General features: G+C 35.2%; 1 long non-coding RNA gene across 1 annotated transcript; it reads right to left on the bottom strand.

Annotated features, from left to right (window-relative positions):
• Positions 1 to 45,692: 45,692 nt before the first annotated feature.
• Positions 45,693 to 224,719, bottom strand: LOC136373537 (uncharacterized). The gene is made up of 3 exons (XR_010745665.1): positions 224,565 to 224,719; positions 146,933 to 146,976; positions 45,693 to 45,850 (listed from the first exon to the last, which is right to left on the bottom strand). It is a non-coding gene; the product is annotated as an uncharacterized lncRNA (long non-coding RNA).
• Positions 224,720 to 288,358: the final 63,639 nt, after the last annotated feature.

Genomic DNA, 288,358 nt, shown 5'->3' with positions numbered 1-288,358 from the left:
TCAGGTAAAAAAGAAAAAAAAGAAAAAGAAAAAAAAAGTTATATTATTTACTTATGTATTTCTGAACTTTCTGTCTAATTTAAGAGAAAGATGAAAGTTGTGGACTGTGAATGTCATCATATAGAAAAAAGAGAGAGGAGATAAACAAGTGAGTAGGGCTGTACATATTGTCTCACTGTATCTTCAGTGGGTGTGACTTTTGCATGATTTAGAATAAGCTTACATCCATGATTTCTCCTGTTTTGCCGTAACTTGTACTGGTTTAATTTTTTTTTTTATTGTTTTCTCTTTTCTAATCTATGTATTTTCCTACCCCATTTTATTTTCATTAAAATCATTACCACTGAAAAATTGCATATATGTCCACAAAAGTTCTTCCTGTAACACATTTGGTGTGTTTTACAGACATAAAGGAATATATGGCAATTAAAAGAAGGAGATGCAAAAACTTTTTAAAAATACCCAAAGTGTAATGGAAATAGTTTTCTTTCCTGTTAGCTACTTCTTTTTCCCTGATTTATCGTGTTTATAGCAACTAATGATAGTAGAAAAAAATGATACTGTTTACTTCTTATAGAAAAGTAATAGAAAATCCGATATATCAAAGTATATTTAACACTTTTATTATTGTGACACATTTCAACCCAAATAGAATAACTAATGAGGAAGAGTTTTCAGGAATTAAATATATGCAAATTAATAAACTGAAAAAGCATGTTTTGTTATAATAGATGTCACAAGTGCTCATGTATATGTTATATGAAAATTAATGTTCAGATATAAAACATCTTTTTGATTAATTTTGTTTTGAAAATACAGAAAAAGAATTATGGGGTGAGAACCAAAAATTCTTGTCAAGATGGTGAACCCCTCACAAATTTTTGTTATGTTGAAGAAAAAATTTATCCAACAAAAGAAAAAAACAAAACCAAAACCAAACCAAACCAAACCAAACCAAACCAACAACAAAACCAAACCAACAACAAAACGAAACCAAACCAAACCAAACCTTAATGTGAAATTTAGTTACAAAATAAATTTTACATCGTATGAAATAACTGAAAAATTAAAAAAAAAAACACCCTTCCAGGCCTCACACACACACACACACACACACAAAACCCAAGAAAAACACAAAACAAACAAACAACCAACCAACAACAACAACAACAAATCTTTTTTAAAGGCTCTCCCTTGAACCATTTATAAGGAAAGATAGCACCCATACAATTTTTAATAGGAAAACAGTAAGAACATAATTTTTTTTAAATTCATGAAGTTCTTTACCAAGTTTGATTGCAGCGCAAATGTGCTAGCTTTCTGAAATAGAAATGAGTATTCACACGTGTCTTAACTAGTGATAACATTTTATGATATCAGGCTTGTATCTTCAGGATGGGAAATAATGCATAATTATTATATAAAATATTAATTCATTACAGCTCACCATCTTGGAATATTCATTAAAATAAGTTTTCTACATGACATTTTATAGACCGGCCAAATAACATAATTGATCTGTTGCTTTCCTGAATAGAGAGAATTACATGTGATTTTGCTGCTTGTTTTGCTGAATTTTATGAGAAAAAAATACTTTGCTGCAGATTAAAATAAACATGCAAAGAATTTTTAGGAGAATCAACCGCAAAATACTTTTTGAGACTGTTTAGGAAGTAAGAACATATTCCTTCTGTATTAAGACTAAAAGCATTTCTACATTTAAGGATAAAAGTAAAGGATAATATAGAGGATTTCTACATTTAAACTTTTGTATTTCTTTGTCTATTGCAGATAAAACTGAAGTAGATGCTCACTGTGGCATAAAGCTTCACAATTTTAGTTTGATCCATTTCCACCAGTTGCAGATATATCGCACAGCTGTATAGGAACGCTTAATAACACAGACAGAAAATTCAATTTCAAGAACTTTGTTGCAGCAACAATGGTGAGAGGAACAGCAAATGAGAATAGGAAATGCAATTGTTAAACATTTTCTCTACTTCAAGAGAAAATTTGCTATTTCCTTTACTAAATCATCAACAGGTCTGCGCCATTATCTGTGGCTGTTATTTGTGCCTTTTGTCTCTGTAACCTGGAAAAATGTTAAAGGACGCTATTATATTTAATCTAGAGTCATATAATGAACCCTAAGTATGAGCCAAAACATTGAGCTGCAGCTCCTGAAACTTATGACCCAGAAAAGATTTCAGTTGCATACTAAGGAAGATCGGTACACTGCACAAGAGAACACAGATTCTTTAACTCCAGTGCTTCAAGGAAGTCAGAAGTTTCTTCTAAGAATATGAGGTAGTGTTGCTCTAAATAGAAAGGAACCATAAGCACAAGAAAAGATGATAAACATGATGGAGACAGAAGAAAATTCATGTACAATGCTGAATGATACAAACTCAAAAATACACCTAACAGTTTTTTGACCATGACTGGGCCATGGGACTGTATTAGATTACTTTTGTAGTACCATTCTTTAGAGAACAAGACCCAGGGAGGAACTGTGTGTGGCAGTGAGGGAGAAAAGACTGATGTATATTTGTTATAAATTAATCATAAGAACTTTAAACAGGACAGGGGATGTATACAAATGTCTCTCTTTAGTGTTGAAGAGAAGAAGCAGCAATTATAAGGTTTTTGAAAAAAAAAAAAAGTTTAATTTAAGAGGGAAAAAGACAAAGTATCTTGTTGTAAGGGAGACCTTTCACATTCTCCCAGGATGAAAGTTGGAATGTGCTCGAGAGAGTGCATAGGACCTCTCTAATACAAGGAAAAGCAGGAGGTGAAAGTGGTCAGCACAGAAATGATTACCAATATTCAAGGAAATAAGAGACATAAGGGAGAAAAAACATAAGAGAGAAAGCCTGAACCAAAAGGAGAGGGCTTGCATTATTAAACTGAAACGGGACGACATAGGAATCAGCATCTGTATTAGTTTGGCATGGCCTTGTTTTTGGTAGCAGAGAGGCCATACAGATGGCTCCTGTGGGAAACTGCTGAAGCTTCCACCATTTCCAGCAGAGCCAATCCTTGAGGCTCTGAAGATGAACAAGCTGCTGGCCAAACAGGGGCCCTGCTTCCAGGCTGGAGCAGCCTGTCCTTGGAGGACTGCACATCGTGGGAAGAGATCCATGTTGCAGGAGGTTTGGGAGGACTGTCTGCCCATGAGAGTGGTCCCACACTGGAGAATTTCAGTAAGAACTGTCTCCTGTAGGAGGGCCCCCACTGGTGGTTGACTCTTCCCAGAGCAACAGCAGAAAATCTCGAATGATGAGCTGACCAAACCCCCATGCCCTGTCTCCCTGTGCTGTCGGGTGGGATGCGGGGAGGGGCTGGGTGGGAAAAGGTGTTTTAAAGGCTAATTTGACTTCTCATTGTCCTTCTCTGATTCTGTTAGTAATAACTTCACTTTGCAACTTAAGTTGAGCATGCATTGCCCTTGAAATATTTCTTCCTATCCTCATCTCACTCATGAAGCCTTCGTCAATTTTTTCCCCTTTTTTCCTCCTCTGCCCAGCTGTAGCAGGGGAGAGCGAGTGACCAGCTGTCGTGGGCCCCTGCCATTTGGCCAGTGTCAAATCATGACAGCATTTCACTCAATGTTTACTGCTCTAGTAAGTACACAAAAAAATTGATAACATTTTTTGGACCCTGTAGAAGCGTAGAGAAGAAAAGAAGAGGTAACGTTAGTCAAAAACTGAAGATTGAATCAGAGAATCATTGAGATGGCTCAAAAGTGAAACATTTCTGGGGATATTTATCAGTGTATCTCCAGTACCATTTTGAACCCCCCTTACATTTTTCTCTTTATGTAAAAGAACAGTGGAAATCTGACCTGATGACTTAAATGTTTGTGCATGCAACTTATTTACAAGTGTACTAACTTAACAAAGTGAAAAGTTTGATTGGGAAAGTTCCAAATGTGACCAGTAGAAAATAATTTCCATTTTTATTTATTTGTACTTAATAGGAAATGTCATCTCTTTCAACAGAGGACTTAGTTTCTCTAATATCAGTTTGTTACACTGTGAATTAAAGTTAAGGGCAAATAAAAATGAAAAATATGCAGTAGCTAGTCTTTGATTTCAAAGAAACACTATCTAAAAACTATGGAAATAGCAAAAATTTGAATGGAGCTTTTTTTCCTCCCATATAATGCATAAACTCTAAAAGAAATTAATTTTCATCTGTTTATATTAAAAATAAAAGAATCTTGCTCCCTACTCTTTGCCCCATGGATAGAAAATACTTACTGAAAGCTTGTTTTCTGTTGAGTTAGTCTTGATTTGTTTAATAGCCTTTATTCATTATCCTTTATCTTTTCCCTTTCCCCATAGAGATTTAGATTCTTCCTTATGATCTTATTAGATTTTATCTTTTTGTTCAATTTCTCAAACATGCTCAAAAACCACTGAGTTTTGGCATTTTAGATTTTTAACACCATGTTCATGATAAAGAGTGCTGCATATATTCTCATAAAACATGAAGATAAACATTCTCTTAAGTAGTCCCATTGAAAGTTAGAATTCTGTTGAGCTATCAAAATTTAATTTGACAATTTTGGTATTATTAGCTGAGATTCGTGAATTTTAAAAAAATATTTATTCTCCATGATTTTATAAATACAGTTGACAAAGGATCAGTGGTGTGTCTGGTGACTATTCAGTAATTCTTTGACTTAAACTTTCAGAAGCTGATGTCCTGTTCTCCCTGTTATACCTTACAGTATTAGCTATTGAATACTATTTTCAAATAAGTTATTTTTAACTCAGAAAAAATTGCTCACTAAATAATTTTTTTTACAGTAAGATGAAGTTTACAAGCTTATAAAAATGTGATATTTGGAGGCTATAAATTTTTTTTATGGAACTACTTGGCATTTGTAAAAAGAGGAAAAAAGGTTGATGGAAAAAAAATTAGAGGGAAGCTTAATGATAGTGAAGCATATTTTGGCCAGCAATCTTTATTGCAAATTATTAACACTTTCACAGCCTAAAGATTATTGAAGAAAAAAATCACCAAGGAAAACGTCAGAGTAACTAATAACTTTGTCTTGTAAGAAGTAAATTCCCTCTAGTTTAAAGACTTTTTCAAGTTAGGAAGACATGCTTGATATCCAAAAAATGAACAGTTAAAATTCAGACTCACATATGTGAATTTCTCTGTCTTTCTGAAACCTCATAACACAGCTACAGCTTTTCTGAAAGAAATATGAATCTACTAAACAGGACACGATTAAATATATCTTGTTCAGTTTTACCACAAGACTATGTGTGTTCGCATGCATCAAGATTTTTTCTTTTATTAGTTTGCAGCATTAAACACATTCCAATGAAGACTCTGAGGTGAATGGCTCCAGCAGACATCATCCGGAGCCAAAGATCAAACTGCAGGGAGAGTTCCAGCAGCAGCAAGACCTCATTGAAATTAGTGATGAGAGAGGCACTCAAGACCTTTGAGTGGAAAGCACTAGAGTCCTGAGGAGAGGCAGTTCTGACTCTTCTGCATGAGCCAGGACAGGAGCAAGAGCAGACATCCTGTACCAATTCAAAAGTAGCCTCTGGTGAGTATGAGTGAGCAGGAGCACAGTGAGCAGAGTGGGCAAATAGCGTGTAGTGTGTCAGTTCTTGCGGCAGTTTGCACAATGAGGGCTCACTTAGTCACTAGCATTAGAGATAATCTCAGTTGGTGTCACCATACCCTTGGAAGAAACACAGCAATGTTTTCCACCTGATGGCTAACCATATCCGCAGCAATCACCAGCAAAGATGTGGTGATGCAAATGAAGCACCCGTAAAAACTTGGAGTTTTTAGGTGTGTGGAACTATGTGCAGGTTCCAGGCTACAGGGAGTGCCAGAGCCTGGTGCTGGCATGGGGCAGTAGTAGAGACAACAGCTGTGTGACCAGGTGGTTAGTCTGCCTGGTGACAGACTTGAGAGAGTAGGTAGAAAGGTCAAGAAGTGTCACAGAAGGACACTTTGGCAGGAAGGACACAAGGATGAGATGGAGGGGTCAAACCATGGTCTGGCAGGACCAGATACCAGAAAAGTTCTGGGATGTGAGTGTCCTGCATCCTCACCCTGCCAGGTTGAAAGGAGTAGATCAAAAGAGTTGCAGACAGTGACACTGGAAAAAAAGATAGGCCTTGTCTATTAATATATGGCTTTGTGGCTTTAAAGTAGGTGTGATGTGGGAGGACATAATATAGCTCTTGGGGAGTTGTGGAATGACTAGAGATTTGAGGGATAGAGTTCTAGTGAGGGTGCCTCACTGATGACTCTGTGATGTGCCAGTCACACTGGACCACATTTCAAATCTAACGAAGATGAGGAAGGAGTCCTGAGGTAGCAGAAGCCAACAGGGAAATACCATGGAAATATCTCAAAGGAATTAAAGGAATGTTCCTCTAAGAAGACAGCATGTCTCAGCCTAGCTGAGATGCCTTTACACCAGTACATACAACAGAGGCAACAAACAGGAGGAGCTTGGAGTCACCAGAAAATTAGACCTTGTTAACATTACTGAGTCTTGATGGGACAAATGCTTGCAGTACAGCTATCAAAGACTACAGGCATTCAGAAGGGACAGGGATGAGAGGATAGGTGGAGAGGGTGCCCTCTACAGCAAGAGCCTATTGACAGAGCCTTCTTACTCCAGCTCACAGGCCGTCATCCTGTGTGGGGGCTTCACACACCTGCCGGGAAAGTAGCATTGCAGGAGAAGGAAATCTAGGAGGCTCCCAGAATGCATGGAAGATAAATTCTTAAGCCAGGTAGTAAACATACCAGCCAGAAGGGACACAATACTGGATCTATTGGTTACCAATGTACAAGTTAATTGACGATGTCAAGACTGGAGTCAACCTGAGATGAAGTGATCATGCATCAATGGAGTTTGCAATCCTGAGAGACACTTGCCAGGTGAAGAATAAAATTAGTGTCCTGCACATCAGGAAAGGAAAATTCCAGCTCTTCAAAGGCTTAGTCAATAGGATCACTCTGTAAAACTACCCTCAGTGACAAAGAAGCAGCTAGAACAAAAAATTAGCTATGCACATGAAAAAAAAAATGGGCAAGAAAGGCAGGAGACTGACATGGCTGTGAGAAAGGAACCTCTGGTCAAACTAGTGGGCAAGAAGCAAATGCACGGTGGAATAATGAACAGGCATCCTGGCAAGAGTACAGGAACTCAATCTGCCTGTGTAAGCATGGAATCAGGAAGGCTAAGGCAAATCTGGAGCTGAAATTGACAAGGGAACCTAGAATAACAAGAATAACAAGAAAGATTTCAACAGGCATGTCAGCCATAAAAAGATTGAAAGAGGCTAGCCAATGAGTCAAAATGGATGAGAAAGCTGAGGTAAATGAAACGAAACCTTTCACTCAGTCTTCACTGGCAGCTTACAAAAGCTAATGTCTCTTCCCACACCACTCAAGACAAGGACTGGAGGAGCTAAAGCCCTCCTATTGTAAGTAAAAATCAGGTTCATGACTACCCGAGGAACCTGGAAGTTTGTCAGCCTATAGGAAAATATGAAATGCATCCCAGATACTTAAGGGATTTGGTTTGTATAGTTGACAAGATGGGCTCCATATTTTAAAAACATGATAGTCTGGTGAAGTCTCTCAAGTAATTGCAGAAGAGGAAACATTGTATTTATATTTTAAAAGGTAGAAAGCTGAACTCTGGTAATCCCTGGCTTGTCAGCCTCATCCCTCTCTCTGGAATGATCATGAAATAGATATTAATAAAAGTTGTACAAAGTCATACAGAGGACAAGGAGGTGATTCAGGACAGTAAGAATGGTGTAATCAATGGTGAGTTTAATCAACATGTTTTTAAAAATAAAAAGGTATGTATCATAAAGTATTGGCTATTTTAAATATTTAGTCTTCCTACTAAAATCTAAATAAACATTCTGAAAAAGTACATTTAAGTTGCATGGTCAATAAAAAATACATTAGTTATAAAGAATTGAAGTCTAGGATGAATGTTCTATATTAGGTAAACCTTTAATATTATTTTTGTCAATATCAATTCATCTACTAAGTCTTTTCAAAGAAACTGAATTTACTGACATCTACACCATTCAATCAATGGCTTTGTGACAGAGCTATAAATACCAGAGTAATAGGAGTGGGAAGGGAGAGACTATTTGTGGAAACTAAGCATTATGGCACATCTGCAATCACCTACAACGTCAGCATTCATTCCTTCATAATATGGAAGGTGATAAAAAATATACACCTGAGGGGAATATATTATCTAAAGCCAGCATAAGAGGCATGAATGTTTCATTAGCATGGAAATGGTGCACAGTACATGACAGCAGAAAAAGTCAGTTGAGACAGGCAATTTTAATTTTTATTGATAATATGATCACAGGTGTGCTTTCAATCATTTCACCACTTCAGGTTTCTCATCAAGTGTCACTAATAATTTCACATGACAAGCACAATGCTCTTGTGACATTACAAATACAACATGGAGTTACTTGCAGTGCCTGCTGACTGACAAGTCACTGTATCTGCTGCTGGGTCAGAACTCCAGAAACCCTTTCTATTTTGTACACCAGAGGTCTCTCAGCCTCTCTGTGATGCCTTGTGGCATTTGTGTTTCATGCAAAGTGTGGCTGATGCAATCATAATAAGTAAACGTTTTGACAGTGCTCTTCACTTTGACAGTGCCTTCTGGGTGAAGATGGGAAAGAGGCAGGACAGTATTCATAAGGACCATGAGAGATATATATGATCAAAAACCTCAGATCATTAAGAGATGTATCATTCAGCTGAAAAGGGGGATAATCATAATCCACCAGGCTTTCTGGCTCGCCAACTCTTTGTGTTAAATTTCAGGAAATCTTGACTTAATTTCCTGTATTGCATGCCTCAGTTTGGCTCTAATAATACTGCTGCGTCTGAGGCCTGGTTGGAGCCAACAATGTATGATTCAGGAAGTAGCATTCATGATTGCAAACAAATACCGTATTGTGAGAACACAAACAAGAGAAAGTGAAAATGCAGAACCAATTCTCAGTTTTGTACACTGTTTAGATAATGAATCTTACATATGTCTGCATGGTGCTTTTCATCAGAATATTCATATCCCCCTGCTTTGTCCTATATGCTCATATGAGTTTAGGAATGAGCTCTACAAAACACAACCAATGTGAAAAAGGCTTATAGCTGTCTCATTTCACATTTTTTTTCTTGAAATTATGCTACTATTAAGATACAGCAGTAAGTTTTGGAAAGAAATAGTATGAGCAAAATTAAAACTCAAATTTTATGAGTCCAATAAGATCTATCAAACAAGCTGTTTCACTATAATATAGACATTAGAATGAAAATATTATATAGTGTTCAATTGTTAATTTTAAGGTATGTTTCTCCTACTAAATTTTTTACCATTACAACTAACTTAATCAGAACTCCATATGCACAGTAATATTATTATTAATATTAATATTATAATATTAATATATAAATAATTATGAGGAGATTTTTTACAGTAAGGATGGAAGAAAATTGTTTTCAAGCCGTTTTTAGTATGAAATGGGGGTCTTCTATGAGGGTGACAACTAGACTATTACAAAGCAATGCCATACTGGAGCCACTAATAGTCAGGAATAAAATACAATTTCTAATAGTACAAAATGCTTTTACATATTATTTTTAAAGTATATGTTCACCTTTCTTTCCGTAATTCCATTTATTGTTTTGTTTAATTTTTACAACTGTTTTTTGTTATAAATATATGTAATTTCCATACTAAATTAGTATGAATATGATAATTAAATGTAATTATCATTATAGGAATTTTAGAAATCTAGAAGGAAAATGCCCAGCTTTCCTAGTAGTTGTAACTGTTCCTCAGTAACAGATGTAATGACATCAGAGACTACCTTACTGTCATTTTCCCTTTCTTAAAATATTTTACTTTAGGATGACTGTTGCAAAAATAGATTAAGTAAGATTTAAACAGTTCCATTTCAAAATATTCAAATATTTTCTTTGTACTGAATATTATTCCTCATGAGAGAAGAATGAACAGACGGAGACTATTCTCTTCTGCTTCCTTTTGCTTACCACAGGTGTCAACCAAAGCATCAACACAGAGAACAAAAGGGATAAAATCTTGGCTTCTCTGATATAAATGGCAATTCTCCCATTGACTTTAGTGGGTCAGGGTTTTTTCAGGGCTGTTTCTGGACTCATAGTTGCCAGAATGTGAGACTCCACTAAAAAGTCAACTTTCTCCACTGTGTGAGATGAAAGCAGATTGGATGTACATGGTAGTCAGAGCAGAACATTGAATACTGACCCTTCATGGAAAAGTTAATATGCTGTAGAGTGCAGAGTGCTTCCAAACAAGAAAAATGCATAATTTTCTTCTTTCGTTTGACATTATCTCATAAATAAAAGATAGGATGATGATGAATTATAGTTTGCAAACACTAGAGCCAAATAATCATGGTTGATTGCTAATAAATGACAATGAAAACTGATTCATAAAAATCAGAAGTTGTACTGCAGCAATAAATATCTAGGAGGGCACTGTACATTAATAACAATTTTTATGCTGTTTATTTGAATATCAATTTATATTTGTGTAGCTCTTGGCTAGAAACCATCAGGAAAATATTTCTTCAACAGGTTGAAACAAATCAGGCTTTCAGCAACTCACTTTTCTGCTATATTTGATTTCAAAATAGTTACACTTTGACATAATAAATTGCCTTGCTTGAAAAACACAGAAGATTGAGAGTTAAAATTAAATATAATGCTGTTAAAATTAAAAACCTTATTGAGATATTAATTTAAAATTGGTTTTACATCAACACTGAGAAAGTCTGCCTTTTCCTTCATATTCATTATTTTCACAAAATCATTTGCCTGTTTTAGCAAGGTAATTATAGTGATACTGGTATTAGAAGTTCTATGGAATAGTAAAGTTTCTGTCAGCTGTGAAGGTTAGTCTCTCTGTAGTGAATCCCATTGTCAAAGCTGCTAAAGGACGCTTTACACACACACAATTACTACAGTTGATCCAAATTCTACAGTAATTACAGTATTAAAATAAATGGGAACATGGCAGCACATCACCCAAGAATCCTCTGGCAGTACAAAGATAAGTACAATTGCTGTGCACAGCTTTGTCTAAGCCTTTTAAGGCAGTCTCCAAGATTCCACTATGTAAGTACCAAAAGATCAGCTTTCAGCTTTCAGACTCTTATTTTTAATTCCTAGCACAATAGCTGCACATTTTGTGGCTGACAGGAGTTATTTGTGTTTGCCAGTATTTTTGAATAATGGACAGAGGTAAGGAGATAGAACACAATACTCAAAAATTTTCCCCCTTTAGTAACTGAAGAAAAGAATTCCAGTTGAAGAAATTCAAAGCTACTCTTACTATCTTAACATTTTTTTAGATTTCAAAACCTTTTTCTTTCTCAACTACAACTCTGGTCTTTTGGAGGACTGAGTAGTTCAATTCAATTTATGGAGGGTTATAAAAAATCCTAGAGGCGCACATTCCTATCTTCTGAAATTTGGAACTTTCTGTGTTCCAGTCAGTCTACTCTTCTAGGATGAGCAAGGTTAAGTCACAGACTGTAAGAATATGTGCAGTTCAGTTTAAGTACGAGTAACTTTTTTTAATGTAGGTTGGCCTAAAACTTGGAAATGACCTGTCACAATAGAGCCTATTAGAACTACAGGTTTTTCCAGAATCTTGAATGTTACACTGCATATAAAACAACTCCCTGCTCAGCCCCCAAAGCCCATCACCCTTGCTCCCATCCCCTATTAAAGGAATAGTGAATTTAACAATTATATCAAATGTAACTACTGTAGCAAAAAGACAATGTACCCCACCAAAACCCCTTGTATTCCCCAGCTTAACTGCAGAACAACAGAACCTGCAAAGTAAGAAAAAAGTCTGCACAGTTAGTTCTTGAGTACATGTGTGTACACATTCAGGTAGACAAACTGATTATTTTTACAAGTAGTTTATGTGCTATCTGATAGTGTAATGATAGGTATAAAAGCAACTAAGCAGTCAAGTATTTTCTTCTAAATGTCCTGAAAAAGTCAAAAAGCATAACGAGTAACATGTTGACATTAAACATATATTGTTAGATCCAGATAATTACCCAGTCTTTTTAGGCCAACAGTGAACTGCCTCCCTTTCCAAGAGCTGCTGAATGTTTTAGCAGTCAAAGTGCTTTGATCTTCATTTTGTAATATGTTTGAAAATATTGCAGTATAATGCAAATGGCTTGAGTTGCCCCTGTCTTACATGGCAAAAAGATTGCACTATCTCCAACCAGAATATAAACAAAGCATCCTGTCAATGAGGCTTATAGTTTTTTTCTGGCCTAGGGAGATTGTAATTGCAGATGGAAATTACAATGCACAGCATCCTGGGGGAGTGGAGAAGGACAGAAGCGGTGATGATCTTAAAAGACAAAGAAAGGCTATTTCTCTGATTGTAAAGAGCTTATGCTCCACTTGCATCTTCCATAAAGTAGCTTCAATTTTATGATTCTTAATTATTATTGTTTTTCAAGTTGAACTATGTGAAGGCAATCTGTCTTAAAGAAACCAAATTTCAAGCAAGTATGATGATTATACAAATTTTAAACACCGGATTTGTAACTACATATTCCTATCAGTCCCTTTTAAGAGGTCTATGATACTTAATTTCCACTTTCTTTTTTAGAAATAACATATTTGCATTAAAAAAAACCCCAAACCCAACTAAAAACCTAATAAAAAGCTACATTTCTGAAAGTAGTAGCATTAGGAATTGTGGTGGTGTATTTTGCTCATGGTTCTGTATGATTTGTTCGATAAGATTTTACATAATTGTTTGTTCTGTAACCCCCTATGTTTCCCCCTGTATGGTTTACCCCATGTTCGGTTTTGTGTCAATCATTGGTTATATAACCTTCTGGTCCTGTCTGTCACTCTGGGGCCTCTCCTTGTGTCCAGAAATTTCCAGGGAAGGCATCGAGTGATTGGGCAGGATTCAGACTTTCCCCTCCTATGGTGTTTTGTATGGTTGTTGCACATGTCTATTATGTTAAGAGCCACACCTTTACTGTACCCCATTGGTCCCTGACTGAACCTTCCCCTGTGTCACACCCCCTGTTAAAAGTCACAGCACAGAGGGGCTCGTGGTCTCTCTGAGGCTGGTGTCCCGAGGCGAGGACTCCACGTCCTGAGCCTCCAATAAACTCGGTTGGATTTACCCCTGGAGAGTCCGTCCTTTCATTTCCTTTGCCATAGCCACGCTGCACTCCCAGCAAGCCAAGGACCACTGTGTTGCTGTGGTGCCAGGGCTGGCCGGACAGGCGACACAGGCGCCCCCGCAAGGAATAAAAGTCTCAAATTAGTGATCATGTATTTCCTATATGGGAGACTGATCATCATCACTTAAACCAACAAGATCCTCAGTCTGTGATTTATTTTCCATTACACAGCAATAGAGAAAATTGCTAAAGACTTTTCAAGAAATAAAGTGACGTATAAGATCCAACAAGGAACTAAAATTTCTGCAAAAAAGAGTATATGAATCTAAAAATAAACATTATGAGTGCTGGGGACTGTTTTAGTACAGGAAATTCAACACATATGATCCAAGATTTGTTTTTCCACCTCCATGTGCAAGATCAAGGAGAACATGTTCTAATGTATCTTGCTGTTTGCAAAATACACCACAGATACCACACACCATGGAAAATTTGAGTATTCTCTAGAACCCTCATTGCAAAATAGAGAGCAGTAATTCCATACTGTTTAATAACACAGAATTCTCTATTGGGGAACAAATAAATTTAGCCATTGTGCCATTACCGGGAAATTCTAAGAGTGTAGATAACATCTTTACCAGATTTATCTTTTAAAAAGAAGACCAATGAGCAAAGATAGAATGGTGTCAGAGTTCCAGGATTCTAGGTGAAAACAGTCCTTTTAGATTTAATTATAATTTTCCAATAGACTATGTCCATAGTGATATTTTAATCTCTTATTATTCACAAAAGCAATAAAGAGGCATTTGGCTTATGAGGCAGGTCAAAAAATACCAGCTATACAGACAAAATCAATTGCGAAGTCCTTCCAAGCCCTTTGCCATGGATTTTGTTGGTTTTATTCTCAATTACAGAATTATTTTACTCTCGTTTAGAAAGCAGGACATGAAGTGCTGTCTGTAAAATAAGAAAAAAATGGCCTCATATCTATGTAAGACTATAGATGACCTTTAGATGTCTACATAGAGAATGTTAGTCTTTAGTGTCTCTTTGTAGCATGATTTCAAGAATACTCATACATACCTCAGTCCTAAAATTTATTAGCTGAAGCACATTATTTTCACATGTACACATGCACTCACATATGCGGCATCCAAGGCTACTGTGATTTACTGCTCAGTCAGTATCTGAATTCATGTAAAAAGTATGCATAAACAGAGCCAGAAAGATTTTCAATGAGCTTAGTAACAAAGTACAGTACATATCCAATAGGGAGAGAATGAACCATAAATCTCATAATGTCTACTTGTGTTAGTTATGAAAGTAATTTTCTCAGGCAGTCCTGATCAGAAACATAAAGACAAACTAAATAAAAGCTTCTGGAAAGAAAAAGCTTCATGTAAGTGACACTTCATTGAACAGTCAGTAGGAAATCACAACTGCAAAACATCTGTTTCAACCCCGCAAATAAAATTAATTTAAATTAAGTACATAAATAACTTGCTATGCACATATCAATGTAATCAATATGCAGCAGACTCCTAATCACAACTGCCATTAAGATTTGTAGTGAAAGATAAGAATAAAGAGATAATTGCAATCAGAAAACATGCTGAGTGGAAATAAATTACAGTGAATTTTAAACAGTGTTAAAGAAATGTTCAGAGAAAGTTTACTGCAGCATATGAAAAGCCCCAAAATATAAGGCCAAACTATATCATCCTTTCCTTGTCCCTCATCACCTCTCTTTTAACTGTGAAACTCAATTCCCTTGCTGACTTTGTTTATTGCTTGTGACAAATATACACCTATAGCTACCATCAGTTTCAGACTGATTATCTGAAAGAGAAATCCATCTCTAAAGACACATCATTCTTTTTTTTTTTATTCCACACTACCTTGTAGTTCTGTCCTAGATAATGTCTCATCCAACTTTTCAAACTACCTTTACTTGCACACAGCTTCCCTGTTCACATTTTCGCTCTAAAATTGCTTATGAATGAGCTGTCTGCACTCATTAAAAACATCCTTGTTGCTTGGCTTTATGGTCTTTTTTACAGCAAAGGTCCACACTATCAACTCCTATTAGGTTTGGATACTCCTTTTTCTATTTCTTCTTCCCATACACATCTCAGATTTACTCATCTTGCCTTTAGCTGGAATGGTTAACATATGCTCCTACCCTTTCCCAAATTCACTTTTCCCTTTCTATTTTCCTATATTTCTTTCATTTCTGTGATGGAATATGGATATTCATAAGGGATGTTCTGAGAAGAAAGCCATGTGTGAAAAAAAGAAACATGCTCAGATTTCAGGAGATGCAATAGTATTCCAAACTAATTGCTAGCTTTCCCTGCTTTTCTCCTTTTCTGTACCCAGATTTCATCTTAGATGAGCAAATCAGTTGTCACTTTTTTTTTGCTCCTATCAATCTCCTATATTACTGCTGATTTTGTTCTCTCTTTGACCTTCTGTCTTCTTCCTGCATTAGATAATATTTTGTTTCTTCTGTACTAGCCCTCACACTTCTCAGTTCCACCAAATTATAGTCCAAATCTTTAGTTTTCTGCATCTCAGATTTAACTGGTATGACTTCAATAACTTTTTTTTAACCTAGTGATCATGTTTGGCTTTTCTTTAATTTCTTCTTTACTCTTTCCTTCATCCGGGCAGTAGTTGAGGGTAACAGGAAAAAAATATGAAAGTGAATCTTTGCCTGAAGTCTTCCTTTATTAACAAAAGGAAAGTGACCTTTCTTCCCAACCCAGCCCAAGTTCAGGTTTCCTCAATTTTCTGTTCCTGTGTAACTGCAAAACAGGAAGACTATTGTAAGTATACAGCTTATTCAGAATTGCATATAACTCAATACTAATGTAATGATACATATATATAGGTCTTTGCCTAGCTGAGAATTTTTCCAGGGCTCGCAGAAATAATAAACCTTCATTTCTACAAAGTAATTTTGTTCTCCAGACATTCCATTAAATGCCAATGACATGTTCTTTATGCACCCTAAATTTTTAAAGTAGCTCAGGGAATTCTGATTAAAAAAAAAAAAAAAGAAAAGGATAGATTCCTCTAATGATTTCTGCCTGAAAAGATAGGGGCTTGTGACATAAACAATTGGGGTGAAATTCTTCTCTTGATGGCTTATCACTCAGGGATGCTAATGACTTCAGTAGAAAAGATGGTTGAGCATCCTAGGGTACAATTTACTTCCTACTGTTTTTGTGCTTACTGAGATTGAAGATTACTCTAGGGAAGATACTGTATGTGAAGCAAAAAAGCTAATTATGTCTGAAAAAGATGCTGATGGATAAAAAACCAAATAAGCAAAGAACTGCATGCATCTACAAATAAAGATCTTAAGATAATGTAAATACATTACATACATGTAATGTATTTACATTGGTAAATGCATGTATACATACATGGATCAACAGTGTAAAAACTGTGGCACATATGCGAGAACCAATCCATATGCTATCACCGCCAATGACATCTGCTAGAAATTTTAATGCTGCCAGCAGCTTGAGAGAAGTTGTGACACTCAGTCAAGAATTATGAGACAGAATGAAGAGAAGGAAATATTTTTATCAGAGTGAATACATTACCACATAATATTGGGGCATGGCCCCTAAATTTCACTTGGTGCAAAATAACAGCTCTCACTATATAACATCAGGAACATAAAAATTATGGAGATATTTTGATATAATTTTTCCTCACAGGAAAAATTTGTATTGGAAGTTAATAAGAATGTATTAACTAAATACCCTCGCTTACTTCTGTCTGGCGTAAAAGTATTTTAAAATTGCACTCATAGAACTTCCCAAAGCATAAGCATAAATGAAGACCTACAAATGAAGACCTACTACACACATTTAACAAGTATACATGGATTCCGTGCCTGCTAAAATATTTCATAATAGCAAAACTCAAACACATTGTAGCTACTCATTAAAAAAAAAATAAAATATATATATATATATATATAAACCACCTACCTAACCTATTCCTCTCTGGAATCAATAGTAAAAAACTGTAATGGGAAGCATTCTCAATCCACTGAAAAACAAGCATATTCCAAAACTCCTGTTTTTTTCTGACTCATTGCAGCTATGTATTTATAAAAAAACCTACAGGTTACCTTACTATCAAAAAGATCAAGAACACAGAAAGTGAGGCAGAGAAATGGCACAACATGTAAAATGTGAATGCCACAGTTTGGTCTTTTTTCATCATTACATCATCTCAGACAAATATAAACCCTTACTCTGTGAACTTTATGAAAGTAGATGTGACTTCCTTGAAATTTTGTTTTGAACTAAAAAGTAAGACATATATTGCTAAAGTCTTATTTCTGTTGGTCATAATAAATATTTTCATCAAATCCTATTTTCAAACTTTGCAGGTAAGCCTTCAATATTTTTATTTGCAATTATTCATTTATTTTTAAATAATGGTACAAAGTGATATGCATTAATATAATGGACAAAAATACACACACACACACACACACACACACACACACACACACGTATATATACACACATATATTATACATACATAGGATGCCAAAATACATAACAGAACTTAATAAGGAATTTTAGGTCTCTTTTAGCTTTATCTTAATTCAACTTAAATGAGTGGGAAATGATAACAAAATAGAATAATTCATAACCTTTTCTTGCAATCAGTATTTTGATTCCAACCTCTGCCAAGACCACCGCACAAATGAACTGTTAAAGAAATTATTTGCAATTCTAGTCATTCACTATATGAGAATGGGGTAAAAGGAAAGAGATTTCTCCAGACGTCCCAAAGCGTGTCCCATTGGCAACACCAGGAGAGAGGTTTTCTGTGTAGAATTGAGAGATTACACATTAAGGAAGTATGGTAGAAAAATACATAATAGATAACCATGAGGTTATAAACACTTACGACTTGTCATGAGGTAATAAATATTTAGGACATGAATATGATATATGACACACCACTTCTCTTCAATGAATAAATCTGGCCAACAAAGGGAACTCTTTATGAGCACTACATGAACTCTTTATGCTAGTCTTGTTTTATAATATATATATGCTCTAAACAACACTTCTTAAAATATATGTAAGCCATTGCTGGCATGTGAAGGAGGGTCTTTTCTGACAAGTGGGTCAGCCCTTACAGGGGCTGTTCACAGTGTATGTCCATCTGATTTGGAACTACAGTGATGTCGTAAGCGTCCTTCTGATGATGCTCCCTAGTAAGGGTCAGAGGAATCAAGCTTTCCACAAATTTTTCCACTGTGTATGTCAGTAAACACAAAGCCTTAATACACATGCAGGTGCTCAGGTGCTGGAACAAGGGGTTAGGGGGGAGCAGCAGGTATTCTGGTGTGTGAGGGACCAGTCCTGGAGCAGGGAAAGGACTGATGGGTATGGAGCTGCAGAGAGGAACTCTTATGAACTAACTGAAATATCGACTTCCCATCCCTCATTCAGGGGACATTAGGTAGAGGAGTAAGAAATTAAGTTGAGCCTGGGAAGAAAGGAGTGTGGGGGAAGGAGTTTTTATCTTTGTTGTTGTTGTTTTTTAATTAACTATAGATTACATTAATTTTCCCAGATTTTTTAGTTGGTACTGCCCTTGAAGGTAATTGGTAAGTGGCATCCTGGTCCTTGTCCCAGCCCACAAATTTTTCCACCTTAGTTTTTTTCCTTACCCTGTTGAGAGAAAGAAGTAAAGACTGGCTGGGTGTTGGTGTAGCAGACTGTATGGATCTCATTGATACATCTTCCACAAGAAACAACATATCTCAGAACTGGGATAGCTTTTAAGTGTCAGCTGCCCAACAAATCTAACTAACTTTATTAACCAGAGAAACATTTGGAATAGTTTTGGTACTTCATTTGACTGTAGGTACTTCATTTCACTTTTTAAATTATTACTGATAGAGGACTTCCAAAACTTAAGGTAGGCTGGGTCTTTTGGAAAGAATACAAATTTATTTTTACTTTTCTTGGAAAACTTGTGGAAAGATTGCAGAACAATCACGAATACAATGGACATATAATGTGTTTTTACATTGCTTATTAAAATTAGAAAAAAAATACTATTTTATTTTTACTCTAGAAATTACTATTTCTCTCTTTTTTTTTTTTTTTCTTACTATAGACAACTACTTTAATCTTAACTTTTTATGGGTTTTCTACTTAGGGAATAGGAAGTATTTCCAAAGCAACAAAAACCAACCAATCAAACAAACAAAAAAAAAAAAACCCAACCACCCAACAAACAAGAAACCTAGTTCTATAGGCCAACATACTTTTACTAATGAAATCTACACTGCAAAACAAAAGCATGAATAATTAAAACCAAGAGAAAAAATACCCTAAATCATTCTTCATTTCTGCTAAATTTTTAAATAAAATAGTAGGAGCAATATAAAAGGGTTTTTTAATGTCAGAAGTGGCTTTATCCTTTAACAAAGTTGTTTACATGCACAAGGGCTATTACAGGTTTACTGTACTAGATACAGTTTCTAATACATTTAGGTTTAGGTATTCAGAACTGGTTTGGGACTAAAGCCAGATAGCCTTATGCTGTGTTTTTAGAATGAAAAATATAGGGTTTACTGTTTGCTTTTTCTTTCTTCCTTAATGATCCCAATCACTAACTCAAATTATAATTCCTAGTTTTGTTAGTGCTGTAGAAGTGTAGAACAATTTTAATGGGAAATTCAAAGTGAAACTTACTGCAGTATATGCTTTCTGGGGTAAATTAATTGATATAAATAAGAAAAAATGTCCAGTAACAGGAATGCAAAAGTAAAAATAAATAAGGCATAAAGAGTCAGTTTTTCCTCTACTCATATTAGATCACATGCCTATCAACTCACAGTAAAAGCATCTATAATTAATCCTCTATACAATTATTTTGTTAAATATTAAAAAAGATCAATGTATAATAATATTACTCAAGGAATTTGATTGTTCAAGGTACTATTTTCACTGTATTACATACCTTTCGAACATAATGAGGTGGAAAGTTTAGGTCTACTTGCCAAGTAATTCAAATGACTGGATTCTAAGGGTGTTTGTCCCACAGCACAATAAATCTTAAACCAAAAACTGGAGTTTTGAAAAACACATTGGACAATATAGTCATGTACAGATATTTGAATACAGTTACCAATTAATTAAGCAGTATTATACATTTTATGTTAATTCTACTAAATACTTCATAGAACTTCTATATTGTCCTTAAAAATAAAATTATTTAACCATAAAGAATGTTTTTTAAGGTTGTTGACGTAGGCTTTGTCACATGAAATGATGAATTACTGTAGATATGATTGTATTCTAGTTGTCTCTTTTAAAAATGGAAATCTGAATAATCAGTCTTCTGTATTGTGAAAACTTACAGCATGAAATTGCAACTCATTTCTTGCAGGGAGGATTGGATGTGCATTCATGTTAAACACAATATTATAACTTGACAGATTTTATTCAATTGTTTCTTTGATCCCTGATCATATAAATTGTAAAGCCTGTGCAAATTATATGTTCAGAAAATATAAATTATATTCTAAGATACATTTATGAATATTTTCTTAAATAGAGTTATTTTAAGAGGAAATCGTCAAACTTTGAGTGCATTCCAAATATCTACAATTACATTCACTTGCATATGATAATGTAAAATACAGCTGAGCCCTAAAAATTTTTAATTAAACCTATTCATTACTTTACTTTTTCTGTAGACAAACTGACTATTGCTTTTAAATGTGCATAGACCTTTGGACTTCCAGAAGGTTAAAATCACTGGGGTGGGTCACTCACATTATGTCACTAGGAAAACGGTTTGATGTTGTTTTACAGTGCTACTTCAATTCTTATTAATACTATGGACAGGGAATGTAAAATTCTGGAAACTTATCCCTATGTGCATTTTTTTCTTTGTACATCATTCAGCCAGAAAAATAAAGAAATGGAATGGATGAAGTATAAGACTAAAATAACAGCTTCCATGTGAGAGAAACAGAAAGTTTAAGTAGAGACAATACAAATTCCAATGAAGTTTATTGACAGTATCTGAGTCACACCTTTGAAAGTGTTTTTTCAATTCTAGTGATGATACCTGTGGTGTAATCCTCGAGTCATTAATCATGGAGTTTTGCTCTTCTGGCAAGAAATGTAGAAATTTACTTTCCATGGAATATTAAAGACTTTTACCATCTGATGATAAAAATCCTAAGTGTCCTGGTGGTTAGTAAGATGAACCTGAATCCACAGTGCACTCCTCAGACATGGTATGGGAAACTGTGTTCTGGATAGCATCACAAGAGTATAGATATCTGTTCTGGGTTGAGCTGCCTCCTATCCCATATATCCATCCCATATCTTGGATATATTGTTATGTCTCGCAGCTGAACCCCGCCCTCTTGGGCGGGAGCCTGCAGTTCCTTCTCTCTTTTTTCTTGCTTGGCCGTTTCAGCTCTTGCTTCAGCTGGCTCGGCTGCTTTTGCCTTCTTCGCTTTGCTTCGCTCTGCTCTCCGGCTGCCCCTGCCGCCGTTTTTCTTCCCCACCCCCGCTGCTTCTGTTTGTTGTTTTTTTTTTTTTTTTCCCTCCTTCCTTTCTCTCCCCTCTCCCCCCCAAGGTTTGAACCGGCTCCGGACCTGACCTGACCTGAGAAGTTGGAGAAGACCCGGGCCAGACAGAGACGCGTCAGCACCCTCCTCATCACAGTAACCCGTCTTTTCCCACTATTCAGTGTTGGGGAGTGTATTTTTGTCAATAAACCGGTTTTTCCACATTCCTCCGAGGTATTTTCCTTCCCGAACCCAGGGCTGGGGGGGAAGGGGTGGTGGAGGTTTGGTTTAGGGGACTCCTTTTGGAGGTTCTTCCCTAATTTACTCCAAACCAGGACAATATCATATTAAGGGATGTGATAATGATGCTTTCCAGAACTGCAGAGTACTCAAGGCAACAGGCAAAACCTGGAAATTTTGAAGTTACGTCTGAACATTAGAAAGGTATTTTTTCTTGTGAACATAGTCAGCAACTGGCAGAGGTTGTCCAGAGAGGGTGTATAGCCTCCATACTTAGGAGACATTAAAACCTATCCAGAACATTTCCTGAGCATTTGTTTTAACTATGGCAGTTAAACATATGCTCAGCAGCCAGTTGCTGTAAATGATATCGAGAGGTGCAAACCAACCTCAGACGCCCTATCCTTCTTCTTGTATGCATGTCCATAAATTCTTTAAAAAATAATCAGAAAAAGACAAATCTGACACTCTCTGAATTCCTTTTATTAAAGTGTAAAATTATCATGTATGCCTCCAAAACTGGAGATAAATAAATATATCCCGAATTACAGGCTACATTAAATAGAAGTAGATGAGTATCTCAGGAATTTTCTAAGATAGGCATTCAGTATTTTAAATGTTCTTCAAGTCAAAGCTGGCAAGTACTGCAACGAATTGCATTTTTAAGAAGTTGCAAAATTGATCATGTAAAAACATTGACTATAGAGAAAAGGCATTTAGAATTTAGAGGAAATGGAGAACCAACCCCTCACAATCCTCTACCATGAACTAAAAGAAGGTGTTGTAGTTATTTGTGTATTTCATCTTCCACCACCTTCAAGCTATCAAATATGTTTTCATTATAACCTCTGAGTTCTTTTATAGTCTGCTTTTCAATTAGTAAAAATGAAAACAAAGATTCAAATTGCTTCTGTTCTGCTGCAAATGCGAATTTCCTGCTACTCTTCCCACAGTGCTCCATTCTGTTTCTCAATGAATTGTAGGACTGCAGCATTACATCCTCACCTTTGATCTAATACTTGCTTTGAATGTTCTGATTGACTGACAGTGCATGCAATGACCTTCAGATAGAAAGAAATCACTTTTTTCAACTAGAATTAATTCAATGCAGATTTAATGTCCAGCATAATCTCATTTAGTTAATATATAATTGCAAATCCTTTTCAGTATTAATGACATTATCTTGGTATATTCATTGACAATGGGAACTGTTGTAAGCTTTGTGGATCTACTTTCAGAGAGTGGAATGGTGAAATATATTTAATAGGAAGAAAAACAAAGAAAATGTCTGTGTTTATCTTCTTGATTTTCCATCTCTATAAAAAATAGTGAAATCAGTTGATTTAGTGAAGATTAAATCATGCCCAAAAAGTAACAATAATTTTCTGTCTCTCAGTATTATTTAAGTTAGGCTCTCAAAAAACTCTAAGAAATTTTGAAAAAATGTTATTCCAGTTGTGATGCTGTTTTACTTTTCTAGCCAGATCTAATAATGAAACTAGAAACTTTCTTTATTCATGAAATTAACTGTAATTATAGGTTTAAATTTCAAATGCTTAAGCTTTAAAAAAACTCTAGTTAAAAAAATATTAAAACATGCTATAATAAATAACATATTCAAATTTTTATATTTTAGGTTCCCACAAAAACAAAATGTGTTCACCCAGAGATTGGTTGGGCACTGGATAGGGATCCTTAGGGAAGTGGTCACAGCCCCAGCCTGACAAAGTTCAAGAAGCGTTTAGACAATGCTCTCAGGAACAGGGTGTGATTCTTTGGAATCCTATGCAGGGCCAGGAGTCAGACTCAATAGTTCTAATGAGTCCCTTCCAACACAGTATATTCTGTAATTTTATGGCTCAGTTCATTTTGATGTGAACTTCAAGGGAAGGTCTTCCAGTGGCAGGGTACTTTATCGGTCACTTTTTTTCTTGGAAGAAAGCTCATATCAGGATATACTTCACATCTACTGCTATTTTTGCCTGGCAGACTATCCAATAACAAAGAATTCATCCGGATGGAACAATATAATGCCGTGTTAAGTAACATGCATGCTACAAGTTACTTATAATTGTATGTATCCTGTCTAGGATAAATGTATTCATATTCCACATTTTTTATCTTATATTTACTGGATTACATGGCTTTTCAACTAAGAGTTTGTTACAGATGCAAAGTTTATGAAGCAAATAGAATAGCCTAAAGAAAATTTTGATAATGTAAACCTAATATTGAAGTTTGGTTTACTTAATTTTGAAAATATTTTTAAATGCAAAGGAAAGAAAATATTTTAAAAATCATATCCTTTCTGACTTGTTTGTTCCAAATATGCAGATACTGGAAACATATGAGAATAGAATGTAAATTTTATGTTGTGCAAAAAGGCATATATCCAGGGAGGAAGATCCATAACATTTCTGTGGAGATATAAAATATTTGCTTCTAGTATTCCTCAGTTTTGTTTGACAAGGAAGATAAAAAATGAGAAACTAAGAGTTTTTGTTATATTATACTAGGAAGAGAACACACAAAATTTTATTGCAAATACTAAGACAGGTGTCTTAAAAGATTAGATGAAATAAAGTATCAAATGGCTGATATGTAGATTGCCATTTTAGGCCCAAGCAGAGGTACTTGTGGTAAGGGACAACAAAAAGAAAAAAAATTACCAAATAAATTTTCTGTCAGTGCAGTACAGGCTGGAACGCTATAAAAGGTGCCTTTGGTATTAATTATATTAGTTCTTAATCATGAAATTGGAAAATAACATTAACTTAACCCTTTTTTGATCTGAAACCTCAATATAGGATATGAACATGAAAATCCCTTAGATCCTGGAACTTCTATCCATACAGAACTCTTAACAATGACTAATCCCACAAATACTTTTCTTGTGAAAATGGATGATAAACAAATATGCAAGGAATCATTTATTAGTGAGAAATGCTGCTGTAGCCTCTGAATTCCTTTATGCTCCTTAAACTGATATTAGATGAACACTTTTCCATCAGGAGTTTTTTTGTGTTGTTGATGTGGGGTTTTTTTTGTTTTGTTTTGTTTTTGTTTTTGTTTTTATTTTTATTTTTGTTTTTGTGTTTGTGTTTGTTTTGTTTTGTTTTAAATTGTCGGAAAACCAGGCCCTGGGAAGTGATCAGTCTGTTTGAGCAGAGCATTGTGTCCAGAGCCCATCCACATCTCCCTTCCTCCCCTCACAGGAGGATGCAACATGTGCATGGTGCCTTCATCACCTGTGCAGCCTATTTTAGTCTGCTTCTACATCAGGAGGCTGTCTGTGCTCAGCACTGATAACAAAGCCCTATTGCTTTTCAGAGTGACAGGGCACAGTGACATATCAACAGTGGAAGTTAAAGTCAAAAGCCTCTTCTAATTTAACTGCTAATCTGCTGATGCTGTGTTCAAACCTAGCACACTTGTTTTCAATTAAAACTTTCTTGTAACTAGAAAAAAAGTTTGGTTTGTGTCTTTGCCTTTATGGATTACAGTCAAGTTAGAAAGGAGCTGAAAAGCTAGGAAACAGAGTGTAGTGTTTTTTCTCTCTGCCAAATGTCAGATATTTGGTTTTGAGATGGAAATTGCACAGAATACACTTTCTCGAAGCTGTTTTGTACTAAACTTATGGAAGGTTTGTTGTCAAAATGAGATTTTTCCTCTGAAGTAAGATACAGAATTGTTAACATATATTAGCAAAAAATCCATTACTCAGTGTTAATTTAAAGCTTGTGTCTAGAATTATTAACAGTAGAATGGGAAAGGTTTAGTATAACTCCTAATGCATTAGGCACTTGGATCAACAAAAGCAATGATTTCAGTAGATTCTTAAGGCCATACCGCAAATAATCAGTCTTTGTTCCTCAGTGTTTTCTTTAGCATTCACTACTGTCTCAACAAAATAACCTACAGCATTAGGTTTTTAGACTAGTAATTCAAAGGATAAAGAGCTGGTACTGCTTGGATGAGAATAATGTTGATATTTAGACTGTTGATATGTAGTCTGTACCCTAAGGAAAGGGGTTAAATACTCTTTGTAGGTTTTCATACTCTAAAAGTGAGGAACTACTTAAAAAGCTGAGAGGGAGCATGACTGGGACAGGGGATCAGAACTGATCAAAGGGATATTTCAAACCATGGAGCTTCAGGCCCAGCATGCAAAGGGGAAAGCTGGCTGGAAGGGAACAATCATTGTCAAGGCATGGGCATCTGTTAGTATTATTGTGCATCACTTGTTTCTCTTGTGGTTTGTCACTCTCTCTCCCTCCCTTTATCATTCCTGCTATTGTTTTTGTTCTTAGTAGTAATTTATTGTTACTTTGTTATTACTATTGTTAATACCATCAGATTTAGTTTCGGATGCGTATTTATTGCTATTTTTTTCAAATATTAATTTATTCTTTTTCCAGATCAGGAGGTTTACCCATGCTTTTTTATTCTCCTCACCACCATGGGGGATTCTGGCGGTGAGAGGGTGAGACTGAGAGTGTAGTTGCAATAGTGTTCAATTTCCAATTGGAGTTAAACCATGATACAATTTTAGAGAGCATTTAAGGCAAAATCCACACGAATCTGCAAGAAAATTCTGAATTAACATCTTCCTTTGGAAAGACAGTAAGTTTGCTGGCAATTTGTCTCTTGAATAACAAAGAGTCATTATTTTTTCTTTTCTTTTTCAAAATAGCTTTTACTTTTCTTGGTTCCCATCAACATATGGAAAGTTGTTTCAGAGTGTTGGCTATATACCAAAATACTGTCTTCTATGTAATTGCATGAGTCAACCTGCCATTACTTGATTGATTAAGTCTTTGGCCTATGGAAAAAAAAACACATGGCCTATATCCCAAAAAAACTATGTGGATAAATATAAAATTATAATTAATGGCAGCTAGAACTAGAAGTTTTGTTTCTTTCCTTTTTTTCCACATTTTTTTAATAGTTTCAAGTGACTGAAATCCACATAAAAGTGTCAATAATTTTACCTTCATAGTTATGGATTGTTATATTGTATTTGTTCCTAACTAACAGGGTAAGGCCTACAATGTTTACAAACCAAAGACAGGTAAAAAGGGAGTAGTCAAAGATGTACATTTATGTTTAATGGCTAGACTAATACAAAAAATCTCAAGCTCGTAAAGAAGCTATAATGGCATGTGCAGCATACTGTGTATTTTTTCCTCTAAAACATTCTTACTTACACCTAATTTTTAAATACAGAAATAAAAATTATGCAGTTAGTATTTCATGAATTATTTAGAACTGTCTTTCTAATAATATTCCGTGCTAATCCAAATAATATACTTTCCTTTTGTTGAAATTCTGTTTGAATATGTAAATTCATCATTCTTAGTAAGAAGATACAATAAAGTTTCATTAATGAGTTATTTTACCCCAACTTTTCAGATAGAATTAGCATAGAATTGAATAGAGACTGCCACTCCTTGAATAATATTTTCATTATATATCTTTTTTCTTGAGGAAAATTTTATAAGGCAAGTGTCAAATTCTGTGCCTAGCAAAGTAAGCTGTTCCAAATTAGTTAAATCAGTTTAAATCAGTTCTCTGTAAGGAAATTTATCTTAGCGATTATCCTGTCCACTGGACATAATATAGTGTTTTTGCTTATGATTATGCCAACAAAAGAATTGTGGTCATATGCCCACATTGAACTTCCCAGACACTACTACATACAGTTCTTGCCCCTGGACTCTACAAAATGTTTCTGCTTCATTTCCTCCCAAGCTGTTTATGAATATTCTTTTATTTCCTTAGAAAATTGATTCAAGTTTTTTAGTACTGTTTGGAAGTGGCTGAGATGTTTCTTATTTATAAACTTTAAATATTATCTTTTTGTGCATAAACATATATATATGCATACAAAACAGTATAAATCAAGGGTATTTATTTTAAATCTTCTGCATTAATGTTATATGTGTCAGTCATGTCTATGTGATCATTTTATCAGGGATGAAAAGGGAAATAAATACCCTAAACTGCACAATATGCTGAACAAAGGAGAGGCTGTACAAATCACATTTAAAACTTAAACAGATTCACCAGATCCTATGTGTTCTTTGGCACAAAATTATTTTATTCAGATGTATAAAAAGCTGATAGTGTAGTAGAAGATTAATTAATCTGTGGCCTTACCAACATATCCTTCCAGCAATATTGTTTTAAATCCATGCATAGTGATGAGGACAACACTACTGTAAAAGTTATTAACATAACTGCTATGTGCTAGCAACTGTCCTTAAGTTGCTTTTCCATGAGCCATTCAGATTACCAAAGGGCAGGTTTTACTGAACTGTACAAAGAATAAACCATGCTGATGATTATCTTAACTCTACATAATATTTTGTCCTTCCTATGTGATGTTTATCTGAATGCATTGTGAATCTGTTTTAAGACAGTCATAGGACCCACTCACTTGGTCTTAGCCATAAGAGGCCCAGTATGGGAACTGTATCTCAGAAGCTGCCTATATTTCATCATCTGTTATAGTTTCTATAGTCCAGGAGGGGTAAATTTCTGTGAAAATTTCTAATGACTAGCTCCAGGATTGTCTTCCTTAAAGGGAGTCTAGTTTTTGCTTTTGGTTGTTGAGTGTTAAATGACAATTTGCCAGATGATGTAAAACAGAATTTTTTCTATATTTAGTAAGATACAAGTCTGCTTAGTGAAACACAAGTCTCAAATAGCAATTGAGTTCTCCATAATGTGTTATAAGTGGGCAAAGTGAAATTGTCTGCATCCAGAGTACTCTGCTGTTTGTATTACATCCATTAACATTATTTCTAAAGAATGAGCTGAAGATATTCACAAATACGTAAAGCATAAAGGCTGGTGTCTCAAGGGTAAAATCAGTAAGCTCTCCACAAATCAGGTGCTCAGATATTTCATCAAATGTTATGATCTTTTTCAGTAAACAGTTACCTACAAATACAAGCACAGACCATTTCACGTAATTCAAAATCTCTGTAGTAAGTCAGAAGAAAGTGTGAATGCAAAAATATGTTGAGTGAAATTATAAGCATATAAACAAAAGAGGACTAGAAATGACTAAAAGCCCAATGACTTCTCATGACAACAATCAGGTAAATAGTATTTTAGAAATAAGATCTCAAATGAACATTTATTGCATGTTTTTAAAAATTATGCACTGAAATTTAAAAGCAAAAGACCCCAAATAAACAAATAAACCACAGTTCTTTAAAAGTTTGGGGACAGGGGATAGAAACCATCCCATATAATGGTTTTTATTTTAGGAGATAAAAGCAACAAGGTCTCGTTGATTGTACAATCTTACATAACTGACAAATGTAGTTTGTTTTAAACCATAAAGCCTCCAAGCAAGGTGGTACACCAGATAAAGATCTAATAATTCATTTGCGATGAATACAGTTCAAGTCTCAAAATATGTGATCTCCTATAAAATGGGTGATGCCTCAGCTCCTTGCCACAGTCTTAAAAAAAGTTACATGGTTTAGAGGGTCTATTCTCTATAAAGGGTATCAGATTAAAACCTTGTACCAGAACCCATCATTCATATAAGACAGAGAGGTGAAAGAATATCTAGAACTGTGGTTATTGAATGCTTTTTGACATAGATAAATCTACCTCCCTTCAGGATGTTGGTGCAATGGCCAATTGCATACCCATCCTAATTTGAATTATAATGACCCAAGGATTTCCCTTGCTTCTAGTACTGCTTGAGGTAAACACCTGTTCACCCGCAACAGCCCATGGGTGACCTGTGCAAATCTTAGCATCTTCATTTGTTCTGCTGACCAATATTTGGAAGATATCCCCAACAGTATTTTGAAGTAAAACATTTTTAGTATGTGACTTCACAGACTTGAGGTTATTTCCACAAAAAGTTTCTTAAACTAATTAATTTGTGGATTGTAAATCTGAAATATGCTGTAAGCTTCAGTATAAGACCAAAGCATTGTTCTGACAATTTACTACCCTTCCTAATAAAACTGAAAAATGATTTGCTGACAGAAAACTGGTGGCAGGTGTGCTTTATTGTTGACAGCTGAATTTCTGACATGGATCACAGAGAAACTGAAGTGTTCATGCTAGAACATCTGGACCATTTGATCAGATTTCAAGATCTAATTCAAATTGGTTGTCTATTATCATTTAGCAGAGTAAAGGAAAGTAGTATTATGGTGCAGAGTTCATATTAGCAGAAGAAAAAAATCATAAATTATTATCTGAAAAATGTTTTCTTCTAAGAAAGACTAATAAAGCAGCAATTATTTAATAGAGTATCACCAAATCAAGATATTTGTTTACACATGTGTAATGCTCAGAAGTACTTTGCAAGACTGACATTAAAGAAATGCAAGACAACAAAAAAATTTAAAAAGTATGTTGATACTGACATCAATATAGAATATTTCTCACACAGTAAATATTTTTCTGGACTGCATATTTATAAGAAGGTTGAAGTGGCTGAAAACAGCCACTGAAATGAGAGAATCTGAATTCCCTGAGGCATCTTTTGTTCTAGAAAATAAATACCAGATTAAACTGAAAGAAATAAACATCAATAGCATAACCAAATGTTCATGACGTTATATTTCACCACCCTTTTCTCAGTAAGTTCAAGCTTTCTCAGGTACAAACTATTGTTTTGTACCATATGAGTAGCTTTTGCAAGATGAATTAGAATGTAACTGGATATGCTACAACAGTCAGTACTAGGGAAAGGATGAAATCCTCAGCTGTCTACCTGGACAGGCCCTAGAGCATCTATCTAGTCAACTGGTAAGCTTTTGAAAGAGTTTTCTTACTTCCCATTAGAAGTTTACAGAAGTCTCCACTTTGTTTACATGTACATTGAAAATCAATCAGATGGAACTACCCCTGCTACACACAGCTCACGTTAGAGTTTAAATCACAGCAAAAGTTTCTGAGTACCACAGTGTGTTTGCCTTCCTCTCCCTTCTGCTGCAGGCACAATCTCTTTCGAGCTGCTGCCATCTCTTGTTCAGTCCTGTTCACTCTACTGCTGTGGAGTTACAATGGCAACCACCCTCAGCAGCAGCAGCAGTTGCCAGGACTTTAGCACATTTGAGTTCCTTATGCAGCTCTCATATTTACCCTTGCTCTAGCTCTGCAAAACAAAGTTCAGTGGTGAGGCTTTCATCTACCTAGGGGAGTTAGTTTCAGATTTCAGTCAGTTTTGGCCCTCTTCTACAGCCATAACAGTATTCTGGGCTCTAGAGCACTAGCTTATCTGTTTTTCTGCTGTTGAAAAATCAGACCAATCTTGAAAGCATATTAGCAATCAACTAGCTGAGGAGAACAAAAATTAGGAAAAAACACGAAATGAACCTGTAGCCTTAGGCAAACTGCTGCAAGAGTATGAATGACTAGGAAAACAAAACAGTACCATTTTCTTCACATGAATTGTAGTTGTGTAGATAATTTCTACTTAATCACTATTTATGAAGATGTACTTTTAAAGTAATTTATATAAAAACTATTAAATCTGCAAATATCTGCCACACATATATCTCATCAAATAAAATAGATTCACCTACTTAAAGTATTCTCTGGTCATTTTTACTAGTGAAATAGGGTGGAAGAGTACCATGAGAAGTGTCTTTTAATATTTAATCTGTTTTGTGTTCAAACTATTTTGTTATAAATGCTTGCAGTAGGTGTAAGTGCAAAGAAAACTAGGTCATGTGTAAACACAGGAGCAGTAAAATCATAAACAAGAGCAGATGAATGTGATCAAACTGCAAGTAAATAATTCACTTACACTATATAATTAATTATTGTAACGTCCATGCAAAGGACTAGGATGATGCAACCTTAATGTATTTGTACCATTTTAAAGCCTTGAAGTCCAAACTAAACTGTGTCCTAAATATTTCTTATATCCTTCTTTTCAGATCTGGGCTTCCTAGTTTATTGAAAAAATTTTAAAATATTAAGTATTTTTACTTTATATTTAAGAAAATATGGTGAGATGCTGGCACACATTACCAAACTTGAGACAAAATGCATAGGATTCCTGGCAACTCTGACTAGACCTGCAAGTTCTCTAGATGAAGAAATTTAATTAAGAGTGAGTGACAGCTTCCTGACTAGTCATTTATTCTATAAAATCATGCTGACTTGGAAGTGGTTATTTCCAATAGTATTCTTTTCAAGATTGTTCTGTAAAGGCCCTACAAACACAATCTTGTTTGGAGAAAAATTGCACCTTGATTAGAGGTCAAAGACATAGTTTAAAGAGTTAAAAAATCTGAGTTAACCAGAGTTACCCTTAATAGTTAGCAAAATTCTACATCTGCAAGGTACTATGTCTATAGAAAACAGACAATCTGAAAATGGCTGCTAAAAAGCTCTCTCTGTACAGAAAGTACAACTGACGTTCAACTGCTTTAGGTGGGGTTTACAGGGATGAAGTCCCTCCCACTGCAAGCAAAAAGCAGGTTCAACCAATTGACAAAACTGAATTAGCACAAGTTTTTGAGGCCTGATGACATGGACCCCAGGGTCCTGAGGGATTGATGGCTGATTTAATTGCCAAGGCACTATTCGTGTTATATAAAAATTCATGGTGATCAGTCCCCAGTAATAGGAGAAATGAAACCCCTCTCCTATTTCTAAAAAGAGGAGAAAGAAATATGGGGAATAACAGACCAGTGAGCCTTACCTCGCTGTCTGGGAAGATGATGGACTAAATCTTCACAGAAGGATTGCAAAACAAAGAGATGTCATGAGACAGTCAAGCATTTCACTAATGGCAAATTATACCTGACTGACCTGCTTGATGTCTATGATGGAATGACTACAACAGTTAATAGAGGAAGACTAACTGATGTAATCTACCTACGGTTTTGTATGTTCTTAAATGCAGTTGCACATAACATTCTTATCTCTGTGCTGTAGAGATGTGGATTTGAAGAGTGAACTATTTGGAAAGGAATTGTCTAGATGAGTGGAACCAGGGAGCTTTAGTCAATGTCTGTGTGGAGGCTGGTGATTTGTGATTCATCTCAGGGGTCTGTCTTGGGAGCATTGCTCTTTAATGTCTTTATCAATGATATAGACAGTGGGACCAAGTGCACCTTGCAGATGACACCTAAATGAGTGCTGCTGTTGACACAACAGATGATGGATGCCATCCAAGGGTACTTGGACAAACTTGAGCAGTATTGCCACAAAAACTCATGAAGTTCAACAAGTACAAGTGCAAAGTTTTACATCAGGCTCAAGGAAGTCCCAGACATGGGTAAGCCTGGGTGAAGAACACATTGAGAGCATCCCTATGAAGAACAGTTTTTGTGAATGGAAGCTGGATATCAGCCAGCAGTGTATGCTTGCAGTCCAGAGAGCCAAGAATATCCTGGGCTTCATCTAAACACGAATGGCCAGCAGGCCAAGGGAAGATTCTCCTTCTACTCTGCCCTATTGAGATGATGGTGATCCAGGACTGGGACTCCCAACACGATGAAGATGTGGATCTGCCAGAGAGACAAGAGCCACAAAAATGGTCCTGGAAGACGAAAGAGCTGGAACACCTCTGCTATGAAGACAGACTGACAGCTGGAGACTTTCAGCCCGGAGTGGAAAGGCTATAGGGACACCTAATTTCAGCCTTTCAGTACTTAAAGGGGCTTATAAAAGAGAGGGAGAGTGACTATATACATGCACAGATTGGACAAGTAGAAATAGTTTTAAACAAACAGAAGAGATATTTATATTAGATATTTAAAAGGAATTTATGGTAAGGTTGTGGGAGACTAGTGAAAAGCATTACTGGCTCAAAACAACTGAAGTGTGTGTGTATAGGGAACAGGACAAGTTCTGAGAAAAGTGTGATAGTGCATTGTTCTGCATTCCACCTGCGTGGAGGCTCTAGTCCAGCTGTCTGGCAGTCACTGGCACACCTGGAACACTGGAAACAATGCCCCACATCCCACTCTAGAGGCCCAATCTAGCCCCAGAGTGGCCAGATGATTGGAAACCCCACATAGGGGAGGGCGTGGCCACAGGAAGCTACAACAGTAAACACCATTGCACAATGACTGTGGTCTGTCCCTACTGTCCTTGGATTTTACAGCAGCTGAGACCCCACTAGATCCAAGGCAGTAGACATACCTTTCTTCTCACTCTCTTGTCCTTTCTTTTTCTCCTTTTTTGCTTCTAATTTCCTCTTCCTGAAATCTGGTTAACTTAAAGCTTTTTTTGGTTAGAATCAATGTTTTATGAAATGCATTTTTAAAAATTGAGTATTTGTTTTAAATTCTGCCAAATTCCTGATCTACTAAGACTTGCCAGTGATTTTTTTAATCTCCCAGGAACTTTCGTCAAGTTTTCGTTTGTGACACCTCAGGGAAAAGTAGTATCTTAAGACCCTTTAAAATAAACTCACAGATGGACGACCACAGATCTATGAAGAGTGACGAAATATTATTAACAGGTTGCTCAGAAAAGTTAGGGATGTGCCATCCTGGAAATGTTCAAGGCCAGGTTTGATGGGGCTTTGACAAATCTGGTCCAGTGAAAATGTCCCTGTCTTTGGCAGTGTGATTTGAATTAGATGATTTTTAGAGTCTTTCCAATCCAAAGTGTTCTGTGATTGTAGTACATATGTACTACATGATTCAGCAGGGCACAAGTACAGGACTTGAAATATTTGCTCTTCTTCAGCTAATACCCAGTTTCTAGTTTTTCATATCAATGATACAGAGTTTTCTACAATTAGAGACATTTTATGCATGTAAGAAAGAGAAAGTGAAAGAAACATGCTGCTGCATTTACCATAGTTCTACTGTATATGGTTAAGAACTGTGAAAAGGTAAGGGTAGTAAAAATGACCACATGACTTAACTAAGGAATATGTACATTTCATGTAGACATGACAAATATTCTGTGATAGATCACACATCTCAGCCGAGTCCTCATGGTCTGTAGTAAGGAGAATGCCATGCACCAGCTGTTACTGAGCTGAAGGGGTTGTTATTTTTCTTTCACCCTGTTCATGGTACCCAACATGCTGTGTGCACAAGTCACCATGTCAAATCTTCTCCTATCATACTTTCCTGATAAATAACTTGAGCCTTGTAGAAGTGTGGCTATGACTGAACCAGATACTGATGCCCAAGATCTGTTCTTAAAAAGATTTAGAATACTGTTTTGCCTCAACAGTGAATTGCCTTCCAAATCCACACTGAATACAGTGACCAATATTAGCATAAAAAGTTGAAGTGTCACTCTCACATCCATTTTGGACATTTATTTTCAGATTGGTTTGCTAGGCTGAGGTAAAGTCAGACTCCTCCTGCTACCAAGATATTTCTTGGAGACCATCACCACAGCAGCAAGATGTCAATCCTTTCATAAAGAAAAGGAGCTGAGAGCAACAATAATTAATCACAACAGACCAAGCAACAGAGAAAGAACACAATTCAAAGGTATTAATTATCAGTGTCTCTTTCTTTTACTTTATGAGTGAGTAGATTGCTTTGGTTGGAAAGGAACATAGAGACAGCATGACATAACATACAGAATTTTACACAGAGCATTTCTTTGCCTTTGATTGTTTTAAAAGATTAGCAAATGGAATATTGGCTCAAGGAGTGCAACAAAAAGTTGTCATAACACTGGGAAAAGTATCTGCCTAAGGTAATAGAATCTGGAGGAGGGTGGCCTTCTGACTTACGATGGGGTGGGCATCTGGTCAGGAGAAATACCATCTACTGCACTTTTCACAATCTCTATTTCCATTTTCTTCTAACTGGTTCAAAACTACTAGGAAAATAAGCCTTATGGCTAAACAAAACTAATGAAAAGAGGGCAAACCTGGACTGATAAACATCCTTCTGGATATGAAGGAACTCATTAGGAAGAAGATCTCTGCACTATCATAAAGAATCACATTCATGGTTTTGGTGGAAGGGGATGATTCAGGCTACAAGCTGTAATACTCTTTCAGAAACAGCTTCTTGTCTAGGAACATGTCAGGCCAATGTATATTCCTTTTGGTTTAAACTCTCATGTTCAGGCAGCAGAAAAGAGTGAAACTGATACAACCTTTTTCTACCTTGTCCCAATTTCCTTTCAGGGTTTTTTTGTTTGCTTGTTTATTTGGGGGTTTTTTTGGTTGGTCTTTTTTGTAGGTTTTGTTGTTTTTTGGTTTGGTGTGGTTTTTTGGGTTTTTTTTTTGATGGTGGGGGGGGACAAGGGGAAGTTTTGGGGTTTTGGAGGGGGTTTTTCAGGTTTCATATCCTTCCCAGATTATGTGAGCCACTGAGGCTAGCCAGATCTTGCATTAGATATTTTTCATAGGCAATTTAGGTTCTTGTGTACATATTAAGAATTGCTTAAATATGTATACCTCATGTAATGGTGTTTGGACACTTTTACCCCACTATTTCCCTGCCCACACTAAAAGCCTTAAAGTAGTTCTGCATAAACAGAAATACTCTCCTCTTCTGAAACTGGCAAATCAAACCATGAATAATGAACTTATTTAAAACAGTAGTAGCTTTCCTCCCATGGTTTCTGAAATTTAACAGAAATTTAAATAAACTTGATGCGTATAGACATAATTATTCTTTAAACTGCAGATAAAACCTGTGTCCAACACTACCTGGATAAGGACTTGGTTTCTTCTAAATGGTGAAAATTTCCTGAGAGTGCAGCATTTTTTACCATATTAAAACTGGAGCAAAAAAACCCCATGAAAATACAGTAATGATAGTCATAGCTCTTTAGGATACTTAAGGTAGATACCATGTTTAAAACGTCTAGAAATAGTAAAGGAGCCTGCAGAGTGCTGCCACAAAAGAAGGAATTAAAAAGAAGGCAAAGTGTTTAATGTTTTTCAGTCAGCTTTTCTCCAGAAACTAGGCATGCTTTCAGATGTACGGGAAAAGAGATTATAAAGTCAAGATTTTGACATCTATGGAAAACTATGCAGAAATGGTAATTTCTGGGAATGACAAAAAGGAAACCTAGTAGAAATTAGAAAGATTATTCTATTATTTTTCTAAATAACTTATAAAATTAAATAACTAATGAGGCTGGACATCAGCAAGAATTTTTTTATGATGAGGTGGTGAGACATTGTACAGGTTGCCCCAAGTTGTGCCCCTAAAACTATTTCAAGGTCAGGGTCTTTGAGCATCTGTTCTGGTGAAGATGTCCCTGTCCATGACAGGATATTGGACTTCTGGTGAGAGCTTCACGTTGTGTTCTGTTCTTCCTCTTGTGTAAATTTCTTTTGACAGGCAGCAGTACAAACATCAAAGAACCTTTCTAAAGGATATATGCCTCCACTCAACTCTTACCGATTATATTAATTTCAACAAACATTCCCAGATTACTGTTATCCTAGATTTTCATACATTTAAAAAGAGATATAGATGGAAGAAAGTTACTTCAATAAGCTCCTTATGGGTTGCAGAGTTGATAGGAACTGAAGCTTTAAAAATACAAAGAAATTTATTTTTCATGTAGAAGTAAAGAAATTGCAAATAATGCTCTGACAATGTCCCAATCTTGCTCTTTTACAGTTCTATCATATAATCCTGTGCCTGAAATATGGAAATATGAAAGGAAAAGCATAAGAGAAAGGAAAAGCCAAAGGGGAAAGCATAAAAGAAGGAAAAAGCAAAAGCAAAAGCAAAAGCAAAAGCAAAAGCAAAAGCAAAAGCAAAAGCAAAAGAAAAAGAAAAAGAAAAAGAAAAAGAAAAAGAGAAAATGAAATGTTCATTCATATGTTTTTGTTCACTTAAGATGAATTAATTAATAATGAATATTTAGCCTAAGATTCATTATGGGATGAGGCTTTTGCTAGATTTCTTCCAAGACAGTCCCTCACACAGTTTTGTTTGCAAATTTCACCCTAAGTATTTTGGAATTTGAAGAGAGAAGTCATACATCTGACATAGAAAATATTCTCAAAGAGCATAAATATGCATCAGAGTAGGACTTAAAACATGTTGCTCATATTATGCAATATTTCACTCCTTACTTCATAAAGATTATCTTTTGTGAAGGGATTATCTGATGTTTCATTACACAGAGTGTATCTGTATATAACCTATCTCTAAGGTTAATGGAAATTTTTATGAGTTTTCACTGGGATTGATCTACAAAGGGGTTTAAAACGGGTTTGGAAGCAAAAAACCCCTAAAGTATGAAAAATCCCATAATTCATTAACAATATAATTGTGTCTCTCTGTTAGAGAAGTCTGATTTCTACTATATACTGGAATATATCCAATAACCTTTTCCATATGTCCAGGTACAAAAATAGCCCTATCTTCTCCAGTCCTCATTTTCTGCGTGGCAAAATGAGTAAAATTGATTTTTGTGCTTCTATTCTGCTATATTTTTTTGTAAACTATATTGCAAAGGAACTAAGTATATTTTCTGCTTGAAGAGATGGCTTGCACTGAAATACTGTGTATTAGAGAGCAAGAATACTTAAGAATAAACTTCTTGAAATTCAAATTCAAAAAGGGCAGTTACTACCAATTGGTATCTACTGATGACAGTGGCAGTTTATTAATAATCTGTCATGTAAAGCTGACATATGGGGTGCTGAATTCCACCCAGTTACACAATAAAATCTCCTCTGTTATTACCTCTAGAATTAGCTACTTTGTGTTGAAAAGACTTTGCAGACATAAATACACTTCAGTGCTGTTTTGTGGAACACAGGTTACATTTATTTTCTTCCTCTAACTCCTCATTATGGATAAATGATCTGGCAAAAGGCTGATTTTGGCCTCTGAGTATGCACACAATCTTAAATAAAAACTAAGTTTCATTTCAGATAGAATTTTGATAAACATGATAGGGTTATCAGTGGTCAAAGGACAAGTCATAGTACATAAATTCCTTACTTTTGATATGTCTGGGGGGAAAAGCAAAAAGAAAACAGTATCCTAGAAGTTGCGTACACCTATTCAAGTTGTACATTCGATTGCACTGTAAGCAATTTATCAAACACACAGTGGACTAGGAGGAGATTGTACTGGAACAAAGTGCTAGAAGTACACAGAAATACATGATATGTACTCATTTTCTCCTCTCTAGTCACTTAAAATTTTAAATTAGATTAAAATTTCTAAGGAAGTTGCATTCTGAAATGCAACATTTTTTATCATTATTTAAAAAGTTTGTTGAATTTGCCACAAAACACATGAGAAAATTTATTCAACAAATCCAATAATGAAATCTAAACTTTAAAAATTTGAAAGTTTCAAACTTCTTATTTATCCTTTCCTACTTTTCCATTTCAGTGCAATACAGTGAGCTAAGTGGAACAGACAATCAGACTGACAGACACTGGAAACTAGTTCAGAAGAAAATCACTTAAACCTTTGCAGCCAAGCACCACTGGTGATTTCATGTTGAGACAGCTGAATCTTTGACTTGACATAGATTTTGTGTTTGTGTTCTTTGATGCATCTATTCAAAATGCTATTTGGAGTTATGTATTAAAATAATAATTATGTAAATGGAGTTATGCATTAAAATAATTAACAGCCTGTTGTTTAGGACTAAAATTATTGTTAATTGTGTATTGTTTAAATGATGCATAAGTGTTTTTCTCCTAAAAATTCTGAAATACTCAGTGGAGATCAGATTTTGCTGTGCTTGATGCCCAAGTGAACATGAACGAATCTGTTGGGTAAATCTCTGAAAATGGGCCACTAAGTGTTTTTTCCTCCATCTGTGCAGGAAATCATGCATTTGTGGTATCCATCATCCCAAGTAGACTATAATATAAGAGGTTTCTTTAATTATTCAATTTTTCAGGTTTTATTTTATACAATATCTTACTGAGAATAAAGATTCAGGAAAACTCTTCAACAGAACATGCACATGCAGACACTCAAAATGCAACATTTCCCTGAAAATAATGCAGGTTTAGTCTCAGTATTTGTTCAGAGGTAGGAAGTATTGAGAAAATGCCATGCTGGACATGTAATTTCGCATGACAACTTCTAATTTAACATCTGCAAATGAACCATAACTGCATATGAAATGGGAAAAAAAATTGCTCATTTTGCAACTTCATCAAAACAAATATTGATCAGATTTCACATTATAGATCCACAAATGTTGACAGTTCATGAGACACTTTTCAGGAAGATTATTCTCTGGGAAAATCTGATTCATTCATGAGCAGAATCTGGATAAAGATGAAAAGGCAGGACATTATCATTTGAGGCATGTGTCCAATAGCCTAGCAACTGTCTAATATTCAGTCTATTTTTAATTCTTTATTTTCAATGTGAATTTTAAATTATCAAATCTCTGATAAACTTCTGCTTCAACCGCAATGGGCAAAACAGCAATGAGTAAAGTTACTATTTCTATTCTTTCACGAATATAAATATAGAGAAAATAAAGACACAGCAAAGAGTGAATTCAATTCTAGTTCCCAATGTGTAAAGCAGTAAATAGAATACTGCATATGGCATTTATTAAGGTCTTTAGATATTTATTTGGCATCTTCCTGTAAATGTATGCAAAGTAGTGGCATAAACTAGTGACTCACTTATTTTTATGTTTTACAAAGCCTTTTGAAAATAATGCATATAAAGATATAATACAGGCATACCTAAAAAAAATACAGTATGTTGACCTGACTAACAAGTCAGTTATAAGATCAAGCTCAGAAGAGCATTAAGAAGGACTTCAATTGCAGGCCACTACCATAAATTGTAATCTTTTTTACTAGGCTTTGGAAAAACTCTAGAAGAATATTTCTCAGGTTTGTAAAAACTTGGAAGTTGTTCAGGCACCATTACTTTCTTCCCCCCACAACCCCTTTTTCCCTTTATTCATTTATTTATTTATTTATTTATTTATTTCTATTATTATTTTTTAGGAAAGGAAGAGAAATAGTTACTATTAAACAAAAGGAAAAAAAAAATATTTATCTGTAATGTAATTTTATCATTTACTTCAGGGATATAGTGTGTATCACTAATCACAGAATCAACTAGACAATAGCACTAAGAGCCACATCCAGTTTTTCCTTGAACACCACCTAGGATAGTGACTCTGTCCACTTCCTGAGCAGTCCATTCCAATGCCAAATCACACTTTCTGTGAAGAACGTCTCCCTGATGTCTAACCTAAACCTGGGAGAAGAGGTCAACCCCCACCTCTCTGCAGCCTCCTTTCTGGGAGCTGTAGAGAATTATGAGGTCTCCCCTGAACCTTCTTTTCTACAGGCTAAACAACCCCAGCTCCCTCAGCTGCTCTGCTCCGGACCCTTCCCACCCTCCTTGCCATTCTCTGGACACACTCCAGCACCTCAACACCTTTCCTATACTGAGGGGCTGGGCTGAGTACTTGACACAGCACTCAAGGTAACAGCCTCACCAGTGCTGAGTACAGTGTGACAGTCCCTTCCCTTGTCCTGCTGCCCACACTGCTGGTGCAGACCAGGATGCTATTGGCATTTTTGCCAATCTGGCATAGCTGGCTTATGTTCAGCTGCTGTCTGTCATTACCCCCAGGGCCCTTTCTGCCCAGGCACTCTCCAGCCACTCTGCCCCCAGCCTGAAGTGATGCAGAGCGTTTTGTTGTGGCCAAAGTGAAGGACCTATCTCTTGGACTTGTAAAACCTCGTGTCACCAGACTTGGCCCATCAATCCAGTGGTACATGTCCCTCTGCAGGCAGGACCCGCCCCTCTTAAATCCATGCTGGCTGGGTCTGAACCCTTGGTCATCCTGTAGGTTCTGTGTGATGGCACTGAGAGATGATCTGTTCCATAACCTTGCCCCACCAAGATGAGCCTGTAGTTTCCTGCAGTGTCCTTCCAGCCCTTCTTATGGATGGGTCATTTTGGGTAGCTTCTAGTCATCTAGGACCTCCGTGGTGAGCCAGGAATGATGATAAGTGATGGAGAGTGGCTTGGTGAGCTCTTCTGCCAGCTTCCTCATCACCCTAGGATGGATCTCCTTTGGTTCCATTGGCATAAGAGCATCTAAGTGGCTCATCAGGTCGCTAATTGTGTTCTCCTGGGTTACAAGGGGAGGCTGGCTATTCTGCTCCCTGTCCCTGTCTACCAGGTCAGGAGGCCAGTTGTCTTGAGGCTGACCTATCTCTTGCAGCACTACAAAATGGTTGTACAATATCTTTTGGTCTTGAGGAGAAATTTCTTTGGAGAGTTAGTAGATCTCTACTTGCTATGTTGCATTTTAAGCTCTCTCTGCTTTGTATGTTCTGTAATGTTAGGGACTGATGAAAGAAAAAATTTTACCTGTAACTTATAATTTACATTTCCTATTCCACATTCTCTGTAAAAAAAGGGGTAACTCTAAGCTTACAAAAGCAGATATTGACACAACTTATAAATACAAGGTAATAGGTTCAAATATTTGTTCTCATTTCCCATATCCTGAAAGCAACCAAGAAAAATTGTGTTTAATGAGATGGCTGTGAACTGATGAAGACACTCAAGCATATTTTAGAAAATCAGCCTAAGAACATGTCTAATACTCCATAGACAATTGTGTCCATTACAGGTGACTTCTAGTATGTCAAGGAGATGCATGTCTGTCACCCATCAAATAATTTAAATAATGTAACTGGAAAAAATTATTCCAAAATTGATGCCCATTTAGCTGTATGACACTGGTGTTTCTTCCTTGCTCAACTTCCTTTAGTTTCAAACAAATTTGTATCTCTTGTGGCTACATATGATAAGCTCTGTCTTTTGTCCGCAAGCCCTGTCTCTTAAGCAATTTTCAAGGGACAATAATTACTGGCTGAAAATGACAAAGTTCTTTCTAAAGAACAGGACATAATCACCATTGCAAAACCCTCAGGATTATAATGCAAGGCTATGGTATGCGTTACAATATATTTTCTCTCCATCATGTTTAGCACCATCAATCTGAAAATAAAATTCAAACCACCTTTTTTTAAAAGCTGATTTTATTTTCAGAAATAATCATACTCCCAAGAGATGCAATGGCATTCTCAGAGGCAGAAAAGAGAATATGATCAAGATTTCATATCATCATGCTAATGATAATTTTCCCTAGGCTGTGGCCATGGTAGGACTTTTTAATCAATATTTTCAAAGTGTGCTTGTTAAAAAAAGAAAATTCTTTCAGCATAAAAGCTATTTTTTTCTATTTCACATTTTATCCAAGTTGGTTAACTTTCATTGGTTCTATTCCTTAACGAAAAATTAATTTAGTGACTATTGTGTGTTTTGAAATAAAATAATAATTTTTTAGATGATACATCTTAATCTTTCAGAAAAAGAGATTTTTTTTCAGGAGGAGTTATTTTTGTGGCTTTTAAAAATCCTAAAAAAGAACAGTAAAACGACCCCAGCATTTACTCTCAATTTACATACAACCTTTTACCACGACATCGCATGCAAATTATCTATCCATACCTTTTCATATGTTAGTTAACCCAGTATGGAAAGTATTAAAAATAAATCTGCTGTACTACTTTTCTTTGTTTATTACATTTATGCTTAAAATTTACATTAAACAAGCAAGTGGTTAAGCACTTTTACACAGCTTTTAGGAAAATACTACTTTATACATTAGAGATACAAAAATACACTATGTATGCATGTATACATGTCTATCTATAAAGCAAAATGCAATCAGAGACACTACAGGATCAAATCTGAATGCATTCAGGATGACATATGCTTTTAAATATATATGCCCATATTTATTTGCACTTCTTTCCAGCCATTCATATGTAAATAAATAATCAGAGGTGAAGTTCTCCAAATACCATGTTAAATGCAGTAACTACAATCAGGTATTTCCAGTTAACATGCAAGCATACTTACAGAAATATATCTGATAATTTGTGATACAGGACCCAGAGGTATTCATGTTAAATGGCATTTTGAGATTATGTCTGCAAAGTCTGTCTTCAAAAATTTGTAAAATGGAAAAATTATGTTTGTTCATTATACTGCTTTTCTGCATAATATAAAGATATAGGAAATGGTAAAAAAAGTTAAAATTTTAGTATTTACGGGATGATGAAAAGTTATGTCATGAACACAGATTGATGGAAGTTATTTTCATAAGTGTCAGCTTGCAGAAATAGAAATCACAAACTGAATATACAATAAAACTCAAGTTCACTCTCCATGTCTACTTCCTTCCTGCCATTGTTTTCACCGATATAAAATACCAAAAAGGTGAGAAAGATAAGTATGGAAAATTAGCAGAATTGATTCAGCTGCTTAACATCCAAAGAAGAGAGATACATCCTTCACAATTTTTGAAGCCATATGCTGCCCTTACAGACTCATGTCAGATCATCCACAGGGTGTCAGGAAACAGATTTTTTTTGTTTTCTTCCACTGTATATTTTAAAAAATTATATTTATTTCCAAAGGGATATATTAGAAATTTAAGTGTCTGATTTGCAGCTTTTTTGAGAAAGATAATATTTTGAGAAAAATATTCAGAGCTGCCTGAATATTAGAAAGAATATTTTACATGATTTTTAAAAATTGATAATACAAAATTTTAAATTTTAGGCTTTCACAAGAAGCCTTTGAAACAGAAATATGCAATAAAACTCAACATCTATAATTCAGTACAGAAGTAGCAACATAGCAAAACTGAACTACTACCTTCACACAGTGAGTGGAAACACCAAACAAAGCTGACAGATCTGTTCTCCTGGGTTTAGTTTTCCACTGTCTAGAAGTGCCATTTGCTGCTAATGTATGCACAGTATGACAGCTTTTTGTGTTATACAAATGAAGTTTACTCATAAGTTTGATCTCAATTGAATGCTAATCATATTGTCCCTTGTTATGAAACAAGCACTTTACTTTGTTATGTCTAATATTATGAAACAAGCTTAAAACACAGGGGAATACTTTGGTAACCTGTTTAAGCTTGTTTGTCTCAATAGCTTTATTACATTACTTATTAAATTATTCCAGGAACATGCTAAATATCAATGTATTTTGTTCAATTGAATTCATGTTAAACATAATGTTTCTCAAAAAACTTAGTGTATGGAAAAGCATAAAAATTGATTTATGACAACCATAGTATTCCAGTAATTTTAGGTTTCATTATAACAGCTATCCATCTTATCTCTCACTCCCCCACATTTTAACATAAAAATCCTGATAGTAAGGAAGAATTTTGATAAAACCTATAACATGATAATATTATTGTTTTCTGCTGCTTGGCCCTAATTTATTCCTAAAATATAGTTTCTCACCAGTGAGTTTATGTAGAGAAATGCAGTTTACATTTGAAGACCCTCTGTCATTGTCTCTTTAGTTCATGTTATCTCTCTCACTCTGAAATTACATCACTTTCTGTGTTTGATGACTCCTAACATAAGTCTCAAAATGCAAGATGTTCAAATTACACATAGAGTATTGAAGTACAGCTATGCAATGACGTCTTCAGTCAAACTATTTAACACACAACAAACAAAACATGAAAAATTCACTTTACTGTTGCAGAGTGAGTGAAAAGAAACTCCTCCTCACAATATCTTGAAACAAATGGAGAATAATTAATCACTGGTATTACTGGTTGACGTTATCACAGACTGGGATGTTTTTGGGTTTGGTTTTTGGTTTTTTATGTGCCGAGAAATATGATCTTATTGTAGAAAACAGTTATTCACAGAACCATCCTAATTCAGGATAAGGAAATAACAAAATTATTACTCACCCTGAGCTTGCAGGTTTGGAGCACAATCAAAACAACTCTATCCTGAGATCTGAAAAACACAAATCAATCACCATTGACAATAAATAGTTAGACATTATATATACAATAAAACAAGTAAATGTTTGTTCAACACTTACGAAAACCACAAATAATTAACATACATATGCTTTACATGAATTTCAGTTGATTTAAACCTCAAATAGTATGCCTTGAAAGAAGCACATTCTATGTCAGAAAAGCAGCCTAAGAAAAGCCTAAGCTTTCAAGTGTGTTCAATCTCCTCTCCCTACACCCCAACAGTGTTTGAAAAAAATCAATTTTAAGCTCTCTCCTGGAAATTAGAATTGTGAATTTCTGTGGAAATCCAGGGACATCTGGGTAGAAGAGTTCAGACTGCACATCAGAGCATTTTAAATTATGACTTGTGGAGTTTATTTGAACATAAAAAATTCATTTGGAAAACAAACTACGTCAATGCTCAGAAGATAAAAAAATTCAGGCCATATTTTAGGATTTCAGTTCTAGGAGGGGAAATCAAAATAATTAAATAATAATAAAGGATATATTTTCATGGTTGAAAGGGATTAGAATGCTCTGTGATGACCAAGGAAAGTGCACTAGAGTAAAAGAAATAGAGACACTGACTGGACATAGATGTTTGCAAATACGGGGATGCAAAAAAAGGAATGTTTTCTATAAAAGCAGAGGAAGAAAATCGATTAGTGCAGCAAATCTCCTTTATGATCATAAAATACAAATGATTCATCATTGAATTAACATTCATTTCATGGAACTGGATGTATTTCTTTATAATTGCTAAGATTTGTTAAAATTATCAATACTATAACCATGCTTATTCCATTAATAAGGTTTGAGGTTACACATTAGCTTAATAAGAACAATCTAAAATTGATTTTCCTGCAGCAAATTACTTTCCAACTTTTTTTCTACAGGCATTTTTCTCTTTCCAGTGCAACATTAATGAAGATTAATGCTCAAAATTTAAGATCTGGTAAATAAATATTAGAAAATACAGAAGGTAAAATGTGTCTCTTTAAATAGTAGAAAAGAAAGATGCATAGAAAATCATGCATAAACATAATATAAAATTATGTTAGTTTTATACTAATGATAATTAACATATAAATGGAGAATATTAGATGCTATAATGGTAGTCTACAAGCTTTGGAGGAAGCATGTATGCTTCTGTATCTCTTAAGATTATTCAAGACATCCTATTAACAGATTATCCACTCAGTGCTTGCAGTGTTGCCAAGTTCTAACATTTTTTCCATGGTGTATTAGATAAATTAGTGTTGTGGGGTTCTTCGGTTGTTGGTTTGGTGTTTTGTTTTGTTTGTTTGTTGTTTGTTTTTAACATTGATTGTTTTGTTTGGTTGGTTTTGAGGGATTGCTGTTGGGTTTTGGGCTTGTTTGTTGGTTTGGGGTTTTTTCATTGCTCAAAAATCGGCAGATTTTTTTTCCCAAAGTATTTCTCACATGTTAAAAAAAAAAAAAGAACCTGAGAAAAAAATATACATATTTACTCTCTCTTTATATTAAAGTAATTTGGTTATTTTTACTTTTAAAGTTTCTTACTAGGGTTTGAGCTGAACATTTAACAGTGAAAAGCAAATAGGTCCAGCAGAACCTCATCAATGTCTCCAAAATAAGGTGTCAGAAATTCTACCATAAAAGTGCATCTAGTCTTAGGGCTCTCAACATGCTGAACAGTCTGTTCTGTCTCTGCAGAAGTCGTCAACCAACATAGTTAACAACGGTGCTACTATTTTCCTTGGGGGGAAAAATCCCTGAACTAACCCAACGAAATTCCTGTTTTGAGAGTTTAACTTACTTTTATTTCTCCAATCAAGTTTTCTCACAACAATTTTTTTTTATATTTTGTATTTCTCTTCCCTTTCCTTTTCTTAGGACAGCAGCAGTATATGAATTCTGATAGAAGAATCACAGTGCAAGTGAAAATATGACTCTTATCAAATATACCTTGGAAGCAGAGTGTCTTGAGTCTAAATTAACCTGAAGCTCACTACATCTTTTTTTCTGTTTTGTTATTTTGAATCTCTATGGGGAAAATTACACTAGACTATTTTGCCCTAGTTTTAACCAACTGGAGAAAAAAATTACCTAGAATTGATACTGGGTGCAAAACCCTCTATATTGCTACCTTCCTTAAAAAATTAGTTGATTGTGGCAACGCTCTGATCCTTATACAGAAAGACTAAAAGTGCTTAACAGGAAACTATATATTATAATCCTTAAGCATAATCTTATTTCTGCTGTGAACTAAAATATTGACCAGAAAAGTTACATATTCTTTCTGTTCACAAAATTTCCTGCTCTGTAAATCATCTTGGGAGTTTTAGTTATACCCTCTCTGGTTTAGATGAAAATGCAATTTTTTATACATTTTTTCTATGTATATAAATTGAAATATCAATAAGATAGTTCATTGTATTGCATTGCCAGAAATTAATTGTACTTTAAAGAGAACAGGAACTCTTCCTCCTGGAAGTAATTTGGTTTTACTTAATGTAAAAAGTGATTTATTCTCTAAGTTTGCACACACACTCAAGGACATTATTCAGCAATAATTTAAATGCTTAGTAGATTTCCAGTGTTACAGGATGTTTCTTCAACAATTATCAAGTTTTCATTAAGTTTTATTTTCACAAATTTATTTAAATTTCATCAGACTTGCAATTATCATGATTTTAGAAACAAGAAAGAGAATATTATAATATCAAAGGGCTTTATTCTACTGGAAAGTTTCAGTAAAAACCACTAACTACGTAGACTGTTGTATTTTAAAACTCCTTTTATAACTTCCCCTGTTTAAAAGCACCATATAAACTACCAGGCAGTAACTCTCACTCTATGATGACTCATAATACTGTACCTCCCTTTCAACAGGCCAGAAAAAAAAAAAAAAGAAAAAAAAGAAAAAAGGAAGAAAATGTTGCTTTCAATGGTCTTTTTGCAATTTGAATTTTACCTGCTGTTTATAATTCAGCATAAAAAATAATTTCTGCTACCTTTATGGTGATTAATGCAAAGACAAATTCAGAAGGAATTCCAACAGTGCGTATTGCCATCTCCCATTAATTCTAATTTTCTTTGCAAATGTTTTACCAAGTATCAGCAGACTTGAAAAGTTAAATTCAATCCTAGAAAAAATGTTGTCAAAATTCTTATTTTACTTGCAATAGCAGCATCCTGAGATACCCATTACAAAAGGAGGATAAAATTAAAAGTTAAGCGTGTTCCAAATAGGCTATGAAAGAGAAATTTTTAACATTTCATTTAAGTGCAAATTAGTTTTTTACACCAATATCTACTTATTTTAGATGTCTAAAATGTTCTGGATTCTTTTCATGGAGGAAGGGAGGGTCAAGGGGGATCTTACTGATCTCTGCTAATGCCAGAAGGGAGTTGTAGTGACGTGGGGAATCAGCCTTATCTACCAGGTAACAAGAGGTGGATGAGATGAAATGACCTCAAGTTTCATGAGGGGAGATTGTAGATTAAGAAAAATTTCTTCACTGAAAGGATGGTTAGGCACTGGAAGAGGTTACTTAGGGTTGCACTATCCCCAGAAGCATACAATACATGTAGGTGTGGTGCTTGGGCGAATGGTTTGGTGGTGAACACAGCAGTGCTTGGTGAGAGGTCGGGCTAGATTAGCTTTGACATCTTTTCCAATCTTAATGATTCTATTATTCTATGAATACAAGATCCTTTCCCATTTCTTATATTTTTAGAAAAACAGGATGGTATAAAAGAGATTGGTAGTAATTATATAGACTATTGTGTTGTTTCATTCTTTCATAACTTGAAACAAATTTAAGTAAAGCCTAATATACAAGCGGAAAGAATTAATTTTATTTAGGACTGCTCTGTAATTTTCCTGATATCAGTGTCATATTAAAAAAATGCAAAATGCTAATATTCACAAATTTATGTTTGATCCATGTGCTTTAATTTTTTGCAGTATTCCACAACAGTCATTTCACAACAGTTTTCTATTCTTGCTGAATCAAACCTTGTCAATCACATAAAACTTCTTCAAAAATACAAAAAAAAAAAAAAAAAAAAGACCAACTGAAGAAATTATATAATCCCTTATTCTTAATCTTCTGAAAGAATATTCTGGTTCATAGGAAAATACAGCTGTTCATATATCAAAGCCTAAAAGTCAAACCCATTTATAATTCAATTATTTTATGAAGATTTTATTAATAACAGCATACATACATTCCCTGGCAGATAACCTATACTTGCATAAAATACCTCTTCCTTTCTTCTCACTACTAACCTTAACTGAAAATCCATCCAGCTTCGTCACTAAAAGGTTGCAGTTTGGAATTCCCTACCACAGCATAGGACCCATATTTACATGAAAGTACTATCCAAAGTTTTCTATTACAGACAAAATTTTTATTGTCATACTACTTTTGTTAGCTCCTATTGTTATATGTTGGAATGTTTATATTCTGGAATGGCTATATCTGAACTTTGAGGCAGATGCTCTTTAATTCCAGCATACATGATGTTCAGATACAGAGCTTGCATTATGTTACTATTCACCGGAATGAATCCTCACTCTCCCCTTAACTACTTGCCTTTAAAAGTAGCATCAGGTGTATAATGAAATCAGGAAAGGAGATATGGTATTATTAAACAGGTCCTGAAATTTTGATGGTTTAAGAAACAGTAGTGTGAGATTTATTAAAGAAGTTGTCTATGTTGTTACAACCTTGTAGTATTAGGCTATGTTAAAATTTTGTGTTTCTACGCTCTACACAATTACTTTTAAATTTGTGCATTTTGTCATGGCATCCTAGTATTTTTCTTGCACACTCTGGTTTTGCACATGTTGTCTAATTTGCCAGGATTTTTGTAAATTCTAATCCTATCTTCTGGAGCATTTGCAATCCTGCCAAGCTATCTATCAGCTCCAGTTTTTTAAAGCTTATAGTTTCTTCTGTCATTCAAATTCCTTTTCTTTTAGATACTGAAAAACAACATGGCCAAAACAGCCCCCTGTGGAACTCTCCAGCTGAAATGATTAATAATGATTCCTTGTTAACTGAAAGCAATTTTTTCAAACAGTTGGTGGCTACATCATCCACATTTTACTGGTCTGCTTAAAGAATGTAATAGCACACCCTACATCTCCCTTAATAAAAATGTAATTATATATTTCCTTTTTTTTTTTTTTTTCTTACTATGGAAAAGATCATGTTTTAGCAGTTGGTAAATAAATTTGGCTTACAGAGTCAAAAACATTAAAAAAAATCTCAGAAAAAGTAATTCTTTCCTAATTATCAGAATTTATAACAGTGTGAATCCTCCTCAATCTGCATTAACATTTGCTTTTAGCACCGTATTGGTAATTTTAAGGTCAAAGTTCCAGGTGTGCTTGTCACTTTAGTTATGTATTCCTTCATAATGGTTATCTATAAAATCTGTATTGTCTATTAAGAATGTATATACAGTTATCTGTAAACATTATGCTGTAAATATGGACTCCTTAATAACAAAAGTTTTTTTTATGTGCCTATGACCACACAATTGTTTTTAAATAGAGGACAAAGATAAGTACTTCTGGATAGACTCTATGTAATTTTCAAAGTAGGAATGGTTAATATCAGTTTTTTCTAACATTTTTCATGTTTGACTCAGTTCTTAATAACAATTTGAAATCAGAGTAGTCAAATATACTCTCACATGAAAAGACTGAAGTCCAGCAGTACTTAGATAAAATCTGTTTTGTTTTTTTTCTCATGTTGTTGTATGAGTCATCAAACTTGCAGGCGTTCACAAGAAGTGCTAGATATCCAGTTATGTTACCATCTTTTTAACATAAATTTGAGACTATTAGATTATTAACAAATGCATAACATGATAATTACCTTTACAGGAACTGAACATAAATTTTGTTTTACTTACTCATAAACATATGAAGTAAAACAATAAAGGGAGATATTTTTTCAGTTTAAAAAGTTTTGGGAACAGTTTTAATGGTAAACAAATTTAAAACCTGTATCTGAGGAAGAACTGCTGAAACCTCCTTAATGGAAAAACTATAAATACATAAATACAACTATACTGTGAACAAGAAGAGAGCTAACTCTTACTACTAATAGGTATATGCTAGCATGGACAGTTAGAGGTTGTTATATACTATCATCTAACACTTATTAGAGAAAAGGCAGCTCTGGAAACAACAGAAATATTTGTTTTCAGATGAAGGACTCAAATGGTATTAGCAACACTGTGGCACGTAACATGAGTTATTTATGAATCAGGGCCTCTTTGTGCATTGAGTAATAAAATTAATTACCTTTTGAAAATAAAAAAATGCAATTCTAATCTTTGTTCTAAGCCTTCAGTTTACATGCCATTCAGTTCTTGAAGCTGTTCTTTAGAGATTCTACCACCCAATTAGAATAAATTTTTAGAGTTAACCTTGTGGTGGAATTTCCATTATGCAAAAGTGTTAGTTATCAAAACTCAAATTTATTATTTTTTCAGCAAATTTAAATCTTCATTTCCTTTGGATTGTTTTCACCTTTATATAATATTTTAATTTCATTTTCACCTGATATTTTTGCAGGGTCTTTTTTCTATGTAATCAATTTGCATACAAAGCAGAAAAAAAAGAAGTAAGATCAGGGTAAGCTAGTCAGTCTTTTAACTGACCATATAGAGAGGTCACTTCCACATCCTTGACTCTTCAAATCTGGACTATACTTTTGAATATAGTCTTATCAGATAGATTTCCATTTATGGGTAATCTGTTTCGCAAGTGGTTGTGAAAACTATAAAGTCCATGTATATAAAGAATTTAAAAGATCCTAGCTTATTTAGATAACCTATGGAATATAGAGTATTAGAGTTGCTAAATAATAAATCTGAGTGAACATCCCCTCCAAATATCCTCTGCAAATTTTAACTATTAAAAAACCCTCCATATTTATCAGAAGACTTGGGAAAATCAATCAAAGAATAAGTCTCATTTGATCCAAGACACGCTGAATTAACAGTATAAACTTAATGGTAGAATTTGGGAAGGACAGATATAAAATTTAACTTATTCCACAATTTACAGAATTCAGTAAAGTGTTATAATGCTATTTCATACTAACAGAAAATTGTCACCATTCTTCTAAAAACAAACAAACAAAAATAAACAAGTAAAAGTTCATCAAATCTGCAAGCAAAAGAAATCTTCAATCTAAAAAGAATTTAAGAAAATATTATATTAACAGCCAAGTTTTGATGTTTCAGAGAACTGCAGGATAGAGTGGGAAAGAACCTCTGGAGATCAACCAACTCCTCTACCAAAGCAGAATCACACAGGAATGTGTCCAGGTGAGTTTCAAATGTCTCTAGAGAGGGAGACTTCAAACCTCTCTGGGTGATCTGAACTACAAGGATCATTGAGTACAACTCTTCATTGAATGGCCCATATAAGGATGACCTTGGCATTATTAGCATCATGTTCAAACCAGTTGACCTCATCTCATGTTGAGGCCTCTTCAGCCCTGAAGAGACGACTGAGAGACAAGATGTGTACAGATATCTAAAAGTGGGGCGCCAAGAGGATGGGCCAGTCTCTTCACAGTGGTGCCAAACAACAGGACAAGGGGCAGTGGGCAAAAACTGATGCATAGAAAGTTCCACCTGAACATGAGAGAACTTTACTGAGCAGGTGACTGAGCATTGGAACAGATTGCCCGGAGAAGTTGTGGAGTCTCCCCCACTGGAGATATTCAAGAGCCATCTGGACACACTCCTGTGCAATATGTTCTGAGATCACTCTTCTTGAGCAGTGACAGATTAGCCACTGCAGTGCCTTCAACCTGTGATTGTCACCAGTTCTGCGATTCTGTGTTCCTGTGATTCTGTGAACTAGAGGGGCAGGATGATGTCCTTTGATCTGCTGTCCACATTCATTCTGATGCACCCAGGATAACATTGGCCATCCTGGTTGCAATGGCATTGCTGGCTTATAGTCAACTTGTGACCCACCAAGAGTCCCAGGTCCTCTGTAGAACTGCTCTCTAGCAGATCAGCTCTGAACCTATACTATGCTTGAGGTTATTCCTCCCCTACACTTGTCCTTGTTGAACCTCAAATTCTTCTCCACACAACTTGCCAGTCAATCAAGGCTGGCACAGCAGGACTGGCAGCACAGCCTTCAGGTGGACGAACCACTTCCCCTAGTTTTACATCATCAGCACCTTGCTGAACGTTATTCATCCCTTCGTCCATGTCTTCAAAAAACAAGTAAATATGGCTGGATCCAGTGTTGTTCCCTGAGGAGCGCTAGTAACTACCAGCCTACAACTGGATTCTACTCCATTGATCACAACCCTCAGACCTCATTCAGCCACACTGGAACAGAATATTCAGGAATCTCCATCACTTCCTTGGTGACCTAGTGCAATATAGCTATATAATCCTGACTAGGCAAGTATGTGACAATGCCATTACTTTAAGTTGTTCTCAGTGAAAACTCATTCTATGTAAGAAAAAAAGAAAGAAAGGGGGAAAGAAATATCACCAAAAAAAAAATTACATTGTGAGAAACAGTATTCTTTTTAAAGAACTTAATGTCACTGAAATCTAACCTTGTAAAAGAATGATTATGCCAAATGTAATGCTATTATGTTCTCTTACACAATATAAAACTTTCAAAGGACTCCATAACAGTGGAGTTCTGTTATTATTTAGAAAAAGAAGACAAACTAGTAAAAAATTCTAAGGACATGAAAAAAATCAGAATAAATTGCAGATGTACACAGCACGAACAGTCTCTCTTGAGACTGCAGAATACACTAGATGCATTTGTTTTATGATCTCTTTTGTTGTGCCCTAGGTTGTATCAAGAAATGGGTTTTTTGTTATTTCAATTCATGGAGGTGTGCTATTGGGCATAAAAAACACATTTTTGTAAAAATCTCTTTACTGTAATGTCCAGAAAGATAATATTAACAGCTGAAAATTCTGTTAGAGTTAACCCAATTTTAATTTCTCTTAAAAACTAGAATTATTAAAATTAGTAAAATTGGATTACATAAATATTGACAAGTGGCATGAAGTACTCCTAAAGCAACTGTTGAAAATATCAACCATTGCTGCTGGTCTGATTTCTTCCTTATTTAGAAAAGATGTTTTTGTTTGTTTATATTTTAACAAGTGAGAACATTTATTACATCACATCATGAAAGTTGTAGATTTTTAGATTAATATTTTAGATGAATGAAACAGAATAATTAAAGGGAAAAGTAGAAGGGTTCAGAGTCAAGGAGTATGAAGGTAACTGGTATCCATTATTCACAACTGCCACCCATTATTCACAACTGCCAGACTGATTTTTTTCTTGATGCATTTTCCAGTTAAACCAATGCTTCAGAGCTCCAACTTCTAATGCACTTCTAATACAAATGGGCAAATTAATTGTCTTCTGAAAGTTTACTTTACAGATGTGAATGTCAAAGGCCGAGATTAAATTAAAGTATGTAAGTATGTGAAAAAATAATTTTGAAGAACTCAAAGATAACAAAAGGCTGGTCTGTTCTCATGTCGCAGCTTGATTCTTGCAATTAATAGAGAAAAGTAACAAGTAAAAATTTAGTTTTAAATATATCTCAGATTAAAATTTTTGATGGAAATTACAAATATTGGAAAAGGTGCACAAATATTCTATAAAAACCTTTTAGCAGTATGCCATTTTTTAAAATGTATTTCTATTGATAATGGGCTACAATGTTCGAATAACTATAAAATGGTGTGCTTGGCAAATCATACTCAAAGAAAAAAAATGCCCTTCTAAAGTAAAGGCGTTGTTAATATATACTTTTCTCAGAAGTCTTCCACTGTGATCTCAAGCATTAATGAGACCTCTGGTGCTATTCTACAAGACAAATGGCTTATGGCATTAGGACATCTCTTAGCGTTCTCTTGTATCAGTTGAAGGGGAAAGATATGTAATGGTGGACTGTACCATAAAATGGTTATGTGCTCTTCATCTGTTGATATATAACAAGTTGGAGATCGCTGTATTTGATGGAACATGTAACATATAATTTTGTTCATTTGATGAACATATTCATATGATGAACACACAACAATCTAGAAGACTGAAACTTTTCATTGGGACAGTTAGAAACTAAAAATTGGTTTTCATGGAGTTGCTATCAACAGGGACTTGGAGATTGATCTGTATGAGAGTAAATTATTTGCAGTTTGTAGATAAAAGACGGCAGTGTTGTCCACTTTATAGTATATTTTAACCTCTTTTTTAATTTGGGAATGTGGGAAATAGGGTGGCTAATTTGTGGGAAAAGCATACAAGTAAAAGTTCATGACATTATTCTGGTTAATGGAGACGTGTGGGGGGGGTTGTATTTTCTTTTTGTCAAACAGGTACAGAGTGAATAGAACAGTGAACAGAATGGTTCATATCTCTGTTTTGTTCAATTCGCAGTTGCTTCCTATGAAATGTAGCTCTAAATCCCACTGGTAATGACTGAAATCTGGATTTTCCTCAACCCAGAGCTTTCCTGACACCATTTGAAAAGCAAATAAATATTTTTCTGAACAAATATACACTTCAAATCCCACAGATTATTGTGCACAGAATTTCTTTTTAATGTCTCTTACATTTATAATTTATTATTTTTCATGGCAGAAAATTATAGTCATCTCTATTTGCATCTATTATATATATTTCAGGTAGATTATGACAAGGAAGATTTTTGTCCTTTTATTAGAGTCAAAGACCTAGGCTTTCATCTCCTTAAGTGATGAAATCTTGAAAACAGTGTTGAGATAAAGGAGAATGACTAATTGGCACTATCTGATTGGATAAGTGGTCTTTGATCTGGATGGCAAAGAAGCAGTAGACAGACTTTTTCACCTAATCAATGTGAACTCTGCTCTTCCTTAAGACATCTGAGGTAGGAAACCTGCAGATGATAGAAACCTTGGTGAGAGCATCTAACTGTCATTAGATGGGAGAGAGTCACAAAGAGTGGCCTACAGCCACTTTATCAGTATTTGCCTGCTGCTTAACATACAATATGATAGATAGCAAAAGCAATAGTTCTCTAGCAACACACATTCTCAGGCATACAATGCTGTGCTGAGGTGGAGCCAAGAGAACACAGATGTTGGCAACCCAGACAGATGCAATATGCTAGTGATTAGCCTAAGTGTCCTGCTCCTGGGACTCTGGTGCTGTGCCTGGACTAGTCACAGCCACTGGGCCTGGGCTCATGTGAATGTGAAGTGTGGCAACTGGCTGTGGAATAGAAATATTAGAAAAGAAACTACAGTTGACCAGATGTAAGTATCCTGCTCAGGAAATTAATGTTTGATCATGTCTCCAGCAAGCAGTAGTGTTCTATTCCCATACCTGTACCACCAACACTCTGAACCACCAGGAAAGTATTAGAGACAAAGCAATCTGCTCCTCAGACATGGTCAGTGGGGCTCAAACAGCTCCAAGGAGAGAAATTCCACAACTTCTAGAAGCTATTTATACTAGAGGTAAAACACACTTAAATGAAAAGCTTTTTTTCTAATATCTAGCAATTATTTAATGTGTTACACCTTTTTTTTTTTTTTTTTTTTTTTTTATATATATATATATATATTACCATTAAACAATATCAGGCAGAGCTCATATCAGTTCCTTTCTGCCAGGTATCTTTACACATCAGCAAGGGTCCTCCACAATGTTATTCCTTCCCCGAATGAACAGACACAGTTCTGGAGCCTCTTATGACCCAAGCTTGTTCTGGAGTCCACATATCATTTTGGTGGACTCCTTGCAAGTCCCTACAGCAGTCAGTATCTGTCACGTGCAAAGGAGCCTTAGGTTGGATACAGCACTCAGGTCTCAGACAGCACAGTAGGATTTTCCCCCAGATCTGCTGGCTAGTAACTTGGTAGTCCAACCTGTAATGTGTCTGTGGCTTCATTGCTGCCTTGAGGTCTTGACCCCTGAAGGCTGCTCTGGTATCTCTGGGGTGTTTTCTGATGCTCCAAAGCAGTTGTGCCAGACCTGTTCTGCTTCTATGCTTTATCCATTGAAGGAGCTGAGCTTTAGATTTGCTTTTGTTGAATACTTTCATTAACCCTTTGGGATATTTATAAATAGTACTTAAAGTAGAAAACTGCTCATAAAGCATCATAGAAGAGTGTAGTTTGGAAGAGACTCCTAAGTTCACTGATTCCAACGGTTAACATCACACTGCCAAATCCTCAGTTAAACCAGCTCCCCAAGTACCACATCCACACATCTTAGATACCTTCAGGGATGGTGATTTCATTACTTCCCTGAGAAGCCATTTCCAATGCTTGACAGCCCTTTCCATGAAAACTTATTTCCCAATATCAAGTCTAACCTTCCTTGATGCAACTTGAGGCCATTTTTTCTTCTATCACTTGTTACTTGGGAGAAAAGACCAAGCTCCATGTTGCTGCAACTTCCTTTCAGGTATTTAAGTGACAATAAGCTCTTCCCTCAGCCTCCTCTTCCTACAGGGCAAACAACACCAACTCCCCCAGCCCCTACTCATTGGACTTGTGATCCAGAGCCTTCCCCAGTTTCATTATCCTCTGGACATACTCCTTCACCTCAGAGTCTTTCATGCAGTGAGGGGCTCAAAACTGAACACAGAATTTGAGGTAGAGATTTGCCCCAGTTCCAAGGAGATCAGTGCCCTGGTCTGGCTGGCCAGACTGTTGCTGAGACAAGCTGGGATGCCACTGACCTTTTGCAGCTTTTTGGCACACTCTGGCTCATGTTCAGTCACTGTCACAGCACCCCAGGTCCTTTTCCTGTGGGCAGCTTTCCAGCCACTCTGCCCCTGCCTGTGGCACTGCCTGGGATTGTTGTGACCCAAGGGCAGGACCCAGCACTGGGCCTTCTTGAACCTCACACCACTGGGCTCAGCCCATGATCCAGCCTGTCCAGATCCCTCTGCAGAGCCTTCCTGCCCTCCAGCAGACCAACACTCCCACCCAGTTTGGTGTCACTTGCACTGATTCAGGGTGCACTGCATGTCCTCATCCAGATCAACAATAAAGATACTAAACAGAACTGGCCATGATTCTATGTACATCTTTATTTGATTGCCTTATCATTTGAATACCATTCATTACACCAATTAACAGTACTTTATGGATTGCTACATTTCATTAAAATTTACCAACTATCCAGCAATAAGTGATGTTCCTTTGTATCCCAGCTGGTGGATGGGGTCCACCGCTTGGGATTCAGAGAGCCACAGCCACCCCAAAGGATGTTTCGCTAGAAACTCTCCTTGGGGGGTCAGGCACTCCTCAGCTGGCAGAGGGGCTTCTCAGCATCAGGCAGAGCAGTGATTTTTCAGCTCAGTGATTTCAGCTTTCAGTGATTTCAGCTCAGTGCTCTTAGCTCATGCCCTTGTGAGTTAGCCCCTCTTTTAGCCGGCCGTAGTGAGAGAGAGAGAGGTCTCGTATGGAATTTCCGCAGGTGGTACTTTATTGGAATGGTACCAGCGAAGGGGATCCAGGGACGAGGAACTTCTCCTGACCAGAGGAAACCCAGGGGTTTTTATGGGACAGGGTGGGAGGAAAAGAGTACAAACCAATCAATTGTAACAGATCTACATAAAATCCCGAAGGGGCTTGTGGGTCTCCGGACAGGTCGCCGTAGCTAGGAGGTTTGTCTTTGTCTTAGGGGCTCTGGGTGAAGTTGCGAAATTCTTCCTTAACTCCTCAGCTTGGTTCCCTCCAGGGCAAAGCAGCTGGGGCTCCGCCCACCCCCACACCTTTGTTTTATATCATTCACATAATTTACTAACTTTCCACTTTTCTAAACCTTCATTAAAACCCTGAATGTTTTCTTTATTGTTTTTATATTTAACAGCATTAAAAGTTAAAGCTGTGCCCAGAGGTAATGAAAAACAATCCTCATTCCACATAAAATGATTATGCAAGTCTGCAGCTTTTCTGTGGTTTCTGAGAGTAGGGATTCCAGTTTTAATATCCATTTTACCAGCCTTGACTTTAAAATTTGAAAATTAGATGCAAGCTTTTGCCAGATAATGCGCTTCAGGTGAATGTGAATTCTAAGGCAACTAATTACCTTAGAATACAGTCAGCAGCACTATACCATAAGTATAAATTATCAAATAATGGAAAATCGGTTTATTTTTAAAGTTATATATGTACTTTTTTTAATATATTCATACAAAGAACAATTGACAGAAAAAATGGCAAATGCTGTGCTTTCATTTTATGTCAAAACACACATAGAAATCAGAGAAATAATATATCTACACTTCACTTACATGATTTAGTAATACTGTCATCTGAACTAGAAACCAACAACAGATGTCTGAAAGTATTTCACAGTATCAATCCACAAGTTCTATTTTATCTATCAAGGAAATAGATGATAATAAACCTTGTATTTGTGTGTGAGTGACAGTGGGTGGAGACAAGAAAGAGAAGGGGAGAGAGTGCCATTACAATACAGTGTAACATAACCATTCACTGGAGGCCAAGACAGCAAATTTTCCATCAGAAACCCACCAGCAAGAAGTACTAGATCACTGCCAGGTCGAAAGTCAAAGAATGAATTCAGAGTTCTGGGTTCAAGAAGACCAAACTTCTTTGGAATTCTTTCTAGAAATTGTGTATATACTTCTTTGTTTCCCAGAAGTCTTCTAACTCACTTGAAATGTATTTAGGAAAAATGCCTGGAAAGATGGTTCATGATATTTAACTTGCATCCCTCTTGTACAAATAGTGTGCCAGCTTTGGAGTTATTTACTGTAGAGATTACATTAAAGAAAAAAGCTTCTAAATGTGAACAACTGTGCTCTAAGTCTGATACTGCTGATTCTTATGCACTTATGTGTTATCTGATAGAATTACTTTAAATTTGTATGCGTACTACATCAAGCTTCTGAGAAAGCTTTTACTTTTACCAGGAAAACAAAAAAATGGTGTGAGTGTTTTCATCAATGGACTAAAATATTTAAATATTAATGGGGGCTAATGATGCTAGGATCAGACCATGTCTGAAGTTAGCAATATGTTCTATTTAAAATGAACACAGTTGTTTTTAATTACAAAAATACTTTTATTTCTATGTTGAAGTGTTTAAATTAATTTACTACATGATATTCTGATAAGAGAGGCAATATGGTCCTGTTATTACAGAACAGGAGAGTTGTTAATTCAATAATTCAAATCATGTTTGTCTGTCAGTCTCATCATTGTCAAACTGGGATTAACGCCTTTCTGTCACTTCAAAGATGAAGAGCTATGAAATGCTTTCTGTTTAGAAGCATTATAAGTATTAAAATTATATTTTATTAAAGGTGATATACATTTTTCCTTCCAAGTTATCTTTATTAGCAGAGGAATCTAAAAAAGACATAGTTTAAAGAGTACTTTTAAATATTCTCTTGCTCTGGAGTTTGTAGAGAAAACACTTAATAAACAGGTAATGACATCTATATCTGTCTACCCACATAATTTTCAGATGGAATAAAGAGACTATAGAGTCTGACGTGGATTATAAATTTGGGATGAGAAAGAAGAGGTAACATTCTTAGGGGCAACTGTAAGAAGAGGTTATAGAGGGTACCTATTTAATTTCTGTGCAGTTGTTTATTAGTCTACCGTAATATTTTTGTGCAACAAACAAAGTCAATCACACAAATTTGGGGTATTTATGTCTTCTTGATTAAGAGATAGGTCAGTAAAGATAAAGTAAAATGACAGAATAACACATAGAATATTGAAAGTGGAGGAGTCATCATTATCTCGAGAGACAAACATTTATAAAAATACTTGAGATCTTAATTGAATCAAGTAAAAGGAAAAAAAAAAAAAGAAAATAGAATATGTAGAACATGCACACACTGATGCTATACCATCATGCAGGTAAAGTTTCTGCAAATATGCTTGTTTGACTTCATAAAAATGATACTTGGGCAAGTGAAAATGGAAGTTATCTAATTGAATTTCAAAATCTACTACTTCTTCTTAATATGGTCATAACATTTCTCATTTTTACAGTAGTGAGGTATTTCTCTTGAGTTCACTGTTTAGTGATTCCTTTATTCAACCTGGTTTTGGATATTATGGTAATATGCCTTTAGGCTTGCCATGTTGATTTTAAATGTCAAATTAATAGATCAGATCTTCAGACACAGTAAATCTTTCATCATATTTTCCACCACTGACAGCTGTTTCATGAAGTTGTTCTGATTTATTAGTTCCATTACAATTTCCTCAGGAATTGCCTCAATGTGGAAGGTTATAGATAGCCACCTCTTTTTAGATATCAAAATATCATTTCAGTTGATGTCATTTCAGTTGATCCTTTTCTGAAATCCTAAAATAAACAATTTGGCAAAAATGAGTTTGGTTGAAGGCTTTCATTAAGTAAGGCAATTTTGGTGATGTAATTTTGGGTGATATAATTTAAATAGTTTGTGCATCACATTTTTACATGCTCTTTCACCTGGATTTTGTATGCTTTTTTGCTTTTCTCTTCTGCTTATTGTGGAGCTGTTGTTGTAAGATCTCTGTGCATCCCTGCCACTTTTCAAGTATCCAGACTAAGTTTGGTTTGGGTTTTAAAATAATTTTTAAAAAATCTTTGCTTCTAAAGTAATTCTGAAAATTGATATAACATAAAAGGCAAAACACCTAAAAGGAGAAGCTGCAATACAACAATTTACTCTTTCTCAGGTCTTCTGAATTCCCTTTCTTAGTGATGTCCCAGCCCAGACTTCATTTCCTATCCCATTTAAATTTTGTGCATCAATATTTTTAAGTATTTGAAAAGAACTGCTGAAGTTTAGTATTCAGACATAACAGTTGTGAAATAAACCCCAGAAAAGCTATGCATATTTCCAAGGAAATTACTGTGAGTGAATTTAAAACTACAAGATATCAGCTTCACATAAATATAGGTCAACAATTATAACTCAGCCATTAAAACTGCAGAAGAAGTATCAGACATAAAAGTCACGGTATCAAAGCACTTGTGTTAGGGACATGAAGAATCTCCTGCTTCATAGTTTTACATATGAATTTAATATATTAAATTATTTATATTTATATTCATATTTAATTTATTTTAGGCAATAGATACATGGAGATGGAGATACATTTTAAAGTATCTTCAAATGTAGAAGAAAGCACTCTCTTTTTGTGTGTGTATTTCATATACAGATTTATTAGAAAATTAACACAACATTAAAGAACAAATTCACTCTCAAAGATTTCTGTAACTCTCCTTTTGGACATGAGGTTTAAAAACACCTAGTGCAAGGTGCTGCACCTGGGTCATGGCAATCCCTGGTATCAATTCAGGCTGAATAAATCAAGGACTTAGGGTAATGACCAAGCAATGCACACTTGCAGCCTAGAAAGACAATCATTACTGAGCAGTATCAAAAGGAGGGAAGAGTGGAGTGAGAACAATGAGAGGAATAACTCTGCAGACACCAAAGTAAGCAGATGTCTTAGGCTGCAATGCCTGATATAACCAAAACTATGTATTCTACTACTACCTGTTAAAGCCAGGGGGGTGGTGTTCTTTGTCTCTCCCTCCAAGGGGATATCTTCTGTTAATGGGCCATTGAGTCTCACTGCATGACTGATAAAATTGTATCATCCCATTGTGAGATGTAATGGTGATGTAATGGTAATATGATGATGCTCCACCCAGGGGAGGAGGCAAGCATTCCTACCTGGATATAATCTGAGATTTGAACCCCACAGTCAGCCTTTTTCCACTGGATTTCCAGAGGAAGACTGGATCCTTCTACACCACCACTGAGTCTTCAGAAGAAAACTATAACCTTCTACAGGATCACTGCTTCAACCACATCGTTTCTCCTGGAGGACTGCAGCCACCACTCAATTAGACTGGTGCCAATACCCTGACTGACAGGGTGTCAAGTTCTATTCTGACTCTTTCAGTGTTTTTGTACTGCTGCACTTTATTTTTATTTTCCTACTAAATTGTAGTTCTGACTTGGGATGTCCCACTGCTTTACTTCCAAACAGCACAGTGAAGAAGAAGGGGAGGAGATGTTCCAGGTGCTGGAGCCCACATTCTTCTGCAGCCCTTAGTGCAGCCCAGGGTGAAGCAGCTGTGCCCCTGCAGCCTGTAGAGGACCACAGGGATGTGGAGATCCACCCGTAATGCATGGAGGAGACCTATGCTGGAGCAGGGGGATGCCCAAAAGAGAGCAGTGAGCCTGTGGGAAGCCCACACTGGAGCAAGCTCCTGGCAGAGACCTGCAGACCTATGGAGAGATGGTTTGCTGGTAGGAACTGTGACCCTCTGGGAATCCACACTGGAGCAGGCTGTGCCTGAGGAAGTGCAGTGTGAGGAAAATTGACACATTGGAGCAGTTTGTGGAGAATCGTTCCCTGTGGGATGGACACACATTGAAGAAGTTTATGCAGAACTGTCTCCATGTGAAGGACATTACACAGGAGCAGGGCAAGAGCTCCTCTCCCTGAGTGGTGGCAGAAACAATGTGCTGAACTGACCGTAACCCCTGTCTCCCTGAGCTGGATGAGGGGGAGTAGTGCTTGGGAAGGACTAGGCAGTGGGGGAAAGATATTCTCAAGATTTATTTGACTTCTCACTCTCCTGATTTGTTAAATTCAATTTATTAAATTTAATCAATATTCCAAGCTGAGTGTAGTTTGTCTGTGACAGTAATTGGTTGATGACCTCTCCCTGTCCTTATCATGAGCCCACCATCACTTTTTTTTCTCCCTTTCCAGTTGTAAAGGCAAATGATACAGCAGATTGGTGGATGCCTGCATCCAGCCATGGTCAACCCACTCCACACACTCAGCTTCCTGCTGTCTTACACATTGATCCACTGATACTCCGATTTCACAACTCCTTACTCAGGCCCAGGGAGGTAGCATGGCTCCTGAAAATGATGTCAAATACAAATTGGTAAGTATTTTATGGATACAAAACTATGGCTAGCAATTAGATTATGCTTTTCAAGTAAAGACTACATGTAGATAGGAGTTCACCAAAATATATCACATTCTCACCCTATTCTGCCTCCTTAGTCTGGTTTAGGAAGGAAAGCCTGAGACCTGATTTTCTGTGTTTTCCTCATGTACCTGTTTGCTGTAATCTCTTTCACAATGTGAAAATGTTTTTTCTTGTAATTCAACAAGCTGCATTCATTGTTCCATGGGATTCAGTGCTTATATTACATGAAAAAGATAAACACCCAGGAAAAAAAATGAAAAGGTAGTGGAACTGGAAGCCATGAGTGTGGCACTAGACTGTTTTCAGTAGTGAAAGATATTTTAACTAGAATATAATTTGTTATGAAATTTTAAAATTATAGTAAACAATTACTCTGCCTGCTTCTATCTTCTGTCTAATATTTTATTAATAATAGTACTTATTTTAATACATTATTTAAGGAGTTCCTCATATTTCTTCAAGCTTCTTCTATACAATCCATTTATATAAGAGGTACAATACAAAAAGTGGTTTTGTTTTCTTTCTGGAAGAGAGTCAAAGGTTATAGTTAATAGACAGGAATGTTTGCTCTTTTCACCCCATCACAGTCATTCCATATATCACAAGTGACTTTTTGCACATTTTTCTTGAAACAGAAAAATACATGGTGTATTATTGATTTCCAATTCTTTTAGATGATACAGCGACAAATAAGAAGCCAGAGCACTTTAGTCTGAGGTGTCTGTTAAATATCCCAAGATCTAAGTTGTTAGAGAATCAGCCCATTCCCACTCATCTAATAGCTAAATTTATCTTCCCATAGTGTTTGCATGAATAGCAAACAACATGACACAAATGTGCATTAGCAATTAATAAATGAAGATTCTTTGCATTTTTAGTATCACAGCAAAGCAATATTGCACTGGAATTTTCATTATTATTCATGCACTATATTATTTCATTTGATACAGAACTTGGTTGAAATTTCAAAGCAGACCTTGCTAGGAAGATTATGGTATAATAAAAAATTATTCATAGTTTTCATTTTTTTTAATGGTTTCTCATTTCTTAAGACACTGTAAATAACTTAATTTCAATTAATAAATATTTCACTGTTTATAAGTAACACTTTTTTGCTCAATTAGATATAGGAAGTTTTCTTCTCCAGGCTGAACAGACCAAGTGACCTGAGCCACTCCTCACAGGGCTTCTCTAGGCTCTTCTCCACCTTTGTTGCCCTCCCTTGGACGCTCTCTAATAGCTTAATATGTTTCTTATATTGTGGAGACCAAAACTGCATACAATACTCAAGGTGAGACCACCCCAGTGCAGAGTAGTTTTTTAGCTAGACTTAAATGAAACCTCTGACACCACTTCCCACAGCATTCGCCTGGAGAGAATGGAACAGCTTGGATGGGCACAATGTTTTACTGGGTAAAAGACAGATTGGTGGGCAAGCCCAACGAGTTGTGGTTAATGGCATTACACTTGTTCAGTGGTCAGTCATAAGTGGTATTCCCCAGGGTTAAATACTGGATTCAGCCATGTTTAATAACTTTGCCAATTACCTGGATGAGGGAGTCAAGTTTCACTTCTATCAGTTTGCAGAGTGGGTGGAACTGATGCTGTGCTGGAGGGTGAAAAGGCTCTGCAGAGGGATCTGGACAGGATGGATCAATGGACCAAAGCCACTGGTTGTGCCAGGGGAGATTTATACTGAGCAATATGAAGCACTCTTTACCAAGAGGGCAATCAAACACTGGAACAGGCTTCTAAGAATGGTATACAATGCTCTGAGCTTGTCGTTATATGAGGTTTGAACAATGCTCTTCATAATGTGCTGTGCCTTCTAGGCAGCCCTGAACTGGTCAAGTATTGGATGAGACGATAATCATAGATCCGTTCCAAAACTGAAATTTCCTTTTCCTTTTCCTTTTCCTTTTCCTTTTCCTTTCCTTTTTTTCCTTTTCCTTTTCCTTTTCCTTTTCCTTTTCCTTTTCCTTTCCTTCCTTTCCCTTTCCCTTTCCCTTTCCCTTTCCCTTATAATTTCTCACTTGCTAGACATTTTCAGAAGATACTAAATACTTTTCGACACTGTTACTGGAATATTCTAGTTTATGTTTCTCACTTTTGCTGTGATGCAGACATTAGACTCACTGACCACTGCTGCACATTTGGTCTAATTTGTTCTATAATTTGGTTTCCTTTTAAGATTTTGTTTCTAAGGTTTTGTTTATGCCTCACTTTCATTTCTCATCTATGTTGTCTCCTGATTCAACTATCATTGTTTATTGTCCTGTGCAGAAAATTACTGGTGCTTGTTCTCCATGCTTATGTTCTTAATTTTGGGGCAAACTCATTGAACCCTTCAAAACAAAGAGTGGAAGTCTGTTTGAATGGGGTAATTCAGCTTCACGGGTTATTATTGCTTCATTTTAATTTAAATATTTAATTACGTAGGACATTAACATCATCATCATGTACAATGTGAAAAACTACTTGCTGGTTTTCACATTAAATTTAAATTTCATTTTAATTTTGATCACTGTCACTTGACCTGTCACTAGTACCACTGAGAGGAGTTTGCTTCACTCTCTTTCTTCAGCCCCTCATTGATGTGTGTAAGATTTGCCTGAGTCTTGACTTCACGAGGCTAAACTCTTCAATCTTTCTCAGTCTCTCTTCATACATACATCATGTACTCCAGTATCTTAATTCTATTTTTGTCCCTTCACTGGACTTTTTCTAGTATGTCCTTGGAGCACTTAGATATGTCTTTCCAGGGCTGCAAATACAGGAAGAATTATCTCCCTGAACTGTAGGTTATGCTCTTTCTAATGCAGCACAAGGGCTGTACTTTGCTTCACAAGTATGTTTCTGGATTATTTTAAACTTAGATTTACCTGAGCCCTCCTGTCCTTCTCCACAGAGCTGCTTGCAGCTCATCAGCCCCTGACCTGAACTGATGCCTGCAGTTATTGTTCCCCAAGGCCAGGTTTGGCATTTACTCTTTAGTTGAACTTTAAAGGTTACTCAGGGACTCTTTCTCCAGTCTGTCCAACTGCCTCTGAATGACACACTCATCTGTTTTATCAAGCCACTCCTCCCATTTTGGTTTCTTCTGCAAACTTGATGAAAGTACACCCTGTCCCATAGGACATGTCATTAATGAAGATGTTAGACATCTCTATTTGGTAAAGGAAGGATTATCTCAAAACAAAGAGGTGGGAAGTCTGTTTGAGTAGAGCATTTTAAGATTAATGTGTTTATTTTGTATTTTACTTGATTTAGATGTTATAGTCTAGAATAATAAGTTTACTGTAAATTCAGCATGGTTAATCATCTGATGGTGTGCACGCAAAATTCTGTCATACCTCAAACAATACTGTTCTGTTCTGATGGTTAATAGATTAATTAATATCTTTGTTATCTAGAATGAATAAATATCTCCGAAACAGACATGAAAATAGAAATAGATTTTTTTCCAAAACATATAGTCTTATGGAAAAATATGAAAACTAGAGTTACAATGATAAATACAGGTTTTATGACTCAAACAGGAGACCAGTAGATAAGTAATATCCCAGTAATATAATCTTTTAAGGTTGTAAAAATTACTATCATATAGCAGAAGCAAGAACATTTTGTAAAGCTAAACATAGAATAAACCAATAAATACTCACAAATGTGAAAACCAAGCAAATAAACTTTGCTCTCCTCACTAAGTTGAAACAATTAATTTGTCCTCTGAGGTGTTAAATGCACATTATTTCCCTCTTTCTATATTTCTGGGGTGAAAAAAGATCAGAATTTTCCAAAAGCACAAATGCTTGTTCTGGAGAATTTCCAAGCAAGATGACAGCAAAAGCATTGTGAATCTTATGAGTAGATTGTTTTTAAATTTGTTTTATTATTTTTTTTTAAATTTGAACTTGTTTTTCCTATTTTGCCATCTAAAAGTTTTCTCATTACATGAAGAAATTCAGCTAAGTTTTACCCACCACCCAACATCATACATATTTCTAGTCATGGTCTGAGTTTCCTTTATTGTGAGTATTGATTTATTTACTGAATTTATTATATACTATATTAATAGTAAATATTATTAAATATGGCAGGCTTTTTATCCTACTGAAAATAAAAAAAACTTGTTTCTGCTCATTATTGTAATAAGGAAGCAATATAATCACACCCTCGATCTTTAATTTATCATTGTAACATTACCATATGGAGTACATGTATCTTTCACATGCATGGGCAGTCTTCTAAATATAAAGAAATTAAAGCTATTTTCCCCACAATTGTACTGTCACAACCTGGACCCAGGCTCCTGGGAATGTGGCAGAGCCTACACTGACCATCTTTTATATAGGGGAAGGAAAAGAGCAACCCTTAGAAAAAGATTTGGAAGCTGTCATCGTGCATGATGAATCATAATATTTTTAGGAGAAAAAATATCTCCCCCATCAGCTTGGCAGTGATGCTGAACAAATCTAGCCCAATATTAATCTTTAATGTGTAACTCCTACATGAAATTCCTCTCAATAACTTCAGAGGAAATAACCCCCAGGAACATCAGGTTAAGGGCATTATTTGGGTCACCAGGTTTCACTCACTTTTCTGCATACATGTGTTGGAGTCCACTTATATTCTTATTTTGGTTTGAGAAGGCACACTACGCTTTGAGAAAATGACGTCTCATTAAAAATAAGAAATACTTCAGTCCTCAGTAATCTGGTAACTTCTCTGCCATTTCACAGCTCTTCCTATGAGCTCTAAATGTTGATCATCCAAATGACTGTCAACAGGCGAAAGAACTAAGTATTTTGAGATTTGAGCTACCAGTCTTTCTGTTTGAACTTAAATCTGGTGGCAAGGCAACTAGAGGAAAGCTGGAAATAATTTTTTAAATAAAACAACGATAAGATGGTGGTATATATTCTAATCACATTAATTTCTTTGTAGTATGTTGAAAATGGAAAAGTAATCTCTGCTATAATAACCTTCCTCGTGCTGCAAAACAGCAAAACTGTACAACTCAAATGTCGCCAAAATTATTTTTGAGTCTTTCCTGCTGTGAGAGGCAGCTTCCCTTAGTCCTTGGCCTGGAGGTCTGTCAGGAAGTTCACAGCCTACAAACCAGAGAATTAAAAAGATGGCAATATCTATACTTGCAATTGACCAATTCGACCATGAGGTTGAAATCCTTTAGAAAGGAGGAACTTTTCACCTTTTCTTTATGTTTCACAGTTTAATTCAAGACTTTTTTTTTTAGCTTCCACCTCATAATTCATAGTTCACTGTCAACTGTTAAATCACAGATATGCTGATGGTTTGTTGTGCACACATCTCAATTCTATCTCAAAACCAAAAAGTGCTAATTTGATGTGAAGAATAAATTTTTTTAGCTAAAAAGCTGAAGGGGATTTTATAGTCATGATTTCTTTTGTTTAGAGATGTAACCTTTTTTATCTCTGTTTCCAGTCTCTTCTTAGCACTTCTTATTCCTTCCTGTTTTTGCTCAAGAAACACAATGTAGATGGTTAGACTAATATGTCCCCTTTTTCTCATGGATTTAACAAAATTCAGGAAAAATAAGAAAAAAAATTTTGCTCTTCATTCTTGCATGTATCATCTTAGATATGATAGTTTCCACATCCCTGAAGGAAATGGGTTTGTACACATTTGAAAATAGTGAAATTATCTTTGTAAAGATTGCCATAAACTCATGGACACCTTTGGAGATTAAAGAGCATTGTTGAATTGCACAAAGAAGCTGAAGGGGAATAAATAAAGGATATAGGCTGTATTCTTGGAAATGAATTTGATAGCTGATAATGGGGAAGGAAATTACTTGTGATATCGATATTTGAGATTATCTCACTTTGACCACTGCCAAGGCAAAAAGTCTGGAGAATAATATCTATTAGCATCAGTAATATGAAATCAGCCAATGGTGGATAGGGAAAAAACACAAAAACAACACAAAATTTTTTCTTTACTAGAAAGTACTATCAGCTGTCCTGGAAGTTTGACTTCTTGCTTAGAGCTTTTCCTATATTTCTGCCATTGTCATGGCTTTCTAACTTTAGTCACCAAATTAAATTAAAGGGATCTGCCCAGTAGGAGTAACATTAAAAATTTAGAAAGATGATAAATAAGTTTCACTGGCATAATTAATAAAAATGAGGGATTTTCTTAATTTAATTTCACTAATCAGTTAAGACAGAGATATAAATTACATGTATCTACCTTCATATTTCATTAAGTTTAAATTACAGAACAGCATGCCAGTCTGTTATTCTGTGGATAAGGGGAGGTCATTGAACATTCATGCTTTATTTTTCAAGATGTTTGTCATGATGTCCCATAATATTCTTATAGCTACATTGGTGAAATATGGATTAGAAGAGGAAAAAAGGGTGGTTGCAAAAATTAACAAGCCAAAATCATTGTGAGGAACTCAACTGTAGATCAATTAGCAGTGTTCTATCTGAAGGTTTGATTCTAAAAATGAACACTTCGTCTTTCATCAGTTACGTGAATCATAGTGCACTTTCAGCAATTTCAAGGTGACAGGGTGCAGTGAGTAGTCATTGTGTGGACATATTCATGCTAATCTGAAGCTAGAGAAAAGGCTAGAGAAGCAAGGGGAGAGGAATTTCATGACTCTTATCAAAAGTGAACACAAAGTCTGAACCCTGGGCTGGACAAAGACCTCTAGTAGAACTCAGAGTGTCTTCTTCTTCCAGTGTGCTGCCTTCAATTGGAAGTATAAAACAGATATAACATGCGGCCCAAGTTCCCTCACAGCCATTCCAAAGCCCTGATCTCCTCTTTGATCATCCTCCATTATGAGTGGCCACTTCATTGGCCCCTACATGGAAATCACTAATAGGAAGAAGTTTGCCATAAGTTTTCCCGGTGATGTTCTTAGCCCAGGCCCCAGGAAGGGAATATACCTCCATGTTGGTTGGGACTGATTGGATTGCTTTGGATTTTTTACAGATTTTTGCTTTGTCTAATAAACCATCTTTACCTCACTCCACATGCTTTATCACTTTTACCCTTTCAATTGTCTTCTCTATCTCACTGTGGGCAAGTGAGCAAGTAGCTGTTTGGGGCTCAGCTGCCACTGTGCTTAATCTGCAGTAGCATATAAATTTTTGATGGTTCTATGATCAACATAGCTTTAGCTTTTGTACTTTTAAGGTCTGTATCTTTTTATGAAATAAGATTTTTTAAGATATGACAAGTTGATTTTTCTTTTATTCAGCCAAAAAGTAAATTTCATGTTATTTATAGGCTTCTTTAATTCTGAACTGTAGTTTTTCTCTCACAGCCTATATCTTCTCACATTTGGAACTTGTATATGTTTAATGCTCTGCTAAAGCTTCTGCTCTAAACAGTTTCCAGCCAGATTAATATTTAATTTTGTGAAATGTGCCCAATACTTCAAATGATCTTTAGTTATCATATATTACTTTAGGTTCATTCTCAGGGGCTAATAGGATAGGCACATGGAGATGAAACTCCAGCCCCAGCCTGTGCCCCTGTGCAGAGTAGGCTCAGATATGAAGTCAGATTAGATTTTTCAAGGCTTCACCCTGTCAAGGCAAGAAACTCCGCAAGTAAGAGATGACTCAAACTCCCTGGGCCTTGACTCCATGACTGGGCTCTCCACTCTTTTCTCCACAGGAAAAGTCTTCTGCTTATCTCCTTCCAGTCTAATTGCCTTATGTTTCAGATTTTAATACTGCCTCTTGCCTTCCTAATACATACTGCAAAAAAAAGCCCACCTGTGATTCTTGCATTCCTCATTTTGCTGCTAGGGATGCTGCTGAGTGTACCCAAACTTTTCCTTCTCCCACCAAAACATCTCAACATTACAACCTTTCCTCACAAGGAGATGATCTGAGGTCCTTCTTGGTGGTTTCTGCTAATTTAGTTCTGGTTCTCTAGGCCCGAATTGGACACCTTACCTAAATGTGTTAAGTGCTGTCTTGGGCTTGGCCTGTGTCTTAGCTGGGCTTCACAGGTTTCATTTGTGACCTCATATAGCTTCTCAGGTCCACAGTAGCCAGCTTGGCCTTCTAGTTTTCCCCTTCCTGTCATCAGAAAAGTTCAGAAGAGTGCTCACTGTTTTCTCCTTCAGGTTACTGAGAGATGTTCTGTAGGGAAATTCCCAGAATAGGGCCTGCAGTACTGCACTACTCCAGACAGACTACAGCCCAGTTAAACATCATCCTCTGAGCCTACCCTCCAAATCGTTATTTACTAGTAGTTTTCACATCCTACCTCTGATCTCCTAATGTGGATACAGAAGCACTTCAGGACACAGTGTCATAAACCTTGCTATATTCGTGGTAAACCAACTGTGCCTACAGATCTCATAATTTACCACCAGTGGCAGTCAGGTAAATCCATGTTGACTGCTTCCAATCACTTCCTTCCTGAATCCTGAAAGGTAATCCCATGGGATACACTCTATGATTTTTTCTTGGCACCAAAGTGAAGCCAGCTCATGTCTGAGGTTTCTGCAATGGTTCCTTTTGAAATTCATAGATGCATGCAACATTTTCTTTCCTTCAGAGTTTGAAGATTTCTCCCAGTCTCTCTGGTGTGGTAACAAACACTTCTGCTGTAGTTATTTCAAGAAGGTTTTGTCCTCTTTGCTGCCTGGATGAATTTTCTGGAGAGTACTCCTGCCACAGCATCATGCTTAGTGGCCTATCCTCTGTCCCTGAAACACGGTCTCTCATCCTGTCTTTTGTAAATCCATAGAGAGCTTTACATGCCCCAGCTGCTCCTGCACATTCTGCAACATTGATACAGTTGCACATGGAGCTCTGATCCTTCCTATTTGCTTCCAGGCATTTGTGTTAACCTGGATTTGAGAAAAGTGTCTCTTTGTCCTGTTTCATCCTCATTCCTGTCTCCTTGTTCCTGTCATTCTGCCTCTTCTCTACTGCATCTGGATTTTCCTCCTGGACTGTGGGTCACAGTCTTCCTTTCTGGTCTCAGTAGTTGAAGTACTTTTCATCAGTTCAATTCCACAATTGTGTTCTTAACACATTTTATTAGCGTCTCTTGTCTTCCCTTTGCAGTCTCAGTGTAGGTTTTGTAGTGAAACCTGCATCCCTGACACAGCACCTGCCATGAAAGCAATTACTGACCCACAGATTCATGCACTGGTGCCCAGATCCTTCCCCTTCATCTGCAGAATAATGGGGACAACCATCCCCCTTTTATATCCTGTAGCTAAATCTGGTTCTGCTTTCAGAATCAGAGAGGTCCTTCCCAGAACAGAGCTGAGAGACTGCTGCACAAACAGTTGCTCCAGTATATGCATGTGGCAGCCACACAGCAAGGACTGTCTGGTGAAACAGCTTATTGTCTGTACATGGAATGAATCATGATGTATCCAGTACAGTCATTGCTGTCTACATAAAACAGCTCTCCACTATGAAATCTGCCAGGTCCTAAGTCGGATACTTCTTAGGCAGTTGTTATTTTTTTATTATTGTTAAATTAGTCCTGTAAAGTTTAGATGAAAGTAACTCACGAACAGATTGACAGTGAACTCCTTCTGATTTTTTTCAGATAGACCGAAGAATGATCAAAATTTTGTCTAAACTCTTCTACATGCAATAATATAAGTTTTCAAACCAGAAGTCAAATATTTCACAAAGAATATAAACTTTACATTTACATTTTCTCTTCATTAACAGAGGCAGCAAATTTTTTTCCTTAAAAGTGGCTTTTATTGGAGTAAAAATTGTAGGAATAAACTGTTACAGGAAATTACTATCTTAAAGCTGATAACAAATATTTTGAAAAGGAAATTATGTCTGTTTTTCCCTGAAAGTTTAATGGGTTTTTTTTTTTTTGCTTTTATTGCATGATTTATGAAATGCTTTATGTAATTGTCTGAAATACAAATAATTAAAAGAAATTAACCAAAACCCAAATAATAAAAACAAGTAAATTACCCTGTTTTGAGGAAAAAGATAGCCACAAAACTGTTTTTTTGAAATGGAAAATATTGTATACCAAACGCATTCTAGGGTTTAACAACTGATTATCATCTATAGCTGAATTTCTGTATTGACAGTCCCACAAATATAATTACAGTTTTGCATTTTACCTGCAGTGATAGTAACCAAACTGCACTTGAATGTCCTTTGGTTTAACATAAAAGCATACTTTAGTTTAATTACCTTTTGTAACTTGAATATATGTTTTTCTTTAAGCATGGATAAAGGATAAATAATTGTGAGAAAAAGATATTTTAAAGTTTTTTAATAGCACATGATACTACACTACTGATCTGATATAATAAAGAATGAAGCACTAAAGCACACTCTTGGAATGCTTCTGTCTCATGTATTCCTAAATCGCTTGGTTTGTACACACGGACTCACACAGACCCACAGATCTATTTGCATATATAAATCTAATATAATCTATATCTAGATTTCTAGACTTCATAGACTAATCTATATCTATCTATATCTACATCATCTTTATAATCTATATAATCTATATCTATGTATAGAGAGATATCTATATCTATCTCACAGAAACATAGAATATTATTGTTTGGAAGATCTGGAGATGATTGCATTCAGATTATTGCTTTCAGTTTCAGATATCTCCAGAATGAAAAAGGGAGACACCACAAACTGTGTGCAGTCTATTCCAGTGCTCTGTCACCTGTACAGTAAATAAGTTTTCTTGATATCGGTGGAATTTCCTGTGTTTCAGTTGTGCCATTTTTGTATTGTCCTGCCACTGGCCACCACTGAAGACAGTCTGGTGCCATCCTCTTGACACCTACCCTTAGGATTTTGTAGACACTGATGAGGTCCCCTCTCTTACCCCTCTTCTTGAGCTGAAACGGCCCCAGCTCCTCAGCCTTTCCTCATAAGAGAAAGTGCTCCAGTCCCTAATCATCTTTGAAGACCCCTACTGGACCTGTTCCAGCAGTTACTTTCTTCGTTGTCCTGCAGAGCCCGAACTGGACACAGCGCTCCAGATGTGCACCAGGACTATGCAGAGAGGCAGGATCACCTCCCTTGTCCTGCTGGCCACACATCCTGATGCACCCCAGGACACCACTGGCCTTCTTGGCCATAAGGCACTCTGCTGGCTTCTTGTCCACCTATCCCCAGGTCCTCTCACAGAGCTGCTTTCCTCTCTCTCTATAAATTGAACAAGGAGCGTCATTTTTTTTTTCACTTTTGAACCAGCAGACACTAGTGGAACATCAGGAAACCATCACTTACAATCTGTAAAAGAACTAGAGGTGGGATCCTAATTTTAGACAAGGAAAATTTCATAAATATATTTTTATTTGCATTTAAATATCATCATTTCATATATTATATGTATGAATATATATGTTTACAATAGATATATAGTTATATCTGAATTTTACATATAATAAATATTTATATTTGTATCTGTAAGAATATCACATACCATAAAGAAAATAGCAGTTGTTGGATTGTTTTAGTAATTTAAAACCCAGTTATTTTAGCTTCCTAGAAAAAAAATCTCTTTGCCTAATTTATGGTGGCTGTCTTAATTCGTTTATTCTCACCTTGGTTTTAGTCTGTGAAAATAGAAACCATAACTGGGCAGAGTAGTGAAGCCGTATAAAAGCAATTGATAGAGTAAAATGGTATGATCGAAAAGACTAGATTAACAATTTCATTGGGGTTACAAAAACTGACATCACATAGGAATAGATTAGCAAAGATAGGTAATATATTATATACATTAGCTAAGACAGGTAATCTGGAAATTTTAGGACAACTTCTGGGAAGAAATAAAGGTGGATATCTCCTCCTTGTTAACCCCAGTTTCATGTCTTTGAGCTAACTCTAAATGTTTCAGCACTTGTACCTGTTACTGCATTAGGTTACCTGCAGTATACCAACAGCATAATTCCCTAGCCTCCTTCAATTTCCTGACAGAATTCAATTCGTGTAGAAACTGAAATCCTGACCACGATGGAAACACTAAAGTAAGAAAAGATATATAAATTAAATGAACAACTATTTGAATCAGTCACTTGCAGTTGTTACTTGGGCAGAACTAGAAATTTTTTGCTACATACCCTTCAAACTGACGTTCTACAAATGGAAAAAAAGTAATTATTCTTCCTGTTACAACTCAGATATAATAAGCACTATATATCCACTTTTATTCTATAAGAATTAGTTCTCTCGCACTTAATATCAAATAGCAGCTGTGCAATTATTTTTGCAGATAGCATTTTAGAAAGACTATGAGATTGTGTATGTGACACTGGACATTCCAGTAACTTTTTATTTGCCTTTTAGGGATAGGCAGCATCAGAAGACTGGAGAGCATAATGAAATGCAGACACTTTCATTATGGGTCTTGGGTTCAAATCTTTTCTGGGCCAAACACAACTGAAAATGACGACAGTCACTGAGAAGTGTGAATTCTTATGTCATCAATAAGAGGTTTCGAGATTAAGAAAAATGTTGTAAACTACAAACACTTGGCAATCTAAGTACTGTTAGTTTGTTTATCCTGACTTTTTCTTTTTTCCCACAGAGCATCTCACAAAGACAGCTGACAATAATTGGTATGGCAGTTTGCTTGAATATGATGAAGTTATCCTTTTACATCTAAGAGATACTGGCTCTTTTCAGCTCTTTAAAAGTCTTTTCACCAGTACTGGTTTTAAACATTGGAGGGAAAGGTATGCATTTTTCAATATGTACTACTGAAAGAATTCACAGTTCATAGCTAGATCTCAGATACAGATTATAAATAGTTATATTAAGAGTGAGGAAGATGTTGGAAAATTTTTTCAGCTTTACCACAGTGGGGTATGATCCCTATATTCATGTTAATACTTAGTTTTTCTACAGTGCTAGTACGTGCCAGAGAATAATGTATCCACAGATCTAGGATCAATAAGCCTGGTGCCAATAATAAGCTAATTCTTCCTTTTTATTTATATCAGTTATTAATATCTGTTAGAAGATATCTTAGTTTTGAAAACAGAATTGTGCATCACAGCAGAGAAAATAAGAGAAGCAAATTGCAATGCTTCAGATAGTCTCAATGAGAAAAGATTACTGGACATTCATGCTTTGAGGAGAAATCCCCATGCATACAGTGCTGCTAATAAAGTAATGTCAGCACTCCAACCTTGTAAGCTGGTTGGGGAATTTATTTCCTGTTTATTGTGACAAGAGCACAAACAGTCTTTAATAATTTCAATAATAATATAATTTTTTTTTCACTTGGAAATACAAAATGCTGTGGCTTTATAAAAACTGTGGAATTCTATATGCTCGCATAATCCCCAAGAGAGAAAAAAAGTTTGCAGATATTTAGGGGATGAGTGAGGTTATCAACTCCTTTCATTTGTCAAACAGCTGGATTAACAGAGAAATGGATATCACAGCAGAAAAATATGCTTATATAATCCAAACAAAAATTTTTTTTCTGGACTATGTTTAAAAATTCATTTGGATTAATACTGAAGTCACAAGAAGTGTGAAACATACAGAATTCTGTAGGAAGACACTTATAAAAACTGGCAGAGTAAAGTGCATGATACACTATTTCTAATAGAATTTAAGTGTAAAGTGAAATGTGTCTTGGAAGTGATGTAATTTTTTATATACCAGACACTATTGACAGCTCAGGGTAGTCTGTCATGACATGATGGAAATGTTGTGTGTATAGCCAGAGTTTTCTAGATAGTAATGTTTTTAAAAAACACTATGTTTCTCTTGAGGGCATCGTTAAAATGAGATTTCAAAAGTCTTTTAGATGAGTTTCTCAAACTCATGATTTACTTGCATGAAGCAACGCTATAAGCAAAATTCTCTTGACTCTGTAGGAGAAAGAGATAGTGCTGGGTGCTGGGGCAGATCTTGAAATCTTTGAATTATTACTGTAAGGTCTGCTGTATCAAGTTTAATTTCACCTGTTTAGTTCTCATTAATCCATCATTCAGAGTTACTCTCTGACAAGATAAATACGTTCATTTTCTGTTCTTTATATTTTGTCACAAGAAGATATATATACCACAAAATGAAATAATAATTTTAAAGCATGTCTCTGTAGATAAAATATTGCAATCTGATATATCTCCACAAACCTCATCTGGATCAGTTTTTAGAAAGACTATAGAAGTGTAAAGGTCTTACCCACACCATTGTTTTCTTTTACTGCTCAAACTTAGTTTAGTTATGAGGAAATAATTATGTTAGAATAATTAGAGTAAAATGGTATGAAAGTTAAAAATTAAAAAATTTAAACATTTTAATTTTTTTTGTTTGCACATATTTTGCTGAGATAAAATAGCATTAATGAAGTCCTCATAAAGAGCATAGTATGATCATGGTGTGCTGTCAGGTGGATCTTTGAAAGAAAACTGAAGGGGAGGTTTTTTTTCTTCTTTGTGTACTCTACACTATGATCTAAGAGATTCAAAAAGCAGTTCTTTGTGTTTCAAACCATCACATGTGCAATCATAATATATAATCAGATTAAATATTATCATTTTGTCTGACTTTGATCATTATTATGTACACTCATTATTTTAGTAGACAGAATATTAGGAGTGTTAATAGAACTGCTTTTTAGGTTTTGAAGAGTTTGAGGCAGAACGACCTAACCTCTACTTTTTTATGGTATGGTCTCTGTTTCTCCTGAAAATGGCATATTCTTCACAATCTCCATCCTTGGACGTTCTCAAAGTCATCTGCTCTGGCTGAACCTGCCTGAGCAGGGTGGTTGCACAGATGACCTTCAGAATTCCTTTTCAACATCAACCATCCTATGGTCCTGTAGAAAAGTATTGACACATTGCCAGTGTAAGGACAGGTACACTGACTTATTCACTTTATATTTACTGTAACTCCAAAAGAGAAATTGTGATGAAAAAGACAAGAATCTAGGCTAAAGGAAATTTATATAAAATCGGTAGAACATGTCCATTTCTGTTTCCAATGGCCCCTCAGGCCTTTTGTGTATGACTTCACCAAAAATTATTTTAAATCCCTTTCTTTTTTTTTTCCTGAAATTCATGGTTTTCTGTGGTGAGATTGATGACATACCACAGGTTATCCTGCAAAATATCTGTAAAAACTGATTGTGTTTTCTGAAGCACACTTTGAGAAGTATGAATGTTCACACTCTATAAGAGGTGGTAACTCTTGAAGAAAGTTACTATCATAAAACACTTGATTTACCTTGAGATGCTCAAGAGCTTCAGGAAAAGTAACTATCATGCTAGCTGTCACCAAAATAACATTTTGAAGCTAAGTGCTTTAATATGTTACATACCTGCCACAAAGCTAAAAAGTTTGTTTGCCCTTGGTCCAAAGAAATCTACTTAGGCCACATAGTTCTGAATTTTACTCTGTTTCAGACTGAGTGAGGGTTCAGTTTTGGTGGTGTAGATACAGAACTTTTTCCAGGTCGACAGGTACTAGATCCCTTTATCAAATGAAAAATATGAGGGTCAGGGCAAATGATTAATGAAACCTATCAAACCACTATTTGGAAATTAAAATAATATTGTGACATTTAAATTTAAATACTTAATGTCAAAAGGTTTGTTTCATTTTTGACAAAAAAATGCTTTACTTATTTGAGATACACTTTTTACTTTTTAATTCTAAACAAATGCATTTTTTTCATATATAACATTGTTCTTTTTCTGGATACTCTATCTCCCTTTTCTCTTTTCAGACAGTGCCTTAAAGCAGAGACCTTCTGCTTCTTTGTTTGCTTCATTAATAGTAACTTTGGTAGTTTCTGTTCAGGGTGCAAACTGTAGATTGAATCTCAATGACCACATTTTTTGTTCATGTCTAAGGGCAGATGGTTGGGAAAGGGCAGATAGCTAAGGGGAAAAGGTATGTATTTTACTTGATTTAAGTCAAGCCGTAGAGGATTGTTTAATCAACCAGAATGTCCCAAGGAGTCAGAAGGCTCCTATATACATGGAATTCTTTTTTTCTGAAAGCTGATAAAGGAGATGTAAAGCATTATGATTAAAATTTTACTGAAAAATTCGGTGAACTTAGTTTCTGAATTAAATATTCCCTAATTTAATAAACTTCTACAATAATTTACTTCCCCATTAGCAAAAAAACCCTCAAATAGCCAACCTACCATCCAACCCAACAAATAAACAAACAAAACCAAATAAAAACAAACAAATCATAAACTGTTTAAAATACTCACTGCTTGTAAGTATTTTGTATGTTAGTAAATTATGTGGCTTTCACTGCAAGAACAAGATGAAAGCGCTGGGCTTAAGCCTATACTTGAATTACATACTGAGATCCTCAACTAGACTTGTCAATGCATTTATGGATTCAGTCAGTAGGACACAGTCTGCAATTTTAATTCAGCCATAGTGGTTGGAGGTCTGTTTCAGTGAGGTCAATTCCATGCTATAGCTACAAATGATGAAAAAACCTGCAAAACTTGATGATAAAGTAATATTTTACTACAATACTATCCTCATTTATACTTTCCCAAGCATTTTCTGCTTCATGTCCTTCAGAAACCATTAATAATTTTTATATTTATGCCATACATTTTTTTCAGGAGACCAGCTTTCTCCTTGGTTCTACACAGCTACTGAACACCAGTGGTTGCAGACACCCATTATAGACAGACAGACAGACACACACACACACACACACATACACATACACACTCCCCATGCACCCAACTCCAACCTCTGGCTGCGCTCAGGTCTTCTAAGAGCTCTGCTTTCCATCTTCCCTCTGTGGTGTGCCTTTAGCTATCCTATTTGCTCTTCCTTTTCTCTCCAAGCAATTCAAGACTAATGTCACAGTGAAGGCAAATAGAAAGAGTGGTAGAAAGGCATGGCACTCAGTCACTGTGGTGACTTTGAGAAGCCAAGACTTTATTTGAGAGATTTCCCTACAAATTTCACCATTCTTATGCTCATGAGTTCAAAATGCCACAGAGAGTTCCAGTCTTGAAACAAAATTTGAAACAAGTTTTGAAACACTCTTTTCTTTGAATTTTACTAGACTTTGAACTTTACTAAACCAAGATAATATGTTGAATTTTTATTTCTTTTTGCTGAAGCTATGTTGTAATACTAGGACAGTATTCAGTCTAAGAAAGGTAAGAGACTGAAAAGAAGAAAGGAGGTGCTGAAGTAGGCACAAAAAAGAGCGTTTTCAGGAAGGACAGCAGTGATTTTATTACAGAGGAGTGCAACAGGTCAGACTTCAGACTGACATTTCATTCTTGTAGAAATTCTGACTTTGTGGCAACAGAGATCTGCTTAAAGGAATTCCAAAATTTATTCTTTTCTTGTCCTTTGAGGACACTTTCCGGCAAAATGTATGGTAACAACTTGATATCATTCACACCTCATAAGCAACAACAGCCTCATGGTCTCTTATTATTATTCTCTCTCCAGAGGCCTGCCCCATCCCTTATCAAACAACAAAAATAGAGGGATGGAACATGTGACACTATGACTACACAAGAATTAAGGCTTTGGATTTGTGTCTCACAGTATTGTGTCAGTATATCTCTTTCATTAGTGTGTGATTAAACAGGTTTCACTTCTAGAAGTCTGTCTCACTTCAGCTATTTGTATTACATATTTTTAAACTAAATTAACTCAGCATCCCTGGATATAAATAAAACATGGTAGCTTGATTTTGCTATATTAAAATTATACTGAAAAACCATACAATGGAAATAAAACCCCACTCTTTGCAATGACTGATCCAAACTGCACTGAAGAAGGGTGAGACTTTTGAACACTTACATAGTATATTGATGACATCATTGTATGGGGAACATGATAGAGGAAAGTTGTAAGAAAGGGGAGAAGAGAATCCAAATCCTCCTGAAGGCCACTTTTGTCATAAAACAAAGTAAGTTTAAGGGCCCTGCCCAGGAAACTCAGGTTTTAAGGGTAAAATGGCAGGATGGATATTGTCAGACTCCAAAGGATGTGTTCAACAAAACAGCAACTATGCCTCCTCCAGCCATCAGGCTTTCCTAGGTGCTAAGGAATTTGGAGGATGCGTGTTCCAGATTACAGTCAGACTGTGAGCCCACTCTATCGTGTGACACAGAAGAGTGGTTCATGGAGTCCTGATCAACAACAAGATTTTGAACAAAATAAATAGGAGATTGTCCCTGCAGTAGCCTGTGGGCCAGTCAAGAGAGGACTAGATGTGAAAAATGCACTCTACAGTGCAACCAGGGGGAGTCTTGGGTGTTTCCTGAAGTTTCAGGAGTTTCTAAGGCAGAAGTACCTGGAAGACTTGAGAATGAACTCTGGGCATCTGGAGTGAGGACTACAAGGATCTCAAAGGCCTACTACACCCTAACTAAAAAGAGATGTTCTCAGCTTATGAAGGAGTTTGAGCTGCTTCAGAAGTTATTTGCACTGAAGCACAGCTTCTTCTGGCACCCGATGTCAGTGGGGCTGGAAGTTCAAAGGGAAAGTCCCTTGCACACATCACCCATGATGCTATGTGGAGCAAATAAATCATGCTAATTATACAGCAAGCTAGAATAGGAAAGCCCATCATTCAAGACCTTGGAATTCATCATGAATTGCCCCAAAGGTGGAAATTTCAGACTATCTTCAAGGAGGAGAGAGAGAAATTTGAAGGCTCTATTTAAGAAGGCCCACATTTTAATCAACTGACAGAAAATGAAAAATGATACTCTCTCAGTATCAGTAGGTGGTTCAACCACATTGAAAGAAATGGGCAGTGGGACCTTCAAATATTGGATTTAATTTAGCTAAGGCCACCTGGTTAGTTAACACTGTAGGCTCTACCTGTCAAGCTGGTCCCTAATCAAAACCTCCATGCACTGTAGAAGGGGACAAAGTCCCTTGGTATATATGAGTAATGTTTTAGGGAAGACAATTAGATTAGTCCTGCTTAAGCAAAGAAAAACTTGTCTCTGGGATCCTCTTCGCTCAAGACCTGGCTGTATTTTGTGGGTAATGCAGAGGAATGGGGAAAAAAGCACCTACCTCAAGGGAATTTGATTTTTTGTCTGAGAACAGTCTGCAAGATTGAATTTTATGTTATTTGTTACTGAGTGACAAGGCCACTGCATGCCATAACTACCACAGACAATGAGGATGGACTGCTCCAGGTACAACTGGTGGGATAGCTGCCTGATGCAGCTCTCCACCACACAACAGCAAATCAGCCTCCTGCCCTGGAAGACCTCTATGGTGGATAGAACCCACAGTCATGGATTTAATGATTTCAAGAGACAACTTGAAGGAATGGCCATTGACCTGGGCTTGTCTATATCTATCTATATCTACATCCATCTATATCTATCTATATGTGGTCTATCTACATCATCTTTCATCTACATCATCTATATCTATATTATCTATATAATCTATATAATCTATATCTAGTCTATCTATTCTGTATCATATCTGTATGTATATCTGATACATCTATCTATATATGTATACATTTGGAAGTTGTAGGGCTAGGCATAAGGTTTAGAATAAGGGGTGAATAATGTCTAGTTCTGGCCAGCACAGGGTTAATTTTTCCCAGTAGCCCAGGCAGGTGCTGTGGCCAGGAACTTGATCTGCTATATTAATACGACCTCACCTCAGTGAAAGGAGGGTGAAAAGAGGCTCTGTTTTTTCTGAAAGAAGGGGTTCTTTTGGGTGGAAAAAGTGGGGTGGAGGAGAGATAAATCAGCATTTGTTTATCTTTGTGGCCTTCTGTGTCAACTCTTTCTTTGTTTATCTTTTTGGTTATTATATGGTTGCTGTATTGTTTGTCCTCTTACCTAATTGCTGTTTTCACTAAATTGTTCTTATCTCAAACTGTGATCTTTGCTTTTCGTCGTTCCAGATGGAGCCTGAGGAGGGCACGAATAGCAATGTGGTTTCAGTGGAACTTCTAAATTAGACAATACCATTCCTAAACCATGACATATTACAGCAAATTCCACATGCAAAGGTACCCTTTACAATACAATTCAAAAATTCTGCAGGAACAGCTGAAAAATATTTGCTACATAATCTACTCATGCATGCAGTATTAATAGCAGTCATGCCTAAAATTTCCTTCATGCCACGAATCACTGCACCAACTTATTTTGTCTCTTGCCTAGCTAAATGGCATGTAATTATATTTCCTTTCATAGAATATTATCTTACACATAAAATTATGTTTTCTGGACCTTTCTGCTCAGACTAAACGAAGTGTGACACACTCTGCCACACCCTGAACATAAACTTGAGTCAACTTAGCTGTTGCTAAAGAAAACAAGTGCTGTAGAAATTGGCAGACTGTGGCTAATTTTGCACTGTGAGCACCTTAAGTACTTTAATACACTTTTCTTCTGTGGGTAGCTGTATTAAGGGAAGTATGGGAGTATGCAAAGAGATTTCAATCAAACTGGAGCAGTCTACTTCTGAAAATAAACCCAACAAATTCTTGGTTTTATGAATGTCTTGCTGCTCTGTGGAGTGCCACACTGTATCTGGCATAAAAAAATTATTTTGTTTGTGATTCATAAATGCAGATGCTATCTTTAATATTAGCACTTCAGGAAATAAATGGACTTAATACTACTTGTAAAAATTTCTTTCTTTTAGGCATTTGCATTAGTTCAGCAACAGCCTTTCTGATTTTATGTCTCTAGAAGAAGCGCAAAATTGCCATCTGGCCCACTGGCAGTTTTGGTGGAAATTTCCTCAGCCAGTTCAGATTTTCTATGAAAAGAGGTGAAATCAATACTTGGATTCTAATATTAAACTAACTTTGTGTAGAATATCACGTTCTGCAGATGGCGTAAACTTTACATTCTTTGTTCTGAACGCACCTATCAACTGATTCCAACAAAATGTGGTTCTGCCATTGGTTCATATCATGTTTGGGATTGCACACGACATTTAGTAATACTGAAGAAATCACAGCCTTGCAGAGAATGACAAATTTAACATAATAAAAGGAATCCGGTGTAAATGCAATCTGCATGACTTGTCCTTTTTCTGGCCTTATTTTTCCCTTGTAATTCCCACAAAATTCTGGATATCATTTAGCATCTGATTTGCTTCCAAATAATTTTCTCCCTCCTTTTTATGCCAGACATATAAATGTATTCCTGATTTCCAAATACAAGAGGCCTCTTTATCTGTCTTCCTTGTGACTTAATCCTGTCTCAAAGAGAACAAAGGTAAAGAAGCAACATAGGGAACTACAATATGCTGAGAATCAAGTTGCATAAGTCACAATAGGCATGAGGAAATCATAAAACTTGGTAAGCAAAGTGTTGTTTTCATATAGTAAAATATTTGTAGTTTCAGAGGAAATCTCTTGTCTGGTAGTTTCTCCTATGAGAATACATCTCTAACAGGTCTTCCTGATTAATGAATAGGGATGAAGAAATTAAAAAATTTCCTTGGAAAATAAACATGGGTCACACTTCATCATATTGTGGTAATTAAAATCTTTGAGGACAAATGTGAGTTCAAGAATTCCTTCTGTCTTTATAGCAAGTGACTAGATGAGTCTATGAAAGGTATTTAGAGTAGAAACTGAAACTCTGACTTAAGATGATGCAGCATGATGGCTCTCTTTTATTTTATTCTAAACCCCAGGGTTTTTGAATCAGTTGATGTATTTGTTTGCTTGGGAGTCTTATTGTGCAGAAGCATTGTTTCCAAAAAAGAATGCTTCCACTTGACATTATAGCTGATTTGGAACTTGGGGCTCTCTTTTAAGAGCATTTTGAAAAAAAAGGTCTTACATCACAGACAAGTGATCTAATAATTGAGTTGTTATGTAAAAGTGATAGTAATTAGTCTCTACTGAAAGAATATAAAATTTATTATAAGTATTATTATTGGTATTATTTAGTATTATCAGTATAATTGTGCTTGATGACTGTTTAAAAATGATCTTGTCATTCTATTGTCATACATTGTAAATGACGTCTTCTTGCTAAGTAATGAAATTTCATAATGGTCTATGCTCACCAAATGTAATACTTGGACTACAAAATATATTGGAAACCTTATCCTACAGAATCTGGACTAAGTTTTAACCTTAGTAAGACCTGGCAGCACACACATTCATTAGTTTGAAAATAAGGCAGTCCTAACTGAAGAAATAAATTAATCATGGGATGCTAAATTTGAAATTAAAAAACTAACGTCAAAGGACTCAAATATTCAAGAGAGACTACTTTATGACTACTATCAGAGTGTTTACTGTACAAAGTTTTTCTTCTAGTAAACATGCTCCCAGTGGGGCAATTTAAAACATAAAGCTGTTAACACACAGTCTATGTATAACACATAGCTCAGGTATAGTTAAGATGTGGCACAACTCTCCCACCAGTCTGAGTGGAACTAAAGGTAATCAAAAAATAGCCCTAGTCAGAGATGTTCAGACGTAACCAAAGAAAGCATGTATCAATCAATATGTGTAGGGTGCAAATCAATGGGTAGGGTAACATTTGAATGCAAATTAATGCCTGCATACAATTACAGTCTTCTACCAAAGTAAGTAGTCCTTGTTAAATTAAAAAAAATAAAAAAAAAATAAAAAAAAAAATTGAAATTTCTCTCATTTGTATTTCTGCACTTTCACTTCCCGAGTGAAAATGTGTTATTTAATATATCTGACACTGTAGTTTTACATTTTTTAACAACTGAAGCTTGGTCTTATATCCATATTCAAATGACATACAGGAGAGCTATTTCTCCTGCGCACAGCTCAACAAAACATTTCCTTGATGGAGCTATAATCTTTTAATTATCAATTTAAAATTTTTTGCCATCAGGACAATAGCAAGACAGATAGAAAAACTCAATCTGAATATTGAGGGTTTATGTCGTCTTTCTCTTCATGCTATTTTCTTCTAAAAAAGGTATGGATTCACATCTCTGCCGCTTCTACTCATAGCAGAAGCAATGATGTAGTGTTTGTAAAAACATCTCTCTGTTGCTATGGAAACCATCGTGAAACCAGAACTCAAGAATGATAGTGTCAGAAAAAAAACCTCTTGCATATACACATTTTTAATCTGAAGAAGTTATTGGCTGGAATATTAGAGGAATCAGATTAATGTCTCTAAGGAAGAATTATTTTTCTAACAATAATAGTTAAGTATTAGACATCCAAGTTACAGTTTCTCTCTTTTAAAACTTTCTAGTTTTATAACTAACGATGTCACACCCTACAAAGTAACAATTTTTTTTCTTCTGTGCAATTTTTTGAATAATAAGGGAAAATCAGGCATTTAAAAATGCGTGGAAAGTATTATTACTTACACAGATCTCTTTGCAAATGCAAAACTTACTAAATATTGATAGAGAAAAAGGACCAACTCCTAATGGTGGAAAACAGTATTTCCTTCTTTGAGTGTTGTAGTTTTAGTTTTTCTAGGACTCCAAATACTCATCCACAGTACATATCAAATTGATTAATATAAATATAAATGAAGTATTTGCTCCTACTTGCTAAATGGAATTGATTTTTTCTTTATCATTATAGAAAATAATTGCACTTTTTAATGTATTAAATCACTTCCCTGTTTTTTGCATGATGTAGCTTTCAATACAGGGAGGACATTGACAATTTATTTGTACTATTAACTTGATAGAAGCAAATTGGCTTAAATCCAAGAAAGCAACCTAATCGAGTACCAAAAGTTGCTGACTTGAACAATAAACATAGTGTTGTTTTTGATGCCTGACAAAACAGTTTACAAGACAAATTAAGCATAGTACTTTCAGCCAAAAACTAGTGGATGCTTCTCTTTCAGATAACCACGGTTAATATATATAATAGGGGGGAAATGAGTTGCAGTGTCATTCTAAGCTGTTGCTGTTACTGAGAAAAATACAGCTTTTGAGTTGTTTTGTTTTCTAAAAAATCATGACACTCTGAAGTGTGGCAAGGAAATATGAGGGAAACAAGGAATTGCAGTGAATAGCTTTTATCTTCTGAAACATCTTCAATTGTAATTGCAGTATATAATGGTGTAATTAGTTACCTAAGTGATAGGATAGCTTGAATCTTTCCCACTGTTTTGTAAAATGTTCATTTACCTTACAGAAATCTTTCTTTAGACTACATGAGTGACAGTGAAAGACTGAAGGTTTTTTAATCCTGAAGTGTATAAAGTAAAGGAGGGACTTTACCTCACAGTATTTCTAGAAAAACCCTGTGAAGACACAATGAATTAACCCCTGCTTACTAAAATATTTAAAAAATGTGACAAGCATTAATTTGAATCAAGGAAAGCAACACTAAAAAGAAAGAAGTATGTGACTACATTTTCAGAGAGCAGCAATGAGGAAGTGTCTGGAAATTGATCTCTAATATTTAGGAGTGGTCCAGACTGATTAATCTTGACTACCATGGGTATGTGTTCAGAAATTCAATTCATGCTGAAGATATTGAGGAGGGGTATTTTTTCTTATTTAAGGAGCAAATAATACCACTGATTTATTTAGAAACATTTTTGTATTGGTCATGGTAACTTCAGTCTTTTATGCCCTCTAAATTTAAATAGGATTCAGTCAAGGCACATTTGGTGTCTCTTGAAAAGAAAAAAAGGGTTATCCTGTATATATGGTTCTCAATTTTATTAAAGAATTAGTAATCTGAGTGGAGTTCATCAGAATTTCCACCTCCTCATTCTCTGTAAGTTCATAGCACCATCTTTCAGATGGTTTTCAGGAAGCACTGAAGAGCAAAATGCGGGACAAAACCATAGCTGAAATTCTAGCAAAACAAGCAAGATGTGTGCATAATTAGTGTTGCTGCAGCCTATTTAGGAAACTTCCTGAGAATCATATTTGGAAATTCAAGAAGCCTGTATCAGCGGTTATCAAACACACACATAAAATCATGGGCTTTGCAGCAGGTAGTATGACAGCACATCAATATGTGTAGGGTATTAACATTTAAATGGAAATGAAAGTTTGCATACAAGTAAAAAACTTGAGGAAAGGGAGACAAGCTTCAGTATTTATTGAACACTGTTTAACATTAAAGCTATGCATTTTACAACTGTAGAAAAATGTTTAAGTGGAACATTTCCTTAATCCTAGTTTACTACAATTCTAAACCAAAGTTAAAATTTTAATTTCTTAATTAGAATTTGGCTAGTAGCTTTATTGCTGTGTTCACACTTTCCACTCAGTCAAAATGCCTCTGAGATAATTTTCACTTTGTATATAGGTTATAGCAGAGATAAAAGAAACTCAAACCAAAACAAAACTAAAAATGTTTTCCTTACAAGCAAATAAAGCGTGCAATTTCCAAATTATGCTAATTCTGAATGTAGCTTTTTCCTCTGGCTTTCTCTTCTTTACAATCAGAAAATTGGTATCAATCTAACATATTTTTGCAGGTACTCATTGAAAGAATAGCTCTGGAAACAAAGCCTCGTTTCAACAATTAATAGCTCAGAAGTCTTAGGAAACCATTTTCATTTATTTCATAATTTCATATTTCACATATGCACATGACATCAAATTTCGGTATTTTCTATTATCTCCCAATCATATTAGAAGTAAAGAAATAATATTTTCTAATATTAATATTTTATAAATAAATATTTTAAGCTAATACATTTTCCTTTACTATTTAATAAGGAAATATGTCTAATATATGCTTCCATACTTAAAAACTAAGTTATCTTGTATATGCTGCTAGAAAGGTTAACTCTAGAAGGCTGTGTCAAAAGTCATTGACAGATATATTTTTATGTCATCAAAAAATTATTTTAAAAGGCTTCCTTTCATAGTTTTTTCCCTTTTGATAATATAGACTCAGTTTTAAATATTTATGTTAAGTTGCTAGTTTGGTTATTGAAGATCATTAAGGGTAATTACACCTTAGTTATTTCTCTCAGTGAAGATTTACTGTAATATTTTGAAACATTTCACCTCACTAGTTACCTCCTAATTGTTTCATTGTTTTATAATGGCATAGGAGAAAGTATTAAGTTTAAATCTCTCTTAAATATCCATTTCAATACTCATTCCTGAAAAAACATCAAAGTGACAAAAATTTAAAGGTTTTACAGAAGATTAGGCAGTTTTTATGCCAAAGGTTTTTGATAAAAAGAAGGCACCTTTGGATAATTTTGTGATTTAAATAAAGGCTGTATGAGAGCCTCGATTTCCAATAAATAGAGGAAAGTTAGTCTTTGTATCACAATTTAAGAATCTGGTATTCACATATCCTATGTAACAAAACTTGAAGTATAGAGATATTCCTCTCCACTGTTCAAACTTCCAGGCCCTTAAATTGCATAAAACATAGCACTGGTATCAGCCAAAACTCTCTTGAAAAATGTACCATATACTGCATTTCAGGAAATTCTATAGACATAAAGGGAATTATTATAGCTAGTTCTGGTGGTGCATTTTGTTTATGTTCACCTTATATTCCTTTTGTAAAGCTATATGCAACGGTTTGTTCTATGTACAGCGCCACACCCCCCCCCCCCCCCCACCCCCCCCCCCCCCCCCCCCCCCCCCCCCACCCCCCCCCCCCCCCCACCCCCCCACCCATGATGTTCTATCCCTTATGGTTTCCCCCAGTTACAGTTATCTGTCAGTCATTTAGTTATATAACACCCGGTCCTGTCTGTCACTCAGGGACCTCTTCCTGTGTCCAGAATGTTCCAGGAGAGGTCGAGTGACTGGACAGGATCCAGGCTTCCCCCTCCATTATTTTCTGTATGGTTATTGCACCTGTCTATTGTATTTGAGCCACGCCCTTACTGTACCCCACTGATCTCTGACTGAACCCTCCCCTGTGTTACACCCCCCTTAAAAGTTGTTGCAAGGTCCTATCCAGGGTCTCTCTGAGGCTGTACCCCGAGGTGAGGACTCCACATCGGAGCCCAATGAACCCACTGTTGGATTTACCCCCTCGAGAGTCCCTCCTTTATTCTCTCTGCCATTGCCACGCTCCGCGTCTGACTAGCCAAGACAGATATTGCTGTGGTGTCAGGGCTGGCCGGACTCAGCCATATAGGCACTGCTGCAGCTAGTTTTGTACAAAGCTGGGAGATACAAATTGCTTTTCTGAACTCTGTTCATGACAAATCTTGTTCAATCAGTACTAGTACTTTGCATATGAAGTGCAATTGCAGGTGTTCCGCACTATTGTGCATTACATTACTACTTAAGAAAAAATGGTTTGCTGACCAGTAGTTGACAAAGGTAACACTGGGAATAAGAAAACAGGAGGCTGAACTGAAAGGATGAGCAAATATTATAACAACACTTCCTGTACCATTTAAGTAAAAATTAATACCCTGTTACTGCATTTGGGAATCTCCCCATGGCCTCTTTCAAACAAGTTCGATCTTAGAAGATCTTCTTCATAAATGAACTGAAAAAATATCTATAAATGCAAATAAATCTTTGGACACAAATACTTTATTTTATTTTTGCAAGTCTGAATTTCTCTTTCATCAAGTTTTCTCCAAAAAAAAAAAAAAACAACCACCAAAACACATTGTATAGCATACTAATCTTGTATTGACATGAAAGTTACAGCTACAGCTGCCTATGTCCATTTATTTCAGATTCAGCTGAATTGTCAGGCTAAATTAAATTACTATGTACTACAATATGAAACTAGCTAGGTCTTGCTTTGTCCCTGATGCAGTCATTCCCCCATAAAAGGCCATTATGTTGATTAAACAGGACTCGCCCTTTGTGTAGCTGTTCTGACTGTCTCAAATCAACTCTCTTTCTTTCATGTACCTTAGCATGGCTTCTAAGAGGATCTGTTCCATGACATTCTCAGACCGAGAAGTGAGGCTGACAGATTAGCTGTTCCCAGAGTCCTCCCTTCTTCACATTTTAAAAACAGACACTATATTTTCCTTTTCTAGTCACTATGCATTGCACATGACTGCCATAAATTTTCAAATGTCATGGAAATGGTTATGGAAACTACTTCAGTCATTTCCCTCAGGACTACATACCAGGAGATTTGTGATAAGAGATGGGGGTTTGCAAAGACAGTGCCAAGAGTTCACCTGAGCACTGCCTGTGCCCACTTACAAACAAAAAAATCCAAGCCCTAAACCAAGACGAGCAGACAAGGCCAGGCTGCATGGTACTTTGAGCAACCTGGTCTAGTGAATGAACTCAAACCATTCTATGATTCTATGGCTGTGTGATGCACTTTGTCAGGTCCCATAGACTCAGGTATGTTCAAGCTCCTCAGATTGTCATGAACTTGATCTTCCACCCGTTCCTGCCTGGAGGTTAATTTATACAAGAGATTCAAAAAGAAAATTGACAGTGAAAACTAAGGCGAAAAGGTTCTTGAGTGGCTCAGACTTCTTGTTTGTTATCCAAGCTGGTATACCATCCAAGTAGAAGTGCTTCTTGTTATTCCTTACATCCCTTGCCAAGTTCAGCTCCAGATATGTCTTGACCTTTCTCACCCCATCACTACATAACTGGGTAATGTCCCTATGCTCTCCCCATGATATTTGTCCCTCCTTTCACTTTCTAGTTTTTGCATTTCCTTCTTTTCTTTTAGTTGATTAGCAGGTCTCAACTCAGCTATGCCATTCTCTCTCATTCCTTCCTGATTTCTTACACGTACTGATTGAGAGTTCTTGAGCTCTGTGGAAAACGTTGTAAAGACCTGTCAGCTCTGTTCTTGCTTCCTTGCTCCTGAGGAGGATTTCCAGGAGGGTTCTCTGGACTAACTCTTTAACAGTTTGGAGTTTGCTTCTTAACATTCAGAGTCTTCTCTTTACTTCTTGCCGGCTCATTTCCCATAGACTGCAGGTTATTTATTCTCTGTGGTAAAGGCTGTCTATAAGTTGACTCAAGATGTTTTACTCTGTGCACTCCAGTGTACTGGACACCTGCAGCTCTCTGTGGTCCTTTTCCAGCAGGTATTGGGGTGGTTGATGTCCTCCAGCAGGACAAGAGCTGAGAGAATGATGCCTCCTGTGGCTGTAGCAGGAAGACTTTGTCAATATGCTACCCTTCATCAGGTGATCCGCAATAAACACCAGCCACAAAATTTCCTTTGCTGCCTCAATCTCTGATTCTTAACAATAAATCTCTTATGAGCAATTTGTGTTAGATAATTTTCATATTGGCTTCACAAAAAAACAAAAAAAAAGAAAAAAAGCTAAATAAAAAATTATTTAGAAAATGTCATATCAAAGTAATTTTGACAAATTTTACCTGAAAATAAAATTGAATGAACATTTCCTATAATAAAACATCTTTGATAAAATAGTTGAGGTTGGCAGTCATGTTTGGAGGTTGCTTAGCTTCAATCATGGTGAAGCAGAACTGTCTACATAGGGTTGCCTAGAGCTGTGTCCACAAAATTTTGATTTTTATGTCTGCAAGTTAAAAGTCTCAACAATCTTTCTGAAAACCTTTTTCATCATCAAAAGACCAGTACCTCCTAAAATACGAGGGTGGAAAATCTCTTACAGGTGAAAAGAACCCCAAATGTAACATTTTCTACAAATCATTATTATTATTATCATTACTGTTATTTTTTGTTGTTGTTGTTTTGTTGCTATTGTTATTGTTATTTTATGTTGTTGTTGTTGCAAATGTTAATGTTAATGTTGATATTGTTCTAATGGTAATTCTTTTCTGTCCTTGAACCAAAACCAAAGTAAAAGTTTATTCTCCTATAATTGGATTTCTCATGTAATTGGGTATATCTGAATCAGCATGTGTTCTGGGCAGAAATAGGGTAGGCAAAGCAACCACAACAAGTGTGCATTGGATTAATTCTCTTATGCATATACTGAAGGAGAACAAAGAAATTCACTATATAGATGCTTGTTCCAACTTCCTTATTTCTTCCAAGGGTGTTTAGAGGACCATGTTGTGTTTGAATATGCAGGATTTAGACAAGAAACTGAAGACACTTGTTTTCAATTTGCCTCCAATTTGTCTCTTCATATTTCTAAACACAGACCAGCTAGCTCACATCCACATGTCACTTTTATCTTACGTCACATCTTCCAGGTCCATGAAGGTATCTTAGATGTCCCAAGAAGATACCTCAAGATGTCCAAAGTTGCACTAAATATTATCATTGAGCAAATGAATTCAAATCTATTCCATATTATAATTAAATTATGATTCAAGCAAAACTCTAAGATAGATCTAGAGAGATATGGATAGTAATGACTTTTGAAAGATCAAGGCAGTAGCCTTGTAGATTTCTGTAGATTTATGCCTCCCTGGTGTGGTAGTGTGAGCTCTTCTCTGGGTGGACTTGAGGAATATGAGATGATATAACAAACTGCAGGACTCTGCCACAAAGGCAATGTTTTAAAATATATATTTTTTCTTTCTTTCAAACCTGGTGTTATGTTTGTGAACTTTAAATGCTGTTTTTTATGCAACAAGAAAGGTTTGATCAACTTAAGACATAAAGCTCTTTTTTGGTGTACAAAGGAATAAGTACATGTATGGTCATAGGCCAATTAGGCACATGGCTAGTCAGCTAACATAAAGATCAGAAGCTGTTTGGGAAGATTGCCTAACTACTGAAAGGTACAGTAAATATCTGGACAAATAACTTTCTTATAATGTGGAATCAGTATTTGAATGGGTCTATTTAGGATTTACTTTAGGACTACAGGACTGATACCTGTATTTTTTTCCTGCTCTAGAAGTCTTGTGATTAAACTAGTGAAAATTACTATCATCTTGATAATATATTCAGTGGCACTACTTGTGTGAGATTTGTCTTTTGCTCATGATTCATACAGGAAGGAAAGTTTGGTAACTCACTTTTAAATTCTGAGTTGGAAAGGTTTCTGAAGACTGGAACTAATAATGTAGGTTATTTATTCCTATCTGCCCCTTGGTGCTAAAAAACTTTCTCTAAGTAATTGTTTGTTATCAGCAGGATAATTCTGTATTTCCTCATAATTCATGTAACAACACTGTCAAACCCAAACATAATTGTGTCATTATACTTGGTCATACAGTATCAATATTGAGACCAGATTTGAAAACGACTTACTTATATCAAAAGTATATAGCAAATTGTGTCTTTATTTCTTCATGCAAAAGGAAATCATAAAATCAGAACACTAATTGAATTACTATCTCAACTACAATCAATTAAATTTTATGAGGAACTAATCCTGCACATCTTTGTTACATTTTATAATCACAGTTGAGGTTTCATATTGCCATAAAATATTTATGCATTTCCAAGCCCAAAGTGAAGTAGGATGCTTCTTGCTAATGATTATTCATTTACTCCCATGTAAATTTACAATAGGATAAATGGGTTATGATAAAAATTATATTTGAAACTGTTTTGCATCTGACTGAAAGAAGTCTTGATATCTACATTTAGATGCCTATGCTGCTGGTAAATTATGAAGAATTAAAAAATATAATTAGAGAGTGTAATGGTTCAGTCATTGGGATGATAACCTTAAGCACCCATAGGAAAGATGCTATCTATGTTTACTGTCATTTTTCTTGTTGTAGTGTCTGTTTTTCTGGTTTTGAACCCAATGGTTTATCCTTCCTGCCCCCCCCTTTTGTGTTGTCAGTTCATGCCAGGATGAATCCTCCCACTAAGTTGTCAGTCTCACCCTGATCCCGTCCCTTGCTCCCAAAGGTTCCTTATCAATCCTCTCCTTTTCAACCCCTGCCTAGGAATCCCCTTTGGAAAACCTCTAACCCTGGATGCCCTATTGGTCTGTGCGACCTATTCTCCTCCCCTTGTTTTCGTCACTGGTCTGTGAATTGTAAACTCACCTTTGTTCCTCCCCAGTTCTCATTTATTGGTCCCCTGACCCTAAAACTCCACCCTTATTCTGTCCCTGAAAACCCACTACCCGGCCTGTGTTCTGGTACTTGCCTCTGGTCAGCATTTAAGTTAGGAAATCCTCAGATTTCTAAGCAAGGCCCATCTGTCTCTCATTTACATTGATCTGTAGTAACTGGCTGGGGATTCCAGGGCTCTAGGGGAGTGTTGCCCTTGCTAAAGCATACATCAGAGTGTATGCCATGACATTTCCTTATTGCCCTGTAGCCAAGGCTGTAAATGATCTAAATGGGGAAAAGAGCAGCACCAAACCACTTCTTTTCTGAGGTCTTGTTTAAGGAAAATGCAATTCTTCAGAAAACAAAACATTCTTTTGGAAAATGGCTCAAATATTTTCAAAGGTCCAATCCTAGTGAATGAGATTTAAGTCTATATTTTTCTTTGGATTATACATTTTTTAGCTTTCCCAAAAATCTCCTGAGTTACACAAGGGATTACCACACAAGACCTGCTGATAATTGCTCTCTTAAATTCTTCCAGATGCCTTGGTAATATGGACATCTACATTTGGCACTTTCTTCCAAAAGAATCTAAACACAATAAATTTAATTCTGCATGTATTTTTGCTGATAAATAACATGGGGTAATCTTCCTACTTCTTTCTTTCACAGTTGGTACAAACAAAAATGTAGTTGTTTGACTGTTCTGTGGTTCCAAAAGTATTACATCCTCTGTTCTTGTCCTTTCTTTTAAACTCTTCTACACTTAATTTTGTTTTTTCTCTTTTTTCTTTTTTTTTCTTTTTTTTTTTCTTTTTTTTTAATTTTTATTTTTATTACTTATTATTTATTTCCTCTTGTTAAACTGTCTTGCAATCAATGTTCTTCTCGTCTTCAGCCCAAAATACTGACCTGTTCCATTCTCTTCCTCCTTTTCAGATATTACAGACTGGTCAAGTAGAAGAGGACATTTGGGTTATTTTCTGTTTTCAACTTGGTCATGTTTCTAGCTAACAACTCTAGTTTTCTAAATCAGTCCAAGCCATGCCTTTTTCCATCTTCTGTTCTTTCTCCTTCTTTCCCCCTCCATTTTTTCTTCACAAAATGTTTGCTTAACTTCTTTTAAGAAAACAAATGGAAAGATCGAACTATATTGTCCTTTCCTCAGTGTGATTTATTTTCCCATAATTCTCTCCTTTTCTCCTTCTCCTCCTCTCTCTCCTCCTCCTCCTCCTCTTTCTCCTTCTCCTTCTCCTTCTCCTTCTCCATCTCCTTCTCCTCCTCCTCCTCCTCCTCTTTCAGTATTTTTCAATTTATTTTGCTGTTTCCTTGCACATAGATAGTATTTTCAGACCAAAGAAGTCTTTCCTTAAACTCCATTTAATTTTCCACCTACCATCTCTTTTGTTTCCTTTTTTTCCTCTAGTCTCTGACAACATGTAAATCCCTCAAAGGATCTTCATAGTCTTTAAAGAGTTCTGTATCCAAACCTGAGAGAGAGGATGATACTCTTGTCTTTTTTGTCTAATACCATCAGAATAATGGGCAAATCCTTTTTCGTTTTCTCTGTGACTGTTTTCTCAATGCATTTTTTGGGTTTTTTTGATTTTTTAAAATATTTCTTTTCCTCTGAGAATTTTTGTGAGTCTTTCTATTCACAGCAGTTCCAAAATGCTTTCCAAGTGTGTTTAATTTCTTTTTCCCCAACTGAATTTTTGTCTGGATAATCTTACCTAAAATTCATTACCTAAAATTCAACTATTTTAGGCAAAACACATAACTTTACTTCTATATTTCAGACCTCTCTAATCAGGCCCAAATGAAATCTTCTAGCCCATAGAAAATAATTGTCACATCATGTAACAGAATGTAGCATTCAACCATCTAAAGTATGGTTAACAGACACATCTTGACTTCTTGCTGTAATTGAGCCCAGCAGTTGCCTCATTTTCTCAGGCATTGTGAATACCAGTATAAAGCCTGTTCATGCTTCCTTGCTTTATATACTCAAATCCTGTCTGAGTTTTGACCTGTAAGTTCTCCTTTCCACAAGTGCTTTGATCCAGGTTCTCATAATCTCCTATTCCATATTACTCTTTATCTTCAACGTTCCAAAGTCTCATCCTGGTTTTTTCATATCAAAAATTAACCACTTTCCTAATTTTCAAAAATTTCCTAACTTTTTATTATCTCTGTGTATTGTCAAGAGGGTTTTTTTTTTTTTTTTTCTGCTTCTCAGTAGCTCATAATATTAGTTTTTCTTCATCACGTCATTAAATTTTCAATAAACATCAACATGTAGTCATTCACCTGGGGGAATTATTTGTAAGTATCTTCAAAGCTACTCCTTTGTCTGCTTTTAAATTCATCACTAGAATTCTACTTTTCTAACTAAAAGTTAGAGAAGTAGGCTTAAACTATTCTTAAAAATGCTTATGCTCTTGAAGGTCTGTACTACCATCTGTCTTGGTGACCACTATTGCCTCATTGCTTCCTTGAGTTTTTCAACATACTTTTATCCATATGTTGTCCTTTTTTGTAATGGCAAATGCTCTAAAATGCACTTTCCACCTTCTGGTTCAGTACTTGCACAAGTATGGAATTTTGAAACAGTGCTTGCTTTATAATGATTAATTCAGTAGAATTCACTGAGCAATAACAAGAAAACATAGAAAACTTGCAGAGTTAATTGACACTTACTTATACACAAGGAGCATGATGGAACTCTGCACTGGTTCCAAAAATATTAATGATGTGAATGGATATTAAATGTATTTAAATGGAATTAATTTATTTTATTCCATCTGAATATGTCAGGTTTTAGTTTTTAAATTTCATAAATCATGACAATTTTTCCCTATACTTCTCTTCTTTTGTAGGAACAAGGCTTAAGTGTTTTGATGCAGTTTTCTGATTTTATCAGGAACTTCTGTGGGATTTTAAGAAATATTTAAATAATCATATTTTTTAAAATAGTCACTTATTACCTGACAATATCTATTCAGCTAAAACTTTAATACACTTTTAAAATATTTGTCCAGTCACATATATTTTTTTCTCTATTAAGAAGTGTTTCATTCAATTACTCCAGGATCAGAGATGTAATATCTTATGGGTTTTAAGGCTAACACACTGTTATACCATGGATATAACTTTGTGCTGTTATATTTTTACAATGAAAATACAACTTTCATTGTTGACAATTGAAGTCCAAACCTAAGTCCAAACTTAACATGCAAGAAGAAAATACACAAAATATCTTTTCTTCTTTAAATACCAGTGGATTTCAAATTAAAGGTTGCAACTTTCACAATGAGCAAAATCGCTTATGTAGCTTGTAATATGCTCACCCGTAGAATTTGAAATTAAGAGGTTAATTTAGTCTCATGCATTTATATCTCTTTAAACACATGACATAGAAGAACCTGCCATTAGATGTAGTGAAACGTAAAACCGAATTTTATGTAGTGTGTAGGTTGCAGATATAGAATTTTTATGACAGATCCTAGAATATGATATTTTATCATATCTCTTTCTTGTATTCAAGCTTTCATCGAAGGGAAACTACTTGCTCCCAAAGCAGCTGTAAAATTCACTCTGAGGATGTCATATTTCCCCTGGCTGTCTTGCTCAACAGAGATTCTGCTTTGTTTTGACTCACTCTTGATGATGCAGTGGGCACCCATTTACAACCTGATTTAAAAACTCATTTCTTGTGAAATTATTATGCTTTTTCTACCCTGCTTCCCAATTCTGTATTTTAAAAATAAGGCTTTTAAAGTACTTCCATTTCTTTAGTGTAAAGGTGGGCTATTTTAAAAAAATAAAACTCCTCTATTTTATCTTCCCTCAATAAAACTCTATTTTATCTTTCCTCCAAGCAGGGCAAGTTATACCATATTTTTTCTTTACAAATATCTGTAGTGAAGGAGCTTATGAAGAACTGTGTATGTAATACAACATGGTGCTCCACATAGATGTTGTCAGCACTGTGCTCTAACTACAGAAATACACCTGAAATTACCACTGTCTTGTAGACTTCAAAACCAAACATCAAGAGTTTTCTAGTTCTACACTACATTAAAAATGTTCTAATAAATACTTTTAAAAGCCAGAATAATTTAAAATACATATAAGTTAATATAAAAAGCAAATAATTTTTTCTCTTAAATACCTTTTCTTTGTGTAACATATAACACCAATTTCAGAAAGAGATTAGCAAGGTATAGAAAATATATTGGCTTGCCTTTCATTCCATAGTTAGCTTTTAATCCAGATGTAATCTACCACCAGATCTACCACTTTCTCAAAGAATTATAATATCATGGGAAAATATCATGGCTATTCTAGTATAAAACCTTCCTCTGTCCATAAAGTAATGTTTTTGAAAGTAGTAACTTAACAGAAACACAAGTCTAGTAGCTACTCTTTCTCCTAGTAGATGTCTCATTATTTTAAGACAAAAATTTGATGCAGTGAAGTTAATTTTATTTTAACTTATTCAGTATTTAGTTTGTATATGACGGTTTTTTCAATATAGTACTTCAGTTGTCATTCTATAATAAATATATTTTCAAAGAGTTCAAATTTTTCGAAGTAGTAATAGGCTATCTTATCTTGGATTCATCATTTTGCAATGAAGTTCAAGAACCAACTACGTTCAGCAGAGCCAAAGGACCAAATGGACAAAAGTCTTTAACTCCCTCTTCTGACCAGAACTCACACAGCTCAAAAGTGCTGTCTAAATGATATTTCACAAATTTGCAAAATGTTCTTGACCTTAATGTTGTTAAATAGTTTATCTTAACTTTCTTTCAGTGTTTATAACTTTAGTAAATATGAAAGGTTAAAAAAGGTTTTTTTTAGCTCTGGAAGAATTAAATCTAGTGAGCCATCAACAGCCTCTCTGAAGTATTCCTTACTAGATATAGAGGATCAGTGATCATAGTGATCAGAGCTTTTATAATAATAATAATGCCAACAACATACTGAAGTGAACAAGGAATAGGAAAAAGAGATGCTTTGCATCTCTTGCAAAATACTGTTAGCATTCTAACCAATTCATAGGCCAAAGGGCTTGAATGGCAACAACTACTTCTTTAAAGTGATATTCCAATCTGCATCATCATCTTGGTCAAGTGTTTCAAGAAAAATCATAGAATATACTGTGTAAGGGTTATCATACAAATTAACTGAGACTGATGTCCAGAATTATCATGATTAAATATTAATTCATAAACAATTCATATTTTGATTTTAAATTTCCATCTTTGTGAGTGGATATGTTGACAGACAGAAGCAAATATTTTTACAGAATACCTTTCCAATTTCCCAATATTAGGCTTGGAGTTGCTTCTTCTAAGGATGAAAACTATTTCCAGAATTATTATTTAGAATTATGTTTTGGCATACAAATATAGTAATCTTTTCTTCAAAATGTAAATATTGAAGGCAGTAACATTTTTTTCTTATTGTATATTTTTCTGTTATAATTAGCTATAGCTAGTAGACTCTTTCTATTTTCCTACTTCTGGAATAGAGGGTATATTTTGTGGTATGTGTAGGTATGTGTTGGTAAATATTTAATGATACAGCAAAGCAAGGGAATGGATCCAAAAAATAAATTTTGCATCTGAATTAATCTAAATAAACAAGACAAGTATATCTTACCAAATTCTGAGACTCTTTTTTCTTCTTCTTCTCTCTGTGTTTTATTTAAAATAGAAAACTGGCCAGCATGAACAGTCAGGGTGTCTGACTCATGGCAACAGTTCACAGTAAGAACCATACTAATTTCACTATCTCCTTGAATTTATTTCTGCCTTTGCTGTCAACATCTCCTACTACCTCTACCAGACAATTGCCTACCCTCTGGTACAAAGAGAATTTTTATTTCATAGGAGTATAGGACAGAGTGATCCCTGTTACCCAGCAGAAATTTCTGACTAAATGATCCCAAGCTTAACATTTCAAAATATTAAGGAGATTTACTCACTTACGTCTGTACTACAAAATCGAGTATGTGTTTTTGTTTTGGTCCTGATTTAATTCAAACCTAAGGTTAAGTGGCAAAGTTCATAATCACATGTTTCATACTTCATCACTGTACACCTATCTCAAAATCGTTGTCAATTAGTCATGATTCCATTTGCACTAAGATGGAATTCAATGCATATTTGCAGAATTAATAAGAAAAAAATCAAAGTGGACTTTCCTTCATGATATTTGTTATATATCAGTAGAACTGTGCTAGGTCTGAACAGCGAAAGACTTATACATACAACACACTGCAATAAACTGCTATGAGTTTCAATGTACATTTCAGGAGAAAATTACATGCTGTAGAGGGATGTCTTTTACATTTTTTCAAACAAAAAAGTCTGTAACATGCATCTAAACTATAGTCTCTGCCAGTTCAGTTCAGTTCAGTAAAGAACATCAATGAACACTTTAGCTAAAGTTTAGGCAATTTATTTTACTGAGGAGACAACAAAACAGTAAAACACGAAAATGTATTTGTAAGGCACTGCCTTACAAAAGTTATTGGTAAAACATAATCTCCTATCAATGTTATTTACCAATCTCTTATCATGTTATTTTCCAATAACATGAAAAGTTATTGGTAAAATATAATCTCCTATCAAAAAAGTATGAGCTGTCTTGCAGCTCATGACATAAGCAGATTAAAAATAATAAAAGAAATAATTATTAAAATTTCTTTTCTCAGTATACTAATTAATACAATTATTTACATGTTTATTACTGGTAGAACTGGTTTAAAATTATATTTAATTGATAAATTAGGCTTTCTGAATTTCTTCTGGTCTTTTTCTAAGAGTTCTTGTATACAGCTGGTCAGAAATACAGGTTCTTTTTGCTACAATAAGTCAAGTTATTTTCATAATTTTATCAAATACTATTACTCTTTTGGAAATTTCCAAGCAGGATCTTATAAAATAAATAAATTTTCATTCTTCCTCCTTCATCCAGCTGCTTGGGAACCAGGGAGAACCTGTGTAATGTGCAAACATACAGCACTTGGTAAATAATATTAATTATTACTGTTTATTTTTAATAGAGATTTTCTGCATGTGTGTTCACAGAATCAGAGAATATGCTGAGCTGGAAGAGATCCACAATTATTATTAAGTCCAACTCATGGCCCTACACAGCACCATTCCCAAGAGACACACCATGTACCTGAGAGCACTGTCCAAATGCTTCTCAAACTCTGCCAGGCTGGTGCTGTGATCGCTGCTCTGGGGAAGCCATTCCAGTGCCTGACCATCCTCTGGGTGAAAAACATTTCCTGATATCCAACCTAAACCTTCCCTGACACAGCTTTAGGCCATTTCCTCTGGTCCTGTCACTGTCACCAGAGGGAAGAAATCAAGTGCCTGCCCCTGCTCTTCCCCTCATGAGGAAATTGTAACTGCAGTGAAGTCTCCCCTCAGTCTCCTCTCCGCCATATGAGCAGAACAAGTGACTTCAGCTGTTCCTCAAAATCTTTCCGTCAAGTCCCTTCACCAGTTTGGGTGCTCCCTAATAGCTTAATATCTTTTATTGAGGTCACTAAGGCTGCACACAGTTCAGGGGAAAAGGACTCTCCTGGGGAGAAGGGGTTCCTGCTGGTCAGGAAAACATGATGGGGAAAGCCATCCAGAATTGTTTATTGTTGTAGGATCTACAGTGGGCATTTTTGCATATGGATCACACTCTCTTGTGAACCTTTTGCTGTTAACATTGTTGTTGCTACTGTTCCTTTTCTTATTTCGTTGTTTCCAGTATATTGTCCTTATATTAACTCTGACTGGAGGAGGGGAAGGCGCCTCCAACTGGAGTAGGTGAAGGCAGAGCAAATATGAGTGTGGTTTTCTTGGTGAGCCTACTAAATTGGAGAATAGCATTCCTAAACCATGAGAGGCCATCACCTGTGTTTCAAGACATTGCTTTGATAAGAAAACCCAGTTTTTCCCTCTCCCTTTTCCACTGTCTCTTCATTGCTGTAAATGGCACATTGGGAATTTTTTTCCTGTCACCTATAGGTATCACTGTTATTACATGAATGAAAATTACAATTATTCAGTGCTCCAGAACTCATTGAGTCACATGTATTCCATTAATTTTCCTGAAAATGTAAGCAAGTAACTTCAATTACTTTACCTATCATGGTTCAGAAGTACCAAAAAACATTAGTTCTTTTACCAAATTGACATTCTCCCATCATAATATCTACTAGAGCCGAAAGGTGAAGTCACCTAGCCCATAAAACAAAGGAGATGAGATGTGGATGTTGACTTCCTTTAATATAAGGTAAGGAACCAGAAAGTCTCTTCTGAAACACAACACATTAACTTCAAAATCAGCCCTTGAACCTGAGGTTAATGTTTTTGTGAAAAGAAACACATTTAGTTTTAATCCAAATAGTTCCCAAACTTAACTCTTTGGAAAGAGTTAAGCCATGGAAAATCTAGTAAAATATGGGAAATAGCAAATCCTTGTCTCATTTAAAGACAGGGGTTCTTTTTTTATGCTATAAGCAATCTTCAACTATATGACCATGGTTAATCTTTCATCAAAACTTCTTTTTAAGTTAAATTTTGGAATGATACATTCAATGACAAACAAAACTAAATAGATAAGACTAAAACATATTCTAGGGTTTTTGGGGGTTTTTAATCTCTTTTTCACAAGCATCATTAAATATCTGTTCCAGTGTTTTCAGTGTTGTTAAGTGATAAAAGCCATGGACCTTCAAAAGCTGAAATGAGTAATTTTAGTCATTATTATTCAAAATCCTTTAAATGCAAGGTCATCATAACAATCCAGCATCAGTAAGAAAAGCTTTATGTAATTTCAACAATTCTCTGGAAATAAAGGCAATATGTTCATCTTCAGGTATTTGTGTTCAATAAACAACATAAATTAGTAAACGATTTTACACACCTTAATATAAAATATTTTTGAATAAACATGATAATAAATTTAAGAACTTAATACCATAAAATCTGAGAAGCTGGATTCATATTTGTACATGTAAATTGTAACTCTGTTAAGTGTCCAATCTCTTCAAGGATGATACAATATTAAGCAATATTTAGAAATTTTAGACTTCTATGAGAATTGTTCTTCATTCCCCACAGTCTTTATTACTTATCATATTAATCTCCTAAAGAGAATGATTCTGATGAATCTATGCTTTTACTCTAGGCATTTTACTGGAAGTCCTGGAGCTGTAATTACAGGTATACAGAACAGTGTCTTTCAAAATAACCTGGCATTTTGTTTCTTTTAGAAAATGTAACTTAGAGGGTCACAGCTTAAAAACTTTAAAACTTTTGTTGTGTTGCTTGGAAATTAACTCTTAATCATAACAACACAACTTATGGTAGTGGAGCAGTGTACTGGAAAAGAGAACTAAAATGGTGCTTTGTGTTACTCTGTGCTCTATTACATATGAGAGCTTCTCTCAGTATGACTTTTTGTACAGAATTGAAACATCTCAATCTTTCATGATTTTAATGATCCCTTAAATAATATTTGCAAATTTCAGTTTGGAAATGAGTCAGATTTCTTTAATACAATTTTAGACCAGAGTTCCAATATCTTTTTGCGATTTATTTCCTTACATTTAGGCCTGGTCCTGCCATGACTATTTAGTCACCAGAATCTTACTTGAGTATTATAATAAAATCTATACCCTTCAAGTTGAAAGAACATACCCTTAGATGAGGATATCTCCAAGAAATACTAATTTTTATCAGCAAAGCAAGACCAAGATTCCTGTCAATATGATCAAGAACCACACCTCTATGTCTGCTGAAAGACATTTATACATTACTCAAGAAATTATAAGTAAAGTGTATTTGTTGCTATGGCAGTTAAAACTATAGCCTTATGTAATTCCTAAAAATAATTATAATAAAATAAACAAAATTAAGGTGTGACCTGACCATGAATAGGTAGGCAATACCTGCATCTGTAACTTCTCATTTGTATATCTGTTCAGTGCCCAACTGCCTTTTCTAGCCTAGGTCAAAAACTTTTTGTAATTTCAAAACAGTGTGTCTGAAATCTGAACTTGTGCATGGTGGCCAAATATATGTGCACACACATACATGTGAACACAGATACACACAGAAGTATCATGCATCAGTGTGTACAGAAACCCTCAAGACAAAATCACTGTTAATGCTGTACTACTGCAAAAGCTGTTGACTTCTATTGGAACTGTGCAGTTTCACAGAAGGTAGACAAAAATAATGACTAAAATAAGTTGGCATGTTTAAGCAAAATAAACTAAAGCCATAATATTTTTATATTACCATGCCTACTTTTACTGAGAGAGAAAAGGAGATAGTTATGACACTGAAAGTTAACTTCACTATACTAATATGAAATTAGTACCTGAAATGTCAAAATGATTAGTCACTGTTTCCCCTACAGGTGTAATAATATTGCTAACTTTTATGTTTTAGTTGATACATCAGAGGGCTTGATTTTTAAAATTTATTTTCATAATTTTCTTTAGTTACTCTGTGTTTTCCTAACACTACATGCAGTAGAAATGAGGAAACAGGGAAGAACCAGCTGAAAACTCCCACTTAACTGCCATATTGAATGAAGAGAAGAAAGAGAGGAATAAATATTTAATAAATGTGAGAGATCATTTGACTTAAAGGGAAACATATCATTTTGCACCCAAACAGAATCAGTTCCAATCATTTTAGTCTTTTATATTCCCTTAGCTTTCACTAGCTGCCCAGTGCTTTTCAAACTTCAAAATGGTAATTACATTCTTTTTTTTGCACTACAATACAGAGGAATGTAAAGATTTTGATTCTGACCTGATGATAAGTAGAATGCTTGAAAAAAGAGAAACCTCTTTTCATAAACAACTACTGCATAATTATGCAAAGGCCAGTAAAATTGATTAAGCGGTCTAATACATTTCATACATGATGAAAATCTGTAAATCATGCATAAACAAGTCAATCTGAATTTTCATTACTTTCTCTGTCATTCACCCAATGAAATACATAGATTTCAGTGTTAATATTAACAGACAGTGTTCCACTTTGTTACATGTACCTGTGCTCAAGGAACTCACAATCCTTGAGCTCAATCAAAAGCTCCCTAGCACTATATAAACAAAGAACAAATTAACAGGTAAACTCCTCCCAGGTTACTTAAACCTTGCCAAAATTATTATTTTAAGAATACATAATTTGATTCTGAAATTTTAATCAGAGAGAAGGCAGAATCCAAACAAAAAAGGGACTCATGTTCATGAAAAACAAGCACAGCTTTTAAAATTTAAAATTTTAAATATAATCAAAAACAATTATTAATTATCAAATCTACAGTAATCTGGCAAAAGTGTTAAAAGTCAATCATACCACAATACATATGGAAAAAAGAATAAAGCTAATTAGCTGAATTGTGACTACTTTTTTTTTTTGTAAAGTCAGTGGTAATCTGCTTAACAACATTCCTTTGTTGAGTATACAGGATTTCATGCAGCATAGCTGATAAAATCATATTTTTATAGCTAAAAAGTAGAAGAGTTTAATCAAACTATTTATCTCATGATGGATAAACAGGGATTTTTTTTTTCTGTTCTCTGATGGCTTTATTTTACAATGTTTGAACATTGTAGATATCTCTAGATTGCAAACAGAAAACAAATAAACAGAGAAATGCCTACTACTTGGAATTGCAACTCCAGAAAAAAGAATTTGGGTTGTCACGTATCTTGTAACATAGGCTACCCAGCAAAGAAAAAGACTCTTTTTTTGACACATTTTTTAATCTCTCTGTATGAGAGGAGATTGCCTTACAAGGTAGTAAGTGTTTGCTTTTTCCTTCTCTCAGGTCTTAAGGAAAGTAATCCTTTCCATGTTATCCTTGGGTGAAAGGAAGTACCCTTAATAACAGGAGGATACATGTCAAGTGTAACAATTAACATAATAGTTAATTGTAAAGGTGTTCACAAGAGGGTTGTTTTTTTCAGCTGTGTAGGCTTCAATGCTGAAATAATTGGCACACAACAGCCAGTAGAGGGAAGCCAATGGGTGGTGTTAGCTGTACTATAAGTTACAGAGATACTGATAAAAATATTTATAATTTTCATGCAGCAGTTGTTCATATTCACACTTGATATTAGCATTCTACACCTTAGCAAAGACATCACCTTGAACTCTCTTCCTGATGATTATCCATTTTCTCTACTTGACAATTGACAAGCTTGACAGACTCATTAAACTGCTGAATTTGTAATTTGAGAGATCCTTCCTCAATAGCACCTGTATAACAGCAAAGAAGTGCTATAATGTGAACCTAGAATGCATTTAATGCAAATCTTAAGCCAACTGCTGGCACAGCAACTGAGGTTTCTTTCACCAGTTACAGAATAAAAATAATTTAACAAGGCACAATAAATTCCTGTATTGTAATTCCCATGCCTTTTAAAACTTTTACCTCTATTTAGCTAATAGGTTTGTTCTTAAATTCTATTAATAAAGAAAAGACAATAAAATCTTCAGCCTTAACACAGAATGTTAAGGAAACACAGAATATGAAAGGTTGGAAGGTGTCAGAGCCAATAATCTGGTCCAACCTTTCTGCCAAGTAGTGTCACCACAGAGTACATTGAACAGGAATGTATCCAGATAGTTCTTGAATATTTCCAGTGAGGGAGACTCCACAGCCTCTTTGGGGAACGTGTTGCAGTGATCAGTAACCTGCTCAGTAAAGAGGTTTTTCCTCTTGTTTGGGTGGAACTTTCTGAGCATCAGTTTCTGCCCCTTGCCTCTTATTCTATTGCTGGCACCAAGGAGAAGACATATTCTCTTGATACCCTCCCTTTAGATATTTACAGACACTGATGAGGTGTTCTCTCTGTGGTGTCTTCTCAAGGCCGAACAGCCCCAGCTCTCTAAGCCTTTCCTGATAAGAGAGATGCTCCAGTCCCTTAACTAGAACATCTGTGCTGTGTCCAGTTCAGCTTTGCGCCCCTTCCCTGGACTGTTCCAGGAGCTCAGGAGCTTTTGTCCTGAGGAGCTCAGAACTGAACACAGAACTCCAGATGTGGCCCCATCAGGGCTGAGTAGAAGGGGCGAATCACCTCCCTAGACTTCCTGTCAATGCTCTTCCTGATACTCTGCAGGATAGCATTGAGAATGCTAGGAATGCTGGGAATGCTCTTCCTTAAGCAACTCAGACCACCTTCTTGGCCACAAGGGTATATTGCTGGCTTGGACAGCTTTTTTCCATGTTTATCCTGAATGCTGGGCTCTGGCTTCCTCATCTGTATGAATTTTGTACTTAAACATACATGATTACTGTGAAGATTTTAAGTTAAAATTCATACATGATTCAATCTGATCCCTTTTTCAGTGTTATTGTTAGAATTTTATATAGGTGGCAGGCAGGAAAAGAAAAGTGCTCTGCTCTAAAAACACCACAATTTTAGCAACTGCAAAATCCACACTGTGAATTTTTTCAAAGATAGTACTCTTATGCAGCAGTGCTGTGAAGGTTCAGGATTTGAGGGATAGGGCACTCACAATTCAGATGGAAAACAAATCATACTGGAATTGGCTTTTTCTTGTGCTAATTTCTCTAATATATATTTTAAATACTTCACAGTGTAACTTTTAATATCATAATGTTTTTAAAGTTGTTGATTTTTAAAAAGGAAAGCATGGGTAAACATGAGGTCCAGTATTAATACGTTGACATGATCAGTGTAATTTGGCATATAATTGCATCTTTTCCACAAAAAAGGAAAGTAACCACCAGTCTAAGGAAATTGCAAATTCCATGTGATTGACATTCAGGTGTTGCTTCTGGAACTTATCCACCAGCTGATAAAACCCCCCCTGGAAAAAGCAACATAGCTGAGGAAAAAAGTAAAGTCAAAGTAATTCCCTACATCCAATTTTCCGACACAATTCTATTCACAAACACAGGCCCTGTTTTCTCCATTTGCTAGCCAATTCTATACACTCACATATGTAATTGGAACACAGAGGTTGAAAAGTAATAGAAAGAACTATTGAAACCAAAAAGAGGCAGATAAATTAAAATAACTTTCAGGACCCCCACTTTTTTTTAGTGACTCTCTTTATGCATCATTTTGATTTGTTTTTATAAGGCACACTCTAATTAATTTGAGGCCACAACTTCTTTCTCTTGCCAGTGTTGTAGGTTGCAGAACCTGAATGCAGCCTTGACCAGAGGGCCATGTTCATGTCTGTTTCATGACAGAAAGGATATAATTAGGAAATATCAAACAAATGTTGAAGTTCAAAAAGGAAACAAGGGTATAAAGGGGCACAGTAACTATTCACAAAGATTACCATTTTAAAGCATTAATATTAATATTAATATTCATATCCACAAGGACATGCTTTCCATGAATCCAAGGGGTGCCTGATCTGCAAGTTATAGATGGAGTACTCCAGCTTTTTAGACATTTCCTTTGATTATAATGACATATGTTAGTAAGGGCAGAGGTGGTCAACTTCAATGTCACTGAATTCAATATATGAACACTTAAAATGACAGAAAGTGTCTCTGATTTGTAGGTTAATGGAAGCATAATAAACCTGTTTGCTTCTTCTTCCTGTCAGAAAAGGCCAAGCTCTCTAATGCAGCACATGAATCAAGATAGCAGGAGCTTGACTTAACCAAAGTTGGACAGGCTAAAGTTGTCTCTGTTGTCCCAATGAAAAGATAGAATATTTTTCATATTGAAATGTTGAAAGATTACATTATTTTTTTTCTAAAATGCATAACTTGTAGGCACATCTACAGGAAACTAAATTGTTGAAATAGGATCTATTTTGGTAGCTCTAAAATACACTGTATTTAAAACTGTATTTCACAAGGTAATATTTCAAAATTAATCACATTTTCATTGCAGCTTTCATTGCAGCAGGTCCATAGAATAAGTCTCTCCAACAATAGTAAAGTGTGCTTGCAGCCTGCTTATGATATTCTTATGCAAGTTCAATCTATCTGATCAAGGCAGGTCAACTCTGATAAGGTGAACTCTGGCACAAAGGAACCATGTTCCTTTCACCAGATCGAGAGCTTTCCTTGTGAAGGTTGGAACGTAATAATGATTTTGTCACTGCAATGTTCCTGCTGATTTTATGCTTTCCAGGGGAATGCAATAAGCATGTTACAATAACATCTCTGTTTTGCACTGAAGGCTCACACCCAGACCACAGCTGTCTGACTGGAGGCCAGAGCATAAAATATGCATATCAGGTTTTAGTGCCAATGTAAAGTGCTAAAAACTACCTGTCAGTTGATGCAGAAAACCTGTCTACCTACAGAAACTGCAAATCAGAAAGAAAATTTGAAGAATTAATCTGAAAATATTTACACAAAGTCTGAAAGACACAGAAAATGTACCAGTAATAACAACTGTAAATTTTGTGTATAAGTGGGAGTATTTGTAATAAGAATGACTCGTGAGTGGTCAAAGATAAGATGTTACAGAAATTTACAGTTTTTGGGGAACTGCAGATATATAAAAAGAATACATTAAAAAACCCAACAAAGCACCTTTCAAAATCAGTTAGATACTTCTGCATTTGTGGGTTTTTTTATGTTTTGTTGTTTTAGTTTTCTTTGCAAAGAGCTCACCAATGTCATCCTGTACATTTAAAATAATTAAAACCAAACCATGAAGTCTTATCAATTTTCTAGTTGTATTTCTAGCAACAGTTTCAAGTAAACCTCATCTAAAAGAATTCAATTTTAATCTAAATCTATTTCCTGTTTTTTTCTTGTAACTATGTATGAAATCTCAATGACTGTGATGGTTTAGGAAAGAGAGTGAAGAGCAACTGGCGATTTCCTTTGAACTGACAATGAAAAACGCCAACTGCATGCAAGGATACACCTCTGGGTCGCACAGGCTTAAAAGCTAGAAGGAAGCCTGGGATCTCTCTCTTCCTTCCACCTTCATAGGAGGTAAGGCAATCCTGGCTCTCTCCTTTGGAGGGGGCCGGGATGGTCCGGCCTGCCCCAGGAGGCTGCCTGGCCTGGTGACTCCCAGGCCCGGAGAGGAGATGACGCGCCCCATCCCCGCCCCGATCGGTTTTTAGCAGCTGTAAAACACCCTGCTGCTCCCCTATGGGGGGATGGCTGGCCTGAGGCCTGGGCCCTTTTCCTCACAGGGGGAGGAGCCTGCAGCCTGCAGCTGCTCCAAGCTGGGCCCTCCTGGATGCGACCGAGGGGTAGGGGCAGGAGGCATACATCAGCCAGGCTGCTCTGAGATCTGCCGGCCTGAGTTTTTTCCCCATCCCTGTGGCTTTTTCCCCATCCCTGTCTGCTGCCAGCAGAAATCACATGGCCACTGCAGGTCTGGGCAAGCTTTAACTCTTTCCTGCTGGCAGATGGAACTTCCAAAGCACTGGCTCTTCCCAGAGTGAGAACAGACAAAGTGATTGAGCATAGAGAACACTTAGCATAACAGCCAGATGGAGAGAGTGAGAGAAGGATTAATTAGAGGAAGGATGAAGGAAATGCCTATTGGCTGGACTTTGTTGCTTGAGCTATGGAAATTAACTCTGTAGGTAGATTGTCCTTTAAATCACGGAAAATATGCATTTGAGGAGATGATTTGTGGATTTTAGAGGAAAGGTGTTTGTGATGCACTGTATTGCATTAGAATTTGTGAATCCTGTGGTCCCATGAGATGTCTGAACAGAAAGGGAGAGATGAGATGCTCCTGCATCAGTGAAAGAAGTGAGAAGACATCTCTGTTCTTTGAGATGAATAATCCTTTGCCTTGAAGTTGCTTATCTTTAAAAGGTGGCACCTTAGATGCCTGAGTTCCACGACCCATAAGCAGCTTGGAAAACTGCTAATGGGAGGAGACCACATGGAAACAGATTTCCCCAGGCAGCTGTTTCTATGAGAGCTCCAACCTTCAAGACAACTTTTTCTAGCTTTTCAGTGAGGAAAATTCCATGGTAAACAAGAGATGGTGAAACTGATTGAATGTCGCAGGTTTTGTCTCTATGTTGTTTGTAGGAGCACTTGTGGGGGGAGGAGAAGAGTTTTGAAAGTTTCATTTTCTTTTCCTTTTTTTCCCTTACTGTGTGTTAGTAAACTATCTGTTTACTTTTAAGTTGTTCCTGTTTTGCCTTTTTCTTCCAAAATCCTATCTCCCAGCCGGCAAACAAAATTCGGTGAACATAAAACCACCACAATGACTTTATTAAAAACGACTTCAATATTCATCCTTTTCATCTTTCTATCACCTCTGCATGATCTCTGACCTCTTCTCTGACTTCTTATTTATGCATTATGTTTAACTTAGTATAAAATGCTATTGTAATGTAGTATTTTAGAAAAGTCTTACTTCATATTTGTGTTTGCACTGCCATTACTCTTGTAACAATATGAACTTTTATAAAATTGATGTTCTGCTGTGATCTATTTTTTCTTTGTTATTCATAGCATGAGTAGAAGAGCTTCTATAAAAAAGTGTACCTAGTGTACACACAATCACTGAAGTGACATAGGGAAGCAAAGTGATGGATGCTCCATGTCTTTAAATTTTCAGACTAATATTTTATGTATCTTTGAAAGGAATTCATTAGTCAAAAAAATCACCAAGAGATTTATAGTATCATGTTTTTGTATTATATAGTGACAAGGTATAAATATTGAAATTATGTAAAAAATCTATTATGCCCTTAATGTCAAATAGTCTTATATGAGACAGTTTTAAAATAATATGTTCTTACACTAAAGATAATTCCTGTATAATTCTAATCAAGATCATTACTATATACATTTCCTAATATTCTTATTTCAGAGATAGAATGAAATAACGCAATCTTACCAAAAAACTCTAACCTAAGGGCAACTAACAGAAAGCAAAAAAAAACTCAAACCAAAACCCAAAACCAACCCCAAACAATTACAATTTCTATTTCTAACACAAAAAAGATCATAAACCAAAGCCTCTATTTACTAATAACCTTGTTTCCTCTACTCCTTGAAATTCAAGGAACAGTTAACATTGCAGCAGTCAAAATTATCCATTAATTAGAGCTAGAAGCAAGCACCCATGAAATACAGGTGATATTCATAAATCAGAACAATTAGTCTGTCTAAAAAAGCAACATGATCACATCAGAAACTCTCTACCACCTGCTCATTTAATCTTAGGTTACAGTTTTTTTTTCTGTTCTGAGGAGACAAATCTGTATGGGATGACATGAAATTTTACAGCTATGCATCCCTCAAGGTTATTCTTTGAGAGAAATTCTTTGCAGCTAAGATTTTTGCGTTTAATCATCTTGAAAACTGCCAGTAGTTTCAAAAAGGCATGAATATATTTAGGAAGAAATATGAATGAAATTAGGTAGGTCTTTGTAGGTTTCAGTGAAATAAGTTGATACAGTCCACTTCCCAAAATCATTTCAATAGATATCAGTATTAAATGCTGTGATAAAATCTATTATAATCACTAGAAAGAATCAAGTGAAAGCTACAAATCTTGCCAAAATAATGCAAAAGAGAAACAAAAAAGAAAAAGACACCTTATGTAGACCTTCAGTACTCCTGCAGGGACATGGAGAGAAACATAAACAGGTAGGGACAAAACTAAAGAGGCAAAGTGACCTATGTCATTTGTCTCTTCACCCTAACTTCTTTGCCTACCATGGAAGGACAAATAGTGGTGTGACTCAGATTCTATTAGCCCATAAATTTTATTAAACATAATTTCAGCTTTATTTCAGAGTAATTAATTTAGGGTTTCCTAAATAATACAAATCTTCAAGGCATATCCAAATATCTCTCCACCTCACAGGGGAAAAAAAAAGGCAAAAAGAAACTAGCAAGGAAAATTAGGAATTTCTCAAGAAACATGGAAAAAATACTTTGTCATGGCGGCCTTTGGGGTGTACATTTATTATTTCAAGACAAAAGAGAACATGTGTTTATTTGGATAAGTCTTTTTCTAATTATTACCTTTACTAATTTTCTTACTCATGTCTCACTAATACATATTGCTATCACCACAGTTCAGAGAAAAAGAGTGATGATATGCTAGACCAGAGACTACTGCTATTATAGCTCAGGCTTATTAGTGATTTCTCCTCCCTCCAATCTTTGGTAAAGAATGATGGCAGAAAAACTCCTGTTTTGTGTAAGAAACCAGAAGAATATTACAATCACTATTCATTACAAGTGCTCTGAAAGAAAAAATAAAAACAACACTAAGTGGGTGGGGTTTTTTCCCCTCAGCAAGACTCCATGGCAACAATATTGCAGAATAGCCACTGGCCAACACACTGCTAAGACATTATTAGTCAGGGTTACTAGAAACTGTTCCTGAAAGTAAGTAGTAAGAGATAATAAAATAATTCTAGATAGTGAAATTATCAACTGTAGGCTACTCAAAATTTTTAAGCTCAAAAAAAGGTGTAAATGGGAAAAAAATCAGTATGATTTGGAAATAAACAGGAAGAAAATAATTGAGAAAAGCTGTGATTTGATGGCCATTATTTTCTTCACTCTCTCTATAAGGTGGGACACGATTGCAACTAAAAATGCCCCTCTCTACAACCATATTCCAGTCTTCAACTGTAAAATTTCAATTGAAATAATCCTATTTTTTATTTTTATGAGACCAACTCTTTCATTTGGTTACTTCAGTTCAAAAAAGGTAGAATGTCAAATCACTGCCAGTAATGAGATTAGTTTTGACCCCAAAATGAACGAAGCCTGAAAGTCAACTATTAGAAGATCAAAAATACTGAACTATTCTTTGGCTGAAAAACACAAATGTAAACACAGTCAATACAGTCAAACTAAAATTGTACCAATATCTGCATTTCTTCAGGTTTGCTTTGTTAATATATCATGTACAATAATATGTTATGTCACATTCTTTACAAGTATGTTATTCAAAAGCAAAAGCTTTTCAAGGATACTTTGAAGTTGCAGTAACAAAATGGGATCTGTGAATACAGAAGGGCAATAGAGACAGAAAATTCTAAATAGTGGTTTTCTCCTGCTTTTTGATTTATTTTTTTTCCTCCTTCTGGGAATGAGCCTGAACATTTATTTTTCATGCTACAGAGAGACCTTGTAAAAAGCTGGAATCCATCTTACGTACTCAGCTGTAATTTAGGTCAACTACTGCTCAGTAAACATCCATAGACTTGCATATGACAGGTAATATTTCATTATGGCTTCTTCACTCTCAAGCTGCCCATTCCTTAATGCTGAACTCAATTCAGCTGAAATTGAAAATGTATCATTAATCCTTTTCTATAAATATTAATTTAATTATGAGAGGAATTGTGTAGGTGAGCCCATGTTTGGAAGTTCATGCTTTAAATTGAAGAAAAAGGTATAATTAGAGATTATTTCACAAAAAGCAATGTAGTCCAGTTCTATTTCCTCCACATTTCCAGTTCACATCATGCTGTTCAGTAGTTGATTGCTTGTTGTGCCATACAAATAATAGCTCTCTACATGTAGCAATCAGAATCTCAAAGTGATATAATTTGGTACAGTAAATCTCAAATTATGTGTTCCTTTTCAGGAGAAGGGAACACAATGCAACCTGAGTATTGTGGCTTGCATAGCACGTGGTAACACAATACATTTGATTCTCTATTACAGCTACACATTGTACCATCATTTACTGCTGAGAAAACAGAAGTATCAAATGCTGTGAGATCATTAGTGCAGCTTTTTACAACTACTTTGTAAGAAAAATGACTACATCAGATGCAATTGTGGATAATCAAGTTCACGATTACTTTTCTTTGTAGGACACTACTGTCAGAAGTGAACAGTTACTCAGGGTGTAGTTTCAGGATAAATTTCAGTCAGAGAGAAAGCTCCTCTGAAATGAAGGCAGCCTTCTGAACTGAACCAAAACTATTGTTTTCAGGGCAAGACTTCATTGGTAGCACCAATACATAAATGTAAGAAGGGTTATGGGGGTAAAAAAAAAAAAGCGCATTACTGGTTTTTACTCCAGTCATGTCAGCTGTCTGGTTTACATCACAGTCCCACATAAATCTCTGTTGGAACAACATAGGAAGAAGCAAACAAGTGTGAAAACTGAAACTGTTCAACAGAAGAAGGAGAAATGTTTATATTGAAAAAGATTTATTCTCTGCTCAGGTCCAAAATCATTGACATGGACACATCAGGGTCAGCAGAAAAACACAGGTAAGTGTTCTTGTGAATTAGGATATCATATTTTTTTCTTATCAGAATCCTTTTAGCATTTAAAGGCACTTGCCTAAGAAAAGGGATGCTGTAAAACACTAAGATTATGTGTCTAATATAAGAATTTGGTGCAACAAAGCAAATGTATCAGATATCTTAAGGATAGCAATAGTCCATAATCCTCACCTTGCAAAATCAGGCACAACATTGCATAACACTTACAAATAAGATACCTAGTGAAAAACAATTGATTTCTGATGATTATATATATTATTGATTTTCTAACCTGCCCCCCAAAAAATATATTTTCTTATGGTTTTCCAATATACTCTGGGCTAGAAATATAAGATAAAGAGAAAAAAAATTCATGGTAAAAAATGGATGCAGTTAACAGCTTTGTTTTACTATATAATCTAAAGCAGAATATAGATAAAAATATAGTAAAATTATTTCTTATATTCTGATCTGAAATTTTCAACTTGAGGACACATGCAAAAAGAAAAAAAAGGCAGGGAAAGGAACACTAAATGAGAAGAGATCTTTAAAGAAAAAACAGAAGTCTTGACTAAAGACTTTTCCCCCCATCTATTTTCATAATTCATTTCACCAGGAGTTTAAAATTTCACAGTTTAATGCAATTTGAAATGGAGATTCAACTCTTTGACTATTCTTGTCTTTTCCTTGATTTGAAACTTGGAGTCTCCACATGAGTGCATTCAGCTACTCAATACAGCAAAAAACTCATCTAGATTATATGTAACCTCCTCATTGATTGATCTCACTAATACTAGATTGTAGCTTCCATGTAAGGATAATTTTCATTTTTTCTAGAATAAAATACACATCTACCAGCTTGAAAATGTGGGTAAAATTAAGCAAAAAAAGATGACCTTGCGAAAAAAATTCCAAAGAAATTTCATGGTGAAAGCATTAATTTGGTTATTATCTTTTACTCCTGGTGGTGAACTGATAGTACTATTTTGATTAATCTTTCAATAATACACAATATTAATTTCAATTTCACTTAAAAATAATCCAAACCCTCTGTACAAATAGAAAAAAGGTAATACAGAATGATGGCACATACCTCAGCAAAGTAATCTGGAAATATTTCCAGACTTGGCTCTCTGATCTATTTAAAAATCACAGTGAAGTATTCAAAGAATAAATCTAAAGTTGCGGAGTACTACTATAAAAATAGGAATACCATTAACCTCTGTCTACACCACACTCTGTGGAAAATCACTTTCCAAAAATACATACAGTCCAAAGATACAGATAATCCAAACAGCTAATTAATTTCTAAAGTAATTGTCATTAAGATTGTCATGCAAAATTAATCTCCCAACCACTTTTTTCTATCGGCAATAATCATACAAAATATCACTGCATTTACAACTCCTTAGCTTCTCTCACAGTTAACTTATCTTGTTGTGGTGACTGTGCAAAATGTTATTTTGCACTGATTGAAGAAAAGCTGTGGCAAAACCAGTCAGTGATTAGCTTTGAATATTGACAACCCGTGGAACCAATTAAAGAGCTAGGTATGACTCTGTGGCCTTACAGGTTAAAATCAGAGGAATCCTGGGAAAAGCTCTCTTTCCCTTCTGGCCTGAGAAGGTAACAAGCGGGCCCAGCTCCCTCCTTGCCACGGAGGGCTGGGCTGGGCGGGCCCTGCCAAGTGTCAAGCTCCTTCCCGGGAAGCTCCCTGGGCCAGGTCGCGGCTGAGCTCCCGGCAGCTGCAGGGCAAGGGAGGGGAGCAGAGAAGGTCCTGTCCTGGCCTCCAGTGAATGTTAACATCCCGCCGCTAAGCCTTTCCCCACCAGAGCCAGGCAGAGGAAAGGGGCGGAGGAACCCCAGCAGCTGTTGCGTTCCCAGCCGCTTCTCCTGCCAGGGGCAGCTCTGCATGGCTACTATTTAATGCATGGCTGCTATTTAATCTGCTATTTCCATAGCAGATTAAAAGTAAAAACCTGCAGCAGCCAGAATCCCCAAGATCCTGGCCCAGCCCAGCGCTGCCTGACCCAACCACCTTCGGCCACTGCCCGGAAGAACCCTCATGCTCTCTGCAGGTCTGGGAAAGATATTAACTCCTTTCTTGACAGATGAAATTTACAAAGCACTAATCTTCTCTGAGTAAGAAAAAGAGACAGAGTGAGGACATGCAGAGAGACCATAAGGAGATATTAAGGTCAGTGGAGAAGCAGTCACATTTTAGATGAGAAGCGAACAAAGAGATGCCTTGGTTTTAGGCTGAAATTCTTATGTAAGCCATAGTAATGGACTGTGATATACTAGAATATCCCTCTTAAGTCGTGGAAGGCATGGATGGGGATATGAGAGTGTTCAGATTGTAAACATGAACAAAGGTATTTGTGGTGGACTAGGCAAATACTGAAGGAGCTGTGATCCCATGAGAAGCTTGAACAGAGAGAGAGAGATATGAGATAAAGAACAAAGACCTGCCTCAGGAAGAGAAGAAGATCTCTGTTCCCAGAGATGAAATTATGTCAGAGAGAGAGGAAGTGAACCTCTGCTTTTGAACCACTCATCCTTACAGTGGTACCCCATGGCCCATAATGCAGCTGTGTGATATGGGAGGGACTCCACAAATGCAAATTCCCAGGTGGCTGCTTCTGTGAGACTTAAAAGCCACAAGAGAACTGTCTATCTTGTGGGAAGTTTCCATAGCAGATTAAAAGAGACTTCTCTCTCTAAACGAACTGATGGAAGACTGTTTTAAAGGTGGAATACTGACCTGAGTTCCAAGTTTTGCTTCTATACATTGTCTGTGGGAAGGGAAAGGAAAGTTGTGGGGGAGGGAAAGTGCTTTGAAAGTTTTATTCTGATTCTTAGTAATTTTTTCTCTCCTGTAGTTTTGTTAATAAACCTGTCTTTATACTCATTTAAGTTTTGAACCTGCTTTGCTTTTCTCCTAATCCCGTCTCACAGCAGAAAAAGAGTGAATAATTCTAGTAGACACTCAAACCACTTCACTAATTGGTGCTGTGACTCAGATACAGAAATTGGTGAACCTGAAACCACTTCACGAATTGGTGTTTCTGCCTGGTTTTGACCTGAAACCCTCACAGTTATTTATAGGAGCTAACGCTTTGTGTTTCAATGTTTAAGCCCCTTTGCCTGACTAGATGACATAAAGTGGGGAAATGCAGGATAATTTCCTTTCTTTCTCTCTCTTTTTTTTTTTCTTTTTTTTTTTTTTTTTTTTTTTTTAATAGAGATTGATAATAAGATAGAATTAGGAAACAAACTTAGTAGTGGAGTATCCTTGTAATTTAAATCATAACAATCACTGTATAACTTTTGCAGCTTGTCTTCACACACATAAGTATGGTAACCCACATAAATTAAACACATAGCAACATGGATATAAAGCCTGACTAGCTGTCTAAGCCACAGTGAAACTGTATTACAAGTCTGTGGTAAAAAAGTGAGGTTTTTCTCCAAAAAAATCCCCTACATTGTCATACACCATTTATTACTGTATGAATGAAGCTCCTTCCTGTATGAAAATCTGATGCCAACTATGTATTAAATGAGTTATTGAAATCAATAAAAGAGCAAACAGGAATTAAAACATACAAAATATTACTGCCTATAAATGTATACATATATATGTCTGAGGACATATATGTTTTAAAAATCTAAAGCCAAGAAAAGCAAAATAAAATAACACTAACAACAAGAACAGCAAGAAATAATGATGCTTCCAAAACCCAGAAAAACTGCCTGAATTATGATTTTCCCTTTAGAATATGGTATCTCTTATTATGCTGAATTTTGACCTGCATCAAGTACCAAAACAGATGTTATCCTTGAAATTTTCAAGTTTTCTCCACATATTTTCCAGAGATTTTAGAAGCCTTGTTTTTGAATTATTTGTTTATTGTATTATTCTTCTTCATATTTAAAAAAATATCTGAAAATTAGGTGACTGTTTAAGCTATTTTCTGGAGGCAACATTCTTACTAGGGATACTAAGGAATGCTTTTGTTCAAATAAGCCTGCTGTCATGAAAGAGAGAATGAAATACATTTACAAGTATTGCTTTAATTTGTACATTTAAGCAACACATATCAAAAGAATTTAAGCAACACATATCAAAAGAATTTTGTAATTAAGTGTAAAAGGGTAAGTGATATAACCTAGATATTGAACAACAGAAAATAAAAATACAACTTAAAAATTACTGTAAATCAGGAAATATGTCATGAGTTATTTTGATTTATGGCTTCTATTTTCATTTTACAAAAGTAATCTATATTAATACAAACACAGAGCTTTGCCTCTCCTTTATTAAGTAGTACGTGACACATTTCATGCCTTTAAAAATGGAAAAAAGTAACAATATTTGGTAAATGTTTACAAATAGTTTGCTTAAGTCTAGCACAAGATAAAATTTAAATAACTTCTGAGGTGGGAAATATACTATTATTGTTTCTTCACCCTATTTGGCCTTGGCTTGAGTGTTTTGATGTTGAAAATTCTAGCAGACAGGTGTAACTGGTAGTATTATAAATATGATATAATACAGCTATTACTTTCTAACCTTTAGATAGGCAGTGATAATTTCAGATAAATTCTATCAGAATAAATGAATGAGACTTTTTATTGACTAAGGTCTTTGAGCAAATTTCAATTTTTACTTCAAGAGTTCAGCTCTGATTGTGTAAAGAATATGCTACATGCTTAAAATATTTTTTCCAGGTGGAAAGAATGGCTGAAGATTATTTGTTCACCGTGGTTGAATAAGCAACTTTTATTCCAGAGAGTGCTGACCGCTCAGTGAGGCAATTGGCTGAATACTTTTAAGACAAGGTTCAATTAGGCCTGCTGTAATGCCTACATACTGAAGACAGCTAGGCAGGGAAAGCCTGTGGCCCTAAATTTAAGAGATGCTGGCTAGCACAAACCCAGAGAAGACAAGAGAAGGACCAAAATGCTCTCTCACAAACTAGCACACAAGAAAGTCAAGGTAGCACAATTCAGTTGTTAACAACAAACAGAAAAATCCAAAGCTACATAAAAGAAGAAAGAAAGTTTCTGTTAGGAACCATGTAGGCTACCAATCTCATCACTATATACCCCTACAAAATATAATTAGTACCTGAAGCCAGAATGCTATTTGTGACAAAAAAAACATGAGTTATGTAAATACTGTTAAACTTTGGGGATGTGTGTAATCACCAAATGAGAGACACCAGCACACTACATTCACAAATGTTGAACATGTCTTTATGAAGCTGGTGATGACTTGATTGAATGTGACTTGATTTAACTTCCCAGAAGGTAAAAACAAAAGGTGTTCTCTGTAGCTGTGACTTAGTTAAACCTTAACCTTTCCAAACTGAATAAAAAGACCCCAAATATGGTACAGGAAAGGAAATATAGGAAAACTCACACATAAGTTTAGAGGGCATTTTTGGAATTTTCTGCTCATTCACAGTTTCTAATTATCAAAAAACGTGTTCTGTTTTTTATACAGCAATATTTTTGTTTGTGTGTGGGTTTTTTGTTTATTTTCTAACTAAAAAGAAAAAAATACCCTTCAAACTAAGAAACTTGTGAAATAAGAGGACACTGTTTTAGAAATGAAAACCAAAGCATAAGTGGGTGGGACCATTAAAAATGGATGGAGAATCCTACTTACAGAGGATGCTGAGAAGGCAGTTATTGAATGCCCTTTTTTTCATCTGTGTTTACTAACCAGACAATCCCCAGGAATCTCTGGTGTAGAAGATCAGAGTAAAGGAATGTTGGAAGGAAGACTTTCCCTTGATCCAGGAGGATTGCTTTAGAGCAAAATTTGACATCCACAAATCCATGGGATTTGATGGGATGGGTCCTGAGAGAGATGCCATAGATGTGCTTCTCTTTTAAAGGTTGTGGTTATCAGGAGAGATACGTGAGGGCTGGAAGATGGCATCACCCTGGTCTCCTAAAAGGGCAAGAAGGACCCAGAAAACTACTGGCCAGTCAGCCTCACATAAATCCCTGGAAAGGTCATTAAGTGCCTCTTTATCTCTATCCATCTTCTGTAACAAGAGGATGATCAGGAGTAGTCAGCATGGATTCAGTAAACATAAGTCATGTTTGAACAATCTGATTGTCTTCTATGATGCAGCAATTACCTGGACAGATGAGGGGACAGCAGTGGATATTGTCTACATCGATTTCAGCAAGGCTTTTGACACTGTCTCTTACAACATCCTGAAAGGCAAACTCAGGAAGTGAGGATTAGATGAGTGGACAGGGAGGTGGATTTGGAACTCACTGAATGGGGAATCCCAGAGGGTTGTAGTCAGTAGTGCAGGGTCTGGCTGGAGGTCTGTCACTAGTGGTGTTCCCAAGGTTTAATACTGGGCCCAGCATTATTTCACTTGTTCATCAGTAACTTAGACAAAGGGGCAGATGCCGCCTCAGCAAGTTTGCTGTCCATGAGCCAGCAGTGTGTCCTGGTGGCCAAGAAAGTCACTGGTATGCTGGAGTTCATTAGGAAGATCACTATCAAGAGGTCAAGGGAGGTCATCCTGTCACTCTACTCAGCCCTGGTGAGGCCGCATCTGGAGTGCTGTTTCCAGTTCTGGGTTCCTCAATACCAAAGAGACATGGAGTTCCTGGATAGAGTCTAGCAGAGGACAACAAACTTATTAAGGGACTGGAGTGTTTCTCTTATGAGGAAAGGCTGAGCAAGTTGGGCCTGCTTGGCCTCGAGAAGAGAAAATGAGAGGGGTCCTTATCACTGTGTGTAAGTACCTGAAGTGAGGGTGCCAAGAGGATGGAGCCAGTGCTCAGTCATGTCAAGCAACAGGACAAGAGGCAATGGGCAGAAACTGATGCAAAGAAAGTTCCACCTGATTATCAGGAAGAACTTCTTTACTGTGCGGCAGTATTTTACTTTCCTGTGATAATCTGCTGTGCTCCCTTTCAGTCTGACCCATTCTGTGACTCTGTGGTATGACACAAAAATGGTTTATTAAGAAAAAAAATTAAACTGAGCCAAAATAAGATGTTATTATTTACTGCTAAATTATTGTATCTTTTTTTGTCTGTGAAAATCACATTTATATTGACTTCAGAGACAGTGGTAGCAGTCAAAAAACTACATTTCATTGAGATCTTTAAGTTATTGAAAATTTTAATGCTTTCTACTGATGAAAAGACCCTGTCTGTCTCTGCAGGGTAATTCTTACTAATATTTTTGACAGTTGACAATTGAACACAGTTACTCCTCTGTAGTAACACTGAACTCAGTATTTGATGTTTAGCTGGCTGCTGAAGAGACAAGCTATAAATTCAAGTACAATAGTTTTATAATATTTTTATACTTTTTTTCCCATTTACCAGAGAAACGAAATTCATAACTGCAAATTCATGAAATTATTGTTTTTCTAGATTGGAATAGTAAATACAGTAAATTTCACTAGTTACCACACTTAGAGATAACTTAGAGAAGCCTTTCTCTACAAATAAAAATGTTGGGTGAAATTTTGGCTAATAGGCCAAATACTAATAGAACAAATGTTGTCATTTCAGTGTGACTATTTCAGAGACTGTAAAAAGTCCTAACAAATTATTATTAGAATAGTAATCTGTAGCAGTTTTGGAGACAGACACATGAATGAATGCACCGAGCTCATGAGAAAACAGTTTATTCATGGATGCCCTCTGTTACTGAGATTTCAAAATTCCGGTGCTTGAACATTTGCCCAGCTCACTGACCAGTTAGATGTCTGCCTTCAGTCTCTAATGGGATTGGCCGAGGTCCCCTGTTTGAGTTTGAATCCAACCTATCATTGTCTTACCCAAGGATTTGTTTACTTCTACTCTTTAACGAACCACAAGAGTCAAGTTAGGGTCTGTTATGGAAAATATTATTTATGCAGCTTACAGACCAGCTGTAGCTGTCACAGTCCCACTGGGAACATAAGGCAACCAGTTACCTGTATTAAACCATACTTCATAATCTTAATTTTTATATGTATTTTTATAAGTGTTTCCTTATCCTGAAGTCCAGTCCTGAAACAGTTCAGTAGTATTGTAGGGAACAAAATCGTTTTCAAGATATTTTGGTAGAAGGTGTGAGGGGAGTGCTAATTACTAACAGTCTCAGAACTCACAATATTGCCAACTCAGAAGCCCAAATTATGGCACTCCTATAGGCTAGATATCTGTCATCAGAGCTTGCCACAAAAAGTCAAATACTTCACTTGAATGTATACATTGAACAAATATCACCAGCATAAATTTGAATAATATGGTCATTAAATTACATAAAGTGAATTACTGTGCAAAAACATAGCTGAAAAGAAGGAATGTAAAGAATAAATACATGGCTTTTAGGCAACTGTCAAAAACATGAGAACTAAGAATAAAATACCCAAAATAGTCTTTGTCTTTTAGACATGTGAGGCAGTATTCTTGTTGCTGAGGTGATTTTGATTTGACTTTGGGCTTGTTTGCTCATTTTAAAAATTTTATTCCCTGCAAACTATAACCAAAATTCACAGAATAATTGTTGGTTTGGATTTGCAGCAATAATTTAAAGATATAGCACTTCTTTCATAGCTGTTGTTGCTGATGGGGTTGTTGTTATTCTTGTTACCTTTCCTTTCTGTATAAGAATACTCAATATTTTCCCTGAGCAGAAATAATTGGAATTAGTATTTAGGGAAGTGAATCAGCATTCTTTGCTTGTTACCTCATTAATTATAACAGTTCTGGAAAATGGCCTTGTCAGCAAATTGGATTCAAAAATCTTGCGCTTGGAGTTAAATAAGATCTCTAGTCACCATGCACCAACATGAAAGATTTTACAATGCCATTCATTTCTGCCAAAAAAATTATGTGTTTCACATGTTGAAACTGATTATTTCGCAGCTTCCCAATTTCTAACAAGTACATTGTAGAGGAATTTTTTTTTGATTCAGATGAATAAAATATTGGAAACTAATCATTATGTTATATTGGAGACTAACTCATTATGCTACCGTAGCATCAATCTGCTTCTGTAGAAAATAAATTACTGAAGGTTGCTCAATGAGCACCTCTCTTGGCTTTCTCAATACATTCAGGTGAATCCCATCCAGACCCATTGATTTTTGTCTGTCTAAGTGGTGTAGTAGGCCCCTGACCACTTCCCCAAGGATTGTTGGAGCTTCATCCTGCCCATTTTTCCTGTCTCCCAACTCAGGGGACTGGATACCCTCGAACAATCATCTGGCTATTAAAGACTGGGGCAAAAAAGGCATTAAGTACCTCAGATTTCTCCACATTCGTTGTCAGTATGTTTTTTTCCCATATCAAATAATCTCTTTGGCCCTTATTTTGTTGCTAATGTATTTATAAAAGCAGTTTTGATTATCTTTCACAACAGCAACTGTATGAAGTTCTATTTTGGCTTTAGCACTACAAATTTGCTCCTTGCATGACCTCATGACATTCTTGTAGTCCTCCTGAGCTTCCTGCCACTTCTTTTCTCCCCTAAGTTTCACGCAAAGCTCTCTGTTAGACTCAAGCTGGTCTTCCTCCCAGTTAACTCATCTTTTGGCACATGGGGGTGGCCTTCTCCTGCATCTTTAGGAATTATTTCTTGAAAAATGTCCAGCCTTTCTGGGCTCAGATTCTCAGAGAGCAGACTTCAGGCTTTTTAATATACTGGCTGACAGAACCCTTTGTGAGGCAGTCCTAAGGTAATAGCAGACTAATACCCGTGACACACATCGTGCTACCTATATTGTTTTGTTCAAGAAGGAAACACATGTAGCCAGTTAAGACTTTTTTTAAAAATGCAAGATCTTCTTTACACAGGAATTGTTAATGATTTGACATTTCAGGATCCTTTTCTTCAGTTTGTGTCTAGCTGCTTCTATATAAATAAATAAATTAAAAAAGAATATATATAACTTAGATGTTGAGGAAGATGAATCAGGGAAACCTTATAAATATGATTGCTTAGCAAAAGATTCTGAAAATATGAAACCTATAATCGAAATAGAAATGAAAGCTTACTTTAAGTTTTAGGATACTGAGTTTTAGTTACTATATAACCTGAAAACAATAGCCTAGCTAGCTGAAGGAGAATCCCATTTGATTGAACAATACCTTTCTGCTGGCTAAGGGATCCAAAGGTCAATGTAGCAAAACAGAAGTCTAAAGAGTAGTTTTTAGAGTTTAAAATATAACACAGTATGGTAATATAAAAGTTCTTATAGGGTCTATGTAGATTCTATAGGATTTTGTGTCTTGTATTGGTTGGTCACTGTAAATTAGCACATGCATCACAAAAAGAGATATAATGTATTGTAACAAAGACCTCGCTGTCTTAACTCTTAACTCTCTTAAGTCTCTTAACTCTCTTACCTCTTAGCTCTTAACTCTCTTACCTCTTAGCTCTTAACTCTTACGTCTCCTCTTAGCTCTTACCCTGCCTCTTCCCCCTACTCTTGCTCTCTCTTGCTCTCTTCCCCTGTCCCCTTGCTCTCTCGCTCCCTTCTCTTAGCTCTTGTCCCAGCCGTACGCAGATTCGCCTACACTTAGGTACAGCAAATTGCTATGCTTAGTAAAAAACCAATTTGATACTTTGCAGCATTTTAAAAAGGCAGGAGTGCAACTAGCATACTGAGTAAAGAAAGAAAGAACCTCCAAGCATAACATATATACAAACAGTTTATAAGTCAATCAATATGAGCTTCATACTATATGGGAGGTATGTCTTAAAATGCAAGTCTAAAAAATGTCCCAGATTTTATTTTCCAAAGACTGCACTCCACTGCCACTGGTAACTATTATACTTGGTGTGGGTATTCTGTTCTAACAGTACATTGTATACAATATTAAAAATATCAAAATGTTTAAATATATTATTTATAGGATTTATACAAAGCATAACACTATTTTAGATTGATCTGCTAAAACCTTTATTCCTTATAACTAAATGCATTGTTATTTTCCTGATTTCATATGTATTCTAAAATAAAATTATGCCTATACATATGATTGCTACATGTATATTGCTAGTTTGCCAATTCTGTATATTATGTGTATATAAAATAATATTTAGACACATATATGTACACATATATATACTTATATATATTTATTAAAAAGAATAATTTGCATAAATAAATATATATTGACCAATGCTTTTAGCTGAAGGAGGAATGGGGGACACTATACGAGTGTACAGCTTTAGACACATAATTATGTATAAGAGCAGTTTCCTTTTATTTGGATAGAAGGTAGGTACAATTATGCAAAAATCTTTTGGCTTTACAAGCAACTGAAAATCTACCAGATGATTAGAATAAGAGGACTGTTTGCCTTGCAGTGGATGGAAACAATTATTGCTACAATAATAAACCATTTCTTTTGGATTACCAGATTTATAAATTTAAAAACCATTTATAAAAAAGAGATGAGAGCACGTGAACTACTTGATATTGTCATCTGTAACACTTCTGGAGAACAGAATGAATATTCCAGGATACACAATAAAAACACCCAAAGCTAAGGGCAGGAGCACCCATTTGTTGAAGAGTAAAAGGTCTGGGGTTTTTTGGTTTCGATATGAATTGTTTCTGTAGATGAATCTTCAGTTGCCATGGAAAGCTTCACATAATGCAGCTTTATGAAGACAGAATGAAGAAAAAAAGATCTCATTTATTCTGAATTCCAGTACTCCTTTCAGCCTGTGCACTTCTATGAAATTAATATCTTCCACAAACATATTAATTTTAAGCCTTGTGTAAAAGTTAGATAGTGATGAGGGACAGACAGCTATGAAAATTAATTAACTACAATAGTTAATTTGAAAATACATTCTGAGACAAAAGGACAGCTTCATCGTACTAGGAAGAGGTGTTTTAATCCCAATTGCACACAAGGCAAATTCATTGAAACCTATTAAAAAACCTCAAACCTTGTATTTGGTAATTTCTTGCTGTCATCAATGGATTTTTGCTATATTTTACCTAGAAAACATAGAGCACACAAGAAGGATATAGAAAACTTTCTAGCACTGTGTAAAAATATGAAAAATAAATTTAATCTGAGTGAAATATCAGAAAAGTTACCATTCCATTTAGGTATGTTATTCATCTAGTGAAATTGTACGTGATAATACATAGAAATGCCAGAGCTAGAGATTCATCAGGTCCTTAAGCTGCTTTATGCTATATGGATGTCTCCCTTGGAGTGTTATATTTATACTTAGTGAATCTAACGTTTGTATCTGGGCTGTCCTGGACTTCAGAATCTTTATCTCCGTTTGTCAGCTTAGAGTCCACCAATGCACAAAATCAGAATAAACATTGACTGTTTCATCACAGCACAAACTTGAGAGCTGATTTTCTGAACTTTAAGCACCAGGAGTCAAGAATTGACAGTGCAGCAACATCACAATAATCCTGTTGTGGCAGATGAGTCTCAAATCCTCTCACATGCTATATCTGCAAATGTGGATGTGTGAAATAAAGGTCGAAATGCTATATAAATTCTAGTTCCTTTTTCTGAAGATACAAAAGCATTTTTTACTCAAAGGGTAACACTCAGTATGTAATTAAGAAGTGTATTTTAGATCTACATTTCTTTTAAAAATAGAACTAACGAACTAATTTCTGTGATGTGAAATTTCAGAGGATTTTGAAGCACAAAAGCAGCAGGTGGTAGACACCAAAATTCTAAAGCGAGGTACTATGTGAAGCCACAGGCTTCTGTGTTGTCTTTGATTAAGATATTGAGAATGATGAAACAATAAAGTTAGTGTAACCTTTCAATGACCCCAAGTACAGTGATACATTTTATCTACATTTAGGTGTCTACATGACATTTTCACTGGCTCAAGAAAATTCATACTATCTTCAGCCACTAGCTTGAACAGTTAGACATCTGGCGTCTGGACTACTTATGACTGACTGTAATAGACTGCATTAAGATATGTCCTTTTTCGCCATAGTTACCTCAGTGCTTCCTCTGGTAGTAAAACTGATTTAAGGAACTTATTTTCATGCCTACTCAGCGATAATTATTCCTGCCTCTATTACATGATTATTTTCCTGCATCTACTGTGTTGACGCAAATGTTTTTGAACCATTGGGCAAACAGATTTACAGAAATTATGCTATTCAGAAGCAATGGGGCATTCCCGCTGTCAGAGCTTCCACTAACCAGAACAGTTATTCTCTACACAATTTTGGGAGAACCAAAAAATAACTTGGATAATTTGAATAACATTCAAACACAACAACATATCTTGGATAAATTCAAGTAACAACCATTTTGAAATTCTTAATTGAATGGCTTCTTCAGGAAAAAATGAGAAGATTTTGCAGGAATTAAAAGAAAAGGCTGAATTAAGTGACAGAAAGAACACACAGTAAAGACTAAGGCCCATGCTGAATGTTCACAGTTTCCTCCATTGCAGCACTCTTATTGATCTGTTGGTCAGTTAAAAGTCTCTATGTGGAGACTGGAAATAGGTACCAGGATTACACCTGAAATATATCTAGAATTGTGAATAACAGCTGTACAGCTGTTCGTCATTTGAAAATACATACATAGTGATCCAGACTTGCTTGAGTGCTGTGCAAATAATGTTACAGCTGAGGCCCTCATGGGCCTTAACAGGTCTGTGTAGAGTGTACGGGAAGTGTAAAAGTTTAACTACGGTCACTCATTCAGAGATCTTACTGTGAGTCTTAATGAAAGAAGTCTGTATCGGAGGCCCAGAAATTGAGCTACTTTTCAGGAAGCCAAGTGCACTGGAGCTTTCAATTTCTAGGGCTACTAATCTCAGCACAAAAATGGAGATAAACCCAAAGAGAACCATACATAACACTGACTGGTATTATAAACTCTGATGTTCATTCCCAAATCACTCATTACAGACATCAGAGAGACAGAAATGAAAAAACTCAAACAACACTTCTTTTTGGAGGTTGGCTTGGTTGCCTTGGCCTTTTTTGGTAATCTCTCTTTTTTTTTTTTTTTTCTTTTTTCTTTCTTTTTCTTTTCTTTATCTCAGTTTATTTCAATGCTCCATTTTTAGTATTTTTCTTAATGATTTTCTGACTAAACAAACTCCTTAATCCAAAAAAAATCTAAAAGCCCCAGAATCTGTCAGGACCAAATTTCCCAAGGCCCCAGCTAGCTAGAAGCAGAAACACCCTGCAGCAACATCTGAGAGTGTATGATGTATATAAAATGAGGCTTATATTTCTGAATAAAATGGGCTATAATAGAGAAGAAATCGTACAGTTGAAACACTTACTGATAATCTTCAGAATTTTTGCAGTGAATTTTGGTATTGACTTTTAAAGTTCTACTCCTTGCTTTTGTAATTATGCTTACTGAGAATCACATAAATGCAAAGGTAATATTTTTGATTTTTTTTTTTGTGTGATAAGCCTTCACTTGCTAAAGTATTAGTTGGGGTAACAACTGTGTTGCTCTTAATACAGTTAAAAGCATGACCATTTCTTTTATTAAGAATATGGACAATTATTTTAAATATATTATTTTCTTGTAGAATTTCTTGTGTTTTTTTTGTTTCCTTGAGACAGCTTTCTTAGACATTTGCTGTGTGTCTATAAATAAAGTAATATAAGATCATACTTGTTTAACTAGTAACTTCTAACAGGAAGTAGCTCTAATCTGAGAGGTCAATGACTCATTTTTATTTTTAGCAACTTTTTTTCAGCTGTCCTTCATTCAAGGTGATTATACCCACCTTGGTTGTGTCAAATCAATTCTTTTTGTAGTTTTGGGTATTTTTGTGGTTTTGATTAAGTAATCTTTTCTAAGTTTTTGGTTTTTAACACTTCACAAAATTGCTTCCAAGTTTATTTTTAGTTTACATTATTAAAATAAAATATATGTTTAGAGAAAATAAATGGAAAAAATATTGTTCCTATCTAAAGACATCCCATTACAGATTGATAAACAACTCAGTATTCAAAGCTGACTCACAGGAGCTGCTGGTGAGATGATAGTGGAACATTGTGGAAAATATATTTTTAAAAATGTATCGTTATTACATTCACGTTCTTTAATTATCAATCCTAATACAGAATATCACCATGCAACATCTTAATCCAAAAGGGAAGAGTATTCTAAATGGCCTAAGAAGTGGTGAATGGCAGCCAGAAGGACCAGTGATATCCTGCAGTGCAGCACGCACAGCTGGTCAACCTCTCTTTGTGATGTAGGAAATCAATGTTTTAATGCATGAAAAACAGTTAGAATTATCAGGCTTTTGCCATGTTTTTGCCCTGCAGCTGGGAGATGTTAATTGCAGTAGTGCCTCAATAGGCAAGGGCAAATTTATGTGATAAAATCAGTTGGACTGGGGGCAAATAAAAGATAAATCACTCCCTCGTGATACTAAGTGAAGATACATCAAAAATGATTACATGCTGTGCAGCACAACACATCAATAGCAGTTACTATTGTAAGTATTTATGAGATTATGTATATTCTTTTTCCATCAACCATATTTAACACATGTGCACAAAGGAGATACATAAAGTCTAACCAGACAGAACCAATCATGACTGCCGTGTAAATAGCATAAGAGATATAACAAAAAGCAGAAATAAACAGGAGGACAATTAAAAGTGGACAGTGTAGGGAAGACCAAAATCCTTCTGTGAGCCTTTAGCTTCCAAAAATGTCTTTTTCAGTACTTTGAAGAGTGTGAGTATGGTCTTCACGCTAAAACCACAAAAAAAGGGTGATCACTTTTTTCTTCCAAAATATTTCACCCAAACCAGTAGATATAATGCTGGTGTGCTTATGCATCCTTTTACACTTAGAAGAATCTAAAAGCTTCACTGTGGATGTGAGTTTTCAGACAGTTCTCAAAAACTATTAAATTTTAACTCATGCAGGAAATAATCCTAGTAACTCTTCCAGCCTGCATAAGCTGTAAAAATGTTAATTCATTTAACCTTACAAATGGAATCTTAATTTCTTAGCCACCAATTTCTTTATTCAGTGAAAATTTCCTCCTATTCCTTTGGTAGCCAAGTTTGTACCTTTTACTCTGAAAGATTGCCTATATGCCAGTGCAAATATTTACATCTGAAAATTGCAGAAAATAATCTAAGTAGAACAGATCTTTTTTATTGCTCTTAAATAACATCAAGGAGGATGTAAGCTAGTTCTTTGACATGAACATGGGCAATTGACCATCTTCAGCTTTCTTCAGGTTCTAACAGCTTTCTTCAAGAAAGCTTTCTTCAGCTGTTATATTATGGCACATTCCAAAGAAGGAGGACAAAGTTGGTGAGAGATATGCTTACTTTTACCTTGTGAGTGGCTACATTCATTTATTGACACAAAGTGCTCTGGTATTACAGTGCCTCTGAAGTAGATCTTCAGACTGTGACTGATGCAGAAACAGGGCTCCTGTCTGCATCTTTGTCAGCAACACTCTTTCTAAAGGACTGAATTATCTATCTATTCATTTCAAGGAGGCATTCTAGAACTAGGATTTACGCTTTCAAAACTGAATAACCCAAAAAGACCAAAAAGATGTATATACACAAGCTGGCTAAATAACTTACTGTGGGAATCCTAAAATCCCCTCAGGGAAACTTCCCTGGAAAGATGTACCATAGAGCTTCCCTGCTTAGACTGAAAAAGAGGACTTCCCCCACGCTGCCCCGCAGAACTATTGCCAATCTACCTTGGATTGCTTCCCTCATTGGCCACTTAACCCTGCCCATCCCAATTGTTCATTCCTCACCCCTCTATAAGTTCCTGCCCTTTGCCCTGTCCTTTGTACAGCCCCTCTGCCCTTAGACCATTGGTCCCTGAGCCCTACTTGACCACTGAGCACCACAGGGTCCGGGTCTTTTGTCCCTGGTTCCCTTCAGTGTACTGGAAGAAACCCTTGCTGGAATTTATCATACAAAAGGTTCTTCCTGTCTTTCCTTCACTGAGCGCTCTCTGGCATGTGCATGGAATTGAAATGACTGTCCCTGTGGCCCTACTTTGAGCACCTTCTGAAGGAGATGCTTTGAGGAAGGTTCCAGCATTTCCACCATCCTGCCTCGTTGCAACAGCTTACAATCACTAAAACATTTTATGACTTTTGATGCAATTACAACACAATTTCAAGAGACTTTATTAAAATTTCAAGTGTAACAGCAAAGCCTTTCTCATATCATAGAAATCAGAGAAAATGAAGTTACCTAAATCAAGGTGAATGTTGAAAATACGTCTGGAATACTTTTTATCAGCATGTCAAATATGTACCTGTTAAGGTAATTTTTACATTCAAAACATACTTTCTATTCTGTGTAATTTGAAAAAAAATTCCAGCTGCTTGTCTGATTATGATTTTATCTTTTATGTAAAACAAAGGCTTTATTAAGTTCTGTCAGACTTGTGCAAGCACAAAAATAACTACTAATAATTTCTAAAATATAATTATTAAAGTTATTGATTTCATTAAATTCAATTTTATAAATTAATTTATTTTAATAAAAGGAAATAGGTTTTTTTTCAGACCTTAAGCCTTGTAGTCATAAACTGTGAAAACATAAAAACATACAAGCTCAAATTTATTTCCTGGGAAACTGTTTCATAGAGCAAAACATTATATTGTGAAATTGCTAAAGCTGTGCATTATTTCTTAAATAATTTTAAGTTGAATTTGCCTTTTTGCCCCACAGCTGCATAGGTTTAGATAATTGTAGTGCTTTCCACTGACATTATCAACAATGAAAAATTAATACGTTAATCCCTATTCCTAACACTCTACATTTAATGTAACAATCTGGGTTTTTTTGTTAAAGGTTCCCAGTGTGTTATATTGTCTCTGACATTTAATTCTTCTGTATTTTACCACTAGATTATTATCTAATGAGGGCAATGTCCCATTGCAGTGTAATACATCTAATATCTTCCATTTTATCCCCAGAGTTATTCACATATTTTGCTCATTGTTCTCCTCTGAAAATTCTTTATATTGTGGCTGTTTTAAGAAACATGGCATATTGCATCAAGCACAAGATTTCCTTCACTGCTCTGAGAAATCTAATGTTGTAGCTCTTGGGCATTTGAATCATTATGGGAATTTTCATGTTCAGTGCCCTGCAAAAGATTCAGCCTTGCATAATTCAAAACAACACACCACTTACACTAAATGGTCCATTCAGGAATTTTTGCTTTTCTTATCTGTCTTTTCTCCTTCCTCACAGAAGATTTTTAAACCATGTTTTAATTATTTTTCCTCAATTAATGACAAAAAGTTAAAGTATCAACTGATGATCAAAAAAACAATCACAAATTGTTAAAAAACTGGAAAGTACTGAAAATTATATTTATCTGCCAGTGTTCAGCAAATAACTGATTTATTTCCATGTTATCACTTCCATTCCCCACAAACATTAAGTGGGAAAACCTCTTATACCAAGTGAAGTCCCACCACAATCAGTTTGTCAGGTCAGAATCAGAAGATGTAGATTTTGTCTTTGATTATATAGAGTATTACAGAAAAAAAAAAAAAAGTTGAATAACTTTGTATTAAGATTTATTGGAAGAGCTGAAATGATAACTTTAGCTTGAATAGTAAGAGAAAAGTATTCCTAAAAGGGCTTCCAAAAAGGAATAAGGATATGAGACATCTCAAAGTCTGACCAAAACAGGAAATTAAATACAGTCATAAAAGATACAACATGAAGTATAGATTAGCTGAGCTATGCACAGCTTTCAAAAAAAGTCATTAACAAATAAGAGATTGCTTAGAATTAGTTATTTTAAAGGAATTAAATATGTTACTGCTCAATAGTGCTATTGCTCATAGTAATGAAGGGACTAGTATGCATTGAATAATGCTGAAGAATGTAATTCGGCAAGCTATTTCCATATCTGACTGCATGTGGCTGTAAAGAAAACTTAGAAGTTAGACTTTCCCTTTTGTTCCATCATTAAAGAACTTTTTCTACTTTATATTTCTTCAAATTTCACTTTGAAATAGAGCCAATTTAAAGAAAAGAAAAATAATGTTGTTCAGAAATGAATGCAGCTATTAATTGACCAAATAATATAATCAACCAAAAGTCCATTTTTTACTTTCCTTTTATTTTTCAGGTTCACTTAGACCACTAAAATTTATTTTTAGTATAAATTCAATGCACAATCCTTTACACAAACACAAATGCTAGATCAGAAATCATGTTATAAAGGTTGCTGTAACTATAGATAAATCTGGAGACAATACAGCAAAACCTCCCATAATTTACAGACTGAATTAAGGAGACAAAATATCCTATTAATTATTTTCTATTTTATCTTTAAATTTTGATCTAACTCAGGTTCCTACACCTTAATTCCACCATTACTTTTAGCATAAATATCTGAAAAGGAGGAGATTTTCTAGATGTGAGCTATCATTAACAAAGAAAAAAAGGGAAATAAGATTAAAACCAAGAAATTTCAGACCAATTGGTGAATCATTAGTTTTAAGAAAGACTTGGAAATGTTCTAAAGGGCTTGGAGAAACACCTGGAAAAACATAATTTGATTTTGGATTTCAACACAGGTAGGGAAGACCATGCTTAATTACACAGCATGCTTTGAAAATATTTCTGGTTTTATAGATAAGACAAATCCCCCAGATTCTCTGAAGTTGCTCTTTTAAAATGCATCTATAAAAGTTTCATGCACAAAATGAACAGTTAACACAAATATTACTTCATATAGGAAAATGAACAGGAGTATATTATGTGTTCTAGTGTATGTTATATACCATAATTATCTTTGAATTCCCTTAATGATATAAGATTATATAGCATAAAAAAAAAATAAACTGTGGATTCTCTTCCACTCAGTTACTGTTCTTCAATGTTTAATATCTCAATCGTGAAGTTAATATTCTAGGAGGAACGTACATTTTTAGTTTGTGTCAGAAAAGGAAAAAATGTTCCATTTGAGTAAAAAAAAATTACCCAAATCTCCCATTTCATTAGTTATTTCTGTAAGATACGAACGCTCACATTCTATTACATTGCTTCTTATTTCTGTATTTTGTAGTGAGCCCCTAGGCACAAAAACTTTCTCCATTATTTGTTTCTTCAAAGTCTATATTTCTGTGGACTATAGAAGGACTAAACCAACGTGGTAATAACCTGCATTTCATGGGTGCTTTCATAGTATGAAGGGAAAGGCAGATGAGGGGTTGCCATGTTAAGAAAATTTCCCTTCCCAGCCATCCAGGAACTGCTCTGGAAGTCTGTCTCAGAGCAGTTGAGCTGGGACTACACCCCTTTACAGCTACACCCCACACCTCACACAGTCAGACCAGGTTTCCACACTAGCTCAACCCCAGATTTCCCAGAGCAGAGTCTCAGATGTCCAGATCCTTAAAATAATTTTGTTATGGTACAATAACAAAATAAAGCATGAGCTAGAAGCTCCCTGGGAGGGACTCCAAGAAAATTCCTGAGGCTTTTATACTCTCAGGCTGTGCTGTGTCTCATTCTTCCAGCTGAGTGTCCAGTCACCACGGCCCCTGCCACGTCTCTGAGTCTCCAGTCACCTGACTGGCGCAGAAGTCCCTGCACACCTTTTTGTGCAAAGGGTCAGCAGTTCACATCCCAGCCCCTAGAGCTGAACCTACAACTGATTCAGCAGCTGGCAAACTGAGCTATCTGCACCAAATGTATTGCTCATTACCCCTATAATGCTGACCTGAACTAGTCCTTAATATTATGTTTCATATACTGGCAATCCAAATTAAGTTTCCCAGATTTGTGTAGGATCGAGAATGGTAGTGGTTTATTCCTTAAATGCAGGTGTTATTGTTTATAATGGAGAAAATCTTGAAATTGTTACCTTACATTTGGCCATAGGTCAGTATTTCCCTCCCTTTTTACATTTCAAAATGTTGTATAATGGTAAATTAAAAAAAAAATTAACAATAACAATAATTCAAGTTCTTTTGGATGAGTTGGATGAGCATAAGATGAGCATAAGATGGGCACTGTAGTTGTGGAGGTACAAACCCTGCTTCATAGAAGTTGAATAGAAGTCTATAAGAAAAAAACAAAAGAATTTCCTGAGAGGTAAAAGAGGCATTTTTATTAATAACTCACTATTTTTAGTTCCTACTTGTAAGTCAAAGATAAAGTTTATGTTTTTCAGTTTGGATTTTTGACTTTCCTTCATTCCTCTTAAAGCTCAGTTGCCTGAGAGGATAACTCTTCTGTACTTGTTAAGTTAACTGCAGTTTTTGGCAACAATGCTTATAATCAATGAAAAAAATGTTCTTGGGTCCTAAGCAGAAACAGTCAGAAGCTGGGCTAGCACAGAGGAATCCACCAGGCACAGCATCGTAGTGGGTTGCTGCATGAGAAAGATTTAACTGGAAACTTTAGCACTGTAGAAATTTATGGGCCTCAACTGCAGGTCTATGGTTCAGTAGAAAACAGATAAAAGCCTTGCTAAAAGGGTACGAGTTTCATTTATCTGAGATTCCTAGAGTGAATGACAAACAAGCAGAAAGGTGGACACACGTCTGTTCAGCTGTCAGAGAGGCTGAGCTCTGAGGAGATTCTTATCTGCTTCAGCAAAATAAAAGTGGGGGGAAAAAAATCTGCTGACATCCTTTTCATTCCCTTTCAGAAACTAAGAGAAAAAGAGTGCTTATCAGTTAAAAAAAAAAAAAATTCTAATCCTGGTTCTCAAACTACTAGCATCTTCTGAGCGCCTGAATTCTGGTATTGACACTTGAAAATTTTTTTTCCATTTTAGTTTTGCATTAACTTCACATTAAGGTGTATTATTGAATTAAAAATCTTCTCTAAATACAAACAGCATCAAAAGAAGAACAATTTATAAGCATCTTTCTATTGACTTCCTTTCTGAACATCATTTTGATTTAGTTCCTGAATTTCTTGCATTTTTCCAAAATCTAGAATCTACAAAGCAAGAATCTACTTTTTTCACCTATTTATGGGGCTTCAAAAAAACCTGTTATCAGTTAGGTATCTCTTCTTCATACCTTAATTTTCACTTTCAAAATGAAATCCTCAACTGATTTTGCTTGGTAAGATTAGGTCTTACTAAACACAATATTTTGTGGTTTTGTAGCACGATATAGTCTCTGTGAGACTAGAAATTGAAAAATAGAAGTATTAGGAAATACCTGCCTTTTATTTATTCAGAACGCAAAAAAAAAAGAAAGAAAAAAAACCATAGCACAGCTCATGCTTTTAGTTCTTTCAGTGATTCAAACTACATTTATACCTCTTTGTCTTTTTTTCCCCTCTTAAAAATTGCAATAGTCTTTAGATTTACTTGGATTTATCTCCCATAAGTAAATTCAAAGTAGGTATTATAATAACAAAAAAAAAAAAAGTTTTAATTTCCAAAACTTATTAAAAATCCGTTTCTAAAATAAAAAAAGAAAAAACATTTTAAGTTTGAATGAAAGACAATATCAGAATAAAATTAATCCTCAGGAGAATCCATGGCACCTGCCAGACACTGTAAAGGTTTTATAAATGTTTTGTTCTGCAAAGTCGACTGCAAACATCATAAGGCCTTCGGTAAATATGTATACCAGCCTTTTTGTTTGAGCAGAAATATTGAGCCTCCTGCTATTATGATTATAAAATAAGAAGATTATTTCAGATATTTTTAATATTTGATTAGCGGTGTCTCTTTTTTCTTGGGATCAAGTTTCAAGTCACAGACAGAGTGAAGTGTATGAAAACAGTCTTCCTTAGTAATACAAGACTGGCAAAACAAACCATTTAGAAGTAATTTCTGAGTAAACATATAGAAACACCAATGCTGGAAAAGAAAAAAATTGGCTGTCTGATCCACAATAACAGAATGACAAAGAAAAATTCTGCACTACAGGAAAATAATACATTTTTATTTTGCATAATGTAGAAGGTTTATCTCCTTGGCAGAGGCAAAATACCACATTTTGTATGTCTCAAATTATCTTCTGATAACAGTATCATATTATTTTTATCTGATGATTATTTCAAGTATTGTGTTCCTAGTGTTTCTTTCTTTTTTAAAAGAACACCACAATAAGAAAAAAAACTAACAAAAAACCTGAAAAACAGCACAGAACTTAAAATAAGGATAGTTATCTTCTGTGAGATGGACTAAAGCATATGCTATGGTGCTTTTGGAAACATCATCATTAAGACAGAACTTCTACACTTACCTCACTTTGCCTTCTTGCTGTTGTTATCATATTACAGATTTGAAACACTACTGTTTGGATAAAAACTATATTGTCTTAATTTTCTTTATAATACATTGCTAGCTATCTTTGAATGCGCATTGAACATGAATACTCAGTTAACAGATCTTCAAATACAGCAGTGAAAGATTTTTACCCAGATAAAAGCATTTAAATTCTTCATCTGACCTCCTCATATCCAAACTTCACAGAGATATTTCCATCAGTGTAAAGTTTACACAATTGGAGTTTTGGTCATAACTAACAGTAGGACTGTTAGAAAATATTTTGATAAAAGCAGTCTGAATATTAAGAAAAGAGTGAGGAAACAGCAGGGACTTAGCTGCAGACAGGACTTGCACTTGACTGATGGCCTTAAGAACCAGACAATGCTGCAACATTTCTCTCCCAGACATGACACAGAAGCCATCTGAGGGTAGATCCTTCACCTCTCATTTACTGACCTCAGACATGAATTGCATACAAGAGGATACAAATACTCTGTCATGATTTTTCTCTGCATTTGTCTTGACACTATGAAAATGGTAATTAAATTACATGCCAGTAGTTTCAGTTTGCTAATTCAGAAATTTACCTGTAGTACCAACTCTTGATCCACACAGAATTACAAATTACTGCTATCACACTATCAATCCTCTGCAATGTGGTAAAAGTAAATAATGAAACAATTTACAGAAACTCTGTGAAGCCATCATAACTTTAAAAGCTGAGATTAATCTTGTATACAAGCTTATAAATTGCCTTAAGTTGCAATACCAAGAAAGCTCAAACCCAAATGTATTATTTTTTATTATTTTTACAAAGTGAATGGGTCATAGAGGCTGCAAAGTGAAAAAAGACCCTTGAGAAAGAAGCATAAGACTTTCTGACAATAGATGGATTTTTATACAGCTGAAACATGATATGTATGATGAATTTAGTAGCACTTGACGTGTAAAGTTAGTAGATACTCTTGAGCTAATTTCAATCCTACCATTTTATCTCTCCTGATGGAATTAAGAGATTGGTGCACTGATCGATTTGGAAGATGACTAGGATTCTATGTGGACATCAGCAGATCATATGTAAAAGGTAACTGTGCAGGAGTTACATTGTTCATGATGCAGTTATGAAATGCCATATCTTACAGCAATGCTAATTTTCTATAGTCCTCTAAACATACATTTTACAGAAGTACCACAACATTAAAACCTTGTGCTGTTTCCTGACATACATTGCAAAGCTTTTAGGTACTTGTCCCAATTACTTAATACAATGAAAGACTTTGTCTTTACAGAAAGGGAGATTTCCACCCTCCAGCTGAAAATATTGTTTATTCCCACTCTAAGTACCTAAACTGTAATGGTTGGATCTGCCCTCTGGGAGATTTACTACTTCTTTTCAGAAAATACAGGAGGCCTGATTATTTTATAGTTTGTTTTATTTATCTTGTGCTATTTTATGTACCAAAAAAAAGGTGAGGTTATCCTCTGAGATCCCATGAGGAATGTAACCTTTGTTATTTGTTTTAGAAACAAACATTGCTTTTGCCATTTAAATGAGCAGACATTTAAGTACATAAAACAAAAGACTTTCTCATTTTTCAGGATCTTGATGTAATAAAGGGCTAGGATTTCTTAGTGAGTTTTAAACACTCGAGAAAAATAAGTGATTCAAAGGCAAGAACATATATATTGACTGGTGTTTTTCTACCTGGTTTTTCCTTTGACCACTAATTTAAGCCATATGCACTCATTTAAGCTCATATGCATAGTCATTTTGCAAGACTATAAAATTGTCCTCGCTTTGTATACATGCAATTATATTTTTTATTTAATATTTAGGGGGGATGTACTTGTGTTTTACTCAGTTTTTGGTGCATTTCAGGCTGAAACGTTCTCTTGTATCTTTTAACTTAGAAATATCATTTACTACTATTATCCTACTATTTTGACTAAAATAAATACAAATCACTAAAAATATTAACAAATTCTATTTCATTAAGAAATATATAATATATTAAACAGTGAAAGAATCCAGAAATTTATGGAAAGAAGACTAGAAAATCTGCTGTACGAAGAGACTGACAAAGAATTGAAAAATGTTCACAAACTCAAAGATCACATAATTTGCTCCTTTCACTGCTTGAATGTACATACACTGTTCTGTTCATACCAGAACAGAACAGCTGAAGTAGAGCATTATAAGAATTTTGCTGGAAATCATATGAACATCAAGGTCTCATTGAATATTAACACTGAAATATGCTTTTAAAGCACTTTGAAGCCCAAGGAATACAATTTTTTGTCTTGTTAAGGTACAGATTCTGAAGCATGAAGACGCTGAAGACAAATGCTGTCATATGATTTAATTAACACCAATTATAATACAATCTGTTCAACATTTTTGATGAGTAATGCAGATTTAGTTACAATATTTCAATCTAAAAAATCATCTTTTCATATGATTGTGTCAAAATCGTGAAGAATTTAGCACTTCTAACTCCTTTTTGTATGAACCGTTTTTTGCGTAATAGATTCCTCTCTAGTTTATTTCCTTAATTCTATCTCTAATTCTTTTTCTTCATGTTTATTTTAACATAAAAGGCTTTTTGAAAAATATCAATCTAGAAGTCATCAATATAACATTATTTTTATTATGCTTCTGTAGAACAGCCAGTGTGTCATAAAGACATGAATAAAAACAGTAATCTGCAAATGATTACTTACATTAAAATTTTAATATATTTAAATATATTACAATATTATATGTTTATTAAATATGTTTAATTTTTTTCTTAACTGTATTATTGAGTAATAAAAATTCCATTGACAATATTTACTTGCAAAAAAAAAAGTATATTATTATTCTCTATTGCAGCCAAACACTTCTGCTGGCAATTCAGAAGAAAAGGGTGAAGAAGTTTCCTGATTCCAGTTTTTTTAAAATGTTTAATTAATTTTGGACAATTGTTTCGTTATATTAGAAAAATAATAAAGTTGAAAGGGAGAATTTTCTGTCTATTTGCACATTTTTAGGAATCTCTTAGGAATAATATTTTTAGAGATCTAGCTTGATTTCATTATAAGTAACAGATTTTATCTGTATAATAAAGGAGTAAGCTTTAGAACAGACCAACAGATTTTTTTCTGTATCTAAAGAAGTCTGAAAAATTAATTTAAACAATAAACAAAATAATTTTAGAAATGAAAATATGCCTGTTTACAGACACTATAATTTAGACATTTTTCAAAGATAATCACTATCTGTTAGTCAGTTTTTAAGAGACTTTAATACTAGTCTGGTTCGTTTAGAAGCATTCAAAGTTGATACTAAAACTTTGTCATTTGACAGAACAGTACAGAATAGGTTGAAAAATAAATTTCATTTCCCTCATTTTTATTTATTCAGAAAAAGACATGGCTTAGATTTTATAAGGAAGTTCATAATTGTGTTCTCTGATATTCTAAAGCTGTTTTTTTCTCATCATCCTTACAAATCTTAAAGAATTTGTAGAGACTTAATTAAAAACATTTTGTCATTTGTTAATGTGCTTTGCATTAATGTGCAGCCCAAGATTAACCTGATCAGCTACAGTTGTGCAAAAAATATCATGCAACTTCTGATAACATAATGTTAGTTTAATTCGGTTATTTCAGTTTGGTATGGACATGTTTGTTCTAATGAAACTTCTGCTGGCATGAAATGGTAATCTGCAAGTCAGTGAATCTGCTTTCACCTGGTGGTATCATAACCATGATGCTTAAGGACATAGTTTAGTGGTGGACTTGGCAGTGCCATGGCAGATTAATGGACTTGATAATCTTAAGATTTTAACATTAACATTTCTAACCTAAATGTTTGTATGATTTTATTCTGTGATTCTTTGAACACAGCTACAGCTTGTATCTTGAATGGGTAAATTATTTTACTGCATTTTGGATAAAAACATTGGTTTTAGGACATAATACTCACATTATCCTTTTCAATATCCTTTTTTCCTCCTATTTTGTTAGAAGTATATTGCTAGTGTTGCTTGCAACTCTATGAAGTAAACTGCATGCATAGTTTTCTGTCTGAAAATATCTTAATTTAGGAAAATATCAGTTCTCCAATTGACTTCTAAATGTCTTGTTCAGACACTGCTTGTGAATGATTTCATTTTTGCAACATAACAACTTTAAGGGAAGAAAATGTAATTTTCCCTTCTTGTCTGGCTTCCTCCCATTAAAACATTATTTCTGACCATCTAGTGATCTTGGTGCATTATCAGGATGCAACTCAGAGTACTAAAGAACAGTTCCAGAACAAAAAGAGATTTATTCATTGAGTATGACACAAGTAACTTAGTAGGCCTGAAAGCAGCATGGCTGCCATGTTGAGGATTGTATACCAAATGTCTCTTGGAGTGACTGAAAATATACTGTATTCTCACAAAACACATCAAAGGAGAGGAAAAATGAAACTCATTAATGAGGTAATAAAGATTTATGTTCAAGCAGTGAGGTGATGAAAATTAATATCACTGTGCTGAACGTAAAGGAAGTGTGACAATTGAAATGAATTGAAGATATACCTGAAGTGATTTCAGTGGTTTTACAGGATTGCTTTTAAATTTGGGGAAATGAAAAAAAAAAGATTCTCCCAGGAGCCAGCACAGATGATCTTTTCCCAGTATTGCTCATTCCTTTGCCCCCTTGTGTTTTTTAATCTGTGTGCAGTGAAACAAGACTCATTTTCCTGTCTAGAGAACTGTTTCTTTAGAGACTGGGTTCAGCCTTTGTTCTACAATCCAGGTCCTGAACTCACCAAACCAAAGGCAAAATTCCAGGTGTGCTCATCTTCTCTTTTATAACTGCACGGTTATAGTAACTTTGCTTTTTCTGAACAGACTTTATGGTATCTTTAGCATATGAGTATCTTTAACATAATAAGGATTATCAGCCAGAACTGTAAAGCAGCATCATACCACTTGGTAGTCCATATTACTAATATTGCACTAATTTTGCTGTGGAAAAACAGCATGCAAGGCTCTTTACTTAAAAGAAGATTTTGTTTTAGTCTTTTCCTCAATATCAAGCAGTTAACAGACAAATTTCTGCTCAAGCTATGCCATTGAGTCTCTGGCATTTGAACCTGTTATTGAGATAAAGCAAAACTATACAAAATAAAATAATAAAAATAAAACTATACCAAAAATTGAATAGGAAAGTGTTTCCATTTAAAGCTCTCTAAGTATGCTATATGAGAGAGAAAGATGTAAATTTTACATTAAGCCTATGTAATTTTTCCACAACTTTGTGGAAAAAAGCTTTGCTATAAAGCAACTTTCCAAGCACTAAAGAGAAGACAACTATTACAGGCATAGATAAAGGAGAAACTCAGCGATTAATAGGTAGCTAAATACATACAATTTGTTTTCCTTAAGGATAACTCATCTTCTTTCAGTTGTCTTTTCTAGAGGAAAGTTACCTGAAGGAGCAAAGTAATCCAGTAGTGTTGTCTGTTGCTGCTTTAGTATTTGAGAGTAATTTACTAAAAAGTCTTAATGTTTAAGTTCAATGTCATCAATAAAAAGTTATTACTGAATAAAACCTCATGAAAACGTTGCTTATGTAAATCAAGGTTAAATCTGCATAAACAGTGCAATGGGATTGGCTTAGTAATTTAAAAATAAATGGATAACAGATTTTCTTTCACTGAAACTCAATATACAGTAACCAGCTCTTATTATTACAATGAAAATATACCAAGGATAAAGAAGTTTTTAACTTACTCTTCTCCAAGGCACATCCTGTTGTTTTGTCTCAGGATAGAGATCTAAAAAAGATTAAGAAACATTTGATATTTGATATTGGTAGTAACAGTCACTGTCAAATGCTATGGTTTCCTTAATACACATATTTTTATTGGTTGATAGGTATAGTCAGAAAGAATTATGATTTTGCAACACCTCATACATACCACAAAGGAAGAATTGGCAAATGAAAATAGAGATGAGCTCCTGCAGTTCTATTTTTCCTTCTGTCAAATATGTTTCTGAATTTTCCTACATGTCTCATTATCATGGAGTCATAGATTGGTTTGGGTTTAAATATCTTCTAGTTCTGGGTCCCCCTCCATGGTCAGGGAGACCACCTACCAGACCAGGTGACTCACAGCCCAATCCAGCCTGGCTTTGATCTCTTTAAGGGATTGGGCAGCCATAGCTCCTCTAGGCAAACTCTTCCAGTGCCTCACCACTCTTACTTCAAATAATTTCATTTTAGATCATATCAGAGTGCATTTTTAATTGCAATTTTCATAATTGAATGTTTAAATTATCTCATGAAAGTCTACAATTATGCAGAATTAAATATTTGTACTATGGGTCACCATTTCCAAATATATACATTTGGAGTTCTTGAAACATATTTTCAGGCTTGAATCAATTTGCAGCTATTAATGACATTTAAAGACCAGCTCAAATAAAAACTCTATAATGCAAAACACTTAAATTCACTGTTTTCGAGCCTGTATAAAACATTCTATTAAATAGTATAAACTTTTTAAGAATTTGGGGATTTTATTATCTATTTTTGGCAAACTAGGACTCAAGTAATAGAAATTAGATAACAATAATCTGGGTGGATTATGAACCTTAACTTTTGTGTTCCTACGTCTCAGTCCTTGATATTGTTACAAGAAACTCATCTGTAGAATTTTGGTATGCCATTGCATAATTTTGAAATACTCATAATAAAGGATAAAAGCTTAATCAAATTGATCTGAAAATTGTCATTATATTCACAAAGGATTTGACTACATGTAATACCTGTACTAGCATTTCTAATGTGCATATCTTAAGATACTAGTTTTTTTAAGATGGAAATATTCAAAAGCCCTATTCCTCAATTTTTTCCCACCAATTTTTCTGTCAGTATGTACCCCTAGTATATTCAGCGCTAGTATTAACTATATAAGCAATATTCATGTAAGTATTCAAAATCCTTCTGTTCAGAAAAACCTATGGTGGCTGTTAGGTTTAAGAATAACAACAGATATATTTAGGATGCCAAAATTTACCATATCTTGGGCTTAGCCCTGCAATAATTAGAAATTATGAATCTTAACTGTCCAAACTGAAGAAGATTGATTTTTTTCCAGGAAGAACATATCAGCTTGTGGAAACAGAAGAAACCAGTCTTAAGCAATTTGACTGTATAAATAAAGAATACTTGAAACTGATCTGGGATCAAGACTTTTTAAAGATAATTTTGGGAATATGGATACCTGAGCAGAAATCAGGTAAATTTTAAAAGTACAGGATTTATATCACAAATGACATACAGGGAGTACATTATATGACTGATTATACAGCCTATTGCTGCTCTATATATGTAGTTCCCCTCCCCCCCAAAAAAGCCCAAACAAAACAACAAAAGCATGCAAGAAAGCAAACAAGCCAAAGAAAAATTACCAGGTTTAACCAATCTAAATGCACAAAATTATTTTCTGATAATAACTGATTCAAAGGTCAGATTTTCTGATCTTACTGATTCAAATCAGTTAGGCTTTGAATTTCCTTGTTTCAGAAACTGAATTCCACTCTGGTGAGTTATTCAGACTTTTAAACTTTGCAAGGTTAATGTTGTAATTAGCAGTGACCTTAATTTACTCCTTTTGAAATTAATGGGATAATCTAAACACTGTAAATGTCTTTCACAGCTCACCTTTAAAAGCAGTGACTGATCTTGTCACTGGTCAGATTTGTTTAAATGTTTTAAGCAAGGTTTACTGATAAGTATCTATATAGAGGACATGAAAAAGAGTGCATCATATTCTGGAAGTATTCCTTAATTTCCTTTTGAGACAGAGTATATCCTTGAGGTTTAAGGAAAGGTTACTGTATTCTTTACATTTGGAAATGCATTTCTTTTAAGTCAAACATCAGTGAAAACAATTAGGCCTATTTCAAAGTGTGTAATTCACAACATCTTTAAAAACACCCAAATATGTAACCAGCAAGACCTTCTTTTACATGGCTAATTCCTAACTTCAGGATATCATTCTCAGGCTAGTAGATATGCAACAACACCAAATACTTATTCTTAAATGCAGTCAAACCAGTTGCATCCTGTGATAGCTCATCACCAATGTGAAGTCTATTTCGCTGCCAAGTTACATGTTTCTTTGTGGAACAGGTACTCCCTTCTGCCACCCTTCTTAATCCACTCCTCAAAATACCAATTTTTCTCTTGTATTCTTTATCACTTATAATCAGAGGTGTTGGGCAACTGTCCTTCCAGACTTAGTCTGGAAGGCTTCCAGTAACAGCTCAAACCTCTATACCCCAAGTGTCAGCTTCCCTAGACATGAAGATGATTTACGTTTTACTTGAGGGACTAATGTTTACAAAAAGACAGAAAATAAAGAGTTAGTGTTAAGAGGACTGACAGGAACTGAAGGAAAAAAAATTCACTGAACCTAAATAGACGTGTTTTGACCTTGTACTAATCTGTTAAGGATACAAATAGGTTTGTGGGACAGTGATATTTGGCCGCTGTAAATAAATTCCTTCTTACCTTATTTACATTAGTATCAATTGAAAACAAGGTCTCTGAAGTTTATATGATACAATGAAAAAATGTGAATTAAGACTACATTGGAATGCCAACCTTCTTAATACCTCAACAGAAAAGGATCTTACTTCTGACTTCACCTGATAAAGCATTAAATTGTGAATAAGCTGCTTCATACTCCTGCTCCTCTCATGCTGTCTGGAACCAAAAATACCCCAGAGGAGTGTAGCAGCTTTTCTCTTTAAAGAAATGTCAGTATTTTGGGTGATCATTATTTTGTGGTAAGAAAAAGATTTTCTTTGAATAGCACATTTGTCACCCTATGAACTCCAAGGCTTGCTACTTTCTCACTGTATGTCCAGGATGAATTTCATGTAGAAAAGGAAAAAAGAAAAGCAATTCTTCTGGATAGTACATTGCTGTACTCTGGAAATTTTTTCACTTGTTTTTAAAATGAGTTTTCTTGATAATGTTATGCCTAAGCCCTAGGTCTCATGGAAGCCATTTCAGTATGTTGAAGATAGGTGCAGATTTGCCAAAACACTTAGTCATCTAAATCTCGTCAATGTGATTTCTAAAAGGACCTATAGGTTAGCTATTCAGGTGCTTTTCCAACCACCTAATTCCTTCAAACTTCAGTCTGCAAGTCTTATCTCAGAGTTCAAAATTAAAGAGATGATGCAATGCCTAGACAGATGCTAATGAAATCAACAGCTATTTTGAGATTATTATGGAGGCATCTTAATCAATAGTATTTCATCCTTTTGAGACTAGGGCTGATGGGAGACGTAGGGTATCTGCTATTGCAACTAGGATGATATATGTGTGAATATTTCTTCTATGGATATAAAACCACTGTGTAAAAATAAATTTATTTGTGGAATGGTATTTCTTATTAAAGCTGCAGCTAGAGGCCTTTAATCTGGCTCTGGCTCTGACTGTTGTGCCACCCCTAAAGTGTTAGTCAGTAATATAAAATATTTACTATTTGAGAGAAAGAGTAGACAAACGGTGATAAAATGAAAAAAAATATTAATCCATCAAAATTAAACCTCTCTTGAAAATGCATTCAGTTATTGTCAAAAAAACTTGAAATATTTAATCTTTAATGTATGAATATTTGCTTTATATTTCTTTATTGGGAATTTCAAGCTGAGAACTGTATGGTAGTTAATTTTCTTGATCTCCTTCAAGAATCTTCTTTGCAAAGGCCAGCCAACTAGGGAATACTCATTTGCTTGCAACAGCTTGTCAGTTATAGGTAAATAGACACTTTGGAAAAGCGAGATGGTTGAGAATAGGGAAAGCAAACTAAAAGAATTGGTTTTGTTCCAAGGTCCTTCTATAAGGGAAGAAGTAAGTGGTATTTTTTAATATGCTGTTGCTAAATAGCAATGTGAATTATGCTATTTCAGCATAAATTTTGACATGTATTCCTTAAATATGATAGTCCAGAGGTGAGTAACCCCACTGGAGAATGCAGTTTTGGCCCAAGTCACTGAGATGTACTTTTCTTTAAGTTTGTGAAGAGCTCTTTTACCATAAAGAAGCAGAAAATTTAAGCAACAGTGGATCTGCATGCTGATGCTATACTTGACTCCTATTCTGCTCTTATACATACGATATAGAATTATTCTTTGTAAAAATGCATCTTAACATTATTCTTTCAAAATTCCTGCAGGACTCTGTTACTGCCAAAAATAGTAGTTTTTGCAATGTCTTAATTACCTAAATAGCGCCAACAGGTATCAATTCAATCTGGTACATTCCATTCAGATCCATCACTATCTCAAACCCTTTAAGCCTCACTTAGGGTGCCAAAAAAGGAGTGTCATAGTTTAAGCCCGATCAACAACTAATTTCCACACAGCCACTTGCTCACTCCCCTACTAATGGGGAGGGAACCTGAAAGGTAAAAGGTAGTTAAGTAGGGAAAGGAGAGGTTGTGCAAACAAGCAAAACAAAGAATTGAATCACTGCTACCCATGGGCACATAGGTATTCAGTAATCTCTGGGGGAATAGGGTCCATCATGTGCAGTGGTTACTTGGAAAGACAAATATCATCATTCAAAATGTTCAACTCTCCCTCCTTATTCCCCACACTGTGTATGCTGACATGATTTCAAATAGTCTGGAATATCCCTTTGGTCAGTTGGGGTCACCTGTCCCAGCTGTGTCTCTTCCCCACCTCCCAAGAACTCCCAGTCTCCTTGCCAGCATGGCAATGCAAGAAGCAGAAAATGTCTTGGTTCTGTGCAAGTCCTGCTCAGCAAACAACAAAAAGATCTATATAGTATCAGCAATTCAATTCAATTCAAAACCAATTCAATTCTGTTCACAATTGTACCATATTATCAGACTGCAACTCTTAACATCAATGTGTCATACCAGTATACTAATACATGAATGGGAAGATAATATTAATCTTTGATTTCTGCTGAATTTTACCAGAGAAAATGTTTTCTGTGCAACACTTTCAGCAAAGGAGCAATATTTCTACAGATACCTCACTAATATTTATGCATCTTCTTTATGCATCTGCTTTATAATTTTTTTATATTACACTTATTTTGTGTTTTTATCTATGTAAACCTGCTCTGTAGACTCAACAAAAATATGTGCAGCATGCTCAGACAGCACTGTACATCCAATAAATAAATTCAAGCTATTTGATTTGTTCTCTGCCTTTCACCATGGTAAACTCATTCCTAAGTTCTACTACTACTGTTTTGAACACCTCTCTTTTTAAGTCTGCATCTCATATCATAACATCTCCAAGAGCTGCACAACATACTAACTTCTAGTGTAGGACTCTCATCAATATCCTCATCTGTTATCAACATGTTTATCTCACTTTCTGATTTTTTTGAAAGCTGTCCCAAATAAATAGTAAACCCTATCTAAGGAAGTTTGTTAATTAGTGCTAAAACATACAAAAAATCCAAACTAAGCCAAGCAAACCAAACCAATTAACCAACCAAAGAAGACAAGCAATGTGTAAACACTCCCATCTTCCTTTTAGTTTTGCCATTTTCTCTATATGTAGGAGATATGCCATGCACAAATTGAGATACTCCATCTAATTCAAACATTCATGCTAGACATATCCTTTTGTTTACATGCATTTGTCCTCTAAAAAAAATCCCCAAAATTGAAAGCCTCACTCATTTTTCTCTTCTCTGCCCCCTCTTTCCAGTCCTAAACAGTTAGGTTTTGTCTTTCTCCAATCTCTCAAATTTAATAAAATAGCTTTGTAACTATGTAATATCTTCACCACCAAAATCGTGGTCCTTTTTTACAATTGCATTTTTTAGCTTACATTTACCATTTTCCCTGAATAACTTGACAGGAATTACCTCATCAGGTAGTTTGGACTCTATTAGAAACTCTCCTGACCATGTACCAAACATTAAAAAGCTTTTCCTGCTGCCCAGTTATCTTTTCTGCTTCTAGTTTTAGGGTTATTTCCTTCTGAGGAAGTATCTCAGAAGCCACAGTTTCAGTCCTCTAAAGGAAATGGAATTTTCTTCCCCTTATTTTGGTTACAACTGCTTTCCTTCTTATAGAATTGTAGATTGAAGCGTGATAATTTTCAAATGATGTTTTTTCTGAACCTGAATCTTAAGACATCACTATTATCAGTGGCATAGGAAGTTATTTTTTGACACAGTATATTCAAAGAAGAAGAACCTCCTAAAGAATATGAAATAAAGTTAATTCTTTATAAAAATGAGCTTTAAAAAAATCTGTTAAGAAACTTTTCTACTTGAAGGAATATATAGTAAAGAGCTGACTAAAAAAGCTTGCTTCAACAAACGTATAAATGTTAATATACTCATATTACCATATAAAGGACAAAGGGATAAAAAGGCTTTCCCCCCACCTCCACAGCATAATAGCCTCTTGTTGCAAGGAAAGGATAACCTTCTATCCAATGCTTGCTTTTCATGCTATGTCATTTTGTAAAACTACTCTTTAAGAAATGTGTTTCTGAGCCAGCAGACTGACTTTGAGTTCATGACTTGTGCAGAACTCAACTTACAAGACACAAAAGGACAGCTTTTTTTCCGTTGTTGATAAATTCTGTGCAAAATGGGACCCAATGGGTTTTTATAGGGGAGACTGAGCAGAACCTCAGCCCACAGTAATCAGTATCTTTTTTGTCTCCCACTGAAAACAAACCAGATATTCTTATAAGTTTAGCTAGAAGTCAGAGAGAGTTGGGTCAAGTTCGTTGTATCAGGAATGAATATTCTCTAACTAGATACAGCTGGGGTGGCATGGAAATGTAATTGTCATTGCTAGCTGTTAGTACAAAATACCCCTTACCATAACTATGAGAAACATCTGAGGAGTTTTTGGGAGAAAGCTCAAAGCAAAATGAAAAAAAGAAGATACTGATCTACATCAGTTGGAAAGACATTAAAACATCAGAGAAAAATCCAGTGTAAAAATACATTTATTCTTATCATTACTTATAGCCCAGTTACAGGCAGTTTCTTAGTGTTGGGTTCATGAACTTCACTGCTTAGCTCTCCTCTCAAATATACAGAGCACGGAGAAGAAATGTTCATATATTCTAGAGTCAGATTTCAGCATTCGAAATTCAAATTCACTTGCTGAAAAAACTCGTACAACAAAAGCATATTAAGAATCATGTGGTAAAAGACTCAGGTAGTCCCCAGCCTGTGCTAGGACCCAGCATCCAATTTGTGCATGGTTCAAGGCTTTTAACTGAAATTAACTCCTTTCTGTCTCTCAGTATTTAATGCTCACTAACAGTTGTATTTTGTGTGCACTTCTGAAGCAGATCTTTTACTTCAGTTTCATCCAGAAGGCAACTTCTTTGTAGTTCTGGGACACTAAGTGAACTGAAGCCTGGTCAGTGGAAGAAGAAGAAGATTCGCTACAAAAGCCTGATCCAAACTTTAATGACAGTGTGAACATGGTGTTTTTAATACAGAGTTTTACTGTAAGTTGTAAATCTTAAAGTAAACAAAGACAACTTTACATTTGTGGATGATGCAAATAAAACCGAAAGACAAGCAGAGGAGGTATTGATTCCAAGGTTAGTTGCTTGAGTAAATACTATTTCTAGAATGCTACTATTTTTTAAATACTCAGTTGTATACAGTTTTAAAAACATCTGCATATGAAGCAAGCTGAACTATCTGTGACATGTTTGTAATGCAAACAGCTGATGTGATATAGCAAATATAGCAATATTTAATGCAGCAAACTCTCAACAAACAGGTGGATTTTTAGAGAGACCTACATGAATAACGTTAGCTGTTATTTTTCTTAAAACTAAATGATGTTAAAACAAATGTAACTACATTAAAATCTTTTAGTTTTAATCAGCCACCTATCAGTATGTTTCTCTATTTTGGTGGATTAATTTCTTTTTTTACTTTTTAGCTTTAAAGGAATTATAGGATACTAAAGACACAAACTATTTAAACTTGTAAACATGGAACTAGATATCTCTTGGAAATTTTTTGAAATATACACAATTTCTGAATTTATTAACTTATGTGGCCAGGTCTACCTTAGAACTTCATATCCTTTTATAATAAAAGCAGAAACTATTTACATGCTGTGCAGCACCAGCCACTATAGTTGAATTCAAGTCTCTTTAGCAAGGAATTAAATATATCTGTATATTTTTTTCCTTTTCAGATCTTCATGATACAGCAAAGTCTGTATGAGAAGAACAGTGGTTCCTGTCCTATGTGATACAAGTACTCTTGTGTATAAAATTTACTTCATAATATGTTCCATAAGGTTGAAATCTTCTTTATTTTTACTAATCAGTTCACCTTTCAACAAGCCTTTTTAGATCACTGAATCATGACAAATGATTCTTTACATATTAGGACACTCAGTTCACACTGATGAACTAACAAATTAAAATGTAATATAAATGATGACACTGAGAATACAAGGGACAGTCCTTTTTATATCAGGAAAGAATCCATCAATAGGCCAAGATTTGTCCTTTAATTAAAACATTATTACACTAATAATGTTGAATGAAATACAGTTTCAAGGAATTCAGTGAAATAACACTAAAATTACAGAAGCTATCACACATTTTTGTCCTCAAGCAGCCATATTTCATTACACATAACTGAATGTTAGAAAGCAATCTACTGTGTTTTACCATCCTAGTCTCAGGCTAAGGTAATTATTAGTCTGAGAGTTTCTCTCTTTCTCCCCCCTCCCTTTCTTTTTTAACTGTGCTTACCCAAGAGGAAAATGAACCATGGTACTTATCAGCATAATGCATACATCAATGATACCAAAGGCAACTTTTCATGGCTGAAGCCATAGGTTACCTGCAAATCCATTAGCGATTAAAAAGGAAAAAAATGAAATAAAAATAAATATCTATGAATTTAGGCTGAGTCATAAGTGCAGAAAAGTCACAAAACATGACAATGTAATTTGCATTAGTATTGAATCAGAATGGCTGTTAAAAGACCAAGAAACAGAGGTGAAAAAATTGTCCAAAAGGGTACTGACAACAAACTTCCTAGAAGAATAGTTATAATAATGTCATAAATTCTTCAGTCATGTAGTTATTTGCACTCAGTCTAGAAAAACAATATTTTGCTAAAGGGATTTGCTTTTTCTGCACAAAAGATTGCAAATATCAGATTATAAAAATAATACAATAATCAAAAGACCCTTAAGGATCTTAAAGACAATGACCTTAGACTAAAGAGACACTAACATTTCAGTCTATTGAAGATGAGAAACAATTTTTTTTTAAGTTATGTTTTTGGATTTGTTTTTGGTTTTTTATCTCTGTTTTAATTTCAAGTTGTGCAAATTAGATTTTAGTAATTCTCATTTAAATCTTATATCTTTCAAAGACATCGCCACGTGACAAAGGTAATTTTTTGTATTTTTATATATATTTGTATTTTAGCTATCAATACTCTATAATCTCTTCGAAGTTTCATAAAATTTCAAAAATAACTTACGTCTGCAATCACTGGGGGAAAAAATAATATGTTATATACCAAAAAGCCCACTACAAATTTGACAAACTTCCTTTTCTGGTTAAAAGAAAATTTCAGAATGAAGAAGGATCATTCTATATGCACTATTTTTGAAAATAAAAATGTTTACCTCGCAATCATGTTTCCAGACAGCCAGATGTTGTTTATATTATCTATTATTTATTAATTTATATTAAAACATGTTTGCTATCTGTGCCTTTTATCAAGTCTTCATTTCATCAGAAAAATAACTTTCAGTCATTGTGACCAGGGGTTAATATGACAGGTATGACTGAGATTCACATGTTGGCATTTTGCTGACTTTACTGAAGGATCAGCTATTCTTTATATTCTTGCAAGATGGAAAACTCTTCTTGTACATAAAGCAACTTAAGTTAAAGCACGATTTCCCAGTTTCATAATTCTGTTTCTTTTAACTTTTTCATGCTCACAATTAATACTGTTAACTTAGAAATATAGTAAATTTGAGGTTGAATAAACTATATATTCTTCTAATTAATTGTAATTAATAATTTATTGCTTCCATTAAATATGTTACTTAAAACCTAGCTATCCAAACTACAGAATGATAAAGTTTTATAAACAGAACTAAAAATTCACTATTGATATCATAAAGGAATCTTTTCTTAAATTTAATTATGAAAACCAGAAAAATCATGGGGTTCAGTAACAGTAATTGTTGTGTCTAGGAGAGGAAAGCTAAAGATTTTTAAACAGAATAGAGATTAGAGATATTCATATGTTTCAATAACATCTTGCTTTTGCCTGATAGGGTGAGTGAATTTCATTCCTATGACTGCTTAAAAATTGTGATTAATATAAACATTTGGATGTCAAAATCTTGAATGTGCACAATTTTAATTTAGATACTAGCTTCCCTGTTGTTTTAAGACTCTTTTCTAATTGTGCAAATGTCTTTATTTCTCCCCTACATTTCCAAATATATACTAATATGGATATGTAACTCCAGGGCTATGTTTCATTTCAGAAGAGTTAGGTTCATGTAACAGAAAGCTCTCCTTTACAGGTTTCAGAAAGTTCTGGTGAAGTTTTTTTCTGTGAATGAGTAAACTCAGTTACACACTAATGCTGACTTTTATGGCAGTGAATGTTCTTATGTGTTATTGTCAGATATACTAAGCCACCAGCTGAGAGGACACCAGAACTGTTTGAGCTGTCTTTGCACAATGAGAAGCCAGCCCGGGAGAAGAAGATACGAAGACACAGTAGCCAAGTGAGCTTCATAGTTGGAGGTTGCAGTGAACAAAGCAGGTCACTTGCCATACTCTCTCATATATTCAGAGAATATAGGTAGGTGTAAAGTTCCCATCCTCTACATTCAAGAAGTGTCTTGGGTTACAATGTGAGATGTGACCAGAGGACCATTTGTTAAGGCCAGGTAGGGCAGTGTTCTTTGTCTCTTCCAGGACCCATTCCTCATAAATCGGGGGGGGGGGGGGGGTATCTTCTGTTATTGGGCCAGCTGTTAAAACCAGGTGGGGCAGTGTTCTTTATCTCTTCCATGACTCATCCTCCCTCCAAGGGGATATCTTCTGTTAATGGGCCGTTGATCCTCACTTCATGACTGATAAAATTACTTCATCCTATTGTGAGATGCTCCACCCAGGGCGAGGAGCCAAGCATTCCTACCTGGATATAGTGGAGATTTGAACACCACAGGTTTTTCTGCTGGATTCCCAGAGGAAGACTGGATCCTTCTACACCACCACTGGACCTTCAGAGGAAAACAACACCCTTCTACAGGATCATCCCTGCTCCAACAGAACCACATCTGTCACTCCAGGAAGACTTAATCGGACGGCTACCAACACCTTCACCAACCAAGTGTCAGGTTGTGTTCTGACTCTGTCAGTGGTTTGTTGTTGGTTATTTGTTTGTTTGTGTCCTTTTTTTTGTACTATTTCATTTTTATTATAATTTTCCTAGTAAACAACTGTTGTTCCTATTCCTATATTTTGCCTGAGAGCCCCTTAATGAAAAAAGTTACAGTCATTCAGAAGGAGGAAGTTTACCTTCTCCATTCCAATGGAGGCTCCAGCCTTCCTTAGCAGATGCCTGTCTTTCCAGATCAAGAGAAGAAGAAAGATGAGAAGAAGATGACAAGAACAAAGGTAAAGGATCTGTCTTCACAGGACTTTGTTAGGATCCTCTGTTCAGGAAGAGACACAATGTGCTCTCGTACACAATTTCTCTGTGCAGAAAGGGAAGGTCCACAAGTTCGCAATGATACTGACAAGAGTAAATCCTATTGACAACACAAAGTAGTCATGGTGTAGGGCTAAGAAGAATTATTGTGGCAAAGATCTGTTTTAAAGGAGACCATCAAGAAGCAGAGATAGTATACAGAGGAAAGAGAAATAAGAGAACCTGGATAATATGTATAATTCATAGCTTCACAATGCATAACTTCAATAAATGGCTGCTATTCTAACTCACTGAATGTTCTTCTTCTTGATACAGTTTTGCCACATATTAGGAGTCTATCAGATAATAGCACAAATAAATCCAGGAATAAACAGCTGATTTGTGATGTAAAGGTTCCATGGAAAACCATTGTTTTTCTTGCTTCATATTTGTTCCCACTCCCTTCTGTCAGTGACTCAGAGGAGACTTAGGAATTAACAGCTAAGAGGTACTTTCCATTATCCATAACCATTTCTAACAAATCACATTTTGATACAAGATTTTTTTTTCTCCTACTCTCTCCTTTTAAAATACTGTGAAGGATATCTGCACTGCAATGAGTTTAATACATCCAATCCAAAAGGTTCAGAAATGCATTTTAGGGTATTGTGATATCACAATGCGAAGACTGCCACAAGAACAAAGAGTTTTGTTTTGTGATATTTCTGTTCTCATTGTTCTGAGATTGTCATGAAGATGGATTCTATACAGTTTCCTGCTTTATTTTTGCAGTCTTTGTTATGAATATGGTCTGATTTTGTGCCAACCTTTGTCACAAGAATGAAAATGAGAATACATTATAAAAACTAAAATGTAATCAGCATTAAAATTCTGTGATAGCTCATTCTTGTGACAAAGAGATCACTGGGAAAGAATGGCACAAAATTAATCAATTATAGTGACAGTCTCACGATTGTAATAAGAATAGAAAGTGGCACTACATTTTGTGCATTTACATAACTGAGGGATGGTTTAAAATTAACTCATTCATATCTTCATATTCACTTCTTTTCCTGGAAAACCAAAACTGCTGCACTTTGACTAATGACCACAGACAGCAAGCATGTTCGATATCTGAAAGAAATCTCAAATTCTGCTTATCTTTGAGTCATTCTCCAACATTTTCATAATCTCTTTCTAATTTTCTTTTTTTTTCTGTCATCAAATGAAAAGTCTCATCATCAGCTCCTAACGCATAGCTATATATTCTGAATGTGCAGTGAGAAGGAAAAGAGAAATGCTCCTTTGGAAATTGAAAAAAGAAAGAAAAGACAGAGAGGGAGAGAAAGAAGGAAAAGGTTAGAAATTCTGCTCTTTAGATTATTTTGTGTCATGTTTATTTCTTTTTTCCAGATTATTTTATACCTTTTCTTATCTGGATTAAAAAGGATGCATTTAAAAAAAAAGGAATTTTCAGGAATACCAGAAGAATAAAAATATAAGGGTGTTCAGAAAACTTTTCTGTCGAGATACTAGTTCTTTCTTTTCTTGGTTATGAAGAAGTATTATCAAACTCCATCAAGAGCCCAGCCATATAGAATACAAGGGCTGAGTTCTCATTGTAGATTAATTTGGCTACATACTCCACATATGCAGATTTCTACTGACAGAAGAGAACTACAGTGCCCTTCACAAATCAATGGGACCTCTAGAATACTTCATCAGGGAGAAAGTGAATGGAAACACCCAGAGCTGTCCTTGCTGTAAAATGATCTTGGTAAACTGCAAGGCAATTTAGACCATGGCAAATTAAAAAAAAAAAAAAAAAAAAATCTGAGAAGCATAAAACTCATTCAAAAATGGAAGCAACTTTCTGCTAAGAAATTGTCCTGTATGCAGTCATGAAAGACAGTTGGCAGGCAAACCTAAAGTTTGGTCAGGATTTTTTGGCTACTTTTCTCAATATCTTGAATTTAGCATTTACTAAAGACAAAATAAACATGAAAGAATAGCTGATTTGATTTGGGTCAGCTTGGTTTTGATATTATAAGCACAGTCTTTACTCAGATATGTGTTCATTTACATATGGCTTTGACTGTTTAAAGGTTACACTGCTCTTCTTGTTCCGGTCTACATGTTTATAAAAATTGAACAAAATAAAATGTTTCCTGGTTCCGGTGATCCTGCTACTTCATAAGATTTGTGACTATGCAACTAGAAAATTATACAGAACTTTGTTTGTTAAATGGATACCTAAAGGAAAAAAAAATGTTCTGGATATTTCACTGCTAGTGTTTGAATTCTTTCCATCAATAGTACATTTTCATCGAGGTGGGATCTGATATGAAACAACACTTTTTTAGATAAATGTGGCTGTCAAATTATTACACTAGTATATTTTCTCTTCATTACAGTTGTCTTACGGTTAGCAACTCATACTAAGTAGGGCTTCTGATACACTAAAGTATTCTTAACCACTAGGAAATTCTTTTTCTCCTTCCTGCCAGAGCTCACTGCTGAGATACACAAGTAAGATGCTGCTCACAGAAATGCTGGATATCTAGAAATTGTGCATAAGATCATTTTTGGGGCATATTTTAATAGTAATGAGTTATAAAAAAGAAAATTTTTTTTCCACAATTTGTGTTTTACTGCTAAATTATATTAAAAAGGTGCAAAAAATAGTTATGGAGTTTACAGAATTGCCATATAATCATCAAAACTAATATGAGTTTTACTTATTTTAACTTAAGAATTTTCACAACCAATTGTCATGTTAGTACTGTTGTTATATCTACTTTTAATAGGCTATATACTTTCAATACACTGGGACCAAGTTACTTTTTTTCTTCATACCTGGTGCAGAATTTTAGATTTAGTGTTTTAAATTTAGTATGAGAATGTTGATAACACACAGATGCTTTGGTTCTTGGTAAGGACTTCTTTGTGTCACATTTTCTGCCACTGAGGAGCTCTACAGGAGTCTTGGATGGAGCATGGCCCTGACAGATGATCCATACTGGCCAAAGGAATATTCCATGCCACAGAATGTCAGGTATTCTATATAAATGGGGAGAAGTTGGCCAGAACCAGCTGACCATTTCTTGAGGATAAGCTGGTAATTGGTCACAAGTAATAAGCTGTAATGTGCACTGTTCATTTCTCTTAGGTTTTCTTCTTTTCTCCCTACTTTTCACAGTAATAGTGATGATGATGATAATAATAACAATAACAATTATTATTTTTAACATCATCATCATTGAGTTTGCATGATAAGGTTTTGGAAACAGAGGGCTACACAGGAGTAATTTCTCTGAAAAGCTGCAAGAAGCTTCTCCAATGTCTGATGGAGCCAGTGCCAGCTAGCTCCAAGATGGACTTGCAGCTGCTGAGGGCTGAGCCCATAGAGGACAGCAGTAGTGCTGCTTGGAAAACAGGCTTGAGAAGGGGAGAAGTGTTGCTGCACTGGGGCAATTTCAACCAGAGAAATGAGTGGGAACATGTGAGAGAAAGAGCTCTGCAAGCCCTAAGATCAGTGGAGAGAAGGGGGAGAATGTGCTCCAGACTCTGGAGCAGAGATAGCTCTGCAGTCTCTCGTGGAGACCAAGATGAGGCAGCTGTGCCCCAACAGCCCATAGAGGTCCACAGAGCAGAAGTTCACCTGCTGCACCTGCAGTATCCCATGCTAGAACAGAGGAATGCCCAAAGAGTTGGAAATTCATGCCAGAGCACGTTCCTGATCGGACCTATGGCTTCGTGGAAATAGGATTTTGTCCTTAAATAAGTTTGCTAGCAAAACCTTTGACGTTGAGGAAAGGACCCATGCTGGAGCAGATAATAAAGGAATGAAGCCTGTGAGAAGGACGCACATTGCAGAAAATTGGGTAAGATTTTCTCCCACAAGAGAGATCCCACACTGGACCAGGAGAAGAGTTTGAGGTGGAAAGAGTGTGAGAGACAATGTACAATGAACTGACAGCAGCCTCCCTTCCTGTACCATGAGCAAGGAGGAGGTAGAGAATTTGGGAATACAGTTGAGTCTGGGAAGAAGAAAAGGGTGAGCAGGAGGTGTTTGTAAGATTTAGTTTTGTTACTCATTATCCTACTCTGCCTTGATTGGTAATAAATTAATTTCCTTGAGCTGAGTCTGTTTTTCCCATGATGGTACTTGCTGTGTGATCTCCCTGCCTTTATGTTGAACCATGAGCTCTTCTTTCATTGTATTTTCTCTCTGTTGTCCTGCTGAAGAGGTGTGTGATAGAGCTCGTTTTGACTCTCCTCCCTAACCAGAGTGGGAGTCAGTGAACTATTGTGTTTTAATGAACTTCAGTGTCCTAGTAATAGAAATTAAAAATTAATTTTAGTCAGTGGAAGAATAGAATAAAACACAAAATGGATCAAGCAAGAATAATCTTTGTCACCCCTGGAACATGAAAAATCTTTTTGCTGAAAGATACCCAGCCAAGAAATCAATACCATACACCATTTTTAAAAAACAGTACTTTTGATTGTTTTTATATTTGGGAAGTAGAAGAGGGAACCTTTTAAAACTTATGATAAATAAGATAATGGTTCTTAGAACTATATTATTAAAATTAATTTAGACAGTACAGAAATTCTTTGAAATGTAAGATACAAGTAATTATTTAGCAGAAGGAACATACAGGATTTTTAAATAATAAATCTATCATTGATAAGATTTTGATTTCTTCCAAATTCACTTTTTTTTTCTTTTCTTTTTTTTTTTTTTTTAACAAGTTATTTTCTCTGCTATTTTTTTGTGATTTGGCAAAACATTATTTGATTTCTATATTTTCTCCTACATCTTTGGAGGAAAAATAAAGAAATTGTGGAGAATGACTGTCCTTGACAACAGAAGGCTAATGAGAGATGGTGAGTGATCAGTGTGTTCATCACAGTAAGAGAATGTCTTCATAATTTCTAGCATTAGGAATTAACCTTGGAAAAGCTTCTTTCTTTGGTGAGTGAGCTTAAATGCAGAAGACCCTCACTAACACATAAAAATTACACCAAGTGAATTATTTTATTGGGATTTTTAAGTCCTTCAAAAAATTTTATATCTTCATATAGATTTCATAGCTAATGGCTTCAGAAGGAAGTTTTCTTCCTTTGATAATTATAATGTTCATAACATCATAAAAGTATACCTTTCATCAACTTGCTTGAAACAATTAAAGTTTGATGAAACAGATAAATATAACCATTTAATTTTTTAAAATATAGCATCAGCAAAATTCCAAATTGCATTGAATAACCAGAGGAATAGAGCTAAAAGCTGCATGAACACCATTGTTGCATATAAAAAGGGAATGGTGTGTATTTTTTTCCCTTTCCAGTTTAAATTAATGTAGTACTAAGCTCTCTATAAGTATACTTGCATAAACACTTAACTGGTTCAGTGTCAAACTTGAAAGTCCATCTAATGTTCTTTTCCTCAAATATCAGAATTTATTTATTTGTTTGAAGAAACCAAAATGCACTTCACTGTATATTAGTGTTATCTTCTATCTGATTCCACCGTAGTTTATTAGGTTCTCAAGGATCCACAGAGATAAACACTTAATCTTAATTTACCCATGGGAAATAATGTGCTAAATAATAGTATCATCCGATTAAGTCTTCTCAGGCAAAACATGTGCTTGGTGGCCATAAAACTCCAAATTAACATCCCACAACAAAATTAAAATTCAGTGTGATTACCTCAGATGATGATAACGTGCTCACAGCACGTAATCCACTGAAGCATAATATGATGTCCTGATCATAAAAGTAAGCTACTTGTCAACATGATTTTCACTGGTTTCTTTTTTTTTTTTTTTTTTTTTTTTAATATCCTTTCAACACATATAAAATAATATGTAAAAATACCAAAATAATAGAAATATTTTAAACTTTTGAAGCAATTCTTATGATTTATTTCTTGAAGCTGAGAGCTCTCACTTTGATACATCAGTAGTTTGCAGAACGAGACGAGTAGCTTGCTCCAAGATCCATAACATTCTTACATTTTGGACAGTGAGAGGCATTTCACATCTTTTGGACTGGCATGTTCAGAATCACTAAGGAATTTTTAATATATAATAGCCTTCAGATCTGCTATCTATTCTAAGGCATCTCTCTTTCTTCTGTCTTTGCAGTTAGAAGTAAGGTTTTTCTCCTATTACTAGGAGAAATTTGTGCCTCCCTTGATCTTTCTATTTCACTCTTTGAAACGCTAATAAAAAACTCATAGTTACTCCACAGAAATACTAACTAAATACTTCCCTTCGGGGAGAACTACATTTGTGTGCCCCATCTTGCAGCAATGAAAATAGAGCCTGCCAAATACTAGCAGTAATCGGCAGCTTAGAAGGCTCCTTAAATATTGACTTAGACAAAAATGTGTGCCTGGTTAGATTTTTTCTTGAATCAACCCTGGGATTGGAAACGGAGGAGAAGAGCTTTCCTGCAAAAAACAGTAACAGACACTATTTCTATACTGGAAATGGCACAATAATAATTCCTGGGAATGTGGAGATCTGCAATCTTCCTTGCAGCTGTTTCAAATTTTTTTTCATGACTGGTGGTGTCATGAAGAATCTGAGTTGGAAATGGTTGTCAATTCTTTCTCACGTATTTGAAAGTTAACTCAAATGACTATAGCAATGAAATAGCTAAAGTATTTTTTTTAAATGTGTTTTGCAGAAACAAAGACATAGGAGCGGAGTGAAGGAGCAAAGAATACAGAGTAAATTAACAATTGATCAATATATTTTAAGTCTAAGATATTTTAAGTCTGCCATACAATTAATATCATAAAACCCCAAATGTTTAAATGTTCTTATTGGTGATTGGCACGTAGCCTATTCAGGGCTGAACAACTTGCAAAAAGCAAGAAGCTAATTGAACTTGCTTAGGGCTAGTTCCCTCCATGCTGTATTTTTGTAGATTAACACAGAATAACTTTCTGAACAGATAACTAAATTATTCACTAAGAGTTTGTTTTTTTCTTCTTAACTGGGAAGACAAGAAGAAAGGCCAGCAAAGGGTCTGAAAGGAAGTATACTTTTTCTGAAAATAATAGAAATAGTTTGAGACTGTTATTCAAGCTCATGTATTTTTTTTTATTCCTGTTCCTTTCTTCACCCTATTAAGATTGATATTTTTTTGTTTGCTTTCTTATGCTATGCTTTAAGCAATGCTCTTGTCTGTAAAACAATGTAATGTCAAGAAGAGGTGGGGTCCAGTTTATCATTCCTAGGTTTACTAATACCTTATATAGTTTAAACAAAATCAGTGGCTTGAAATCCCGACTGGAAAGGCTGGAGAGGCTTCACACATCAGAATTCTTCTTGTCCATATGACAATAACTGAGGAAACAGATTTATTTCATTACTAGCATGATGACTAGACAAAACAGAAAAAAGTGAAAGATAATATCCTTGAAACTTCTCTGTTTTATTGCTTTTGTCATCTCTCACTCTTCACATATTATCATGTCTATGTTCTGCAATACACATGTCCCCAAAACACATGGTTCTAGGAAAAAGTCTTGTGCTTTCAGGTCATATATTTTCTGTGATGTGAGAAAGCAAGAAATACTCTTAAAAACAGTGTTTTCTTTTAGCTTTGGCTGGCTTGGAAAGAGGAATATCAACAAGGTGCCTCAAAATCCACAGAGGGAGAGCAGAACTATCAAACATGAATTTCTAAGAGATTAAGCACAAAAGGTCTCCAAAGCTAGGCCAAAGAAAGCATCATTGTTCACTGCTGTTCAATTCTCTTGTGAACCCTTGCAAGAAAACCCAGTTTTGTTCTTCCTTCACTCCTCCACCACCCCATGACTTTCTTTTACATAATGACACTTGTCTCATTCTTTCTTTTTTGTTGTGGTAATGTAGTTTGTCAATGGAAAAGTGGAATGGAAATGGAAAGATATGACATGGTGTAAGGAATATAGAAGATAGCAAGAGATGTGGATGATATGGGAAGAAAAAGGTGCATCAACTTGAAGTAAAAAATGTCTGAGAAACACTATGTTCCTATTTAGACTTAGAGGATGACAGTGCTGCTTAAATAGCTCATATTGCACAAGGACCTGGGACACATGCCTCTACCTATAATGAAGAAAGAGGCAAAAGAAAGGATTGAACCGATGAAAAATTGTGAAAGCAAATGGGCCAGTAGTAGAGACAGTTTTAGGCTTTATTTGAAAAGCCTATTGTGATGTTAAGCCTTGGCAAGTAGTCAAGGTCCACCCAGCTGCTCATTTACCATCCCTCCTCTGCAGGAAAAGAGAAGGGAATAAGATGAAAAAAGCTCATGAAGCAAGGAAAAGGCAGGGCGATCACTCACTAATTACTCTTGTTGACAAAAGAGACTTGGTTTGGGGGAGAACAAGTTTAATTTATTGCCCAATAAGATAGATTAAAGTAGTGAAAAACAAATACAAATACTAAAACAACACCTTTTTATCACCCTTGTCTCAGGCTAAAGTTCAGTTTTCATTCCTGATTACTCTAGATGCCCTGGGCAATGCATTGGAAGGGCATGTCTGGGAAGGAAGGTGAGGTCAGGACACAGTGATTTGTCTTTGGTGCATCTTCCCCTTTTTCCCTGCTCCACTGTGTGCATCTCTCCACTGGTGATAGGGAAATACCTATGGTGGCACCTGGAGGAGCTCCTCCCTTTCCCTCTCTCTCCTTGATATTCACCTGATGTCTCTCATTACTTTTTCTCTGCTGATTATACAGCATCTTTGCATTTTTTGGAAAGCATTTTCCCCATGAATTTATTCCACCGGGCACTGTGATCTTTTCAGAGAGGCTCAGCTGTGTTGTTTGGTGGGTCAGCCACTGGAGGTGGCTGTAACCAGCTGTGTCCAGCAGAGGGCAGCCCCTCAGCCTCTTTCCAGAGCAACGTCTCCTGGGGACCTGCACGGGGTGACCAGCTGCTCACTACTGAGGGTTGTGGCAATGCAAGCAGCCCTGCAGCAAGAGGAGCAGCTTAGGGGGTGCAGGAGGTGGGTTCATTTTTGTAGTGGTGTAGCACAGTTCAGCTCTGCAGGATATTTATGGTCTGGGGACCTGCTTCTTTAAGGAGACTACCCAGGCAGGCTGTCACCTGCCTACACCTGTAGTTTGTAGGGCTCAAGAGTGAAGTGCTGCAGTGAAAACACTCTGGTACAAACCTTAGAGCAAAATGGTCTATTTTTCAACAGTTTATTCACACACCTAAAGGTTATCCAACACTGCATTACTGGTGACTTATAGTCTACTTTTATTATTTGAATTTATTTCTCATCATTTCCAATCCTACATGTGCAAAAAGGCAGTTGCTTATTTCGTTGGTTGGTTGGTTTCAACTTCGGGGTTTTTTTGGTGGTGTTGAGAGGTGGAATAGGTGGTTGGTGTTTCTTAATCTCATTTTTAAATATTTTTATTTACCTCCACGAGCCACTTTACCTCCACGAGTAATGAGTAGTTTCAAAAATGTTCTGCTTACATCTTAAAGGGTGAAACAATTTTTATTTATTAAAACCATTCCAGTATTCTATAGATGAAATATCTAGATGTCTTTAATCTAACACTTGTCAAACAAAAATTTATCACTCTGAGAGTTTAAGGCAAAATTAATACATCCTTGGGAATACGCATGTTCTGTAATTTTTCCTCTGGTAGCACATGAATTTTTTGTTTCCTTTCTTTATTTGCTTGTTTTGTTGTTTCTTTTGGTTTTTTTAAAGGTAACTGCAAAGTTTGTATGTTAGCAAATACTTAATTTTATGTTATGAATTGAAAAACACCCTCCATATATATGACAAGAAATTCTGAAGAAGTCACAAATTTTTAGTAGCCTTGAGGTATATATATAAAAAAATCTATTCTTCTGGTTGTTACAATCTTTCAGTAAAGTGCTTAAATATAGTCAAATGTCTGGGTTTTTTTGTTTTGTTTTTGTTTTTGTTTTTGTTTTTGTTTTTTGTTTTGTTTTGTGTAACTGTTTGATTTGTATAGATTGGTTGTACAAGAAAACTGCTAATCCAAAGGATAAAAAGCAAAAATTTACTGCAAATGTGGGACTGGAACTCGGTTTTAAGCATGATAATTTCACTTAAAACAGCAAAGTCAGTGATTATTACTAATGTGTTTTAGAGTATGAAAGAAAAACACATTTAATTCTGAACATAAAATTACTGTCCTTTTTCTTTCTCCTAGTTTATTTTCAATTAATATATTTGAATTTAACTTTAAATTAATTGCTGAAATTCTATAAGCTTTGTAAGACATGCCTTTATAGAAAATACTTTTTACAAAAAAAAAACTTCAAATGACTACGTGGTCGGTATCTAAATTGCACATGTGGTATTGATCCAGACTTTTCATTATCCATCTGCATGCTCAGAATTAAGTGGGAATGGCCAAATGATTTCTATATGTGTGCTTATCCTGCAGAAATGAGATCAAACCTACTGAAAACATCTGAGAAAAACAGGGATGGACTTCTCCATATGTATTTTAATGATATACTTAACTTTTTACAAGATTTTTTTAGAAGCTTCTGGGATGATACATACTTCAAACCAGTGAAGAATCTATGAAACATTCTCAGTTCTCTTTTGTCTAATCTTCAGTGTTTACCTAGGAAAGATGCTTAGGGGAAATAGCAGAAGGAAAGCAGAGGGATGGTGTTTGTGAATTTACATGTTCAGTTAGCTTGAATGTGTTTTATTTTTGGAATTGTTTTCATGTCGGGGTGTATCTATGTGACTACATGCATATGAACACAATTGCTCTTCTAACGTTTTAATGAACTGTTATTTCTCTAAGAAAAGAATGAGCTTCTTTTCCTTTTATGTGTATAAAAACATAGTCATAGCAAAGCGTCTCATCCTGAGTTGGATAAATATTTTCTAGACTATATATTTTACATATTTTTTAATTTTACATATTTCCACTATAGCTTGCCAGAGGTCAGGAATTAGCAAATGAGATTTCACTCCTAGGAATTTCTTTCTGCCATTTCAGGTATACACATTTAAAGAAGAAAAGAGAAAGAAAATGGAACAAAAGAAGAGAAAATGGGAAAAAAAAAAAAAAAAAAAAAAAAAAAAAAAAAAAAAAAAAAAAAAAAAAAAAAAAAAACAAAAAAAAAAAAAAAAGGAAAGAAGAAGGGAAGGGAAGTTCCGGGAAGGGATTTTCTGGGAAGGGAAGGGAGGGGAAGGGAAGGGAAGGGAAGGGAAGGGAAGGGAAGGGAAGGGAAGGGAAGGGAAGGGAAGGGAAGGGAAGGGAAGGGAAGGGAAGGGAAGGGAAGGGAAGATCTCCCAAACACCAAGACTGTTGCTGCGGTTTTTTTTTGTTTTTATACCTTGAAAATTAGACTAAGGATTTCAGTTCTCCTTTTTCCCATTTCAGTTAAAAATAGTTGCCACAGTGCCACCTTATGGCTAATACGGATTTTAAAAGTGAAAACATTCCCACCCAGATTGTGTTTTGACATTGTGGCATTTTAAGTGGTTTCCCACTGCGTTAGTAAAGGATTAAACTTTAACTCACTTCATAAAACAAATTAGGTTTAAGTTTAAACTGCACCATCATTACATGACTGTTTGTTTCGCTCAAATTGTAAGGACAAGAGTACAAGGCAGTGCACCCCTAGATTAGTGTTAATCCTCATGGATTAACACTAATCTATGTTCACCTACATGTGAAGACTCTATGGAAATCTTTGATCAGCATCTGCATTCTTTACTGTGTTCAAGTCTATCTACTATACAGGGTTTGTGAATGACAAAATCAAACTAAATGGAACCTAAATCCATATGCTTTTTTTCTTTTTCCAGTGGATCTATCAGCAGAGAGAAATGGAATTGTGGCAAACCAATAACCAACTGTATGTACAAGCTAGAGATGTCTTTTGATTAAATTAAATGAAAAGATAAATTTTATACATTGTATTCTGCAATAGAATGTGTAATTCCAAAAGCTCAACTGTGAGAAAAATGGCTAAAATTAAAATTAAAATTCTGCTACACTCTGTTATTTTAACAATAAAAAACCCCGCAATGCTTGAAAAATACAAAACTGAAAGTAAGCAATTTACCTTTATCAGAAGCATTATAGGGTATATTATAAGCATTATATGAACTATATCAGATCAACCCTAAGTAAAATATTAATAAACTCAGACAAATTACACAACCTTTTTTTGTTTTTAACTTTTGAAATAAAATTCCTTGAAATAAGTTCTTGGCAATGAAAAGATCCTGTCTGAAAAAGTGAGAAATCACAAATTACAGAAGTACACTGAAGAGACTGAACAACATGAGTTTTAGTAAGAAATACTTAGCAGCAATACAATGTTTGATAAAAAAAAAAACCTGTTATCTATATTTATATATCTATTTACTGAGATTGTTCTGTAGTTGATACTAACATGTAAAAATTCTTTTCATAAGGACCTATGAAAATAGAATCTCAGAACACATAAGTGGTTTTATTTTATTTCAGTAATGCAAAATATTTTTTAAAATAGAAGTAAACTTTACTTGCAATGATTATCAACATGTACTTCAGCATTAAATCCCTGTAACTGAACTGAATGACATCTTACTGGTTATGTGATTGAAAAACTTTTTATCAGGCATTATATATGATTGTTCACAGTGCCTCATTTGGAATTCACTGTTAGTAAATATTCTCCAACATTTGTTTAAATTTTACTCTCTTGGAAGCATCTGTGCCAACAAATGCATTTGCTGAAATAACAGAAGTAAGTGGTGGTTTGGTTTCTTTTTGGGTTTTGTTTCTTTTCTTTTTCCTTCAGCATTAATTCAGATGTAGTCAGATGTGGATGAGCATGCAAAAAAAAAAAAATGTTAGCAGCAAAACCAATCTTTTTCCCTGATATTAATTTTAAAAAACCCAAACAAACAAAAAAACCCCCAATCACAGAAAAAAACCCCAATCAAAAACCAAACCAAAACCAAACACCTCCCCCCACAAAATCAACAACAAAAGCCCAAACAAAAAAAGCCAGAAAACCTAAAAAAACCAGAAACTCCCCCAAAATCCAACCCAAACCAGCAGCTGAATATAATATGAAAATGAAAGACAGAATTCATTATGAGAAGAGTAACCTTTGAACAAATATTTTGAATGAATAGAGAAAAAATAAGGGTGAATAAAAGTAGAGAAAACTTCCTGTAAACAAAGCTGTGAGTTTTATGCTGCTTCCACCTGATTGATACAATAGATGGAGCCTACTTTAAAATGGTTTTACAGACCTTGAAAATTCACTCACATTATGGCTGGAATGCTGAAATCAAACCTTTGTTTTTATTGTTCTGAAAGGGAATCCTACCACAAAATTATCTAAACCGTGCATTAAGAATAATCCTCTACTACCACTGAATAATCCTGTGTTCTTATATTCTTAAGATAGGGACCATTATTGGGGTTTTTCCATATAACATTGGAAACAATATGCACACAACTATTGACACCTAAAGAAAAGGCAATGAAATTATTTAAACTGCCTGTTTTTGTACTTTCATTGAAGTGATAATTTGAATTTTGATTTTCACATTATAAAACACCAGATTACATTTGTATAACTGGAAGAAAAATCAATTATTGAACTAAATCTTTAAGAATTGTGGAAAATATTCCATATAATAACTGAACATTTGTACTCCAAGCAAGCTCAGCTCCTTTTTGATGAACTACACAAACTTACCTCCAAATGCTATAATTTCTATGTGCAGTTGTTTTCCAAGGCCCAAAATGTATCTTGCAGTGTGTTTATGTAACAATTTGCTGGTTTGTATAGACCCAGCATATTTCAACAGCCCAAAAACTTGTCTGCTTTGAGCAGAAGCGTATTAACTTTTTCTGTTGGACTTGTCTTTTTTTTATTAGTGCAGACCTCTGTAATGTTTTGCGTGCCCCATTCAATTTTTGGAGTAAGATGAAAATTAGTTTTTACAAGATTATCTCATTAATTTACTCTTAATATCTTGTATCATATTATGTTCTTATCAAAAATTAATTTATATTCCTCAAACAGAAATACAGGTAACTACTACTGCCCTTCAGACTTTGGAAATGGAGAACATATAACAGTGTAAAAACATTTAATGATTTGGGAAATCTAGCATAAAATATGGAGACCAGGATTTTTTTTAAGTGCATGTTTCTCTTCCAGTTAAACAGCTCTTGGTCTTTAGTGTAATCAAAAAGAATAGATATGTTAAGAAAAAATTAAAAGGGGATGGACTTTTCTATTTGCCATGTGAAGATCCAAGAGTTCTTAAAATCACATACCAGCAGTTTCAGGTGAGGTACACAAAGCACAAAAAAAATATGCTACATTTCTATAAACACAGGAGAATGCAGTATCATTCTAGTATACACATGCTTTTTATTAATAATTCAGTCAACTTTTCCCTTACAAATATAGATTTTAGGAGTAAAGAAGGATGTAAAATGGTGTGACTAGTAAGAAAGTTCAGATCAAGACTGAAGTAGGTAGTTCTACATGCAGCTGATGTGGGCAGAACCCAAGACAATTTTGGGTTTTCTCTCAAAGTACAGCAGATTGGAACACACGGGAAAATTTTTGTCATAGCACAGTTAGGTTGTGGAAGACTCATAAGAGAGACTTCTTATAAGGTCTTTTAGTGATAAGACAAGAAGGATTGGACTCAAACTGAAGTTCAGATTTGATATTAGAAAGAAATTCTTTACTGTGAAAATGGTAAGGAACAGGTTTCCCAGAGAGGTTGTGAGCTCCCATTCATGGAGATGGTAAAGGCTTGTCTGGGTAAGCTGGTTTAGTGGAAAGACCCGTGCTATGGGGGGGAGTGGATGATCTTTCGTCCTTTTCAACCAACATTTTCTATCATTCTACAATAATAATATTTTTTTAAATGAAGAAAATATACACTTTCAAGGTAGAACTCTATTCTAAGAAGTAGCCTGGAAAAATATTATCAAATAATTTAATGTTTTTTACAATCAATTTTCTCACTACTAAACTCAATAGCTAAGCTCTTAAACTCAGCATTTCCTCAGGCTATTTTGTAGGAAAACAAATACCAAATATCTTTGCTGACCACTTCATTTTGGTTGTGTTCTCTTGTGTTCTAAGTGTTCTAACTCCTTTGGCTTCCCCAAACCAACAAGTTCCCCATTTATGGATTCCTGTATTTAACTAAATTTTAAAAGGATTTAACTTTTTCTATACTAATATGTATCACTTAATAAAAAAAGCACAACAAAATTAATTGCTGCACCTTATATCATTTATGATGGGTTTGGAATAAAGTGCCTCTTTTGCCCTGGGAAAAAAAAGGTAGTATTATTTTAAAAATTACTTGCTAGACAAACATGAATTGTCCTATATACAAACATAGTCAAGAAGTTCAACGATGTGTTCAGTGAGTGGGTTAATTTAAGACTTAACTGAGGTGCATTAAAAGTCCATGGATAAACGTATTTTGTGTAAATCTCAGCTGTAAAAATAAAAATAGTACTGAAAAGGCAATGTCACCAAATCTAGCAATTTTCTCCTTGAGTCCTCAGGATTCTGACACATACTATTTCAGTGTTCCTGCTGCTTACATCCGTTACTCAGCTTATGGTGCATGTTAAAAATGTACAACTTTGCTAGACTTTGTTTTGCCCGGCTATGTGTGCGTGTGCCAATGGGATTATTTCAGCTATTTGTGAAAATCTTAATTTATTAAGAGTTTTACCAGAGCAGTTACATTTCAGAATGATCAGGAGATAGTGAAGACTTCAAAAGCACGAGGTATATGGGCAGGCCATGCCTTGAACAAATATCCCAGGTATGACAGATGCAGTAATTTAATTTAGAAAATTATAAAAAACATGGATAACATAAAAAAAGATTACATGAAAAATTAAAAAACTAAATTATATCCAAAAATTACAACTTTCTTAGTAACAGTACTTATGAACCCTTTTCATGTTTGTGTGTGCTTTTATGTGTTTTCAATACCCAATCACCTACATTTGCTTTATGCCTGTGGTATAAAATGAAAGTTGCATGAAAAAAATCATTCTTGGGAAGAAAATAAAGGGAAACCAGTGTACAATAGTTTCAATCCACAACAGAGTAATTCAGAATATATATACACAATTGAACTCTAATTATTTCCTCTTTATAGTAACATATCTGAACATTAAATGAAAGGAAGAAAACAGGATGGAGTGTCACAAGATGAGTATTGTAAACAGAAAAAGCAAAAGGAAGTTTCATCTCTCTGCAACCGGAATAATCAAAAGGGAACAAGGGCCTTTCAGCTTAAGGTTATTAATTTGTATCTACTATTTTTGAAGATTTAATATGGAAGCTGTAAATAAGCAAATTACCAGCTGTCAGAAAAATTTTCACTATTAATTTAAATGAACATCCTTTAGGCAAGCTAACATTTTGCTAGCCTGCAGGCTAATTCTAGAACGAAAAAATGCGTAAATAAACAGTTAATTAATTTCAAAGTTCATTTTCCGTGTTTTTACTAATATAAAAATAAACTTTTATAGGCAAAACACTTTGTTTATAAGAATAAACATGATGACTGGCTTGCCTGTACGATACATAGTAAAACAAATTCTTGTTATTCTATTTGTCATCTTTTTTTCTTTAAACGTGACTCTTTATATTATGGAGTTTGGTTAGAACATATGTGTTTTGTGAAGGTCAAACTGTAAAGCTTTTTGTCATGAATATGAGGTAGATAAAAGCTACTCTTGATTTATGTTTGTATAGTGTATAAGATGTCAACTCTGAGAAGTAACCTTGGTCAATTCCTCAAAAAAAAAAATTTGTCTGAGAGATGACCTTAGTGACTGAAACCACAGTTTGTCCTCTGTAAGTCATAAGAAGTTCTGCTAGGTGTGTTTTACTGCCCAGAAAAGGAACACCCTGTAAATGCACTTGTTTACATTATGCCCTTTTGAGGATGTATACAGAGTCCAAATGAGAGCAGAGAGAAGACACTGCTGTTAACACCTATTAAGCTTCTAAGTCCATGTAGGGAAATGCTACACTACATAGAGACCTAAGGTAGGTCAAAAAAAGGAGGAGTATATTGACTGTTAATTGCTACCATACTGTCATATATGTCTACAATTCAGAAAACTGTCTGGAGACAAAAATCCACTGCATTTTCACAAAATATAAGCTTATAAAAATAGAGTTTTATAGACAAATGCAAAAGCTACAGGATTCTTATGTAGCTTATTTGTATCATTCCATGATCACTTTGGAAAAAATAAAAATCAGAGAAGGAGAATATCAAAGAATATATCAAAAATATATCAAAGTGCAAACTTTGAACAAAAGCATCATGATCTTTAATTTAAATGAACTGTTATATTAAAAAAAACCTGCAGAATACATATAAGAAAGAGTTAAAATAGTTCAAAATAGAAATTGCTTTTAATTCCACATCACTTTTTTAACTTTAAAAACAAAATGTTCGGGTTTTTTAAAATTATAAGCTTTATATTCCTGATTTTCATGACAGTGGATATTGTCATTTTTCAGGGAGATGAAAAAGAATAAAAAGTGGATTTTGTCCTTTTTAGTTCCTTGTACCAACACTAATATTACAGTACTGGTTAGGTGTTAGAAATATAATTATTATTGTGCTATTGAGGATGAACCAGATGTTTCTACACTGTAAACTAATCCAGGCCATACTAGACTTGTCCAGTTTCCATGGCCATTGCCCAGCTTCCAGGCAGTCAATAAAATACTTCTTACTAATAAGGGCTAATTAATAATTGTTGGAATGACATTTTTCTGAGATGCAGATAACCCAAAAATTACAGCTCTGAGAGTGAGCAAATAATTGAAATATCAAAGCATTAGCAAGTTGGAAGTAGTGCAGAAAGACAGATGATATTTGACAAAACCTTAAGCAATCTCCATTTTCATACTTCAGTCAACTGCCCAAGTCAGAACTTCACTAGAATTTTATTTTCTGGGAGGATATGCTGACTCTGGTCTCTTGGCCTACACTGTATATTTTTGTTCTTTCGGAGAACAGTAGTGCAAAGGACCAAATGCTGATTTATATTATGAATTTATACACTGATTCTTATCTGATGGAAGCTCTCAGAAAATAGTTTACTGTGGCTTACGAAATAGTGTAATTATTATATACCCTAAACAAATTTGCTGTGAAGACATGAAGATTTCTGCATGAAGTAGAAATTTTTTGTTCCTCTGCTACAAGATATTTGTAGTACAGGGTTATATTTTGAGAAATATATTATTAATTTCATTATTTAATGCAACAAAATACAGTCAACAATGTTTATTTGTCATTTTTAGGACACACTAGATTTTCACACTAGTTTTTCTTTGAAGAATATTTAAAAAAATATTCTATCCCACTGGAGAATCTTGAAAAAATAAATAAATTCTTGAAGCTTATTAAAAAAAAAAAAAAAAAAAAAAAAAAAAAAAAAAAAAAAAAGAAGCATTTATCATACTTTCTACTGAGGCAAATGACCAAAGAGAGAAAAAATAGCATTATAAAAAGAGTTTTAAACAAAATCATTTCTACAACATATCTCTCAATAAAGCAAACATTAGTAACATTTTGCTTCTGGTGATTATACCTGCTTATAATATTTATTTGCAGTACAAAATAATAAAGCTTACTGATCTCTGCACATAAAAATGTGGTAAACGAAAACATGCAGCCAAATAAGTTAAGTCAGGGCTTATCCGGAGGCTGTTAAGCATTTATAATAAACTATGTGAAAAATTTACAAAGCCACAGGCTTATCTGGGACTGCTTTGAAACACAGCTCTCTCCACTATGTTTAATGCAGAATCATGTGATATTCTAAAAGGGTAAGCTCAAAGCTTGTTTGACAACCATATCTTAAGAACACATAGTTTTACATTTTTTGGGAGAAAGAACATTCTGCTCCACATTTAATTCTCTATGTTTCACACTTAACAGCTTATGAAATCACATACAAAATTCTTTAACCTTTTCTTCATTTTTATATGAAATTCTTAAGGGATACAGCAATTACTGTATAGATACTTGAAAAATAGAAGAGCTCTGAATTTATTTCCTGTATTTCTATGAGTCCTCAAGTATTGCTCTTTTGAATTATTTTACAGCATGCATTATTATGCTATCTCACTTAAGAATGCATAAATAATAAAAAAAACTTTAAAATTTACAGTAATTATTTTAAAAACTATTTTCAGTCATAGAATAGGATTAAAATGTATGTCTTTAAAATTGCAGTATTTTCACATAAATACTTAAAGGACAATAATATAAACAGATCACGTCCATGAATTGACAAACATAGAGTCCATGGGTTTTTAAAAAAGTTTACTTATCCTTTAAAAAAGTTAGGTTCATTGGGAAAAAATAGAAGAAATAAAGATTGTGAGTAAGTATTCTCGCAGTTATCTAGGATTACTGTTTAAATAGTACATTATTTTAATTTATTTGTATTTATTTGCCTAAGTCCAAAAAAAAAAAAAAAAAAAATCTTTAAATGCAGAGGAAAGACAGAAAAGCAGGAGTCCTCTTCGCAAATTATCCAGAAATATACCTTCAGGGAGAAATTATACAATGTTTCTCTCCCTCAAGCAAAAGCCTTTGAATGATGTACTTCCCATCAAGAAAACAAAGTTAATATAAGAAGGGAAAAAAACAGCAATGTTTTGTAATATGAGAAAGATAATTTCCAATACACAAAAGGGAATAGACTTTTGGAAGAACAATTAATAAACCTCTCACAAAGACTGTGTTTATGTTTGAAGATTTATTTAGTGTCTTGTGAGGAAGCATTCATGGTAGGCATTTATGTTATGCTGGACTGTTATCAACATATTTTAGTAATGATTTAGTAGCATTGGCAGGAAGGGGACAGTAAGAACGTGCAGGAGGGTTAATTTGGAGAGTGATGTCATGCAGAATTAAAACACAGACAAGAGGATTTTGGAGAAATATTGGTGACTGTTCATTGGAAGAGTTTAATGTGACACTGAAATAAACCCAGCTTTATCAACCTAAGAAATCTGCCTTTCAGTGAAGCCTGAATCAATGATAGCAGCATGACATAGTGATGAGGATCTTATCAGACCAGCTCTCTGATCCTAATTTTGGGTGGTAACAACAGCAAAGCCAAACAACATCAGAGGCAACATGAAAGACATCTATTAGTTTTAGATTTATATATTGGGTTTGCTAATTTTCAAGTTTCTCTGCATAAGTACCAGATCATTCTATGTGCTTCCCTGCTGCAACAATTTCATTGCTTCAGAAATTTCTCTGTGTAACATAACAATACTGTTTCATAATATATTAGGATTTTTTTTTCTTCTTCTGGTAATCATAATTGGGTGAAGCTTTGTAATGCCAGTATAATCATTGTATATTGCATACTTAAGAAATTCTTCTGTTTGAAGAATACTCCTTTAGAGATAAAGAAACATAGTCCAGTAATATAATAAACAAAAATTCTATAACTTTCAGGCAATGCTTAAAAAATTCTGATATTTGAGTCTGCAATGTTACATTATTTTATATCAGGTTATGCCATACTACATCATCACACCACACTGCTCTAAACTAACCCATATGATCCTAATTTTATTATGTCAGTGAAAAGTTGCAGAAAGAACTGTAAACAAACAGCTATGTTATAGCACAATAAAACATGAATGAGCAGGTATTCAGGGCTGACATTGTAGAGATAGGACACTCTACTCAGTACTCAGAGTACTGAGTAAGATTAATGTTCACTACAATAGAGAACAGAATTAAGTTGAAAGGGAAAAAAATAGGAAAAAACCCTGAAAGGTTCAACCAGATAGATTGTAATTGCCTAGACATTATCCTTAGATTTAAACTACAACTAAAATTTTAGAAAATGGTTATCAGCATCACAGTATCCTGAGCAGCTCAATCAATTGTTGCCATGGAATATCAAAAGACTTAACTCCAAATTGAAAGAAAACTTTCCTAAGCATGAACAAAGTCAGAAGAAATTTAACTTCTTTCCATGTTGAAAGCAAAAGTAGAAGTAAGTTAGGATATGAGAATTCATAAACATACGACTGTGTTTTTGACAGCTCTCTATATGAGATGAATGTAGTTAAAACTTTTGTGTCCTTTCCCTGTTAATAACCAAGTAAGCAGAAATGTGAAGGGCATCTTTAGTACTTAATCTCTAAAGAAGTTGAGACAATAAAATAGCATAGTTATACAATGGTAAGCATTTTTCTGGGAAAATAATGTAATTAGGACAGTCAGGGGACAATTCAAGTCATACCAATCATGGCAAAATTATATGCCTTAAGTTAAAGAAGCCACTAAACATAGACGCCATAAGTAAGGCTGGTGGGTGAGGAGATGCATGAGGTTAACATACTGTAACAATTAGCTCAAGGGTGGCCAGGTGTCCTGGAGGAGATTTTTAATTACAGCGTTTTGGACTGGATGTGGAATGTATTGCCATACAAGTTGCCTAGTAGTTGATCAATGGGAGTATCATTATCAGTGCCCTTGGAGTAGAAGTTACATTTTACCTGCCAAGGGAAAGGGGGAATTCTGCAGATATAGACAGAGGGAAAATATATACGTCATGACAGTGCCGTTATGTGTGAAATAGCAAAGACTATAATGCAGTGAAACTAATAAAAGTAAAATACATTTAGTGTAGTCCATGATGGAATTCAGTATGAACATACGACCAATAATTGCACCAATCATTCTTCAAATTTCATTCTTTAAGACTTAGTTTTTCAAATACTTGACACTTTTCTCTTTGCAATCTCTGTCCTTCAAGCTCCTTTTTGCTTGTTAGTATTGATAACAAGGAGCTCCTGATTACATTTGAAACATATACTTTAATATATTCTACACTCTTCTTTTCATTTCTTTTTCTGTCCAGTTGATGTATAATCTTATTTTCCTTTCCAATAGTCACTTTACAAGTCACTTTTTAAAAGATTATATATAAAGTGGTCACTTAATATAGCTTTGTTTATGTTGGTCTGAACAGACAAAAATAAGAGAAGAAACCATCACCATGCACCATCAACATGCATTTTTCTTAATTTGCAATATTACACAGTTTATTTGGGCTTTTTTTTCTCCCTCTTTCTTGAGCACCATCTGCAGTATTTCAACCATGTAAAATGCTGTTTAATGCCACAGGGAGACTTATATAATTTGTGTCAAGTTTCCCTGAGAGTATTACGAAGGGTTTGTTATGACACATTTGATCAACTTCTACTATCTCATAAGACTATCATCAAACACAGTAAAAAAATTTTAGTCTTGTTATAATTTCAATTAATGGGAATGAAAATACCTCTGATGTAAAAAACCAAACGAAACCAACCAAAAAAAAAAGAAAAACACTAACAACAGCAAAAACCCATTCAACAACAAACATACCCACTCTCCCCCCAAAAAACCCCAAACAACCCAAAAAACCCAAAAATACACTGTCCACACCCAAATAAACCTAACAAATGCCAGAAGCAAAATAACCCCACTTTTGGAATAACATATCTACGAAAAAATTGAATGCCAAGGCAATCAGTCGATACTGAGAGCTTGTCAGCCTGTGGGAGTTACTACACAATAAGCTAGAATATGAATTTATTGGATACAAATTACTCAGTATTGACTTCGCAAGTAGAAATGTCCTTACAGCAGTTAATCAAACTATGTTAGAACTACCCATCTCTGCAATCAACTTGCTTACCTCTCTTTTACAATAAGCTTTTGTGAATTGCAGTTTTTGAAAGACACTTAAAATAATCTGGAGTATTCCTGGGAATAAGGTGACAGACACTGATGTGGCATGTGCTACTGGGGATTTTTTCATCTGTGAAACACATTACTTTTCATTAATTTCTACTTATCTCCTGAGAGATGCCAGCTCTGAAAAAATATTTCTATCCATTTAATCAAATAACCTGAAATATTCCAATATCACTTCTGAGCTATCAATAGCAAGACATTATGTTGCCTCCTAAACAGTCAGTGTTCTCTACCACATTACGGTGGAACTACAGATAAATGTATGTAATCTAGAAATCGAGGAAATATCTTCTGGGTTAAATAGAGAACAAGGAAAATAATTAATTACAAAAAGTCTCCAGTGGCAAAACTGAGTGATTAGCATGGTGCATTTTTCAAAGGCAAGCAAAAGGTGATCTTCTCCCTAAAAAGATTCTTTTAAAAGTTGTATTATTTAATGGATATGTTAAAATTCTGCATCATGCTTATGAGCATCATACTTAGTTGGCAAGTTTCTCATGCTTTTGGTATTGAAAAATATCTAGAACAGAGTCCACAATATGTTTTAATGCAACATGTAATGCAATGTGTAAACTTATTATTTATTATTTCCGTGCTTTTGAGAGGTTAGATTTGAAGTTCATCCTTCAGCTGAACTTAAGAACAACTTAAAACTTTTCCTTGCCTGAACAAAATACTATACCGTATTTTCAAGAATACAATTTTCTTAACACAAGTCTTATAGACTAAGCTTTTCACTGAGATGTAGAGTTAATTTAAGTTGCTTTTTTATGTGTGTTGTTTGATGATATATATTCCTCATTACAGACCTAAGCATTAAATAATTAAGTGATATATCAGCAAGCTGGCCTACACATACTTTTGCTGATAACATAGAAATGTATTCCTATTGAGTAGAAGAGAGACTCTTGGAAGTTTTAGTGTAAATGAAAATTAGTAAGAAAGAGAACATTTTCATAGAAAATAAGTGAGAGAGGGAACAACTGTTTTTAAACACTTAAGGTTCACTCTTGAGCATGGTTTCTTAAAGCTAAGTAAGACATTCTTCAGCTTAGTAAGCATCCTCTATTGAGCTACATGTTTATGTCCCTATTTCTTCATCAAATAAACTGTTCTGGAGAGCTCTTTCCCAGCATGTATTTTTAAAAATCATATGTTCCCATGGGAGGTTTCAGATTCCACAATTCACAAATTCAGTCTGCAATCTATCTAAACCTTAGATAATAATACATAGCATACATTTTCTGAAAGTTCTAGTTATAAAATTCCACCTAAGCTAAGAATTCACAAAACCAGCTTGCATATTCTTCTTGAAAGTAAGGTAAATGCTTTCCAGTTTATCTCAGATGGCTTTATTCTTCTGCCAATAGCTATAATTGCATCCTACAGCAATGAATGCACAGAGGATTTCAAAACTGCTATCTCGCAGGATGAGAGCATTCTGATAAAATAGTAACATGAAATAAATATTAAATAGAGATTATGAACTGAATTTTTTGAAAAAGTGAAAAAATCTTTCTGCATACATTACATCAAGTTTGTCTGAAAATCCAGTAGGGCAGCATTTAAAGATGCTTTTCGGTTTTGTTTTTCATTCACAATCAAAAGTTTGTAAAACCAATTATTTCAAGGGAAATATGTCTGCTACCATAAAATAGAGTTGTTGTCATAGAATATTGCTGTTGAATGTAGTCTAAATACATGCTGTGCAGGGTCACTTAGACATTTAAATACATGGATGTTTTTAAAATCAAAACAAGAATCCAATTTTAACTTTAACCAAGTCTTTATGACTGACATCTATCCCAGATATTTTATGAATTGACCTAACAGTGTATAACTTTAAAATTAAAAGACTAGCCAATAATTTTGGGTTTTGCCTTTAATGTACCAAATCATTCATCTGATGTAATGGAGGACAACTTTTCATTGATGTCACCTGTGTTTCCAATTGTGAGTTAACTGATACATATTTTATTTAGTTTCTATTAAACTTGTTTTGCAAAGGCAAGAAGAATGCTCTAGTGACAATGTGTTGCAGTTAAACACATCTGTGTCTGCTTTGCTGGAATTCATAGCACAGGTTGTCACATCAGTCAAGAAAAATGAGCTCTTGTTGAAGACAGAGAGAGAAGAAAAAGAAATGTTTCCTAATTTTAACATTTTAAATTAAAAAATACAGATAAAGTTCTAAAAAAATTGCAGCTAAAACAGTAAAAGACACAGGATACACATTCTGGAGTTCTCTTATGTAGTAGTCTGTGCTATTTCATCAAAAGTATTCTTATCATGACCCCTAATGACCACTTTCAAGAAAAGTATAAGAGATATGTCTTCTCAATTCTTATTTGTTTCCACTGAGTTGAACTTACTTCTCACTGTTATATCTGGGTTTTTTTGTTATGTTTCATTTTGGTTTGGTTTTGTTTTTTAGGTTGGTTGGCTTTTTGCCTACAGAGATTCTGTTTTAAAGAAATAATTTTGTTCTTAGGTCTAATAATGAAGTTAATGGCATGTATTCCTTTCCATCTTATTTAATAAAGGATGATTTTTTCATTTGTGGGAATAATATTTTCCCTCATTTTTATAAATAAAGATATTTTTAATTTTTCAAATAATTAATTCAGGGCAATATAAAACATATTTAATGAAAATTAAAAAATATTGTTTATAACAGAAACACAAAATTTGAACATTTATTTAGAGAGAGAGAATTACCAGTGCAACATTTCCATTTTGCATGTTTCACCTCTGTGTCTTAAAATGAATGTGTTCATTTTGAAAATTTTGAAAATGCATTTTGAAAATTTTCGCTATTTGTGAGGAATCTCAAATTCTATGGGAGGAGAGATGAATAGGGTATGTAAAATTTAGGTCTCCATTTAGACCTATCTGTGGCAATAGGTTTATAAGGAATTAAGTAGCTAAGCCAACTTATGAACTCTTGGAAATGGTATAATTATTTCTAGCAGCTATTGAACTTTGATAAAACTGAATTTCTCTAATAAGTTTGCCTTTTACTTATTTTTAACATTATTGGCAATTAACAAAACCTTCTAATACAATTACTGTGACTTCTCCTATTTTAGAAACATCATTTTACATTCCTTAACTCTAACATTTACTATAATTTATCATTTATCATATTATCATTTAATAAATCAAGGCCATCACGGACAATAAAAAGTCCAGTAATCTATCTGTGGCACTACAGAACTCATCACGGGCTTCAAAATCTTTGAAACTGGCAAAATATTCAGTAGAGGGTCAAAGACAACCTCTTTGCTGCATCAGCACTCATGTTAGAAGAATTCAAGACTAATTTTTAAGTGACTGTATTAACTGTAATGGCTGACCAGACGTATAAAGAACAAAATTGCTGATCTCATGACCAGTGTCATGACCTCATCAGTCAATTGCAAGACCATGGATTTGTGTTTTAATCTGGGGAGAAAGCGATCTTAAGCTTTTGTTGGTGACTTAATCAGGGTATCTGAGATGCTTCCCATCCTGTGACACTTTAAGCCCTAACCTTAAAAGCTCTTGGAAAGTGGTCTCTTCACAAAACAAATTGTTGTACAATTAAGGTGATTACACTTAGGAAAATAACCATGGCAGCCTTGATCCTAACTGAAAGCAGATGATCCAGGTTTTTCTATGGTTATTGAGCATCACTGTACTTTCTATTGTAAATATTCTATCTCCAGAAAATTCCATAAACATAGCATTGATGAGAAATTGCAGCAAACAGACCATAAGTGCTTGAGTTACAAAAACCATACAAAAACCATTAGCAAACACTTTAAATTGTTCTCCTCATCATACACATTGCAGAGAATTCTCAAAGGTATGAGTGAAATCTGACACAACAGCCAAGGTGATGGTAGTTGGGTATCAGACTGAATTATGAAAAGATGAATTACCACTAACATATGGCAAGTACCTATGAATGAAAAAAAAAAAAAATACATGAAGTCTCAGGCTGAAGAATATCTCTTCTGGCAAACTAATTCAATAAGAAATGTGTATTCATCACCCCTGAATAACTGCTGAACCCAATACAGTGCCAAATCGTATATTATCACATTCCTTGAATTAATCCCGTTTTCCAAAAAAACTCTTACTACATGTGTGGCAAAACATTTTTCAAAGTACTTTGGGATAGGAATTACACATGTTGCTGATTCACCACACTATTATCTGTGTCAGCTCCTGAGAAATCGAGGAATTCATAAAGAGTGAGTTATCATAAGAAATTAATATTTGTGCTGACATTACACATCTGTCAGCTTCTGAGACAACTCAACTTAATTCCATACTAAGAACAAAAATAACCCGAACTATCAAGACCAGATAAAAAAAGAAGAGGAAGGAAAAAACCTTGAAAAGGCCACATTATAAATTTATTCTAAAAGTAAGGTGATATTTTTTTGTAAGACAAGCTATCTTTTGTATATAAAAGTTCTTTTCTTTTTACTGAAAAAAAGTCCTAATTTAAAAAAAAAATTACCAGTGTTTTTCTAGGACATTTATTTTGCAAGGTAAGAGCACATAAATACCAAAATCCATGTATCTATTAGCTGTCATTAGCTACAGCAATCAGCCATGTTTGTTAATACTAGATTTTTTCATCTGAAAAGATGGACATGGACTGAGAGGTATTGACCAATATTGGTAAAATATCCTCTCAGGATATATTTCCCTGGAAGAAAATTTTATCTAGGGCTATGCATAGTCTTGCTGCAGAGAAGTTTTAGGATGTCAGACAGAAAGACCAACCCCAGAACAAGTGTGCTGAGTCTGTTTGTGTGGACACACCAGTAAAAGCCAGAGCCAAAGAGGCAGAGACACAAGTGCTGAATTCTGCACTGTGTTAGAACCTCACATCTGCAGAAGTCGAAGTCTTTGCCTTGAGTACATTTCACTGGTCACAGGGCAGTGGGATCAAGTCAGAAGAAGAATGGATGGAGATGAAGGGTAAAAGTTACCAACTTCATTAGTCAGTGGGAAGGGCTTTTGACCAGCATTACTCTCTTCCCTTTCAGGTATGAAACACACTCTTTCTGAATACATTACTTAGTTTTTTTTAAATGCCTTAGTGTGCTTGGTGATATCAAAGGTTTACTTCTGCAACTGGATGGCTTTTCTTGCTGTTATCCTTTCATGATATCTGAATAAATTAAATCTGCTCCCCTTTGTGGAAGCATGTTAAGAAGTTTTACTACAGATACTAAATAGGCATACAGAGACTACTTGGCAGTGAATACCATTTCAACGTTATGTGTTGCTTGTGATACAGTTTCCAGCTGATGGACTACAAAAGCAGTCCATTTCATTAAAGGTTTGATTAAGAACCCTTAAGGAACCACAAGACTTAGAAACTGATTATGTACTTTCAGAAGAAAAAAAATAAATAAAAAAGGAGGAATTTAGATTGTTTTCATGCACAGTACACATTATCATCCTAAAACATTTAGGTGTTTTCTGACCTGTAGTCTGATGGACACAAAGGCAGAGGTAAAGAGTTCTGAATGAGGTCTTCAGATAATTTTTCTACTAATAGGAGGTCCAGGTCCCCAGAGAAGTCACTACTACTGTTGACTTGGAAACCACTAGCTTATTTTAAAAAATTGTATGAAATGCGATACAAAAAAAATACATTACAATAGAATTGCAATAGAAGAACTTCATGTATGTATTCTATCAATGCTTTCTTTTTCTTCTTTTCCTGAGATTCTTAATTCGTCACATAGTTTAGAGGAGGGGTAGAGAAGTTATCTTCATTATCTGTTGCCAAGACAAGATTGAGATTTGACTGAGATTTTCTAAAACTACAACCAGGTTTTGTCACTGATAGCCAACATTGCTGAATTTTCTTTTATTGCCTTGCTTCTTAATTCTCAAACTAAGATGAGGATCAATCCTTCCTTTAAAAAATTATGGGTGTTTTGCTATAAATTCAAGACCTTTAGAAGAATTTTTTGAATAATCTGTTTTCATAAGAATTGATCAAGGATAATAATTTCTAATAGTTTGAAATAAATCACACCAGTATTTTTTGGAAGATACAGAAGTCCTGATCGCAAAATCTCAAAAATATAATCAGTCCCGGAAATTACTAATTAATTCTTATAAAAGTCAGCTTGCATTTGACCAATGTGCTTAGAATAATAGAGTCATTTAGGCTGACAAAGATCCCTTTGATCACTGAGATCTCAAGATCATTGAGCTCAACCATAACCTACCTGGCTGAGTTACCACCAAGCCCACCACTAAACCATGTCCCTAACTGCTACATCTATGGGTCATTTAAACAATAGAAAATTATATAGAATAAAATTCTTTATCTCTCTTTATATGTATAATTTTTAAAGTAATGCCTAATATTGCTAACTTAAGTGTGATATATTTACAAATGTAAATGTAACATAAAAGTAAGATGTGAAATATAAACCAGATGTTAGAGAAATCAATCAAATACAAGATTCTCATTCATTGTTGTTCAGAAATATCTAAAGAATCTTCATGGAGAAACAAAGGTGAGATTAGTTGTTTTCAGGAACAGTTGCTAATAAGGTAAGTAAAATAGCTAGTTAACTAACTAACTAACTAAAATAACATTGCATTGTGTTAAATAGGAAACAAATTGAAACTTCAAGCATGGATTTACTAGTTTGCTGAAAGAAGAGTTTTCTTCTCTTTGCGTAGTGTAACCCTCAGCATTGTGCAAGACAATTATAAAGAAATTGCCAAGCCTATTCACCTTGACAAACAGCAAATAGCTTTAGGTACAACTACTGATGGAAGCATTTTATAATAGTCGGCTAATTGCAGATTATATTTCATGATTCGAGGAATGAAAAAGATCAATAAACAGCTGTTCTGGGTTGACCTGTCTCCTATCCCATATATCCCATATCCTGGATGCATTGTTGTGTCTGGCAGCTGCCCCTCCCTCTCTGGCGGGACCTGCTGTTGTTTTTTTGGCTGCTGGCTTGCTGTCTCTTGCTCGCTCTCTGCTGCTTGGCTTGGCTGCTTTTGCTTGGCCTGCTGTTCTTTTTCCTGCTGTTTCTCTTTCTCTCTCTCTCTTTCTCGCTCTTTCTCTCTGCCTGCTGCCTGCCCCTGCCGCTGGCTTTCGCTGCTTCTGTTTGGTTTTTTTCCTTCCTTCCCCCCCGAAGGTTTTGAACCGGCTCCAGACCTGACCTGGCCTGAGAAGCTGGAGAAGTCCTGGGTCTGCAAGAGAAGCTGAATACCCTCCCCACAGTAATGCGGTTCCTTTCCCACTTTTTGGTGTTGGGGAGTGGTTTTTTTCATTGTCAATAAACCGGTTTTTTCCACTTTTCCTCCAAGGTATTTTCCTTCCCGAACCCAGGGCTGGAGGGGAGAGGTGGTGGAGGTTTTGGTTTAGGGGACTCCTTTTAGAGGTTCTTCCCTAATTTATTCAAAACAAGGACAACAGCATAAAAGCTGATGATACTTTAAAATGTTTTTCTAGGTTTATTGTTGTGGTAGTTTTTTCTGAGATATCTCAGTTGAATTTATATTTTAAATGTGTAATAATTGCTTTAAAATGTTAAGAATTCTCTCTAATACATAAAATAATAAAATATAAAAATTATAGCATTTAGAACTTAGAATTCACTTTATTCTGTCTGAAAATAAGTATTAGAAGGCAAAACACATTACTTTGTCAGAACTGACTTCAAGAGAGTAACTTATGTTATCTGAAAATATAAAAAATGTCCCCAGGAGAAAAGGTTGTGCCATCTCATGAGGACAAACTTCTCCATAGAGGAACAGTTAAGCAATGTAAACCAGGCCAAGTGGATGATGTTATCTGCAGCATCTAAAACTCTTACTGTTCCAAAAGATGTGAAAAATATCCAATCACCACTAATATTTCTACAAGCTCCGAGTTCCAATGATTTTCTTCAATGTTTTCTGACTATGGAAACCATATTAAAAATTCATGATTTTTCATACATATTTATAAGCACACTATCTACTTCTCACAGTAGTAAGTTATACTACAAAGGTACAGAGAAACTTCACAGAACTTTCCTCTCTTTAGTCTTTTCCAAATGAAATGACTGAAAACTCTAGTGTCAAGCTTAATGGAGTGCCTCAATATGTACAAAGCATTTTATTGCTTAAATATACTAAGCTTTTCATTCATTGTAGACTGCACATTCTAATGTCCTTTGGTCTTTACACATGTTCAAGATGTTGAAGTCATATCAGAAAAATGAAAAAGTTAGAAATATTGGGGCAATAACCTGTGCCAATTCCTTCTCTTTGGGACTGCAGAGCTTCCTTATATGTTATAAAATAACGTAATGAGAAAACTAACATTATCAAACATTTGTATGTCGTTGACTATGTCACATTTATAGAGGATTATTTACAAAATTTTTTCTGAGTTCTTTCTTATGAGAAAGACCCTATATTCTTTCATATAGACAAGAACAATTGTTATTACTGTTAGTCCATTTCTGTGGTTGGCTATCATTTTAAGCAGATGCTATTTAGTGCTGAAACTGCTATTAGAGGCAGCCATGCATGTAAGTGTTTCTGTGGATCGATTAGCAAAAACTGCTCAGTCTACTGATGACTCAATGACCTTTACTGTGAGCTTTTTTACTCTTTTGCTTCTCTAAATAGTGTTTGGGCTACTTTCTTCACTATGCTGAGAAATCTTAGAATTCACCAATTGGCTGAACTTGATATCTGGTACCTCACTTTTACTGCTAGCATTTTACTGGTGCCTACACATTGTAATGCTTCCAGAAACAAAACAGCACAACTGAAAAAGAATCAAGAAGACAAAACAAAAACCCAACAGATACTGTATTTTCTTCATATTCTACATGCATGAAAGGAAATCATAAAATCTCTGTACAAAACCATCTTCAGCTGAATAGGTTATAAAGTCACATCTGATATCTTAGAGGGTTTCAAAATGTATCCGTATTATCTAACAGCATTTTATTTAAAGTGATATAACTTCAGAACAGAGCTACAACAGTAGCAGAACAGTATTACAGTGGGAGTTTTTTATATGTGAAGGGAGAGAATATAAAAAAGAGAATGACAAAGTACTTTTGAATGTCCCAGAACTCATAAAGACCCACAGACTCTATTACTTTAGAACAGACCTTTAAGATCATTGAATCCAACCATTAACCCAGCACTTCCAAGCCCACCAGTAAACCATGCCCCAAATCATCACATATATGCCTCTTTGAAATATCTCTTGGGATGGCAACTAGGTTACTTCCCTGGGCAGCCTGTTGCTAAGCTTGACAACCATTTCTATGAAAACATTTTTACTAATATTAAATCTAAACCTTCCCTGTTGCAATATGATGCCATATTTACTCATGTTATAGCTTGTTGCTTGGGAGAAGAATCAAGGCTCACCTCAATACAACCTCTTGTCCAGTACTTAAAGAGAGCAATAGGATCTTCCTTTAGCCCACTTTTTTTTCATATTAAAATACCCTAATTCTTTCAGCTGCTTCTCACAGGACTTGTACTCCAGAGTGTTCAACAGGCTCACCAAAAAATGCCTTTTTCCATTCCATATATAAAATTTGCAGCAAAACCAGAGATGGTATGTAAGCAATACAGAATAAGGAGGTCTTATTATTTTCTCACACCTACTTACAAGACACTGGAATTGTTATCTTAGGTGACTGCTAAATTGTTTTTTAATGAACACAGGAAAACAATATATAACATAACATAAAAGAGCATAATAAAAAAGCTTATTTTATAATACTTTACATCTTGCAGTACAAAAATCTGTCAGGGTAGAAAATGAATAAAGTTTTCTTTAATTGAAAAAAATCTAGCAGAAGATACATCACAGATAAAATTTAATAGAATAATTCAGATAGTAATGGGGAAGCTGTGTGAGATCTTTATCATTCTTTTACACTGATGTCAGGGTGGGGTTTTTTGTGAAATAATATTTTTAGTGGGAATATTATCTTACTTTCACAGGAAAATAGAACAGTTTATAAAATAGACAAAATGTTAAACGAGAGTGAAAAAAAAAAATATCACCCTAAATTTGTATTTACACATTTTTGTCCTCTAAGATCTTTAATATTTCTGCTAGTATGTGTTAATTCTTAATCAGTCTTGTCAGTGAGTTTGTATAAAACAAAATGTTAAACATATGCTATCGCATATCATAATATCACTTGGCTTGGGACCTCTGTCCTTCATTTTGTGATAAAATTTAAATATACCTTGGAAGATTTAACTCTATATTTTCCTTTGTGACATGTTTATTTTGATGCTAAAACAAGTAATGCAGCTTATTTACTTGATACTACACTTAGAATGGCCATTGAAAGAATCATCACTTCATCTGGTGTGCCGATTTTCTCTGGGGTAGGCTTACTTTTCTTCACAGTGGCTGGTATGGCTCTGTGTTTTGGATTTGTGCCGAATGCATGGTTGATAATACAGACATATTTTTGTTATTGCTGAGCAGGGCTGGCACAGAGCCAAAGGCCTTTCCTGCTTTTGGTACTGCCGCTCTGGGGAGGAGAGTGGGGGTGCTTGGGAGGCTGGGAGGAGACACAGCCAGGTGAGTTAACCCAACTGACCAAAGGGATATTCCAGACCATATGACATCATGTCAGTATATAACATGGGGGGACATTTGGAGTGATGGCATTTATCTTCCCAAGTCACCATTATGCGTGATGGGGCCCTGCTCTTCTGGAGATGGCTGAATGTCTGCCTGATCATGAGAAGGACTGAATTAATTACTCATTTTGCTTTGCCTGTATGCATAGCTTTTGCTTTCCCTATAAAACTGTCTGTATCAACCCATGGGTTTTCTGTCTTTTACTCTTCTGATTCTCTTCCTGGTCCTGCTTCTGGATGAGAGAGTTAGCTACTATGTGGGGCTCGATGGCTGCCTGGGGTTGAACCATGATATCTAGCAAGCAAAATCCACATTTGCTTTAACAGGTTTTACTTCTTTGAACCCTATGCATTTTGAAACACTCTAGTAACATAAACATCTGCAAAACATCTCTTAACCAACAAAGGATCCACAAATTTCTTTCTTTCAGCTTTCTACTGACTGAGTATATTTTTAATCCCTCAGTTTGACCAGTCTGTTTTGGTATAATTTCATTGCATTGCTGTGGAAGTCTTGAATTTCTTGAATTGCAAAAGAAGAAAATTCTAAGTAGTTAAAAATTTTCTCTATTTTTTGTCCCAGTGCTATGGAGGAGCTTCAGATGTAGCAATTGCAGATACCTGTGGCATCTATGAAGGATAGATTAATAATCAGGAGAGAAGTTAGTTTGCCTTGCAATAGAGTAAGTTTGCTAAGATTATATGACTAAACCCAGTAAGAATTTCATAATACTGTTATGACACAGGAAGATGTAATTTTACATAAGTACATGATCAGCACAGGTGAGAGTAAAATATATTGAATGGATTTTAATGGTAATAATTTTTTTCTGTCCTTGAAATGTAGTCTTATTGGAGACTGAAAATCCTCAGAATTTCTCACATTATATTTTTATAAGATATATATTCTGCATTTGTATGAGACTTTAAGGACAAAGAATCCAAGTGGTTCATTGGTTGGGGAGTGGGGCAGAGGATGAGCAGGAGTGGAAAGAATGGAATTTTTACACTTGATAAGTATTGAGTATTTTACATATTTTGCATGGTTTTATTGAATTCTTCTGAGGTTCTTAGCTTTAGTAAATACAAATGAAGAAATAAGTGGTATTATTTTAGCTTTCATTATTTTCAGGATTCCACTCCCTTTTACACCACAAATGGCTTGTTTAAAAATGGGTGGATTTCACATCATTGCCTTTTTTACCAATACAGGAGAAAAATAAAAGAAATGCTGTAGCACTGAAAACCAGCTGATGGATGCAGCAGTTTGTCTGTAATGGAATACTGACTTGTCTCATGGTTATGTGGAAAGTGAATATGAGCAGTGACTTTCTTCTAAAACCGCTGATAGGAACCTAAGAAGTATCTTTGTCATACTCTGCCTGCTACAAACAAGATAGATAATGGGCTTCTGGCTCAGTCTTTTGCATACAAAAACAGATTCATGTTTCTATTAAATATCTGTACTTTTAAACAAAAACAATAAAATAATCTGCAGCTGTTAGTTCTTATTTTTAAAGGACATAGAAGAATTACATAAAAGTAGCTAGATGATGGTATTACCAAAAACATGAAATACTTTATTTTCCACCTTTTTTTTTCCTGTGTTTTGAGAGCAGTGTGAAATACTGAAACAGAGTAAGTGTATGCTATATCAGATTATATCTTAAAACTGAAATTATTCCATAGCTGATAAATTCTGCAATTAAGGTAACACTTCAGCATTTTTAAATTGTCATTTTAATGTGCTTTTGGGAAGGAGGGCAGTGGTTTAATATTTTAGGAAATTTTTCAGAATATCAACAATAATGCAAATATTTGTTTCATAGATTTGATCAATAAATAGGATGTCCAGGTTAGTTTCATATTTTTGTTTAAATTCAGGGCTGTTTTTAACATGCTTATCTGCAAAAATAATTGTTTGTGAATACTGATCAGAACATGTCTTTTTTGCCAAACACTTTACATTATCGCTTCAGCTGAATCAGTGTAAACTCCCAATGACTTTACAGTCAAGGCAAACATTATGACAAGTAACAGCATAATAAATATGCTTAGAGAAGCATGCATGTTTATCATTGTATCACAAGAAACAACCTTTTTTAAGATGAACTTTTGCCCTTTCCATAGCTCTCTCATGACCTTAAAATGTCATCACAAGAGTGTCCACACTCTGTGTTTAATTTATCACAATGACATCTGGCACAAAGCTTGCTCAAAGCAGTGTTCCACGTGGCACAATGAGCTCAGTAACAGCATACATTTTACGGTTTATTTTCCTCCTTCCTCTTCACCTGTCAGGGAGCAAAAGAAATTTCTTTGGTTGCATTAATTGTACATACACACTTGTACATGTAATCTTATTTAGTGAGGAACTCCATCTAAAATAGGTTGTTTCTATTGTTCTTTCTTTTTGACTAGTAATAGTGGTCTGTATACAGCAGGGTATAGGAGGAGAAAAGTATGCAGGCAGTCTATGAGATGAAGGAAAATGACTGTTTCATCCATACATATGTAGAAATAGATTGGTTTGGAAAAAGCACAGACTATATACCTAGTCTGAGTTATAATTTTGTATCCTTGTTCTGGGGTGAATGTCTTCACCCAACTCCACTCAATGGGTCAACAGGTTAAGTTCTAACAGTGATATCATATGCATGTGATACATGTGCAATCAGTACATGTACAATTGTGATACATTTACAGTTAGTGTTTTCAGGGAGAAAACCAACCTTATGCTTCAACACTAAATATGAGCACAATTTTCATTACCTCATTCTCTTACTGTTGCCTTCAAATATTTCTGTACCTCAAATTGTAACAGAAACTCTTCAGTTCATAATGGAAAAATTTAAACAATAGATATTCATCTCCAGAATACTGATTTCTGGAAACATTCATAAGTAAAACAATAAAAAATAAAAATATTTTCTTGTTTGAAAAATACAGTTCTGAAACTTCTATTAAAAGATGAGAATTTAGTAAAAAAAGAACATCTTAAAAAAGGCAGGACCAGTTATTAGATGAAAACATCCTTACTAAATATTATTACAGCTTTCATGATGTGATTTATTTCTAGTAACTAAATTCAATGTCTGCAATTATTTATTCTTTACCCAGCTGGTATTTACCTCCAAAGCTTAATGCTGAGGCTGTGTGAAAAAGTAACCACACATTTGGGTAAAACAGAGTTAGTATTACTCTTTGATGTTGACTGAGACAAAGATAAAACACTTACCCCACTAATGTGCTTTAGACTTTATGATGGTTTACTTCATCAGTGAAGAAAAACATAATCTAAAACCTACAATGTTATTTAGCTATGTTGGTTCCTCTGCTTGCAGTGGCAGAGAGTGACAGATATGCTGCATCCATGAAGTGGCATTGTACATTGATATTTCTTATCTTTTCAAATTGTGATAAACCAAGTTATGTTAGCAACTGTGACCATGGTTACTTCTTTGGAATTAAGTAATGTGAAATATTATTAGCTAATAGTACTATTATATTAGTAATAGTATTAGCTAATAGTAATGAATATCAATCAGGAGGACATAATGATAGAGATACACTAGAGCAAAGAAAAAAGTTAAATTTTAGTAAGAGAAAGAAAATGTTTTTTTAATATTGTACATTACAGAGGGAGTATTGTAGGCATTTTCAGATAAAAGATAAGGGAAAAACCAAAAGTCACAAAATCTTCATGAAGTTTTCCACGATTCTTATATCAATGAGGTCTTCAAACACCACTAGTTCAGAACGTCAAGGTGAATATAATGCAACTTTTTCCTCCTGCTTTCCATTGAAGGGCGTAACTGGTTGTTCTAACTGAAAGGAATAAATGCACTGGAAATGCAGTTTCCTAATGTATAACTTAGTTATAAGGAAACAAACCACCTCTTATTCTTTGACATCACAAAAAGGTTTTGACTTTCCCATTCTAGAAGACATTTTTTATTAGGGGGTGAATCTTATATAGTTTAAATACCAGATGTTCACTTTTTCTCTCTGCATATAGTACAAGAAAATTTTCAGAGGCTAGTTTAGCACCAATGGATGCCCAGTTTGGAGAAATACAGCATTTTCTTAAAGGCCACATATGTATATGTATAACAAGACATTCAACCAACCCCAGCTCTGGCAGTAACAACAACCAGAGGCACAAGCCCAGTGATGCCTTCTTGGCGGCACTCTCCCCGTCGGCGCAGTTCCGGTCGCAGCCAGCAGGGGCGCTGGTGGCTCCCGGCGGGCCATGCGATGATTCCCCCGCGGCTGCAGGGGGCGCTGTGGCGCCAGTCCGGCCAACTCCCTCCCGAGGGTAATGGTGGGCGGGATGGGAAAGGGGCTTCCTCTACACAGCGCCAGTGCAGCCGAGCACAGTGCCCCTCTGGATAGCAAAATGGACTGCAGTAGGAGCCTTGGAGCAGCGGCTGGAACAGCAGAGGTGGGCACACCCCGGCTGGCCTACAAAGGCCAACTTCAGAGCCCTGCCAGGAGCCGCAGGACACGGGGTGTCAGGTTAAAGTGTAGCAAAAACCCCCAAGCAGCGGCAGAAAACTACTGCGGGGCTGGGCAGCTCCAGGCGGGTTGCTGCAGGCAGCTGTCTCAAGCCACCAGGAGAATCTCCCTCCAGGAAAGGATGGGGGTCGGGGTCCCCTTCCCAGTGAGGCTGGGTGTTGGGAAGGCCCAGTTCAAGGCTGCTGTTGTGGAGCAGATGTCACTCATGATGAGGAAATGCAGTGAAGGAGAAAAGCTCTGCAGTGGCAGCGAATCCTCTGGCCTCAACAGTCTGGCACCAAAAACACACCAGTTCACTCAGATCCCAGGGGAGAGAGAGCGAGGCACGGGCCCAGCCCCTCACCCCCAGCCAAAACCTCTTGGCATCTCTGCACTTCGCAAGAGAATGGCCCTCACCCAAGAGACAGCAGCAAACTGCACCCTTCCCCCTTCTCCCAGCCACATCCTTCGTCGCTTAACTATTGTCATTGCCATCTCTTAGACAGCAATTGGAGAAAATTTCCTGAGAGAAAGGGGGAAAAAAAAGAGGAAAAAATCTGAATCTCCAGCATGAGTGTAACTTCCAGGGAAGGCTGAATGTTAAACACCTGATCTTCGTGTGAATCCCACAAAGGCTGCAGGTTAAATCCCTGTGTGGGATATTCACTTGGGCGTTGGACTCAATGACCCTTGTGGGTCTCTTCCAGCTGTTTCTGTAGCTCAAATATAAAGATGAAATCATCTTCATGTGTTGATAGGAGCAACCATAAAGCCAGACTGATTAGAAGGGAAAAATTACTTAACAGAAGAAATTGTCTGCCAAAAGGTAAACACAGAAGGGTCTTCCAGACTGAACTAGAAAGCTTGAAGGTTACATCTGTGTACCTGAAATTGAAAATTGTAACTGTCTTCTTTGAACTTCATCCAGGGTACACAGAAACCAGAAATATCCTAAGATACAATCAATGAGTACAAAATCAAAGGATTGTAATGGTGTCTGAGAAGGTAGAAAGCTCTCTGGAAAATAGAATTGCTCGGAAAGATCAGAAAATATCATAATCTATTGGATGGTGTCAGGTGAAAAATAGAAATTAACAATATCTATTGGTTGCTTGAAGTAGGATGTCTTATATCTCTGTATTGTAAAAGTCACTTAATTATTGCCTAAATGGACCCTCTTACTCCCTCTCTGAGAATTTTTTGCGTTGATTTCTACATGAGATTCTGCAAGATCTTGGACTCTTAATCCAGACTCTGTTTCACAGAAAATTTTTGAAGTGAGACCCTGATCAGTTTGTCTTATTCTGTCTTCATTTCTGGAGTGTTTGAGTCCTCCTGAAAGGTGTCTAATTTGCTTCATTTGCTATATTAATATTATATAAATAATTCCTTTTTGCCATATAAAAGCAGAGAAAATGGATTCATTTGGAACAAGAAGTGGCTCTAACACCTGCTGTCATATAAAAGCTTATGCCCAGACCTTAGAAATTTCTAGCTTTCCAGAAGAGTCTGGACACATCCCATGTCTCTACTGACAGTGACATTTTCAACTGCATGGAATTCTGAACCCTGTCTGGCAATTTTGAGTGTTTATTGCCCTTTTCCTACTATGGTGTTAAAAATTGCAAGACTGACTTCAGTCCCTTTTTATTTGCACTGCCTAAAGCTGCTTGGATGGATTTACAATTTCAGCTTCCATATCATCATGTACAATGAATTCCCAGTTGATTGCATTTAAAAAAAAAAAAAAACACCAAAAAAAACCACAACTCTTTAAAAAAAATGAACACAAGTAAAGACTAATAGTACTTTATTCACTCTTTCCATCCTCCATGCATTTATATAGATGTCTATCATAATCCCTTCAGTTATCTTGTTTTTACCTTGGATGGTGTACTGTATTTATTCTCCCATTAATTTATATAGAAATGACTTTGATCATCCTCTCTCTGTTTTTATACAAAGGACAGGGAAAGAACAGAATCCCATAGAATATGATAATCAGATAAACCATCAGGTATTTAGATTGCATAACTGTGTTTTCATTCTGTCTATATTTACTTTGAAATAAAGGACAATGTTTGATTTGCCTTTGCCTATTTACCTGTGACTGGAACCACTGGAACCAACAAAGCTTATTCTGAGTGCTGTGTTGCTATAGCTACTTGTTTTCTTAGTAATCATAAACTTAATTGATAATTTAACTAGTTGCTGAGCACTGTGGTATGGCAAACAAACTTCAAACTCTAAAATAAATTTAATTTAATTGGATTAAAATTGGATTAAAATTTGTTTCCTGTGGAATTGAACAGACAATGCATTAATTGTAGACATTTTTTGTTTATGCACAAATTACCAGACTATAAAAAACCTCAACATTCTCTATGTTTTATGTTGATAATGTTCTTACTTTTCCCAGTATCTTTGTAAAAGCCCAGTAAGAGCTCCATAAGAGACTAACATTGTCATTCATATTGCCCTTTTCTGATACATATCTAACAGCTATCACACTGACAAAATATGCTCTTTGAAGAGCTTTGATTCTGTGAGACACTGCATGCCCTTTATTTAACATCTACCAGGTTTAGGTTGCTCTATATCTAACATGAAGCCTACTTATCTACCAAACTTCTCAAACGTATTCTGTTCTGAGATACTCTGATTTTCATTTTCTAAGAGAAAGTACTGGTTTAAAATAAACCAGGATATTTTCAGAAATCTGGCAATATGATGAAATTCTATGATTTTACTTAAAATACTGCCACGTGCACTTGAAATCTGTTAATGCTTATTACCTAAAAAGCTGAAGCTCTTCTTCAGCTAGCAGTAAATGCCATCTTAAAAAAAAATAAATAAAAAAGAGAGAAACATGCAGTTAAAAATTCATGTGGTGTTACCAGAATAACACTAACTCATAATTAACTTTAATTGAAATTATATTCATTTGGAACAATTAAAAAATTAGGAACTAGTATCATTCTGAGCCAGGTTTTATTTTAGTTCTCTAAAGAGTAGAAGGACAAAAGTGATTTATCATTATGATTGTACATATCTAGAGACTTTTCTGGCTGTCATACATTTGGAAAAATAGTAACTCTGTATATTGTCAAATCACCTTGCAGTTCATCTCAATGAAAGAAAACTAAAGACATAGGCCAAGCATTATAACAAAATTTTGGTAAAAGCCTTAGATATAAAGCCATGTTTCCAATGTTTCCATTTTAACATAGCAAAAAAAAAAATGCCTTGTATTTTGAATATTCCATGTCAAACTAACAACTGCTATGATTAAAGTATTGAGTCCTACACAGCCTTCCCATTCATAATCAAACTTTTGTTCCAATATCTGTTTAAATCTATGTTGTCTTTCCACCAACTGAGATAAAAAAAGTGTGTGATCTATAAAAGAGTGCACTATTGAAATGAATTTATCAAGCTTAGTGACTTAGGAATTTGAGCATTTGCTTCGATTTCCAGATCTCCTTTACTCATAGGATGGCATTATGTGGTTGCACCTATGCTCAGTGATCCATTTATATCATCACAGATTAGGATATCTGCTAACAAATTGGTATGGGAGGATTATTCCAAACATATTTCTGCAGAATCCTTGATATTCTTGGCTATTTTAAGACATGGAATAATGAGAGAAAAAGAGATCTAAAAGTTTAGTTAGGTCATTATTAATCAGATTTCAAAAACTTTGCAATTATCACACTTCAAGGTTTAATGATCTGGAAGCTATAAACTGAACATACAGCCTAATTTATTTATTTACCAAATCATTTACTAAACTTGTCTTTTTAGGTTAGTCTTTATTTGGCTCACATTTTAAGTACTAAACATCTTGTCCAAGCAAGATGTTTAGTACTTTAGTACAATACAAATGAACATTGTATTGTCTACAATGTTCATTTCAAATTAATACTCTTTCAGTGCCGCCTGCTTATTACTGTGCTTTTGTTCTGGACTTAAAAAATGTGACTGTGATCTAACACTTGGGATCTCCCACTGCGATTCAAACACAAGCGGGCAAAAAAAATAATAATGTATTTTCCTACATGTTTAATTGAATCATGCATAAGAAATTATGTAAAGTTGCTAATATTTTCCTTTCATATGGCTTTCTCCCATTTGAAAGTACAATAAGATTCTTTTAACACAACTATCGAGTTTTTCAAAAAAGATATTCACTTACCTATTCTATAATTTTAAAATTCAGAACTGATACCTCCCTGCAATCTTTTTATTTCTAAGTGTTTGAATACTCATGGAGTACACAGAAATGTCTTCAAGATTTTTAAGATTTAAAAATTTGTAAAAGTTGTAAGAATTTGAACATTCACCTTGTCCCTCAAAGGCTATGGGAGAAAGCCTTAATTTACCACAATTTTCCTTTCTTAAAACACAAAGAAATAGTGATTACTCAAAACTGTTCTGAAATTTGGAAAGTTGATATAATTCCTAAATTTTAGTTTAGGGCAAAGTTGCATGATAAATACACTTTATAATAAATACCCAGAGTTTATTGTATGAGACAATGGCAAATCCTCCCCCGCCAAGGGAGGTGCCTGGGTTTTCCTACCTAGCCTGAACTAGGGGAGGAAATATACTGAGTATTTTAACCCATCAGATTCTATGCACTTCAGGAGGACCATCACCACCAAGACCAACTGGAGAGGATCAACAGAATACCTTAGGGATCCAGGGATGATGATATTTTATTTATTTTGTATCTGTCACTCTCGTTCTGTCCCCTCTGCCTATTTTCTATTTCTTTCTTTTTCTCTCTTTTTCTCATATTTTCTATAAAATAAAACCCATACTATTGACTTTGGCCTATGGTCTTTTTTGCACCTTAATTTGGGAAGAGCCATTTCTAGTAACTTTAATTACTACTGGATCATGACAGTCCACAAATCCACTTTTCATACATCTAAAGCGGGGCCCTGCAGCCCACTATGAAGCAGATATCTTGGTCATATCACACTATGTCATGTGAGATGGTGGATGAGCTTTTTTAAGATTACAGGAATATTCCACACCAAAAAATATTTCTTTTTGTTGTGGTTTCCAGTGCTACAAAATCTGTAGATTTGTGAGCACTATAGGATATATGTAGTAATATAGTAAATCATAGTGTCATATGCAAAGCTAAAGGAAAACATCATATAACGATAACTCATGATTCTTTAAAATCTTTAATTATTAAAATCTCTAATTAACTAGTTAATCCTACTAGTTTTGTATTTAGAAAAAAAATTTCAAAACTATTATGAATGGAATAGAAAGATTTATGGTTTCACATTTTTGTGAGGCATTAAAAGAAACAAGCATAGAAACAAAATCAAGGGTGTATGTTTGGGATAATAAAATTCAAGTAGGAACATATTATGACAAAAATTATAAATATGAGACCTAAGGATTCAAGCCATTAAGGATGGGTGGCAGCATATTATTAAACTGCAGTCTAATGTATTGAAAAAGCCCCATAATTCAATATGCCTTTTTTTTAAAAATAGGAGACATACAGTGGACTGACACTGCAAAAAGTGTGTGGGTGCTTGACAATGTATTTTTCATAAAGACTTTAAAAGTATCTGGATACCTATGTTCCATTAGCTCTACAGTGATGGAGAGGAATAAATCATTGTCAGAATATTTGTGCCATGATGGTCTGGAAGAAGTCTTAAATGTAGACAAATGAAAAATGCATGCATTTTATTCATAAGTGAATAGAAATAAATTTCAGAATTATTACTTCCTTTTGACTTTCACTTTAATTCCCTCTAAATTAACTTTTTAGTTTCATTTTTTAGCTTGGGTAGTGCAGTGTGTCATTTAACACAGTTAAACCCATCTGATTAACACAATCCGTTGCAAGAAAGGAATGCAAAATTGCAGTATAGAATCCAGAAGCAGAATCCAACACAAGGAGCACGGCTACACTGAAGGAAAATTGCTTATGAATTTGAAAACTAAATTAATGTAATTTTAAAACTAAAAAGAAACCTGAACATAAATTATAACTGCAGGCTGGTTCTCAAAGTGATTTCTGTATGAACAGCAATTTTCAAGTATTTTTCAATGGTATGCATACTACACATAATTCTAACTAAAAAAAAAAATAAGTACCCCAACAACTTTCTGAGCTTCCTTTACAAAAAACAAACAAACTAACAAACAAACAAACAAACAAAAGAGATAGAGAATGTATAATTTCTATCCATAAATATCTAAATCAACTTATTCTGTATATTCAGTTTATAGGATTTAGTAGCTGTGTTTCAGCCCCATTCAACTTTTCCTTTTTTATATTCCCTAAGCAGTATTAAGAAAAATCTTTCTATCAGCTCAATATATTTGCTTTGATATTAAAAGACTGAAGTGTTGTAAAATAAGTAGAAGAGAAATACTAAGTCAACAATGTGGTCTGAAATGCGTGAATGATGAAAGCTAAAGGTTCCATTCTAACAGTGACATCTCACATAGCGTGCATGAAGAAATAGTACAAATAAAGGGAGATTAACTCAGCCTGTACCCTGTAGATGACTTCTGACTTTATCCAATTGAATTATAATTCAATATTAAACACACCTCAACAAGTTCAAATCTCTTTTTTTCTTTCTTCAAAACACATTGAAATTTTGAAGATATGTAGTTCCCAAAATAATTAGAAATAAACATCATTACCCATTTAAATTTTCTGAGTATGTTTGCTTTCAGAAACTGATATTTTTAAGACATGAAAAAATAAGAAATTTTGCTGTTGTGCATGCTCTAGAATTGAAAAACAAAGAAGGAGTGGCAAAGAGAAACAGCAATTTACTTACCATGTTTTGGCCTCTAGTCATATGACCTAATTTTCAAACTTGCTCTCTCCTACCTATCAAAGACAGTCACAACTGTCTTTATTTTAAGACAGTCAGTGTTCTGAACTTCAAAAACTCAAGACACATTATTTAGCTAGGCACACGTTCAGTGAAATGTTTGATTGTAAACACCCAAACTAGATTATAGAAACAATAAAACTGAAGTCATCTATCTTGTGTCCAATATATCAAACTTTTTTCAATTATTATTTCAGGAAGGGCTGAAGAGAACAGATTTGTCAAAAATAGAACATGTTTAGCAGATATGAATTAAAGAATATTCTTCCTCAAGTTAAAACAATGAAATTAAAATATGAAAACAATGCATATGAAAACTACACCAGGTTAAAATCAAGATTCTGGATTTCTGTACACTTTTGCTCCCACTGAAAGTGATTCAATTGAAATTAATTCCTTGTGTTCTTTAAGGTACATTTTAGAAGTGTAAAGTTAAGCTTTAAAACATTCAATGCTTGCAAAAGTAGCTACATGTAAAGCCCATTGTCCTTGATATTTTTCCCCTGAATACGTCAAGACTAATTTTCCTAGAACTGATTCCTGTGTCTCTCTCTTACAGTATGTACAAATCATACGAGCTTTTTACACCAGTACAAGTACTAGAAGGTACTTCAAAACATGCCAAATGCTTTACCATTTCCCCCCCACCTCTTACTGTACTTACACTGACACTTTTGATTTGTTTTATCTACAACATACATATACATACACACACATATACTCCAGCTACTTTTCAATTCAGACACAAGGATCTATTTTAGGAACTGTTTTGAAATGGATAAAAGGAGAAATATAGAATTGGCATTACTATCCGTATTATAAGAGAGAGGCCTAATAGCAAATCAAATTATCCTAGAAATTATTGCAAACTGCTTGTCAAGATACATCAACTTACAAGCAACAAAATATTTCAGAAGATATTGTATACATTGCCTAACTGGTAACCATTGACAAGATATTAAACTAGTGGTATTTGATTTACTTCTGGACTGGCAAATGTCAAAATAAATCATAGATGCTTTGTAATACTAGAGAAAAACAATACGATTTTTTCTTTTTCACTTAAGGAACAGGGAATCTGCCAAAGAGATTGAAAATAACTTCCCTATATCAACTGGTTGTCCATTCTCTGTAACAGGAATCAAGAACCATCTCAGGTAATTTCTGTTCTGTAAATTACACAGTCAACAAAATACTGCCCCATCAAAGAAAAAGGCCTGTTGTGACAGCATTTTTTTTATAACAAACTTCCTGGAACCAATAAGTTTCCTTTTTAGCTATCTTTCAAACATAAACACGGATGCAAATGTAAAGTTCAGCTTCTTCTACAGACTCTAGCAGTCTTTGATTGCTGATGCATGCACTTTGCTCATTATAAATTAAAAGAGAGGCAGATTTCTACCTGAAGAAGCATGTCTGTCAAATGTGTGGTTAGCATGGTGTTTTTCATAAAACTCTGCTATGGATGGCTAACATGCTGATTAATGGTTTTTAAGAACAAGTTTGCAGTTTTGAAGGATAAGTACTCTTTCCAAGTTACCATTCAAATACTGTAAAGATTTTTTTCATCCTACAAATATATGCACATTCATTTAGAGTTGGTATATTGTTATATTAATAAATGACAACTGCTACAGAAGGTAGCCTAGCATTAAATTAAATAAATTTCATGACCCACTCGCTCAAAATATATTGTCTTTTATATATATTATATATGTAAATATAATGGCACATAAATAACAAGCTTATAGTCCAATGCAAAACTAAAAACCTATTTGTCTGATCAGTTGAAATAACCTTGAATTATTTTAAAAACCCTTACTGTTTGACAACATTATAATATTATGTAATTGTTTTATCACTTAAAATTCTAAAAAACAACAAAAAACAAAGACTGCCCAACTATCCATCGGAAATTATAAGCAAATGCTAGTTTATTCCAAAGTACAGGGCCAATAACAGAAAACAAGTCTGGATCTGAATCTTTAGGATGCTCCTTGCCCCAGGAAAGTAATAATTATGTACTCCAAGCTTTAAGTTTTTTTTCTACAGGTCTTAAATTATGATGATTCTACAACCTGCCCAGTATATACGCATTACTGAAGGAATATTTACGGACCAACAGATTTCACATGTAATCTTATTGCATCTTTTAGCACTATGGAGAGGAAAAAGTAGATTATTGTTTTTGAAGCAGGTTGCCTGGTTTTTGAGAGTGTTTTCAGTTCCTAACCAGCTGCTCTCTTTGATAATACATTTCCAGGTGTTTCAACCTGTTCTTGTTAATGAAGTTTTCCAGAGTTTTCTGGAGTTCTCGTTTTCTTCATGTGCTTCTCTAGGCTTTGCACACATCTCACCCTTTTCCTAAAGGTCAGTTTCCAGAGCTTATGTCAGGACTTCATCTATGAAGACAGTTATTCCTCACCGTGTATTTCTAGAACTCTTTATTTATAAATGTAATATTTTAAATATATAGGCTAAATTAAATATTTGCTACTGTATTCATAAACACATAAAACATGTAAGAATATATTTTTCTTTTACTTTTTAGTTAGCTGTGTAAGATTGTTTTATCTATGGCAACTTCACAGGGAGCGCCACTTTTATATCTCTCTTAACAGTAGGCAAATAATAGCTATTATTTTAGTAAGGGTACCTAAATAGATGTTCATCTTTTTTTGGGAAACTTTCACTTAGACCTCCATGCTTCCCAACCTAACTTGTGGAAACATCGTAAACACTATGACAAAAGTCTTATTTGGGTACTGATACTGACATATGTATTTTCATCTTTTGAAAGTCTGGTTAGCCTGCTCTAGAAAGAAATCAAATTGTTTTGAAATTATATGGATAAAATAAATTCAAGTTGGCTATTTCTCTTCTACTTTTTTCCTCTATATGTGGAAATAAAATTTATTTTATTATCTGTCCCTGTGTTTTTCTGAAAAACTTGAGTTATTGTTGCACATCTATAATTCTTCAGCTGCTTCTCCTGAAAGCCTGAAAATATATTTAACATTTTTCAGTCTTCTGGAACCTGGTGTATTCTCTGCATGTTCTCAAAGATAAGTGTTAATGAATGCATAAATATGTCAAATATTTGAAAAAGCTTATTTTTTTCAAGTAGTCTCCAACTGTTCCCTACCCAGTGCACCCTGAATTCTTATTCATACTTATACAGCGAACCCTGCAGTGGACTTTTAGGAGGACAAAGATACTGAACGATTATGATACTGAACGATTATGCTTTCTCATTGTTATTTGTTAACAGCATTTTGATTCATTCAAGAATTAATATTCTACTTAGTATTTCTCATCCTACCAATGCATGTACAGTTTAATTGCTCCTAAATTACTATAATGTTTTTAAACTAGATTAATCTTATATTAGTGTTTTACCAAATTCTTCAAACGAAGAGCCTGAAGATTTTGAGTAACTGTAACAGAAAATATTTAAACCATTTTGATAAGAAATCATTGTTTATGAGAAATTTCAAGACTGAGGAGAAAATGGGAGGTGAAGGGTTTTTCCTCAGATTCAATGTCTGTGCTTCAGGCACTTCAAATAAACCTGCTGAGGAACCATAGCAGAGCAAATCTGAAAGAACTTGGAAGGAAGTACTTTCAAGGACCTACTACTCACAGCTGGAGATTAATTTCTTCTTGTCCACTGTCTCTAAATTGAAAATCAACTCTTCTCATCACTGGGAACACCTCAATATCTTTAACTGTTTTGAAATAGGAACAAAGATTTCTGGAATGCAGAATAGCAAGCCTGCATAGGTAATACAATATTAATATTTACTGTGAGACTACAGATAATTTGCTAGCATAACAAATTATATTTGATACTCTTCTATAAATGGAGAAAATTCATGATCTGAAAATATTAGCCAGTACAAGAAAACACACATAAATTGACAAAGCCCTGATTTTGCTGGAAGAGCTGTGGTGGCTGAAATTTCCTGCTAGCTATATACCTTATCCAATCATAAAAACAAATTATCTTCTTTTCTATTTTTTCCCCTGCAAAAATACAACTTAAAATTATAATGGAAGTTAACTTAAATAGTATTTGGGAATGTTCTTTTTCTCGATATTTATGCACTTTGTTAGTAGTGTAAATTAGGAAATAGTTTATTTCCATCCTGAGAAAAATATGCAGTCAAAATAATTGTTTTATTGATTGTTGAAGTTCTGATTAAAAAACCCCTAAAGCAAACATCCAAACAAGTTTTTCTTTTATGTCTTTTCTGGGACTACTGTGTTGTATTTACTGACTGCGTAGAAAATAAGGCAATCAGATTTCAGTTACACACAAATGTGTTTAAAAACTATAGCAATTCATTTTTCCAGCAGTATTATACAGAAAAAGCAATTTTCCCCTGTGCAGTCCTTCTAAAATCATATTTCAAAGTATATATTTCATTATTTCCTAGGATATTAATATCCTACCCTAATACAATTGCAATTGTTTTTTAAAAAAAATATCCTAGGTAGATATTAGAATGCATTCTGTTCTGTGCATCTGTATGTTTTTTTGACTGTGCACCAAGTAATTTCCATTGAACTATCACACACTGGTTATTGTAACACAGAAAAGAAAATAGCTGGATGCTTTCTAAGAAATTTAATAATAAAATGTGTAAAGAGAGGGATAAAACAAATGGCCACATACAAACCTGAGGCCTCAGCAATGTATATTCAATGTGGCGGACAAAGGTAATAAAGCCATAAACTAATACAAATTAATTGTAACATAGGTAGCCTTCAAAGTGCAATGCAAAGATACAGGTTGAAAGACAGTTTTTAGAACTAGCTCAATATAAATGGAATATTTTTTTTTTTAAAAATGGAAATTTAACAGTATATGAAGCATGGTAATAGTTCAGCATTTACAGAAGGGAACAGTAACATGAAAGGAAAAATCCTCAACATGATTTTTTATTTATATGTTAATTGATGTGTCAAACATTTCTTACCAAAGGAAAGCCAAGGATTAGTCAGTGTTTGTAAAGTCAAAACTGCTTAGAATCAATTCGATCATCATTCAAAACTGTCAGGCACCACTGTCCTTGCAAATTTGTTGACATTCAGTTTTTCTTCCTAAGTTACAAATATTTTTAGTATTTTGATATAATGGGAAGAATTTCTATCAGTTTGCATTCTTATTTCTACATTACTGAACTAGGCTTTAAAGTATGCATTTAAGTGGTTTTTAAAGGACTGTTCAAAATTTATTTGGAAATACTGGAGTATAATTTTTTGTGACACTTTATTATATTGTTGAAAAAACCCCCGTACAGTTGAAAAATTATTACAAAAATCCTATTAATATGATAAATTTTAGAATTGCTCATATCTTTTAATTAAATCGTATTGAAAAAGCTGACCTGAACTTAGTTAACTACAAGATACATCTGAAGAAGTTCCCTTGATCAAGCAGAAGATCAAAGAAAGAATGAAATTGCACTGGCTGGTAAATTACTTAAAAGCTGTTTTGATTTAAAAATAATAGCACCTAATAATCAATTTAGTTGTGTTAGAGTCAGCATCCCACTGATAATAAAGCTGGGTTATATAGTTAACATGTCCTCTACAACTTTCATTTACATTTGATTGATTTAATGCAGTTCTGGACACAGATTTGCACTACAGAGAATTGTGGGGTGAAGCTAATCTTGATTTTACATTTATGCTTAGAAAAATCTCTCATTTAAGAATAAAAAAAGGAAGAAGAGGAAAAACAAAAAAAAAGCAAAAGATTTCCAACTTATGAAAAGAGGTGTGTTATCCAGGAGCAGAACTCCATATTTTTTACCTGACTTTCCCTCCTGCTAACCTAATTTCCATAGGCAATTTTTTTTTCAAGAAACAAAACTAAGGTATATACACAAGACAAGAAATTAATTTAACAAGTACAATTTTTGCATAGGCATTGACTATTAGTATTTTTCATACTGAATTGTTTTTCAAATGTAAGCTCTGTATTCTTCTGTTTTATTTAGATTTAATTTCAAAAGTATTTTAAGACTTTAATTCAAAAGCATTTAAGATATAGTTTCACTAAGGTGGAACTTTTGTGGGGGTTTTTGGGGTTTTTTTAGAACTGACAACACACCTGGGAAAAAAAAGAGTTTTGGTTTACAGTAGGCTGGTATATGTAATCCCTTTTTGTCCTTTCATGTTTTATCTTGCTCCTGGAGAAAAGGCACTCTAGGCTAAAGGTTACCAAGTTTATATTTAGAATTCCACTCTGTAGAGAGGTGAGGGATTCTGAGTCTTTTGTTTTCTAGGTTGAATGTGACTACATGTCAGTGTGACAGCCTGGCTATATGTTCATGGAAATAAATGACTTATGACAAGAACAGAGACCTCACAACCATCTGAAAAATATATGCACCAGTCATTCCTCTCAAACCAATTCTTGATAACCTTCTAGAAGTAGAACAGACACAGTTGTAATTGCTTCACTGAGTCATGTCATAAGGGAATTTCTCCACCTATCCTCATAAGGGCAAGTCAAGACGGCCTCCTCTTTATGGATAAATGTGAAAACATTGATGACTGACATATTGGACCCATTTTACTTCCTTCTTTAGAATTCAAGGGTCCTGATCTAGCTGGCTGACATATGGGGACATTCATATCCTCAGTGACTTGTTTTCCAGATGGGACCACTGGGATAGCAAATATTACAGATGGATCTTGGCACATATTTGCTTCAGATTCAGTTCTAACATCATGCTGGATAGTTCCTCAGTATGAGTACCTCAAAGGATAAATGCTATTCAGACTAACTGAATTTATCATGTTTCCTTTATTTCCAAGACTTTTTTGATTATTAAATCATCTGACTGCACCAGAGCAATCACAAATGTGTCCACAGTCTCTCTGACAGTGTACTGGGGTATCCTAGCCTCATTGTAAAGAATCCCTTCAAGGTCTGAAAATAAAGTCATTCTTTCTACTCACTTGCTTAGAATCCATGTGCCTGTAAGTATTTTCTGCCTGACTGTGAATCATACAGAATAAGTTTAAGGAATTGTAATTAATATGCATTAACAATATGCAGACTTACGCATATCAGAGCTTCAAGGAATTCTCGTATGAATATCAATCTTATTGTTTTGCACGACATCCAAGAAAATCTTCCTACATAATGCTTAAAATAAGGAGGGTTTTTTTTAATATAAGTGAGGGTAGTGGACTTTCTTTTCATGACTTTTGGAGAGTTTTTAAACATTATTTTAATGTAAAGGGTATCTAAAATTAAATATAACATCATCAAAAATAACTAGTAATTTCAGCAAGAGTGAATGGACTTAAGAATATCTTTTTTACTATCTAGCAGATTATAAGCAAATCTTTCTTGAAAGTTTGCTTACTCGTGAATTCAAGAGCACAAGCTTTGACTGGTGATGAAGGAGAGAAATTAAAATGAGGGAAAAATTTAACTCCTATTTTGAATTAACTATTATTTACCTTTCAAATTCTGATAACTGAATAAAATTGAATGGCATGCCATAAATTTTACATTTCTTAAATTAGGCCACTTCTTTTAATTTCATAAAGGTCAATTTATTACCAAAGAGTGAATTAATAATCAGTCATATTGTTATCAGTTTTATGCAGTCTTTCAACGTCACACTTTCTATTTACTTTACTTTGTTTTATCTGATAATGTCATTCTCCTAAAATATCTTTAGAGTGGAAAATTCCATCTCAGGAAACTAGTGTGTCTTCATAACTCCTATAAAAATTGTAGTGTGTAATGTTTATTGGCATGAAAATCATATACTTTTTTTTTCACAGAATCTACTTGGCTTTTTGCCTCTCCTGATTCTGTATTGACCACTGAAATATAATTGATCTTCCTCCAAATTCCTGCTGTTTCATGAGCTCTGTTACAATTCAACATAATCTATTTCCCACTGATGTTGAAAAACATAATAAGGTCACAGCAGGGAAGATTTAGCTTCATTAAAACATTATTATTATAAAAAATAAAATTATCGAAAGCAAATTGGTTCTCTCCTTGTGGTACAGTTTGAATATATCCACATTAATCTGAGCATATAAAGCAGCAATAAATTTGCTAGTCCTAGTACATTACAAATGAGTCTCCTTATCTTTCATTTCCCCAAGGGAGCCTCTAGTGGCAGATGAAATTTCCAGGTGATATTTACCTTTGTTGCATAAAAAGATATGAAATCTCTCTGGAAGAAGCAGAAAACACTTTCAATAGAAATGTTTATTTCTGTCTCTAAATTGTTCCTTTTTTGCCTGTGTCTGGCTAATGTACATGACAGAATTATTTAAAAGAAATTAGCAAACAAGGAAATTAAATTAAATTTTGACCCTCTCAGGCTTTCATTTACCACCAAAACCCATAAGAAAAGAACTGTGCATAGGATTGAAGATAAAGAGTCAGTGGTTGTCCTATTAATCTAGTTTTACTGATACTAAAATCTGACAGGACAAATTACAAGTTGCAGGCAGAAAGGCTTATCAATTCATTACTTCTTTCAAGGTTCTCCCTTCTCTTTCTCTTTGCCTTCAGCTGCTGGCAAAGGATAGGCTTTTGCAGTTCAATTTTTCAGTTTATTTTTGACTGCTTTTAATTAAATTTGATGGCCTGCTTCTGCATCAGGGAAGTTATTGGAATTGCACAGCATTTTGCTGTAATAATGATGGCTCCCTTGATGTCTGTTCATTATTAACTGCTTTTCAAAATGCTTCTCTCAACTCTCATTTTATAAACATTTAAATAACTGTATTTCTATAACAGAAATATCTGGGCTTTAGTGATAGGAATTCTATTGCCTATTTAATATATTTTACATAGTAATAGGATTTTTAAATAAAATTATACATTGTAATGTTAATTGGAAAGTGTTGTCTGTAAATCATCTTATAAGTGTCAGTAAACATCATAGTCTTATTTCAAAGCAGCAATAGTCAATGAGTTAATCAGTAGTTTGCGAACTATTTCTTATGTGACAATAAATTTCACACATCTTATTTACAGCAATTGAAAAATAAGTAAAAAATATAGAACAAAACAGAGCAGTTATGGTCTTTGCACTACAAGTGTTACTATAAACTTGAGATTAGCTTCAATGTCTTCTGAAATAGATTTCTGTTCTTAGTACAAATTTACCAGGAAAAAAAGTGTAAAGCAGAGAAAAGGAAATTTTTTTTACCTTGACTTAAACAAGACAATAGTCATACATAAAAGGTAGAATTTCTTATTAGCTAGAACTATGCTTCACATAATGAAAGTACATATGTAGGACTGGCCTTCTAAAATCATTCTGATGGAACCTTTCTGTATAAACACACTTTAAAGTAATTTAAGCTACTACAAAAATGGTAAATTCAAAGTGGTCTTAATTCCTCTATAGGCATTCAGAAATCAAATGGCTAAAGTTTGGTTAAGATTGATTTAATTTGTTGCTTAAAACTTTACACTGAATGCATTCAAATGACAGCTGAAACTAAAAGGCACAGAAATTCTCCTGCATGACAATTGAAAAAGGTAGTAATATAGTTACACTACTGCAAGTGCAATGAAGATGCTACTTTTCCATGAAGGTAACAGAGCCAGGTATATCCATATTTGGTTTAATAGTGACAGCTATGATCAATCGGTCCTAAAGACCTTTGTCCAGTTTAATAATCTATATATATAGCTCCAATATTCTTTATATGCTACATATTCAAAACTTTGGAATAGGTTTCAAATGAGTCAGTTGTCCTCTGTGTTTCACCTCTTCCTAAATCTTGATATTTCCTGAAATATTAGGAGAGAAAGATGTGACACCCTTAATTTACTCGTGTTTTAGAGTTTTCTATTTTCAGTAATGTTAATATAGCCCCTTCAATTTGTCAGCAGGTGGTATCCCATCTGTCATACCCAAATCTTCCAGAAATGTCATACTACTGCTGGAAATCTGTCCATCATGATCCAGCTGTCCATTAGGATGGGAAGAATGCCAGTGTTCTGTCCCTGCTGATTCTCCTGGTCTGTACAAGGACTACTTTAAACACTTCAAAGAAAATACAAGTTGAAGAATTTCCTGCTCATTAGTTACATCGGACTAGGACAGCATCTCTTCCATGTTCAGCAATATTTAATGGAAGCATAATTTTTTCCAGGTGCTCTCTACTAAAAAAGGAAATTACATTTAAAGTAACAATTACATAAAATCAGAAAATCTTTTTAATTTTTAAGCAATTATTTTGTATGAATATCTGCTATCTTTCCAGCTGACAGTGTACAGCCTTCGTGATCAGACAGGAGACAGGTTTACACTACCTGTACTTTATACAGTTGTAAAAGCACATAGATTCTAAGCTGAATTCACATGCATAGTGGTTCCAGGCCATGTGTCCTTCACACATGCTCCCTGAGGAGCAGAGAAGAGTAGCTGGAGTGAAAAGAAAAAAACCTTTAATTTCAGTCTGAAGAGTTAGTTACAGAGAGTGAAGACAAAATGTGTGAATGGCGATGTAATCTATGAATTTGTTATGCAATCATCACTCCTCAGTCTTCTCTTTGTTGAATGTGAGCATCTACATTTGGTACTCTAAGTTAATAACTATATATCTGTCTAAGACTTGCATTGTGGTCCACTGCAAACTAAAAGTTCAGTTTGCATACACTCTTTCAGTGATGACACAATAGATCAACATGGAAGAGATCTGCCCTACAAAGACTCAGTTTCATGGGGAAACCTGAAACATACCAGGTCTGGAACAACTTTCACACAGATTTCAGAAGGGACTTCAAAGACAAGATGAAAGAAACCAGATGCATTAGCTGCTGTCTTGTAACATGGCTGAATTTTTCAGAACTTCACTAAACATGTGAGATTGGGGGATTGGGTGTTATATTTACTGTGAATATGCCTTGAAGCTGTAAACTTTTAAACATGATTTTTGCTATGATAAGCAGTGATGAGTTTGTGTGCATGTAGGCTGCTTGACAAGCTGACTGACAATACTTGAATGCTGATAATTTACAGAGAACAGTAAGCTAGATTTAAAATGTTTTAAAAAAAAGACACACATTGTCAAACATCAATGGTTTGTGAGGTTCAGACTAACCACAGATAAAATCTAGAGGGGTTTATTTTCGAAAAGCATCTGCATGTATGTCTGATTTGCAATTAATTCAGAATTTCTTTCCTATTAATTACTGCAACTATTCCTGAGTGAAGGAACCAGATTTTCTTTAGAAATAATTCTGTCAGCAGCTGTGCTGCTGTAAGAGATGCTCCCAAGATCCCTTATCTGCCTCATGACCATCATCAAGGACAGAGACTGAAACCCCTGAAGGACTCTAAAACCCCAACACAAGAGTTCTGGCCTGGCTGAGGTGGGACATCTGTCAAGTGTTGTCTGTTGGTGTGCTCAGTGGAAAAACCTAGCATGCATTTCTATCGAAACCTGAGGAGAAACAATGGGCAAGTCATGGTGAATTGGCTGCACTTGCTGACGGCTGTACCTGTTCTGGTTAACACTGCACTTTGCTGAGGCTGACCTTTCTCAGTTCTTTCAAAGCAAACACACTAACGATTTTCCCACCTTTTGGCCAATTGCCTGTCACTTTGGAAAGGATTCTAAGGACCTCTGAGTTAACCAAAGACTTTGAGATCTCCCTTCAGAAGAAGATGGATGTATTGTCCAGACCACGAGGATTTCGTCTCTCTGTTGGGAGCTATACCCACCTTTTTTTTTTCTCTTTTCTCGCTATCCTTGTTTGCTCTCAAATCCTTCTATCGCATTTGCTGTTGGCACTCAATAAAGGTGCATTTGTTTTGATTAATACTGAAATCCCGTGTGTTGTTTTTGCCTCTGAGATCAGTAAACAAATCATCATGACCCCTGCTTGCATTAGCAGATTGTGACTACTGTTAGTGGCAATATATTTATGCCCACATGAAAATGAGAAAAAATAAAAATGTTGAAAAATTAATACGAGAAAGGAAAGAAATAAGAAACCTTATAGCTTTCAGAGGATGTCACTTTTAGATTTTGTTATCTGTTTATTTTAGGTGTGAGTAAGGGAGGAAGATGAGATATAGGGACAAGAATTTCCTCTTATTTTCTGTTCTAGAAAATCAGAACCATTTTGATACAGTTAATATGTATTTTATTCCAACATATTTAGGTGAAAACAAAACAATTTTTGTGACTACTCCTACACTGAGAGAAAATAAACTAATGACTCTTTATGTTTAAACATTTGCTTCTGCATTTGAATAAAGCACATTACATAAAAGTTACAGAAGAGAATATGCAAAATATAAAACCTAATAAAAACGAGAGAATTTCAGAGATAAGGGAAGGTGTCACTTCCTTTCATAGTAAATGTGGATATTTTGTCAAAACATTTAAAAATCCTTTAAATAAGTGTATTTTCTTATTTGTGACAGTTCTGACATTTTTAAGTCTCACATGTAACCATCTAAGGATAGAGATAATACTTATTTAATGAGTTTCTAAAATTTTATAGTAGATTTTTTTTTACTGAGTCCTGTTCTGGAGTATCCACAAATCAGATAGATAACACTGGCAGCACAAAGAAGATGATTTCTTTTTCATAATGATGATATATCAGTTTTTAGTACTAGGACAAGTACTTACAGACTGAGCAATGCTCACTGCAGCAAATAAAAACTTCATTACTGCCAGTAGCAGACCACAAGTATTATGTTCATTTTGCAAATTTTCATAAATTAAGTTTATCAGTCTCACTTTGTCTGAAACAGCCTTCAGCTGCCTGAAGTTGTGCTTAAACTTGTTTAGATATAATCTTTTCTCCTGACCTGCCTATCTCTGATTAGTTTTAGTTGGAGGTTTTGGTTTGTTGAGTTCTTTGATGTTTTTTGGTTGGTTGATTGCTTTGGGATTTTTCTCTTTTTGTATTAGTATGTGGAAGGGGGTTTTTTGTTTTGTTTTGGGCTTTTTTTGGTGTATAACCATAATTTTAAATAGAGTTTAATCAGAAATATGTAAAGTCTGTATGTAACATCTATGGGGTTTTCACGATTTGGTTGAGAGGGATGAAGATAGAGGCTTTGTCAGTGGGGTGCATAATGGAATGTAGAGGAGCAAAGGGAGTAGATGATAAGAAAAGTGGATCAGATGATACTGGAGACTCTATGGTTCTAAAGAAATTATCAAGCTTTGGAGCAACAGAACTTGATTCTTATGGGACACTTTTAGAACTCAGACATTTGTGGGAAGAAGAATACAGCACCTCATATGAAATCAAACAAGTTCCTTGAGTGGGTAGAGGACTGTTTCCTCAAACAAATGTTAGATGTTAGTAGATGTATCAAAAAGGAATGAGGCACAACTGGACTTGCTGCTCACAAACCAAGAAAACCTGCTGTGTAATTATCTTGGTTAGTCATAGCCTTATCTGCAGAGATCACAATATTGTGAAGCTTGGGATCAGGTGGAGCACACAAGATTAATTCTAAAACAAAGATTTTAGAAAAGCAAACTGCAACATGCTGAGAATACAGCTGGAAGGTATATTGTGGAGGCTTCCCTGGAGGAAAAAGGAGTTTGTGAATGCTGCGAGCTTTTCAAGAATGCACTTCTGGAAGCAAAAACTAGTTAATCCCCTCTAAAGATAAGAGAAGTAGGCAGAGCAAGGGAATCTCTTGGCTTAACTACATGCTTTTGAATCTGATCAGAACCAAAAGGGAAGCATACCAAAAAATCAAAACAGGTGAAGACCCACTGCAAAACACAAGAGAACTTTTGAGGTGTGCAGAGATGTAGTTACAAAAGCAAAAGGTCAGCTAAAACTGGTATTGACCAGAGATGTCAAAAACAAGAAACTGTTCAATGACAAGCAGAAACAGAAGGAAAATACCGTCTTTCTGTTAAATAGGAGAGGTAAATCCATCACCAAAAATGCTAAAAAGGGAGAGGTTCTTACTACTTCATTTACCTCTGTCTGCACCAGCACTGGTGCTAGACCCTTGGAGCAAAAGTCCAGGTTGAAATGAAACCCATCTTGACAGAAGGAAAGGTTGGTAAGTAAATTTTACAGCAATTTCACCCCTACAAGTGGATGGGCCTTGACAACGTCCACACAGGAAAACTTAACGAGTGACTACAAAGAAGTTGGAGATTCCCTTTTTAGAAGGAGTCATTTGGAAAAGATGAGGATTAATGGGTACAAATTACTTCCAGGGACAATCTGATTATAGGCAAGAATAAACTTTTTCAAAACAATCTTACTTCTGAATAATCTTTCCAGGGAGATTTTAGATTACACACTGTTGAACACTTAAAAGTCAGATGGACAGGGTGTTACTTGATCATGTCTAGACCATGCTTTTGACAAGAAAGTTTGGACCAGATGATTCTTTGAGGTCCACTTCTAATCTGGTGTGTTGTAATTCTATGATGATTATGGAGACATCCTCTAATAATATATCTTTTGTTTATTCTTTAGAGCAAACTAGAACAGAATAGAAAACTTTAGTTTGAAGGGAGTTACAAACATGCACTCCAACTGCTCAGCTGCTTCAAGGGGGATCCAAAGTTGAAGCCGGTTGCTAAGGGCATGGTCCAAACGCATCTTAAATACTGACACAACATCAACCACCACTCCAAGAAAACTTTCTAGGCTTGACCACCCTCTAGGTAAAAAATTGCTTCTTAATAGCCAGTCTGAAATTCCCCTGTCACAATTTTGAACCATCGACACTGAGTCCCAGAGAAAAGAGTCAGCACCTTCATCTCCATTCCTCAGGAATCTGCAGAGAGAAATGAGGTCACCTCTCGGCCTATCTTCCTCCAAACTGGAAAAGCCCAAAGTCCTTAGCCATTCTTCACAGGACATGTTTTCCAGCTTTTCAATGAGCTTTGTTGCCCTCCTCTGTGGGACCCAGGACTCCTTCAACCTATCCAGATCCCTCTGCAAGGGTTCTTGTTGCTCAAAAGTCACCAAAATCTCTCAGTTTGGTCTCATCAGCAAACTCCTTCTACATAATAGTAAGGTCTGACCAGCAATAATATTTTACTTAGATTTTCAATATTTCAATAATACTAATAGTATATTATTTTTTTTACATATAAAAGTGTTGCCTTTTCACTCTTAATAATATTTTGTCACCTTAGCATAGAGGCAAAAATACTACATGGTCATATCTAGGAGTCATGTGATATTGGGGTATCCTCCATGCAGATATAAACTTCTGTATTTCCAGAGGCAAATCACATTGCAAAATGTGGAAATCTTTGCTAGAAATTTAAGCAAATTATGGCCTTGTGAACAATTAGTCTGATTTCTAGTGACAGAAGCAATAGTTTATCTTGACTAAAAGCTGTATAATTTAAAAAAAATAATAGATGTAACAAGATATTTTATCCAAGCTTCACCTAGAATATGATTGAACAGTTTTAGCTGCAGCTTTAATGTTCAACTCAAGGCAAATAACTTTGAATAAAAATAGTCAGCTTGACTGTCCACACTGAGATCAGCTTAGTCTGAACAGATAATATGTGTCCAAATTCATATCACACATAAAAAATCCCAGAACTCAGTCAAGTTTCCTGACATAAAGACACATAAAAATTCATATGGTAAGATGTGTGTATCATATGACAGCTTTCTCATAACACCAGTTAGTACAGTATGACAAAAAAAAAAAATCAGTATTCCCATTTCTAGAAATTGTATCCAAATTTTTTTTCCCTTTTAAAGTACAAATATTGGCATGTGAAATTGAAATTGAACTATTTGTTTTATATATTAATGTCAGCCCCGCACGAAGGGCAGCTTCATTTCTAACATAGGATCTAACATAGGATCTGGAAAAGTGTCTCTCTGGACTTCCATGTATTTCTGATATTAATTTGGAGAAATTAATTTCTTTTTCCTCACCTGAATTTCCCATCTGCATAAAAAGAATGGTTTTACTCCTCATGAATTATGAAAACAGAAGATGTCAGGATTCTACATGCAGTGATACTCTTATTATATTCACATGCCATGTCTATTTGGTCTGCTCTTGGATTGTTTCATTTATTGAGTGGTTTGTATGTATATTGCACATACAGTACAGTAACCATCAGCAAATTCTGCACTTATAAATATGCAAAAGTATTTAAAATTCTATCTTTGTAGATGCTGTTGTTTCAAAAACTTTTAAGAATGTGTTATTTAAATAGACATTCTACTCTTCAGAAGATACTTTTAAACTTATGTAAACTTATGTAAAATGCTGTCAAGCCTTAATCTTAATATATTAACAGGCTTTAGTTGAAGAACTGCAAACAGAATTTTCATGAGTTTTAAAGGGAATAATTTTCTCTTCTATCTATAAATAAATTTTAAACTCCTTCTTGATAAACAAACAGTAAACTTCTTACCCTGCAGACAATACCATGTAAACAACAGCTCCAAAACTGGTAGAGAGAACTGTTGCCCCTACTCACTACCTGCCCATTCAAAGCATTAAAAAGGATGGAGACAGAAAATAAGCTTTTTTTCTTGCCCTTATTTATCACTCAAATCAGTCCAGAGAAATGCCATCAGAATGTATACAGTTCCTCTTTTCCTTTGTCTAAGGGAACTGTCAGTTCAATATGACTCTAAATTCTGTTATCTTCACACATATAAATGGAACAATAAGAGATTACAAGAAAAAGAGACAAATTACAACCAATTAGATGTTGTCAAATTTTATCATCACACAGGAAAGCTGCTTAAACATTAACCTTGACCTTCAGTATGTATTAAAATCAGAGACTATCAGTTGATAATCAGATAAGTGCTCTCTGTGGAAAGAATAGATCTCATCCAGCAAAAGTACTAAAAGCTTGTGAAATCTGATCCTGATGTTATCCAGATGCAAAGTGTTAACCTTTCGTAGATATGAAATCCCAAACCCTGGAACAAGGATCAAAATAAACAGGTTCCATTTCTGGCCCAATAGCAGACTCCCAATGTCAAATGTTTACTTGGCTGTGAAGTTGTTCCCAAATGTAGAACGAATATAACAGAACTTCTTTTCCTTGCCTTTTACTCTGTCATTGGGACAAAGATGGCCTAGAAAGAGACTGAGTATTCTGGTGTCAGGGTATTTTAAATTGCTGTAACATGATCAGGAATAGTCTTAAGCTCTATATCCTTCATTTTTCTTGGTTGTACCTTTTGTCACTCATATTGTAAATGTTAAGCTAAATTGATTAATATAACCAAATTATATTTTTAATCATAAGTCTTTTGCTTCATCTCTTGTACTTTGCTCATTAGAAGTATTTGTGAAATATATAACTTAACACACTTATTGTTCATCTGAGTCTTTTTTTGTGTTCCAGAGTATATAAATATCTTAAACAACATCATCACATCATCACAGTCATCACATTTCCTTCATTCTGAATTTTTGTTATCACGCCAATTAATATTTGAGACCAATTTGAATGGTACATACACATACACATTTCACATTTACCAATGTGAAAATGAATCTGGGATCCTCTTAGCTGTGGTCTGCTATAATAGGCATAATGGCCCTATTCAAGCCAAAATTTCTGATATTTTCTCTTACGCTTCATACTTTGTCTCAAGAAGGTTATCTTGACATCCAAAAAGAAAAGAGAGCTATATACGGTAGAAGGTTATCTCAGCATCTCACAGACTTCTTTGCAGTTAGACTTCATCTCCAGACCATAAAGTTCAGGTCTAACTTCATTACATCAATGCCTGTCTGGTACCCAAAGACTGTTCCAGATGTGGTCTTACAATATGAACAGCAGTGCAAAATCACTTTCCTGTATCAGCTGGCTTCACCCTTGCTCATGCAGTCCAGGGTATGAGACTGCTTTTTCTGGGTCTACTGCTGCCTTGGGGACAGCCTAGTGGCTCCAGAAGTCCCAGAGCCATTACTGCAGAGCAGCTCCCCACTTGGTCAGCATCAGCCTATACTCTTGCTTCCAAGATGCAACATTTCACATCCATCTTCATGGAATTCCTGTTGGATAACTTGTCTCTGTAGAAGCCCTACCTTCTACTATCTCTTCATGAGCATTTTGGATCTTCTGCAAGCATGATGAGAGTGAAATTTGCACCATTATTGAGGCTATTCATGAAGAACATAAAATATTATCAGTCTTGGTATTTATCCCAGACAGAAAATTCAGATTTCTGGCTACTAGCTAGGCTTTGTATTATGGATCACAACAGTAGGACCAGCAGTCCAGGCCACTATCACACTGAAGATTGCTTATCTGTTTCATATATCGCCTACCTTGCAACAAAGGTACTATGAAATGTGCAACAAAGGATTTAATGAAGTCAGGGTAATCAAGAGCAGGCATCTTTGCCTGTCTGCTATCTTCTCATCAAGGCTGTCACATTGGATAGGTATGAGTTGCACAGACCTGGATTTTCCTAAACTTGCTAAATAATGAATATATGATCTAGAGCCACCTCTGTTCTACAGTTCATATAGGAGTGTTAAAATATAAGATCATATGTGATTATTGTGATTTTTCTAAATTAATAATTTAAATTTAAAATAAGAAATAAGTAAAATAAAGCTGCTATAAATAACTGTGGCCTCAAATGGATGTGTATACCGTTCAGATTCCTCATCAGAGCATTGAGGTTTGCTTTTATTCATCACTTTGTTTATTAACTCTGATAATTCCACACATTTTTCTCTCACCTGAGAAATATTTTGAGTTTGTCAAACATAGAATTTTAAGATCATGTTGTAAACAGAATGGATGAAATTTTCAATAAAATTTAGTGTATTGATACAGAAGTACTGGTGCTAATTTTACCTTGCATGTGATTGAAGAAATAGGTAACATCTAATATACTTCCATATGACTTCTGCTTATTATATATGTTTCTAAGTAAAGCCTTTTTGCTGCTTGAGAGCTGGATAAATTTTCAATTCTTTTGTCTTACCTTAAAATATTGAAATAGTAGATAAATAACTTTTAAAAATATTTGTAGTCTTTATACCACTATGAGTGAATTTTGCCAGAACACAGAAGAAAATTATTTGTTTCTAATATTTCACTTTTAACATATTAAAAACCCCCACCAAACCAAATCTGCTCCATTCACAAAAATTGAAAAATAGTAACATAAATGAATAAGTTGGCAACTAGAAAAATTATGTATATTTCATATATGTATACATATACACATATGCATATCTACCAGTCTCCAGGTTACCTTGGCAAGGTAATTATACTCTATCTTGAGATCTTTCCCCTCTGTAAGTATATATCCTATTAAAGAGTCGCTTTTGGCAAAGATATGGGATGTTGCTTATTAGTTGCTTCATCTTGTTGTTAATTAGATAATGACAGAGAACTCCCCTTCTCAAAGTCTCAGGGGATTTTGGTGTAAAATTCTGCTAAGATTTTTTTCAGTAGCTACTAACAAATACTAACACACTTTATTCAAAGTGTGTTAGTATTTGTTACTAACATTGGCAAACCTGTGCAGAGTCCTATTTCTTTTATCCTATGTAGAAAATACTGTATATGAGTGATAACCTTCCTTGGTTTGGCTAGCAGTGGACCAAGAATACAAGCATACATTCAAGTTTGTCAGTATTTCTAATAATCAGTAAAGCAATTGATGATCCAAGACAAATTCTGCCACTGAAAAGAATTTAGCTTCTCTCCTAGACTATGTCTATGCAAAAAACTCTAAATATATACATTTTGAACAATTTTCAAGCTTTCAAGTATTTTAACAATGTGAGCTAATTGTTTTTCAGTGACACCAACATGTTTTCAGACATTCAGCAATTTTACAGTAGAGTATATTTTCTTTCTCTCTGATAAATGAACATATTTTACTGTTACTCTGTCTTTAACACATATATCTTTCTTATTCCCTTTCTCTTTTTCACCCTTTTCTTCTTTTGCCAGGATAGAATCATCCAGGTTTCTTAGCAGTTGTTCAAAGAAGAAAATAGATTTTCACAAAGAAATTAATTGAGTTAACAGTAAGACAAACAGAAAACTCTCCTTCCTTTATCTTCTCCGCAATTTCCTATTGGTTACAAGAAAAGTGGCATTTTCCAACATCTATCAGCAAAGAAAACAAAATTCCAAGTAGAACTGAGATACTGATGCCCATGAATACTAATAATCAGACTAGAAGGATGATTGGTGCACTTTCATGTGTGTGCATAATTCGTGGGTGTGTGAATGTAGCACTGCTGTCACCTTAGCTTTTACTATGTGAAGGATAACATGTGGTCTTCCCTCAAAGATAATTCTTGGGCCACCATGGCGTTTTACTCTGTCCTTCATCCACAATTATCTCCTATGAGAAATGCAGTAGGAAGTAAGGATAATTATCACCCAAATAATCTTACTTAGGGTATTTTTTAATCAGTATGCCTTCTACATCAACAAAGTTCTACTTTTTATCTAAATTTTCTTGATAATTGAATATTTCCCTCATGTTCATGTTTATATTTATGGTATATAATAATTTGTCATTACTTTCAGACAGTACTTATCATTGTCTAGAAAGGAAGAGGAATCAAAATGCAATGGCATCAAATTTGCAAAATAACATTATGAACAGATGAAGTTACATACTGATTTAAAGATATGTTTAATAATTCTACAATAAGGGAAATCAAAGTCCTCTACAGTGACATATAAAGTGTATTTTTAATTTTTGTTTGTTGCTAGAAATCAGCAGGTTTTGTAAATTTAGCCTGAAATTAATCTCCAAATATGTAAGACATCACTTACTTGGAGTTGAGGCTGATGAGTTCTGCCACAGCTGGTGCCAACATTTTGTCAGTCAAATTCTTAACTGGGTTTTAAAGGGTTAGGAGAACAGTTGCTTTTTACTCCTGCCTGAAATTAAATACAGTGTCAATTACTATTTTTCTTCTCTATCTTCCAAGTACAATGAGAGATTTATTACATTATCTTATTAGGTGTTCAAAAAAACAGTTACACAAAAGATGAAAGCATAAACTATTTCACTCTTTGAGTTTTTTCCTTGACTGTATATATATAAAAATATATGTGAATAAATATACACTATATAATTATTTTGAGCACCTATTTATATGAATATTGTATATAAATAAGTGCTATAAATAATTATTCAGTGTATATTTATTCACATATATATTTATTAACAGAATGTATGCATTTCTAAATGTTGATGCTGAAGAAATTAAAGTCAGAAAATTTAGCATGAGCAAATAGAAGTCCTACAGAGCAAGTAGTTTAATGTAGGTATCTAATTAGAAAAGTTTCATTTTTATTTTGATCTTGAAGTGCCATTACTTTTTTTCCAAGCTTCTTCACTTTATTCTATATTCTATATAGAATATAGAATAGAATATAGAATATAGAATATGGAATACAGAATATAGAATGTAGAATATAGAATATAGAATATATTCTTCCAATTTTTGACAAAATTATTTATAAAACAAAACATTAAAGAAAAAAGTCTCTGAATTTTAAACTGCTCTCTATCACCTTTGAAAGGGAATGAAGATAAGAAGTCCTAACTGACCTAAAGAGCAACTAATATAATATAATATAGTATAATATAATAATATAATATTATATATATATAGGGGTGTGTGTGTGTGTGTATATATAAATATATAAATCTACAAGAAGATGGGGAAAAGAAGGTTCTGAAAATCATAGCCCAATCAGTTTAACTAAAGTTCCTGGGAAAAAATTACAGTATCAGTCTTCATGAAAGCTATTTTGGGCAGAAGAAGGACAAGCACTAGCAGGAAGGCAACAGAGAGATATCTAAAGGGGCAGAGATATGCATAAAGATATGTGTAAAAACACAGTGGGAAAAACTGACATTCATTATGCCTAGAACATGTAAATATTCATTAATTTTCTTGTCTTGTGACAATATGATATGTCTCTTCTTCCAATCAAAGGAAAGCCAAACACTATAACTCTCAGTTGTATAAAAACACAATGAATGGATTTCTACTGCAGGCATAATTTTTTAGAAACTCACTGCCTGAAAAACAACTTAATAGTTAGCTTGCATGCAATGTTAGCAATACGGACAGAAAATGCAATGATAGCAATGTTCAGAAAATCACAAGTGGCTTATATAATTTCAGATTTTTATCCACCAACATTCCTTGTTGTAAAGGATATAGGGCTTATAAAGAAATGATAGGTTATAAAAAGACTCTACAAGAAGCTGGATTAATAGTACACAGTTAGTTATTCAATGCTGTACATAAATATTAGTTGGAGAGGTGCTGTACATCTGACAAATTTATGGCCTTTCATTTAAAATATAAACATTTAGAAGAACTAGACTTTGTCACATATTGATAATATTTAATGAATTAACGTTATTTTATTGAAGGCAAATTGCATATCTTTATTTAATCAGAAAAATAACTATGGTCAAAGAAATTTCAGTAATGCTTTTCTTGTCCCTTAATTGTTTCAATAATTCATTAGCTCAAAACAATGGAAAAATTATATGGATCTTTTATGCAATTTCCGAACAGCTGAAAGCTCCTTTTACTCTGTTCTAATTCTAATATAGCAAAACAAATTCATAATCTTAGACATATACATAATTCCAAGAAATTAGAAGTATACACTATTCCAGAGACACTTGCAACTCCAGGCTTACACAATTAGTAAACTCATTCTCTCAGAAGGCCTTTTGTAGTTGCTCTTTCAGTACAAGCTTTTGTGGAAATTGATTATACATAAATCCTCTCTTCAGACAAATTTAATTTAAAATGCTTCCAGATTTGCCCACAAATAACTATCAGTACAGAACTGAACTATGGCTTTTTTCCAGCTCCTCTAATATTTTTGAATTTCAAAACGTTTATTCACAGGTGGAATTTCAAAAGCATTTGAAAACTTTTTTTTTGCAATAATTGTTGGATTTCTGACAAAGTACAGGGATATATAACCACATCTTCTTGTTACTTTTAGACTGCGAGGAAATATGAGTAGAATGTGCAACCAAGAATTAAATCTCTCCAAAGTGCTTCAATGATGGATTTACTTTGCTGCATATGTCATCATAAGTTGCATCTTGAAACCAATTAATAATTTCTTGAAAGAAATTATTCTAATGGTGAATTTCTAAACAACTCTAATCTGGAATTCTCCAAGGCAGAGGAGTGCAGGAGATCTATGATAATTAACTAATCACTGAATCATCAACAAAGGTTCAGAGGTAAAAAATCTTTTTTCTTTTGTTACTCCTGACTTAAAATTGGAAAACAAACCTGTGGAGCACCATCATGAGATTTTTCTCCCACACTTCAGCTTGCTGTAGGGAAACGAACTGGGTACACATTTTCTATTAAAGTGAAGCAAAAGCTACTTTCTCTCAGAATACCTTTTCCTTGTTAAATTTTAAATTAAAATTGATTTTTTTCAAGGTACTTCATCTTTTCCTATGTCTTTTCTTGGCTTCTCTTCTCCTCTTCTTTCCCAGAACTTAGTTTCCCCTTCCCTTAGTTCCATTTCTACACATTTCAATGTCAGCAAACCTATGAACATTTTCAACATCTTCTTGCCAATCAGACCAGCAGTTGGTTTTTCTTTTTTAATAGGGATGCACTTGGCAGAAAGTTATTTTTGCCTGTATTTTGAGCTTGTTATCAGTTGGGAACAGAAGGAAACGTCACTTTGGCTCCTGAATGAAAGCAACAGATAAGCATGGTGCTTTGGGCTATCTGCTACTTCTGTTAGTCACTAACAAAGCACTGTGCTAATGCTAATTATTGTCTCTCTTCTATGATGTATGCTGAAATTCCCTGCTAACAGGCCTGAAACATTTACATTTTCTCAGAAAACAGACTGAGAAAGTCAGATGCCAATATATAATAGAGAGTGTTAGAAAACAGATTAAGCTTCAGCACTGATGTTTACGTATGTGCTTTTGGCCACAATTAATGCCATTGTATTGGATTCAGACCTATGACACTGCCCTACAAAGGCAAAAGCTAGACATTAAAGGAAAGCTTATGAGGAGAAGTAATATCTTTTATTAGATCAGTTGATAGAAACGAATAACAAGATTCTGGCACAAAAGCCCTTGTTCAAGGGAATATAGGGTAGAAGATTTCATATATGCTAGATGCCACTTGGGACATGGATACCTTGCTTGAAAATTTCTTTTTAGAATCACAAGACATAATATGAAGTCCTGCCTCAGATATCACAGGAATAACACACCAGTAAACATTCCCAATGTTAATGTGATACTCATGATTTCTGAAAAAGGGAAAAGAGTACGCAAGTTAAAAGATTAAAAGGCAAATTATTTATAAAAATGAAATTATATTCTGTATTAAAGCCTCCCCCACCCTTAAGTGGTGGGGATCTCTGTATAAGGAGAGAGTTTCAGTTTACCTCTTAGGAAATTTACCTAGAACTTTCCATATCCTTCTGACAGTGATTGGCTCAGGGCCAAGAGAGAAGCATCTATTGAACCTTTTCGCTGTTCTTCAAATCCTATACCTCTACCTGTTGGCAGCTAGTCAAATTGTCCCTCCTAGAACATTCAGTATTTAGGAAGGTGCACAAAGGAAATATGAGGCTTTTTTGGAGTGTTTCTAGCAGAGCGTCGAAGGTTTTCTCGTACACCTGTGCACAGCCTTTTTTTTGTGTTCTGTTACATTTAATATTTTTTTATTTTTCATTTAATAAACATTTTACTTTACAAAACACCTCTGAAGAGCAGTCTTGCTCAATTTATTTTAAGCCAATCTTCAAGGACTGGACCCTCAGAGATTGATTTATTTACACCTGGCTCATAACACTCTGCCAATGTGTTAAACTGTATCAATATTATTTTAGCTTCCAAAAATAATACAGAGTTCGGAAAGCCTATGCTTATTTCTTTGGACAGAAAGGGTGGCTAAATAAGATGATGATAACTTTCCTTTGAAAAAATTAAATCTTTTTTCTATGTCCCTTCATTCGCACATGTGGGATATGACCCCACATTATACAGTCATACACATTTACAGCTACATAAGCCTTTCTAGTTCTGAAATTTCATTTATGCCACATATTTTACCTGTATTTGTGATTTGCAGATATATTTATGTGGAGACAGTTTATGTTTCTATTATATTTTATTATACATATAAAAAGACTTATCAAATTAATATAAAAATAACATTAAAATAATAAAACATATTTATGAAAACATATCTTACATAAAATTTCCATTGCTGAAACTGATTCCCTTTAAGAGTAATTTTTCTTTCCTAATGATGTAATATTTATGCATTTGAGAGCTTAATTTCCCTCTTTAGTTAAAGATGTCAAAACATTTTCCATTGAATAATTTCCTACAGATATAACCATACAATTTAGGAACAAAATCAAACAAGCAAGAAAAAGAGAAAACAAAAATAAAAGTGTGCTCTAAAATGAAAGTTTTTACTTCTTCAAGGTTTGTGTAGATTATGTTTTTAAGTTTTTATCAAGAATGTAACTACACTAAAAGGATGGCACAGAAAAAGTACAGAAGTTTGAACAATATTAAAATACATTTAATTTCTGCTAATACTTGAGCACCACAGTTCAATTTTTCAGTGTACAACATAACATTTTAACTGAAAACATTAAGACACACACACAGAAAAAAGACCAGAAACATAAACCCATTATCATATCTGTAAAATGAATTTCAGAATTATTCATAACATCAGTTTACAATATTTGCATTACAAAAAACTGCAATCCATAATAGAAATTCCTATTTCCTCTTTATATTATTAATCACTACACCTTTTTAAAAACTCTGTTTATCAGCAAAAATTCATATAACTTTATAGCTTGTTTCTCCTCGTGGAAAGAATCATAAGGAACCTGTTTTACCCTATCATGCTTTCAAGACAGAATGAGCTTATTAGTCTCCTGCTGCCCTCAAAGCTGTAGGCTCTGCATCTTATTACCTATTTTATTGACTTCTCAAAATAAATTTTCTAGGTTTTCTTGACCTAACAAGAAGATTTTCATCAGCTACAGAATCTTTTAGTAAGATTGTAAGTCCTTATGGTAAGACTGCAAGTCCTCACAAGGGATGACATGCTTGGGAGCAGAAGCTTCACAAAAATACTGGGCCAATGCTGAAGCAGCAGATTTCTAACATATCTTAACAGACTGCAAGATGTTTATAAATACATTGATCCTGACTTCAGAACTTGAAGTTGCTAAGATTCTGATCTATGTCAGAAAAGTAATGGGTTTCCTATGAAAGAATAAAAGCAAAAGCATCTTTTAAAGCATTGTGGAATTGTAAGAGCTGATTTCTGAGTAACATATTCTAACATCTCTGTGTGTTCAAAAATTGCAGTACTAACTGCTTGAAATCATAACCAACTGTAGGTTTATAGAAAGAGATTTTGATTATGCTTTTAAATATTTTGTCACTATAGTACAAGAATCCTAATTATAAATTATAAATCCTAATTATATTTCCTGCCTCTTGTGGCAAGATTTTGGGGCAGAGATCTGCAGGGGTGGTTTCTGTGAGAGTAGGAACTTTCACAACATGAGACAGAGAAAGTTCCAAGCAGCTCTAAAATGTATCCACTGCAGGACATAGCTTAATGCATCAACAAAGATGATTCTGCTTCTCAGATAATATATCTCGGAAAGCAGAAAGTACATGGTGTAACAGCTGTGAGAGACAGGAATGAGAAAAAATGTAAGAGAAATCACTACAGACACTAAGATCAGGGGAGGAAGAAGGAAGATGTGCTCCTGGCACTGGAGTAGGGACTCATCTGCAGCCCATGGAAGACCATGGAGAATCAGATTGTCCTCCTGCTGACCATGGAAGACCATGTTGGAGGAGGTATCAACACTATACGCCATAGAGGTCTCCGCACTAAAGGAAAACATGTTGTAATGGAAGCTGGGGATTGTGAAAAATCCACACAGGAGAGTGTGAAGAAAAGGTCAAGTGGCAGCATATTTTCTCACAAGACCTAAAGCCCATAGAAGACTCATTTTGGAGCAGTCTGTTCCAGAAGGACTGTACCCCATGGAAACAGCCCCACACTGGAGCTGTGTTATAAATGCAGGAAGTTAGGTGAAGTAAACTACTTAGATTTCCTTGAAGTTCATTGTGCTCTTATCTAAGCTGAACTATAAAGTAATTATTTTATTCAACTTCACTGTTACAGTGCTTGCTAAAACAGTAAAGATTTTCTACATTGTTTATTTTTATCTTAAATGCGCAATCATTAATCTGAACTTTATCAGTTAATTTTATTTATCTAATTTTAACTAGGTCATTTTCTACTGTAGTATAATTCTCTCCCCATAAATAGTGTAGAGTCATTAAGAAATGACAAGAACTTTCAATCGTATTTTCTCTTCCTGTTCTGAGAAGGAGAGGGAGTGAGTTGAGTGGCTGGGTGGGGATGTGGCAGCAATCCAAGGTCAGCCTTTTAATCTGAGTGCTGCCAGAATTGGTAACTTCCCTTCATTAGAGTACATAGGGGTAATGATTGTACTCATTTCTCCCTGAGTATGTCATGATATCAAGGGAGGCCATATGTGTTCTTCTTCACCAAGTTTTAAATATTGAAAGTATTTTATTATCTGAAATACACGCAGATAATGCAAACAAAACTGAGCTAAATTTTGCCACTTCTTGACAAAAAGTGATTTACTCTGATCATAAATTTAGAAGCTGAAAAATAATTTTCATATTATGTCATTTCAAGACCTCCATCTACTCACTTTGCTGTAAAGAAAATTTAAAAGTTGCCAAAAAAATCTCCCAAACTCCCCATCCGATTTATTACAGAAAATTTGCTACTCACATAAAAATCTGGTGATCAGCATGACCTTGATTATGTAAGCAGCTAAAAATATTTTTAAGTGTCTTTTTATCTCTTTTCTTCCAGTGTATAGTTGCAGCTATAGCCTCTGATTCTTTAGAGGAAGAGCTGAAATAATATATCTAACCAATTACTCTTACAGACAATGTACTCCTTCACTTTGCTGATGACTGGCTAAAGCTTTGAAGCATGAAATTTGATTTTGTAACTGGTTTAATGTATAGATGCAAGTACAAAGAACATTAAAATGTCAATGCATTAAATTTTGTTTTCCCCAGTAGTCTTGAAAGATGATGATGATGATGAACAGGATGATGAGGAGGAGGAAAATAGGGAATCAGAGATTTAAACATATCACAGTCCAAATGAACAAAAGCAGTCTTATATTTATTAAAATCATGCACAGAGATTATAAATTTTTTAAGTGAAGTATACCTATGAAATAGTTTTGTTATTAAAGGATTGAAACTTGCATTACTCTGATAATATTTAAATATCTTAACTAGAGCATTTATTTCTAATTCTAATAATTGTCTAGAAGTTGGGTCTCAGTAACTGGTTCTAAATCATCATGTTGTCTTCAAAGCTAAACAGCTGTCCTCTCCTTTCGATTACAGTAGTGTGCATATACATATATATTCATGTAGAATCCATCCCTCAATCATCTCTCTGATTAAGCTAGACAACTTAATCTTCAGCGGTCTTGCATTTTAAGGGTTCGTTTCATTCTATTTGCAGAATGAAATCTCTGTCTTCCATGCCTGGCAAACAGATCTATCCTCAAAACTCATGGCTGAGGGAATAATCATCATTCATGTATGCTACAGTTTGGTATTTTTTTAAATAAGTTGTCCTGTTTTTTAATATGGAGACATGGAGAAATTAATGCATATGGCAGGAAAATGACAGAAAAGACTGTAAACTGTTAGCTAGTAAAACAAAATGAAATTTTACTTCATTTTTTTACTACAGACCCTAACTATTATAATCATAATGATGACTAAACTGCTTATAAATAATTATCAGGGTAAGAAGGAGCAAATCCAGAAATTTCTTTACCAATCTTAAACTGTTACCCTAGAGCCAGATTCAGTGCTCATAGGCAACAAAGTATGTGAAAAATACAATAGATAAGGTAGCAGCAGGGACCACATATACTTCCAAAAGAAAAGAAGAAAAAAGAGAAACTTCACATTCAGTTTCAGAATACTGCCAAACCTCTACTTAGATCACACTTATTTTCTAATGTGATTTTTAAGATCATGTTTATTGAATTTAAAAACAAACAAACAACAAAAAAACACAACGACAAAAAGCCACCACAACATGTAAGTTAATTCCAGAGGTGAAAAAGAAGATACGATAGTGCATTTGGGGGAACTCATTAAAAAAATTTTATTCTAATGTGCTGGTATGCAGTGTGATGACACGAGGCAACAACAGTTGGTGATGAATTCTCAGACAGAACTTACTGTAAATGCTTTTCTATCACAAAGCCATGGAATAATGAATAATTTAGGCAGATAGGGAACATGGGAATGATTCTTCTTGTCCAGTTCTCCACTTTAAGCAGAGACAACCACACTTGGATTGTATGTTGTCAAGTTTGGAATGAAGGAAATCAAAACAAGAAACTTGAGGGAATTTAGTTCACAGAGTCTGATTACCAGAAAAGTTATGTATTTAGTAGGGTTTCCTTGATTCTTCTAGAAGCTGTTACCATGTAATACCTAGCAAACAGCTTAATAAGGGAGAGAGAAATACGACTAAACTTCAAATTGCTATTAAATTTTGAAAGCTGAATTTTTTTCTGTTTAAAGGTAAAACTTACACCTTCTATTTAAAAATGGAATGATGCCTCTCTAAATTTCCTATGCAATGCTGACTGCTTGGAAAGAGGACTGTGTTTTCTATTGTTTTCTGCTACCAAGTACAACGCATGCTCTTTTTCTTATATGTCTACATATTTGAGAAACAAAGGATGCATGTGGTGTGTGGTATATGAATATGTGGTTCTTCTGAGGCATAAGAAAAATCTAAGCAGAAATGAATTTAAAATGGGGAATAATAACATATATGTATATGTATTAAATTTATGTATTACTATAGCAACAGTATTAATTAAAGGTTTCATTTAAGAGGACTGTGAGATATTGATAGTGAATAATGTAACAATTGTAAGCCAAGTCAGATGACTAAAAAGTCAGTCTCAGTAAATATCGCTGATGAATCCTTGTGATATCTTTTTTACTTAACAGTGATTCTGTTTAGTCCTAAAAAGCAGTAAGCTGATACATGTATCCAAATGTTTTGACAGTTGATGTTATCTAAAATGTGGTTGCACAAGTTCAAGATAGATACTTCGGATAGCCAACTTTTTTTAATATATATTTTATAATCTAAATGAAGCTATAGCTCATAAAACTCACATATTTTAACAAATTCGAGTGATGATGATAATGATATAAAGCATCAGACCTTGACCTGATGAAACTCACAGAGCTGCAGCTCGAAAATGTTTGGTAATAATTACTTGGCTTCTAGACATTTGTTAAAGCAACCTAAAATCAGCCTGAGCCAAGGCAAATCCAGCAGATCCTAGAACTCTGCACTGTTGGATTGATCTAAAACTTTATATCAATCAACACTGGTAAAAATAATACTTACAAGGTTTTGGGATTTGAACAAAAAATGTTTAGGCTTTAGAAGTTCTAAATTCTTAATTTACTCCTTCTTTTAAAATTTGGCTTCAAACAGATAATATGTTTAGGTTTTCTAGTATTTCCTATTCATCATACTTAAAGTTTCATGTAAAATTCAACTCCTGTGTTTCTGAAAATAGAGGCCATGATAATTTTAACAAGTAACCTTAGCGAATGTTGGGGAAAGAGCCCAAGTTCATTGTGCAAGGATAAAATCAGTAACTTTCCTGTTCCCCTGAATATATTGTTCATCATCCACTTACTATTCATCCAAACCAATTCTATTCAATCTGCTTACAATTGTCTTTAGTTTATAAAGTATGTGTCTGAAATGTACTAGTGCAATCTGGCCAAATGTTTTAGGTGTGCTCTAACTTCCCTTTTGCTTGATAAATATTATGAAAGGCTTATTCAGTAGCAAAGAAAGGCATTATCAGAAAGGACGTGATTACTAATACATTCTGATTTGATTTCAGAAAACCTTCACCCTACATCTGTAATCCCTGGATAAAGAATGGTTTTGCTATTTGAACAATTTTAAAGAGTGGCATAAATCCATGTTCAAAAATCACATAAATGGATCTCATTTTTAAGCTTCACACATCACTGATTATTTTTGTCATAGCTCCAGAAAAAATACAGAAATCCAAATAAAAGATCTGCAATTTATAAATTTAAGACCATCTTTCTTATCCTTCCTTTTGAAAAACATCTACTCTAACAAACATTATGATTGAAAAGATTCTAGTTTATTTGATAACCCTAGGCATAAAAGTTTACGGCTTATTTCTAGCATTGTTTGGTATAGATAACATATTTTCTCTGTTTTTGTAAATGAATCTGAGAATCTAAATTAGCTATTGGAAACACATACAAAGACCATAAAAAGTTACAGTAGATTATATCAGGAATCAGAATAGGTGCTGTCTACTTCCAAGAACTAGAGATGGTGGATGTGTTACCCATGCAGAAGGTGCATTGAAAAAGTGATCCTGGAGTAACACTATTTAAATAAATTTTTGTATTCTTTCATTAGGGAACTGACAACTAGACTTGATTTGCATGGAGTTCTTTATAATTTACCTTGAATATAAAAGTTATGCTGGAAAGCAAAAGATAACTTCCTCCTAAACCCTTAAGTTCTCTCATAATATTAGATGAACAGCAGATTTACTTAAGTGACACTTTCTTCCCTGTCAATGATAAAATATTGATGAAGTGTTTTTCAGTCATCCCACCATCATGGGTCTGTCTTTGACCCTGGCTACTATCAGCAGGCCCAATCCTAACACCCACCTGCAGTCTGATATGACAGCTAGAACTCAGTCTGCCCTTATCCCCACAAAACTGGGTAATGTCCTGCTCTTGTGCTACCCTAGCGAATATCCACCACTCCTGGCCTCAAGATATCCCCTATCCCACATAACACCTTGAAATATATCGTGGAAAGTTAGATCATAGGAACACAAGATAGATCATATTTAACACACTTAAGACCTTTATTAATTATCTGGATGATAGAGAAAAGGCTCAAGGCACATCTCATCAAAGTATGTACAAATCTGAAGGGAGAGTGCAAAGATGATGAAATCAAGCTCTTTTCAGAGGTGTCTAATAACACGATCAGAGGAAAAGAGCAGAAACTGAAATATAGGAAGGTCTATCTAAACACAAAAAACCTTCCCTTCTGGGAACCTACCACTGAAAAAGCCCAGAAAGACTGTGGGATTCTTGTTCTTGTAGATCAAAAGCAATTCTGGACATGTGTCTTGGAAACAAGGTCTAGGTAGCTCTACATAAACAGAAGCTGTGACTAGGTGTAATCCAGAGGTTAATTCCGATTTCAACCTTTCCTTATGCCTGCCACCTGAATCCTCACTATGCAGGAATGTCTTTTGACATCCTAACTTCCATTCATTGCTTTTGTTTCTTCTATCCTAAAGGAAGAAGAAACAGTTTTCAATAAACTGTTTTCAAAACCTTCTTTATGGCTTCATTTGGTAATAACTTGATCAAAAGTAATTGAAGCCATTTATATAGCAAGAGAAGAACTTGTTGTGATGCAGATTGAATAGTCAGTAGACTAGAGGAATAGCCACAAACACCAGATTTTACTCTTCTGTGTTTAGGAACATACAGAAAAAGTCTTGAGATATTTTATTAGTTTGATTTAGAAGATATGAGATTATTGAAAGATATGGAGTCCAATTAATGTGGTTTGTTGGTAGTGTGAGACTGACAATAGTAATATAGGTTTACTAAGCAAAGAAATCATGTACAAAAAACAAAAATTATTTTTTTTAGATAACGGATGAGGAAACAAAAGAGGAGATAAAACTTCTTGTCAGACATAATAAAATTTATTCAACCTATTAAATAGTATTAGATTTAATAGGGTTGCAGGCAGCTATTGAGATTCTTCACTAAATATAGTAAAGTTTGTATCTAATATAATTCTTTAAGATTATTTTCAATGCATAATCTAATTATCAATGGCTATGCTATCACATATTGCATACTATTTGCATTCAAAAATACAGAAAAAAACAATGTGAGAAGTCAAATATCTTCGCTGAATGGAGAAATTATAATTGTAACAGTTTAAAGAGGTGCAATATTTCTCCTCTCTTATATTGACAGTGGTAATTTAATTAATAAAAAAGCTGAATGTTGATTCAATGAATTTAGTAATTTCTCACCTATCAAAATATATTCTTAGTAATCCAGGTAGCAGATAATTAAGGGGTTTACTTAATATAAAATACTGGTGTAGATCTTAGTATTCATTTTAATATACTTGAAGGTCCTTCTTATGTATTACAGATTCTTTCTGCTTACACAATCAAAAACTACAGAGTAAACACTCTGTTATGAGTAAATTCAGATATTCTGAAAAGAACCTGTGACTATGGTCCTAGGACCATATCAGACCTTGAAAAGCACACTTGCCCTAGGCATTTCTACAATCTATAAATTCCATATCTTATACAATGCAAAACTCAGCTTTCTTGTCGAACATTATCTTCTTGAACTGTTTCATCTCTGAACACATTAAACTACAAGTAATAAAGACTTCAAACCTGATTTTTTCTAAAGCAATTCAAATACAATTCTGCTTGTTAAGTACAACTTTAATCTGTTTCACTACATAAAACTGAAAAATAAGTATTCCTCAGGGCCTTAGTCTCAAAGCACTTTATGCTAAACAAATATAGGTTTTGCTTAAATTTTCATCAAAAATCTGATTCCCATAAAATTTCCTTCTCATTCCTATAAAAATATTATCAGATTCTAAAACACACATAGTTAGCTGTACCATTGAAATGAAAGCAGAGTCAGCCAGCACTTTTTAAACCTAACTATATTTGTTACATTTTCAGAGCCTTTCTCACACCTTTCAGAATCCTGGCATCCAGAATTATTAATTTAAAGGAGGGCGAGGAGCTGGGGAGGGAACAAAAGTAAATCAAACCAGATCAAGAAAAACCAAACCTAAACTATCCCTCTTCAACCAACAGATTCTTCTGTACTTTTTCTGTTATTCCAGTTTCATTCCCCTAAGTAATGAGGCTATCTATACACAGATCTTTTTAGCCCTTCTTCCTGTTTTTAATCATCTGTCACCTAACAATAGCTTTACTTCTGCATTTCTATCTTGAAAAAAATACACCTAATTTTGATTTCTGTCAAATTTAATATTTGATTTTTTTCACAACGCAAGCAATTTTTTGCATATGTCAGCCAGGTCATAAGGGAAAACTGTCAAGATCTGCTTTATTCCAATTGTCATAAGAAAACAGTGCAAAGATCATAATCAATGTCCTTTAACAGCTTATTATTGTTCTTGTTGATTTTGTTATCATTAATACTACTAATACTATTTCCAATACACAGGGGTTTTTTTAAGAAACCAGTACAGTTTCCTTTGAAATTTCATACTGACATCTAGTTCAAATTGAAACTGCAATTCAGCATATATGATTTCTGCCAGGTCTGGAGTAAGTCCACAGGGTCTCTACTGGCCTTGCAATGCAGGATCTCAGCACCCTGATGTACCTGCCCAAACCTGAACTTATTTTAATTTGCTTTAATTTCTGATCAAGAACTGATCAAGTTTACAAACCTAACTATTTGATCTCAGCGGATTGCAGTCTTGTCTGTGAGCTAGTATTGCTACAAAGCATTCACAAGTGTATGGGAGAACTACTTCAGGTGTCTCACATTTTAAATTTTTCTTTGCTGTTCTTTGACCAGGTTTACTAACATGGTGCTCATTCACAGCTGATTTACTTCTTTTCAGTCTTTAGTTATCTCCAGCTCAAATATAACACTGTCTCTGTCACATCCCTGTGCCTATTTCATTCCAGAATATATGCATCCAAAAAGAATGAGAGAAGGGATCTTTTACGATGCAATTTGTTATTTTTGGTTGATATGATTAAATTCCATTTAATGAGTGATTTCTTCTTGAGACATATTTGGGATAGCACTCAAAAATTTTCAAAAAGCCAAGTCAATAAAAAAAAGCAAACACCTCTTGATAAACACTCCCTTCTAAAAAGAAAAAAAAGAAAGGGGAAAAAAAAAAAAAAAAAAAAAAAAAAAAGGAGACTAAATACTAAATGTTGGAAACAAGCCAGAATCTAATTATAGAACCTTAGGTAGTGACAGGATCATTATAGAAGTTTCCAAAAAATTATAGCAACATGTAGCAAAGTACATAGGAACAGTAGCTCATATTTTAGAAGTAATTCAATAACAGAATGTAAAAACTGAAGATGATTAATCAATATTTGGGACATAGAGCTGTCAGCAAACAGACAAAACATATTAGCTGTTGTTTTCCTCACTACTACTTCTAAGAAAAGAGCTGCAGTTATTTGATATCAAAAACTACTATTATCTATTCAAATTAGGCCAAGAATGATTGAAATTTTTTTCATGCTTTCACCAGCTTGAAGGAATCAGTGAAGTGGTTCTTATAAGTTCAAAGAAATTGCAATTGAACCACTGTGCTAACAGAACTATAAATTCCTGGTATGAAAGCAAATTCATTGCGTCTTCTGTATAAAGATAGTTTTGATGAGTGCTTAGCTTAAACTATGAAAAACAATGTCAGGGAGGAGTTATGGCTGCTCCCCACTGGGAAACAGCCCAGAGCAAAAGGTGACTGCAAGGTTGTAGAGCAGCGCCATCCTATGACCTTGATCCAGAGCACAGATGCAGCAAGTCAGGCTGAGGATCAGACACAGAAATACTCTACTGGGGTAAGGTAAGGCTGAGAGCAAGATTGAAAGCTGTGTCCAAGGAATGTTGTTGGGTCATGACTGCGGCCACTTGACCCTGGGCACAGACACAGTATTGATCTGCTGGATGTCTCAGGCAAGAGCAGAAGAAACAGACTTTGCTGCAAAAGAGTTCCCCAGAGAAGGAGAGCAGCCCAAATTTCTAGTTTCTCATCAGTGATGGAGGTAAGCTTTGACTAAATACCTTCTTTCATTCCACTTAGCACCTTAACTGAGTCCACTGAACACCCTAACTCATCCCAGTAAACTTTTAGGAAGGGAGGGGCCTGCAGTCAGGATCCTTACAGAAAGGTCAAGCAAAAAAATGGCATCTGTCAATCATTTCCAGTAAAGCTTTTTTGATTTGATTTTACTTAGGTAAAATTTCAGCTGAGTGTTATTTTAGCTAGTTACATTTCTAGATTTAAAGAGTGAGTTTATTTATGGAATTGTGACTATTAAACTTGAAGAATATGCACAAAAACTAAGGAATGTAATTTATGAATGCTGTTGGATTATTAATAATTATTCCCGGTATTTTGAAACAATAGCTCCTTCTGTCATCTTGAAAAATACTGTTTTCCCAAGTTTACTCATTTGGCCATATTCTAATCCTTCAATAACTCATTGACATGGTCACTTTCCCAGTGCAGAAATTGATGTCTATGATCTTCATCTAGAGAAGTTAATTTAAGTTACAAATCTAAAAAGAATTACACACAACTAGACATATGTATTTATGGAAAAAATATATTTGAAATCTATATTTAGGGGGTTTTATTATTATTCATGCCTTTGAAATCTATATCTTGTAACAAGTATTATTTTAACTAATGATTTCAGGAATTTTTTGCTCTTTTTTCACTTTTATTGGCCTATTTGAAAACCTTTATTCCAAAAGTAAAAGTTGATATTTTAAAATAATTTTCAAATATTGTTTTAAAATTGTTTTAAGATTCTTGTCAAGAATCTTTCAAAATAATAACTTGGGGGTAAGTTTGAGCTCTAGGTTTCATTTTTAATTTGTTGCTTATGTTATAGGTATTTCATATTGAGATTCTGTATAAAGATCTGTATGATGTGCTCCTATGATAAGAGACGGGATGTATTAAAATCAATGAAGTAGTTAATTACCATATTTTTATCACAAAACTTAATTGAATATTCTTTTTAAAAAATTTCATGCCTTTTCTAGTTCTTTAATAAAAAAATTTGAGTGTGTAGGTGACATCTGTGGCCCCATATACCACTGTGAAAACCAGTTTATGTGGTCTAGTGTGCACTAGAGTGTTGTGTTTGTGTATACCAGAACTAAAACTAGTTTCTAATGTAGAAACTGCTATCTGTGCTCTGTAGAACAGTGTCATGTAACAAAGCAGAATTCAAAGATCATCCAGTGTTGTTGTAGGTTACAGGGTGGAAAAGACTGAGCACAGACAGATCTCAGGCTACAAGTCAAAAGCACTACAGACTTGAAATAAGTTTGTAGCTGAGTAATTGTTTTGTCAAAAAATCCAGAAAACCATAAATGACTGCAGGGTCCAACTACAGAATCATTGTGTGATTGGCATTTTTCCACCAGCAACATTTTTAGCTAAATTATTAAAGGGCAGTCAAAGATCAAATGTCTGAGAGTCTGAAGTGGCTGATACATGGGTAAGGCTGCAAGAAAAAATTATCTCTGCTGATGATATACAAAGCTGGTGCATGAACAAGCAGGAAATTCAGTAATACAGGCTGTCAATACAACACATTCTCCAAACAATAAAATCAATAGGACAAACAAAAATTAAACCCTGGCAGCACAAACTGATTTTGCACCTTTCAGCCTCAAGAATGAATTTTCTCTTACAAGGAACTGCCAAAATTTTTTCCTCAACTGTTTGGAAGTGCTACTGTTCCAAATGCTTGTGGTGTACAAGAAAAAATTTAATGCTGGGAAAAGCAAATAACCTACTAGGTTAATAGAAGGATAATTTTCATCTGAGTAGGGAACAAATTATTAAGCTAGAAGGGTCAAAAGAAGGAGATGAGAAAATTCAGAGGACTAGTATTATATTTAGTAATTACAGCGTAGTATGACAGTCTCTGTAGGGAAGTAACTTATCATCACTAAGTCACATTACTATTAATGAAAGATATATTGCTGAAAAATTTCGCTTCAGGCAAAGGGGCTTTAATCCCACCCGGTCATGCAATCATGGACAAGTTTAGGATACTCATACATCATTTGTATTTTTCACAGCCTTTTTTGTTATCTGAGGAATTCTGTTGAGCTTTTCCAGAATGCACTGTCATGACAAACAGCCTTAGTTCTGGGGCTCTCTTGATCTGTAAATGACAAAATTTGATTCAAATTATACTAGTTTTGGGGGCTCATAATAAACTAAGGCTCATAGTAAACTAAGAAAGGAGTAGGAATTTCCCCACATTTATAGAGTATTCTGATAATTGATTTTGTTCTTCTCTGAAATACTCATTATATTCTGCAGCAAAGAAAAGTTCTGAGTCCATGAGTTTTGAATTTTTGTTGGAGTGAATTAAGTGCCAACAAGTTCTTATCTAGGACCAAGATAAAAAATTAAAGAAAATTCCTGTATTCTGAGAGCATGATGATTTATTTTTTATATTGGAATATCTCATCTTCACTAAGAGCTACTGTAATCCATGGATATTTATTTCCATTTATACGAAAAGCATTTTCTTTGTTATAATTATTACGTGCTTTGAATCAGTTTGGGCTGTATTAACAATGAGTCAATTTCATATGGAAATATGTTTTTAATCTTTTGTTTCCCTCCTGAATTCTGCAAATGAACTAAATAGTCAATAAAATCCTTAGCTGATTAGGATTTCAACTAAAAATATATAGAAGTATTTTTTTCTTGCTTTCTTAAGTAGGGAAAACACTAAACTACTTTTCTAAAAAATACAGAAAAGTGCAAAAGCACACTGTAGAAAAACTTAAACATTTTCATTAACCAAAACATTTTGAAAAGAAAAAAAAACTTGGATACAAATGAATATTTACAAAGAACAGAGCCTTCAACTGTAATGCTTGTGTACCAGTAACACTGTTAGATGAAAGGTCTCAGAATGAAAAGAGGCATGAATGTAGGAGTGACTAACAAGCAGGTACAGTAAATAAAAATTAGAAACTATTTCAACAAGGAATTACAGTTGAGGTGATCCTTGGCTGCCATACAAGGTCCTTTGAGAAAAAAAAATAAATGGGGGAAAGAAACTAAGGCCCAGCAGCCAATAAAGTGGAAACTTGAGACATAGTTCCTGGAAGGTTTTGTTAGCCTAACTTTGTTCATTCTCGCAAGAGATCATGAAAATAAGTATGTGCCTAAACTCCCAAATTAGACTTGAATAGACTGGATAATATTGCAATTATGTTTTAGGTAAAGATAATTCAGTTGAAATAACAAACAGGAAGGACTCATTTGAAACTAAAACCTCACTCTGCCTTCTCATTAAGAAGAGCTGTGTATGGTCATATTCAGTGTCATTGCACTGCTCTGTATGATGCACAAGCAGGACACTGTTTTTCCCTGATTGTGATGAAAAACTATTCTGAGTAGGGATTTGTAAACCCAAAATCAGATGGGGTAGCGCTTAAATGAAAGCTTTTAAAGTAAGCTATTCAAAATTTTGTGTTTAAACAATTTCATAATTTTTAAAATTATGCAAAAATAGCCTAAGATTGAAATGTACTCTTTGGAGGCAAAATAACTTAGAACAAATCTTCTATTTATAAAGAAATTATATGAAGTAGTTTGATCTTCCTTTTGGTCCTTCAGCATTGAAGTAAACATGCCTGGAATGCATGTATCCTATCAGCATTGGAAATAGGACATTGTTTAATGCAGATTAAAAGCTTGTGTTAAAGCTTTTATCTTTTCTGTTAAAGGGACCTGACTCTTCAGCATGCTAGTTTCCTACCTTGGAGTCTACAACCTTCTTTCCATGTAGCAAAAAATGCCTGATGTAAGACAACATTTGGTCCTGTAACCCCTCTTGATAATTAGATAATTGGTTAAATAAATCACATTATTTAAGTAGGCTGGGATTGGAAAATTACTTGGACAAAATGGAAGATCAAAATCTGAAATCTTCAAGGCAAAGTCTGTTAAAAAAAATACAACCAAAAATTGAAAGGACTTGTCATCACATTGAAAAAATAAACAAGGATGAAGCAGAGTACATAATAAACAAAGGAAGAAATACTTCTATGCATGCTTCCCTGTCAGAGAATCTCTGGAGAGAGCAATGCTACATTTCAGGGTTTCCTACAAACATGCTTGGTTGCTCAGTCTGCCATCATCTGTGTGGGCTGCATTTCAGATGAGAACATGTGGGAAAGAACAATGTCTATGCTTCATGTTAGTCAGGGAGGTTAGCCAAGTGTCTGAAACTGATAACTGGGAGCAGAGCCAGCAAATTCTTGGCACTTGATATGTGGTTAGGATTTTGGGGAACTAAGCCAAGGAAATCATTGTAAGACTCATAAAAAAAATCTACTGAGTGTGTTCTAAATAATGTCTCTGTACTGTTGAGATATGGTAAGGATGGGTGAATTCAGCAGTCCTTGTCTTGGTGCAACTGCCATGAATTTTTATGAAATTTTTATCGAATGAAAAATGCAGATTAATTTCTTATTGCTGTTTTGAATTTAATATACTGAGTGAGGATTTCTTCCTGTTCAGGATTTTTGATAATGCCTTCTTTTTTAGAAAAAAATATAGCTATTTCAGTATAATGAATATTAGCAAAATTTTCTTTTTAAAATCTCAAGTGAAGTATTATCTAAAAAACCCTTTCATCTTCTGCACAAAATAATTTCTATACTTAGATATTGCTGTTAAGGTCAACTGACTCTGGCAATTGATTTGAGAAAGTGAAAAGGAGGAAAGCTATGTGTTAGTAGAAATAGACCAATCTGTTTTCAATGGTTTTGGTATTTTTTCCCCCATAATATACTGTACTATGAAAACCATCTTATTAGCATCAGAAAGGTAGTATAAGTACTGTCATTGGAATTTCCTTCCCTTCTTTAATTAATTAAGATGGTAATTTATGTGTGTGTTTTAATTATTACTTTTGTGAATTATATACAAAGGGGATTAATATGTAATATATATTCATGTATAAGATATCAATTACAGCCAAAGTCTTCATTAAAAAAAAAAAAAAAAAAAGTTCATGTGGACTTTCCAAGTTCAAATATATTCAGAATATGTAGGGAAAAAAAGTAAGATTTTTATTCTGCTGTCTTGAATTAGCCCTGACATTTTACTCTAAATAGATCTAAATTTGCATAACAAGTCCTTCCTTTATTTAACCATACCATTCCTATAAACAATTTAGTAAATATCTAAGTTTTGATTCTAGTTCCTTCTTCATGCACAGATGAAGAGGTTCTATACCAGCATATGAAATAAATTTTATCTTCCTGTAGAACCTTTTTCTACTACAGTTGTTTCTAAGCAGAAGAAAATTGCTCCACTGATATTAATTCTAAATTTTTCCACAGTAAATGTTATTTGCTGTAATACAAAGTGAGATTTAATAACATAACTCAGGAGTAACATTAACAGATATGCACTAACAGCATTTCATTATAGAAATGTCAACACTTACAAAAGAATCAACAACTGACTAACAATCACCTGCTTTTACCTTGGAATTCTTGGAATTTTGAAACTCTCTCTGCTTATAGTAAATCTGATACCAAATAGAATTAGTCATAATTTTACAAATAAGGCCTGACTGGTTATTTTTATAGCTACAGATAATTTATATAGCTTGCTCTATGGAGAACAAATGATGAAATTTCCCTTTATATGCTTAAAACAGTATAAAAATACAGGCTGAAGAATGAATAGTAGAAGTGGGAGCAAACTGTGAAGACATTGACCTACCTGAAAAATCTTTTTAATGCAAATATGTTTAATCTATCTTTTTTTTTCCCAACTGACTATGTCCGAAAGCAAATAGTGGGTGAACACTGCTATTACACATTCCTGCTTGATAATCTTGTTGAATCATTAAGTTCAAAAATCACTGACTTTGCAAAGATGCAGGTCAAGCTGCTTTTCTGAGAGCAGCTGATAAAAGAAATTCAATTATGTTACAGATAAGAGCCTACATTTTTCATACTGTGTTAATAGGGCCACAAAGAACCCAAATCGAAGGGTTAGTAAATATAATTTCTGAGTCTATGAGTCATAAATATAGAACTATTTATACATATATCTTAAAAAAGTTTTACCAGCTTTTTTCTGAGTTTGCAAACACATGCAGGAGACCTGATGGTTTGTTTTAAGGATCTCAGAGCGCAAAAGACACAGTGGGGGACAACTCAGTTTATTCAACAAAAAATGCACCTCTATTTAGTGCCAACAAATGCGATAGTGGGGAGAGAAATAAAGAATAGTAAGAAAAGAGAGAGAAAGAGGGGAAGGGGATTATAGCTCCCAAACGTGGAGAGACGAGTCCTCGAGGCCGAGATGCCTGTAGACACAATCTTCTCCAGTGGGGTGTACACGAAAGTGAGCAGGGGTCTCCAGAGTTTTTATAGGTTGGTCAAGGCAGGAACCAAAGCGAGGGGCACAGAGCCAAAGCAGGAGTCATCTGTGTTGGGGTTGGGTGCTCAGGAACAGGCTGCACACCGTACATGTCCGTACTCTGGTATGGACAGATCAGTTTGGGCAAGTAGCCTTGGCTCAGTCCACTGTGACCAGTTCCATTGTTCTTGCACTCCGTTCTCATGGAGATGCAGACCAGTCCTCCGAGACCTGGCAAATGTTCCACCTCAGGCAGGCCAGGGGCTCCTTTCAGAGTCTGGGGTCTCCGTCCTCAATCATTGGAGACAGTTCTGAGGCATATCACAGACAGACTCTGACAGCTTTCTAGGAATGTTGAGCCTCATTTGAACAATAAACAATTAGAGTAAAGAAACAGCCTCAGTGGGAAAACAATTTTCAAAAGCAGTTATTTGCTTTTCCAAAATTGCCTCATCATATCTTGGTGTTTATATACTTTTTCTATAAGAGAATAGTTACATTTATTAGTAAATGTACATATGCTTTTGCTGTGTTCTCTGGCCACTCAAGAAGAAAAAAAATATTGGAAAGACAGACACACAAATTAACTTTGTGAGAAGATTTTTATATTTATACAGAATTTATTAACTAAAATTGTTTTTAAAATAATAGCTTTTATTACTTCATCTGGGAAAGAAACACAGAAAAACTCTAAGGTGAAGGATAGAAAATGTTTTGCCACTAGGAAGTAAAAATATATAGTATTAAGGATAGGAGATAAATTTAAAAAGAATATCAATTTAATTGAAAATACTTGGCAAATTCACAGAAGAAAAAATTGTGAATGTTTTGTTGAGATTAATGTAAGCCCTTATTTTTTTCTTGATTCCCAGGCAAAACAAAACTCAGGAATTTCATTAATTGCTCTTACCATGTTAAAATAAACTGTTATAGTTTTGATGATAGGACTTTCTGTTCAAGATTGAGATTTTAACATGCCCAACCTGGAGAAGACCAATAAACACAATAGGATATATGTGCAATAAATTGTATTATTTTCACAAATGCTGAAAAGGGAGAGAGAAATTGCATATTTCACTTTCCTAAATCAGTCTTCCATTTACAATCCAGGACTTTGTGTTTCAATGAAATAAAGCTGCTGTCTCAGTTTTAAGATCTTCATCTTATTTGATTGTTTTTGTCTCCAAATTGTACTCTTTCCCTTGTGATTTAATACAAAAAAAGAAAAAAAGAAAAAAAAAAAAAACAAAAAAAAAAACAAAACAAAAAAACAAACAAACAAAAAAAAAACCAAAAAAACAAAAAAAAACCAAAAAAACCCCAAAAAAACACAAACACCCACATAACATCATTTTGTATTGATTCCAAAGTTACCTTGAACTACTGAGTTCAGTAATTACAGATTTCTAGCCACTAGTCCAGCCTGGACTAGCTGGTTGTCCAGGCTGGCAGCAACAAAGTTGACAAGGGGAGTACCAGGGTAATCAAAAATGGCTTCAAGGCCCTTAGTTGCCTGCTTGAAGGGACAGGAGCACAGATGATATTCTCCTTGTTTCCTTAATAGCAGGGATAAATGACAAAAGGAATAGAAAAATCCATAGACCAGTAAGTGGCTTAAAGGAAGTTTTTTTATTATGGGGCAGTTTACATGGCACCAAGTCTGCTGGAGACAGACAGAGTCCACCTGTCTAGAAAGTGCAAAAAGTTTCTACACCACGAATTAGCAGGGCTGATTGAGAAGGCTTTCAATTAAGTTTGAAGGGGAAAGAGAATGAGAGGAGCCTTGCTACAGCTGAGCAAGCTGTAGCACCTGTGGGTGTCAAGCCAGGGTCAGGGGGGCAAAATAAATAGCCCAGCTGAAGTGCATTTACACAGTAAGGGTAACAAACAGACAGGGCTGGAGGCCACTGTAGTGCAGGAAATCATCATGTAGTCACCATGGTGGAAATGTGGTGTGATGGCTCCCATGACTGGGGTACTGCAGTGGGTGGCTACAAGCTCTTCAGAAGTTACAGGGATGTAAAAGAGGTGGGGTGGTTCAGTACATTAGGGATTGTTCTGACTGTATGGTGCTCAAGGCTAGTGATGATAAGGTTGAGAAACTAGGGGTAAGAGACAGAGGGAAGGCTGACAAGGCAGATATCCTGGCAGTCTGTTATAGATCACCTAACCAGAATGAAGATGTGGGTGAATTATTCTATAAGCAGCTGGCTGGTGTTTCAACATCATCAGCCCTCATTCTTTAACCTAATGGACATCTGCTGGTAACTCAACACAGCAGAGAGGAGGCAATCTAAGAAGGTTCCAGAAATGCATGGAAAATAATTTCCTGACACAGCTAGTGAGAGCCTGTCAGCAGTGAGGCCCTGCTAGACCTGCAGTTTATAAACAAAAGCTGGTAGGATTTGTCATAGTTGGAGTTTACCTTGGGCACAGTGACCAGGAACTCCATCAATGAAACAAGGACAGACATCAACAAGACCTCTACCCTGAACTTCCAGAAGGCATACTTTGCCCTTTTCAGGATACTGATTTGGAAAATTCCTTTGGAAGCAGCCATTAAAAACAGAGGCTCAGGATGGCTGGACATCTTCAAGAAATCTTGAAACAGTAGCAGGTCACCCCTATGTGCTGAAAGATGAGCTGGCAAGTAAAAGAGATTAGCCCATCTGAACCCAAATCTTTAGCAGGAACTCAAGTAATTACATCACTTTGGGAAAAAGAGGCAGGCAGTTCAGGAAGTGTTTAAGAATGTCATTAGGTCATGCAGAAAGAAAATTTGACAGATGAAAACTTAATTAGAACTTAATCTGGCCATTTCTATAAAGGATGATAAAAAGTATTTTTATAAATACATTAACAGCAAAAGGAGGGGCAAGGAATTCCTCCATGCTTTATTGGACATTAGAAATGTAGTCACCAATGGAAAAGACAGATATACTTAACAATTCTTTGCTTCAGTTTTCAATAGTAAAACCAGTTGTCCTCAGGACAACTGCCCTCTTGAACTGGTAGACAGGGACAGGCAGCAGAACAGGTCTCCTGTAATCCAGAAGCTGTTAGTGACTGCTGAGCCACTTAAATGCTCACGAGTCTATGGGACTGGATGGGATCCGTCCGAGAGCTATGAAGCTGGCAGAAGAGCTTGATAAGCTGCCCTTCATTATCATCCTGGCCAACTAAGGAGGTCCCAGATGACAGGAGAGTAGCCAATGTGATGCCCATCCACAGGAGGGTCTGGAAAGACGATCCAGGCACACCAAGCCTGACCTTGGTGTCTTCAGTGTAATCACATGATGCTCACAGTACAACCAAGGCATCAGACCCAGACAAGTTTCAGTATAAAGGCAGGTCCTGCCTAACAACCTGATCTCCTTTCATCACCAGATGACCCACCTGGTGGACACAGGAAAGTCTGTGAATGTTGTCTATTTGGATTTCAGCAAGGCCTTCAACACTGTCTCCCACAGCACACTCCTGGAAGAGCTGGCAGCCCATGTCTTGGACAGGAGCGCACTTTGGTGAGTTAAGAAGCGGCTGCAGGGCTGGGCCAAGAGAGTGGTGAATGGTGCTGCATCCAGCTGGTGGCCAGTCACTAGCAGTGTCTGCCAGGGACCAGGGCTGGGTCCAGCTCTGTTTAATTCACGATTTGCATGAGGGGATACAATCAGCAAATTTGTGGACAACACCAAGTTGGGTTGGAGTGTCAATCTGCTGTAGGATAGAAAGTCTTTGCAGTGGGACATGGAAAGGCTAGAGAGATGGACCAGGATCAATGGGATGTGGTTCAGTGAAACCAGATGCTGACTCCTGTATTTTGGACAAAACATCCACAGGCAGCTCTATAGTCTGAGGGTAGAGTGGCTGGAAAGCTGCCCATAGGAAAAGGATCTGGTGATGCTGGTTGACAGCAGCTGAACATGATCCACCATGTGCTCAGGTGGCCAAGAATGGCAATGGCATCCTGGCCTGCCTGAGCATGCACGACCAGCAGGACCAGGGCATGGACTGCCCCTTGTGCCTGGCGCTGGTGAGGCTGTATCTCAAGAAGTGTATCCAGTTCTAGGCCCTTCAATTCAGGAATGACATTGGGGTGCTGGAGAGAAGGGCATAAAAGTTGATGAGTGGTCTGGGGAGCAAGTTGGATAGCGGTGCTGAGGCAGCTGGGATGATTTAGCTTGGAGAAGAGGACATTCAGTTTATCACTCTACAACTGCCTGAAAGGAGGCTGTAGCCAGGTGAGCGTCAGCCTGTTTTCCCAGGCAACCAGCAACAGGACTAGAGGACACAGTCTTAAAGCTGTGTCAAGGAAGCTTTAGGTTAGACCTTGGGAAAAAATTCTTTACGAAAAGGGTGATTATATCTTGGAATGGGCTGCCCAGAGATATGAAGGACTCACAGTCCCAGGAGACATTTATAAAAACACTGGATGTGTTACTTAGTGCCATGTTCTAGGTGTCAAGATAGTTGATCAATTGAACCAATGATCTCAGAGGTCTTTTCCAATCTAATTGATTCTGTGATTCTGTAATACTTTGCTCTATGCTATAGCTTTTCCAACCAACTTTTCAGAAAATTCCCATGTGATTTTCTTTATATCATGAGTTTTCTTTTCTTTTTATTAAGTAATGGGAAAATATATTACCTCCTAAACATAAAAATAAGATAAAGAAAAGATTTGAAAAAACATTTTTAGGAATGAGAAATCAAAGTGCCTGGATTTTGTGGCTGTGTGAAGCCACATCTCTTCATAAGAGATAGGAATAGATGTTTGAGATCCATACAGAATGTCTTCTTACCCTTACTTTAAGTACTGATGTACTGATGATAATTAGGCGGAATACTACAGCATAGTTTTTAATTAGATAATATCCTTCTCTCTTTGAAGAATATAAAAGAGATTTGCATAAAAATTACATTAAAAATGAAAGTTTGATGTTTTTAATAATTCTCTTTTGTGTTTTTGAAATGTATTATTTAATTGCCAGCATGAGTTTCCAGAGTATGAAGACATTTAGCAAGACCAAACACATTCACACACACACACAAAAAAAAATAAAAAAAAAATTGCACCGCTTTGCAAACTTTTACAGGTTGCACTCAGCGAGCAATGAGATGGGTGACATAGTAAGGAAAACTTTGATCTCTTAATGGTTTTCCAGTAATTTTCTATTAAAAATTCTGAATTGTACTTGGTACTCAGGTCATGATGTTGTCAGCTGAAACTTACAACAATGTACTCTGTTTTCACAAAAAAATTTTGCATGCCAATAGCTTCAATTCTAGCTTTAAAACACGTTTCTCTAAAGATATATACTAATCTTACACACAGGTTTTACAACACGTCACTTCTGCGAAGTAGTTAAGAATTCAAAATATTAACTTATATCCCAAAAGCATGACAGGAAACAGAGGAGACGCATTCCTCATTCACCAAGCCAAACCAATATGCTGTTGGAATTCATCTATCTACATTCCAGCATGAGGCTTTTTGTAAGCTTCAATTAGCTTCAATCTTGTGTGCTTATATTATGTGTTTCTAAACTAAAAGAATAGAAATGAAAAATAGATGTAAATATACAGAACTTTTGGGACAGGATTTAATGTGGATGTTGCTACTGGTATTAATAGAAGAGAATAATGTAAAGTGTAGATCATCTCTAGCATAGATATTCTTCCTAAAGAATCCTAAAAGTATCCTGATTTCTAGTCAATAAATTTTCACCTGCAAGTTTTCACTGTCGCAGCATCATAGGATTGTGCACATAGCTGTGGAAGATAAAATTATATATTTACTGGGAAGATGCTGATGCTGGTTCAATAGCATTTTTTAAAGGTTTTCTGAACAAACTTGAGTATATCAGATATCCTCAAATATCTGAACATTCCAAAGACCACTGTCTATTTTACAGATACAGTACTTGGACTTAGTGTACAGTGAACAGTGAATTCACTGTATATTAACAATAGTGATAGAATAAGATAGAATGATGATTTCGTAAACTTTCTTTAAACTTATGTCAAATACATTTCTTCTTATGTACATTTCTTCTTATGACATTCTTTTTCTATGTTAATAAAATTTAACAACATTTACAAAATGTTATTCACCTGAATAACCCTGTTTATTCTATAGCAAATATCTGGATCTAATCTGTTTCTCAAACGTAAATAACACATGCAGTAATAAAATGCACCCATTTTTATTAAGCATTTAAAAAATGCTGAAACAAAAATCTGAAAAAAATGCCACAAAATATATATTTTTGCAAATAGCTATACCAAAAGCCTTGAAAAGTCAGTTAATAAAGAAATATCTTCATAGAATCTAAGAATCCTAAATTGTAGAGATATATTAGAAATTATAATCAAGATTAATGATTCTTTAAGTTTATGAAATGAAAACTACCTATTTAAGATAGTAAAGGATTTGAAATTTTGTAATTTTACTACTAATAATTCTGAGAGCGCCTTAATATGTAAATATAGTTCTATACCTAAGTAAAGCAAGAAAGAACCCTTCAGATTTTCAGGGTAAGGGTGTTTAGAATGGATGGGTTTTTTTATGATTTTTGACTCATAAGATATAATATTTTATGTAACCCTTCTAAATAACATTGTCCTATTGAAGATGTTAACTTGTTGTATGTGAATGAAATGTTTTAATTTGCAGAAAATATGAAAATAATAATCTGGTGTTCTATATGGGTACTACTGCACCCATTAAGTAGTACAGTAAATTTTCACACACACAAATATATAAAGAGATATATTGATCCCAAAGGACTTCAAAAGGTGAAAACACAGGCAACTAGTATGAAAATATTAGGCATTTTTCTTGTTTCTGCACCAATGAATTTCTTGACTATTGAGTAGAACAAAAAGTTCTGTTCCTCACCAATTCCCCATAAGCCCGGAACTATGTCACCATCCTGACCAAACCCCCTATTTTTAAGCTTTCAAAAGGTACATGAATAGCCATGTAATGTGTAAATTAATAGCTTTTTGGAAGGGAAATTTTTCTACTCTTACAGAAGAGTAATTACAGAAATGGATTGCGCTGTGTATGAAGATTGTATCTGATTTCTCCTTTACAACTCCACAATGATATTTTAACTCTTTCTGCCCAGCATATCTTATGAATAAGGTAATTTTTTTCTGTCAGTTTTGTGTCTCAAAAATAGCTTTTGATTTGCTCTTGCTACATAGGAAACCAAGAAAAACATGTATATACAAGATGGAAAAACAAAGTGACTGACAGGTTAGAAAAGATAGGAAAAGAATAGTAATTTTTATGACTCTATGCCTCTGCCTGTCATGAAAAAAACATTTTACATGACTTAAGTGCAAAATAATTGCATGCCAATGAAGATGATAGGAAAGGTACTGCAGCACTGTCATTTCTGTAATTGCTGGGCATTCATAAGTTGCTTCCTGTCAAGTTAAAATTCAGATCTTATTGAAAAATGGCCGCATAGGTCAAATATTCCCCTAAGATTAGATTCCAGCAATTACATGGACGTGTTTAGTTATATGGTTTTTTTAAAATTTTTTCTTTCATATTTTAATTATTTGGTCCTAAATTGACACACATCTTAGATGAGTTAATTCTTTCCAGTGTGATCTGAACATTTGCAGATGTTTTCTTAGACTGCTATATTTTCCTAAGTAATTTAATTTTTATAAAATCAGACACTTAAAAATAACCAAACCAAGCAACCTCATATGTTCTTTTATTGCATAATTGTCCTGGGTTGTAGTTTAGGATGTATTCTATCACCATCTTTAGTTAATGGCCCATCAATGCCTTTTGCATGACTCAGAGAGAACTCCCTCTGGGAGTTATCTCTCTCTTTAATGGGCCATGAAGGCTCTCTTCCATGACTCATCATCCCATTGTGAGATGCTCCGCCCATGGGGAAGAGCCAAGCATTCTCACCTGGATATAAGCTGGGATTTGAGACAGAAGAAGCAGCCCTCACCCACTGGATTCCCAGAGGACCGAAGCTACCAGACCTTTCTACAAGATTTCTGTTTCAGGAAGACCACCTCATCTGGACTGTTTCCATCACCCTGATCAGGTTGTATTCTAACTCTGTCAGTGGTTTTTCTATTTGTATTTATTTTATTTTATTTTATTCTATTTTATTTTCCTTTTCTTCTCATTAAATTTTATTTCTGACTTAGAGCCTCTCACTTAGTTTGTTTTCAAAACCACAACAATAATATTTCTACGTTTTTATGAGGGAAAATACTGCATTTGACAAGGGGCATGGGAGAAAAGTGGGATCTATCCATTTTTCAAAAACATTCCTTCAGGTGTTGGTCTTTATGAAAAATATGTTCATACCTAAGAAGACATCTGCTTACAAAAAGGATAATTAACTGTGTTTATTATAATGTATCTTTTGAAAGCTTTGAAAACATTAATGATAGTAAAGATTCATAAAGTCAATTTCAATAGCAAATAAGAAATAGAACATTCAGCTATATACCTAAATTCTCATGCTAGAAAAATCAAAGCCAGAAAACTAGTGGGAAGACATTATAGATATTTTCTCACTGTGTTTTTCTGGATGTTTGTTTTTTTAAGACTTCTGTTTCTAGACAGACCAGTGATAAAGAGTAAATTTGAATCTCAAAAATTGAATGCCATAAAAGGTTTTCTAACACGAAGGAAAGAACTAAGTTACTATTATAATTAGAAAAATATGGAAGCTTTAAAATAAAGGTCAAAATACATTTATAATGAGCATCCAGACTTTTAAAGGCATTATTTTGTTAAGATCAAATTCCAGACCTAATGTTTTGAAATCAGTAGAGCTCAGATCTAAACTTAGGGCCCCAAATGTCCTTCCTTAACTGCAGATGGAGATGGTTCAAAGCAATTTACTTCATGCTTGAAAAGTGTATGCAGGAAAATATGGTTTGGAGGTCATCTTCCATCCCCATCCCTCCCTCCCTCCCCACCCTTTATTTTTACCTCTCTTGTCTTCTGGCACTGCAAAAACAAAACAAGTATCTCCTTAATAATAACTTATGAAATTCAAAGCTGAAATTTACATATTTTAATTCATTTTATATAGCAGCCAAAAAAAACTGAGCAATTTTTGGATCTGATATATTCTCTCATGCACTATTATATCACATTGATGGAACCTAAATATATTCTCTGACATTTACCACACAAACTATATACAACTCTTTGCTATGTAGACAATGATTTTTAAGGCTTTTATTAGAGTTTGGCAATATTAGCAGAAATTATTTATGAAAATTGTTTTCAAAAATACATTTTACAATTAAGTTTGTGATGTCATTACACCTTTTATTATTGTGTTTGCATGGCAAGGTTTTGGGGAGTGTGGGAAGGCAGCTACAGGGATGGCTTCCATGAGTAGCTTCTGGAATCTTCCCACATGGTTCAATAAAGCAAGTACCACTTGTCTCCAAGATAGACCCACAACAGACCAAGACAGAGCCCATTAACAATGTTGGTAGTATCGCTGGAATAATATATTTAAGAAGGAGAGCAAAGTTATTGTGCAGAAGAAACTGTGGCCAAAGTAGAGATGCATGAAGTCATGGAAGAGAAACAGCTCTTCAAACAACCAGGGTTGGTGGTGGGTGTCAGAAGGAGCGAGAGGAGGTGCTACAGGTGCCAGAGCAGATTCCCTTGCAGTCTCTGGTGAAGATCACCATGAGTCAGGCTTGTCCCTGCAGGCCATGGAGCTTCTTGCTGTAGCAGGCAGGTGTGCCTGAGAGAAAGCTGTGGAGCCTGTGAACATGTGTGAAGCCTATACTGGAGCCAGGAGTTTGTTTCTCCACATGGAGAAACAAACCCACACTGGAGCAGGTTTTCTGGCAGGACTTGTGACCCCATGGGGAATCCATGCTGGAGCAGTTTCTGAAGAACTTTGGTGGGACACCACACTGGAGCACAAGAAGAGTGTGAGGAGGAAGTAGTAGCAGAGATAACCCCAAAACCCATCCTCCATCCCCTTGTGCCACTGGAGAGGGGAGGAGGTAGAGGGCAAAGGTAAGCCTGAGAAGCTGGGAGGGTGAGACATTTTTAGTTGAGGTTTTTTTTTTTTGTTTTGTTTTTGGTTTTGGTTTTTTTTTTTTTTTTTTTTTTTTTTTTTTTTTCCTTCCCTTTCATTATCTTACTCTGATTTGATTTGCAAGAAAGTAAACTAAATAAAATTTGTTTTTCCCATGATGGTAGTTGGTGTGTGTCATCTCTCCTCATCTCTCCCTGTCCTCGTCTTGACCCATGAACCTTTACTTTTATTTTCTCTTCCACAGACCACCTGAGGGGAAGGATACAAGAGCTTTAGTAGGCATCTGGCATCCAGAAAGGGTCAATCTGCTGCATGATCATATTTCATTTACCCTAGTAATTAATCTGCCTAAGTGCCACTGCTACCCAAGTAGAAGATCATCTTACCTCAAAAGGAACTCTTTTACACTATTAACCCATAATTTCAGGTAACAATTGTTTGTCCCTTTCTAGGCTTCTCTAAAAAGCATTTTCTGGCAAGCAAAGTTACAAGCACATAATAGGTACTAGATTTCTTTGTGTTTCTTTGAGAGGACTATTTATATTATTTTTTGGGGCTCTAATTGGAACTCTAGAAAGCTAGAAACACATAATTTCAGACCATTAAACAGCTTAAAGTATACATTTTTGCAGTTTGATTAACTGGAGGAGGGAATTGGTGATTTTATTTTTGTTTGTTTCTTGTTATAAACAACATTTAGGTGTTTTAGGCCACCATCAACGGTTGCAAGAAAAAAGGATAATGGTAAATACACTTTACTTGTGATAGTAGATTTCATAAAAAATTCATCACAGATTGATTAGATCTGGAATAACTTGTTTTCCAAAAGGATATTTTTCAGAGACCACAGAAAACTTTGGTAGTCTTACTATAGTAATACATGTAAAAAAAGGGACTGGTTGTATTGTGTATTTTGTTACAAAATTTATCTAATTGATTTTTTAAAATTCATTATATTGTATGGACTAAAGAACATTGTTTTATTGTTGAACACAACTTTGATTTTGTCACTGGCACAGTGTTTTGTAAAAGTACGCAATGGTTCTACTGTGGTATATTATTTTAAAAATCTGGGATGGTAGCAATCTTACAAAAATAATTTATGTGAGAGTCTATAGTGATCTTCATATGAATATTAGCAGAGGAGCAACTGCAGTTTTTAGCTTGAACAAAATGGAACCTTAGTATATTCAAGTTCCACTGTCTTGCTTCTCCACATAAAACTAAAACAAGATAATTAAATTTTAAAAATTAGGTATTTTGTGTTTTTACTTCTTTGGTTGCTTTTTTATTATTAATGCTGCTTTTTTAATATGGCTACTTGCTTGCACCAACAGCATGTACCTTATTTTTGAAGCTTTGCAACACAGTGTGGAGATCACTGAACCAATAACACCCACCATTTTGTAGATGTCTGTATATGTCAACACCCAAATAGATAATTTCTTTTGAGATAAGTACAAAAACAAAAACAAAAACAAAAAAAACCAACAACAAAGTTCATTAACATAGAGCTGGATCTGAACCTCACCAAGAATATGTGCAGGGCACTGCACAGCATGTACAGATATAGTACCTAATGGTATACTACTTTACCATTTTAAATGGGCTCTAAAATATTCTCTTGATACTCTGTTTCTGATTATATTAGCGTAACGTTTTTTCAAACCTATTCAGCATTACACTTTGTCATTTCTAGTGCATGCTATGCAGAATTCAATCATCTCACATGATATAAATATTGAAAAGAACTGTATCATCAAAATAGTCAATTAATGGCTTAAAATGTTTCATCTTACCATTGACTAGCATATTCTCTAGGACAAGAATTTATTTATACTAATTATTCATAATTACTGATGTTCTACATAGTAAGAGAATACTTTTTAGCAGCTAGTAGGAAGCAGAAGTTCCATTTCCTGAGGTAAAACTAAATGGTTTTGCCTTTTTGAGTATAAAAATACAAGAAGAAAAAATACAAGAAATTTTGTTCATGCACAAGGAAGAAGTATATAGAGATATAAGCCCCCTACACACACAAATAAAAATGCCCAATCTCAGGGAAACACCACGCTTTGCAAGAACAACTTGCCCAGCTGTTAGAATGACTAACATTCTAACATGTTTATGTTAGAATGGCATAGGTCACGGTGACATCTTACATATAATATGCCTAGCTCTTGACCTAACTGCAGATCCATCAGGGAAAAAAAAAACCTCTCAAAGTATAATCAGTTAGGTATTGTTGGCACTAATCTGTTTTTTAACTTAACATATTAGATCAGGAAGAAAATGTACTCATATTAATATTTGGATTAATATTAGGAACACCAAACATTTGAATCAATGTTCCCTGGGAAGGGAGGACTGCGAAAACCCTACTGCTTTGGAAGTGCGGGTGGATATTGGTCTGGGAAGCATTTTTATAAAAAAAATTATCTAAACCAATTGCTCATATACATAAATAAAAATAAGTACTGCAGAAGGTTCTTCCACTAGATCTTAAGAGATTTATCTGATATACAGCATCAAGATCCAGGGATTTACAGAAGTGAAAAAATTGTCTCCTATCTTGTCTTAGGGGATCAACAGAAGCCTGCTGGTACTTCAGCTTGAGAACTAACAGACTTCATTACTTGAGGTGATTTTAGCCAATGAAAAGCTCTGAGTATTAATATGAACAAATTGCAGGTCTGCACTTCAGCTAGACTATTGCTACAGATTTTGAGGTGAAAATTCCTGTATTTATAGGACTGCGGATCCATCACTGCTTACCATCCCTACTGCTCTGATAATTTTTGCTTTCCATTCCATACCCTCTGTCGCTCTTACCTGGAAAAGAGAAAATGTTTTCCTGCATATGTGCAGAAATTATAGCAAACACTGGGGAGATGTGCAAAAAGAAGATATGGCAAAGAAGTAGGATGGTATTTACACATATAATTGCAGTATAATCCACTTTTAAAAATGCAGATTAGGTGACAGAAATTTAATAAATTCCTTCTGCTCATTTATGATAGTCAAAGAATGCATCAGTGTGTAATTCAAAGGAACTGGATAATTTCATAGTACACTAAGGAAAACTGACTTGGCATAGTTGACTTACTGACACCAGCTATCCTCCTGCTGTCACTTTTAATTCTCTATAAAGAGTTGTCTCTAACATCCCCTACTGCCAGAGACAATTCACACTCTGTGAATGATGGGGATCATTCAGGACAATAGTATGCAGTTTCTTGTATAATACTTGAAACCTCAAAGGACTAAACTAATTGAGCAAAATGACAATTTAAATTTGAGTTTCTAATAAAAAGGTTGATCTCCAATTATAATATAACTATACAATATAGCTACATTTCCATGAAATAAAATGTATACCTGTACTTTTTTTTTACCTGTATATTTCTATGTATACCTGTACTTTTTTCCCCTCGCTTAACATATTCAGATTTTACTTGCATATCTTCCCTGAAGACAACACATTTTATAGATAAATATAAATAAAACTAAGCAGGGCCAGATACTTCTTCTCAGAAGTTTTTTTTTTTTTAGCATTTGCCCTATATTTTTCTTTTTCTTATCATTTTAACTATGTAACCTTTTTATGGCAACCATAAGTTTCAAAAGAATCAATATATTGTTAAACTCATTTTATACATCAGGTGAGGCCCACAAAAAGCAAACCACCCTGCTAGTGAAAAATATGCTACTTCTTCTTAATAGTTTTTATAGATAATATTAACTCATAATCTCATTCTCCATCCTAATTTTTCAGTTTTACATGACAATAAATTTCTTCATATCAATGGATTTGTACAGAATGGTCATACCTGTAAAGATGAACAGTCAAAACCAAGTCTACCATAGTAGATATTTATAACATTTGGAGAGGAAAAGAAAATCAGAAATTTCAAAAGATATAAGATAATCAGCTAAGTTTTACAACTGGTCATTTTATTAATCTGAACCTGATTCCATGAAGTGAAAATATGAAATCTGTAAAAAGTTATGAAAGCAAATTACTTACAAACATCACTGGTCATTCTGGTACAAGACATATCTTTTACATATCCCTGCAACTACCTGCAAGAGCTGAAAATGGCAGCCTATACACACAAACTCACTCACATACAAGCAGCAGCGTTAAAAAAAATCCACTGTAACTTTGAATAGATGGTGTGCTTGTTTCAGACACTGTTCAAGTCACAGCAGGGTCATAGTTCTTAGGCAAAGGATATAGGCTGTAGAATTGAAGGGCATCCTCAGGAAACAGTTCTAATACAATGAACAGCTATTCTCAAGGTAAAAACTGGACCTCTCCCTACACATACTCTTTACAAATTTTCAGCTTACTTAATGATATCTCCAAAAAGGGGTAATATTTTTACTAAAAAAGGTAGCACTTTAAATATCTTTTCATATGGTCATGTGTTAATTTGTATTGGAAACACTACTCTAATCTGCATACTGACTGACGTATTTGTTTGCCTAAAGAAAAGTTCAAAGGGACACAAAGTCTCAAAAGATTGTATGCTTCTCTTTAGGAGCAGTTGCAAATTACAACTGTAGCACTAAACAGAAGGATCTCCTAAAATAAATAACCAGTCTCTCTTCCTTTCCTGACATACTTGTGAAAAGTTCTCAGAAAACTCCAGAGACATAATTATCAATGAAAAACTGTGAGCAAAAAGCAGTGTCTGTGAAACTGAGTTTCTTGGAGCAAAATGCTCCACACATTCCAGAAGCTGTCAATAATAGACCTTACTAATACTAGGAAAAAACTTAACTGATTAATTTCAGTAAAAATAGTTAATTTTATGCAGCATCAATATGAAATATACTGTGTTAAAAGTGATAAAATCATGCTGTCATATGGAGGGATTTCATTCTCTTTGGTCCACCCCATATTTTCATGTCTGGGAGTTTAGCCAAATATATTTTTGTTACAGCTGGCAAATCAGTTGGAAAATATCACCATCAAACCTAGATAACTAAGAGTCCCCATCTTTGGTCAAGTCAAGATTATCCATCCCGTCCTTGGAACTGTTCAGCCAGGTTGGATGGGGCCTTGGGCAACTCAATCTAGTGGGCATCTAGGTCAAGGATGGGCTGGAACTAGATGATTTTTAAGGTCCCTTCCAATGCATTCAATGATTCTGTGAACTACTGCAACCAATTTAAGGGCCAAGAGCTTCTTGTGCTGAAGCAGAAGCTGCTAACTGGATGGAAAGCAGGAGCTGTTCTAGATAATTTTCCTTTGATTCTGATCCTCCAATACAGTATGTTGCACTGTGCTTAGGCTTTTTTGTCTCTCCCTGTCTGTTACCTATCTAATTTACGCATATGGATGTTTGCAGAAGGGTCCTATAAGTATGACATTTCTCATTCAGGTATTTATATTCAGTTATAAGACTGTATTATATTTTGTTTTGTTTCTCCCAATAAGTAGCAACAGAAAAAAGAAAACTAGGAAGGTTGTTGGCACTTTACACATATGAAAAACTAAACCAGTAAATTTCCACCTGACTATAGGACTAATATCATGATGCTGTCTATTTTTGTCTTCCAGTTCTCCTATACCTTGGTACCTCTTTTTCATGATATTTTGCTATGAGAGATGGAGGTGCTCAAGAGCTGACTCGTTTTTCTATCTAGGGAAGTTAGGTCGTGGTAGAGAGACAGTCGAAGCTTGCCTGTCCTTGTGACTGTTAACCCTTGCTCTTCTTCCTTGTTGGAACCAGTTTTTACTAAAAGAGGCAGCCTGGAGATACATAACAGATGTGACTACAGAGAACTGGAAGAAATAATCAGGACACTGGGACCCAGGTGGTACTATCCTGAATCCTGCAGGTGACAAAAAAGGTACAAAAAATGTGACAAAAGAAAGGTACACAGTAACAAATATGACATACACATTCTCAGCTTAAAATCAGTAGTTCAAAATGATATATGAAAGTTCAAGACATTCAATTTTTATGTAATGCTGATGGGTGGCCACAAATAAATTACAGAAGACTCTCTGGTGAAGGAATTATGTTTTCTATGGTTAATGTGAATTCTCATGGAAGAAGGTAGTAAACAAATTGAAGAATACATTCCTTGAAAAACAATCTACTAAAAATATTAGCTAAAACCACTATCAGAAATCTAGGTAATACTACAGGTGTCCTTGGGTGACTTTATGATGCCTGTATCCCCAGTCATCTGTTCTGTGTGTGCTCTATGTTGTGTTCTGTGCCTTTAAGACTGGTTCTGAGAGTGAAGCAGGGAAAGAAGCAGCATGCAGTTTGTTTTGAAAAACAGCCTTCACTCCTCTGCATTTTTTCCTCAGGATGGAATTGTTCAGCTGAGGCACAGTCAGCAGTGGGACAGAAATTTTTCTTGCTTTTAGTTAGTTTAGCTAGCTGAGGCAGAGAAGTTTCCTGGACGGCTTTTTTCTTTTTCTTGGGACTGTTTAAACCTGCTCTGGACTGAGAGCCAGAGGAGCACTGGGAAATCACATCTGCAGCCCACCAGGGCCTGAACCTCTGGAGGGACTGATAAAGGACTGAGTGGAGCTCACAACAGGGACTTTCTCAAATTGCCATCTCACTCCAGAATGAAAGATTTTATTGTTTAATATCATGCGTTTTTTGTGTTTGTGGGCACTTTTTTTGTTAAATAAATAGTTTTTCCACTTTTCTCCGAGGAAATTCTTTTCCCAGACTGGTGGGGGGGAGGAGCCATTTGGGTTTGCTTCCCAGAGGGACCCTATTTGGGGGGTTTTCTCCCAAATTTGCCCTAAACCAGAACAAGAAAAGGAATATATATTAGGCTTTATTTTATATGGTTTTGTTTTGAAAGAAGACACACTGATCAATGTTGGTATTTTAAGCTGTTAACTTTGGTTTTACATCCTGAAGGCAAGAAGCTAGCTTCACTAAGAGACTCATGATGTGAATTTACCTTTTGTCAGTTTGCCAATCTAGAACTACTTTACAGGAGATATGAAGTTTATCTTGTTTACATCACAAAGATGCATATGATAACATATGTTATAGTTTGCATTAAGTAGAAAATTGAAGTATGAACACTTCTAAAATGAGCTTAAGGTGATTTTCTTTGAAGTACTTTATTACAATCCAGAATTTCCACACTTTTATGAAAATTGACTAATTATTATGATTTTTTTTCCCTTCCCAGGAACAAGTATATTAAATCTGGTAAAAATGTTGAATACAAAGCAGGTATTTTTCGCCCATAGATCTTTTTCTTCCCTTGTAAATTATCTAGGACTACAGAACTGGATGAGGATTTGTGTTGAGTCAAGGTGGATTATCTGCATAAAAATAGTCTTTTACATAAAGCTATTTTTCCACAGAGCCTGTTAAGTGGACTGTGGCATGACTCTGGAACTGGTAGAGGCTGTCAGATCTATACCACCATGCTTTAGCTGGTAAAGCATGCCTCAAAGAGCAACAGAAAAGAGATAGTGAGACATTGCTGCACTGCAAAAAAAATCTCTGAAAATTAGTTTAAAAAGATCTAATGAGTGTTTCTATTTTATACTTGCAAAGTGGTGTCAAGGGATAGCAATTTAGCAGGGTTTTTTTCTGATATTTTGTGTTATTTTAACAGTATTCAAGTAAGCAGGGAAGTTAGACATACCAATAAATTACTGCAGGAACTTGTGTACTGTTGCTGTTTCTTTTCTGCAACAGCGGCGGCTTGGCTTTTAGGACCGACAGCACGGCGTACACATGGCTCTTGGTGTCGCCGGGCTTAGTAACAACGCTTACACCAATTTGGTGGACGGTTACAAAAGCCTTTATTATCTCAAACATGCAGTTTATATACTCTGGGGTCTTTCACTATGTCAGAGGGGTCTTGCTACATTTCCTGGGTTAGAAGGGAGAATGGAAAAGTACTGGCACATGTTAGTAGAGCTTACATTCTTGTGGTGATAGCTTATCTTTGGAAAGTTGAAGTGTTCTGCTCTTCCCGTTACAACCGGTATCTTCCGAGCGCCTGTCCCTATCCAACAACAGTGTACTGAGGAAGTCACTAAGAGATTGAAGATGATTGAAAAAATGAGGATGTTCCGATACTGCAGAGAGCAGCAAAGTCAAGGACAAAAAGCCCACCAAGTGGAAAGGTTCTGTTGAACATTGCATTCCTTCAAAAACAACAAACTATCATGGGGAAGGGGAGGAGGATGAGTGGAGTAATAGCCTTCAGACTTTTCCCTGTTGAAGAAGTGTTACGCTACCACTACAAATGTGTCAACTCCAAGTATAGAAGACAGTCGATTTCACTACCTTATGCATGAAACTCTTTGACAGAACTAAGAAGTATCAAAGCAGTATCAAAGTGTTTTCCCAGTAGGTAGAAAATATATCTAGATATATTTTTAGAAATGTAGAAATGTCCAGAATAACAAAATCAAGTAAAATGGATGATAACCCTTACTGGACCAATTGGATAGATACTTAAAATCATATACTTAAAGGTATGCAATTACTGAAATTGTTTTAACTTTTCAGTGTGATTCTGGCCAGAAAAATAAATCACTGATTTTTAAATGCTCAATTTATTCCCATCCTGAAAGCCTTGGTTCAGCTAAATAGATTTACATCCCAATTGTGTCTATGAATTTTCTCATAGGAATAAAACTAATATCTTTATGGCTGCTATAACATACTTCCTGTTTGAACCAACTCTAAGATGTAACAGTTCTGTTGAGCCTTTTTTAAGTTTCCAAAGCATGGAAAGGGCACTTTTCTTCATGAACATGATCATTAGCAAAAATGATCTAAAGATATCCTAAGTATTTCCCTTTTCTTTCACATTCCTTTACAAGTCCATGGTTTGTAATAGAAAAGACTTCAGTAGTAATCCTTTTTGTAATGAAAATTTCAGGGTCATGTAATCAATGAAGTCTCTAGGTTATTTTAGAATTTTTAAACACTCAGGTCCAATTATCAGGTACAACATCTGCTTGAACCCATCACATGCAACAATTAAACTAGTTGTTTCAATTTTATACAACTGAAGGCACTGTTTTGATCTCCTTTTTGTTTCCCAGATAGCTGTATTTCCTTTGAAGCTGATGATTGATCTATAAATACACAGCTGGTCTTTGTTCTCTATTTCCCAATACATGCAGATTAGCTGGAACTAATAGCTATAGTTCTGGCCACACTTCTGGTCTACTGTTGGCTATTGGGAATCATGTACAAATTGGCCAGATGCTCAAATCTCACACCAGAAAATCTTTCAGTCCAAGGAACCTAGTAGAGCAATAGCTGTAATCACCACCACTCAATTTTTCTGTCTTCTGTAACTGTAAACCTAAAGTAAAAGGAAGGTTCAATTATGCTGACCAGTATACATGAAGTATAAAGATTGGTGACAGGGCATTTTTTTCTTGCTTTCAAGTTGTTTATGTTTTTGTTTAAAACTGATGAACATCAACACATAAAAGAATGATACAAAACATATACATCAGTAATCCGTGATGTATAACTTAAGGTAATTTCATTTGCAAATTAATGTTTTTAAACTTCTTATACTGAGAAAAGTCAAAATATATAATGAATATTGTATTTCTTATAGTCCTTGTAGAAAACCCTACAGTCAAATACTTTTCACATTGAAAATTGAATGAAATAACTTCTCAAAACTCTCTTGACAGGTGTCACCCTCCACTCCCATTGAAATTGAAAGGTTTCCCATCAGTTTGTATGGAATCAGTTTGAGAAAAGTAAGTTGCTTATCTATTTTATACAGTTTTCATTAGTCTAACTAGAAGCACTCTTCAAAAAGATATATTTCCATTGACTAGTTTGTATATATAAAATAAATTTAAGCATTTTATCCCTTTCCACAGTTTACTTAAACTTTGTTTATCGAGTTTTATTCAAAATACATGTTATTTTAGCTTGTATAATAACAGACAAAAATGATATGTATATCTGAGGCAGTGATAGTTTTTGAATAGGAGCATGTAGGTTCTCGACTTCATACAACATTTAAACTTAAGTGTGGATTGTTCTCACACCACAACTAATTCAAGTCAGAAACTGACAGCTGGGCATTTATATTTTCATGTGACCATCTATCCACTAATAAAGATTGACAAGAAGGAAAAAAGATTTCTCCTATAAGAAAAAGGCTTGCAAACAATCACTTTTCTAAAAACCCCCAATGTGCAGCCTCAATTTGTGAAAAAATAATATCTACAGAATAGAAAAAAAAGCAATCTGAACTTTTGCACTTAAGAATCTGACATTGCTTTATTTGTCAATAATTTCTGTCTAAAAAGCAAAAAAAAATCACAACTACCAAGGATAAAAATTCAAAATTGATTAAATTTTAAAATTTAAGATCTATTTATATACTAGAATAAAATTTATATTCAAATTCAAGTCCTGTGGTCTCTCAGTGTGGTATTATTTAACTACATGGTGTCTTTATTGTGCCAGAAACTTTTATTCCCTTTGAGATAGCAAGTAATCAAAAAAATGTTTTCATATATAAAAGAAAATCTGAAAAAGAATTTTCCGTTACTAAAATAAAGCTTTTATGAGGAAAGCCCCAGAGAAGGGTAAGCAAAATAGTCAGCATCACCTAAGTCTATTAAAACAATGTGAATTCCTGCCTTGTTTGAAGAAGGCCATAGATTCACACTTCATGTCAATAAGCATCTACAGTGAACTGTAAAGCTGTTTTGGCTAGCATGAGCTACACTACTGTTCTGGAGTAATTATAAATCAACTACTTCCACATTGTTTTAGAAGTAGGGGATGCAAAACTATTTTGGCACCACCCATTGGTTCCAGAGAACTTTTTTCATTCTAAGAGATACTAATGGGCTGAATAAGCCTGATGATTTTGGGGGGTTTGTGGCTGAGTTTTTTTCTTCAGTTGTTTGTTTGTTTTGGGGTTTAGATCTATTGCATATGAGTTATCCATGAGATGCTTCAGCAGACACATATTTAATTTCTCCATAAACAATACTGTGAATTTAAGAAGGGATAGACATTTTAATTCTAGATGAATGATCACTGGGACCATGACGGGTTTCAGCAAGTTTCTACAAGACTAACTTCAGGTGCTTAGTAGTAATTTCCTTTATAAACCCTATATGTGTATTGGTTTTATCCCTCTTTTTGACTAGCTTTTACCGAGCTTTATTGTTTTGCTAGTTGGTATTCTCAGGAGCATTCACTCTTAAAATAGTGTTTAAAAACATCATGTTCAATTCCCTGCTTCTGTAGCGTTTCAAGCTCTTTTTAACCTCCACAAGCTGTTGTAATTTTTCAGAAGAAATAAATCACGGAACCTAAACCTCTGTCTTGTAGAAGTATTGGTAAATATTAGTTTTAATGTGACTTGAGTTACAGTAACTAAAAGCTTAATGTAGCTGTATAAACAACTGATTCATCCTATCTTAGTCTTAAGTTCTTTTGCAGTTAGGTTTTCTAATTCTCATTTGCATTTTAATTCATGGCAAAGTTCAAACTTACACTACAATTTTGGAAATTTGATCCCAGTTGAATTATTCAACTTCTAAATATATTGTGGTTATTTTAATAGCTTTGCTCATTACTGTGAACCAAACCTTCTTTCTTATCTTTCTCAAATGTCTCAAAAAATACTTCAAAACAAAATAAAAGAACATTTGGTTTGTAATTATAGGGGACTAGAAAAAAGCTTTCTGACTAGAATTAACATTCCTGGAAATAGGGGGTTTTAATGCAAATACTGCCAGAACTTGTGCTGCAACCTGGACAATATTAGGAGGAGCATTATGCATGGAAGACATACTCTTTTATGCTCTAGAATACCCAAAAACTAGCAAGGCATCCTCCGTAATTTATGAGTTTAAATTTCCAATTAATTTTACAAACTTAATGGTTTGGGAAATTACTGTGGGAAACAATAATTTAGAGCTGACCTTTTTTGAGCTACCTGTTACTTGATTGTTTTAACTTTTCAGTGTGATTCTGGCCAGAAAAATAAATCACTGATTTTTAAATGCTCAATTTATTCCCATCCTGAAAACCTTGGTTCAGCTAAATAGATTTACATCCCAATTGTGTCTACGAATTTTTCCATAGGAATAAAACTAATATCTTTATGGCTGCTATAACATACTTCCTGTTTGAACCAACTCTAAGATGTAACATTTCTGTTGAGCCTTTTTTAAGTTTCCAAAGCATGGAAAGGACACTTTTCTTCATGAACATGAAGAAAAGTTACTTGATTGGTTTAGCTAGCAATGTCTTTAGTTGAATTTGTCAGCAACAAAAATGTATGTGCTAACAGCTGCTTACTTAAATTTTATAATTATTGCTATTACCTTAGATAAAAATTTAAGCAGGGGAAAAAAAAAAAAAAAAAAAAAAAAAAAAAAAAAAAAAAAAAAAAAAAAGATAAGAGAGTAGAACAAAGTTACCTACAGTAGCACAGTAGCACAGAGTAAATGTCTCAATGAAAAAGTTCTAATACTCATTGCTTCTTTAGAAACATATTTCTGTAGTAGAACAAACTGTGAAAAATATTTGTCATTTGGTGAAAAAAAAATCACAAGCTGTATGTGAGATGATGTGGGTAAAAAAAATATTATATGTGTGTTATTTCCTTAGCCAAAGCTTCATATTAACATCAGAAAAAAAAAATCACTTTAAAGTTCAGTCTTAAGTTCTGCAAATCTTGGCTGTTGCTTACCAGTTTAGAACTGTTTTTTGCAAGGTGCTGCACATGGGTCTGCGCCCCTAGTACCAACACAGGCTGGAGCGATGAACAGATTGAGAACAGCCTTGCTGAGGAGGGCCTGGAGGTTCTGTTAGATGAGAAATGACCTTGCAGCCCATTTCTAGTTGATATCAAAAGTGGCATGGCCAGAAGGTTAAGGAAGGTTATTTAATTCTGTCACAGCCTTGTGAGACCACACCTGCAGTGCTGCATCCAGCTCTGGGGTCCCCAGCACAGGACATGGACCTGTTGGAGTGAGTCCAGAGGAGGCCATCAAGATGGTCAGAGGAATGTAGAACTTCTACAAAAGAGAACTGAAATTACTCAGCCTAGAAAAGGGAAGGCTTTGGTGTGACCTAATTGAAGCCTTCCAGTACCCAAAGGGAACCTACAAGAAAGAGGAACGGTGATCCTTTCCACTCTGACTCATTCTGTGATTATCAATTAACTACATGAAAATGCACAAAAATCAAGTTAATTTAGAAGAACTCTGATTTTACACATAGTTCCATGTAATCATGTGTCTGCAACTTTCAGACAATAAATATTTTTTTATATGTAAGAAATCTAATGTTATATAAATTTGAAAATGAAAACCAGAACAAGAACAAAAAAAAATCCAAATTTCTAAGCAAAAGGATTTTAATGAGGTATTATTTATTTTTTCTTTTATGTTTCTAAACTATATTGCTCTCTGCTAAGAATACCCAGAGGGAAAATAGGCTCTTTTGATATGAAGTTATGGACAATTCTGAAAAAAAGCATTTCAGACAAAAAAGTGTTCTCTATGAATTATGAATTAATCTTTAGCTATATAGAACCCTAACAAGGTAATAAAACCTCTCAAAACTGTACAGGATCTTAAAATGGCATTTTTGAAACAATATTTTTCTTCAAATAATCCTAACATGTAGGAAAATTGGTGAATATATTCACTAATTTTTGAACTCATGATTATACAGTATAGATACAATATTTATAATAGAAGATTGATATATATGTATAACAACATGTTGCACAAAAAATATTCTTTAAAAAGTTCTCTCTCAATAAACTAACTTAGGATAAAAGCATACATACTGTCAACATGCTAAAATTAGACCACAGATCCTTTGCTGAATGAGTTCAGAATTCCCTGGTTGTGAAAAGTTAATTATAGTTGCAAAGAAGCAACATTTTCTTTTTAATTCAAACTATATTATTATAACCTCTGCTTTCTAACTGTAGATTGCCTTTTGTGACTCATCTACTATAGTTAGCACACAGCAACTGAGAAATAGTGACCTGTGTATATATTTTCTTGTGCTACTATTTGCTGTATGTTGCATATTTGGGAGTGATAACAATATTTTCTTGGAAAGAAAAATACACATTGAAATGTTTGCCTTTTCATTTTACTGAAAATTATCTCTAGTAGAATAGTAAGAAGAGAAAAATTGAATACTTTCAATAGATGCCTGACTAGTTAATGAAGATTTTGTTTATTCCAGTTTCTATCCACACAATGAAAGAACATTGGAAGAGCTAAATTACTTGATGCACATATAATTTTGTGGACAAAATATTTTCATTGGTAATGTTTCTGTACTGTACTGAGATTTTCTGCAATTCCATTAGGTTGCTTTCTTAATCACTTAATTCCTTCATTAGAAATTACTCTTTTCCTTATGTTATTCTCAGTTTCAATAAGAATATTTTATAAACAATATAGATTTTCTTTCAGAAAAGGAGGGTTTTTTTCATAATTTTAAGGTTGGTTAATTGGTTAAGTAAATTTTGTGCAGATGGTAAGTAGCTAAATGAACCAGAAATTTAACCACAGCTACACTATTACCTAGATGTGGGGGTGTTAATTTTTTTCCCAGGTCTCCTCATCTGTCTTGAGCCACAAGACTCAAAACTGCTTATTGACTTAAGGTGCAGTTGACTCTGCATAGATGTCTGATCCTTAGTCTTTCTGTCATGACTGAGAGATGTTAACGATTTCCATAATGCACAATTTTTTGTAACATGATTCTTCATCCTTGGCATTTGAACGAACTCCTTCTATCATCACATTTCAGCTAGCCAAATAACTATCAAACTAAAAGAATGTTCAAACTGAACAAATCTAAATTGGCTTCAATAATATGGCATAGAGGTTAAAGCTTGAATATTCTTATTTTAGCTTGCCAAGCTATTGAATTGATAGTCAGTGTTAAGAATTTTAATAGTAATATATTCTTATTAATATGAATTATATTCTAAAAGGCTTAAAAAATACTAATTGCCTACTTTAAGCCTATAATCTAAAAAAAGTAATAGGCCACATATTACATGCCTATGTCTAGAGTTTCCATCTTTTTCATCAATCACAACAAATTAATTCTAAATAATGAAGATGTATTGTCTCCTCTTGCATGTATCTTAATTATCATAAAAATGCCACAGACATATCTCTGTTCATCCAAGTTAAATATGGAATCTGAGACTGAGGGAAATATTAAATACTTTATATTTCTGCACTATCAAAACTGCACCCTTAAGGAGAATTTTATGTTGACATTTTCAGGGCTGAAACAGTGCTCACCAAGCAGAGGAAAACAAAGCACCAAATTTCTGTTTAAAAGAAATCAATACATAAAAGAAGCAACCTCTATTCAATTTTCAGCAGGCTTTTCTGTGATTATGATTTTTTGCTAAAGTACTTTTTGTAAAAGATAGTTTGCACAATTTGGAATTTTTCCATAACATCTGTTATGAAAATGAATGGAAGTTAAAAACTTGTACATTATTGTAAACCTATGTCACAAATATAGAATTTTTAAACTATCACAAATATTAAACTAATGAAGCTTTGCTGTAAATTTGGCAGGGTTTTTTTTCCCATTTTTATTTTCCCATTGTTTTTCCATTGCTATTAATTCCTTCAAGTAAACGTCTTAAATTCATAAAGTGGCATGATTTCAGCCTAGGAAATTATATTTATTCCAGATTTAAAATCTTGAAGAAGTGGGAATCTAGCCACAGACAGCAAGAATGTTTTAACAGTGAAATATAAGTATTATATTATTTTTATATAAATGGTTCACATTTATATTAAAAAAAGCCCACATACTGGTGCCAGAGACTGCAGAAATAAATTATATTTGTATTCATTAGATTTTTACTTTAAGAATGTGAATTTTTTCTGAGAATGTATTTGTTAATTTGGGTAAAATACATTATTGAATCTGAACAACTTGTATTTTTACAGTAGAACACATCAACAGAAGAAGATAATTTTATTACTTCCAATAAAATTAATTTATATTTTAGCAAAGAAAATGAGACAAAAAGGATGACCGAATGACACAATTTAGATCACACTTTAATCTGTTGCACATTTTCAAGGGCAAGGAAAAAAAATCCTTACAGAGGAAACTTTGTATCAAAATGGAATTTCATTGTTGGTATTCACTCCAAAAATAGATATTGCTTGTGTTACACAGCTTCTTCTAGACAACAGTGTATTTAGTGACATTATACTTCAATGATATTACAAAGCAAAAGTCACTCAGACGACTGATAACAACAAATACCTGCCTGGTTTAAAAGTAACAGACTATGGGTTGGGCGAACTTAATATATTAAAATCAGAAATAATTTTTCTTGTTTACTTTTTAAATTCTCCATGTATCAACAACAGGAGAGCAGAGAATAGACCATTAGAATGACCCATAAACCACAGGATGACCATTTCTATGTCTGTAAAATATGAAATAACACACAACTTTATTCTTCTTAGGATCTAGAGTTTTGAAAGGTTTTTTTCTACTCATTAAATTCTCTATGAATTTAAACATTGATCTTTTTCATATAACAAGTATATATGACCAGAGGTGTAAAACTGTTCTTGGAAATGGTATCTAGCTTAGCAAAATCCACACTGTGTTTCATTGCAAGATGGAGACTTTTTTTTCCCAGCACTCAAGCTCCAACAGCAGCACAAACTTTGACTGAAAAAAAGATCAAGCATTGTATTTTAAGGCTGAAAGACATGAGACACAATTGTCTGAAACATGACTCACAGTCATTGGGCCCTTCATTATTCAGAACTCTTTTAACATCTAGAAGTAAGTAACCATTGTTTCTGTTGTCACCACTCAATATTTAAATATAAAAAATTAAAATTAATCCTATTTCAGATGAAAATTCCCAGTTAGAGAGTATTATGTGAGAGTTACTAGAGTGTTGCCAAGATCAACAGAAGCTATGATGCAATTAATTAGAGCTTTGTAAAAGTTGCTCATCTAAGAACATTGACAGGTGGCAGTGACCTCTTAAATCTATAAACCTTTGCAGTCAGAAAAAGAAAAGCCTTTAGAGTTTTGACATACTCATAAGGGTGTGGATATGGAATATTCTGGAAGAAGCCTGACAAGTAGTCGATAAATAGATTACTGAAATTTGGAAACCTGACAATATCTAACATTGCTGAGTGACTTTTGCTCTATTGAACTAATTACAATAATCACCCTGATTTCCAGATGTGTAGGAACTTAAGATTTCTAGAAAATAGGAACTGAGCATGCAGGAATCAACTGCTCTGTTCATATGATATAAAGCTGATCTGTAAATCCAGAAATAATCTGATACCTCTGTGATTCACACTTCCTACACATGAAATCAATCACAGATCTACAGTTTTGGAAATTTGCTGAGAGAGCCTGGAAGACATATTTGTCAGATAGACACTGAAGGACATTATTACAGAAGTTAAATCTAAAATGACAATTCATCTGATCAAAGTAATAGATCTACACCAACTTACCGCCTCACCGGAACGTCCTCATTAGCACAACTGGACCGGAGGATTAAAAGTGTAAGACTCTTCAAGATTTCCCTGAAACAGAAAATCAAACATTTTATTGGCTTTTCTACAGCAACACCAATAAATTCTCAAGGATTCAAGAAACAGAAAAATTAAATACACTGATGATAAATAACTTTTGTAAACAGTAATCATTGAGAAGCAGCAAAACAAAGTGGAATTTCTAGAATAACTGTGATATGAAAGAATATAAATCATAGTAATATACAATTATTTATATTGAAATTATCTATACTTGATTGAAGTGGTTATGAAACTATGTGTACCAAACAAATTGTCTCAGTTATAAACACTTTCTTGCTTTTTCATTGAGCAAGCCTACCTCAATATACTTTTTGTGCAAACATATGGTTTCATAACTGAACTTATGCTATTAGCTCTTTAAATACACCAAACTTATCATCAAAACCTGCAGTACTTGTTCCTACAGTATGTCATTTGGTTAATTACCTTAGCTATATGAAAATCGAACTGTAGCCTTTACAATAGTAAAGTTATCTCTTCACATATCACAAACTTGTGACAACCTCTAACATATAGATATCCATTCAATGCATGCATTTAGCTCTTTCTCACTAGCAGTCAAAGCTTAAAGAGGTGAGGCTGTGAAAAACAAGTGAAATTCAACAAGGCCAAGTGCAACATCCTGCATCCTGGCTGGGGAAACCCTAGCGTAAAGTACAGGCTGGGTGGAGAATGGATTGAGAGGAGAAAGATTTAGGGGCATTAGTCGATGAGAAGAAAAACGTAACACAGTAATGTGCACTTGCAGCTCAGAAAGCCAACTTCATCCTGAGCAACATCAAAAGTGGTGCCCCCAGCAAGTCAGGAGAGGTGATTGTCTCCCCCTGCTCTTGTGAGACCCCACCTAGAGTGATGTATCTGAGTCTGGGGCACCCAGCAAAAGAAAGATGTGGACCTGTTGGAACAAGTCCTGAAGAGAGACACTAAGTTGACCACAGAGCTGAAGAATTTCTTCTATAAAAATGAGCTGAGACAACTGGGGATGCTTAGTCCAGAGAAAAAAAAAGACTTTGAGGAAATTTGTAACAACTTGCAGTATCTGAAGGAGGCTTTCAAGAGGGGGGAAGACGGGCTTTTGACAAGGGCATGTAATAATAGGCCAAGGGGTAATGTCCTTAAGTTGAAGGAGTGTACATTTAGGTTAGATATTAGAAAGGAATATGTTATCCGAAGAGGCTGTGACTGCACATCTGTGAAGAAAGAGTGCAAGGCCAGGCTGGATGCAGCTCTGTACAACTGTTCTAGTGAAATGACTTCCAGGCAGGGGGTGTGGATCTACATCTCTTAAGGTTCCTTCCAACCCTAACCATTTAATGAATTTATGATTCTGTAATCTCTCCTTTGGGGTAAGGCTGGAAGAAGTAGAACTGTTAAGTTTGGAGCAAAGAAGGCTGAAAGGAAAACTCATCAACGCATACAAACAACTGAAGAGAAGATACAAAGATCTAGTTAGGCTGCTTTCTTTGATGTTCAATGACAGGACAAAAAAGCAGTGGGAAAAGGGAAACACAGAAAGAGTTATGTGACTATAGGGAAACAACTTTTTTTACTGTAACTGAATATGGAAGCAGTTGCCTAGAAATGACTATGGAATATTCATCTTGGAAATATTGAAAAGCTATCTGGACACGGTCTTGGGTAACCTGCTTTCAGTGGCCCTGCTTGAGCATGGAGGTGAGCCCAGATCCAACCTTGATCACTCTGTGATACTGTAATATTCTATACACAGCACTCATGAGTTTGTGTTTTATCCACTCACTAGGCAGTCTGGAATTGATAACCATCTTCCACCTTTTTATATATATCTCTTTCATAATATTAAGAAATCACAACATTCCTAAATGATTTACAAAAAATGAAAGTAAATAGCAATAAATGACCATTAATGATCAAGAATGTTTCACCCTAAGAACTCTCTTCCCTGAAACTTTTCTATTTTTATCATACAGTAACAGCTTCAGTAGTTTTGTTCTTGTTTTTTGTTTTGTTTTTTTTTTTAATTCACTGCATATGCAACATGAAGACAGTTGTTGAAAATAGGCAGGTAAAGAACTTTCGTTGTAAGTATTAACTACATGTTAAGTAGTATAAAATACAAGGGGAACATAGGTTTGGAGAATTTATTTAATACAATTTTGCAGGGCCTTCAAATGCTGTGAAACATGGTTGTATGGACAATGTTTAGACATTGGACTTAGACAATGGACTCAGTCAATCATTTTTATGTCAAAAGCATTTCACTATCTGCTTTATTTTCCACAGTCAGCCTGGAAGCAGAATGAATAGAAACACACAAATAATAATGTTTTCAGTGCTGAAGGCTTAATGATATGGTTCAAATTACTACCTCGAATACATATTTCATTATATTTTAACATGATTGTGTTTATAGAGGAGATTTATTAGGCTGATACTGTACACCAGTTAGTATTTCCTTTCTGTCTATAAAATCGTCAATTATTTTTTTTACTTAAGTTGCTTAACTATCATCACATCACAGGAATGCTGATTAAGGAATATGAACTCATAAAACATGTCCTGAAAACTCCTTTTTCAAAAAAATATGCAAATACAAGATTCTTCCATTCTTTTACCAGTTCCCTTTGTTACCCTATACCATGTGTTTTAGTTGACTGTATTGAATTTTGTTTGGTCCATTTATATGGGCTTTAATCACTTGAAAATTATAAACCTATTCTGTTTACTGAAAGACTATTTCCACATTTAGTACTTTCCCTTTCTGTTAATAGTACTATTTTTCATCAACTTTTCCTCAAAAAAGGAGCAATTCCAATCACAAAAAAGTAAAAATATTGCTTAAAGGTATTTTTAATATTCTGACTTGTTAAGCCCAGTTTATATACATTAATTTATGGTCATTTTCTTGAATGCACAGATGGAGTAAGAATAACTTTTTCCCATATTTTGAGGCTTGCATACCTTTCAGCTCCTTCTTCCGATGCACTATTTTTGTCTATCAATCATTCCACGGCTCTTATCTATTCTTAATCAATTTCTTTTGGTAGTTGCACAGTTAGACCTCATTCATTTTTGTCTAAGTATCAAAAATATCAGTACATCAGCATAGTTTTAAGCTTAAATCATAGAATATTAAACCTCAAAAATTGACAAAATCAACAGCATATCTGAATATCACAGGGTAGCACTGGAAACTGATCAATTTGGTTGCCTAAACTTGCCAAAATAAAAAAAACCCTCTATCATTGGGTACTGCCTATTTAGAAGGGAGAAAAAAAATGAAGAGGATGGTGGGTTACATTGCTTAAATATGGAGGAAATAATGCTTCTATACAGCCCCACAGGATCAGTAGGCTTGTCCCTGCTTTAAAAATAAAATAACTTATAAAATGACTGTTATTTTTTTTTTACAAAAATACTATTTTGCTTAACAAATCTTTTGTGTCTGCAGAATTTTTATTCCCTGTATTTAAATATAAAATATAAGAAAGCAGATGTGACAGTTCCCAAACTTTATTTCCAAGTCTGTGTCACATAATGCTAAAAGCTCTTGAGAGAAAAGACACTGTCTGTGCTGAGTGACTGCCAGTGGACTGACTTGAGAGGCAGACACTGGTGCTAGACTCAGTATGATTATAGCCAGGCTTATCTCAGGTTTGTTTTTGCTAAACTGAGTTGACAGTCTTCTGCTATGCCACTGATGTGCCATGTAAATAAATTCATTGAAGGAAACCGTAAAAGCATGTGAATCTATGGGAATGAAGGTAACTAATTTCAATTCTACCTCATTACGGTTAATTCCCTTATGGTTGTCATTCAGTCTTCATAATCACTCTTGTATTGAAACAATGGAAATAGACATTCATTGTATTCCATACCTTAGGCCATACCTTAGGTACGCAAAACTAGCAGCTAACATGGAACAGATACAACATCTTCTTGTCATGCTTTTCTGCCCTGTCCACTGCTATTCCCTTGACAGAGCCCATGAGTCTAAAGAGATCAGCACTGTCACTTTGAAAAAAAGAGTCTAATTTTCTGCAAGTTTACCTTTTTGATGGCAGTCTGATAGATGCTACACCGGGACAGGGGCAGAAATATATTATTTGGTACTTTTTTTATGTTAACTAGATTGTAGCTTGTTTTTTTCCAAAAGAAATACCCCTCTCAGGCATTTGAAGGTCACAGTCAGGGACAGACAAAGCTCTTTAAGAACTGAAAAGCCTGTGAGAACAAACGACATTGCAATCTTGTAGCCAAGCCTTTGTTGTTGTTGTTGTTGGGGTTTTTTTAGGAAAACGGTCTGGTTGTACATGTGGGCATGGCACAGAATAGAAAATGAGGTCCTAAATGGACCAAGAAGTCACTTCTGAGCTCTGGAAAGGAAAGAAACACCTACACACGAATAAAAATAAAATAATAAAAAAAAAAAAAAAAAAAAAAAAAAAGAGAGAGAGAGAGAAGGAATCAAGTAATTGATTTATAATTAATTATAATTTGTCAATGCAAACAACTATTATGTTGGGATAGCCTGGTTCTGAGTACCATCATTAAGATGCTGGAAACTTGCACCAATATAACACTGTCTGTAACGTTAGATAACTTCAGGTTTAAATTATATAAAGTGTGTGAAAATCTTTAAAGATTGAAGCACTGAAAAAATAGAATATCAGGTTCATTGTAAGCAGGAAAGGTGAGCTAGAAGCTGGATCTTCTACAGGCTGGACATACTTATTCTGATTTAGAATTAACATCAGAAAGTAGACTCCAAACTTCTGTAATTTTCCTAAAAACGTTTAAAGAGATGAAAGACTGCATAAAATGTTGGTATATACCTTGAATTCTCCTTTCATAGTGATGTATTTTCCCCCATAGAATTGAAAGTGTTTTATATTTAGGACTTTTTTTTTTACAAAGAGATTATACTGTCAAAAATTGTTTTCTTACTAAGAGCAATTTTCTCCTTGCTGATACAATAACTGCTATCAAAAACATCTGAGACAGTCATTCTCAGGATGTGTGAGTACACCCTGTTTGCTGTCATCTTTAAAAATATGAAGTGTGAAAGATACGTATTTCTCAAATCAAGCTTAGAGTAAAATATTTCTTATCTAACCATTTGCTTTTATTCAAGAAAGAACATCATGAGAGGTGTCTTTTGCTCTAAGCAGCAACATGAAAGAGGAGAAAAAATATACACCTCTGAAATTAAAACATGGAAGTGTGAAGAATGACATCAAAATCAGGATTTTCTATTTTTAGAAAATCTGGTACCTAATTTAGTTCAATTAGTTTCCTTACAGAATGAAGCCACAAAGTCTTTCAAAAAGACTTGATAAACCAGGAGAAATGAATGTTGGTCTAAAAAGCCAGAGGACTTCCTACTTCTAGAGATAGTGATACACATGCATATGAAAGACAATGAAAAAAGTTGATTAAGAATTTCCTATCTGACGTGTTTTATGAGAATAAAAGCTATTTTGCCCTTAAATATTTTCTGAATATTTTCCTGATCCCTCCTTTGGGAATAGGTCTGGCTATTCAATGTCCTCTGTATATTTAGTCCAGAAAGACAATAGCAGATGATGGAGCTGAGAGAGGCCTATTAAGACCTCTCACTTGCCTAATTTCATTTTCACAAACAGACTGAAATACAGTCTCCCTCTCAATGGTACAGCAGAAGCAGGCAGTCTTCCAGGAACGATTTTACAGCCAAGTAAATCAGTGTTTCTCCTCCTGTAAAGTCATTCTCTGTAGTATTGCTATTAAGAGGTAGCTTGACAAAGAATAATATCAAGAAACATGGTGTTGCCCCAGTGGGAATGTAGTAGGAAGCAAAACAGAGGGGTTTCAGGCTGCTATTTGGAAGAGATTTAAGCTCTAGTAAACAGGACCCTGCAGAGAGATAAAGGGAAAATATGTTTAGCACTTTTTCAGCTATTAGAATAGCATTGGTGTTGGTTTACCTTGCATTTCACAAAGTTTGACAATTTCAATTCCAGTGCTGCAGCAAACCTAAGCTGTAAAAAGGGCTCCTAAATCGTAAGAAAAAAATTAATTAGTAGGGCAGATCTCCTCTAAGAAAATAAGTGCCAGTAATAATAATATAAACACCAGTATTTGCTCTTCACAAGGCAGAATTTCCTACCGGACTTATCACAGGCTGAGGTGAAAGCAGCTGCCATGGCCAACCAAGGATGCCAAGGGCTTGGGCACCCTTAAGGCCTGGCCAGTTGCAGGGCCCCACTCCTGCCCGGTCCCACCGAAGCCCAGCCAGGGCTGTCCCAGCTCCCAGTGCCCACACCCATCCTGCCCATTCCCTCACAGCACTGCTGCAGAGCACTGTGGCTCCCCCACCACCGCTTTTCCTGCTAGGCGGATGCACTCTGCAGGCACAGCCCAGCCTGGTGAATGCGCAGCTCCCAGACTGTTCTCCCAGGGCGTCGCCACCTTCCTGAGCCCCAGGCTGTGTCTACACACCGTGTCCGGAGGCCCGGCCGTGGTGAAAGGAGACACAGCTTTATTGAAAGGGGGAGAAGGACTGAGTTCCCCTAGGTCACTCATCCCAGAGGCAAGGAAAGCCCTGGAAAGGGTCCAGACAGCCATGTCCACAAGGCAGGCCAGCAGGTGTGACCCTGGCCTGTCATTCAGATTCATCATATTAGGACAATTGCCACACCTCCACGGGGTGATATTTCAATGGGACGAGAAAGTTGCCACCATTCCTAAAAAGGACCGAGACGGAGAAGATCCTCTTCTGATTATAGAGTGGGTCTTTCTCAGCCACCAGAGGTCCAAAAGGATGATGCGGCCACAGGAGCTGATGGCGGATCTAATCCGGAAGGCCAGAGTCCGGATTAGAGAACTGGCCGGCTGTGATTTTGAGTGTATTCACGTGCCAATTAGGTTAAGATCGGGCCAAATTACTAAGGCAATGTTGGAACATCTGCTTCAAGAGAATGAAGCGCTGCAATTTGCACTGGACAACTACTCGGGACAAATTTCTATCCATTGGCCTGCCCATAAAATTTTCAATCAGGATGCACAATTCAAATTGGCTTTAGAGAGTGTTCAGAGTAAAAGGCCTCTGGATGCCTTGACCATTTTTACAGACGCGTCCGGAAGGTCCCACAAGTCAGTGATGACTTGGAAAGACCCTCAAACTCAGCAGTGGGAGTCAGATGTTGCAGAAGTTGAGGGATCACCTCAAGTTGCTGAGTTGGCCGCAGTCGTCAGGGCTTTCAAGAGGTTCTCTGAACCGTTCAATTTAGTAAGTGATTCGGCCTATGTAGCTGGAGTAGTGTCCAGAGCAGAGAGGTCCATTCTGCAGGAGGTGCCCAACATTGTGTTATTTGAGTTGCTCTCAAAATTGGTTAAGCTGGTCTCCCACCGAGAGCACCCATTTTACGTGATGCACATCAGGTCACACACGGATCTGCCTGGGTTCATTGCAGAGGGAAACAGGAGGGCGGATGCTCTTGCTGCTCCTGCCAAAATGGCCCCACTGCCGAACATCTTTGAGCAAGCCAAGATCAGTCACCAGCTCTTCCACCAGAACGTTCCAGGCCTGGTTTGACGTTTCCGCCTCACCCAAGACCAGGCCAAGGCGATTGTGGCCGCCTGTCCCAATTGCCAGAAACATGCCCTCCCCACCATGAGTGCGGGAGTGAATCCCCGGGGACTCAACAGCTGTGAGGTGTGGCAGACAGACGTCACACACTTCCCCCAGTTTGGGAAATTGAAGTATGTGCACGTCTCGGTGGACACCTTGTCAGGCACTGTCTACGCCTCTGCCCACACAGGGGAGAAGTCTGCAGATGCTATTAAGCATCTAATTCAGGCTTTCTCCTGCCTGGGCATCCCAAAGTCCCTCAAAACCGACAATGGCCCTGCGTACAAATCCAGGGAATTCTGCAGTTTCCTGCAGCAGTGGGGTGTGGAACATAAGACCGGCATCCCCCACTCCCCGACAGGGCAACTGATCGTGGAAAGGACTCATTTAAATCTAAAGAGAGTCCTATGTCAACAGCATCAGGTTCTTAAAATCGAACCTCCCTCGGTGCAACTCGTCCGGGCCTTGTTCACCCTAAATTTTCTGAACTGTTCGTTTGAGTCCCTGAACCCGCCCATCATCAAGCACTTTGGGGGGAGCGGACAACTGGCTCTCCGGGAAAGGCCGAAGGTCCTCATCAAGGACCTGGAGACCTTGGGAACGGAGGGACCACATGACTTGGTTACCTGGGGGCGCGGGTACATCTGCGTCTCCACGCCTGCTGGCTTACGGTGGGTCCCCGCTAAGTGGGTGAGGCCCTACGTCCCCAAGGCCACTGAAAAACAAGTGTCCCAGGCGTCGGTGGCCTCCTGGAGAAGGAGGAAAAAGGAGATCTTTGCGGAGTAAGGGTTCCTTTCTGTTTGACCCCAGGTGTGGCTCTTCCCTTTAATTGTGTTTAATTTTAAGTTCTCCTTAGGCTGGCGATAACGAGACCAGTCCAGATGAGGACCCCCAGAGCAGCCTACCTCCTGCGAGCTGCAATTGTCGCCAGTCTCCTGCGGCTGACCCAACCATGGATTGTTCCTCAGCCGAAAGCAAATGTGTGGAAGACCCTCATGAAAGCAGTAGGACAGGACCATATCTGCTTGTCCTCGGCTGCCGCCCAAGACCCCATGTCGTCCTGCCTCGTGGGGATCCCTTTCCAGGAGGGAGAGCTTCTCCCCACTCTCCTCCAATGGAAAAGCAAGTACAACAGTAAGGCCCCCGGTCGTGTTGCCCGTGCTTCTGTTGCTTTGTCCTCCTCGGTTTATGCCTCCCATCACCGTTCCCAACAACAACCTGTTGAAATTGGTCGCCGTCCAAATTTCATTGAAACCGGCCTCGACCGGAAAATTACCCTCCCGGTGACCAACCCCCTGGTCCTTTGGCACGATTGGGTTTCAGGCCTAAACCCAGCCCCCGAGGGGCTACAGGAGCTGGACCTCTTGGGCTCTGCCAAAGCTTTCTTTTGTGTTCAATTTGTATCTACCCCGCCCAAAGGCCAGGAAAAGTGTTTCACCCATGTATTTCAGTTTAAGAGTGTGTACACCGCTGGAACGTGGTGCGATGGAATCGCCCACGTAAAGATGGTGTCCACTCTTAATGATAAACCCCTCTCCCTACCCAAAGGTGCCTTCCTTATTTGTGGAGACCGAGCATGGCCAGGCATCCCCCTTTGCCTGATCGGAGGTCCTTGTACAATTGGCAAGCTGGGGCTGTTTACCCCCAATAAAACTCAAATTATGGATTGGATTTACAAAAATTCCTCAAGGCCTGCAACAGTCCAAAAAAGAGATCTGGCAAATCTCGACCTGGACTGTGATTCGGACATAATCCACTGGTCCAGGGCCAAAGCTACAGCAGTGACAGTTTTCCTGCCCTGGGTCTCTGTGGCCAAAACCATGGGAGAACTCAGCCGATTGGAGTGTTGGGTGGCTAAAAAAGCCAATTTAACCTCCACTGCTCTATCGGACCTCCTATCTGATGAGGAAATAACGCGGCAGGCGACTCTACAAAACAGGGCGGCCATAGACTACTTGCTACTCCTCCACCAACACTCCTGTGAGGAGTTCGAGGGCCTCTGCTGTTTTAACCTATCATCCAAAGCTGAGAACATCCATGATTCCATCTCGAAAATCAAGAACATGGTCAGCTCCATAAAAAAGGAGACAGGAGACTGGTTCGACCAGATTCTCGGGAACTGAGGTCTTTCCAGCTGGACTGGCTCAATTATAAAGACTGGACTTCTGATTTTGTTTATAATAATTACCATTTCGATTGCATTTGGACTAATTAAAAGACTTATTTATAGACTGCTTTCTGTTTCCACCACACCCCCTGATGTTAACCATGCTGCAGTCCCCTCGGCACCAGAAGAAGCAGAGGTGGAAGCGTTGGGAGAATTGGAGGACGAAGAAAACCGCGTCCCAGAGGAAGAAGGGCTGTGGCCAGTCCCCTTTGAGAACTGGCCCACTAACCAGCAATGGTTTGGGAACTTGTACCCTAACTCAGAGTACTTGGCCCCTCAACCTCAATTCTCCTCATTTTAACAATAAAATAAGGGGGAGATGTGGTGGTGTATTTTGCTCATGTTTCTGTATGATTTGTTCAATAAGATTTTACATAATGGTTTGTTCTGTAACCCCCTATGGTTTACCATAGTAAAACCATATGGTAAACCATATGGTTTACCATCCCTCTGTATGGTTTACCCCATGTTCAGTTTTATGTCAATCATTGGTTATATAACCTTCTGGTCCTGTCTGTCTCCCTGTGTCCAGAAATTTCCAGGGAAGGCGTCGAGTGATTGGGCAGGATCCAGACTTTCCCCTCCTATTGTGTTTTGTATGGTTGTTGCACATGTCTATTATGTTAAGAGCCACACCCTTACTGTACCCCATTGGTCCCTGACTGAACCCTCCCCTGTGTCACACCCCCTGTTAAAAGTCACAGCACAGAGGGGTTCTTGGTCTCTCTGAGGCTGGTGTCCCGAGGTGAGGACTCCACGTCCGGAGCCTCCAATAAACTCGGTTGGATACACCACTGGAGAGTCCCTCCTTTCATTTCCTTTGCCATAGCCACGCTGCACTCCCGACAAGCCAAGAACCACTGTGTTGCTGTGGTGCCAGGGCTGGGCAGACAGGCGACACAGGCACCATCGCAGGCGTGCAAGATGCTGCCCTGCAGCCCACCCAGCCGGGAGCTCTGAGTCAGCACTCACAGCAGCGCTGGAAGCCACAGCCAGACCCTCTGGAGCCCTGCCCCACGGATGTGCCAGTGCCTCCCGCCACGATTTCCCTAAAGCCGGCCGCAGCGGGACCCAGCCAAGAGCCTGGGGCTGAGCTGGTCATCTGGCCCAGCTTTTCTCCAGGTCCCTGTCACTGGGAAACTCTGGGACGAGCCGTGTCTCTCCATCTCCCTGCTGCCTCCTCTTCCCCCTGTGCTTTGCCTTAATTCCATAACCTGGCCTTGGCTTGTGTGATTTTGTCATAGACGCCTGCTCCTGCCCAGACTACAGGTCCCACCAGAAACTGGAAAAGAAAGAATTTAAAAGTGCTGTTCTTCTTTTGTAGATGTGGAACAAGTATTTCCTCCTCGCCAAAAACTTCTCTTGCTGGACCTCTTGAAAAGAATTTGAATTTTCCAATATATTAAAAGTTTAATCATGATCTTGCTTCTGTAGTAAGAAATTTACACAGCTTTTTTGTTTTGGGTGTTTTTTTGCATTTCAAAATTATTATTCCATAATGATCTGGGGCATTGACATCAACTTGTGTCTTAATTGTGTATTATAAAAGTGCTATTAAATAAATTCCCTTTTTTTTTTTTTTTTTTTTTTTTTTTTTTACAAAGCCTCAAGTTTAACAAATTTATCTAGTTAGTAAACTTTCTGACATGAAAACTGTTGACAAACACTTTCTCAGAGTTCCAGGCATAAAAGACATCGCAGCTAAAATAACTGTTTTATATGAACTAATTTGTGGCTTGAAGAAACTGTGGTAGGGACAATGCTCTATATTTGAAATACAGCTAGAAGTTATTCTTTTATGAAACCTAGCAATCTTCATAATTTGGAGTTTTGTAAATAAGATGCACATAGAAATTTCCTTCTGTTACTGCCCTTAATTTTTAATCCATTTACATTTTTTTTCTGTGTCTATTTTTGTTTTCAATGGCTTTTGATTATAAATTCTTCTGTCATATAATTTCCTTTATATATCTAATAAATACAAATAGTACTCAACAGAACTTGGCATTTACCAAAATGGCATATTATCACACAGAAATTGTTCAGCAACTCCTATAAAGTATTGAGGGAAATCTGCTACTAATGGGTCAACTTATATATAACCCAAAATTTACAACACAGGTATTGGTAAAATGAATACACAAAAAGATAAAAAATTATTGATGGGTGGACAGAAACCACACACAACCCCCCCAACCAAAAAACAACCAACCAACCCTCACCCCCATCCACAACAAAAAAACCTACAAAACAACAACAACAACAACAAAATGAAAACACACCCCTAAACAAAACAAAACCACTTCCAGATATTTTGCCATTACTTCTTCTGGTCATACACCAAGAATAAATTATAAAATATATCCTGGAAGAGAACTGCAGTAATTTTTCCCTTTATTCTACCTTTTGTTGTTATTGCTGGTTTTAATTCTGGTTTTTGAGGATTTTTCTTCTGTGTTTTTCTATTGTCTAAATAAAACACCTGATATACAATGAAAATTTCAAATAAATACAGGTCTGAAAGTTTGTTCTGTAGGAAAAAAAATTATATTTAATGTAGTTAAATGTAGTACAGCTATACAGTGCAGTTTTCAAAAATCTAGATATATAAATAGAATTCCCCACTGCAAAAGTTCTTGGTGAATGTTTGAAAATTGAGGACCCTACTTTAAGTCCTTTAAGTGATTGTGTGGTCCAATACTGTCCAAGCAAAGCCAAAGTTCCCAAGACAGGTTGGTAAATAAAAGCCAAACTGCTATTTTACCTATTTCTCTCTTCTCATGTCATCTCACAAATGTACCCTATCTCTCCAGCCCTTTTTAAATATAAGAGATTTCTACAGTCAATTGATATGGGTTATCTTACATCACAAATTATAGCAAATGAAGGTTAAAAGGAAAAGGGTCATGAGTCCTCCAAAGTCATGTGAATCTACGTGGCAAGAAAATAATTTTTTTCTTAAAAAGAAAAAAAAAAAAAAAAAAAAAAGGAGAGAGAGAGAGAGAAAAGGGCCTTAACGGCTAAACAGTAGTGTTTAGGCTTGTCAGAGTCTGTCCAAGGATGTGATACGCCTCACGACTGTCTCCAATGATTGCTCCAACTTGAGACCTCTCATCAAAACAGAATATAATTATATAAATGAAGGGGATCATAATCCCCACATAACCACCAAAGAAATACCATACACAGCCACTGAATAAAATAAAGATAGAATACTCCCACCTCCCTTGTGAATCAGAGACGGAGTATGCTTTTAGAGTTTCACTCACTGGAGGTGACCAAATTAAATTAAGTTAACAAGAAGCAAGTGGCTATTGGGGACATGGAGTTTTCTTAACAACAGGAAATACACGTGCTCCATGGTCCCTGACACAGCATGCAGCTTACTGGGCAGGGGAATTAAGCCCCCTTGAAAGGGGCGACCCTCTGGCAGTAGTGGGCACCTCAGACCAACTCCTAGAAAACATACACAAAGCTGCATGCTTGCAAATGATACATGAAAGAAAATTATTCTCTGGCTATGAGTCACCAATGCAACAGCCTGTGAAACCTGAGATTATGACCCCCCTAATTTGAGATTTGCCAGAATCACTTAAACCAACAGCAATTCTTTTTCAAAAAACAATATCATCTATCACCCCAGTAGAAAGAATTTTTGGTCATACAAGTGATCAAACTGGTTCCACTGACTCCACTGACTCCTTGCCTTTTGCTACTCCTAGCACACAATCTAACAGCAGTCGTAATGTTTGGACATGAAGTGAAGTAGCAGAGGAGTTAATAATTTACAGTAGAAAATATGGACCAGTGAAGCACTCAGAGGACAAACCCAAAAAAACCCAGAGAAGTCAGGCATATTGCTTCTCCTAATGAAAAACCAGAAAAGGGAAAACAAATCTCTAACTGGAAGCAGTTGTGGTTGCTAGGGCTGAAGAGGAGAGGGCCATGAGAGGTAATGGACAAACTGCCACATGACAAATTGGCTAAAATAATTTTTAATTAGCCCTGTCCCAAACCTATTGCATTGAATCCATCTAACCAACAATTTAGCACACCTCCTCTTCCACTGGCCTTGAGCAGCGAGCCACGACATTCCCTTACACAAGTTTTAAACAATGAGACTATTGACACATGGTCCCTGACACAGCGTGCAGCTTTCTGGGCCAGGAGAGTAATGCTTTGGAAAGGAGAGACCCTTTAGCTATAGTTAGTACCCCCAACCAACTTTTGGAAGGTGCCCACAAAGCTGCCTGCTTATGGGAATGGACTGCTTCTCAGGAAGAAGCAATGCAATTGCTGATTTTTGAAGCCACAACTCACCAAGTCCTTGGCCGTATTTATTCTACAGATCCCTTGCAGGTAGAATGGGGATTTGCCTCTTCAGGATTGTTAGTAAACATATGGCAGTGGGGTCCTGAGGGTTGGACATGGTTTGTTGGTTTTTATTCACATGGTTTCAAAGATGCTGAGAAGAGATATACTACCTGGGGAAAAGGCTTGTTTGTGGTTAGCCTAGCTCTCATAGAAGTAGGGAAGATTACACGACAACAACCAATTGTCTTGAGAGGTCCTTTCAAAGTTATTAACTCAGTCACTACTGGGACCCCTTCACCTGACGGGGTGGCCCAGAGAGCCTCAATAAGGAAGTGGTACGCCTAGATTAAACATGATTGTAACATCTTCTCAATAACTGAAGGAGCTGTGA

The sequence above is a fragment of the Sylvia atricapilla genome, chromosome Z, assembly GCF_009819655.1.
Source record: "Sylvia atricapilla isolate bSylAtr1 chromosome Z, bSylAtr1.pri, whole genome shotgun sequence".
NCBI classification, from domain to species: domain Eukaryota; kingdom Metazoa; phylum Chordata; class Aves; order Passeriformes; family Sylviidae; genus Sylvia; species Sylvia atricapilla.
This window is presented reverse-complemented; position numbering and strand designations above follow the sequence as displayed.